The sequence below is a fragment of the Kogia breviceps genome, chromosome X, assembly GCF_026419965.1.
Source record: "Kogia breviceps isolate mKogBre1 chromosome X, mKogBre1 haplotype 1, whole genome shotgun sequence".
Classification (NCBI taxonomy): Eukaryota; Metazoa; Chordata; class Mammalia; order Artiodactyla; family Physeteridae; genus Kogia; species Kogia breviceps.
Window position 1 is genome coordinate 27,529,481 of NC_081330.1, and position 282,823 is coordinate 27,812,303.

Consider the following 282,823-nt stretch of genomic DNA (forward strand, 5'->3'; position numbering starts at 1 on the left):
AAAACTAGGACACTAGCCTCTGAACTCACTGACTATACAAGGTATAGAGAGGAATTCTAGCCCCAGATCTGCTATGGATGTACAGTATAATGTTGGACTAGTTAGTCACAAACTCTCTGGACCTGTTTCCTCAAAGGGCTGTTGTGAGGATAGCATGCAATCTCTCTGGTGCAAATGCTAGGCAAATCATCAGGCCTTCTGGTAGGGCAGTCCTCTGGGGATATGATAAGGGGGAATGGCCTCACTCCTCCACAGCCTCCTGTTTCCCCTCTCCCCAACGCTATAGCGGCAGCTGTAGCTCCAGCTTTAGTGAACAGAGAGCATGATTGCCTGACATCCCCACATTGTTGAAGCTAAAAAGAGTTCGTAGATAACAAGAGCAAAAGACCTATACGAACAAAAGGGGTATTTGGGACTCCTGAGATTAGAAATGTCTACTGAAACCACTTTATACAATTAATTTGGGGGTTAGAAATATACGGAACATGTGATCTTGGGATCCCACCATTGTATACCCCCTGAACTACTACCTAGGTGGCCCAACAAGGATATAGAAGGCCCAGTGCTTTTTGATGTAGAGCTTGGCAAGTAACCCCCAAAGAGCTAAAACTAGCTGGTTATTTATGAAGTATCTAAGGTGCTCCAGTTGTTGTGTCCTCTGGGAACTCCTGTTCATCAGGATGAATATGCCTGACAAAAGCCTGACTATTACAAGAACCATAACCCTGGGCAAATAGCGTGGTTAAGCAGATAGGATGATAGATTAAAGACTTCCAGTAACCCAGGAGACAGAGGGAAAGACAATTATAATCAGATACTTTAAACCTCTTCTCTACCTAATGGAACACCCAAATCATCCAACCTGAAAAGTAAAGTCAGGTCTAGTGACGACACACAGGTATCGGAGAAGGGCAGGGAGGAATGACATCATACGATGCAGCAGCTACTCCTGTGTACGACTCAGGAAGCAACAGCATCCTGGGAAGAGAGTGTGGGTTCTGGAGCCAAACAGATATGGGTACAGTTCCTATTTCTGACACTTCACCTGTGTAACCCTCAAGACTTGTGATGGTTCTGAGATTTTATCTTACTTGCAAGCTAACAAGTTAGCCTGCCACATTTTTTTTTCATGGATGCTGGCAGAAGACATGAGACTCCTGGGTCAGCAATAGTAGTAGCCAGAGTATAAGCTTTTTCTTGTGTCAGTTCCCCTTGCCCCCGGGTCTCATAGGAGCTACTCAGAAAGGGCCAGGTGACACCTGCACATGCAGTGGGTTGTGTTACAGGAGAGCAACACTGAGCTTAATGAGTCTGAATCTCTTATGATGGGCAGGAAGTTTGCCTTTCCATTGCTCCACAGGGAGACACTGTGTCTTCCAAAGCTGTTCACTATACAAATATCCTTGAAAAAATAGCCCAGAACCATGTCAGTCAGTGTCTCTGTTCACAAGATGTGCAAAAACATGAGTGAGAGATCCATGGGAAATTGTCTCACAATAATGACCATTAGCAAGTTATTGAACCTCTTTGAACCTCTTTTTTTTTTCACCTGTAAGACATGTATTATAATATTGCCTATCTCATGGAGCTGTGAAGATTAAATGAATTCATACATGTTAAAGCACTAGACACCTAGAAGATGCTCAACAAGTGTTAATTTCATTCCTCTCACTCTCACTTTCTCTCCACTGTTACTAGAAGGCCCTACTATTCCACACTTCCTGTTTTGTTCCTGCAGTCACTTCATGGCTCCCAACGAAGACTTCAGTTTATTTCTCACCAACTTTTCTCACTCATTTGCTAGTTTCCATCTACATCCCATCAGGATTTAAGTCCCGCTTAACTAACTAATTAATTAATTAATTAAAAGATATTTATAGGACACTGACTATGTGTCAGATACTGTGCTGGGTGCTGGTGATACAACCAAGAATGAAAAAGACATGGTCAACAGCCTCATGGAGCATGCCCTTTCATTGGGGAGATCGACATTGAACAGATAAGTCAGAAATTATTGGTCACCAAGAAAGCATGACATATGGAAGAGAGCATTATCCCCATTTCCCTCATTTGATCCGCGCTGCCTCACTGAGAAACACTGTCCACGTAGGATCATATCTCTTACCACTTTTCCTTGATGGAGTCAACTTCATTCCTGGGCCTTAACTAGGTGAAAGGTCAATCTAAACTTGTGGACCAGTTAGGATGTAGAACACTGTCCAAGGAGTGGAGTCCTATTACTTTCCAAGACAGGCAGCAGCACTGGTGATAGAAAGTAGGGTCAGAGAAATAAGGCTTCTATAATCTGCTGAGGACTTGAAAGAACAGATCCCAGTTGACATTAACAGACATTCTTTAAGAGAAAATACAGCTGCCAAAGGTGGTTTTTGTTTCTTTGGTTTGTTTTGGCTGCACTGCGTGGTGTGTGGGATCTTAGTTCCCTGACCAGGGATCCAACCTGGGCCCGGGTTGAAAGCGCTGAGTCCTAACCACTGGACCACCAGGGAATTCCACAAAGGTGTTTTTGAAAGCAAATCTGTTGGCCTTCATTTTTAAGGAACCTACACAGTGCCCTCATTTTTCACAACTAATTAGCTACACAAACCTTCCTCCCCTTCTTCAAAGGTCAGCCTCACCTCTGGCATATAAAGAAATGACCATGCACTCCAGACCAGCGAGATATTTTCTCTTCCTTCTCCTAGCTGAATATTTTTTTTTTCTCCAATAGGATTGTAAGAACCTTGAAGGCAAGGCCTGTACCTTACACTTCTCTTGTAACCCACTTCTACTCTTTCCCTTCCCAGCAAAGCCTGCATCTGTTCAGTGACAAAAATCTGTTCTCAAAAAACAAAAACAAAAACAAAAACCTAACTAAAAAAAGAAATGATGCTGTGGAACGACATGGTGTTTACAAGCATATTCATAGTTATTTTATTTATAAAAATGCCCAGACTTCTCTGGTCAGTCACTCTTATGGTATCAATAAAAACATTTTTTTCCCAAGTATATTTTGTTAGCCCAAACAGATCCATCTCCCTAGTTTCACAGATAGAAAGTCAGGTGTTAATTTGAACCAATCCCGTGCTAGTACAGTACTGCTAGGAATAGAAGCAAGGAAACATTATCCCTAACTCTGTTTAATCATTAGCTCGGTCTCTTTCTTAGTCTAATCCCCTTGATCATGAGTCAGGGACCTTTCCAAGCGGTATGCCAAGACTTCTGTCACTGTTCCTCCCCAGGGCAGGGGACAAGGCGTGATTAACTTCAGGGGAGGGCATGAGAGAGAAGATTGTTACCTCTCAGCTATTGTAATTTGGAGGTCAAGGGGAGAAGCCAACTCTTTGGAGGGAGCTTTGAAATGCTTGTAAGGAGACCCTCACAAGACGGGAAGAAGAAACTATGACAACTGCAAAAATTAGCCCAGGCACGAAATCTGGCTGTTCACTTATCAAGATTGAACCTAGGAGACTTTGGAAAGTCAATAATTCCTTACTTGGTTCTAGAGAGGAAGACGGTGTAATGGGGAAAGCATGGAATTTTGATTTTGATAGCCCACTATACTTAATTAAGGCTAAAGTTAATATATTGACCTACCTCTTAAAAAATGTGAGCAACTTAGAGCACTATAACTGTAATCACTTCTCTCCAGACATTTCCTCCTTTAAAAAAAAAAACTGTGGAATATAATATACATACAGATTTTAAAATAGACTTTGTTTTTTAGAGCAGTTTTAGGTTGATAGCAAAATTGAACAAAGTACAGAGAGTTCCCATATACCCCCCTACCCTCCCCCCACACAACCTCCCCCACTATCAGCATTCGCCACCAGAGGGGTACATTTGTTACAATCGATGAACCTACACTGACACATCAGAATCACCCAAAGTCCTTAGTTTACAATGGGGTGCCCTCTTGGTGTTGTACATACTATGCATTTTGACAAGTGTATAATGGCATGTATCCACCATTACAGTATCATACAGAATGGTTTTACTGCCTTAAAAATCCTCTGTCCTCCATCTATTCATCCCTCCCTCTCCACTAACCCTTAGCAACCACTGACCTTTTCATTGTCTCCTTAGTTTTACCTTTTCCAGAACGCTGTATAATTGGAATCATATAGTAGGTAGCCTTTTCAGATTGGCTTCGCTCACTAAAGTATATACGTTTAAGTTCCTCCATGTCTTTTCATGGCTTGATAGCTCATTTCTTTTTAGTACTGATTACATACAAATGTGATGCATAAAATATTATCGTGTAGCCTAATGAAAACATTTTAGAAGCTAATGCCATAGGGAAACCACTACCCAGGTCAAGAAATAGAAGATTGACAGCACTCAAGAAGTAACCATCCTCCCGTGTGGACTTCTAAAAGACAACTAGTCTGGACTCTTCAAAATATAAATAAGATGAAAAGAAAAAGTGGAAGGTTTATTTTAAGTTAAAGAAATCTAGAGAGACAAAGCAACAAAATGCAACATGTGAACCTTGTTTGTTTATTGGTTCCCTACCACACACCACCCAAAAAAAGGCCCATAAAAGACATTCTTGGAGAAATTTGAATATGGACTGTTTATTAGATGGTGTATAAAATTATGTTAATTTATTCAAGAAGGATAATAGTATTATGGTTATATAGGAAAATGTCCTTATTTGGGGGAGATGCATGCTGAAGTATTTAGGGATGTTTCCTGATGTCTGCAACTTATTTTGATATGGCTCAGCAAAAAATATATATGGATATATATGGAAGTTCTACTTCTGGCAGGACAATGTGAGGAGCTCTGTAGACCAGCTCTCCAGTGAAACTGGTGAAAATTATGAAAAAATACATACAACCATTAAAAAATCTCGAAATTATCCTAAGGACATACAGAAAATGAAGAAACATCTACTCAAGAAAAAGTCTACTAAAATTTGATTAGAACATGGGGAGTATGTGGTATTGGAACCAAGACCCATTCCCTTCCTCCCCCTTTTCTAGCTCTGCAAGAAGGAAACTCCTCTCCGGATTGGTGCAAGCAAGAACACAGGGATCCACCTTTCCCCAGCTCCCAGTTGGAAAGCTATCTTCTTAGAAGGCGCAGGATGTGAGCTTTTCTCATCTTGCCCTTAGCTACCTGTCGCTGAGGCTAAGATCCAGTGACTATGGCCAAGAGGCGCAGGCTTCCTTCTTTTACCCAGCCACCACTTGTGGGATGGAGACTCTACCCTGGGCACGGCACTGCTGACAATAGTGGGGCCCCATTACCCTTGTTCTGGCTTGTAAGGTGGTGGTTCTGTGCTGGGAGAAGCAAGCATAGAAAACTTGAGGCTACTGCCCTCTATTCCACTGAATACTAACCTCCTAGAAGCAGAAGAGAGGAAGGAGCAGAAAAATTATTTGAAGAAATAATGGCTAAAAACTTCACAGATTTATTGAAAAACATTTGTCTACACATCCAGGAAGCTCCATAAACTGTAAGTAAATACAAAACAAGACAAAAACAGGAAATGCAAAGAAATACGAAACAAGGAATTCATAAAGAACTCTTACAACTTGATAATACCAAGAGAAATAACCCAATTAAAAATTGGGCAAAGGATTTGAATAAACATTTCTGCAAAGAAGAAATGCAAATAACCCATAAGCACATTAAAAGGATGCTTGACATCATGATTGATCAGAGAAATGCAAATTAAAAGCACAGTGAGATGCCATTCACACCCAGTAAGATGACTATAATAAAAGGTCAGATAATCACAAGTGTTGTCAAAGACTTGATAAAATTATACCCCTCATACACTGCTGGTAGGAATGTAAAATGATGCAGCCACTTCAGAAAACAGTCTGGCAGTTCTTCTAATGGTTAAACATAGTTACCACGTGACCCAGCAATTCAACTCCTAGGTACATACCCAAGAGAAATGAACACACATGTCCACACAAAAACTTATACACAACTGTTTATAATATAGCAGCATTATTCATAATAGGTAAAAGGTAGAAACGACCCAAGTGCCCATCAACTGGTGAATGGATAAACAAGATGTGACATATCTATACAATGGAATATTATTTGGCCATAAATAAGGGTGAAGTGCTGTTATAGACTGAATTATGCCCCCACCCCACCCCTGCAAAATTATATGTTGAAGCCCTAACCCCAATGTGACTGAATTTGGACATAGAACCTTTAAGGAGATAATTAATGTTAAATGAGGTGCTAAGGTTGGGGGTCTTAATCCCATAGGAATGGCATCCTTGTAAGAAGAGGAAGAGATACCAGAGATCTCTCTCTTTGCAGGCACACAGAAGAAGGGCCATGTGAGGACACAGTGAGAATGTGGCCATCTGCAACCCAAGGAGAGGTCTCACCAGAAGCCAACCCTGGTGGCACCTTGATCTTGGACTTCCAGTCTCCAGAACTATGAGAAAGTAAGTTTGTTGTTTAAAACTCTCAGGTTGTTGTATTCTGTTATAGGAGACCAAGCAGACTAATACAATTACTGACACATGCTACAACATGTATGAACCTTTAAGATACTAAATGAAAGAAGCCAATCACAAGAAACCACATATGATTCCATTTATATGAAATGTCCATAATAGGCAAATCTATAGAGACAGAAAGTATATTAGTGCTTGCTGGGAGGATGGGAGGATAGGGAATTGATAGCTAAAAGTATGAAGTTTACATCTGAGGTGATGAAAGTGTTCTAAAGTTGAATATGCTGATATATAATCATATATCCATGATTACACTAGAAACCATTGAGTTGTACATTTAAAATGGGTGAATTGTATGAGATATGAATTACATTTCAATAAAGCTGCTAAAAATTATATGTAAGTATACATGGAGAGATATAAAGCAAAATGCCAAAATGTTAGCAACTGTTATATCTAACTGGAGGGTACATGAATGTTACTTAGATTAGTTTTTCCTGTTTTTCTGCTTTATATATATGGAGTCATACAGTATGTAATATTTGTTCTTGGCTTGTTTCCATCAATGTCATGTTTGTAAGGTACATTCATGTTGCACGTAGCTGTAGCTCATTAATTTTCACTGCTGAATAGTTTTCCATTGTTTGGAAATATCACAATGTTTTATCCTTTCAACTGCTGGTCAAAATTCAACTGCTTGAATTTTGGCTTATTCAAGTGTAAGGGCTATTAAGACAGTGCTGCTAAGAACATTCTTGTACATGTCTTTTGATGAACATACACACAAATTTCTGTTGGGTGTATATATAGAAGTGGAATTGCTGGATCACAGAAAATGCATTAGTTTCAAACCTGCTAGATAATGCCAAACTTTTTCAAAATGGTTAAATCAAATTACATTGCCACTAGCAGTGTGTCAGAGTTTCTGTTGTTCCATATCCTTGCCAACAGTTGGTATTGTATGGATTAAAAAAAAAAAACCAACAAAGCCAGCTGCCATTCTGGTAGATGTGTGGTGGTATCTCATAATGGTTTTAATTTGCATTTCCCTGATAAAGTTAAGGACATTTTCATATGTTTATTGGCCATTTGGATTTCTACTTTTGTGAAGTAACTGTTTATGACTTTTTGCCCATTTAAAAAATTTTCTTATCATTTTCCAGCAGTTCTGTATATGTCCCAAGTCCTAGAACTTTATTTGCTACATATATATTGCAAATATCTTCTGCTACTGTATGGATCAATTTTAATTTTCTTCATGGTATCTCTTAATGAACTGTTTGATTTTAATATAATCAAAGTATCAATTTTTTCTTTTATGGTTAATAGTTTTGTGTACTGTTTAAGAAGTTCTTAAACTTCCAAAGCTGTGAACATAATCATTTACATTGTAAAAGCATAATTTTGCCCTTCAGATTTAGATGTATAATCTACTTGTACTGATCTTGGGGTATTAATTGAAGTAAGGGTCCAATCTCTTTCCTTTTTTTACGTATTGGTACCCAATTGTCCCAGCACCATTTTTGAAAAGAAGCATCTGTGTCTCTTGGCTATTCTTTCAAAAAGAATTTGCCATCCAGCTGCAAGGAGTGCAGTTAGCTGTCAGCCTCAAGGTGCAGCACCTTTGAGATGGCTAAAACATTTAAGCAGAAGCCAAGCTCTTCCCACGCAGCCCCTAGCCAATGAGTGATCATGGGAGGCGTACTAAGGCCTGATCCTTTCTGCCCATTGAGGGATTCCTCTAATGAACCCTTCATCCAGGATGCCAAAGCTTTCACAATCTGAGGTTCTCCACGCCCAATCCTGCTTTCCCTTCCTTTCAAACATTACCCTCCAATAAACCTCTTGTACTTTGTACTCCAATTCAGTGTCTCCTTACCAGAGGACCTAAACTAACACATCTGCTACCAGGAGTGATCCAAGAAACCAGGCAGTAAAATGGAATTTGGCAGATGGGATTACTCACTACCAGGCTGTCAACGTAGACCCCATCCCCCGTGGTATGTGGGGTATGGATTGTCCCAGGCACCAGATGGTGGCGCACTTGCTAAAACTTTCACAAGCAGTGTCTTGGGGAAATGTTCTGTGCAATGATTCAGGCTTTTGGGAAATGGGTTGGTGCGGGGTGGGGGGGGTGGGAGGGGAGAAGAGAGAATCATACAAAGACAATGAGATTTGCCAGCTGTCATTTAGTTGCATTGATACCTTCAGAAGGCTAATGAAAAGGTGAGGGCTTTTAACAAATACTGTGAAATCCAGAGTGTCTCTTTGGTAGCTTACACCAAAGCTCTTATCTTCTGCAGTGGAAGAACAGAAAAAAAAAAGCTCAAGACCAAACCCAGGATTTTAAAGAATCCAGGTTCTTTAATCCAGGTTTAAAACTTCAAATCCAGCTTCGAAGATGACTGTTTGGCGGAGGCAAATCTGTTCTGTTAAAATCAGAATCTTGGTTGGGAAAACTTGGGACACATGTTGATGAGTGACCCTGAACATTTTGACGTCTCCCTTAGTCCGTTTGGGCTACTATAACAAAATACCACAGATTGGGTGACTTATAAACAACAGAAATTTACTGTTCATAGTTCTGGAGGCTGGAAGTCTGAGATCGGGGTGCCAGCATGGTTGGATGAGGGCCCTCTTCCCAAGTCTCAGACCTCTCTGTGTCCTCACATGGTGGAAGGGGCTAGCGAGCTCTTTGGGGTCTCTTTTATAAGAGCACTAATCCCATTCATGAAGGCTCCACCCTCATGACCTAATCACCTCCCAAAGGCCCCACCTTCTAATACCATCACACTGGGCATTAGGATTTCAACATAACGAATTTAGGGGGGACACAATCATTCAGATCATAGCAGCTCCCCAGGCTAGCATTGCCAGATTTAGCAAATAAAAATATAACAAAAATTAAAATATTGCATGGGACATACTTATACTAAAATTTTATTTATTTATCTGAAATGCTAATTTAACTGGGCATCCTGTCAATTATCTGACACCACTACCCCAGGCCCCTCTGCACCCTCAGAACCTGCACAGATGGCCCATTCCTTCTTCTTCTTTTTTTTAATACAAATTTTATCCACATTGTTTTTTGTAAATTTTATTTATTTATTTATTTATTTATTTATTTATTTACAGCTGCGTTGGGTCTTCGTTGCTGTGCGCGAGCTTTCTCTAGTTGCAGGGAGCAGGGGCTACTCTTCTTTGAGGTGCACGGGCTTCTCATTGTGGTGGCTTCTCTTGCTGTGAGGCACTGGATCTAGGTGCACAGGCTTCATTAGTTGTGGCATGCAGACTCAGTAGTTGTGGCGCATGGGCTTAGTTGCTCCGCGGCATGTGGGATCTTCCTGGACCAAGGCTCAAACCCGTGTCCCCTGCGTTGGCAGGCGGATTCTTAACCACTGCACCACCAAGGAAGTCCCCCATTCCTTTTTATTAAGAAATAGCACTCCAGCCCACCCCCATGTGGGAAGACACTGCAGAGGCCTCTTTCCCTCAAGGCAACAGGAGACCCCCCTCAGGATCTGCCCCCACCTCTTCTCCTGTTGGGCAGGCATAGCTGCGTAACCCATGTAAGAACAACATGGGCCTGATAGGAGAGGACAGGGCCTATAGCCCAAGGGATCCACACAAATTAGCTAGAATGTGTCAGCAGCAGTCAGAAGGGTATTCATGGGACTTAATTTTGAGGGTGCTCAATCAAGGGGGCCATGTAATAAGACTGGATAAGGGAGAGTTTATTGATCTGGGGGTACTCTCTTGGGTTACAAGATCTAATCGTTGTAATAGTTCATTTTATGTGTCAACTTGACTGGGCTAAGGGATGCTCAGATAGCTGATAAAACATGATTTCTGCGTGTGTCTGTGCGAGTGTTTTTGGAAGAGATTAACATTTAATTCAGTAGACTGACAAAGAGATCCACCCATACCAATGTGGACAAGCATCATTTTAAAAGGCGAAGGAAGGGCAAATTTCCTTTTTCTCTTCTTGAGCTAGAATGTCCATTTTTTCCTGCCCTCAGACATTGGAGCTCCTGGTTCTCAGACCTTTGGACTCGGAAGAAATTATAGCACCAACTTACCTGGTCTCCGGCGTATAGACAGCAGCAGATCATGGGACTTCTGGCCTCCATAACCATGTAAGTCAATCCCTATAAATTTCCTTTTATATATATCTCTATATATATCCTATTGATTATATTTCTCTGGAGAGCCCTTATTAATACAGATTTTGGTACTTGGAGTGGGGTACTGCTGTAACAAATACCTAAAAATGTGAAAGTGGCTTTGGAACTGGGTCATGGGTAGAGGCTGGAAGAGTTTGGAGGTGCGTGCTAGAAAAAGTCGACATTGCCATGAATGGACCATTAAAGGTGATTTGCGTAAGGCCGCAGAAGAAGGTAAGAGTGTAGAGAGAGCTTCAGTCTTCTTAGAGAATACCTAAGTGGTCATAAACAGCCTGGTCACGGTATGTCACGGCATGGACACTAAAGGTCATTCTGATGAAGTCTTGATGGAAATGAGGAACATCTTACTGGAAACTGGGGGAAAGGCCGTTCTTGTTATAAAGTGGCAGAGAGCTTCACTGAAGTGCGTTCATGTCCTAGAGTTTTGTGGAAGACAGAATTTGTGAACGATAAAATTGGATATTTGGCTGAAGCTATTTCTAAGCCAAGTGTTGAAGGAGCAGCTTGGCTTCTCTTGAATTCTCATAGTAAAATGAGAGAATGGAGAAATGGCTTAAAATTGTTAATCAAAAGAGAAACAGAAATTAAAAGTTTGGAAAATTCTCAGCCTATCCATATGGCAAAAAATGAGAAAGCATATTCAGATGAGAACACTAATAAGCGTGACCAAGGGATGCTTTGATAAGGGGATTAGTAGGGGTGTCAGCCATGGACTTAATCAGCCACCTCAGCAGGGAAACAGCCAATTTGAACTGAAGGAGGAGACAAGAAAGAATGAAAGGAAAGTTGTCATTAGACTTCTTAGATTTTGCAGGACGGGACCATAGAGTTATTCACCTACAAAAGTACAATATTCTTCAAGACAAGAAGGACCCAAAAGGCAATTCAGAGATTATCAGGGCTGCCTCCTTGGTTTCAAGAAGGGGGGCCATCTCCAGGGTTTCAACAAGCCAGATGACTCCCACTCAGAGCTGTGGGTGCTAGACCCCTGCTCAGTGGAGTCATGGGGGGTAGGGTCACCCCCAAGACCCAGACTGATAGAGCCACTAGCATGTGATTTCAGCCCGGGAGAGCTGCCACATGGTTCAGCAAAGCCATGAGGGTCCAGTGCCCCAGTGTGTCCTGAAGGCAGGACACCTACCCCAATGTGTCCAGAAAGCAGGACCTCTGCCCCAGAGGGCAAAGCGTTACGTTAAAGAAGATTATTCTCAAGCCTTAGATTTAATATTGTTTGCCTTGGAGTTTTGACTTGCTTGGAACCTGCCACCCCTTTCTTCTCTCCTATTTCTCCCTTTTGGAATGGGAATGTCTGCCCTATGCTGGTCCCACCATTGCATTTTGGAAGCAAATAACTTGTTTGATTCCACACATTCACAGCTGGAAGGGAATTTGCCTCAGAATGAATCATACCTCGAGTCTCATCCATATCTGGTTTTAGATGCTATTTATTTTATTTATTTATTTTAATTTGAATAATGTATTTTATTTAGCCTATGTGGTATTATCATTGTAACATGTAATCAATATCAAAATATTTATGAGATAGTTTATATTCCTTTTTTTTTGTACTAAGTCTTCAAAATCTGGTCTGTTTCACACTCACAGAGCATCTCGATTCGGGATAGCTTCATTTCCAGTCCTCAGTAACCACATGTAGCTTCTGTATTGCACAGCCTAGGTATAACCCAATCCTGTCATTTAAAAGAGAGAGAAACCAAGGATCTGAGAGATCTCTTAGAGATTCTCCAATAACAAAAGAGTTTACATTTGGAGAAACGGTTGTATACCAGATTTTCCCTCCATCGTGCGACTTTGGGAAACAATTAGATGCTATTTAAATGAGACTTTGGACTTTAGACTTAAGTTGATGCTGAAACGAGTTGTCTTTTGGAGCTGTTGCGATGGAATGGGTGTATTTGCATGCAAGAAGGACATTAATTTTGGAGGGCTGGGGTGGAATGCTGTAGTCTGAATGTTTGTGTTCCCCTCAAATTCATATGTTGACATCTTAACCCCCAAAGGTGATGCTATTAGTAGGTGGAGCCTTTGGCAGGTACTTGGGTCATGAGGGTGCAGCCCTCATGAATGGGATTAGACCTCACAGAGCTCCCTGGCCCCTTCTGCAAAGTGAGTACACAGTGGGAAGGTGCTGGCTGTGAGCTAGGAAGAGGGCCCTCACCAGGACACGACCATGTTGGCGCCTTAATCTTGGACTTCCCAGCCTCCGGAACTGTGAGCAATAAATTTCTATAGTTTATAAGGTACCCAGTCTGTAGTATTTTGTTAGAGCAGCCCGAACGGATTGACGCAATACTCCAGCCAGGACCCTAGGAGAATGATGCACATTTGCTGCTAGGGTGACTCCTAGGAGCCTGGGGAACGTGGTGACCCACACTGAGTGTGCTAAAAATGCCTGAGTTGCTACGGGAGACAGTGGAGGAAGGGATTAAAAGGCACAAGGAAGTAGGTATGCTGCAGTGTATATATTATGTGAGACCAAAAGACCCACTGGAGACTATGTTCCATGCAAGGGCTCAGGGAACACACTGTTCAGCAAGGCCATGAGGAAAGTGCTAGTGAGACAGGCAGTAGCATTACTAGGAAGCTGAGTACTCATTCATATACATATATATATATATGCAATGAATGATCCCTCGCCAAGTTCCTGCACCTGACTCAGTTTTCAGACCTACAACTCCCTGGCTGAAAAGGTGGTCAGGTCCCCAGGAGGAAGGACCCTGAATCACTATGGCAATTACAGACCATAATACTAACCCCAGTTCTTTCCCAAAGGGACCTATTGCCATTTACTTGGGTGACTGTACATTGGGGAAAGGGGAGACATTTAGAGGAATACTGGACATTGATACCCAGAGACCCAAAGTGTCATCATGACTCCCTTTAGAGAGTGGATTATAGAGAGATCGGATAATAAATAGAGTCCTGGCAAAAAGACACCTTACAGAAGGTCCACTAGGTCTTTACATGTACTAGGTGCTCATTTCCCTGGTCACTGCATCTTCACTGGAATTGGCATACTCTGACAGCTGGAGTAACTTTCACATTGGGTCTTTGTCCTGTGGTGTAAGAGCTGCAGTAGTGGAAAGGCCAGGTTGAAGTTTCTAAAGCTGCAGCTGACAGTCAAGTTAATAAATAAAAATCAGTATTCCATCCCCTGCCCCAGGATGGGATATGGCAGAGATTGGTGCTATCTTAAGGATCTCAAGGATGAAGGGGTGGTTTTCCCCATTTCACACATACACCAGTATAGACCCTGCAGAAATGAGTAGAACTTGAAAGATGACTGGAGATGACTGAAAGTTTAAGAAGTAGTAGCCAATCTCAGCTTCTATGCCGGTCATGGTATCTTTACTAGAGCATATTAATTTGGCTTTTAGGTACATGACATATGGCCACTGATTTGGCAAATATGTTCTTTGCTATTCCAAACAAGAGAGAGGATCAAAAGAGTTCACATTTATGTGGAATGTATAACAATATTCATTTAAAGTTTTGTCCAGGGATATGTTACTTCTTCTCCCTTCTGTCATAATATAGTTCAAAGAGATCTGGCCTCTCTGAACAGCCACAAAACCATCACATTTATCCATTACGTCGATGACCTCATCATGCTGATTGAGCAGGACGAGCAAGAGATGGCTAGTACTCTGGAGGCCTTGGTAAGACACATGTGCTCCAGACTGTAGGAGAGAAAACCTATAAAGATTTAATGAAGTTTTTTTTAAGGATCCAGTGTTTAGGAGCATGCAGGAAAATCCCTGCCAAAGTCAAAGACAAATTGTGGCATCTTATAATCCCTACTACAAAGAAGAAAAGCACAGTACCAGGAAGAACTGTTTGGGTTTTAGAGCAAATCATTCCATACCTAAGAACACCGATCCACTCATATACCTGGAGACATGGAAATCTAATGCCTTTGAATAAGTCACAGAGCAGGAAAGGGCTCTTTTCAACAGATCCCGGAAGTAAAAGCAGCGCTGCTGCTCAAACCATATGATCCAGCAGACCCTATGGAGTGGGAAGAATAAGGGGTGAGAAAATATGCATTGTAGAGTTTATGCCAAGTCCCAGTGGGCTGCTGTTACAAAATGGGGACAAGATGAAATATGAATGGAGCTTACATAATCCATTTGGCCGACTCCTGGTACTCCTTTACCTTGCTGCATTTTAACTGTGAATGGACAAGTGCAGCAACCCCAAACCGAGGTGTGTATGGTTGCCAGGGGCTCAGATTTCGCAGTAATGAGGGTTTTACTGACATCACCAAGTAAGCCACCAAGACTAGCAGAGGTGGTATCTGAGGGTGAGAGGAATTTAGGATGGATAGTGAAGGAAGGAGACAACACATATAAAGCAGTTCCAGAATTTTTAACCCATACCACTGCAAAAAACATACCCACTACCTAGAGTACACTATATGTTTACAATTATTTTGCTTTTAAGTCTAGGTTATATAGTCAAAATATTGTGTTCAAAAGTTCCTTGGGTTAGTTCTCCCTCCACTCCCAACCCCTAGAATGGTTGTATTATTTAGCAAAAGTAGAGTAAAGCAAATGACTTTTGTATATTGATTTTGTATCCAGCAACCTTGCTAAACCTCTAATTATTTTCATGCAATTATTGCTTAGTGTTTTCATTGTATTATTTTTTAAAATATTACCAATTATACATTATTGTTTTGCCTTGTTTGTTGGATTTACCCACATGATCACCAATTCTTTCTCACTATTTCTTTTTGTGATTTAGACCTTCTTTTTGATATCATTTTTTTTCTTGAAGTACATCCTTCACTAAGCTCTCTAAGTTTTAATCTGAAAATGCCTTTATTTAAGCATTGCACACAAAAGATCATTTTTCCTGGGTATTAATTCAGAACTGACAGACTTTTGCCAGCCCTGTGAGGATATCATTGCATTATCTTCTTTTTAAATTATTATTACTTTATTACTTTATTTATTTTTGGCAGCATTGGGTTTTTGTTGCTGCACACGGGCATTCTCTAGTTGCAGCGAGTGGGGGCTATTCTTCGTTGTGGTGCGTGGGCTTCTCATTGCGGTGGCTTCTCTTGTTGTGGAGCTCAGGGTCTAGGTGCGTGGGCTTCAGTAGTTGTGGCGCACAGGTTTAGTTGCTCCACGGCATGTGGGATCTTCCCAGACCAGGGATCAAACCGTGTCCCCTGCATTGGCAGGTGGATTCTTAACTACTGTATCACCAGGGAAATCCCTCATTGCACTATCTTCAGATTTTCATTGCTGCTATTGAGAAGTCTGCTGACAGTCTATCTTTCCTTTGTGGGGGATCTGTATTTTCTTTCTGGCTACTTTTTTTAAATTAAAAATTGTATTGATATAATTTTAGATTTACATACAGTTGTAAATAATAATACAAAGATATACCTTGTATACTTTGCCAAGTTTTCCAGTGGTAATATTTTGCAAAAACAATAGTATGATATCACAACCAGGATATTAATATCCACTGATCTTATTCAGATTTCCCCAGTTTTACTCACATTCCTTTTTGTGTATATGTCTGTGTGAATGTATATTAAGTTCTATGCAATTTTATCACCTGTACAGGTTTGTGTATCCACCACCACAGTCAAGACAATAAACAGTTCCAACACCACAAGAATCCTTCATCTTGCCCCTTTATAACTACACCCACCTCCCTCCTACCCCCTTCTCCTGTCTCTAATCTTTGGAAAACACCAATCTGTTCCTCATTTTTATAATGCTGTCATTTCAAGAATGTTATATAAATGTAATCATACAGTATGTAACTTTGGGGGATTGGCTTTTGTCACTCAACATAATTCCCTGGAAATTCATCCAAATTGTTGTGGGTACCAATAGTTTGTTTCTCTTTATTGCTGAGTAGTATTCTATGGTATGTACATACAGCACTTTCACCATTCTCCCACTGAAAGACATCTAACCAATACCATATTTTGCCCCAAAGTTGCCATGAACATCCAGGAACTGGTTTTTGTGTGAACATAAATTTTCTTTTTTTGCGTGATAAGTGCCTCTGGCTACTTTTCAGATCTATTAATCTCTGGTAGCCTGGTTGAGTAATGGAATAGAGTTTTGATGTATCTCAGAATGCAGCACAGAGAAACAAGGAGATGATAAATATGAAAGAATTTAAAAGAGATAGAAGATAGTATCAAAGTCCAATATACATCTTATTGGAATTTCAGAAAGAGCAAATTGAAAGAGCTGAGGAGAGATAATACTTAAAGAGACGATGGCTGCAAATTTTCCAAAACTGGTGAAAATATCTAAATCCATAGATATAGGAAACACAATGTATACCAAGCAGAATAACTAAAATGAACCTAGAGTAAAATTCAAAAAAAAAAAAAGACACATGCACCCCAATGTTCATTGCAGCACTATTTACAGTAGCCAGGTCATGGAAGCAACCTAAATGCCCATTGAAAGATGAATAGATAAAGAAGATGTGGCACGTATATACAATGGAATATTACTTAGCCATAAAAAGAAATGAAATTTAGTTATTTATAGTGAGCTGGATGGACCTAGAGACTGTCATACAGAGTGAAGTAAGTCAGAAAGACAAAAACAAATACCATATGCTAACACATATATATGGAATCTAAAAAAAATGGTTCTGAAGAACCTAGGGGCAGGACAGGAATAAAGACGCAGATGTAGAGAATGGACTTGAGGACAGGAGGAGGGGGAAGGGTAAGCTGGCACAAAGGGAGAGAGTGGCATAGACATATATAGACTACCAAATGTAAAATAGATAGCTAGTGGGAAGCAGCCGCATAGCACAGGGAGATCAGCTTCGTCCTTTGTGTCCACTTAGAGGGGTGGGATAGGGAGGGTGGGAAGGAGACACAAGAGGGAGGAGATATGGGGATATATGTATACATATAGCTGATTCACTTTGTTATACAGCAGCAACTAACACAACATTGTAAAACAATTATACTCCAATAAAGATGTTAAAAAACCCAACAAAACAAAATGAAACAAAACACCAAAACTCTATTCCAGCATTACCCTGATACCATAATCATAGAAAGACATAAAAAAGCAAAGTGCAGGCCATCTTCAGGACCCTAGACCCTTCAGGAACATAGACCCAAAAACTTCAAATAAAATTTTAGCAAACAGAGTCCAGCAATATATAAAAAGGATAATAAACCATCATTAATTATTATTTCTCCCAAGAATCAAAAGTTGGTTTAATATTTGAAAATCAATCACTTTAATTCCCTACATTAACAGACTAATGCAGAAAAAAATCTTTGACAAAGTCCATCATCCATTCCTGATAAAATCTCTCAGAAACTAAGAGAAGAGAACTTCCTCAACTTAATGAAAGCAACTATGGAGGGCCTATAGTTAACATCATAATTAATCGTGAAAAAATGAATTATTTCCTCCTAAGATAACAAAGAAAGTATGTCTGCTCTCACCACTTCTATTCAACATTGTATCAAAGATTCTAAGTCATGTAATAAGGCAAGAAAAAGGGAAAAGAAAGGCATACAGGTTGGAGGAAGAGGTACAACTTTTTATTCACAGGCAACATGATGATCTGTGTAGAAAATCTTAAGGAATCTACAAAAAATTGTTATTAGAACTAATAAGTGAGTAATGAGGTTGCAGAATATGAAGTCAATATACAAAAATCAATGGTATTCATAATTCGAAAAGATACATGAACCCCAATGCTCATTGCACCACTATTTACAATACCCAGGACATGGAAGAAACCTAGATGTCCATCAACAGAGGAATGGATAAAGAAGATGTAATACATACATACAATAGAATATTACTCAGCTATAAAAAAGAACAAAATGATGCCATTTGCAGCAACATGGATGGACCTAGAGATTATCACACTAAGTAAAGTCAGACAGAGAAAGACAAATATCATATGATATTATGTGGAATATCATATGATATTATATGTGGAACCTTAAAAAATGGTGTAAATGAACCTATTTACAAAACAGAAACAGTCACAGATGTAGAAAACAAATTTATGGTTACCCAGAGGGAAAAGGGGGGGAAGGATAAATTGGGAGATTGGGATTGACATATACACATTATTACATATAAAATAGATAACTAATAAGGACCTACTGTATAGCACAGGGAACTCTACTTAATACTCTATAATAACCTGTATGGGAAAAGAATCTAAAAAAGAGTGGATATATGTATACGTAGAACTGAATCACTTAGCTGTACAGCAGAAACTGACACAACATTGTAAATCAACTATGCTCCAATAAAAAAATTTTTTAAATGTCAATGGTATTGGGTTTCCCTGGTGGCACAGTGGTTAAGAATCCACCCGCCAATGCAGGGGACACAGGTTCGAGCCCTGGTCCGGGAAGATCCCACATGCCGCGGAGCAATTAAGCCAGTGTGCCACAACTACTGAGCCTGCGCTCTAGAGCCCTCGAGCCACAACCACTGAGCCCGTGTGCCACAACTACTGAAGGCTGTGCACCTACAGCCTGTGCTCTGCAACAAGAGAAGCCACCGCAATAAGTCCGTGCACTGCAACAAAGAGTAACCCCTGCTCACTGCAACTAGAGAAAGCCCGTGTGCAACAAAGAAGACCCAATGCAGCCAAAAATAAATAAATCGATAAATAAAATAAATTTATTTTTAAAAAAATCAATGGTTGGTATTTCTATATACTAGCCTTGACGATCCTAAAATTGAAATTAAAAACAATGCTACTTACAATAATATCAAATATATTATTTTGACATAATGAGCAGACAAAAGATGTGGAAGATCTGTGCACTTAGAAGTATAAAACATTACTGAGAGGCCTTCCCTGGTGGTGCAGTGGTTGAGAGTCTGCCTGCCGACGCAGGGGACATGGGTTCATGCTCCGGTCTGGGAGGATCCCACATGCCACAGAGTGGCTGGGCCCGTGAGCCATGGCGTCTGAGCCTGTGCGTCTGGAGCCTGTGCTCCACAACTGGAGAGGTCACAACAGTGAGAGGCCCGTGTACCCCCCCCAAAAAAAAGAGTATTGAGTCTTCTAATCCAGTAATACTTTATATCTCATGATTTACTTAGGTTTTCTTTTATTTCTCTCAGTAATGGTTTTTTTTTAGAGGGTGTTTTTTTTTTGGAGGATGTTTACTGAAAATAATAAGTGCCAATTATTTAACATCATTGCTGCTAGATGCAATGGATAATAGTTGGGACACAACAGGCTAACCCAAAAGCTTAAAGGGAAAAGCAGGGAAATGAAAGATCCATAGGGGTTTTGACAAGTTCTGACAAATTCCTGGGAATCTAGAAGGCCACACACATGTGTTGGGCTATGTGCATGCTTAGGAAAAACCTGAGGAGGCCCAAAGCTTTCACCTCTGGCTGATTTTGAGGTTCTACATAATCAGGAAATGCAGCTAAGACAGAGTTTCAAATTATCTGGCTCAGTGTTGAAAGCCCCAAAGTGAACACAGAGCCCCTCAAGAAATGCCAGGAGACATTGATTCCAGGTATTTAAGGAAATCTCTGTCTAATCATTAGCTGATCAGTAAGCTAAACAAGCAAAAACTTCAGTGGTCACACATGGCAAAGAATACAAACTTTACAGAATTACTTCAGAAAAGTCATTAACCAAACAAACAGCAACAGTAACAAAGACAAACAGGAAAACAAAACAAAACATAAAACACCCTGGGCATAAGAGAGCATCTAATTTCAGGAGTTGCCACATTATGTTTTTCAAAAAAACCAAAACAAAACAGTATAAGACATGCAAAGAAACAAGAAAGATAGGCTCATACATAGGAGGGAAAAGAAGTCAATAAGAACTGTTCCTGAGAAAGTCCAGATACTGGAATTACCAGGCAAAAACTTTAAATGAGGTGTTTTAAATATGCTGAAATAAAGGAACTCAAGTCTACTGAAACTAAAGCAAAGTATGAAAATGATGTCTCATCAAATAGCAATTATCAACAAAGAGACAGAAATTATAAAATGCATGGAATAGAAATTATGGAGTTGAAAAGTACAATAACTGAAACGAAAAATTCACTAGAGGGACTTGACAACAGAATTAGCAGGCAGAGAAAGAATTAATGAACTTGAAGATAGGTCAATTGAGATTATTTTTTAATCTGAGGAGCAGAAAGAAGAAAAGAAAAATGAACAGAGCCTCTGAAACCTCTTGGACACAGTGAAGCATACAATGGTTGATCCAGAACGAAAGGAGAGAAAGAATGGGAAAAAGAAGTATATTTGAAGAAATAATGTCAGAAAGCTTCCCAAATTTCATTTTAAAAAAGAAAACATGGGTTTCCCTGGTGGCGCAGTGGTTGAGAGTCTGCCTGCCGATGCGGGGGACGCGGGTTCATGCCCCGGTCCGGGAGGATCCCACATGCCGCGGAGCGGCTGGGCCCGTGAGCCATGGCCACTGAGCCTGTGCATCCGGAGCCTGTGCTCCGCAATGGGAGAGGCCACAGCAGTGAGAGACCCGCGTACCACAAAATAAATAAATAAATAAATAAATAAATAAATAAATAAATAAATAAATAAATAAATAAAAAAGAAAACATGAATCTACACATCTGAGGAACTAAATGAATCCAAGTAGGATAAATGTAAAATGATCCACACCTAGACACATCATAATCAACTTGTCAAAAGACAAAGCAAAAAGAGACCATCTGGGCTTCCCTGGTGGTGCAGTGGTTGAGGGTCGTCCTACCAGTGCGGGGGACATGGAGTTCGAGCCCTGGTCCAGGAAGATCCCACATGCTGCAGAGCAATTAAGCCAGTGCACCACAACTACTAAAGCCTGCGCGCTTAGAGCCCATGCTCTGCAACAAGAGAAGCCACCACAATGAGAAGCCTGTGCACCACAATGAGGAGTAGCCCCCGCTCGCCGCAAGTAGAGGAAACCCGCGCACAGCAATTAAGACCCAACACAGCCAAAACTAAATAAGTTTATTAAAAAAAAAAGATCAGATCATCTTGAAAGCAGCAAGAAGTGACTCATTAGATACAAGAGTTACTCAATAGATTAACAGCTAATTTCTCATCAGAAACAATGGAGGCCAGAATGCAGTAAGATGACACGTTAAAAGTGCTGAAAGAAAAAGACTGTCAACCTAAGAATTCTATATCCAGCAAAACTTTTCTTCAGAAATGAAGGAGAAATTAAGACATCCCCAGATAAACAAAAACTAAGAGGATTTATTGCTGGTAGATCTGCCCCACAAGAAATACTGAAGTGATATTTTCAGGCTTAAATGAAAGGACACTAGATAGCAACTTGAATTCACATGAAAAAATAAACTGTTAAATTTAATTACATAGGTAAGTATGAGACAATATAAATGTATTTTTTTTCTTTGTAATTCCTTGTTTTGATCACCTCCTCTTCAGCCCATTGGTGAAGGATGGATTCCCCATTCTAGGGTTATGGGGATGGCTAGGACAGGTGAGATGGATAGCAATTTATTAGTCACATATACTCACAGTCCAAGGGAGGAAGACACCACATGCCATGCAGGGCCACAAGGGGGTTGCACTTGGGAACAGGGTGAACAAACAGGGTCTGAAGGAGTCAGACTTCATAGTATCAAGAGTATGAGGTGACCCTGACCCTTGGTTTCCACAAAAGGATGTGATTGGCCTGTTTGAATAATTCCATGGGCTGACATGCTACTCAGGGTTAAGTAAGAACTTGCCTGATCCCCATGATAAGGAGAATTTTTTGGCTGGGGGACTTTATCATCCATACGAGCAGAGTGAGGAGAGGAACTTGGAGTTAGGCTATTTGAGGCCCTCCTGATTTTACCAGCTGTCAAGGCAGCACTTAATTTTAAGATTTACATTGCAGCTGACCTCTTGAAGGTCTTGATATCACTTTAAATCTTGGTTATGATTGAGACTTTTAGGGAGTAGAAGTGCCTCCCTAGGAAGTGAAGGAGGAACTTGACCAGGAGAAAGAGGGCCACATGGTGAGGTGATCATCAAAAAATAGTAACTTTAGAGGTGACCCCTTTGTGGCCAATAAACGCATTGGAGGGACCTGTGTGGCATTGGTGCAGGGAGTACCTGTCCCCAGGGGGCATGAATTTAGACTAATCAATGCCTGTGGCAATAGTGACACCCAGTGGGGGGTCCATTTGCCGCTTTGTAACTTAAATAAGAGTTCTCTGAGGAGCTCAGTTTGCCTTTCAATTAAACCAACTTCCTGGGGCCTATTGGAGAGGTGGAAGTTCTGCTGAATGCCTTCTTTAAGAGCCAGCATGGTGTATTTTGAAAAGTGAAGTGAGTACCTTTGTCATGATCAGTTATATCTACAACTCCAAAGGAGATAAAAAGTATCCTGGTAAGGCCTTGTATTGTGGCCTTAGTATATGTCAAGACATGTGTGACCTTGATTTATATTTTGGATATCTATGAGGCAAGAGATTCCCAGAGTTTTTACCTCAAAGGGGGCAACTCTTAGGCAATGGCCCAAGAGTTTGTAAAAATGTGCAGATAAGACTATTTTTTGGCTAGGGCATCCACTGTTAAAATGGCTACCTGAAGTGTGGCCAATTGTGCCGACTCTTGTGTGCCATCATTTTCAGAGACATTCTGGTTAAGGGATGAAAAACAGCAACATTCTACTGAACTCCATCAGGTATGATGGTGCGATGCCACCCATAAAGTGTATGAACTCCCATTATTGGTCACTCAGTTGATCCTAAGGGAGTCCCCAGGTAGCCACAGGAGAGGCTTGACCTCCTCCAGCATCATGGCATCTGGCAAAGGACTGAGGATAGAGGAGGCCATGCCTCCTGTAGCTGGGATCCACTAGAGGGCCCAGGTTCAGTTCCATCCTGTGTCAAGGAGGCCTCATTAGCTGTGATGTGCTTGTGGGGTGCTGCTTCCAAGACCCAAGGCATCATGAGCCTCTAGGTATAAAAGGTCACAGGCTCAGGGACTGGGAGAACCTCAGTTTTCAGGGGATCTCAATATGTGGCCATCAATTGCTGCCCTGATGGTATATAGTGCAGGCCTATGAAGGGCAATTTCTTGCATCAGAAGCCTAGGGACAACTAGGTCATTGTAGGTGGCCTAGAGATTTCAGGAGGTATGAAAGGAGGTTGCTGAAGCTACAATGAAGGAGTCTCTGAGGGCACTAAAAGAAGTGCTTGTTGATTTCAATTTGACAGATTCTAGAGCTTTCTGTTGGAGAAGGCCCCATTCAAGATGGGTCAGTTTGCAAGCAGCAGCATCAGTGAGGTAAAATAAAATTTGTAAATGAAGAATATGGTGCCTCCAGAGCCCCAAAAAAGAAATACCAAAGATATTGGACTTGTATTAACATTGTGGGCACTTAAAGGGTCAATAGCTGTTTCCTGACAGTGTCAGAGATGGAGCAGCTCTCAGTTTACCAAAGAATTTTCAGGATTGTAACAGAGGTAGTGGGGCCTTGCACTGTGTGTGGAGCAATAGTCTCTCCCCTTTTATGAGCTCCTTTGTGAGTATTTGTATGTCCTTAATAAATGTGTTAAATGAATCTCCTTGGAGGAGGATGTCATCAAGGTAATGTCATACCTGTATTCCTAGAGAAAGGTGGATGCAGTTAGGATCTTTCGTGTGATGGCAAGCCCGCTGAGGTACCCCATGAGTAGCCTAGTAAAGGTGTATGTATCCTTTCGGTGGTGAAGCCAAACAACAGTTGAAAAGGTATTGAAATAGATACTGAACAGAATATATTATCCAAATCTATAATAGCAAAATAGTTGTCGAGTGGATGGAGTCAGTAATTTCAATAATATTGGGTATTGGATATGGGGGCCACAGTGGATGGGGCCGCAGAATTGAGGTTGCACTTACGTACTGTGAGGCACCATTCATCTTTCCAGGTTGAAGAACAGGTCAACTTGGGATGTCAAATGAAGGAGCAGTGGAGATAATCACCCCTTCACTAGTTCAGTCTTACATATAGTAAGTTCTAATCCTTGAAGGCCCTATTTTAGGTTACATTAGGTCATAGTGACTATTTTAACTGGGGAATCCATGGCACCTCACTTAGTCAAAGCAATTTGACTGGAAGTGCCAAAACTTTAATTTTAATTTATTACTCATGGGTCAGAGTGTCCATGCCCACTACAGGATATTTTAGGATAATGGGTGCAATGACCATGGAGAATTTAGGCAAAATAATAATTCTGATGGTTAAGGTGAGGCATACCTATTTGTCCTATATTTTACAGTAGTAATTCCCTTAAGATTATAGAGAATACCTTGTTTAAATTTAACGGGTCCCCAGGTATAACTGTGATTTGAGCCCCAGTATTAGTCCACGAACGTTTGCCAATTGGTGCATTTCAACTGAAAATGTTGAAGTGAATTCAGAACCTATGTTGTAAAGGTGTAAAAGTGCCCTTTTGTCTTTTGTGCTGTATAAATTATTTTAGTAAATTTTGTATCTCCAGTTGTGTTAAATTGTGGACCTTTGTTTCAATTTAATTTTTTTCTGCAACCCTGAGAATTGAGCTCTTTGTTGCAATGGAGGCATAAGCAGCAGAGTGGTGTAACAGAAGATCATTGGGGGCTTCCTTGGTGGCGCATTGGTTGAGAGTCCGCCTGCCAATTCAGGGGGCACGGGTTCGTGCCCCGGTCCGGGAAGATCCCACATGCCGCGGAGCGGCTGGGCCCGTGAGCCATGGCCGCTGAGCCTGCGCGTCCGGAGCCTGTGCTCTGTAGCGGGAGAGGCCACAACAGTGAGAGGCCAGTGTACCGCAAAAAAAAAAAAAAAAAAATCATTGGGTCCACAATTCCGCTACAGCCCCACTCTTTCCCCCACAGGGACTTCCCTTTCCCCCTCTCTTTTCTTTTTTGAAAAATTCCCTCATAACCATTTAGATTTCTAGCCAGTAAAGCTGTTGCTTTCAGTTTCTGTCTCTACCCAATCACCTGTGATGTGGACCTTCTTGGTGGTTACAGGGAAAGGCTCAGGGCCCTGGGGCCCACTTCATAGGCAACTGCCTTCTCCTCCAGGGAATGCCTGTCAATCTTCCCTGAGCTGAATCCACATCCAGTAAGATCATTTTGTCTATGGCCTGGATGGGATTCATCAAGCCCCGTGATTGCAAGACTAGGACTTTTGGTGTGCTGGTAAGCAGCAGTGTTAGGTAAAGCCCAGGCACATTGGCTAGGGGTTATGGATTGGGACAGCAATTAAGTATGAAATACTCCTTCCCATTTTCTTTTTATCATCGGTGCCTGGGCCATGGGCCACCATGGATATGCGCCTCAATATCTTTGGGGGTCAGGAGAGCATACACAACAGTAGCAAGGGAAGCAGCACTATGGAGAGAAGTGAGAACGCTACCCTTGCCTGAATAACAATGACTCTTAGGCAACTAATAGTCAACTTAATTCTGCCCAGGGTGATGGTCTCCTTCCTTTCCACGAACCTCACGAAGAAGTGTCCCTGGGCCCATCCTGGCAATGAACAATCACTAACAAGGTATGTTATGGCTGCCCAAGCAGCTAGTGACAGTAACCAGGCTAGATACTGTGACCACAGAGCTATAGCCTCACTGCTGGTGACTGTGACTCAAGTGCCAACTGGTCAAGATGCTGTGGGTGCTGCCTTCACAGGCAGGAGCCTCAGAGACCACCTGCCAAACACGGGCCAAAACCAACAGCATACCATGATGGGATATAGTCAATTAGCAACCATTCTTATCTTGAGGATTAGAGCATTCAGCGTAGGAATAGATGATAATACCTAGCAAAGACAACACATTGCCTTGCAAGCCAAAGCACAAGTCCACTGGCAATTGGCAGTTCTGTCCCAGACAGTATTTGCCATATCATGGAACCAGTTAATTAGCCGTGAACAGTTAATTAAAGCTGACCCAGTGTCCTTGGTCATGGTTGGTCCATCCTGTTCATGACGCCAATTGTGTTGATCACCACCTCTTCACCCCATTGTTGAGGGAGGGATACTGCCCTAGGGTTATGGGGATGACCAAACACACAACACCCAACACTGGACAGTTGAAATAGACAGCAGTTTATTCGTCACATATATTTACAGCCTGAAGGAGGAGGACACTGCATGTCACACAGAGCCACAAGCGGTTTGCGCTTGGGAACAGAATGAACAACCAGGGGTATGGGAGGCAGGCTTTGTAGTTTCAAGAGGATGGGATATTCCCTGGCGGTCCAGTGGTTAAGACTCGGTGCTTTCACTGCAGAGGGCACAGGTTCAATCCCTGGTCAGGGAACTAAGATCCTGAATGGCACGGCCAAAAAAAACAAAACAAAAAAAAAGAGGATGGAGTAACCCCTGGTTCCTGTGGGAGGATGGGGACTGGTTTGTTTAAATAATTCTCTGGGCTGGCAGGGGACTGAAGCCCACTACTCAGGGATAAGCAGAAACTATGCCTGGTCTCCATAATGAAGATGGTTGTTTGGCTAGAGGACCTTATCTGTGGAAGGAGGATGGGGAGGGGAATTTGCATTTAGGTCATTTGAGGCACTCTCAATTTTACCATATGTCAAGGCAACGCATAATATTAATTTTAGGTCATATACCACATTCCTTTTCCTCCCTTTCTGATTTAATATTTATTTATTTATTTATTTGGCTTCATTGGGTCTTAGTTGAGGCAGGCGGGGTCTTTACTTGTGGCTTGTGAACTCTTAGTTGTGGCATGTGGGATCTAGTTCCCTGACCAGGGATTGAACCCGAAACCCTTGCATTTGGAGCACGGAGTCTTAGCCACTGGACCACCAGGGAAATACCCCCCCGCCCCCACCTTTCTGATTTAAAAGACAACTGTGTAAAGTAATCAGGACAAATCTGTGTTGATGACATACAATGTATAAAGATGTAAGTTGTAAGACAATAACAGCATAAAGGAGTGGGGAGAGAATGGAGCATTCTTGGAGCAAAGTTCTTAAATAATATTGAAATTAATTTGGTATTAATTTAAGTTGGTTTTTATAAACTAATATACTAATTGCAATCCCCAAAAGCCACTAAGAAAATAACTGAAAATATAAAAGAAACATGGGGGACTTTCCTGGTGGCAGTGGTTAAGAATCCGCCTGCCAATGCAGGGGACACGGGTTCAAGCCCTGGTCTGGGAAGATCCCAAATGCCGTGGAGCAACTAAGCCCGTGCGCCACATCTACTGAGCCTGTGCTCTAGAGCCTGCGAGCCACAACTACTGAAGCCCGTGCGCCTGGAGCCTGTGCTCTGCAACAAGAGAAGCCACCACAATGAGAAGCCTGCACACTGCAACGAAGAGTAACCCCCGCTCTCTGCAACTAGAGAAAGCCTGTGTGCAACAAGACCCAACGCAGCCAAAAATAAATAAATAAACAAACAATAAATTAATTTAAAAAACAAGGTAATCAAAATGGTAGGCTAGAAAATAATCCACTTAACCCAAAAGAAGGCAATAATGGAGGAACTGATGAACAAAAAAGACGTGAAATATAGAAAACAAATAGCAAAATAGCAGACATAAATCCTACCTTTTTGCTAATTACATTAAATTCAAATAGATTAAACACTACAATCAAAAGGCAGAGGAGGGCTTCCCTGGTGGCGCAGTGGTTGAGAATCCGCCTGCCGATGCAGGGGACACGGGTTCGTGCCCCGGTCCGGGAAGATCCCACGTGCCGCGGAGCGGCTGGGCCCGTGAGCCATGGCCGCTGAGCCTGCGCGTCCGGAGCCTGTGCTCCACAGCGGTGAGAGGCCCGCGTACTGCAAAACAAAACAAAACAACAAAAAAAAAGGCAGAGGAGATTGGAAGAATGGATAAAAAAGCATGATCCAATTATATGCTCTCTACCAGAGACATGCTTTGAATTCAATGACACAATTAAATTGAGATTAAAAGGATGAAAAAAGACATATCATGAAAACAGTAACCAAAAGAGAGCTGATATACTAATATCAAACAAAATAAACTTTAAGACAAAAATTATTACTAGAGACAAGGGAGAACATTTTATAATGATAACAGGGTCACTAATTCAGGAAGATATAACAATTGTAAATATATACATACCAAAAAACACCCCCTCCCCCAGATACATGAAGGAAAACCTGACAGCATTACAGGGAGAAATAGACAATTCAGCAGTTATAGTTGGGGGCATTACTACTGACCTTAGAGAAATTTTTTTAAAGGCATACTATGAACAATTGTATGCCAAGAAATTAGATAACATAGATGAAATGGACAAATTTCTAGAAAGACACAAGTTAACAAAACTGATTCAAGGAGAAATAGAACGTCTGAATAGACCAATACGAGTAAAATGATCGAATCAGTGATCAAAAATTCCCACATATACACACATACACAAAAAGCCCGGAGCAGAGAGCTTCACTGCCAAATTCTACCACAGAAGAATTAACACCAATCCTTGTGCTCAAGCCATAAACCTAGAAGTCTTCCTCGACTCTTCCCTTTTCACCACCCCTCCCCCATGTATCCCAAGTGCTTAACACAGCGCTTAGCACAGAATAGGCATGTATTCATTTATTCAATGAATATTGTGTTCTTACCATATTCCAGGTACTGTTCTAGGCATTAGAACTACAACAGTGAACAAAACAAGCCCCTGACCTCATGGGACTTACGTCTTAGAGAATGAATGAGTGAATGAGTAAATCTTTTAATACTTAAATCAGGCACCACTTCTCCCCTCCCTTCTCAGTCCACTGTCAGAATCCAGGATAAATCTCCTTGACCATTGCATTTAGTTTTTTGTGTTGAAATTATTATTTTTATTTGTTTATTTTCTTTACAAATCTGTCTCTCCCCCACTTAGCAGTGAACTCCTTGAGGGGATTCCCTGGCTGTCCAGTGGTTAGGACTCCATGTTTTCACTGCCAAGGGTCCGGGTTCAGGGTTCCATCCCTGGCGGGGGAACTAAGATCCCGCAAGCTGCACCATGTGGCCAAAAAAACCCCAAAACCAAACAAAAAGAAAAAACCTGTGAACTCCTTGAGAGCAGGATTTTATTTATTTATTGAATCTTGTTTATTTCTAGGACCTGGTACATAGCAAGTGCTCAATAATGGTTTGTCCTATACCATTCAAGGTGTTTTCTAACTTTAAAGACAGTCTCTGCTCTCTCTGGTTCAGTTCCGCCTCTAGCCCCTCCCACACGGCTGCACAACTTGCTGTGGCCAGGAACACTGGTCAGTTCTTTGTTTTTCCTGGCTTTCAGGTTCATTTCATACATAGGACCCTGGGGCTGTGCCTCAGGGAAAGCGTGGGAGTCTTGGAGTACTCCCAACTGCCCAGGAAAAGAGCCTGCTCAGCCCTCTGCGTTTAGAAAGGGTTCTTACAGCCCAATCCACTTTGATCCTTTTACTCCTGAAAGGCTACCCTTTCCACTGTAAACTGGGGCCTCAATAATTCCAAACACTTCCCTCAGCCTGGGTCAGGTCCCTGTGGTGATTCTGGGGTACACCCTGGAGGAGTTAAGTGGAAGTTTTTCAAACTGGGGAAACAAAGAGCAGCAAGAAAAGTGTGACTAGCTCATTCAACCTGGCTCTACTACTGGGAAAACATCTCAAACCACAGATCCTGGTGAAACAGGCCCAGCACAGTCAGCTTGGGTGTAAGGCACACCATGGCATTTGAGTGGCAGGACATGGCGGTCACCTAGGTATCTGCTGCGTTTCCTACCTGTTAAGGAGTATAATACTGACTACAGAATTTCTGTGAGTCAGTATAACCACCTCTGTGCTTCTGATGGGAAAATAGGCCAAGAAGGGTTAATTAGACCAAGGGACTCCAGTCATTTTGTTTGGAGAGACCATTTTTCATTTCACTGAAGCCTTGCGAACACCTGTACGGGGAGGGAAGGGACGTATGCTTGTGTGTCTGTGTGAGTGTGCTGGAGGAAGCTGGTGGGGAAAGCACTAAGAATGAGAATCTGAGGGGCCTCAGGGAATGGATAATAATGATGGGGGGTGGTTAACGGAGCTGACAGGGAAGACCTTGGGGGCAGGAAGGTGGCGGACAGTAAAGGTCCTTGGAGTGGGGAGGAGCTGACAATCTGACAGGATGACCCTACACAGAGCCATAGGAGGGCTGCTGCTGTTTGCAGCGTTTCCTTACGAGTTGATCCAGTGTCCTAGTTGGGCCCCCCTGGGCTGGACCAATAATGTACGTGCCCCACTACAATGCCAACACATCAAACAGGCCACCATTAGAACAGGATCATTTTCCTCCAGGCAGCTGCTTGCTGCAATCATTCTGCTGATTAAATTTCATTCTGGAAAGTACTGCACAGACATTAATCAGGTGTCACAGCCACTCCATCCTATAGAGCCCAAGCCTCTCTGACCTTTAAAAATATACCAAACAGTTGCTAGAACACATCTCCCCGGGGAGAGTAGGTCCTCAGGCCAGCCCCCAGAAATCTACGCTGTTCTTGCCCCCTTCCAACCGATCTTCCTCTCCCCCGGAGATAGAAAAGGGAAACAAACACCTTTCTGACATTTTTGTCTGGGGGACTCTGGTCAGCCTTCCATCTTGGTGGTGCCAGCAACCCCCTACATACGTGGATTTGAAGGTCTGGAAGGGTTTCCCCATCTCAAAATAGCTTCCCCACTGGCCTGCCCCACTGCCTGACATTTTCACTGTAATAAGCACTCCTCCCAGTTAAAACACTGTAGTCTCCAGAAATCCCCTGTTTAAACAAAATAAAATCAAACTGGTTTATCTGGAAGAGAGAATCCATAAATAATAACGGCACCTTACAATCACAGAACACTATTCTTTGCTTTCAATGGACCTTCCCCTATGCTACCTCATTTCATCTCGACATCAACCCTGTGAAGAAGATATTATTACTATCCCCATCTTGCAGATGTCAAGATGGAGGCTCAGAGAGATTAACTGATTTGATCAAAGTCCAAGGGGTAGAAAATGGTCTCCTGATGCCAAACCTTAAGCACTGTCTGTCATGCTAACACAAATGAATACTGGCGACTGAGAGTTCTAAAAGGAGATGTGTTTTGATGGCGGTGCAGACAATGGCTGAGGTCACCTCCAAGTAGGGTGACCCTTTCCAGAGAAAGGGCCTGCGAACAGCCAGAAGGTTAGTGGAGAGAGTGAGCACCTGGGTGTAGGGGAGGGAGGTGGGGAGGCGAGAGGGGTGGAAAGCAGCCTGGTCTCTTTCATTTTAGATTTACTATTAGTGCTCCCCTATTTCTTTCCCCCAAGCCAGTTGGTGGCAAATGAAGTACCTTATCTCTGGGTGGATCTTCCTGCCAGAAGTGGTGGAGAGATGCTGGATGGAAGTGGAGGAGGGAAGGTCACGTATGTGTGTCCCCCTGGGTTGGGCTGCCCCTGTACCAGCAGTCTCTGGCCATCCCACCCTCTACAGGCAGTACCCACTCAAGTCCAGGGCATTAATATGAAGATAGAGCATTATAACACTGTGTCAGTAATGTAAGACAGTGCCCTGTCCTTAAAGCATAATGTCGTTTAAAATGCAGTGTGTAGTAGGCTGCGACTTAATTGGAAAGGATGCCTTGGACCATTCGGGATGCTACAGAACATTTGGCATGGCCATTAAAAACTGTTCTCCAGAGCCCAGGAAACTAATTGCAAATGCTTAGGTAATGCCCAGCTGATGGAAAGAAGATTTCCCCTTACGTTGATCCCATGGTATATGTACAGGGATGTTTATTGCACTATTGCTTGTAACTATGAAAAACTGAAACTAAATTAAATGTCCAACCATAGGGAGTTGGCTAAATAAGTCTGAAACATTCCTACGACAGAATGTTATGCAGTTGCTAAATAAATGAGGTAAAGCTATATATACTGATATGGAAACATGCCCAGGAAATAATATTGGGTTTTTAAAAAAGTAAGTTGCAGAATAATATTTATAGTTTGGTTCCATTTTTGTTCACTACCTATGTGTGTAGGTCTCTGTGTGTGTATGCATATACTTGTTATATATGCATAGCAAAAGTGGAAAAGTCTGGGAAAATACACACCAGACTTTTAATAGAGGTTACCTCTGAAGAGAGAGATTGGGGAGGAAAAGAATTTCACTTTTTAATTTATACACTTCTGTATTGTTCGAAATTTAGGTGCATATCTCACGCTGGCTGTTTGTTAAAGGAAGGCAGACTTTATTGAGCAACTGCTTCCTCGTTATAGCAGGATCTGGGTTCCTAGCGGAGCTGAGAGGAAGGCATGGAGTTAGGGGCATTTCACCTTCAACAGAACTTCCTACATGACCATCTGAACTGCAGTGCTGTATTTCTTTTAAACAGCAAGACACTAAAATACAACCTTACTAACGGTACCCTAATAAACAAAGCTGCTCATTTGATCCCTCTCTACATTCTATCTTTCCCTCAAGTTCCAGCCACCCCACCCTACCCCAGGCAGAGTTCCTTTTATCTTCCCAGGCAGGTCAGTTTCCCAGAAAGCTGTTCCTTTCAGTCAATCCACAGAGTAGACAGCCCCCTACCGGTGTAATTTCAGGGGCATAGAAAAAGCTGGACCAGAAAAAGTACTTGCCACCTGCCAGCATCAACAAGCTTTAATCACACAATGAAAGAGAAGTGCAGATTCGCTTTAGAGACGTGACACCTTGCCTGAAACTTGTACTCAGGCAAGGAAGACTGAAAGCAGAGCCGCGCGTTTGTGTGTGTGTGTGTGTGTGTGTGTGTGTGTGTGTGTGTGTGTGAGAGAGAGAGAGAGAGAGAGAGAGAGAGAGAGAGAGAGAGAGAGAGAGAGAGAGAGAGAGAGAGAAGAACCACAGTAAGTGAGCCCTGAGTGGCCCCAAGCATACACCGCAGGGAGGACAGAGTACAATTATAAAACATTCACCTCTTTGTTTAATTTGTTTATAAAATAGAATTTGGAGGATTTCGGGGGCTAATGTAAATAATAATACATTCTCACTGAATATATTTGAAACGTACAGAAAAATATAAAGAAAAAGGTAGTCACCTGTATTTCCACCTCCCGGAGGTAACTACAGTGAATGTTTATGACTTTCCTTCTAGGCATTTTTCCGTACATGTATATGCAATTTTAAACAAAATCAGGATCAAACTATACATGCAGTTCTCAACCTACGTATTCGCTCATTATTATCGATATTTCTATGTCCTTAATATTTGAAAACCCAATTTTAATAGCTATATAATATGTGCATCATATGGCTGTGGTCTCATCTGGTTAATCATTCCCCTAAATTTGGACATTTCAGGGGTTTTTTTCCCCCAATTTTTCTCTCTATTATAAATAACATTGCCGTGGTCATCCTTGCACATAAATCTTAGTCCAGATTTCTCTTTCCTTAGTACAGGTTCCCAGAAGTAGAATTACTGGGTCACAGAGTGTAAACATTTTTAAAGGCTCTGTGGAGCAGTTTGAACTGGGAGCAAATCTATTGCTTCCCAGAAACTACTGAACACAGAAATCCTCTCCAGTCAAACCTGAAAAAAGCAGTTGGACATGCACGCCCCTGCCCGCAACAATGCCACATCTAATTAGGTGTTTAATGAATGTTTTTTGATGGGGATAAAGGAAAAGGATGTACTGAGCTCTGTAATTAATTAGGGGAAAGAAACAAGGCAGTTACAGCTTCACTGAATCCTATTCGATAATCCCCACCAACCACCATCTCTGGCAGACAAACCAGGGCATCCAAACGGTGAAACCCACCAAATGATCCCCCAACCCATTCCTGTGGGTTTGAGGCACTCAACATCATCTCCTGCCCTTTTGTCCTGATTGTAAAGCAGTACATATGGTGAATTTTTCTGTATGGATATTTTCCCTTCAATAAATAGTTTACAGTATAAAATATGTTAATTTTGTTTACTCACTGATCTCGCTCTAACCTTAACATTTTGTAATTATTAACCTGTCACATTTATTCTAAAATTCAAAAAAGCATAATCTAGCCTTTTTGAATATCAAGATTTCCCTAGTGTATTCACTGCTGCATGCATTATTGTCCTCTGTTTTATGCCTTCAAATTAGGAAAATGTGAAATTCTGTGGGGAGTAAAACACTGATTTTAAAAAGAAGCTACCTTCTTTCTGTAGGAAGAAACAGGTTGTTTGTTCTTCAGAACTTCCTATCAAGAACTTACTAGAAGTATGTATACCCGTATCGTTTTTTATGCTTTTGGTAATGTTTCCAAACCACGTACTTTGAAATCACAATCATTTCTTTATATTCATTTTCATATAATTCTCTTGATACTCTTCATCACGCATTAGTGATCAGAAGCGAGATGTAATTTCCATTTCCTGCCCATAAGAGCTAAGTAGGTATTGTAATACAAGTTGAAGGGGGTTTTATTGTGCAAGGATGAACTACTGTTGGGTTTGACTGATTGAAGATGAACTTTGATGTGGCAAAAAATGTATTATTTTATTATTGAGAAAATTTACTTTTTAAAAGGAGTATTTAACTCTCAAAACAAACAAAAGGAAAAGTATACATGGAGAGCAAAATCAGGAAAGATGCACTCCAATCCGTAAATTGTTGTTATCTCTGGGGAGTAGAATTGTGGGGAGAGGGTAATTTGCTGCATCATGCATCTCTGCAGGTTGGAGAATATTTACAGTGTCATGTTTTATTTCAGTAAGCAGAAAAAAGCAATGGATAATAATTGCCATATATTCAACAAGTGTTGAAGTCCCTACTATGTACCAGGCATAACTAAGTGATCACTATAGAAATTTTGAAAGCTGCATAAAAAAGACGACTTTGGGTATGTGCAACAGAGAGAAAACAACTGAGCAGCTGGCAGTTTCTAAGGTACTTGTGGACTGTGATGTGTCGTTGCCTGCCTTCTGGGCCTGCCCTCCACCTCTGGCTCCTAGATCTGTGGTTCCCACTGGATGCCTAGTGCCCAGCTGAACTCCAAGCTGGCTTCTTGACTGGCCCTTCTGGTCGCTGACTGTAACCAGGTGTGTCTTAAGTGCTAAAACATCTCTTTTGCAAGGTAAAGCCTAGAGGGTGCGAGGCCCCAGGTACTTTCGCATGCTGATGGTGGGAATGTACTTTGCTACAAATATTTTGGAGGACAATTTGGCAATATCTATTAAAAACTTTAAATATATTCGGATGATAAAAATCAGAATAGTGGTTATGTCTAGAAGGGTTATTGGCTGGGAAGGGGGCTCAAGGGAGCCGTCTGGGATGTTGGAAAGGTTCAACATCTTGATCTGGGTGGTGGTTACAGGAGTATAGTTATGTAGAAACTCATCGATATGTACCCTTAAGGCCTGTGCACTTTACTGTATGTTGATAAAAATGTTTTAATTGGGAAATATATTTGAAACGTTTGAACCAACAAGTCCACGGTAACGTCGTATCCTATGGAAATAAAGATGCAAATATTTAGTTCATTGTGTTATTTATAATGGTGAAAAATTAGAAACCTCTAAAATATCCCATACCAGGGAATGATAAATAAATGATGTTCCATCCATTTAAATTCACGTTATCAAAAATGTTGTATTGGTATTGGAAAACACTTATTTATGGTATAGTGTTTGGTAACTGAAGCAGGTCACAGAATAGGAAGAAAACAATAACAAGTAAAGACAAGTACCAGCCTTATTCCCAGGTGCTGTGGCGATTTTCCTGGTACTCAAAGAAAATGCCCAGCTGACGATGGGAACTAGTCAAGCTTCGTGGGCAAAATAACACCATCAACCATGGTTCTTCTCTGATTCAGCTGTTTGTGGTGCAGGCACTGGGTACTAGGCATTGACCTAAGGTAGCCTGGTGGGCACAACTCCAGCCTCAATTAAGGATATTTGGACTCTTTCAGGTTCTCCATTATTCTGAAGCTCCTTTCTATCCTTGGTCAACTCAAGTCTGGAGCTGAGAGGTAAGTGGTGGTAACCACGGTTGAGAGGGAATGGTTAGGATGTAAATAGGTATGTGTGTGTATGTGTGTCTGTGCATTTGTGAATCCTTGTGCAGCCACTATTTCAAATATGCATGAATGCATGTATGTTTGTGTAGACATGATCCCTCTAGTCTGCATCCCCATATTTGGAATCAGGAAGGTACTATGGTATTTTAAGCAGTCAAACTGATCATCAAAATGAGGGAGTGATGGAGTGCTATGACTATTCCCGGGGTGAACATATTCGAGGCAGAGCGCCATCTGGCATTTTTCTAGCGGTCTGAAGGCTTCTGGGGAGCGTGCTCATCATTGGTTTGAAGAAGACGGAGAGAAGCAGGCTGCAGCCCCATTGGCAAATGTTTCCTCATGCTATAAAACAGTTTGCAACCTAGGGCAACATTGTATGCTTGATAAAGCTTGCAATGAAAAGGATTTATTTTAAGCCATTTTAATAATTTCTTTTTTATCAGAAGCTAACCAAGCAGTTTTATGGTAGCCTTCATTAGCATGAAAGACCCGTTTCTTCATCTAGGTGGCTTGACTACTGGTAAATTTTACTATGAGCTGATTTATGTATAAAACCCACAAGTGTTCTGACATGAAGAAAATCAGAATAGAGCCCGTGAAAATTTGCCTCTTGCTTTTTAATTGTCCAGAGCATTCAGAGTTAAAATAAACTTTCTTTTGGAGGAAGGGGGGGGGGTCTCTGTGCCAGGCTCAGTTGAAAATATGCTGTGGGTTTTTTCCCTCAAGTTCCCCTTCTAGTTCCTCCCCTTATCCCAGATCCTCTGACCAAACAAGCACAGCATCTCTGGGGAGAAGACTGCTACTACTCTCTGAGCTGCCGCAGCTGCTGCTATTGTCACTGCTACTGGTCTCAAAGTCATTTTTAACTTGACTGAGAGCCTGCTGTGTTCCAAGTCCCATACAGTACCCCGAGAGACAGTATGAAGGAAATATACAGTATGAAGTTCTTTGAAATAGCTAGCTCCTCTAGTATTTTTTAAAATAGTGTTTCATTTTCACGCCAGATTCAGGAATACAGGTGTTGCATAAAGCAAGGCTCACCTCCATTAAGGGCACCTCCCCAGTTTACTGCTTTGGTTATAAAGGTCAGATTACATACGCCTTCTGTGTCAATTATCCCATAACGTGCTTCTCTGTAAAGTGAAAAGTCCTCATCCTACGCGTCGAAACCAGCATAGTAACAAGTTTCTATTTGGCTTCTTTAGGGATCTCTAGCTGTCTGGTTGCTATTGGGGGGCCCAAATCCCCTAAGAAGGTGTGAAGCTGTCTTTTCCAGCCTGTATAAAAACCTCTTCAAGGCTACTTTCACAGAAACAAAACCAGTTAATTATGAAGTACTCCTGAGAAATCAGTGCTGGTTGCAGGAGTTCTTCGCATTAAATATATGAGATATTTAGAGTGGGGAAAGGAAGAGACCAGTAAACAGAACTGGAGACAAACATGGCAAGAGTGCACATATGGGGTTTCTCTCCGCCTTTGTGGAGTTTATGGAGACTCTGATACATAAGCCAAACATGCTTAAGACACACACCCCTACAATAGTGGGCATCTTGTCTCTAACTAGGGCATGTATCACAGATTTCTAAACTGCATCTATAGTGTACAGCTGCTAATAATACCTGACATGGCCTTCAGCGTGGCCCCCGGGGTGCCCTGAGTTCTTTACAGAGGGCTTCCTTTTCAACCTTCAGGAAGCTTCTTTTCTTCCTTTGGAAGATGGGAAAGGGCAAAGGCCCTCGGTTCCATTTCCTGGATAAGGAAACGAAGCCTCACAGTAGTACTCTACTTCATCCCATCAACTCTCGGGAGTGTTTTATACTTGATTTGGGGATGTTTTGAGGGTGCACATGGAGAGAGGGTTGCAGCAGTCATCAGGGGGAGGTGGTTGGAAGGACACCTGGCAAGCGGAACCTTGGACCTCTCACCGGGGCAATATGAGTGCCTTCAAACAGGTGAATTTCCTGCAATGCCAGGCCCGCAGGGTTGAGTTTCCAGAAGGAGCTGGAGCTCACTGCTCTCCCCTTCCTCCTCCCTTGGCCACCAGCGAGATATCTTGGGGCACTCCAAGGAGGCCTCATCCTGTTCAGCCCTTTTGGGGACATCAGAACCACCCTCTGGGCCAACAACGTAGTGGTTCCAGGGGTGTGGGAGGATGGGCTGGGGAAGGACTTGGTTGTTCTCCAAGATCAGGAACATTCCTACCACATCCCCAGTTTCCCTTAGCAATGCACAGTGGGTCTGTCAGCCATGACTTTCTCACTCTTTTCAGGGCTACTTGTGTTTTCCTCCTATTTCACCTCTTGGGGCTAATGAATTCCTTAGGTTTACAATATACTAGATAGAGTAGCATTTCTCTACTAGCTGCTGTAGCAGGAAGAGCGCTGAACTGGGAGTCCAAGAGACCTAGGTGCAAATCCCACCTCTGTCACGTACTAGCTGAGTGAGGACAGGAAATTTTCATCCCTTCTCTGAGACTCAGTTTCTTCATCTGTAAAGTGGGGTTATCGATACCTCTTCTTCTGGCCCTGCATGGCTGCTGTGACGAGAAAATGAGATCCTTAACATAAAAGCACCTTGAACAAAAGCACAAACTCGGGTGCTGATGCAGAGTCATATTTGCTTTAGCTGAATCTCCTTCTAGCTCTTAGGGGGCGATTGGTTCTAGAATTCTCAAGATCTGGTGAATAAGGCTGTGTTCCCTTGCTCCATCTCTGCATAATTTTATACACTCTAGTCACATCCCTTCCCAGCCTTCATCTTTCTAGACTAAAGAGTCTGCATTTGTTTAATCTATCTTCATATGGCAGCCCCCTCCACCCTCCCCCATCCCCTTGATTATAGAGTGGCCCTTCTCTGGATCATCTCCAGCTCCATTATGTCATTCTGGAAGCACTAAGACCAAACCTGCACAAATGTGTGTGTGTGTGTGTGTGTGTGTGTGTGTGTGTGTGTTCTCAGCTCTGAACCTCTTACTCTGCCCCCTCCCCAATTATAAATCCGAGAACAGGGTGCTTGCCCAAGACCCTCTCTCCAAACTACAGAGAAGACCGGTCGGCCCCCAGGTTGTAGCCTCCCCCTCTTTCTCTACGCAGTCCTGGCCCCAAGGGGCTAAAACAGCTCCCTGTCTGGCTTGGGAGGCTGGGAGGTGGATAACTAGGATGGGGGGGCCGAGGGGGAGGAAGGAGGGGGGTCTTGCGCAAGCGCACGTCGCTGCTCGGACCGCCAATGCTGCTGCCTCCCGGAGCAGAGGGAGGCAGGAGAGGAGGGAGGGAGAAGAGGGGAAGGGAGGGGGAGGCGGCACTTGGGCTGCAGCTCGCAACCAGAGGCAGTCTCTCTCAGCTCTCGGGAGGGACGGGGAGCGGCAGCCGCGGAGTAGGATGCTCTGCGGGGCGCCCTGAGCCTGGGGCGCGTGAAGCAGCTTCGGGGGCCGGGGCCACAGGGCAGCTTTCACCATGCATCAGTCCCTGACTCAGCAGCGGTCCAGCGACATGTCCCTGCCGGATTCCATGGGTAAGTCTAGCCGCCCTGCCTAGGGGCGGCGGCGGCAAGGGGTGAGTGCGCTGCCCCCTGGACTGCGAGCGCCCCGGCCGCCTCGAGAGCCAGGGAGCGGGAAGCGCGGGCGAGGGAGGGGGTCCGCGCGCCCCAGCGTCGGGGTCCCGGACCCGAGCCCCAGGGGAGCGGCCCGGCGGGGGCGGGGACGACGCGCGGAGATCCGAGCGCCCGGCTTGCGTCGGAGTATCCCTGCCCCGGAGTGCGGGTGTGTGCGTGTTTGTGTGCGTGTGCCGACAGTCTTGCAGCCGGTGGTAGATCCCAGCTGTCTGGGGATCAAAACACTTCCCTGCAACCTGCGCCTTCGCTTTCCATTAGACGCTCCCGCTTTGCAAAGTCCCCGTCACTTCTAGGAGCTCACGACTAACGAGAATTACAAGAAGCAGGGTCCTCGCCCCCTCCCAACTCTGTCGGAGCTGCCCTGAAATTCAGAGCTGCGGTGGGGGGAGGCCTGACTTGCACCTCGCTGATGGGGGGTTTTGCGCAACCCTGGGGGATGGGCGGCGGGGGGTGGGGAGAAGAAAGGGGGGGCTGGCAGGAGGGGAATTCCTGAGGAATCACTCAAGACAGCCCAGCCCTGCCGTCTGCAGCGGCAGGATCAACATTCCTTGAATTCGATTCCTATTTTGCTCCAAATGCCCGGAATTGTGCGTGAGTGTGAAAAAAGAGGGGGAACGACGAGTGAGAGCGCGAGAAAGAAAGCGAGCGCGAGCCCGCGCGTCTTCTGAAGTCGCGGTTTTCCTCTCAGGGTGGAAGGGAGGGGGAGGGGGGGAAACCCACTAGCCTGATTTGGTTCAACACCTTTCCCCATGAAAAGTGGGGGACAGCTGCCTCCAGGCACCAACTTGGCTGCCCCTAGAAGCTGCTTTTTGGTAGTTACAAACAAACAAAAACCCCAGTCCCACTCAGCGGTTAGGCACCTTCCCAAGTACTATGATTTCACTGGGCGGAGAAATTAATTTGGAGCCCAGGAGAGCGGGAGGGGATTGTCAAACCGTGATCCCACCTAACCTTAAAATTCGCCTCGGATACACGTTAACCAAATCGAACTCTCTCTTTCCAACATACTTTACATTCTGCAAAATCCCCCCGTCCCGAATTCTTGCCATCCAGTCCGCTCAGGTCTAATCCGAAGAATTTGCGGGAACATCGAGGGGAGGGGGCGGGGAGGGGGCTGAACCCCCTACGTGAGCTCCCTACTGCCTGCAAAAGACCCCGTCTCAACAGAATTCGTTCACCGGAGGGGCCCCAGAAAGTGTTATCTCCTGGATGGTGGAAAGATCCGTATTTCCAGTGGTTTTGCATATTCAGTATAAGAATTTGCTCTTTTTTTATTTTTAAGGGCGTAGTTATTTGCAACGTGGTACAAATGAGGCCAAGGACTCGGGTCCGAATCCAGAACCCAGCAGTACCAGCCCCCCACCCCCCAGCTCTCTCTCCCCAACACGCGCGCACACACACACACACACACGCGCGCGCACACACGCGCACAAGCACACGCACACAGAATGCACTCCTCACCTTGGCCAGCTGTGGCGCCAACGCAGCCCTGGCTCCCCGACGCCAGGCTGGTGCGCGAGGGAGGGCTGGGTGGAAGAGTGCGAGGTTTCGGCCGCGCGCATCCCCGCAGTGGGCCACAACCGCCTGCAAACCCGGCCGCCCGCGCCCGCCCGTCTGCCCGTGCGGGAGTGGGCAGGTTAGGGACCCCGAGCGTAGAGCGTTGCTCCTTGGCACCCTGCTCTGTGGGTTGGGAAACGAGATGAAGAGAGTTCTTTTCTTGGGCTCCCAGGGGCCCTCAGCCAATCATGCGTTTCCCGAAAGATCTGCGCAACAAGATGATGAGTGGGCTTCGCCCAGCCCAGACTCGACACTGAGGGGAAAGAATCAGAGATCCCGTATGGACGCGCGAGCCCTCTCCACGCAGCCCGCTTCGTAAAGTGCGCAGACCGAGGGCACTAGCAAATTCCCCAGTCGAGTGGTAACCCTGGGTTTCCAGAGTTTGGACAGGGGAGTCTCCCCGGAGTTCCCTGGCGCTGGTCCCGCACAGCCCAGGCCTGAATCAGCGTCTAGGCTACTTAGGAGCTACTCCCACTTAACTCAGCCCTGGCAACGCCACCTTCCCTTGCATGGGGGGAAGGGAAGTGGAGGTGGGTGGGTTAGTGTTTCAGCCGCCAAGGGCAGCATTTCTGAGGGGATTCCCTCTACTGGCAGGACACAGCCAAAGCCAAAACAATAAAATATAAAACACACGGACACACACTGCACCAAGGTGCCTTCACTCTACGCTTGCTGGCTGGCTGGGGCGGAGCAGGCGCATGGCTGGTAATTTGACTCCGGCGCCCCTTCATCCCCTCCCAGCTACCCCCATCTCCCTTTTGGCAACACCGCCCCCAGGCGCTAAGGCACCTCTACTACAGCGGGGCTCTCCTTCCCTTGCAAATAACATATTTGTGATTCACCGGTGGCCTTGGATGTCTCCGGTCAAAGAATTGCCCAAAGGGGGGATTTCGGCACCTTTAAGGAAATGTTTGGGAGACTGGCAGAGCCTTGAGGCTCTTGTGTAGGCAGCCACCTGTTTCCACCGATGCTCAAGGCTGAGACTTCTGGGACCCTCCCTGTATGGCAAAGCTGACTCAGGTAAGCAAATCCGAATCGGTTCAAAGATCCGCCCGAAGAATTAGCCAGTCAGCAACAACATAGTGCACAGGACAGGATACTGGGCCTCCATCCTTGCTGCACTCTGACAGATTACACACCCTATAATCAAGGGGTGGAATCAAGAACAGGTACTAGGTAAAAAAAACAAGTGAGCAGAGACAATCATCCGACCTTCTAGCAACCCACACCTTGGTTCCTGTCAGATACATAATCCTGGAACTGGTGGACATCATAATGGGTTGTGGACCAGACCCACAATTACAACTGTAATTGTAGCAGTTATAATTAATATACTTACTGAGTGACGTATCTAGGAACTCAGGGACATGAAATAATGAGTGATTAGAGTGAGTTTGATCAAGAAAAACTTCTCGGAGGAGGTGAATTTTGAGAAGGTTTCAGAAGAAGGGAGGGACTCAGATGCAAAGACCGCAGTGCAGGTGGGGCTCTGACCAGGGAGGGGAACTCGGAGGAGGGAGAAGCTGGCTGAATTGGGAAGGGTGGAGACAGCAAATAATTGGGCCCTTCTAGAGCAGAGCATCCTGGTCGTCACGAATCTGGGGTGGAGGAGGGGCACTGCAGAGAGGGAGGGCTGCAGTAGTTCTGCAGGGAGGCTGCTGGGGGCGGAGGGGGGCAGGCGGTGCCAGTGACGGGATTCAGACTCTCCCACTGCTGTTGGTTGCAGGGCTGGTTGTTGTTGTCTAAACAGAGAGATACTGGGCGCCAAGTAGACAGGCTAGTGAGAGCCGCTGGGGTTGTGACACTAGTTGGCCAGAAAGCTTTTAGATCTGGGGAGCCCTTGGGTGCACCCTATTTTAAAAAACCAATTCTATGAGCGTAGCCCATATTTATTCTCACAGTTCCCCCCTACAGCCTTTTTGATTAGAAAGGAAGCGATTCTGAGACGTTGACTCTTGTTTATTCAACAAGTATTGACTACTCACTAGGTATCAGACACTGTGATGGGCACCGTTTTCACATACCTGCTGCTTTACTGAAGTACCTTATGGTGTCGAGGTTCTTTTGATATGTTGTTGATTTACTAAACAAAATCGGAATAAGATGTTCCTGTGTTTACGGGAACATCTAAGGCAGGCCCCAAATTGTACGCTAAGAAGAACAGAACTCTACTTCTCCCTTCTTAAATAGAACAACAGCCAGGAAAATGTCCTAAGTAGACACAAAGAGCTGCTTTTGGGGAGCCTGGGCTACACCTTTAGAGGACAGGTGCATCTTGCTCTAAGTAGATGTGACTTTTCAGTCAAATTGACACTAAAGGTAAATGGAAGGGGTGATTCTTCACTTTTCAAAGGGATTCACCCTGGGGTTCCTTAAAATGGTCAACTCCCCAAGTGCAGCTAGAAGTGATTTCATTTTACACAATTTTAGTCCTTAGAGTGTAAAATAAGGGGTGACTTGGGGAAGGATGTGAGGGGACAGAGAATAGATATTCAACCTAGTGATGGGAGAGTTTTCGTAGGAATTTTATCCCAGACTAATCCTATCAGGAGGCAAGGCCCCTGTGGAGCTGCAGGATCTCTGCCTGGGTTTCTCAACTGACTGGATTTTCAATTCAGGTTCCAAAGCAGGAAAAAAAAAAATAGATTTTTCAAATGACACCATGTGGTTTGCTGAGTCACTTTTCTGACCTGGCTCCTGTTCTTTTAAGAGTTAGAGTGATATTTGCAAAGGAGACCCAAGAGCTGTGAATAAGATCAAAAGCCAGTTGGCCGGGAAGGAGCAGGCGAGTGATACCCCGAATTGAGAAAGACTGTATACACACACTCCCCCACATCTAGTCTCTAAGGTGGCATGTTTTCCCTGTGAGGTGTTGAGACACTTTTGTGTGCCACAAAGATACCCTTGTTTCCAGCTGTTCCCTCACTCTCTCTGGCCAGTTTGGGGTCGGGGAGGGCTAAGATGGTGTAGAAATGCAGACAGGGGTGGGGGGCGATGTTGCTAAGTTTACGTTAGAACCCCTCTGTGGAGCCAACTGGAAGATTCACCGAGAACTGGCTATCATCAAATGGACTTAGGGATCCTGGTTTGGAGGCTCATTTAAGGTCTCTCGAAATCTAGAGGAGGGGTAACTAACCTTCAGATAAACAGAAGAAATAAATCCTGCTCCTCCCCCCCAACCCTTCGCGGTCCGTGTCTCCCCGCTCTGCTCCTCTGTTTACCAGCAGTCAGCTCCCCATCTGCATCCCAAATAGCCCTCTCACACAAAGGGCCCGGATGTCACAGGTGTCTCCAGCGGGTCCGTTGTTTTCCCCCCCAGGAGAGGAGCCTCGTTTCCCAACTCACTTTACCTCTCCTCCCAGGGTGCGATATGGCGCTTTAGTCTGTGGGTGCCTCCAAACGCTCAAGCCACTTCTACATTTCGATGTAAAATGGTCTTGGAATAGTACCGTATCAGAAATGACCCTGATGAGTCACGGCCCTCACTTTCGAGGCTGACGTCAGGGGAGAGACCGCCAGCCCCTCCCACCTCCCTTGGAGCCTTGGGCAGGGACCGCACTGTGGGAGACGAGACGAGACGGATGGTGGGGCTCACCCAGGGTGGCACTCCTGAACGCTCTTCTTCCCTCGAGGAGGGGGCATCTGCTGGGGGCTGCAGAGCCAGCCACAGTGCCTCCCTCTCAGCACCATCAGGCCTCCTGGGTCTCCCTGGTTTTCTCGCCTCCCTTCCCCTTCCTTCATCCCCTCTCCCCTCCCTCCCAGTGGTGCAGTCTGGGCGGCTTCAAAGGCAGCTGCTTCCTGAGGCTGCGGCGAGGCCTCCCAGAATGGCGGGGTCCTGCGATCAGTCCCAAGTGGCCTCTTTAGGCCCATAAATGACAGCCAAGCCACCTGAGTGGGCAACCCTGTCATAAGGCTCCCCACTAGAGAACTGGACTCTCATAGCAAGTCCCCCAGTTGTTTATTTTTTATGAGAACTCCTAGGTGTAACTCAGCCCTGGTATTTCCTGTTGAGAACCCCCTCCAGAAAAAAACGCACGCAGAGTGTTGAGCAGCGCTTCATTCCTTAGAAAAGAAAATTAAATTCAAAAGCGAGTCTAGATACCATTTTTCTATCTGACTTAATAAGCCTGTTTTCGAAAAAAAATATTGGTTTGCACGATCATGTCCGATAAGCACTGAGTAGGAGAACGGGTTTCTCATCATTTGTATTTATGTCACCCTCACATAAGCCCAAAGGGTGTAAGTTTTAATTCTCCCCATCTACCTCCCCCCGATACATATCTTTTTGGACTAATGGCCTCCAAACACTTACTTTATTACACGCATTTGTTATGTGGCAAATCTTGCCAACACACCATTTTTAAAGTTTATACATGAGGTGGCAAATGTCAGAAATAAATGAAAAAAAATATCCCAGTACCTGGCTTGGTTCTGATATTTACACTGAAAATGAAATTTCATATCTCCAGCTTATGACAAAACCCTCCTTAGTTGCATATTGGCCTTAAAATATTTTCATTTAATATCTCCACAGTACACTTTCCATCTATCATGTACCTTATAATTTGGCTTAAAAAAGAAACACTTCACTAAGTGGGTATGAGACATCTTTTATCGAATGTGTTTTGTCTTTATGTAACTAACTGGTACAGTTTCTTCTGTTGTTTATTTTCAAACTGGAAGCATATATATATATATATATACGTTTGTAAACGTAACACCTGATGACTGCAAAAAACTAAAGCTCCATCTCTTCCCCATAATTCCACTCCCCAGAGAATACCCCAGTTACCAGTTGAAGTAGGAAAGGAAAACCTTCCTAGTGATTTTTTTTTCTGTAGGTCCATCCCTTCTCCAGCCGAAATGAGCAATTTCAGTTTCTCTGTGTGCTTTCAGGAGCCTTTAATCGGAGGAAACGAAACTCCATCTACGTCACCGTGACTTTGCTTATTGTGTCCGTGTTAATTCTCACGGTGGGCCTCGCCGCAACCACCAGGACCCAGAATGTGACTGTTGGAGGTTATTACCCGGGAGTTATTGTGAGTATCAAAGCCATAGGTAGGTCTCAGTAGCTTGCCGGCTACGGACATTTGGTTCTACTCTGATGGTTTTCAATTCTGTTTGAGTTTCTGTGTTTGCTCAGTTTTCCGCCTTTGTATATCTCTACGTTTATGTAGAGAAACAGCTCTGGGCTGGTTTAGACGAGCACTGAACTAAGACTCAGAAGAATCCCTAACTAGCAGTGTGATCCTGAGCAAGTCATCTCACTCTTTAGGACCTCAGTTTTCTGGTCTAGGACGTGTTACTAATTCGCAGTGTTAACCTTAGGCTGAGGTCCTTCCCTCTCTGGGCATCTGCTTTGCTATGTATATAATAGGGGTCACCTGACTTTACCTGAAATCTGAGGACCCTTGCAGCTTGACAGTCTGTGACTCACAGCTCTGATCTCCAAAGTCATCCTGCCCTCCTCTCAGGAAAAATATGTGGAGTGTTTGCTCCTCAGATATGTGTATTTATTCATTTACAAATTATAGGCATATTCATAAGACATACCAAAATGGAAGTTCAAAAATTAGATTACAATGAAATACACTTTAATTTTTAATATCTTCATACTAGCACTAACTAAAATTTCAAGGAATGATATGCACTTCGCATGAAATCTCATTAGAGAGAGTGGCTGTAAGTCATTTCAAATAGCTCACTAGATAATTTGGAATATTGCGGGCTTTCTTCTCAGCTACGAACGGATTGTCATGAGCATCGTTGTTTTTTTAACGTGATCTCACCGTGTGGCTGACAAAGAGCTCACCCTGAGAGTTCCAAGGGTCAGCTCTGTCATTTTCTCGCTGTGTTACATTATTAGGGTCATCTTCAACTCATGGTTTATCAACAGGAGTCCTTCCAAACTCCTTGTCCATTTTCTTGGGACTAGTCTAGTGAAGACTAGATAAGACTAGCCGGGCACACCACCAACCCTTTGCTGCTTGGAACCTGCCCTCCTCCAGAACAATAGCTCTCGCCTTGTCACCTGACATTTCACACCGAGGGAGGGCACCAGTGACGGTCTGTTCATTGAATATTTGTTAACACGTAATTTCTTTCTTATTCTTTTAGATAAACGAAAAATAGGAAACAAGAGTTCAAATCGTTTCTTTCCACACTTCAGTGGACTATTTTACCCATCCCCGGGCTGCATGCAATCCACGCTGGAAAGCGCTGAACTCTTTGCATACAAAACCTCATTTTATATCAAATCATCATGTTGTATATGAAACGAAATGAAATACGTACCATTTTATTTGCCAGTTAGACCTCAAGATAATTGAGGAAAAAAGAAAACCAAACCAAAACCTCATTTGGATCTACACACACCGCTGTTGAACCCTAAAACCTAACTCTAGAGGTTGGATCATATTTTGAATAGCAACTAAATGACTTCCCCGTTGTAACTGCTAGAGAGCGGGAAGGAAGGTTAGGGTGGATTTTTGTTGTTATTGTTTACATTTTAGGTTATCAGGGAGGGCAGACGGCTTTGTTGCTGTTGTTTTGTTTCTTTTCTTTTTCACTCTTTATTTGGCGTGGGGGGTGTTGGAAAGAGAAGCAAAGGAAGGGGAAAGGATTAAAGATGGATGCCTTTGACAAACCAGCGCCGTGAGTGACCAAGCCTGACGCCTGTTGCCTAGGTCACCGATTCCGCAGTCAGCCTTCTCAATAGCCCTAGCTGAGCCGGGGCCTGCCACGGGGGCCCAGCTGCTGAAGGCCGCCCGCCCTTCCTGGGAAGTTCCTTCGCAGCTCTTGAGTCGAGGGCAGGTGTCCCACAGACACCGTCTGGTGCCCTCTGCTAAGCATGTGATGTGAGAACTCACCCGGTCCACTTCCTGTGGTGAGGCAAGAAAACCAGTCATCAGCAGAATCGGGTTTTATTTTTAAACACAAGAGGGGCGGGGGGACAGAGGAAGGGGGGGGGTAAGATTGCATTTTGGTGGCTTGGGAAAGCAATTTATAGGGTCTGCGTGACTTCGTGGGCTTCAGGTAGCTGCATTTAGTAAAAGGTTTCTGACTGATGAGCAAATGCTCAAGCCAAGATTCAGACTCTCCCTGGGTGAGAGGAAGGTATTTTCCATGTCAAAGGAAGGAGGGCGCGTGATTGTTGTTATTGGAGTACCTGACGTTCAGCTAGCATTGGAAGTTGAAGCAGTGGGGGCATGTGTCTGTGCGTGTGTGTCTGGCTAAGAGCTAATATGGAAATGTTAACAGGAGAGCCAGCCCTAGCAGTGTGCCCTACGGTTTAACCTTAAGTTTTCTTTCTTTTATAGTTCCTGTAGATTGTTTCTTTAAAATGGGTTTTAATTATAGGAAGTGAAGGGGGGAAGACTGCAGATTTGTTATAACAAATACAATAAACAACTCATACCTCTGAAACAATAAATGCCTGAGAATCCAGGTTTATCCGGGACTGGGGTGCTTTCACTAATTGAATAGTTTGGTTATTAGAGAGGTATTATATAAACTCTAAGCCAGTGGTTTCCCCACCTTGGTGTGTATTTTAATAAACACCCCAGGGGAGTCTAATTCAGGTGGATGGGCAACCACCTGGAGAACTAAAACACAATAAACAGAGCATGCTTGCAATAAAACCAGAATGAGCAAAATGTGGCATGTTCAGATTCCACACTATCAAATTGGTCAGTTTGAATATAAAGACCATTGTATAGATTTGTGGGAAAATGTCAGGTTATTTGGAACTGCTGTTTTAGGACTCTGGTTAAATGTGTACATGAGAATTTAAAATTTTAAAACAAACAAATTAGGGAGCAGTTACTAGATTTAAAGACGACTTAAAGACTACTTACCATACAGTTCATTTAAATATTGAGATCTCAGGCATTGAAAAATATAATCGTGTTTGTATAACTCTAAGTCATGCAGAACTTTTCTGAGCCATCTTTATTTTGCCAAATGAGATGCCCTTGTACAGTGAGGTGCATTATGATAGGGTGTTAGCTAACTCTACCTGAGCTAGAACGTGGTATCATTATCCTAAGACATGTATGCAACAGGCATCTTTAAAGATGTGCTCATCTGTACAGGCTAAAATGTAAAAATTTTTAAAAAATTAAAACCAACACAGAAAGACAAACTGGCTTAGGATTTTTAGTGTCCTCGAATGTTCAAGACATAGTCTATTCCAGAAGAGTTCCAGTGAGCTTTCTACTCTGGAGGCCTAAAAAACCCCAAGAGCCTCGGTTGTATGAAGATGGAAAAGGCAGGGGAGAGAGCCAGCTCCTTCTCTATAGCTCTCTAACCTTATGTCCAGGAGAACGAGGCCTCTACATGTGTTTCCCATGCAACCCACAAGATGGAGTTGGCCACCTGATCAGTGCGGAAAGCCTTTCACTCTAGAACCTTCTCCACCAGCTGTTATACTGCTAGGGCCCACACCAGCCTGGGTTTTCTTTCAGGAAAGAAACCAGGAGCTTCTGTCCCCTCTCCCAGGCAGGGGAAGGGGCGGAGGGTCCAGTGAATTGAAAATTATATCAGAGTTGCCATGGGGTAGTAGGAGGCAGAGACAGCAGAGATCATTCAAAACAGTCAATAGGCCAGAAACCTTCTCTAGGCCAGTGTGGCTTCAGCTTCACATGTGAAGACTCTTGATAAATCCAACAAAGTTTTGACTAACTTGAATGTTCAGGAAATAGAAGGCCTGGATAGTGGGATTTTGTGGTTTATTGTGAATTAGGCAGAAATTTTTTCTACCTCTTGTTGAAAATGTTTCTAAAGTATAAGATCATTCTAAGATAAAGTTCCTAGCTTAGTAAGTACATTTCAGAGATGACACTTGAGTCTTGATTTGCTAGATAAGACTAACCTTCATTGGCTTCCTGTTGCCTCCTTAGCACTGTCATTCAATGCTCTCTGAAGATGCCCTTGGCCTGGTCTCCCATACCTTTCTTTTACCAAATTTGTCAATTCACAGTCCCCTGAACGTGTCTTGGACTGGAATGTCCTCCCTGTGCTCTCTCTCTCTCTCTGTTTATCCAAATGCTCTGTCCTATTCCAACTTAAAGACACAGCTGGGACATTTCTCAGCTACTGGGATCCACAGTGGTGTCTGAACCCTTAGGTCAGATGTGTTTGCAAATTTAGACTGTTTGGTTTTTAATTTCAGAAAGATAATAGACTGCATATATCATATATTATCTAACATCCCAGTGGGGTCTTGAGGTATACCCCATAATCAAGCACCTTCATCTTTCTACAATAAACTGTGAATTTTTACACTAAGTAGATAAACATTATAAAATAACCTCACTGTCAGTTCAAGGTCAGGTTTTGCCACCAAGTTAGTTACCAAAAACCCTTTTGGTTTTAAGAGCTTTGTTGATTTCAGGATTACAGAAAGGGATTGTGGACCCATTATCTACTTACAGCTTCTGGAGGCTGAGTCTTGTTGGTCTTGGTATCATACCCCACCCCGCTTCCTGGCCTCCAGATCACAGGTCTAGCACAGTGCCTGCCACAGAGTAGATGTCCAATTAATACTTGTTGAATGATTAATCCATTTGCACCTCAGTCCCAGTGGACGGGAATAAGCATAGTTTATAGGGTGCAGCCTAAAAAGAGCTCTTGAATCTGAGTTCTAATGATTTGCCTTTTTTTTCTTCTACAAGTGGAGGGCAGCCAAAACAAAGCAAACTGGTTATTTGTTCAGGTAACGGGGAGTCAAGATGGAGTTCCAAAGGTCTGAACATTCCATGATTCCGGGCAGTTCCCGAGCGAGGACCACAGAGCTTACCTTTCTGAGGCCTCAGGAGAGCAAACAGTTGATTAGAAGCAGCTGCCCATTTTCAGGAAATTCTGTTGATTTTTCCTTCTTTACCTTCACCCCCTCAGCTCTTCCTCAAATAGGACTTCTCACTCCATCCTTACAGGTAACTTCTTCCCTGGGGGGTAGGTAGCAGTGAAGGTCACTATTCTGCTAACACTGGCCACAAATACAGCAAAGTGTGGCTGAAAGAACACCAGCTGTTAGGGGATCTGAGGGCTCGTCCTGGCCCTGCCGTGAACTTGCTGTAAGAGGGGATGAGTCCATACAATTCTCTAGGCCTCCGTTTTGCTATCTATCAAATGGGAATGATATGAGCTCCACCAAACTCCCTAACATGACTGTGACCAAAGTGGAGGGCAAGTGCTTCTTTAAATTCAAATGCTCTTCAAATGTAAGGTAGTTTTAGTGAAACTGGTGAGTTAGTTCATAAACCTGTCATCCAGATGAATGAATTCTTCCAGCCAGGACTCAATTGATATTAGTTCCCCACCTGGTGAACTCTACCTGTCTTTGACCCCATTTATCCCCTCTTGTGAGATCTGAGAACGACCATGTACATGTATTTAGCAGCCTACCTTATGCAGGTCGTGCTACATACATACCTTATCTCATTTAATCCTCACAGCAGTCCTGTGTGGTCAGGACCATTATGATTCCCATTTAATAGATGAGGAAACCGAAGCACAGAGAGGCTAAAGAACTAGCCCAAGGTCACACAGTTTATAAGTAGCAGAGCCAAGGATATAATACAAAATGAATTATTCTCTGCTCCTTCAGCACTTTGTTTCTACCTCGCCTGTGGTCCTTAAGCCACAGTCTGTCTCTCCCTCACTAGACTATGCACTCCTGCAGAGTAGGGGCCATGTCATCTTATTTATCTCCCAAAAGTACTCAGTGAGTGTTAGAAAATGGAATGAGTTGGAGTGGAATAGAAATGGAATGGAAGGAAAGGAGAGGGAACTGGATGAAGTAACTGGTTGGCCTGGCATTTCCAGTCCCAAAGCACCTTGTCTTTCCAGCCAATTCCATGAGGCCTCAGGCCACCTCTTCCGGTCCCTGCCATCAGAGAGTTATTTGAGAGTGTCAGGAAGAGCGAGTGTCTTTGCTTCCCGTCTTAAGGCAAAGACTGCCGTTGAGGCTCCGAAGAACATTCAGGGAATTATCTGTGGAAACTGATGAACCGCTCAGTGAAAGGACTTATTTTCCATGTAAGAAACTGCCCTCTGGGGGCTTCCCTGGTGGCGCAGTGGTTGGGAGTCCGCCTGCCGATGCAGGGGACACGGGTTCGTGCCCCGGTCTGGGAAGATCCCACGTGCCGCGGAGCGGCTGGGCCCGTGAGCCGTGGCCGCTGCGCCTGCGCGTCCGGAGCCTGTGCTCCGCGATGGGAGAGGCCACAACAGTGAGAGGCCCGCGTACCGCAAAAAAAAAAAAAAAGAAACTGCCCTCTGCCTTTCTTTCAGTCTCCACAAATGGCCCAGAGTGTCATAAGCACAGGCTATTCATGGAATTCTTCCTGAAGAATAAAAGCTGTGCAACATATTGGGAGGGGAGATAAGACAGAATACTAAACTCTTATGAAATAGAGCAAATAATGATAGGATTTGCCAGCTCAAATCAGGTTAGAGCTGCCCCAAAGTTAAGTGTCTTTAAAAATTGTAATAATAATCACTAGAACAATAACTCGTATTTACTGAGTACTTACTGTGTGCCAGGCCCTGTGCAAAGTTCTTTGACTGTATTGTCCTGGCTAATCCTTACAAAAATCCTATAAGACAGCTACTACTATGGTCCCCATTTTCCAGATAAGAAAACTGAGGTTTAGGGAGGTCAGTCAGTTGTTCGAGGCACACAGCCACGAGTGGAAGAGCTGGGGTTAGAAGCCAGGCTAGATCTGATGACCAGGTTTTCATCACTGTACTTCATCACAACACATTTTAATTACATTTCAAATAAGACCAGGTGGGAGACAGGCATAGTTTAACCGTTGAGTGAGGATGTTCTCAGTAGAGTCTTGGACGGCATGGGTTACACCTTGATGCTCTTCAGCTTCTATTTCTCAAGAGGGATTGCTGGCTGAGTGGCCCTGCAGAATGAGTCCTTGGAAATTTGTATTCATTCCTTCCCTTCATTCTCTTTCATGCTTGGGTTTCTTTTTTTAAATTATTTTTTTTATTTTTTGCGGTACGCGGGCCTCTCACTGTTGTGGCCTCTCCCGTTGCGGAGCACAGGCTCCGGACGCGCAGGCTCAGCGGCCATGGCTCACGGGCCCAGCCGCTCCGCGGCACGTGGGATCTTCCCGGACCGGGGCACGAACCCGTGTCCCCTGCATCGGCAGGCGGACTCTCAACCACTGCGCCACCAGGGAAGCCCCATGCTTGGGTTTCTGAGGCAAGCACCCAGCCCCCCTACACTGCCCCACCAGGCTCCTGCCCAGCCCTTGGGTCCATTAGATTCCCAAGACTTGGTGTAAGGCTTGGGGGCCTCAGACCGAAAGAGATGTCCCTGTAAGCCAAGGTAAGGCGGCAGATGGAAAGCCACATCCTTAGTGAGGCTCAAGAGAAATGTAACCACATTGCTGGACTTGTGTTAAGATTTATTGGTCCATTCCCACCACTTTTTACTTCTTCCACTTTCACCCCTGATGGCAACCATCGGTTAGTGATCATTTTCAGCTGAGAATGACAGACTCAACCCACTAATGGCAAAACTGAGAGCAAAGTGGAAGCTGCTACCCCGAGCCATCATCCCAGCCGCTTAGACAGGGAAATTGTTTTTCAGGGTTTTACACTGCCATTTCTATTCACCCTTTAATGAATGCTTTCTGTCCATAAATGAAGCAGAGATGGAAGAAGAGGTGAATAAGTGCTAACATAAATTGCAGTGGGTCAACCACAAATACAGGCTTTCAAAAAAAAATAGTTCTTTTTTTTTTTTTTTCTTTTGAAGTCTAGGTTAAGGTGCTTGCTGATTTCTAAAGTACTTCCTGGGTTTGATTAGTGTGCCTGATGCATCAAATATCGCTATTTCAGACCTTTATTTTGTAATTCGTGCATCAGGATAGAAGGTCTCTTTTCAAAGAAAAGATAAAGATCAGAATATAATGCGTGCTTTTTACCATTATCCGTCTCTTACTGACTCACCAGTCACATGCTAGGTAATGGATATTGAAATTGAAATAAGCAGGCTCTGAAAAGCTATGGTTGACTTTTACTTTTAGCTTCTGGGCACACGAGTTTCTTTTTAGGTGTGATTCATATCTACGAGGAAAAATTGGCAAATGGTGGGAGAAATACTTTTCTTACTCATACTGTATTTGTGTGAGTAACAGCTGCACGGGTTTAGCATCTGTACCCCGGGTATTTTCTGTTATCCTGAATTGTATCCCAGGGGTGGAACGACCGTGCGGTCTGGCTAACCATCTTCCCACGTGCTATCTGTGCCATGTTGCTTTGCAGCTTGGCTTTGGATCGTTCCTTGGAATCATCGGATCAAACCTCGTGGAGAACAAACGGCAGATGGTAAGTTTTCATCGCTATAGAATCAAATTCTTCACCTGAAAAAGCTCAATATTTCTGCGGATAAGTGACACATTTCTTAAGGTTGCCCAAATTGGGCCACAAAAGAAACAGCTACTTTACTTTTCTCCTAAGCCTCTGGGGAACTTGTTTTAAAGTGACCCTGTGGTATGGGACTTGTTCTCACCCTTCCTGATGTTCCCTCAGTGGCCCAGCTACTCTCCTTAAGTCACAGGGATGGAATAATCTGGATCTTGCCTTTTGCTTTTCTCCTCACTCGCAAAGGAGTGCGCCAGCCTATCCAGTCAGGCCAATTGTCCTTGCATCGGATGCCTTTGCTGCTTTGATTCGGGCTGCTGCAGCCCTGGCTCACTGTCGACCCTCACACCTTCCTCTCTGAGGCATAATCTTGGAGAGGAGTTTTCGCAGAGGGTTCCTGCCTTTTAGGAGATTCCAATCTAGGAGACTTTAATTAGCAGAACAAATATATTTAGGGCACAAGAAGATGCAATGAAATTATGAAGCCAACCTCAAGTATTCCCATTACACATACATAGTTCAAAGCTAAGTATGTGTAAGGTTGAGAGGAAGGGTACACATACAACAGGAGGTAAAACTCACAAAGTTCTATGTCCGAATGGGGGCCCGCAAGGGCAGGCTGTTGTATTTTCCTGCTTCAGCCTGAGAAGGCTTCCTAGAGGGCAAGAGAAGACGGTACAGACCAAATTGCAAGCATATTGCAGTTTTATGGGCTTGTAAATCAAGATGCCTGGTGAGTGGTCAGATGGTGGACTGATTAGGCTTCCCCGTACAAGTCACTGTGGCATCTAGACTGATGCTAGAGTCTATTTAACAGCAAGTTTAATCAGATAACGTAATAGCTCCAGGGACAGGGAACTCTAACCGTGTGTTCTCCCCCCTAGCAATGTAGGGAATCGCCCTCAGGGGGGTTCTAATAGTTCTCTTCTTCCATTTCACCTGGGCTCTCCGCTGCCAGTTGTGTTTGCACTTTGCGTTTAAATTATTCAGAATGACAGGGGAGTTCTAATTGTAGAGCTGATCATAGCATAGCTGATAATGCCAATTTCATGACATCTTTCATCCATTATTTACCAACTCTCTGTAGCGCTGTGAAGTGAGATTTATGGGGCGAGGTTTCTGAACAACTCCCAAAGGAGATCAGTATTACCTTCTAGCCTGTGAGATGGGAGGACCTTAGGGCGGCCTTGACTTTGATTTCCTCCTTCTCCCTGGGGAGCATCTTAATGCCATGCTATTTCTCTACCCCCCCAAACACCTCAAAGAGGGTGTTTTGAGGGTCAACACGGGCAGATGGTGGGCTTAGGCAGTACCAATCCCTGCCCCTGGTTACACCTTGAAACACCTACCCCCACGTGGGGTTGTAGTTTCGCCCTTGTAATGGAAGACAAGTTACTAGGAAAATTTCTGTTATCTAACACGATCAGAGAGTAGGGCAGTCTGGTTCCAGCAAACATTTCTCTTACTTGAATTTTTTCGGATGTACCACACGGAGTTGATCAATTTCAGAGACTTCAACCCTTTTAAGATATCTTTGACACCTAAGCCATAATAAGTTGAGTGCTCTCTTTCTTCAGTGATGCAGGACCATGTAGGGTTGTGCAGGGCCTCAGAATCATCCTTTCTTCATCATTGCCCACCATGAGGGGGTGGGCAGAACACTGGACTAGGAGTTGGTGGGCACAGGCTCCTCCATAGACTGGATAGTGACCTTGGACACACCACTTCCGCTCTCTGAGCCTCCAATTCCACAATAAATAAAATAGAGGGTGGGACTTCATGACGTCAAAGGTCCAACATCTTTCTGAGTCTGTGAAAGGAGGAGCCATGCAGTCTAAATCCTCAGCCTCCTCTTCCTTGGGCGCTCCTAGACTCATGGAGTGAATTTCTTAGCTTGTCCCGAGAGTGTAAGAAGTGCTTCAATGGCCCCTTCTCCACGTCCCCCTCCTCCTGCTCCCACTCATGCTGCGTGGCTGAAAAGGGCATTCACGCTTCACGCGGGGTGGCAGGCCAGAGTTCCGCTTTGGGTGGCGGTCTCTTGGGGATCGCCTTGTCTCCGGAAGCAGCGAGAGTGGAAGGCTAACAGACACTTTTGCTTTGTCCCCCACCCCCTACTCCCACAGCTGGTGGCTTCCATCGTCTTTATCAGCTTTGGTGTGATCGCAGCCTTTTGTTGTGCCATAGTCGACGGGGTCTTCGCTGCCAGACACATTGTGAGTATTTTTAGCCCTGGGTTAAAGTAAATGGGCAATACAACAAGGCTTCATCGAGTGTGTGTGTGCTGGGTGTGTGCTAAGGGCTGTGAGGGGTACAGGAGAGGGAGGTGACATCACCGGCCTCAAGGAGGTGATGTCAGAATGAGGACATCCCTGGACACACACGGGCATCTAGAGAAATCGGTCTAAGCTGGGCATATAAGCTCTAAGTGCCCAAGTGGTTTACCTTGGATCAGAGCAGGCTTCCCAGTGGTGGAAGGGTTGGAGCTAAGCCTTTGTTGACATGCCTCGGAGGTGGCAGTGGCTGACCTCCCCCACCTCCAACAGTGACAAGAGCAGCCTGTGAGGACAGACGCCTTTTCTAGGATGCCCGAACTTCGCTGTCTTTATAGTTGGAGTGGAGTAATGTGATTCGGATCCTGAGATAGCCCCAGAGCTGGAAGTCCCCCAAACGAGCCCAGTCCTGGAGTAGAGGCGCCAAATGCCTCCTGTTCTGGAGAAGCTGTGCCTCGAGTAAGGCTACTTTACTCCTGAAACCCAAACCTGTGCTCCTTCTTGGGGAAGCCTGGGATTCGGGTCCTGCCCACAGGGCTCCCTGCAGGAGCCCTCACCCCTTGTTCAGCGCTTTCCATCTCTTACAATTTCAGATATCTGGCCTAGGGCCGCCTTCTCCATTGGGCTCAGTAGACAACAGTGCCTGTGACCCACGGACTTTCAGGGCCCCAGAAAAATATGATCATTTCTTTTCAACTCAGAAGAAAAATGATGAACTTTTAGGCCAAAAAAAGTTTTCACACATAATAGAAATTTGTCTTTATACCAATGCAGTCATAAGATATCATCAAAATAAATAAAATATCATTTTCAACAATTTTTAATGGAAGAAGCTGTCCACAAAAGGCAAAAGTCCCAGGGAGGTCATAGTATAGCCCTGTTCTGGCCCACAAACCCAAATCGAGAGGCAGCCAAGCAGCTAACTGAGCTCCCACAAAAACCTCAGATACTCATTTTTTCCCCCAAGTGAACCAACATTGAAAATGAAAACATCCTATGAACTAGTTGCAATTATATGTTTTCTAAAACAATTGAATTAGAGAAAAATTATATTATCAGAATATTGTGTGGATCCATCATATTTTATTCCATTTCAGTCGTTGGCTAATAGTGCAGGTCATCCTGAGGGAGTGTCCTGGGTATGGATGGATCTGAGAAAGGATGATTTGCAACATCATTATTTCAATCCCAACTTGCTCTTGGACTCTCCTCCTAGACATAAGAGTCAGTCCCTCATTTGCCAAGATTAGTGGAATTCCTATGGTCAGTGCTGGCATGTCAGGAGATAATTACTGGGTAGGGGGGAAAGTATAGGATGGAAGAGAGAAGGTTTTTGCCCAGTTTTCTTTTGGGGTCAGGAATATGTCGGCCCCTATATCAGACTCATCCCTTTTGAGTTTAGCTGAGAGAGCCATCTTTTTCTTCATCTTTTTCTTTTTGAAGAGGCAAGTGACACAACAGGAACTTGTAACATCCACTATCATACCACCCTAACATAGCAATTCTGTTGCATATGCAATTTCTGCATATTACCCTCTGAGTATATACCTGTTTTTGTAGCATGCTTATAGACAATCATAGTGTGTGTGTTATTTTGTTTCAACAGGCGCCATCTTAATAACAATAATTCCTTGTTTTTGTGTAGTGAATTTAGTGTTTCAATGTGCCTTAACGTCTATTATCTCATTTGAGACCCACAGCAATCCTGTGAGATATGTAGGGCAGGTGTTATTATCCCCATTTGACAAGCACGCTTCACTCTGAGGCAGTCTCCATGGCAACATAGGCCTAGTGGCCAAGAAGCCTGCAGTAGATTTTCATGGCATCATGAGCTAAAATGGCTTCCTCCTTTTCCCTCCTGCTCCCACTCCTAATGTTTTTTTTTTAAACATCTTTATTGAGATATAGTTCACGTCCCATATAATTTACCCATCTGAAGTATATAATTCAGTGGCTTTTAGTATATTCACAGGTATGTGCAAACTATCAGGTCAATGCTAGAAGATTTTTATCATCCCCCAAACAACTCCATACCCTTTAGCTATCAATTCCCTAGTCCCCCTGCTACCCCAAGTCCTAGGCAACCACTAATCTACTTTCTCTATAGATTTCCCTATATTAATTAACATTTCCTGTTAATGGCATCATATAATATGTAGTCTTTTGCAACCTGACTTTTTTTTACTTAGTATAATGTTTTCCAGATTTATCCATATTGTAGCATGTATCATTGCTTCCTTTCTTTTTATGGTCTAATAATATTCCATTGTATTGATATACCACATTTTGGTTATCCATTCACAAGGTGATGGACATTTGGGTTGTTTCCACCTCTTGGCTGTTATCAATAATGCTGCTCTAAACATTTGTGTTCAAGTTTCTATGTGGACATATGTTTTCATTTCCTTTGAGTATATACCTATGATTGGAAGTACTGGGTCATATGGTAACTACGTTTAACCTTTTGATGAACTGCCAATTTTCCAAAGTGGCTGCACCGTTTTACATTCGCACTGGAAGTCTCTCCACATCCTTTCCAACTCCTGTTATTAGCCGACTTTTTAATTCTAGCCATCCTAGTAGGTATGAAGTGGTTTCTCATTGTGGTTTGTTTTGTTTTGTTTTGTTTTGCGGTATGCGGGCCTCTCACTGCTGCGGCCTCTCCCGTTGCGGAGCACAGGCTCCGGACACACAGGCTCAGCGGCCATGGCTCACGGACGCAGCCGCTCCGCGGCATGTGGGATCCTCCCAGACCAGGGCACGAACCCGTGTCCCCTGCATCGGCAGGTGGATTCTCAACCACTGCGCCACCAGGGAAGCCCCTCACTGTGGTTTGGATTTGCATTTCCCTAAACTCCTAAAGGTTTTGATCACTGGCCTGAGCCAAAGGCAATGGGAGAAAAATCCAAATTATATTTACTGGAAGTTTCTTCCAGCTTCTGAGTGTAGGCCCTCTGTGCCTCCTGCCGTTAGTGGCTTGCGGTAGAGCATTTGATTCGGGAGGTTGGGGTGAGGCTTTGAGAACACCTTTTCGCCTACACTGTACCTGGCCTAAGACATCTGCCAGTCCTCACTGGTACCCAGACAGTTTTTTTTTTTTTTTTTTTGCATTATGCGGGCCTCTCACTGCTGTGGCCTCTCCCGTTGCGGAGCACAGGCTCCGGACGCGCAGGCTCAGCGGCCATGGCTCATGGGCCCAGCCGCTCCGCAGCATGTGGGATCCTCCCGGACCGGGGCATGAACCCGCGTCCCCTGCATCGGCAGGCGGACTCTCAACCACTGCGCCACCAGGGAAGCCCCTCCCAGACAGTTTTGAGGGAGAAGGCTTTATTAATCTATGGTGATGTCTGTTGGCCAGCTTAAATGAAAGGCACATTTGGACCCTAGCACTGCTCGGGTGGGTTAGAGCCAGCTTTTCCTGTTGTTGGGGCCCTTTAACCTCCTGGTGCCCTGTCCTTTGGCTTGGGGGCATATGCGCTTCCACTTAAGACCTACCTCCTGGCCCCCCTCTAAATGTGTCTCATTCCTTCTCTCTCGTCTCCAGTTTCCTTCCTTTCCCCTCCCCGAATATAGCAATTAACTAGCTGGGAAAATCCCTTTCCCTCCTCGTGCCACAGTCTCTCCTCTTCCACGTGGATGTGATAGTAACCCAGTTGTCTCTCAGGGTTAACATGAGGACGGTGTGAACGCGCCCTGAGAGGGCCTCGCCCAGAGCACACTGACACGCAGCAGAAAGCAGTCACGTGGCCAGCCCTCCACTCTGGAGTTGCTAGCCCTTCGGATGTAAACGGCTGCACGGCTAAGTGGCCTTTTCTTACCTCCCAGTCACATGGGCTTGTTCCTCCCCTGGGGCCTCAGTACACCAGAGCAGCCAGAGGCAGCATATGGGCGACCATCACACACACAAACACACACACGTCTGTCTTCATTTAGCCAGTTGGTGGCTGAATGCTCTTTGGAGAACCAGGGGGTCAGGAGGGCTACGACCAGCACATCAAGCCTCCCCTTCGGCAGGATGATGATAACTTCTGCCATTGCCCAAACTCGGAAAATAAACCCTGCTGGCAGCGACCATAAGAACCCTCATTCCTTTCCAGCCTGACTCCAGGTTGAGCCCACAGGGCAGTGTCCTTTCAGAACACAGAGTGGTCAGGACATGCATGTAGAAGCAGCTGATGGAAGGTCCTAGGTCCTTGGCGGGGCAGCAGGCAGGGAGGCAGGAGGCACTTGGGTGTCAGCTACAGGAGATGCTCAATCACATGTGTGCGGGGAAAGCAGCCACCAGGATTATGGAAAACGGTGAGAGAAGTGGGTTTAGGGGGAAGGAGGGGCAAGAGATAAACGCCCTCTGCCAAGGTGCTTTTGGCCGAGTTCCAAAGGTCAGTTTGCATAAACTGCTTGTCCTGTGCTACCCTGCTTTTGGTCGAAGCCCCCTACCAGTCAGGGGATGTTTAGTGTCCCCCGGAAAGTGGGCGGCATCCCCTGACTGTTTCCAGGAAGCACTGGATTGCATCTGTCTGTTCTACCCCAGCCCCAAGCCAGCAAGGTTAGTCAACCGTCCTTGAGCCCCATGTTCGCTTTCTGGGCTTCAGTGGTATTTTTGGAGTTCACTGTCTTTAATCTGTGTAGCTGAGTGAAAATGGCTCATAGCTCAGTTGAGTTAAAATCGACAGCAGGCTCCGTGGCTACCCATCCCCCTGGGGCTTGCTTCCTGAGCTCTTCCTTCTGAAAAAGCTGTGGCAATGACAGCAGGGTGTACGTGTCAGCCAGCCCGGGTCCTGTCCCCAGGTGATAATGAATCCTCATTGTTGGAGCCGGCCTCCCTCTGATTGGGAGTGTGATGTTGCAATAACGTGGAGTTTTGACTTTTGTTCCCTGGGGACTCTTTGCAAAGAGACAAAGACTAGAAATAAAAGAAGACCCGAGTGGAAATTTCAAGAAACCCACTTCTCAGTCAATTTCCTAATTTCTCATCAACCAAGTGGCCCAACAGAAAGCAGTTATTAGAACATTTTTATGTGATCCTCGCATTCCCAGGTTCCCTAGATGGACAGCTTTCAGAAATCAACCCAACCCACTACCTGCTCTGGTGTGTGTGTGTGTGTGTATGTGTGTTCAAATCTTTCATTACCAATCAGAGCACTTGCTGCTCTATTTTCCAAAGCCAAAACCCATTTGGTTTGGTGTTTCCGTTTCCAGGATCTGAAACCACTCTATGCTAACCGGTGCCACTATGTGCCCAAGACATCCCAGAAGGAAGCTGAGGAGGTAAGAGCCAGAAGGAGGCTGCATGTCTTACCTTTGGGGAAAGTCTCCTGTTCTGCCTGGAACCCCCTTTCTTTTACTCTTTTTCCTGGGCCTACAGCTTGCTACAAGGTATGTTTAGTTGATTTGTTCAGTGGGTCAGAGCTCAGTGCTAATGGGGCCATGGTCATAGGTTAGAGCCTCATGAGGCCTAATCAGATTTACTTTGTTCTGTGGCCACGGGCTGCCCCTCTGACCCCAGCAGGCAGCCTCTCAGTGTGCGGCTTTGATCCCGAGAGGGACAGGTGAAGAGTACAGAGGCCACAGGGTAGGTCCCTCCCCCATGTCTGTGGACGATGGTTCAGCTGCCTGGACTTGATGTCCAGCTGGAAGAAAAGTGGGAGCCCCACCAAGGCAGCAGGTCTGCACCGGGGAGGCAGAGTCTGAGTCCCACATATGGGAGGGGTCAGGAAGCCAAATGAGGGTCACTGAGAAGCCTGGTCCACTTTGAGGCTCTGGGGAGGTCTGGGCTGGCGGCCTGGCCCCTGTCATGACACACCCGGAGGCCAGTCTGATGATGCTTGAGTGGACACGTGAGGGTGTGTCTCTCCTGCCCCGCATGGCTCTCCTTGGGTTCCTTGGTGCCTCACACAGAAGCAGAGGCAGTGGGAGGTGAGGTGAAGCTCGGCTCCGGGTCATTTTTGGAGAACTTTCATTTCAGCTCACAGTCACCTCTCTCCAATCCAGAGAGCCCGTTAATAAAAAACTCTACCATGTGCTTCTAGCAACCTCAACCATTTGGTTCTCTATTAACTTCAAATTGAAAGTAAATGCCCCCCCCCGAGAATAGTTAGAAAAATGGTAAACTTGTGACTGTTAGAAAAAGGTGGCAAGTGGATATAAAATGGTGACTGTATTGCATAACTTCAGGGGAAGCTGTTTTCCTTAACATACGGTGTGAACAGTGCCATCCACTTGCCCCATTTTCCTTCCCCAATCACCAGTTTACCATTTTTTTTTCTAACTATTCTCGGGTTAGAAAGGAGTAGAAAGATGTATGTGCCAACAGCTTATCAGAAAGGCATGAGCTTTTGGATGAAGGAGCCAATATAGAAAAAAGTGCGCGTTTACCACCAATATTCTCTATAACACAGTGAAACAAATTTACAAGCACTTCATTGCATCCATATGGGGCAGGCGAGAGCCTGGAAGATTTCTCACAAATAAGAGACGATAAATGGAAGTTAATTTTTACTTTTTTTTTTTGCAAACGCGAGATGTGTAAAATGTCATTGCTATTCTCTGGATTTCAACGTGTTCGCATTCTTGTGTTAACCTGGTGACTGTACAAGTGTTAATAATGACTTCCATAGGTTCACTTGTAACCCTGGTCCCCCTAACCCTATTTTTCCTATATAAGGTCATAAGTTCCTCAACCAAAAATTCTCCTTCCGCGAGGGTTATGAGGAACCTTACCCAGGCAGCTCGAGAGGTACTATTGTACTTCAGAGTGCATGTGATGGCCTCTCTGTCTTCCTTCCCATCTGGTCCCCTTTCCCCCATACCCTGATTTCCCGCCCCTTGTATCCTCATTTCCTACCACCCATTCGTTCTTCTGTCCATCCTTCCATCCGTCCTTCCTCCCCTCCATCTCCACCCTTCAGGGATGCGGCCCTGAGGGCTAATGGCTGAGGCTGCACGTGAGCCCAGCTCCACCGTGACTTGCCTCACACACGAGTTCATCCAGCCACCTGCCCAGCCCCATCCTGCCCGTGCATTGGTGCGTTCATGTCACAGCCATCCTTACCGTCTCCATCAGTCACTAACTCACAGTGCCAATCCCAGAGGGTCCCGCCTCCCGTCCAGCGCCAGCTCACCTCCTCACTGTGGTGTGTCCCCAGGTGAACTGCCCTCACCTCAGCCGTGGATTCTGCACACCTCGCATCCGGGGCAACACCTGCTTCTGCTGTGACCTCTACAACTGCGGCAAGTGAGTGCCGAGCCCCTGATGGTTTGACCACAGTGGGCACGAGCAGGGCTAGGGTGGGGGAAGGGCGCACGGTAGGGAATCAGAGAAGTAGAAGACATTGGTCTTCAAAGGACTTCAGCTGACATGCATTACCTGCCTTCTCTGTGCCAGGCATCATGCTAGGTGCTGTCAAGTAAGTATCTGATCTCATTTAATTCTTACCTATGATGTATGTAGAATTATTATCCCCATTTTACAGATGATAAGACTGAGGCTCAGAGGCAACAGACAGCCAGTTCAAGGTGACACAGAGTTCGAAAATGGTAGAGGCAGGGTTCACACTCAGTTCTAAGTCCAAGTTCAACAACATTCAACAAATAGCGTGACTCTGTTCCAGACGCTAGAGAATTCCTTGCCCTCACAGAACTTAGATTTTGGTGCTAGTTCTGCTACAACCACTCTGGCGCTCTGCCCTTCAATTGTTAAAACATCATTTATTCTCTTTCAAGACATATTTAGGTGCCAGGAATACAGAGAGTCCTGCGGAGAAACTCGCAGACTAGCAGGGATGAACGACCTATGAGCCATTGATTGCAGTCTAGTGTGAGAAGTGCGGTGCGGATCTGGGGATGTACTGGAGACCCTCTCTATGCAAATGACTGGGAGTCAGAGTCGCTGGGGGCAAAGGGGGGGGCGTGTCAAGGAGGAGGGGATGTGGGAGCCGAGACTTAAAGGATAAGGAGGGAGTTAGGAAACAAACCCAGGTGGGGTGGAGGTGGGGAGGGTCTTCCCAGAAGTTGTGGGGGAGGTGAGGGCAGAGCGCTGGTCACAGATCAGATCATGGAGGGCTCACTGGCCATAGGAATGCCTCTGGACTTGACCCTGTGAGCAACTGGGAGCCATTGAAGGGTATAGCGTGGAAGATGGATTTGAGTGGCTAGAGACTGGAGGCTACTAGGGGGCCACCGCAAGAGTCCAGGCCAAAGGGAACGGAGCCTAGATTAAGTTGGTTTGGGGATGGTGGAAAGCAAGGAGTACTTTTAAGAGCAATTTAGAAGGTGGAATAGACAGGAATGCGTGAGCAGGCGATGCAGAGCATAAGTAAATGGCCCTGTACGTGGGGTGTGTCAGCCAGTGCCTGCCATGCACATATTTTCTTTCAGCTCTCAGTGCAGGGGTGCTGAGGAGGGGGAGGGTGGAAGGGAGAGAGGAGTTAGCAGAAGGGGCCCGGATGGAGCTAGGTCCAAAGGGGTCAGCTGGATGCACCCCTCCTCACTCACACTCCCTACTCATGGTTTTGGGGGGTCAGTTTCTCCGGTTTGAGGATTAAAGACCTGACAGACCAGAGGCAGTGGGGTGGGGGGGGGAGGAGAAGGGAGACTCACGCCAGCCCTTTTACTTTCTTTGCTAGCACCGGTCTCATTTCGTTAAAAGGTTTGGCGGTGGAGGAAGAGAAACTTAAAGACTCAAATGAGGTTTGGGGATTATCTGGGAGATTCAATTATTCATGTTGTAATAATAACTAACACTTGTAAAGGACTTCCCTCCTTAGCGGTGATGGAGAGCTGGCTATAATTGTACTACCTGAGTCCATCCTTCCAAAAATGATCAAAGGAATGTAAAATAGGTCCTAGGGGAATTGGGTTTAGTTTGCTATCTTTCCTCTTGCCTCCCCTTGTCCATCCCCCTCCCCCTGCTCAGTCCTCTCCTCTGTTTTTACCCCCTCCCTCCTTTTGACACCCTGTCCCCTGGCCAGCTCCCCTCTCCCCTCTTCTTTCCCTTTCCATTCTGAGATCCCAGGAGGAGAGAGGAGGCCCGCTGAGAGGGCTGAGAAGTGATTCCTTATGGGCACACCATTCCCTCCACAATTAGGTGTGTTTCTGAAAAAGGTCTGAATAAACTAAATCCTACTTTAAATTCCATTTAGCTGAGCCCTTAGGTGAATTTTTTTTTTAAAGTGGAGACTCAAGCCCAATTTCTCTTCCTGTCAATCTAAACTTCATAATAACTGACTTTCTTAAAGCAAGTCATGCCAGAATCGTCTTCAAGGCCCTAAAGGAATTTTATGAGGAGCTCTGCTAAACTCTGGGCTCCCTAAAGGCAGCGAACACAACTTCATCTTATCTTTATCCCCAGGCCCCGGCACAGGACCAGGCTTGAATGAAAGACCTGATGACAAGGGCGTGACATGTGTTGAAAAGGATCAAAAAGAGGAACACCCTTTTCCCCAGGAAAATAAACTATTGGACCAGACAACTAAGAGGGTTCATGGGGACACTGCCCCTAACGACTTTTGAGCTGGAAACGAAACGCTGTTCACCTACCTGATGCCTGGGGACCAGCCTCAGGCGGTGATCCAGGCCTTGCCCAGGTCTGTAGCCTTGAGATTCCAAGGGCAAAGCCACTAGAAAAGCACTTACTGAGCTTTTCATCAGGAAACAGTCCCAAGCGGTCAGAAGGCAAGGCCGCCAGACTTAAGAGGTGATGATCCTACAATAGAAGGAAAAGATTTTCCTTGACCAGAGACTTTTTCCAGCCAGCTCGAAGGAGACCTAATCTCCAGGCCTAAATATAGCTAGCTGCAAGCATTCTGAGGCTCAGAGACTTTAATTTTGCCGAATGCGTATGTTTTTTTCCTCACATGAAGCCTATTTTTAATCAATTGCCAGCTCCTCTAGTCCATTTCCTGGAAAGGAGGCCAAGAAAAAAAAAAAGTGAGAACAAAAACATCAGGCAGTCATTTGTACAGCGCTACGGAAACAGAGTTTCTGCTGTCCCCTCGAAGCCACAGAGCTTCTTTGACGTCAGGGGCAGCGAGGTTTTAATACCAAACATAGATGATTCCATTTCATCCTGTGCAGGAAGGTGGTTTCTCTAGGACGCAGCTCTGCAGCAGCTGCCTTTCAGCCTTCACTCAGCTTTGGAGAGGTCAAGTCAATATCACTGGTTTTCGTGTGTAACCTAAAGGAAGCGAAAGGAAATGGGCGTGGTTTGTGAACTGCTGCAGCTGGTGATGAATAAAATGAAAGATGATAGCTCACTTTCATCCATTCCTCCCTTTGCCAAACTTTTATTGAGCTCCTACCGTGTGCCAGGGACTGTTCTAGAAGGATAGATATCCTTAAAATAACATTTTGCCCTTAAGGAACTCAATTTACCAGGGGGATTATGGGGAGGGGGGTTTAGACCGAATCACAGAATACACGCAGTGAGAGAAAGATGCACAGAGGCTGCCCGTAGCCGCTGCTGCCTGCCCACCAAGAGCTGGTGAATAGTTCCAGGCCCTTATTGAAGAGCTTGGCTTTATCCAAGATCTGTTGCCTCCTACTCTGTTGAATGGGGACTGAAGCACAGAGAGGTTATCTGTTTCTCCAGGCACACCCAGCAAGTTGGGAGCAAGGGGGTAAAAGCCCACACTGGGTAATCAATCTTATGATCAATGCAATGATCCGTCTTTGAACTCAGTTACTCATTCACCAAGTATCTATTGATGACCCATAACGTTTCTACCACCCAGCTAGGAGGCGGTGAGGGAGACACAAAAGAAGTGTAAGAGATGACCTTGCCCTCCAGAGGTTAGAATTTAGATGGAGCCATCGTGTCCACCTTGGCCTTGGTTGTAGCTTTAGCACCCGGCACGGTACGCAGCACTGGGTAGGCTCTCAGTAAGTATCAGATGAAATGAATAGCTGAATTATTGACATATGCAACGTGCCAAACTAAGAAGAACAGACTGAGGCTGTGGGAGTCCAGGTACAAAGCTAATGAATGGGCGCTCGAGTCCTTGAAGGGTGAGAAGTGTGTGTTGAAGCTTTGCGCAGCGGGAGAGATCAGGACAGGCAGAGAACGGAAGGCAGTACCTCCCCGCGCAGGGGGAGAAATCTGAGCAAATGTCTGGAATAAGTACCCCAGCATGGCCAGTTTGGTGCTTCTGAGGATTCCAGCCTGGCTGGAATGTGGATTCCATTTTGGAGTTGGGTTATGGCAGACTGAGGAATTGGGATACTTTTTCCTGAAGGTAATGGGGAGCCAGGTAAGGGTTTTGATTAAATGAATGACTTAGTTTTACAAATGTGTTAGGAAGCTGAACCAGGCAGTGATGGGGTCTGGCAGGAGGGCCCTGCAGTCACAGAGGCTTGAGGGTGGGAGCAGTGAGAATCCAAAAGATGGAATATCAGACGAAGCTCTGCCCAGAGACTGAACCAAATGGAATTGTGAATCTCAAACAGAAACAAACCACATTAATTCGCTAAACCCTGAACCAGATCTAGTATTAATGTTCTTTTGCTTCATGGTTCAGTAAAAAAAACATTTTGGTAGCTGCTGAACCCGCTCAAACTGAAATCAAACATGTATTCTCTACAATTAGTGAATACTTTTAAATGAACTACTAACCTAGCCCCATGCTGTGGTATGTGCTTTTAAAGCGTCACTGCCTTTAAGAACACGATTCAAAGGTTTGAATCATTTTGCCAGAGGCTGGCTCTTAAAAGGGAAAAAACACAGCTACATGTTTTTTGGGGGGCCCTTACAATGTGCTAGAGTACTGCTTCCGTGCATTCGCTCATGAAATCCCCTGGGCTCAGAGAAGTTAAGAGAGTTGCTCAAGGTCAGACAGCAAATAAGTGACAGAGCCAGGGTTCAAGTGCAGTCTGATTCCAGAGTCTGCTCTGCTGTACCACCCATCTGTATGTGCTACCAGCCCACCCTCGGTGTTTTAGGACATAAGCAAAGATACCTGGGGAGAAGTCAGAAGCTGATTCTCAAGCCTCCCCTGCACCCCTACAGCCCCACATTCTCCCTTGTACACAGGCCTGCCTTTTTCAGGGGAGAGTCCTTGTACAGCGGTGCCTTTTTGAGCAGTAAGTAATCTGTGTATCCTCCCTGCCCCATCCCCAGGCTCGAGTACCACCATGCCAGCTAATAGGAGACACTCAATGTATGCTTCCAGGTGGTGTCCAGCTATGTTCCTGAAAAACCTGAAATCCTGCTCAAGTTCTGATGAATTGAAACACCGTTAAAATTCCACTATGGAAGCTTACTATTTAAAACAGCAGGTCTCAAATATCAATGAGCTCGTTAACACAGATTCCAGAGCCTCACCCCAAGAGATTCTGCCAGAGTTAGTAGGACTGGGGCTGGGCCTCAGAATCTGCATGTTTAACCATCTCTTTCTCAAAGATGCATGCACACACACAGACACACAGAGACTCCCACAGGCACACAAAAATAACACAGTGACACAGGCAGGCACATAGACACACAAACAGATTTTGACGCAGGCTGTCCTGTAACCACACTGATTTCAATTCCTTAAAGAAGCACTGGTTTTAAAGAATTCTAAGGTAATTCATCTGTAAAGTTTAAAAGTCTTCTGTGAATAATCTCTCCCTGATTCATTTTGGAGGTTAACGTTTAATTTTTTTTTTCTTTTTCATTTTCTATATTCTTATAGCAGGGGAGTCACACATAACTATCTTGATGCCAAGGGGTTTGGTTGTAAGTTTAATTGTAAGAATCACAGTGTTTAAGATTCATTATTGATTCCAGTGGCCAAGTTGTAAACTAGTTTGCAACATCCAGGAAGACAGGAGCTTCCATTTAATTAATTTAACCAGTATTTATGTAGCACCAACTATGTGTCCAGCACAGCAGTGAACAAAACAAACCAAATCCCTACCTTCATGGAGCTCACATTCAAGTTAGGGAGACAGACAGTAATGAAGCACACACATTAGTAAGGAGTAAGTGCTGCAGAGGATTTAGGGAAGGGAAATTAGCTTGGGCTGCCTTAACAAAATACCATAGACTGGTTGGCTTAAACAACAAATCTTTATTTTCTCATAATTCTGGAGGCTGGAAGTCTGAGATCAGGCACCAGCATTGTCAGGTTCTGGTGAGGACTCCCTTCCTGGCCTGCTGATGGCCACCTTCTTGTGTCCTCACGTGGTCTTTCCTCAGTGTGTGCATGCGTGCATGCGGGAGAGTTCTCTCTTCCTCTTTTTGTAAAGCCACCAATCCTATCAGATTAGGGCCCCACCCTTATGATCTCATCTAACCTTAATTACCTCCTAAGAGCCCTTCTCCAAATACAGTCACCTTAGGAGTTAGGCCTTCAATATATGAATTTTGGAAGGGAACACAATTCAGTTCATGGCAAGTAGTGGGCTAGAGAGTGACCAGGCTGGGTGAGGGTGGGGATGTCTTTGGACAGAGTGGTCAGGGAAGGCCTCTCTGAGGAGGTGATATTCAGATTTTGTGCAGGAACTCAGCTTTAGTACTTTATTGGGATGTTGTTTTTTGTTTGTTGGTGTTTTGTTTTGTTTTGAGAGAGGAAACACTGAAATCTTTGAAGCCTGAATTCAGATCCCAGCTCTACCGCTTACGACTTGAGGAAATTCCTAACCTCTCTGTGCTTCAGTTTCTTCATCTGTGAAACGGGAATGGTGGTAGTACTTGCCTCATACAATATTGTAAGGATTTGCATCACAGCCTAATAGAACTTTCTGCGATGATGGAAATTCTGTAATCTGCTCTGTCCAGTACAGTAACCAGCCACTAGTGTGGCCCTTAAAAGTGTGGCTGCTGAGCACTTAACATGTGCCTGGTGAGACAGAAGAACTGAATTTTTAACTTAATTTTAATAGTCACCTATTACTAGAAGCCGCCATGTTAGCACAGATGTAATGAATTCACGTCTGTAAGATGCTTAGACCCGTGCTGGGCACATAGCAGGTGTCAGTGATCGCCATCTAGGATTAGCGTTAGCTGATGGTAACAAGTGTTTCTCTGGCAGGTAGGAGGGTTTTGGGGGATAAACGGTAATCACACTTTGATTGATTATCGTATCTTGCTCCCCGAGTGCATTGTTGGCTACGATGTCCCTTACGATAGCTCCCCACCTGCCCACCTGTCTTTTCACTGAGCCGCATGGTAGCCAAAGCCCTAGAGGGACAGACTGCTCCCTGGAGACTGACTGGATGTGCTTCTCCCCGTCCAGCCGGGTGGAGATCACCGGTGGCTACTATGAGTACATTGACGTCAGCAGCTGCCAGGATATCATCCACCTCTACCACCTGCTCTGGTCCGCCACCATCCTCAACATCGTCGGCCTCTTCCTGGGCATCATCACTGCCGCTGTCCTGGGGGGCTTTAAGGACATGGTAAGGAAGGAAGTGGCTTCCCATCCCGCAGAGGCCCCTCCTCCTGTCAGGACTGGGGCGAGGCTAGGAGGTTGGGGGCAATGGGGACCCACGCTTTGAAGGGAGGAACAGAAACCGTTGGTTCATGAATGTAGCTGCTGGGCTTCCCTGGTGGCGCAGCGGTTGAGAGTCCGCCTGCCGATGCAGGGGACGTGGGTTCGTGCCCCAGTTTGGGAGGATCCCACATGCCGCGGAGCGGCTGGGCCGGTGAGCCACGGCCGCTGAGCCTGCGCGTCCGGAGCCTGTGCTCCGCAATGGGAGAGGCCACAAAAGAATGTAGCTGCCTTTGACTTCCCTGGCGGTCTAATGGTTAGGACTCCGTGTTTCCACTGCAGGGGGCCCGGGGTTCGATCCCTGGTCGGGGAACTGAGGTCCCACATGCCTTGCAGTGGGGCCGAAAAAAAAAAGTAGCTGGTTTCAAACATCTCAAGTCGAAGGAGCCAGGTGATACCATCAGCCTGCAGACATATCTTGTTAACATGAGTTGCCTGTGTTTTTGAGGCACATTCTGGGGGCGGGTGGGGTTCATGCTAGTTACGTAAACATAGCCTTTAATTACCGCCCCCCCCCCACTCCCTCCACACACACACACACACACACACACACACTTTTAGTAGAAACCTTTCTGGGTGGTATTTCCATGAACAGACTTCGGGAGAGCTGGAAGCAAAGATGTTTTTTAGCTACAGGTAAGAGTACTGCTTGTCTCCCCCTCCCCAGGAATTTCCTCCTGGAGTTTCTCCAGAAAGAGCCTCGGGACTCTTTCTGCGTGTGAAGGCCCAGCCCTAGGCTACACTGCTGGTCAGTTCTTGTTTTCAACCTTAACCTCACTCTCAGTCTCCCTGCGTCCGTCCCCTGTGCTCCCTTTCAACTCTTTTCCATGCTCGTGTGTATGTCTGCAAAGGCACCCCGGGACTCAGCGCCCAGTAGGTGCTCCATAATAGTGAGGTCCTTCCTTCTTTTGCTTTTAAAGCATTTCAAAGTATTTATTTGCTTTGAAAATAAACCTTGATCTCTAATAATGGAGATAATAGCTTTAGAGCTATGGTTCTCAACCTGGCTTCAGATTAGAATGGAATCACCTGAGGTGCTCTAAAAAATCCGGCTGCCCGGAGATGCCAATTTGTTGGTCTAAATTGAAGCCCAGGCATCAATACTTTTTTTAAAAGCCCCCAGGTGACTCCAACTGTGGCCATGGTTGAGTATGGCTGCTTTAAAGAAATGTCCCACCCACGTCTAGGGAATTATTTTGTGCCTAAAAAGGGTTTTCCTTTGACCCCAGAAATGAGGCAGATGACCCCTAGGCCTTTGGCTGTTTCTGTCCCATTTGGGGGGGGTCCCTGAGGAACAGGAAGCTGAAAGGCAGTTTGTAGTTTGGCCCTGGCCTGTCCAAAGGATGAGTACTGGAAAGTGAAAGGCGCGGTAGGAGCGGGGAAGAGAAGAAACTCTGCAGTTTGGGGCAACAAACAAGTCCCCAGTAGAACCGGGTGGTGACCCGGCTCCGCCCAGCCCCACTTCCCTCTTTTTTCCCCTCCCTCTCTCATACGCGCGTTTCTCATTCCCGGGCCGCTCCTCCCACTCGGGAAAGCCCAAGCTCGGCGCGAGCATCAAGGTAGGGGGGGCCCCTTGGAGGGAGAAGGCTGTCCTGTAAGTTCGGGCCTGACGGTGCATCGGGGTGAGAAAGCTTCAGAAAAGCTGTTTCTGGGTTGGAGCTTCTTTGGAGAAAAGAATGCCCTTTGTTCTTGGAGACTTTCCCCAGGGGGCAGGTGAAAGCAGAGGCCTTGTGTAGAATCTGAGCCGCTCTGGCTGGAAGAGAAACTTCTGGTTGGGGCTGGCAAGTTGAGATGGGACATCAGGATGAGTTGTTAAGGCTTCCCTGAATTATCCCTCGGGCTCTCCGACATGGACAGCCGAGCGCCCTGATGTACAAATGGAGTGGCTGGCGGCCACTTGGTAGGCTCTGTGGGGCTCCTGCAAGGACTCTTGTCAAAACTCCATTGACCATTGATGTTTAGGTTTATTTCTGAACTCTGTTTAATTGTTGAAATATAATTGACTTACAATAGCATGTTAGTTTCAGGTGTACAGTCTGCACGGTTAATTTCACTGCGACCTTGATCTCTAGGGGAATAGGAGTTTGTTGACATTCTGTCCTGAGAGGTGCCAGCAATGGCCCCTTTATTCTCCGTGAAGGGCTTCTGTACAATTTCTTTCTCCACTTCTCACCACCACTAGTACCTCGTGAAGTAAATATCACTGCCCCCATTAACAGAGGAGGAAACAGGCCAACAGAGGTCAAGTTACCTGCCCAGGGCTAAATAGCAGAGCTGGGAGTGGAGCCCAGGTGTGTTAGATGCCAGAGCCTTTGCTCCTGCTGCATCGCAGCTGCCCCGAATGAATGAGCATTCGGCTAGCCCTTTCTGGTTCTAAAAGTGCTTTAACAGACATTACCTCATTTGTTTAGTTGCTTTCATTAAAACAATTAAAAGCAAGTTGTTTCCACCCGTTGGGAGCTTCTCGGAGAGGAAAGGAGGAGAGCGAGGGGAGACCTGAGCGTCATCAAATGCCAGGCCTGGGAACCCAATCAAGGGCCAGTGGGGAAAACGAAAGATGAAGGCAAAGAGCAGGAGCAGGAGATTTGATTCCTGACGGGAGAGAACAAGCGGGAGTCATAAGATGGGAGAACCAAGGAGGAACCATTGTTTCGATCACTTTATTAAAATGAAGCATGGTGTGGAAAATCCTGGAACATCAACCAGGTAGGCCTACATAACATCCTTGGCCTGGGTCCAAATGTGCTTGGTGACTCTTGGCGTGCCTCCGCCTTGAGTAGAGTGCCTTGGGGGCTGCAGGGAGGCCCAAGGGTGCTGGCTGATGTAGGGCATTCCTGAGGAGTAAGGCCAGGAGCCCAAAGCTGTGAGCTAGCAGCCTTCAAAGAGATCAGCTCGGAGCATCATTTCCAGAGTTGTGGGAACCTGAAAGGAAAAAAAGACGTCTTCTTTCCCTGACCAGAGGGGCTTGGTGAAAAGGGTCTTGAACAAATGTTTGATGACCAAAGTGTTTGCTGCCCCAAGATATAAGAATTTGAGGTGAATCTTTAAAAGGTGATGATATCTTGCCATTTTCTCCTACTTAGTGTCTCTGGTTTAGACTAAAGTGGGGAGAAGTCAAAGTGGCCTTCTTTACGAAGTCCGCAATTGTTGTCTCAGAATAGACTCAGTGTTGTCCAGGAGAGACGGCTTTGACCATTTCCTGTGCTACCTAGTAACTGTTTGTTTCACTGGAGCTCAGAATGCTACTGGTCAAAAATGGGTGTCTCATAACTTAAGCCCCAGAATTATTGGTACAGAAATACACACACTCCTATATGCACACACAAATAGAGATGGAGGCCAGATTTATTGGAAAATCAGAATTACTGATTTGAAATGTAGACCATGGGTCTTCCCTGGGGGTCTAGTGGGTAAGACTCCACGCTCCCAATACAGGGGGCCCAGGTTCGATCCCTGGTCAGGGAACTAGATCCCACATGCATGCTGCAACTAAGAAGCCCACTTTCCGCAAGTAAAGATCCCGCATGCCGCAACAAAGGATCCTGCATGCCGCAACTAAGACCAGGAGCAGCCAAAATAAATATTTAAAAAAACACAACCATAACCAGACCATTATTTGGGGCCATCCCTTTTGCTTCTCCCCTGCCTGACTCCCGACTTCACCCCCGCCTTCACCCCCTCAACCTCTCTTGGTGCCCTGTCCATTTTCTCTACGTCCTCTATACTTCTCTTCTGTGGCTTTCTTGTGCTTATTTAATCTTCCTCCTGTGTTTCTTTCTCTATAATAGTCAACTTCCTTTCAAAGATTATCCTGGACCCCCAGCCTGGCTGCACACAAAAAACCTTTTCTAGATAGAGTTTACATTGCATGATTGCATCTCTATGGTTAGGCTTAGTTTATTTGCATAAAAGAACTGGTTTCATTTTGCAAGAGCTGGAGGGTGTGTTTTTAACCGACATGAGGCCAAGGAACATGGTTTCTCGGACTTCCTCAGGGATGACATTTCTTTTTGGAATCCTTGTGGAGAGGTAAGGGCATTGCTGAGCACTCTTCTGTAATGCAAGCCAGCCCTTGGAATGGTCAAGATCTAAGTTCTCTCCCACACAAGAGAGAGGCTGAGAAACATTTCTCTGGTTGTCTGTGAGTAGCATCATAATGACTGAGGCTTGTAGCTCTTCAAACTTCCTAGAGATGTAAACAGTAACCCACTCCAAGGAAGAGAGCAACAGACTGTGTTGAAACTTGCTGTAAGGGAGTTTCCTCTGCCAACATCCCACCATGGTTGCCTGTGACATTGCCAAAGCCTGCCCACACATTTTCATCACTTGAGAGGAAGCTTCTGCTCTCCGTTAATGCAAAGTAGATACGTACCAGAAACAAGACACGTTGATTTTACAGACAGCTGTCGATTATCCACATGAATGGAGGGGGTGTCAATCTTTCCAATGATGGAAAGAACATTTACCCACACCTTGACCCATGTGGCACTCATAAGGTACAGAGCACAGTCCTGCTTGGGAACTAATGAGCGGTGGTGGCTTCCTTGAGCAGTGTTTTGGCCTTGTTGAAATCTGCAACCCCATCCTGGATAAGATTAGCTTTAACCCTTGAAGGGTTACACACGTCACCATGTAATAAAAATGGTATTAACTTCTTTCTGCATTGCTTTGTGTTCTCCGAAAGTGGGGGTGGAGTCTGCAAGAATCCTTACAACTTTTATAAACCCTTTATGATTGATCACATTTCTGTCACAGCAATAGCAATAGCCTTGTCCATTTGACATTTTGTATTGGGAGGGTCTCAATTTCTTCTTTTTCTTTTTTTGTTTTTGAAAATCATACAAATGATTTCAACTTCTCTATAGGTTTGAATTTTTCAAAATAATAAGTTGTGGGGAAGTGACACAAGTAACACATATTAGTTGTGAAAACCTTAGCTATATATGGAAAGTGAAGAGTCCTCATTTACTTCCTAGTACCGCTGCCCTCCCCAGAGATTACCATAGTTAACAGTCTGTTGTGAATCTTTCTAGATTAATTTCATTGACAAACACACAGATGTGTATAACTGAGTCTTTATTTTTTACATAAACTGGGATTATGCTACATTAATGAAACATGGTGGCTTTTTAAAAAGATTTTATTTTTTTAGAGCAGTTTTAGGTTCACAGCAAAATTGAGAGGAAGATAGAGAGATTTCCCACGTACCCCTTCCCCACACGTGTGCGGCCTCCCCCATTACCCACAGCCCCCACCAGAGGGGTGCATTTGTTACCAAGGATGAAGGTATATCGCCACATCAGAATCACCCAAAGTTCATAGTTTATCTTAGGGTTCACTCTTTTTTAAAAAATAAATTTATTTATTTTTGGCTGCGTTGGGTCTTCGTCGCTGCGCGCGGGCTTTCTCTAGTTGCGGCGAGCGGGGGCTACTCTTCGTTGCGGTGCGCGGGCTTCTCATTGCGGTGGCTTCTCTTGTTGCGGAGCACAGGCTCTAGGTGCACGGGCTTCAGTAGTTGTGGCTCGCGGGCTCTAGAGCGCAGGCTCAGCAGTTGTGGCGCACGGGCTTAGTTGCTCCGTGGCACGTGGGACCTTCCCAGACCAGGGCTCGAACCCGTGTCCCCTGCACTGGCAGGCGGATTCTCAACCACTGCGCCACCAGGGAAGCCCCAGGGTTCACTCTTGCTGTTGTAATTCTATGGGTTTGGACAGATGTATAATGACATGTATCCATCATTATGGTGGCAAACAGTATTTTCACTGTCCTAAAAATACTCTGGGCTCCGCCTATTCATCCTTCTTCCCAACCCCAACCCCTGGCAACCACTAATCTTTTTATTGTCTCCATAGTTTTGCCAATGGCTTGTTTTTGGTTTTTTAATTTAACAATATATCCTGGACAACTTCCCTGTCACTAAATATAGGTGCACATCATTGTTTATCAATAGCTCCATAGTATTCTGTAGTACGAATGTACCATGGTTTATTTAAACATTCTCCTAGTGATGAACGTTTATGTTGTTTCTAATTTATGTTTTTCTGCAGAACCCAACTCTCCCAGCACTGAACTGTTCTGTTGAAAATGCCCATCCGACTGTTTCTTACTACGCTCGTCCTCAAGTGGCATCCTATAATACCTACTACCATAGCCCTCCTCACCTGCCACCTTATTCTGCTTACGACTTTCAGGTATGTTTTGAGAGAAAAAGAACTCTCCATTACCCTTGCTCTCGTTCCTGCTGTCTCGTTCTCTCCCTAATTGTGGACCCTTCCTAATATATATGACGTAGCCAGGCTCTTTATCCCTGATGGCCTTTAGCAGCCTGTAGGTACCAGTGACTAGCTTAAGGACTGCATAGGCAGGCAATGATGGGAGAGATGGTGGTGGGTGGGAAAGACACAAGAGGAGAAGAAACAGAATGAGGGAAGAAAAGGGGAGAGGAGATAGGATACAGGTGTCCCAGGTTGCCTTGACCTACACCGAGGTACTCATGAGTATGTCACCACGGACCCCTGTCCAACAGTGGCCTTTTTCGTTTCTCTGCCACTGGGAGAGGGCTGCCTAGTCTTGCTCCTTAGCACCAGGGCATTCTGAGCCACCCAAGGGTTTGAGTCAAATCTGTAATGAGGAAGAAGTCCCTTCTTTTTCTCCAGACTTCCTAACTGGGACTCTACAGAGAAAATATTTTTTATAACACCCTCCTCCCCTTTTTTGCCTTGTTATCACGTGGGTCAGAAATAAGTGTTCCCCAATTTGCTCTTTTCCATTTTCCTTTTGAGCTGAGACTAAGCACAGAAGAACAGAACCCAAAAGGCACTTCATTAAAAGGAATTCATTGTATGCAGAGCACTGAACTAGACACTTCAGGGAAACAAACGAAACAGTCTTTTAGGCATTTACAGTGACCCTAAACCCTGGACCACAGAAGGATGGGATTACACTCGAATGTGGTTAATTCAAAATTTGGGGACCAAGGAAATGCCTTTGAAAGGAGGGAAGCTCATAATGAATTTACTTCTATTGACCAAGAGCCCTGAATGCTCCAAGGGGACATAAAAGCATGACTGTTTGGGGGTGGTCCCAATTAACCAGCCAGTTTAGAAAAACAGAGCCCTTGGGCAACCTAATTTCCACTTCAGATTAACAAAATAATTGAAACTGAAAAAAAAAAAACCTATTTAGCTGAATAAAGTGTACTTTGGTTTGGTTTACATACTGTGCGGGGAGGTCTAGGACTCTATATGGCAATAGGAATACGTATGTATAGCGTGAAGATGGATTTGTTTGCTGTCATAAAATGCAGCACCAGCACAAGGAGGCATCCATTAAAGCTTGGGAAAAGATGTTAGAACTTGTTTTAAAGCCTACTGTATTCACAGGTAGACAACTCAGGGAACTTGTGCCCCCAATAGGTAATACAGACCGGAAAACACAAATATGTTCTAAAAGGGCATAGATAATTGCAGTAGTGACAGAGGCAAAGGAATCCTTTAAAAGAATGCAGGGATGTTGAACCTAGCACAGGGGGGTCACCATTCTTTGGGGACGCCCATAATAAAAAGTCATCCTGGGACAGAGGGGCCATGCATGGCTCCCAAGAGGCTGCTTCCATTTTTTTATATCGAAGTAAATTATATTGACTATATTGATTTTAGGACTTCTCACTTTATCACGAACCCCTGAAGTAGTAACCATAACCTCCTTGGTGATGGCTGCTGCAAACTCTAAGATAGGAGGCCTCTGTTTAGGGGGCGGAGCCACCTCTCTGTCCATCATTCCTCATTCAAACACTACCCCAGACATGAAAACAAGATTGCCAATGCCAGTGGTGGCCCAGGCTGTTGGGTTCAGTTCAGTCAATGTTGACTCTGTTCCCATGTGCCAGGAACTGTGCCAGGAACTGTGCCAGGAGCTATGGATGTAGAGCTTGAATGAGACATAGGCCCTGCATTAAGAGACCAGTCTAGGGACCTGAAGGGGACTGGTCAGGGGACAGCAGTGGGGACAAAACAGTAAGTAGACTATTACCCAGAGTGCTATGGAAACCCAGACACAGGGTACCTAACTCAGAGAAGGGATCCAAATCTAGCCACCTAACCCAAACCTACACCGTGGGCTCAAAGCAGGCACTTCAGGGATTTGTGGAAGCCTCTGCTTTTTAATGACAGCTCCTATTCAATGAGCACCTAGTATGTACCAAGCATTGTGCTAAGTGCTTTACAGATATCATCTCATTTTTGTCGTTTGAGGGAAATACTCTTGTCATTGCCATTTTTAAGTACCTTTTTCTTTTTTTTTTTGTGGTACGCGGGCCTCTCACTGTTGCGACCTCTCCCGTTGCGGAGCACAGGCTCCGGACGCGCAGGCTCAGCGGCCATGGCTCATGGGCCCAGCCGCTCCGCGGCATGTGGGATCCTCCCGGACCGGGGCATGAACCCGTGTCCCCTGCATCGGCAGGTGGACTCTCAACCACTGCGCCACCAGGGAAGCCCTTGTCATTGCCATTTTTCAGTTGAGATGACTGAGGCATGGAGGAAGTAAGTAACCTCTCCACAGTCACAGAGATGGTCAGTGGAGGACAAGAATATGTATCCAGGTCTGTCTGATGCCAGAGATTGGCTTGAGGGATTCTTTGGAGAAGCTGTAAGTCTGAGTATAGCATTGATCTTTTCCCCAGTTAATTTTAGGATATTTATACATTCTACTGGTTTAAATTATGGGCTTCCTAATCATGACTCAGAAAGGGTCTCTTTACTCTCTCTTTTTTCCATTTGGCTGTGCCATACGGCTTGTGGAATCTTAGTTCCCTGACCAGGGATTGAACCCGCACCCTTGGCAGTGAAAGCGCAAAGTCCTAACCACTGGACCACCAGGGAATTCCCTTTACTTTCTCTTATTATGTTATTAAATTACTCCCCACTCCAAGGACTGCTGGGACACTTCTTATACCTCTCCTGGTTCTTTCTGTAGGTTCAAGCCATCTTTTGTATTTCCTTTTTGGAGATTTTATAAATTTATGGGTTTTAAGGTGTGTGTTTTTAAGTAATTTGTTTCCTTCTAGAACTTACAAAGTATTTCACTTTAGTATTTGAGTGGAGCTTTCTTTTGTTCACCAAGTTCCAGTCCCTTATTGTTTCATAGGAGGAAATACCAGTCTTTCCCCAAGAAAGCCAAGAGGATGAAGGAACATATGCTATGTTCCCAGATAAATAGAAAGCAGTCAGCAAAACGCACACCACCTCTGACAATAAAACCACCAGAAGCACAGACCTACCAAAAAAAAAAAAAAAGCCAGAGCTCCCTTAGTCTCATCTCATTGTAAAAGGGCCCAAATCATAGCAGGAAAACTGACCTTTCTAGACTTTCTCCTGAATGACTTCCCCATTCTGGTCATTTCCAAATAGGACTATTTATGTCACTTTGCCTTTGAAGACTTCTCTTTCCTTTTTATCCCAAGGATGATAGAAGGAAGAGTAGATTTATAGGGTTTTGTTTTCACCCCTCAAAGTCATGCTCTTATTGGGTAGCTATCCAGTCAAGAAGCTTGGGAAACATTTCTTGTGGTCAGACGGGAGCGAGGACGTGGGTCTGGTCAGCTGGCCCTGAGGATGTTGTGACTCTTGCAAATGCTGGACTCCAAGGCGTCCAAGATTAGAAGCCAAGACTGCTGGTGCCTCCTTGCTCACCTCCCCAGCGCTCACTTCTCTTGCCCCTTGCTCTCATTTCCCCATGGCCAAGCAGTCCATATCCTGTAGGGTATAAAGCATCCGTTTCTACTTCTGCTGGGAAATTCAACCCAGTGTAACTTCGGGGTAAATCCCTTAAGGCTTCCAGCCATACCCCCCAGTCTGGCCTACTGGGCCAGACCCCCTCTTTCACTCTAGCCATTTGGTGAATCGCCAAGTTTAGCTTAAAACAAAAGCCTCTGCAAAATGCGAGCACCTCTGTTTATGCTCTTTATTAAATCACATGAAGGTACGCTAGGTTTCGTCGTAGCCACTGAACAGGACCCATTATAAATCAGGCCCCTTGAATGAGAGGGTCGCGCTAGTCCGGGGGGAGGCGGTAGATGGCGCAGGTTGCTGAGAGCCTCAGGAGGCCGCCGCTGCTGCGGCCACTCAACTTTTTTCCCCTCTCCTGCTGAGGTTCTCCTTGCCTCTCCTCCTTTCTCTTGTTTCTGATCCCTCCCTTTTTCTTCCTCTTCCTTTTCTCCACTTTCTCTCCGTCTCCCCTGGCTTTGCTTTCTGGGTCAGAAACAGAGGGGGAATGCAAAGAACCAAGAGACCCTGGATTTCACCCTTGGGACACAGCATCTTTTGCTGGTACCGTTTATCACCCGGCCAGTTCCGGAGCTCATTTTGGAGTCACTGCCTCCCAGTGCTTCTGAAGAGAGAAGCACACGTGACAGAAACGCACAAGGGTCTTGCGGAGTGTGGGTCTGCATGGGGCAGGGAGGGGCAGGCTAAGGCGGGAGAGAGAGCCTGCTCCCTCCTCTGTAGCTCCACCGCCCTAGACCACCCCAGCCTCTAAGCAGCAGCTCGGGAAGCTCGAGCTGACTAGGCCCAGCAGTAGGCTATTTAGATGCTTTTCATGCTTTTCATGCTTTTCATGCTTTGTGGGGCGAAAGGATTCAAAGCTCTGTTCTTCTGAGCTGCCTGTCCCTAGTTAAGTCGACTCTTAGGCAGGAACCAAAATGCACCGGGCCAGCTCCCCAGCTGCAACAAAGCCAGATCTTTCCCAAGGTGCCTGCCTGTTGCTAGGAAACTACGCACTGGTACGGTGGGCGCCGCCCCCTTGCCCCGCCCGCAACAAATCCCAAGGGTGTGTGTGGACTGCAGCCAGTTAGCTCCCTAGCTCTGCCAGGAGCCCTTCGAGTTTATCCCTAAGACTCCCAGCATCCTCAAAGGGAAGTGAGAAGCATCCCACCCCCTTCCCCCTTAATACTTTCCCAAACATGAAACTGAGAAGTGAAAACCCAAGGCCGTTGTACCACCCCCTCTTATTATCAAAGTGTACAACTGCCACCCACGGCAGCTGCTGCCCACGGCAGCCTTTTACTGCCTCTCAGGACTGAACGGCCTTTAGCTCCACTGTCAGAAACTTGCCCCTCCCTTCTGTGGCTGGGCCACAGAGAACTGGCCTCCTGGCTCTGGAACGGGATTTAGAAGGGCAGAGTGGCACATCCCCGGCCACAGAGATCTTGTGCCTGGTGGGTTTTTGCTCTCCTCTCTGGTTTAAGAGGACAGCGTTCTTAGTTGAGGAAAGCAACAGAAGAGGAGGGAGAGAGAGGAGAGAGTTGTGCAGCGTGGAGTGGAAAACTAGGAAATCACGATTCCAGTGTCTTAGAAAGCATATCGGGGCTTCCCTGGTGGCGCAGTGGTTGAGAGTCCGCCTGCCGATGCAGGGGACGCGGGTTCGTGCCCCGGTCCGGGAGGATCCCACATGCCGTGGAGCGGCTGGGCCCGTGAGCCATGGCCGCTGAGCCTGCACGTCCGGAGCCTGTGCTCCGCAACGGGAGAGGCCACAACAGTGAGAGGCCCGCGTACCGCAAAAAATAAATTTTTTTTTAAAAAAAGAAAGCATATCTCCTCCTAGAGGGAGGTGAAATTTTGAGATTTTTGGAAGGAATCTGGCTTGTCTCGAGTCCACTGCCTCAAGTTCTTTTGTCTTTAAAGGCTTTCTATGACCCTGTCATTCCTTCTCTCAGATCGAAAGGATGGATGTGATGGGGAAGGAGGGGATGTTGGCCGCTATGGCCTTTTCTCAGTCCTGACATTATGTGGTGGGAGATGGCGATTTCAGTGTCTCAAGAAAGACCTAGAAACTAGGACAACCCTTTCTAAGGAGTGCAGAGGTCAGTACTGGTGATAAGGAGAATCAGCCAACTGGTCTCAGGCTCCAGATACCTCGTGGCGGGGCTTCCCTGGTGGCACAGCGGTTGAGAATCTGCCTGCCAATGCAGGGGACACGGGTCCGAGCCCTGGTCTGGGAAGATCCCACATGCCGCGGAGCAACTAGGCCCGTGAGCCACAACTACTGAGCTTGCGCTCCGCAACAAGAGAGGCTGCGATAGTGAGAGGCTCGCGTACTGTGTTGAAGAGTGACCCCCGCTTGCCACAACTAGAGAAAGCCCTCGCACAGAAACAAAGACCCAACACAGCCATAAATAAATAAATTAATTAATTAACTTTAAAAAAAGGCTGACTCTAGATTGCTCTAGGCCTGAAAATGGCATGATCTACTTAGACTCCAGCCAGCAGAACAAAGAAAAGGCATTGACCTCCCCAGACAGCACTTGAACTCTTGAGAAATTTTTTGATGTAAGTGGGTCTTTTTTTTTTTTTTAATATAGCAGTTCCTCCTAGAGCTAAGGCACAACAGAAAATTGTAGTTCTGCAGCCCTGTTCGTTGGCTTACATTTGCTCTTCCTGAGAGCCTAAAACTGGCCTCCTAAAAGAGGCCTCCTGCCTCTTGCCATCCCTATAGACCCCTCCAGCCTTCAGGCCTCAGCCATGCTCCACCGCTGGAGCAAGGCAACAGTACCTACAAGATGTGACCATAGTCCTTGAAAATAGATTTTATTTTTAAAAAAAAACATGCCAAGCAGATCTTCTATGCTCCTGAAGTTAGAATACCTCCTACTTGCCAAACACTGTTCTGAGTTCTGGGAGAGAGAGTAGTGAACAAAACAGGCCAACTCTCCTTGAGCAGGAAAATCATTAGGGTCAAGGGTATACATGGGCCAGGGAAAGAGACGTGGCCGATGACTCCTAACACGCCAATTCACTGGGTATTTTTTTAACCCATATCTCGCTCCCTTCCCAAAGACTACAAAAGTTAGACAACACAGAGTCAGAATCCTCAGTGTCCCTGCAACCTGGTAGATTGCTCCTCACTCTTATCTTTATGATTCTCACCTCCACGCCTTTGTTCCTCTTTGCCCTCCAACATACCCTGCACTTTGGGGTGGTGGGCCACAGTTAAGATGAAATAGAAATTGTTGGACTTTGAGTTAGAAGACCCTGGATCCAAGAAAGCCATTTAACCTCTCTGACCTTACTTTTTGGTTTGGTTTGGTTTTGATCTGTGAGATGGGCTCTGTGATGATATATTTTTGTAGCAAAGACTTTCCCAGGTATTAATGGCTTAACCTCAAATATTCTTAAGGCCAAAACTACCTTTCTGAAGATCAGCTGGGATGCTGTTGCCATGGCTTAGGGGGTAGTTGTTGGAGGCTTGAGTTATAAACGTGGTAAAGGGAGTGATGGATTCCAGAGACGACACAGAAGTAGGAGCAACAGGGTTTGGTAACTGACTGAATGAGGGGTCCAAAGGGAGGGGTGGGGGAGGATTCCAAGGCCTCTCTGCATGAGCTCTGCAGCCTGAGTGACTGAGAGGAGGTGGGACCAGCTCAGTTGCATGCCCTCATTAACCCTGCGAGGTTTAAGAACTCTTGGTTGTTCCAAACAGAGACACACTGGGTCCATATTCATTTTAAAATAATGACTGACATTGAAGAATCGCAACCTCACTGCGTAAACTGGTGTTGTTCTATTTTGATTACACAGCATTCCAGTGTCTTTCCATCCTCCCCTCCCTCTGGACTTTCTGATGAGCCCCAGTCTGCCTCTCCTTCGCCCAGCTACATGTGGTCCTCGAGTGCTCCACCCCGATACTCTCCACCCTACTATCCGCCTTTTGAAAAGCCACCCCCTTACAGCCCCTAAAGAGGAATGTCTGCTGGCTATTGAGATTATTGTGGCTTTTGTATTTCTGCTTTAGTGGAAGTGTGTAGGGTACAAACTTTAAAGTGTGATTCTTATGCATAAAGTTTTGCAATGGCCTGCCGGGCTAAGGAAAGATAGGGAAGAAGCTTATTTGTTATCAGTGCAGAGCAGGGGTGGCTAGACTGAGCCCAGCACTTCCAAGAAGGGCAGCGCAAGGCTGGAGAGCCATCCCAGCAAGCAGCTTGTCTTGTTTGGACCTGCATTACCCTATGGCCCCGCCTCTGTGTGCAGCAGAAGTGCGGTTGCCACCTGCTTCACTGTGTGTAAATGCAGTGTTGTCCTCCGGCCGTTGGCAGATTGCCACCCTAGCACCTTGGTTGAAGCGCCTGGCTTATAGGCCCCGTCTTTCCCTACCACTAAAGTCAGTCCCTAAGGAAAATTTCCCAGATGATGGGGCTACACGGTAGTTCCAATGCAGAGAGTTCTAAGATTTTGTTTGCTTGTGTCTGGATGCTGAAAAAAGCTGCCCATGTCTTACTCCTTTCTTCTCTGTATGGTAAAAATGGCTATTGTGATCATTCAGCTCAGCTTTTGTGATTGGTACCTCCCAAAGGGAAAAGTGCAATAGTCCTTTGAGTAGTGGGGAACAGGATTGATTGTTCAAGAAGCACTGAAATACACAGAACAACACGTGAGATGTTTTAAGAGGATCTCAGTTATACATCGGGGAACTTAGGAGACAGCGGTTCTACTACATGTTGCATTTGCTGCAGGAGATACAAATCTTACGGTTAAAACTGAGTTCAAAAGTGCTAGATTAGGTTCTTGGGTCGTGTCATGATTGTTACTAATCTTTGTGACTGTTTATCTTCAAATACTGTGCTTCAATCCCAGCAAACCGCACGTATCCTGCACCCCACCCCAAAAGAATCATCTGTATTTTAATGCCACTGCTCTTATTGGTCCTTTTTTCTGTTGAGACCAATCATAACAGCGTTCAAGATTATGAAAGTGTTACAATGCTGCTTTGTCTGCAATACCTCAAATGTAGCCAACTTGACAAATTCTTAAGTGTTATTGTAGATTTAAAATCCATCTGGCACACTGTGGTAGGTATTTGTACAGTTCTTTTAATTATACATAGCTTTAAACCTCAATCTGATGAATTTAACACTTCGGCACCATGCCTTCACTTCAGAATGAACACTTTCATTGTGATCTTATGTTAACCTGAGAATCGATTGATTTAAAGGAAGATTGATAATCCTACACTTGTACAACATAAAAATATAGGGCTACAGGAGGGTACCTAATTAGACAGTTCTGCAAACACAGAACACATACAGGAAAAATTTCCAGCCAATTTCACTACCTCCCAACTTCATGGATTAGAGGTAAGCAGGCAAATGCTGGTGCTCTCATCTACCTTGTAGACACCCAGCCATCAAGAGTTACCAAGGTACAACCAGTGTGCTCACTGTTCACAGTAAATGTTTGCAAAACAGTTTCTTTCGGCATCACGACTGATGTCTCATCTGGATTTCAAATCTGAACAACTATAATCCTTTTGCGTTATATAAAGTTACTATTATTTTCTACAGTTCTGAGCATATTAAAATTCTATTGGATTTCAAAAAGGGACTAATAACCAATTGACTTACTACACAAATGTCAACTTGTAATACTCAATGAAATTTCTTGCTGTTTACACTTTACATTTTGCTTTAGTGAACGTGTATAGGTATTTAATTTTTTAAAGGCACCATCACATAGTATATCCTACATTTATCACATTTCTTAAAGTGTTAAGATTCTATGACTCATTTCTATGTATTTTTCTTACTTTACAAAGTAACTTGAAACAGTATAGATTTTGTAACACTTAATTTGAGCAGCTTCTTTTTTTAATCACATTGAACTATAAAAAGTGCATGTTACCTTAGAAAAGTTAATATTTGCTGCTTTACTCTTTTGCAAAAACATTTGCTGTAATGAAGGAATTTGTATTTCCAAAATGTACCTTGACTGCATTTTGTAATATTTACCGCTTTATTCCTAATTCTGCTTTAAAGTATTGAACTGGGCATGAAACATTAAAATATTAATCCAGAACCTATATAACTGGATATTGCTTAAAATCTGTATCACTGCCATGTTGGAAACCCAGACTGCTTTTGTGATGTTTCAAATTAATAAAACTATCCTCCTCCTTATCAACTTACATGTGTCTTCGTGGAATCAACAGAAGTATCACAGACACTCTAAAGCAAATGACAGCAGCTGACTCACTTTTGACTATTATGGTTCAAGATACAATGGGCATGCGATTAACCAACAAATAAAACCTAATGGGAAATTCTGTCATGCTGTCATCAGATATACAGTTCCAGTCTCCTGCTACAAAAACTGAAAAACAACAGAACATAAGATATATAATTTCTGAAAGAACATCTTGTAAAAAATGCACTCAAAAATCAGAATTAAAACATTTTATTTTTGCCATAAGAAGCGCTACGAACTAATATCAGGTAACGGTTAATGAAAAGTAGAACTTAAAGTCATGACAGAGAAGAGTGAACAAGTATGAACATTACACTATTGGATGGAAATGAACAAGTTTTCATATGATTGACAGAGATGAGAAAGCCAGTGCTGCTGAATTAGTATTTAAATATTTAGAATATGCACGCCTTGACAATACAAAATGCCTTCATCATTTTTACCATTTCTTTTATCTTTTTGGTACAACGGGAAAAACCCAGCATCAATTCCTCATAGTGGTTGTGTGTGGGGGATCATTACCACCAAAATGATAATCTTTTAAGATTTATTATAAAGTGAATCTTGCAAGATTGCTACAACATTTAAAAATCTTTGCTTAGTTTGAGCACTTTCATTTTCTGTCATCTCTTTTAACAAATTGCTATTTCAAAGTTCCTATCCAGAATATTTATAGGTAATTTAGCATAGGAGCAAATTTGAAGCCAACCTGAAAGGAAAAAAAGGAAGTTCAATTGCCAGAAAACTAAGTATAAAATAGGAACACCCCATGACAAGCTTTGAACAGCCTCTTGCCACAGATTTCCAACCCCATAAATACTGGGGGTGAATGGTTTTAATCCCAAAGGAGTATTCTGCATGAATTCTGAACTTTGGATATAGAGACTTGTAGAAAAACAGAAGACCCTGACATACATGCGAGTAAAAGTCTTCTGGCAAAAATACAACTTAAAGTGATTTTTCCAGTTTTCCTCCTCCTAAAAAACTCTAGAAGATACCTTCAGGAGGCAAAGTTGAAATTTCATCCTCAGAATTTACATAGAGCACAGCAGCAGCAAATAATTATATCCAGATAATTAAAAATGGATAGTTTTCCATTACAGAATTAATTCCTGGTGTGTCATAATGGCCTTGTAGAAACCACCAAGTTTTATTATGACAAACTAATTTACCTAGCAGTTAAGTCTGAAAGGACTGGAAGCTCTGCTGGTATCAGTATCATTCACACTTGTAGAAGAATTATGTCTAACTGGTAAAACAGCATTAATGAAACAAACAAATTTCCACTGAAAATATTTCAGAGTGTACCCTATAGTCAAAGAGTAATGTTATCAGTACCTACACAGAAAGGAAACAGATATTGCAATTCCAGAGATCAGACTCTTAAGTTGTAAGGTAATTTTAAAATTTCCAAGGATTAGTTTACAAAATGGTCTTAAGGTCTCAACTCACAGAACAGAAAACAGAAAGATGCACATCATTCTAATCCTTGGTAAAGCAAAGGAGTATATTATTTTTCTTTCTTCTCATATTACTGCAAATACTGATGCCTGATACCCTCAGCTACCATCTTAAGAAACACTGAAACCATTATCTTCAAGTCTAGATTACTGTCAGAAGAATGACGTATACATGAGAAATTATGATTAAAGCTTTAAGTTCAAAGTCAAGAAATAGACTATTTTCAAAAATACGTGGTTAGGAGAAAGAAAATATCTATGTTGAATTAAGAAATACTTAAGCAAGGTTACAAATGACTAATAACTATGCACAACAATCTTTTTCAGTATCTATTAATTTTCTTCCTTTGCAAAAAGTCATTTACAGAAGTTCGACAAGTCAATCCTGTTATAAATGCTAGGCTATATATTTGTTCCAACCTGCTTCCCTTTTAGTACTAGCACTTCAATAAGTTTTGACTTTATTTTCTAAGTGTTTAAATATGTGTCATTTTAAAAGGGAGAAAGGTGGTAGTTATTGTTCTCAAGATAAATGGGAATCAACAAGCCTATTTAACTTCCACGTATAGCTTCTGATTGCTATAATACTGCAGCAATTTGCAGATGGAATGGAACTTATTTTAGGAGTAAAAACCTAAAAGGTCTTGCTGAAAGGAAAACACTAGATCACTGATTCAAACTATGTCAAATAAAAACTTCCTATTAGAGATTCTAAGTAATATGAACATTTAAAAATATATGCCAGTAGCCTCCCGCCCAAAATATATAGGCGTCTCATTTATGAAATTTGTCATTTATAAAGATTTATACATAAAGATTAATTTGGTGGCTTTCAGATTCAAAATTTGAAAAATGTCATGGGAATATTTTTAACCATAACAAGCAAAAAGGAAATCTCCATTTACTTCCATTCTCTGTTGCTATAAGAGTGCAGAATTCAAAACAAATGCGATAGAACATTTCATCTCTTCCTGTCTGCACTACAGAGATTTGTTTTCCTTTAGTATTTCTGCCCACGGAAACCACATTGCAAAGGTATATATACAGTAGTCCAGCCACAGGTCTTTTCCAGACTATGGCAATAAAAGCAAGGTTTAATTCTAATTAGCTAAAACTACTTCATTCTTCAAATGAGAGATTTGTCTGCACGGCCATTTTCATGAGGGGCAGGAGGTTGCTATCCATTTGGGTTAGCAGAATACACAACCAAGCAGAGACTTATTCTGAAAATTTCCAGGACAACTTTAGAAGTTCTTGTTTACTTTTTATGCCATATACAAGACACGACACATTTATAGTCTCAATAATAAGAAAATTGAGAAGTCATCAGTAAAGTGCTAACACGGAAGGGGAAAGTTGCAAGATATACTAGGGTATGCTAATAACTCCAGTTATTTTCAAAGAACATTCAGACTGCTTCAAATTCTATTCAGGAAACTATCTCTCCAAGCTTTTTTTTCTTTTTGCCTCTTTTAAATGTGCTGAAAGCTAACTATAAAAATGGATACTTGGGGGGAAAAACTTCTCAATCTCTATTCAAACTTTCAGAATAATTTGCTTCTAAAAAATTATCAACAAATAATCCAACTAGACTACCTTCAGATGACATGGCAGATCAAATCAACTTGTTTTCACCTTTGTTTTACAGGTCTTCTGAAAGCCCTGACCCTTAATCCAAACCAAAATTTTCTGATATTTCAAAGGAGTTCAATAAGATTCTGGTATTATAAATTCAAACTCAGTACTGCCATCTGTTACATTCTGTTTAAAAATTGAATCATTTTCCTGCTGAATAAAAATATCTTCCCAGGTCATTGGCTTGTTCTGAGGAGTAGATGTGGTCCCTACTGGAGGTTCTTTCCCAGCATCAACCTTATACCCAATACCATCATCCTTCATGACAGGCATGGTGCCTGACTTATCAGAAAGGTATGCATATTGTCTGATCTGTAAAGACCTGCATGGATGTAAACGATAAAGCTTTGAGTCTCCAGAAGGATCTTGACTATGAACTGACTTTATGTGTGAAGACATAAACTGATAGTTGATGAAAGACTTGCCACAGGCCAAACACTGATACCTTCTCTCCCCTGTGTGATGAATTTCATGCTTTGTGCGATATTCTGCAAGAGGAAATACCTTCTCACAGTAACGGCAAGGATACTTCTTCTCCCAAGAATGAATGTTAAAATGTCTCCGCAAGCTTGTCAGACAGACATATGACCTTTTGCATACAATACAGATATAATAGACCCTTCCATCTACTATTAACTCATAGTGATCATCATGTTTTACCTTCATACGTTTATTTGCCGTCTCACTGCTAGATGTTTTTGGTATCTCATTCTCAAGTCTGGCCTCCCCTTCGTCAGGGTCATCTTTGACAGGGATCACTATATCATAAGTATCTTCACCAATATTTGCATAAACCTTGCAACCCGTCGACAAGCCTTCAATTTCAGTAGCTGTATCTAAAGTAATAATCTTCTGACCCTCCATTAGATGTTTAGATCCTAAACCTGGATCATTAGTGTTTCTAGTAATTATATCTGAAATTTTTAAAGAATTAGAAAGTGGCTCTTGCAGAAGTGTAGGAATCTGCATCTTCTGTATCAACGATCCATCAAAAGCGGTATTTGGGGGGATCTCAGCCTGTGGGACCAAAGATGTATTACTGACCGCCGAGTCTGGACTGGAGCTAATAGTGTCATCATCATCATCTATAATTTCCTCCTCCTCCTCTTCATTGGCCTTGTTTCCTGTTAAAACAGCACTGTTTGGTGGCTGCTGATTCTGCACAAGTACATTGATTGAAGGAGACATATGATTTGGAAGTGAAGAACTGACATTTGGTGGTGTAGTAAGTGATGTCTGATTTAACAAAATGATGTTGGGAGTCAGATGTGTTGGGGCCGAAGATACCAACAATTTTTCACTTCCTTGTGTTTGGTTCAGAGTTGCCTGATTCACGGAAGTAGGAAGTTTCTGAGTAGGTGTGATATTTGTTAAAGGGGGAGAGCTATTGCTCACACAAGGTGCAACATCTGAAATAGCAACAGAGCCTGGGTTAGGCTGGACCTCTGCCACTGTATTGGTACTCGGCAAAGTCTCCTTTGCAGGCAGAATCTCAGAGCAGAAAATGACGTCATCGTCATCATCATCTGAATCGGTAACAATGATCTTTTTCATCTCATAATCTTCAGCAGATAAGGAAAAAGACTCTGTTATAATTGGCATTATAGTGGCCCCATTTTCTTGGGCTTCATCTTTTGATTTTTGTATTTCAAGGTTCTTGTCACTAGAACCAGGAGGTAAGGTTTCTGCATTACCATCCTGAGCTGTACCTGAGATGCTTTTAACCTGTGACAACGGGACACCAAGCTCTGCTATAAATTTAACTCCTAATAACTGCCCTGATTTAATTAACTCATCAAGTAAATCTGATCTAACACGAACAATTTTAGAACTATATATATAATTGAGAATTTCTGCAAAGATCTCTGCTCTTATAAAGCTGAGTTCAACAACTTGCCCAGCAACTGAGAAGAGCTGATGGAAGTAAGTACTAGAAGCTGAAAGGATGTTCCTGTGGGCTCGGAATTTTCGGTCTTCCACAATAACGGTAACATCACAGAAGAGTCCATGGCCACGTTGCTCATTCAAGGAGTTCAGCAGACTGCCAGAGTATTGAATGTCTGTAGCAGAAATCAGTTTTCTACTCTCCATGCCTGTAAGAGAAAGGGAGGGGGAGGATGGGAGATTAGGAAAGAAAGACAAAAGCACTTCATCATTCAGAATTTCAGCTACAGCATCATTAACTAGTTTATTGGAGTTTTACCCAAAGTTTGGCATAACTTTTTGGTTTTTATATAAATTATTCTTATAGGCTGGTTTTGGGACCACATGTCAAATCTCATGACTTTCCCCTGAGAAGAGACAAGCAAGTTTTAAATTGATCTACAGATGTGAACATTAATCTCTTCCTTTGAATCTTAGATACATGCATCACCACTAAGCTATTTTTAAAGACTAAAATTAATTTTCTTAGTTCCAATTTTGGATTTTCTCCTCAAGAAGAGTGAAGAGTTAATTTTTTTTTGCGGTACGCGGGCCTCTCACCGTTGTGGCCTCTCCCGTTGCAGAGCACAGGCTCCGGACGCGCAGGCTCAGCGGCCATGGCTCACGGGCCCAGCCGCTCCTCCGCGGCATGTGGGATATTCCCGGACCGGGGCATTAACCTGCGTCCCCTGCATCGGCAGGTGGACTCTCAACCACTGCGCCACCAGGGAAGCCCTGAAGAGTTAATTTTTAACTGTCTTAAAACTTTAAGAAAAATCTTCATCATGAACACATAAAAGTTATTTCACCTGTAAATGAATGTTTTGAATGTCAGAAAAGCTTGGTGTGTGCAACACTGAGTCCAAAATATGTAGTCTTCCTAAATTTTAACTTATCTTTAAGAACATATTCAACAGCTATTCCCTGCAGCCAGTGACTAAATCAGAATTTATAAACACTGGCAATTATTACCTCTATTATTTTTCTATTCTTATTTTGATTGGGATGCTTCATCTGGATAAACTATGAAAGACCTTTCTTACCCTCTCCTCTTTCTTCTTCCCCTTGCCACTTCCCCTCACCTGCCTACCCTTACAATCTCCAGAGGTGGAATGTTAAACAGAGTGCCAAATGAAGTCAACAGATGCTGTTGTGAAAAAATAAAACAAAGGAAAAGAAAAGTTTACTATTTCTTAAAGCTCATTTGCATGAAAACACATTGATATGAGAACTTTCTTCACACCAAATGAACTAGTGAAAATGAAGATATAAACTTACTGGAACAGAGCAGACATCACTCTAGAAAAAAGGGGAGGGGGACTGTCAATAAATAGTATTGCTGTGTACCACCCCCAAAACAATTTTTGGCACTTTGCAGAAGATATATCCAGCAACAATGACACAGAATTTAAATAAATAAATAAATAAATACATGTATATATAATTAAAAATTAGTTGACCTGAGAAAACCATAATTCAAAAGAGTCATGCATCACAATGTTCATTGCAGCTCTATTTACAATAGCCACGACATGGAAGCAACCTAAGTGTCCATCGACAGATGAATGGATTAAGAAGATGTGGCACATATATACAATGGAATATTACTCAGCCATAAAAAGAAACAAATTGAGTTATTTGTAGTGAGGTGGATGGACCTAGAGTCTGTCATACAGAATGAATTAAGTCATAACGGGAAAAACAAAAACTGTATGCTGACACATATATATGGAATCTAAAAAAAAAATGGTTCTGGGCTTCCCTGGTGGCGCAGTGGTTGAGAGTCCGCCTGCCGATGCTGGAGACGCGGGTTCGTGCCCCGGTCCAGAAGGATTCCACATGCCGCGGAGTGGCTGGGCCCGTGAGCCATGGCTGCTGCGCCTGCGCGTCCGGAGCCTGTGCTCCGCAACGGGAGAGGCCACAACAGTGAAAGGCCCGCGTTCCGCCAAAAAAAAAAAAAAAAGGTTCTGATGAACCTAGGGGCAGGACAGGAATAAAGACGCAGACGTAGATAATGGACTTGAGGACACGGGGAGAGGGAAGGCTAAGCTGGGATGAAGTGAGAGAGTGGCATGGACATATACACACTACCAAATAGATAGCTAGTGGGAAGCAGCCGCATAGCACAGGGAGATCAGCTCTGTGCTTTGTGACCACCTAGAGGGGTGGGATAGGGAGGGTGGGAGGGAGACGCAAGAGGGAGGAGATATGTGGATATATGTATATGTATAGCTGATTCACTTTGCTGTACAGCAGAAACTAAACATTGTAAAGCAATTATACTCCAATAAAGATGTTAAAAAATAATAAAATAAAATAAAATAGATAAGCGGGGGAAAAATTAGTTGATAAGTACTTTTGGTAAAGAAACACTTTTTATTGCTAATATTCTTTCTCTTTAGAGTTACCAAAATAGTACCACTGTCACAGTTGTTAAGTTATATACACGTGGAAGACAGGGCGTCTCAAATATCTTCTAAATTTTTCAAAATAATAGCTTAAAAACAAAAAATAGGAAAAAACGTCTAGAAATCAAGGATTTACAACATCATGTTATAAGGCATTGCTTGTTAACGGTACCAAGGAATTCCAGGTTACCATAAAGGCATTCATCAGAAAGGGTGACCTTTGGACAGCGAGCCAGCAACCTGGGCTTCCGAAATATGGGGATTTCTACACAAGTCCCTTTTCAGGGGATAGATAGGTTTTCTGAATACGGTCCCACTATTTTTGTCGTTTGCAAATGGGTGTTCCCAATGGGGGAATGATTTAAATGTACGTGTCCAGGTGACACCGGGACTTGGTTTCATTTTGTTGTTTAGGTTTCCTCCTCTTCCCTGTTAAGGTGGACCCAGGAACAGCACAAATCGGTCTGAACCCACCCCGACCAAGATTTGCGACCCGGCTGTGGAAAAGCCGTTCCTCATTCCTGTGAGACAAATCCTTGACCGAGGGCAGGTGAAGGTGGGAAAGAGAAACACCACCCGCGAGACTGAAACAACCGACACGCGGCTCCCTGCGGCAGCTGAACCCCATCTTCCTCCCTCCACCCCCTCTTCCCATTCGCACCCGGCCGGCTGCAACCGAGGTTTTTAACCCCTATTCACGCAGAAAAGAAGCTTCTCGCAAATACAGATGGAGGTCCAGCCAGCACAGTCAGGGCGGGGGTAGTAAGGCGAGGCGAGCCGGGGAAAGTAGAAGGTGGCGAACCGGAGGGTGGGGTGTTGGGAGGGGATGAGGCCAAGCAGGCGGCATTGTTATGCCCTGGGAAGGGGACGGAAGGGGAGGATGGGCCAGGCTGAAAAGCTCCAAATCAAAGTAAGGGCTAGGAGGGGGAAAGAGGCGCAAAAAGGCAGGCAGAGGGGCGAGGAAAACGCCGAGCGGTTCTCCGCCGTGGGCTCCCCACGCTCCGGGCCTACCCCGGGCGCCGGCAGCCCCTCGGCCTCTGACGGCGGAGGGGACCGCGCCGCGGCCCTCCCGGTTCGTCCCCTCCTTCGCTCCCGGGCCCACACAAAGAAAGGGCCGGAGGAGCAGAGCCTCCGTCTCCGCCGCTTCCTGGTTCAAGTGAGGAGAAAGCGAAGGCAGGCGCGGCCCAGGGACGGAGGAAGCAGGCGCGATCCCTCGCCCCCTCCCGGGTCGCGGCCGGCTCCTCACCTGCTTCCCGGCGCCGCAGCTTCTCGTCGTCGGGCCGCGCGGAAGGGTGGGAGTCCTCCAACAACCAGAAGCCGGACTCCACGGCGACTCGGCTCCTTCTTTAAACGTCGCTCCAGTCTTGCTCGACGTCGACGCGGCTACCGCCTCCCGCCGCCACCGCTGCCACAGCTGCCCCAAGCCGCCGACAGAGGGCACCGCGCGGGGGCGAAGCGCCGAAGGCAAAGGCGCCCTCCTCTTCCGAGTGCGGTTCGGCTCTTTCCGGAAGGGCCCGAGCGCTAGGCCGCCCCGCTTCGGCGCCCCACTCCGCCTTCGGCTCCTTCCGCAGGGGGCGGAGGAAGACTGGGAAGTACCGGGAGAGCTCGGCCCCTTCCGGAGGGCGAAAGGGTGGGAAAAAGGAAAGGGAAAGATGGGGTAATGCGGTCACAAACGGTTGGGATGCGAGGGAAGTTAGTCGCTTTCATCTACGTTCAGTGTAAGCTTCTAGGGAGTAAAAACTTTGAGAGACTAGACGGGTTTCATTTCTTTTGAAAGTTTGCAACTGCTCTATTTAATAGCCTGTTAGATGATAAACCACCTTGAAATATAATCAGAATAAATATAATCAAACAATGTATCGACTCATTATGATTTATGATAATCCAAGTTCTAGGATAACACGATAACAACTGCATTATAATATCTACTTTGAGGAAATAAATTCAGTTTTTGGACAAGTACTAGCTTCTTAACTGAATACTAAATGATGCAACACTATGTTAATTCCTTCATTTCAACTATCGTTTTCTGACCACCTGTTTGATCTGTACCAAATCTTATGTTAGGTTCTGTGCAATACAAAAATGAATAAACCAAGGTCTCTACCTTTTCAAAGAGCTCAGTAGATAGATACTCAAACATCGACAATATATTTTTAAGGTACAGAACACAGAGAAAGGAGTAGCAAACTGAATTTGAGCTGCATCTTGAAAGATAAATAATATTAACACTTGCATTGTTAATTTATTATTATTATTTTTTTTATTTATTTTTTTTTTTGCGGTATGCGGGCCTCTCACTGTTGTGGCCTCTCCCGTTGCGGAGCACAGGCTCCGGACGCGCAGGCCCAGCGGCCATGGCTCACGGGCTCAGTTGCTCCGCGGCATGTGGGATCTTCCCGGACCAGGGCACGAACCCGTGTCTCCTGCATCGGCAGGCGGATTCTCAACCACTGCGCCACCAGGGAAGCCCTATTATTTTTATTTACACAGCATTTCCTCCTCAGAGGGCTTTACTGTCTGACACATAGTAGGTGTTCAATAATTGTTTAGTGAATGAATATATGAATGAGTTGTGGTAATTTAAAAAACTCTTCTGGTAATACACTTCCAACTGAGTACCATGATGAATGAAGCAATGGGATGGGTATTTGGAGAGCAAAATATTTCCCTTTAGGCTGGTCATTGATCATATTCAACTAAAGAACAAAATAGCAGCATTTTCTTCAACAATTAGAGCCATTCATTACCTTCATTTTCTTTAAAAAAATGTATAGGATAATATTGCATCAGTTTCCAAAAACTTGAATTGGCACTTATTTACCATTCAGTTGGAATGTCCACCAGGATATTCCAGAATAAAAACAGATCTACTAACTATCTCTAATTGTCTTCAACATAAAATCAGACAAAGGGCTTCCCTGGTGGCACCGTGGTTGAGAGTCTGCCTGCCAATGTGGGGGACACGGGTTCGAGCCCTGGTGTGGGAGGATCCCACATGCCGCGGAGAAACTAGGCCCGTGAGCCACAACTACTGAGCCTGCGCGTCTGGAGCTTGTGCTCCGCAACAAGAGAGGCCGCGACAGTGAGAGGCCCGCGCACCGCGATGTAGAGTGGCCCCCGCTTGCCGCAACTAGAGAAAGTCCACGCACAGAAACGAAGACCCAACACAGCCAAAAATAAATAAATAAATAAAATTTTAAAAAATCAGACAAAGATGTCATCATCTATCGATCTCTCATCTATTCTACATTCTCTTCAATAAGGTAAAGCCACATAGCATAACATCAAAGTAGTGCAATGCAGCTGTATTTTCACATGGAGATAAGAAATCCAAATGAAATTCCTTAGGCATTTCTCCAAGGTTTGGTATTGTGGGAAAACAATCTATGTGGGAATTACTGCATTATTAGTTTTTTTTTTTAAATAAATTTATTTTTTTATTGTTGGCTGTGTTGGGTCTTTGTTTCTGTGTGAGGGCTTTCTCCAGTTGCGGCAAGCGGCGGCCACTCTCCATCGTGGTGCGCGGGCCTCTCACTGTCGTGGCCCCTCCCGTTGCGGAGCACAGGCTCCAGATGCGCAGGCTCAGTAGTTGTGGCTTACGGGCCTAGCCGCTACGTGGCATGTGGGATCTTCCCAGACCAGGGCTCAAACCCATGTCCCCTGCATTGGCAGGCAGATTCTCAACCACTGCACCACCAGGGAAGCCCCGCATTGTTAGTTTTTGATTATGCCTTAAAATTATGAAAGTTTTATTGTTTAATATAGAAACATTTCATGGAAAATAGGAGTGCGCTGTTGTAAAAGAAACTAAGACAGATGGTAGTATTTTCCTGGTAACTGAGCACTTAACAAAACTAGTTAGCAGATTAATGACCATTTTTCTGAGTCATCCTCCTTCAAAATTTAGTAGCAAAAGAAAAAATTTAGGAAATAAGAAAAAGTATATTTTGAAAGTTTAGGATCTATTTATCTTTCAGTAGCTTAGTTGACTAAAACTAAAATGAGACATTTCTTTGAAATACAGATCACAGTGGCAGTAGCTGCCACTCTTGATATCAGATGTGTGTTGGTTACCTCTCAGTAAATTGTAAGATGCAATACATTTTCTTTTGCACCAGCACCAACAGCACCAAGGCCCCCAACAGAATTGCCTTCCCTTTGTCCCTTTCCTGAAAGGGCTTTAAAAGTGTGGAACCACAACTGAGGTATGATGAAGGCCTATTACTTCGAAGTGCAGGAAACCATCTCTTCCCTTCTGTCCATGTCGCTCAGCCCCTAACTCAGCAAAAACTAAGCTAAAATTTAAAAGCTGCCTATAACCCATGCACCTAAGGTCAATTAATCTATGACAAAAGAGGCAAGAATACACAATGGAGAAAAGACAGTCTCTTCAACAAGTGGTGTTGGGAAAGCTGGACAGCTACATGTAAATCAGTGAAATTAGAACACTCCCTCACACCATATATAAAAACAAACTCAAAATGGTTAAAAAACCTAAATGTAAGACATGACACCATAAAACTCCTAGAAAGGAATATAGGTGAAACATTCTTTGACATAAATTGTAGCAATATTTTCTTAGCTCAGTCTCCCAAGGCAAAAGAAATAAAAGCAAAAATAAACAAATGGGACCTAATCAAACTTAAAAGTTTATGCACAGCAAAGGAAACCATCAACAAAACTAAAAAGAATGGGAGAGGGCTTCCCTGGTGGTGCAGTGGTTGAGAATCCGCCTGCCGATGCAGGAGACACGGGTTCGTGCCCTGGTCCGGGAGGATCCCACATGCCGCGGAGCGGCTGGGCCCGTGAGCCATGGCCGCTGAGCCTGCGCGTCCGGAGCCTGTGCTCCGCAATGGGAGAGGCCACAACAGTGAGAGGCCCGCATACCGCAAAAAAAAAATTAAAAAATAAAAAATAAATAAAAAAAAATAAAAAGAATGGGAGAAAATATTTTCAAACAATGCAACTGACAAGGAGTTAATATCCAAAATATTAAAACAACTCATACAACTCAATATCCAAAAAACAAACAACCCAATCAAAAACATGGGCAGAACACCTAAATAGACATTTTCCCAAAGAAGACATACAGATGGCCAATAGGCACAAAAAAAGATGCTCAACATCACTAATTATTAGAGAAATGCAAATCAAAACCACAATGACATAACACCTCACACCAGTCAGGATGGCTGTCATCAAAAAGTCTACAAATAATAAATGATGGAGAAGGTGTGGAGAAAAGGGAATCCTCCTACACTGTTGGTGAGAATGTAAATTGATGCAGCCACTACGGAAAACAGTATGGAGGTTCCTTAAAAAACTAAAAATAGAACTACTATGTGATCTAGCAATTTCACTCCTGGGTATATATCGGGAAAAAAGCAAAAACTCTAAGTCAAAAAGATACACGCACCCCAATGTTCATAGCAGCACTATTTACAAAAGCCAAGACATGGAAGCAATCTAAGTGCCCATCAACTGATGATTGGCTTAGAGATGTGGTGTATATATACAATGGAATATTATTACCCAGCCATAAAAAAGATGGAAATATTGCCATTTGCAGCAACATGGATGGACCTAGAGAGTATTATGCTTAGTGAAATAAATCAAAGACAAATACTATATGTATCACTTATATATGGAATCTAAAAATAATACAGATGAATCTATATACAAAACAGAAACAGACTCACAGGCATAGAAAACAAACTCATGGTTACCAAAGGGTAGAGGGAGAGGGGGAGGGACAAACTGGGAGTATGGGATTAACAGATGCACACTACCATGTATAAAATAGATAAGCAACAAGGATTTCCTGCATAACACAGGGAACAATACTCAATATCTTATAATAACCTGTAATGGAAAATAATCTGAAAAAATTAATATATATATCACTGAATCACTTTGTTGTACACTTGAAACTAACACAATATTGTAAATCAACTATACTTCAAATTTTAAAAAAAAGAATTTAAAAAGAAAAAAGTTACCTATAATTAAAGGGGATCCAATGATCAGGAAAGGAATTTTTTGGTAGGAAAAGCAGAGCAGACCAAGAAATCTGAGTGGCCTTAACAGCTGCTTTTGGGACAAGGTCTTTGGAAAGTTTCATTAATTTTCTGTTTCTCAACAAGTTATTTCACCTTTCACTTTCTTTTTATCTTCAGGCTTAACCCTACTTCAAACAACGTAGTAGCTTTTAAAGACAAGAACCTTTATCAAATGGATTTGGAGGTATCAATTGTTTGACATTCTAAAAAGATTTTTGATTGGCTGATAATGGAATCAGGTTTTATAACCATGTGTCAGTGTTTGCTTGCCTTTGCCGTTTTTGAACTTAATTATGAATTCCATGAGGCTAGCAACTGTCCTCTCCTGTGTTAAAATGTCAAGAATCTTGTGGATGCTTAATATATATTAATTGATGATGATAAAAGATAAAAAACCGGGACTTCCCTGGTGGCGCAGTGGTTAAGAATCTGCCTGCCAAAGTAGGGGACACAGGTTCGAGCCCAGGTCTGGGAAGATCCCACGTGCCGCGGAGCAACTAAGCCTGTGCGCTACAACTACTGAGCCTGCGCTCCAGAGACCGCGAGCCACAAGTACTGAGCCCGCGTGCCACAACTACTGAAGCCCACGCGCCTAGAGCCAATGCTCTACAATAAGAGAAGCCACCTCAATGAGAAGTCCGCGCACCGCAACGAAGAGTAGCCCCAACTCGCCTCAACTAGAGAAAGCCCACGTGCAGCAACGAAGACCCAACGCAGCCAACAATAAATAAATAAATTTTAAAAAAGATATAAAAGGGCATTCATTCAGTCCTAGAGCCCTTCCACTGAGTTATGCTTAGCTACACAGATTTAGTAAGGTCACTACACAAGTATAAAAAGAAACTACAGGGCTTCCCTGGTGGCGCAATGGTTGAGAGTCCGCCTGCCGATGCAGGGAACGCGGGTTCGTGCCCCGGTCCGGGAAGATCCCACATACCGCGGAGCGGCTGGGCCCGTGAGCCATGACCGCTGAGCCTGTGCGTCCGGAGCCTGTGCTCCGCAATGGGAGAGGCCACAACAGTGAGAGGCCCGCGTACCACAAAAAAAAAAAAAAAAAAAAAAGAAACTACAGTCAGGTATAGTGGAAAAAAGAGACAGGCAGATGTGAGCGGGTTGAGATTCTGGTACTCCCACTTAGCTGTGTGACCTTGAGCCTGATTCTTCATATGTAAAATAGAGATAATAATACCTTCCCATAGAGTTGTTTTGAGGATTAAATGAGTTAACTACCGATAGTGTCAAACTGCTTACAGTTTCCAAAATATGACGTGCTGTTTACTGCTTTCATGTCTGTTCCTGGAACCCCGAGCCTGTAATAACCATTCCTTTTGTATTCACACTGTGCCTCTCCTGTTGTTTGGCAAGTGCCTGGTGTTCAAGAAGGACACAACTCAAACACTAACATGTTTGTGAAGCCTGCCTTAATGGTAGATGATAGACAGATATGGTTACTTAATATTGAATGAATGAGTGTCTGGAACCTAGTAAGTGCTAAATATATGTTTGCTTTTTCATCACTCTCCCCTTTTCTGCTTTATCCCAACAATTCTCTCTTTAAGTGACTTGTTTGATACGGCTGATTCTCCTTTTCTTCTAAAAACCTTCTAAAGTCAATTGGATAGGGATATATAACCCTCCTACTGAGAAAGAGGAAGTGGATATTGCCGACAATAGTACAATCTACCCCCCAAAAGCAAAAGGTAGCTTATTTCGAATATGAAAAAAGTTGAGAGAATATACTACAAATGTGTCCTTTGTGAAAAATTACTTGGCAATATGAAATCAAATCTGATAAGAAATGAGTCAAAATGAAGAATTAAGAATGGACATTTTGCAGTACGCCAGTCTATGTAAATGGAGGACTAAGACCAAAGAACAAGGTTATGAATATGTGATAGAATGAAACCATTATAAACCCTGACACAATAAAAATCCATTCATTCATTTGTTCATTAAATACATATCACTTAGTACCTACTCCATGCCAGGCAATGCTCTACACACTGTGGATACAACCATCATCAAGATGAAGTCTCAGTCTTCATGAAACTTAGATTCTAGTGGGAGAGACATACAGTAAACATATTATCTAAATATATAACATAATATCAGATAGTAATGAGTGCTATGAAGAAAAATAAATAGCATAAAGGGGGAGAGAATAATGAGGGTGCTATTGTAAATAGTGTGGTCAGGGACGACCTGTTTGACAAGATGATAGATGAGCAAAGAACGGAATGAACTAAGGGAAAGAGCCATGCAAATATCTGGGGAAGAGCACTCTGGCAGTGGAACATGTCAATGCCCTTCAACCAAAGACCATCAGGAGCTTACTCATAGCTGACAAGTTGGGTTTATTATTCTTTGCAGGCAGGGAGAATGAACACCATAGGGAACCATGGGGTGTTTCAGTAAGAGAATGTTAGAAAGAACCTACTATAGTATTTGAGAGATTTACGGGAGGGTCTAAGGAAGTGGCAGTTCGCTCTAAATCAGATGTTGTCAGAAAGCAGGGACAATTGTATGATAGGGAGGGCAGACTAGGGCAAAGATAAAGCTGTAATTGATAAAGTAGCAGTCACCCATTTTGGCCAAGAGGGAGGGTGTTTGGTGTTTTCTGGGTGGCACAGTGACTTTTTTTTTTTGTCTGTGCTTAGACAAAATTATGAAGTGGTCTTATTTCGTCTCACGCTGTCAGTCACCTCGTTACCTTGTCTTAGATTGGTGTTCTGTGAGTTTATGTCCAACGGAAGAACATGGCCTGAGCGCTAGCCAGCTTCCAGATATCAGGGGCTGCTTCCCAATCCATTTTCTCTAACAGCAAGTGAAAAGCCTTAGAATATAAGGAATAAATTTTAGAGGTGGTGGGAGAGGAGGGAGGAGGTATAATATTGGCTATCTCCTCATCTTTAGTAGAAAATAGTTAATAGTGCATTATTATTGTATGGGACATACTTATACTAAAACATTATTCATTGCTTAGCTGAAATTCAAATGTAAGCGAACCTACTGTATTTTTTTTTCTTTTTGCTAAATCTGACAACACTAAAATAAAAACACTGTCAGCTGCATAGGAAATACTTTGAATACTTGGTGCTTTATCTTCTCGTCCCACTTAGATTTTTATTTGAAATCAGGATAGACTCAGAAAAAATATGTAATTCTATTTGAGCCATTCCTATATATTCTACATGTACATAGACGCCCACATCTATGCATATATTGATATTATGTATATGTACATATGTACATACATACACACACATGAGAAACAGTAAGCATCCAATAGTATAGAATATATAACACACACGCACAGAAGGCACCTGAAAGACAAGCAGAATTGACTGTGTTGGTGATACGGCCACTCAGTGGAATCTATCTTGTGCTCTGTCTGTCATCCTTCCTTTCGGTCATTTCAAACGAGGCTGAGAAAGCCATGGTCTCCGATCCAACTTGGACCTGGCGCGCCTCCTGAGGAACCGGAAGGATGAGCGGAACCGATTGCAGCGGCGGCTTATTTACACGGATGCACACACCCCTTTCACATCGGCCACGTAGGCCTGGGGAAGGATTTTGCCGGCGTACCTGGAACGGTTTCCTCGGCTTTGGTTGGGTGGGGGAGGGTTGCGCAGCGACGCGTTCTGGGAGCCGGAGAGACTGAGATCGTCCCGGGCTCTTGAGAGTGTTACCTCTTTCGCGGCAACAATGGCTCGAGTGTCTCGCTCGCGCGGCCCGGAGTGGGAAGCGTCGCAGTTCGTCGAAGAGCCCCGAGCCCGCGGGGCGGCCGCTCTCGTTCGCACTCTTGCTCTCGGCCCGGGGACCGGAATGGCCTCGGCCATCAGCTGGGTGGCCTCAGCCGAGGCTCCCGAAACCAGCTCTGCGGCCCTGGCTTGCGGTGTCGTTCGCGAGAGCGGCCCTCGGCACCTCGGTGCGCCCCTTCCGCTTCTGCGTCCTCATCCGCTGAGCGCTGCCGCCACTCGCGCCGCTGCGGGAGCGACGAGCCGGGACCCAGCCTCCTGGACCGGGAGGAGGTGAGTGATGCGGCCGCACCTTCGCTCTGAGGAGCCCACCTGCCTTCAGAGTCTGCTTCATCTCATCCCGCTTCTGAACGATCCCAATTAAGCATTTTCTACCTTCTTTGCGCCCATTTCCATCTTTTGCTTCAGTCCACGACAGCTCCTTATTTGCTTTTTTTCTCCCTTAATTCTCACTCATCCTTGGGCCCCTTGATACGGTGCTCTGACCCCTCCACCCCCTTTCACCTCTGGTCTGGCAGAAGACATGGCCAAGGGTCCCAGACCTATTTACGTTGTGTTATCATTTGTGAGCAAGTTTTTATCCTCCACTAGACTGAGTTCGTGGAAAGGAGGAGCCCGATTTTACTCATCACAGAATTCGCAGTGCCTAGCACTTAGTAAGAGCTCAACCATTGTGTGTTGAATGAATGAACAGATTGGTTTGAGATGATAACAGGATGTGTAAGTGGAAATTCTTTGTGGGGAGTTGAGAAGGGTTCAGATTAAGGGTTTAAACTGGAGAAGAGAAAACCTTCCCCCACGACAGGATTGGATGAATGTAGGAAAAGCGATGTGCGTAATTGCAAACGGGGCTACCTTGAGAAAGGTCTTGTGAAATGGTCTCAATCTTGACCTTGAGGAATGAGGGCGGTGGTGAGATCAGTTTTCCTCTAATGAAAGTGAGTATTGGAGCGGAAAAACAGTTTAAGAAGGAAAAGTTCTAATTATTGCTGTGTAAGTATTCATACCTCCCAAGTGCCATGAATGTGTTAAAATGAGAAATTTACAAATTTACAAATTGAAATGTACAGGCATTGATGGGCAGGTTGAAATTACAACAGTTGGGAGATGTCTTGATGATTCTTTTTCTTCCAGCAGTGGGAGGTAATAAAGCATAGTAAGGAGGAAGATAGTGGCTGGATTCAGACTGCCTGAGTTTGAAGCCCTGCTTTGCCACTTAATACCTGTATAACTTTGGGTGTTGATAGTTTATCTGAGCTACTCTGTGGTATTGCTGCCTCAGCATCCATTTTGTTTGCAGGGACTAGCCCCCTCCTGTAAGCACATCCTCTAGATAGCAGCCCGTAAAATCACAAGTTCCTGATATGACTTCCCTAACAGCCCCTGTGATCTGCAGTCTCCCCTGCCTCCCAGTGCCGGTATGCTGTATGGCCCCCTTAGAGAAGACCCTCGTGGGGCTTACCAAAACCCCCGCTCTTTTGGTTTAAACTGACCAAAATGGCCCTAGCCTGGGAACCCCAAAGCACTCCACCCACAGACCGTAATAAAAGCATGTGCCCCAGGTCCTGTCACTCTCTGCACCCTATCTTGACCTCCCCATGTAACCCCTCGAGGTGTGCTGGATACTTCCTACCAGACCTGTGAGTAATAAACTACTCTATTTCAATTTCTCTTGTGGTTTTGTTGAACTTTGGCTCACCATCTGGCACCCTGTGCTCCACTTAACAAATGTTAATTTAAGGAAGTCAAAACATTGGGCAAATTACTTAACCTCTCCAAGGTACATTTCTTCACCTGTAAAAATGGGGATAAAAATAGTGCTGACATTTTTAGGGCTGTTTTAATGATTTAGTGCCTGAAACATAATACACATTAAGTTTTAGCTATTAGGGTTTCATACCTGGGAGCAGGAACAGTAAAAATAGTCCTGAGTTATATTGGAGACCTACCTCTCCAAGTTATATGTTTCAGAAAGGTCACCCACAATCTGTGTCAATCAAAAACAAAACAGGTTATTTTAGAATCCTAACCAAAAGGTGTAAGAACAGCTTGGATGAAATTTTCATTTGTGCATGTAGATGATAATTCATCTTGAGTCCAGATGAAACCAGGTAGCAGCAGGGACTGTTTTAATGGTCTCTTATTCACCCTGTTGGTGAGAGAGGTAATTCCTCCCTAGGGTTATGGGGCAGCTGAACATAGGACACTGGACACATAAGATCCACTATGCAGGGATAATCTGGAACTGCACCTGTCCCTTTGATAAAGAGGGTTGTTAGGCTAGGGGACCTTTTCTGCAGAAGCAGAGTGGGAAGGGGAATTTGCAGTTAGGCCATTGGAGGCCCTACTGGTTTCCCCAGATGTCAAGGCAGTACATAATATTGGGCCTTAATTTTAGGCCCTACACCACAAGGACCGTGTGTCTTTACAATGTGGCAGGCATCATTGGCCCCTATACTTATATATTCCAAGGGCTGTTATTTGTATGTTTACTTTTAGATTATCTGCTTCTGGAACTGGGTGACCCTCTGAGTCCAAATCTGCAGTTATAATACCTTTTCCCTTGAATAAAGAAGTAAAAAATAATTTATTTAAGCAATGAGACCAAATATATTTATTTTGTAAGGATTAAAATAAAACAGAGACATAAGCAGCTAAACTTTGGAGAATTGAGCCTCTGTTAGTTTTCTCCTTTTCTTTTTTTCAGTTTATGAGTAATAGCAAATACTAAACAGAAGAAATGACAGAAGAAATGACAAACATTATAATAAAACAAAAAAATTTAATGTCCTCCAAAGAGCAGATAGACAATGTACTCCTTTTCCAAATAGGAACTAAAGGAAAAACAAAACAAACCCTGAATCTCACTGAATACAACTTTTGTCACAGAACTTTTCAGAGCTCTCTTTATTTTCTACTTCTTGTAGTGCTTCATTTTTTTTTCAAAATTGAAATATTTACTTGACAGAAAATTTTTGAATTTAGTAAAGAAATGGCAATAACTGGTACATACATTAATTCAAAATATTTCTACTAAGCACCAAATAGTTCCCCAACTTTTCACCAAGAACCTCTTCATCATTGAAAGAATGCCTAAAATGTAATCAGTTTAGTTAGGTGTTTAATCAAGAAATCTAAAGCTGCCAATCAGTAGTGCTTCATTTTTAAAAATTGTGTTTACTAGTTCCCGGGTTTCTGAAAACTAAAGTTTTAACCAAATTGGAACAGACTTCTTTTTCCTTTCATAAATATGCATAAACAAATGAAGTTATTTCCAAATGTAAAACTGTTTCTGTCACATATTGCAGAAGATGAAATGAGCAATTAGGAGCTCTGTCATGCATGTAGCAGAAGGGATGCGCTTGACAGCCTCCCAGGCTGCATTTCTAGCCTGGCTCTTCAGGCTGTCTGTAGTCTGTACCATTTGATAGTACTATCAGAACATCAGACCCTAAGTGTTAAGGTTACATTTATACCAAGTTTTTATTAATTTAAAGTTTAAAACATAAAGGGAAAATAGAATAACTGGAATTGTTGAATTTATATAAAATTTATATATATATATAATGGAATTCAGCTATTTAAAACTTTTTTATTTCTATATTTAAATTTATATTTCATAACATTTCTACCTATTGAAATCCATGAGTTCACACCAGTACCTCAAATTCCAATCCATAGCACAGCGTTCATTCTAGCTTTCCCCTTTTTTCTATGAATGACTTTTTTTTTTTGTGGTACGCGGGCCTCTCACTGTTGTGGCCTCTCCCGTGGCGGAGCACAGGCTCCGGACACGCAGGCTCAGCCGCTCCACAGCATGTGGGATCCTCCCGGACCGGGGCACGAACCCGTGTCCCCTGCATCGGCAGGCAGACTCTCAACCACTGCGCCACCAGGGAAGCCCTCCCCTTTTTTCTAGAATTCACCTATTGAGTTATAATTTACATGCCTATATCTTCTGGAAAATGAAGTGAGATAGGATTAGAGAATTGGGAGCTCCTGAAGTATGAGGACTTTCTGCAAAGAATCCTTGTTTTAGACTGAATTGTGTGCCCCCAAAATCCATATGTTGAAGCCCTAACCCTCGAAGTGACTGTAATTGGCAATAGGGCTTTTTTTTTTTAAGATGTTGGGGATAGGAGTTTTATTAATTAATTTATTTATTTTTGCTGTGTTGGGTCTTTGTTTCTGTGCGAGGGCTTTCTCTAGTTGTGGCAAGTGGGGGCCACTCTTCATCGCGGTGTGCAGGCCTCTCACTATCGTGGCCTCTCTTGTTGCGGAGCACAAGCTCCAAACGTGCAGGCTCAGTAGCTGTGGCTCACGGGTCCAGTTGCTCTGCGGCATGTGGGATCTTCCCAGACCAGGGCTCGAACCCGTGTCCCTTGCGTTAGCGGGCAGATTCTCAACCACTGTGCCACCAGGGAAGCCCGGCAATAGGGCTTTTAAGGAGGTAATTAAGGTTAAATAACCTCATAGGATGAGGCCCTAATTCAGTAGGACTGGTGTCCTTATAAGAGTAAGAGACACCAGAGATCTCAGTCAATCAGTATCTCTCTCTCTGTCTCTCTCTCGCTCCTTCTATCTCCCCCTTATCCTCCTCTCTTCCTCTACTCTTCCTCTCTCCCTCTCTCCCCACTCCCACCTCTCCTGACCTGAGCACAGAGGACACAGCAAGAAGGTGGCAGTTTACAAACCAGGAAGAGAGGTCTCACCAGAAACCAACACTGATGTCACCTTGATCTTGCATTTCTTTTTTTTTTGAATTTTATTTTATTTTATTTATTTTTTTGACAGCTGGTTCTTATTAGTTATCCATTTTATACATATTATTGTATATATGTCAATCCCAATCTCCCAATTCATCCCACCACCACCACCACCCCCTGCCACTTTCCCCCCTTGGTGTCCATCCGTTTGTTCTGTACATCAGTGTCTCAATTTCTGCTCTGCAAACAGGTTCATCTGTACCATTTTTCTAGGTTCCACATATATGCATTAATATACGATATTTTTCTCTTTCTGACTTACTTCACTCTGTATGACAGTCTCTAGATCCATCCACGTCTCTACAGATGACTCAATTTCTTTCCTTTTTATGGCTGAGTAATATTCCATTGTATATATGTACCACATCTTCTTTATCCATTCATCTGTCAATGGGCATTTAGGTTGCTTCCATGTCCTGGCTATTGTAAATACTGCTGCAATGAACATTGGGTGCATGTGTCTTTTTGCATTATGGTTTTCTCTGGGTATATGCCCAGTAGTGGGATTGCTGGGTCATATGGTAATTCTGTTTTTACTTTTTAAAGGAACCTCCATACTGTTCTCCATAGTGGCTGTATCAATTTACATTCCCACCAACAGTACAACAGGGTTCCCTTTTCTCCACACCCACTCCAGCATTTATTGTTTGTAGATTTTTTTATGATGGCCATTCTGACTGGTGTGAGGTGATACCTCATTGTAGTTTTGGTTCACATTTCTCTGATGATTAGTGATGTTGAACATCCTTTCATGTGTTTGTTGGCAATCTGTATCTCTTCTTTGGAGAAATTCTATTTAGGTCTTCTTCCCATTTTTGGAGTGGGTTGTTTTTTTGATATTGAGCTGCATGAGCTGCTTGTAAATTTTGGAGATGAATCCTTTGTCAGTTGCTTCATTTGCAAATATTTTCTCCCATTCTGAGGGTTGTCTTTTCATCATGTTTATGGTTTCCTTTGCTGTGCAAAAGCTTTGAAGTTTCATTAGGTCCCATTTGTTTATTTTTGTTTTTATTTTCATTACTGTAGGAGGTGGAACAAAAAAGATCTTGCTGCAATTTATCTCAAAGAGTGTTCTTCCTGTGTTTTCCTCTAAGAGTTTTATAGTGCCCAGTGTTACCTTTAGGTCTGTAATCCATTTTGAGTTTATATTTGTGTGTGGTGTTAGGGAGTGTTCTAATTTCATTCCTTTACATGTAGCTGTCCAGTTTTCCCAGCACTACTTATTGAAGAGGCTGTCTTTTCTCCATTGTATATCCCTGCCTCCTTTGTCATAGATTAGTTGACCATGGGTGTGTGGGTTTATGTCTGGGCTTTCTATCCTGTTACATTGACCTATCTTCCTGTTTTTGTGCCAGTACCATATTGTCTTGATTACTGTAGCTTTGTAGTATAGTTTGACGTCAGGGAGTCTGATTCCTCCAGCTCCATTTTTTTTTTTCCCTCAAGACTGCTTTGGCTATTTGGGGTCTTCTGTGTCTCCATACAAATTTTAAGATTTTTTTGTTCTAGTTCTGTAAAACATCCCATTGGTAATTTGATAGGGAATGCATTGAATCTGTAGATTGCTTTGGGTAGTATAGTCATTTTCACAATATTGATTCTTCCAATCCAAGAACATGTTATATCTGCCATCATGTTTATATCATCTTTAATTTCTTTCATCAATGTCTTATAATTTTCTGCATACAGGTCTTTTGTCTACCTAGGTAGGTTTATTCCTAGGTATTTTATTCTTTTTGTTGCCATGGTAAATGGCAGTGTTTCCTTAATTTCTCTTTCAGATTTTTCATCATTAATGTATAGGAATACAAGAGATTTCTGTGCATTAATTTTGTATCCTGCAACTTTACCAAGTTCATTGATAAGCTCTAGTAGTTTTCTGGTGGCATCTTTAGGATTCTCTATGTGTAGTATCATGTCATCTGCAAACAGTGACAGTTTTACTTCTTCTCTTCCAATTTGTATTCTTTTTATTTCTTTTTCTTCTCTGATTGCCATGTATAGCACTTCCAAAACTATGATGAATGATAGTGGTGAGAGTGGACATCCTTGTCTTGTTCCTGATCTTAGAGGAAATGCTTTCAGTTTTTCACCATTGAGAATGATGTTTGCTGTTGGTTTGTCGTATATTGGCTTTATTGTGTTGAGGTAGGTTCCCTCTATGCCCACTTTCTGGAGAGTTTTTATCATAAACGGGTGTTGAATTTTGTCAAAAGCTTTTTCTGCATCTATTGAGATGATCATATGGTTTTTCTTCTTCAATTTGTTAATATGGTGTATCACATTGATTGATTTGTGTATATTGAAGAATCCTTGCATCCCTGCGGTAAATACCACTTGATTATGGTGTCTGATCCTTTTCATGTGTTGTTGGATTCTGTTTGCTAGTATTTTGTTGAGGATTTTTGCATCTATATTCATGAGTGATTTTGGTCTGTAATTTTCTGTTTCTGTAGTATCTTTCTCTGGTTTTGGTATCAGGGTGATGGTGGCCTCATAGAATGAATTTGGGAGTGTTCCTTCCTCTACACTTTTTTGGAAGAGTTTGAGAAGGATGGGTGTTAGCTCTTCTCTAAATGTTTGATAGAATTCACCTGTGAAGCCATCTGGTCCTGGACTTTTGTTTGTTGGAAGATTTTTAATCACAGTTTCAATTTCATTACTTGTTATTGGTCTGTGCATATTTTCTATTTCTTCCTGGTTCAGTCTTGGAAGGTTGTGCATTTCTAAGAACTTGTCCATTTCTTCCACGTTGTCCATTTTATTGCCATAGAGGTGCTTGTAGTAATCTCTCATGATCCTTTGTATTTCTATGGTGTCCGTTGTAACTTCTCCTTTTTCATCTCTAATTTTATTGATGTGAGTCCTCTCCCTCTTTTTCTTGATGAGTCTGGATAATGGTTTATCAATTTTGTTTATCTTCTCAAAGAACCCGCTTTTCGTTTTATTGATTTATGCTATTGCCTTCTTTGTTTGTATTTCATTTATTTCTGCTATGATCTTTATGATTTCTTTCCTTCTACTCACTTTGGCTTTTGTTTGTTCTTCTTTCTCTACTTCCTTTAGGTGTAAGGTTAGGTTGTTTATTTGAGCTGTTTGTTGTTTCTTGAGGTAGGATTGTATTGCTGTAAACTTCCCTCTTAGAACTGCTTTTGCTGCGTCCCCTAAGTTTTGGATCGTCGTGTTTTCATTGTCATTTGTCTCTAGGTATTTTTTGATTTTCTCTTTAATTTCTTCAGTGATCTCTTGGTTATTTAGTAACGTATTGTTTAGCCTCCATGTGTTTGTGTTTTTTACCTTTTTTTCCCTGTAATTCATTTCTAATCTCATAGCGTTGTGGTCAGAAAAGATGCTTGATATGATTTCAGTTTTCTTAAATTTACTGAGGCTTGATTTGTGACCCAAGATGTGATCTATCCTGAAGAATGTTCCATGTGCAGTTGAGAAGAAAGTGTAATCTGTTGTTTTTGGATGGAATGTCCTATAAATATCAGTTAAATCTATGTGGTCTATTGTATCATTTAAAGCTTGTGTTTCCTTATTAATTTTCTGTTTGGATGATCTGTCCATTGGTGTAAGTGAGGTGTTAAAGTCCCCCACTATTATTGTGTTACTGTCGATTTCCTCTTTTATAGCTGTTAGCAGTTGCCTTATGTATTGAGGTGCTCCTATGTTGGGTGCATATATATTTATAATTCTTATATCATCTTCTTGGATTGATCATTAGGTAATGTCCTTCCTTGTCTCTTGGAGCATTCTTTATTTTAAAGTCTATTTTACCTGATATGAGTATTGCTACTCCAGCTTTCTTTTGATTTCCATTTGCATGGAATATATTTTTCCATCCCCTCACTTTCAGTCTGTATGTGTCCCTAGGTCTGAAGTGGGTCTCTTGTAGACAGCATATATATGGGTCTTGTTTTTGTATGTATTCAGCGAGCCTGGGTCTTTTGGTTGGAACACTTAGTCCATTCATGTTTAAGGTAATTATCGATATGTATGTTCCTATTACTATTTTCTTAATTGTTATGGGTTTGTTTTTGTAGGTCCTTTTCTTCTCTTGTGTTTCCCACTTAGCGAAGTTCCTTTAGCATTTGTGGTAGAGCTGGTTTGGTGGTGCTGAATTCTCTTAGCTTTTGCTTTTCTGTAAAGCTTTTGATTTCTCCGTCAAATCTGAGTGAGATCCTTGCCGGGTAGAGTAATCTTGGTTGTAGGTTCTTCCCTTTCATCACTTTAAATATGTCCTGCCACTCCCTTCTGGCTTGTAGAGTTTCTGCTGAGAAATCAGCTGTTAAACCTTATGGGAGTTCCCTTGTATGTTATTTGTCATTTTTCCCTTGCTGCTTTCAATATTTTTCTTTGTCTTTCATTTTTGCCAATTTGATTAGTGTGTGTTTCGGTGTGTTTCTACTTGGGTTTATCCTGTATGGGACTCTCTGTGCTTCCTGGACTTGGTGGCTATTTCCTTTCCCATGTTAGGGAAGTTTTGAACTATAATCTCTTCAAATATTTTCTCGGGTCCTTTCTCTGTCTCTTCTCCTTCTGGGACCCCTATAATGTGAATGTTGTTGCATTTAATGTTGTCCCAGAGGTCTCTTAGACTGTCTTCATTTTTTTTTCATTCTTTTTTCTTTATTCTGTTCTGCAGCAGTGAATTCCACCATTCTGTCTTCCAGGTCGCTTATCCGTTCTTCTGCCTCAGTTATTCTGCTATTGATTCCTTCTAGGAATTTGTACTTTCATTTCAGTTATTGTACTGTTCATCTTTGTTTGTTCTTTAATTCTTCTAGGTCTTTGTTAAACATTTCTTGCATTTTTTCGATTTTTGCCTCCATTCTTTCTCCGAGGTCCTGGATCATCTTCACTGTCATTATTCTCAATTCTTTTTCTGGAAGGTTGTGTATCTCCACTTCATTTAGTTGTTTTTCTGGGGTTTTATCTTTTCCTTCATCTGGTACATAGCCCTCTGCCTTTTCAACTTGTCTCTCTGTGAATGTGGTTTTTGTTCCACAGGCTGCAGGATTGTAGTTCTTCTTGCCTCTGCTGTCTGCCCTGTGGTGGATGAGGCTATGTAAGAGGCTTATGGAAGTTTCCTGATGGGAGGGACTGGTGGTGGGTAGAGCTGGCTGTTGCTTGGTGGGCAGAGCTCAGTAAAACTTTAATCAGCTTGTCTGCTGATGGGTGGGGCTGGGTTCCCTCCCTGTTGGTTGTTTGGCCTGAGGCGACCCAACACTGGAGCCTACCCAGGCTCTTTGGTGGGGCTAATGGCAGACTCTGGGAGGGCTCACACCAAGGAGGACTTCCCAGAACTTCTGCTGCCAGTGTCCTTGTCCCTGTGGTGAGCCACAGCTGCCCCCCGCCCCTGCAGGAGACCCTCCAACACTAGCAGGTAGGTCTGGTTCAGTCTCCTACGGGATCACTTCTCCTTCCCCTGGGTCGTGATATGCACAGTACTTTGTGTGTGCCCTCCAAGAGTGGAGTCTCGGGCTTCCCTGGTGGCGCAGTGGTTGAGAATCCACCTGCTGATGCAGGGGACACGGATTCGTGCCCCGGTCCGGGAAGATCCCACATGCCGCAGAGCGGCTGGGCCCGTGAGCCATGGCCGCTGAGCCTGTGCGTCCAGAGCCTGCACTCCACAATGGGAGAGGCCACAACAGTGAGAGGCCCGCGTACCACAACAACAACAAAAAAAGAGTGGAGTCTCTGTTTCCCCCCGACCTCTCAAAGTCCTGCAGTCAAATCCCGCTAGCCTTCAAAGTCTGATTCTTTAGGAATTCCTCCTCCTGTTGCCGGACCCCCAGGTTGGGAAGCCTGATGAGGGGCTCAGAACCTTCACTCCAGTGGGTGGACTTCTGTGGTATAAGCATTCTCCAGTTGTGAGTCACCTACGTAGCAGTTATGGGATTTGATTTTATCGTGATTGCGCCCCTCCTACCATCTCATTGTGGCTTCTCCTTTGTCTTTGGATGTGGGGTATCTTTTTTGGTGAGTTCCAGTGTCCTCCTGTCGATGATTGTTCAGCAGTTAGTTGTGATTCCAGTGCTCTTGCAAGAGGGAGTAAGAGCACGTCCTTCTGCTCCGCCATCTTGAACCGATCCTTGATCTTGGATTTCTAACCTCCAGAACGGTGAGAAAATAAATTTCTTTTGTTTAAGCCACCCAGTCTCTGGCATTTTGTTATGGCAGCCCTAGCTGACTAATACAATGCTGAACCACAGTAAGTCTTTTAAAAATGTATTTTAAAAATATGTTATAACATTTATTAAATCCAGTGCCTATTTTAAATTTTTTAAAATTAAGTGAGGAACTTTAAGTGCATCTCACATATTTCTTCTTTCTTGTGATTTATCCTTTTATATCCCTTAAGTTTTAAAAATATGGAACATACCTAAGAGTTAAAACATGTTGCCAGTGGATTTTAGCATGCTAATTGTTCTTTTTAAATTATAATGCATGGGGTGCTAATTTCCTATTCATAGAAGGGTTCAGTGTTAAAACAAATAATGTATTTATATTATTTTGAATTATTTTCTTTCTTCAACTAACCCAATAACAGATTGCATGCCAGATTTTAGCATTACAAAGGGATTTTAAAGATGAATATGCCAGTATGGCTTTGTTTAGTTAGTTTTCCTATATATAGCACTATCTGAAGGCTTAATGCTTCTTCTTTTTCCTTGTTTCTTTTCTCTTTGGTGCTGTTCATTAGCTGCTGCTTCCCTCTCCCCTATTTCCGTGTCTACTTTAGGTTGAGTTGAGACAATGTGCTTCACAGAAAGTTCTAATTTGTGACTAGTTGATAAAGCATTATTATTAGAAACTTGTACTTACAGATATCCTTAGAAGAACCTGAAATCAGAGAATTAGAGTTGGAAGGCACCCTAAAAATAATTCTCTAGGCAATATCTAAATTATTCCAGATGTGATATTAAGAGGAAAAGACTCTGTGATATGGAAATTCCCTTTTTAAGCTATTGTAGAATGTTAATAATACTCATTTTCAGAATTATCTTACAACAGAATGAAATCTCTATACTGTAGTATGTTAGGTTCTTGCTCTAGGGAGACAGAACAGTTGCTACTGTACCGTATGTCTGTTCCACATGTAGAATGAAATTATGAAGTCTTCCCTTAGCCTTATTATCTCCAGTTTCTTTCATTTTTCCTTACGGTTCCTATTTCCCTGCATTTGCCCTGTGGTTTCTTCTGAAAATATAAATCCTTCATGCTGCTTTCAGTGTGAATAGCATTTTGTCAACTCAAAAGCATTATGCAAATGTAAATGATTATTCTGTTATTGTGAAGGTGGTTGGTTGATAGGCTGTACTGTTACAAAAGCAGTCAGGTGCTGGCTTTGAATGGTTCTTGGACAATCAATTTGTTACTGAAAATTTTTAAGTGTATATTTTTATACTCTGTGGTCCATATTTTATCACTTTTCTGATTCTTACTACAGTTTTCTTTAAATTCAGCTCTGATGAACATACACCAGTAGAGGACAAAGAGCCAAAGAAAAGCACCACTTCAGCTTCTACTTCAGAAGGTATTTTTTAAATATAGGACTTTTTTATTGAGAAGTTTAAAAAATACGTTTATAAATAGTTGAACATTAGACTTTACTCAAATCGCCTGTCATCAATTCCTTTTCAGTATTTTTAATACAATAAAATTGATGCTCAGAAATACTTCTTTAGAAGTTAGTTTTTTATTTGTATTTTATGTAGAAGAAAAGAAGAAGTCTAGTCATTCAAAAGAAAGATCCAAGAAAAGGAGGAAGAAAAAATCATGTAAAAGAAAACACAAGAAGTATTCTGATGATAGTGACAGTGACTCTGATTCTGAAATAGACTCCAGTGGTAAGAAAGCCAACATCCTTCTGTGAGCCTTGCTTCAAAACTAGTTGTACTTCTTGAAAGCTTATTTAGAAGAAGGTTCTTACAAACAATAATAGCCAAGAGTTTTGAACACTCACTGACTTTGTATTGGGCACCCTGCTAAGTGCTTGATATGCATTATTGCTATTTAATCCACACAGTCACTGTAGGACACATCTTAGAGATGGAGAAATGGAGGCCCAGAGCAGGTTATAAGTGATACAGCCACTATGGAGAACAGTATGGAGGTTCCTTAAAAAACTACAAATAGAACTACCATACGACCCAGCAATCCCACTACTGGGCATATACCCTTAGAAAACCATAATTCAAAAAGAGTCATGTACCACAATATTCATTGCAGCTCTATTTACAATAGCCAGGAGATGGAAGCAACCTAAGTATCCATCAACAGATGAATGGATAAAGAAGAATTTGGCATATATATACAATGGAATATTACTTAGCCATAAAAAGAAATGAAATTGAGTTATTTGTAGTGAGGTGGATGGACCTAGAGTCTGTCATACAGAGTGAAGTAAGTCAGAAAGAGAAAAACAAATACCATATGCTAGCACATATATATGAAATCTAAGAAAAAAAAAGGTCATGAAGAACCTAGGGGTAAGACAGGAATAAAGACACAGACCTACTAGAGAATGGACTTGAGGATACGGGGAGGGGGAAGGGTAAGCTGTGACAAAGTGAGAGAGTGGCATGGACATATATACACTACCAAACGTAAAATAGATAGCTAGTGGGAAGCAGCCGCATAGCACAGGGAGATCAGCTCGGTGCTTTGTGACCACCTAGAGGGGTGGGATAGGGAGGGTGGAAGGGAGGGAGACGCAAGAGGGAGGAGATATGGGGATATATGTTTATGTATAGCTGATTCACTTTGTGATATAGCAGAAACTAACACACCATTGTAAAGCAATTATACTCCAATAAAGATGTTTAAAAAAGTACTGCACCCAAGGCCACACAGTTGGGATTCAACCCTAAGCTGTGTGATTCCAGATTGGTTGTGTGTAGCTGTACAAGGCATGTGGCACCGAACCAAGTTGGGGTTAGTCTGTGAGACGTGTGGTGCCAAACCAAGCCACAGGGGGCTGTCTCAGCCCAGTGGAGCGGCTCTTTTGTGAGATTCTCACACTCAGTGGGCACCTTTGTGCAGTTTTCTAAAAGGTACACTATAGGGGACTCCCTCAGTCCAGCAGCTGATTTATGTATCACACTTCCTGTGGGACGGCACATCACAAAAAAGTCACCTTTTTGTTCCCTCTTCTGGCTGATGACCGACAGAGGGTGCCTCCTCTGGGGACACGTTACACTAAGGCACCCCTTCCTCTGATGTCACCTGGGTTTCCTGGCCCTCACTGTCACCTTTCTTCCTCACTGCTGGAAGGCTGAGCTTTCTTGAAGCGCAAATCTGAGCACGGAGGTCCCTACTTAAAATCCTTCCGCAGTTCTCCATGGCCTTCAGGGTAAAGTCAGATCCCGATTGATCTCTCGCATCACACGTACCCTGTGGCTCTCCTGCAGCGTCCTCTTTGGCCTAAGGATGACTTTCCGTCTCCTTGATACTGCATGTCCTTTCTCTTGACTCTGTCGCTTGATACAGAGAGTCCGTCTGCCGACAGTGCTGGTCTCTCCCTGAACACGGCTTGGCTTACTCATTGCTATGATGGGCATGCATTACTTTTGTAATGAAACTGATTTTAAAAAGAACTAGCTTAAGAGTCACCTTTTCCTGGTCAACCATTTCTCAACCACTATCCCCAAATCAGCCTGATTTTGAGACTCCTCTGTATGCCCAGAACACCCCATGCTTCCCTCTCACTCAGATTCTACTTGCCTCTTTCCCTGTGTCTCCTCCACTAGAACGAGCTCCTGGAAAGCAAACCCCCAAACACACACATCCTGAAAATACTCAAACATCGAGAAAAGTAAAGGGGGTAGTATTATTAATGCCATGTACAGTACTTGTCACTCAGGTTTAACATTTGTTAGCATTTTGACATACTTGCTTCAGATAGGGATTTTTTTGTTGAGATAGTCAAGGTAAAATACACTAAATATTTCTGTATGCAGTGCTTTGAAAAAGGACATTTTCCTACTTAACTACAATACCATTATCTCACCCAGTAAGTGAATAATTCCCTATATCATCTAATACCTAGTGTGACTTTAATTTCTATGCTTCCAGTGCCTAGCACGGTTCATGACATAAGTGGTTGAATGAGTGAATTTCTCTGATATAACAAATGGGACAGCAAAATCATGTTTATCTGGTCAAAGGTATTAACATGGGGACTTCCCTGGTGGCACAGTGGTTAGGAGTCTGCCTGCCAATGCAGGGGTTTTGGGTTCGAGCTCTGGTCCAGGAAGGTCCCATATGCCACAGAGCAACTAAGCCTATGTGCCACAACTACTGGGCCTGTGCTCTAGAGCCCTCGAGCCACAACTACTGAGCACACATACCACAACTACGGAAGCCTGCATGCCTAGAGCCTGTGCTCCACAACAAGAGAGGCTACTACAATGAGAAGCCTGTGTGCCACAACGAAGAGTAGCCTCCGCGCACCGCAACTAGCAAAAGCCCGCACGCAGCAACGAAGACTGAACACGACCATAAATAAATAAATAAATAATAAAGAAATTTATTAAAAGGTATTAATATTTAGAGGTAAACTTTTTTTTTCAATTTTAATGTGTTTTAATTTTCAGATGAAGATACAAAGGGAAAAAAAAAAAAAAGCCCAGCAAAAGAAAAAGAAGAAACACAGATGATCAGGTTTTTTTCTTTAATTTTTATTATGGAAAAGGTCAAATATATATACAAGTATAGAGAATAGTGTAATGATCTCCCATGTACATATCACCAACTTGAACAATTATCAACTTGTGGGAAGTTGCGACCACCTCCCAATTATTTTGAAACAAATCCCAGATATCATTTCATTTATAAACAATTCAGCATGTTTCTCTAAAAGAGAGACATTCTTTCTTTTTTAAACATAACCACATTACCATTACTATGCTTAAAAATTTAACAGTAATTCCTCAGTTCTTATCACACTCCATTTTTATTTTGTTTTCTAGCCTGGCAGTTTCACATGAGGAAGACAGCATGAAGAAAGCCAAGGTCTGACGACTTCTTTTCAGTGATCCATTAATCTGGAATATTAATCAGGGCCTCCCTCTTGCTTCCAGCAGCAGTAAACCAAAATGTTCCCTTTTAGTGTTTAATCGTCAGATCTAGGGTCCTTTCAAGGACGCTGAATGAGACAAAATACATTTGAAGGCATAATTGTCACTTCTGAGCCAGGGAAAAAAAAATATGGCTCCTGTGGTGGGGGGAGGGGTGAAAAGGGAGAAGAGCCTCTTTCTGGCCTCGATGGAGGCTCTTCTTGTGTTCCCTTTGAAGCATCAGTTCCTTTGGGTCAGAATGGTTTGTTCCCCTATATCCTTCACAAAAAGGGAGGGTAGTGAACAGAATCTGGAGCATCTAGAACAAAACTAGGTGAGTATTTGGATGTTACCTTCCCATAAAGCCCTATGAATAGTAATTTCTTAGGAAGGTTCCTGTAGAGTCCAGGCTTGTGCCTGAGCTCCTCATCATGAATGGAGCTTGGCCCCATTTTGCAGCACACTGTTCTCTCACTAGGGACTTTTCCCACCTCATCTTACATGTGTATGTATCTGAGAAGTGCAGGGTCTAGTGATAGTGCTTAGGGACATCACCTCATGAAAAGAGACCTTCTTGACATTCCTTAGCAATTCTTATCCATATAATACTAACCCCATTTGGCACATAAAAACAAGTATACAAGAGAATTCACATCTTTACTGGAAATACAAAAAATATGCCCTATTAAAAATGCACTGTTTTCATTTATTCAATTCATTTATCAGGCATTTGGTGAACTGCTCTTGAGGTGCTATGAAAAATTTCTGGGAAAAATACTTTGGAAAAACTCATAAAAAACATGTCTTACAAGATAGGGACTAGAAAATGAAAGCTGATGTCAGGGACCCCTGCCAGGCCAAGCAAAGCTAAGCCAAAGGAAGGCACAGGTGGAGGAGGCAAGGGCAGACAAGGCAAGGATGGCATGGGTGGCCCAGGTGTTTGGGGCTGCAGTGGCACCAGAGGAACCCAGCTCCACTTGGGCTCCAGAATAAATATGGCATTATAGGGTCCATCCAGGATTATGATGACAGGGTGACCCATGGCCACAGGGGATGTATTTCTGAGAATTAAACCCCTCTGATATCTCCATCACTTGGCCCTCCCATTCTTAAACCAAAACTTCAATCAGATGAAAAAAGGGATTGGTTTAGTATATTGAACAGTTAATGTCTTAATAGAAAAACACAACATGCAAATCTATATGCTATTGATGAAATAGAAGAAACTTTCATTATTGCTCAAATATCTTAGGAAAGTTAATACTGCACCCCTCCCTTCAACCCACCCTTAGTGATCGTAGGCTATACGTGCCAAGCTCTGGTCTAGGTTTATTGCTTTGTTCCTGTCCTCCCACTTTTAGTATTCTTTAACTATTTTCCATGTCCTACATGCAAACCAGCTAGTGAATTGCACTGTGTCCTTGCTGTTAATGCTTTGCCTGGTAACAGGGTAAAGACATGTTAGTGTTCTGACAGCAGTCCAGCTGCTCTGCCCCTCCTCACTAGGGGCAGTGTCACCCTGGTGATGGGGGGAGCTGAGCATGGTAAAAACTCAACCCCTTTCAAAGTCATACTGAGGGAAGCAGCCCCTATTTTAAAACCCCATCTTCAGTCTGAAGTAAACAATTAATAGGAAGGAACATGTTGGATTTTTAGACAGAAGGCTTCCTTCAAGGATGACTAAGTGGTCATTCACCCTCTGAAACATCTTGAGAGTTAGAAAGGTGGTCTGGCAAGGGGGCCCAGGGGGTTTTGACTTGTCTTACTGGGACGTGAGAGTTGCTGAAGATCTGGTCACTGCCTTGATATCTTAGTCTTTAATGCTAAGGAAAGTTCAACCGAACTAGGTTCAACTCCATTCAAACCCAGTTTCTGCCCAGCCAATAATTTGGAGGGAAAGAGGCAGACCAATGTCAATTCTGCATGTGCCAACCTGCCCCCACCCTCCAGTCTTCATGGGCTCAGGACACTGTCAGCTAACCCGGTTCTACCTCCAGGTTCAGGATTCTAGATGGAAGGTGATGTTGCCAGTGTAGGTCCTGTCAGCCCTACTCCTCAACTAGGAGATCCCAACACCAACAAGTGTTCTAAGGCAGGAGAGTGGAACTAGGCATTTTAGAACAAGGTCAACAACAGTGTGGCACTCCCGTGTTCACTGCAGCATTATTTGTGATAGATAAGGAAACAACCTAATTGTCTATCCACGGATGAATAGATAAAGAAAATGTGTATACAGGCACATCTCAGAGATAATGTCGATGTGGTTCCACACCACTGCAACAAAGCAAATATCGCAGTAAAGTGAGCCACACGGATTTTTTTGTTTCCTAATACATGTAAAAGTTATTTTTACACTATACTGTAGTCTATTAAAGTATGCAATAGCATTATGTCTTAAGAAACAACATAAAGGGCTTCCCTGGTGGCCCAATGGTTAAGAACCCGCCTGCCAATGCAGGGGACATGGGTTCGAGCCTTGGTTTGGGAAGATCCCACATGCCACGGAGCAACTAAGCCCGTGTGCCACAACTACTGAGCCTGCACTCTACAGCCCACGTGCCACAACTGCTGACCCTGCGAGCCACAAATACTAAGCCCGCGCACCTAGAGCCCATGCACTGCAACAAGAGAAGCCACTGCAATGAGAAACCTGTGCAACGAAGAGTAGCCCCCGCTCGTTGCAACTAGAGAAAGCCTGCACATAGCAACGAAGACCCAACGCAGCCAAAAATAAATAAATAAATATTTTTTTAAAAAATCACAACGTAAATACCTTAAAAATACTTTATTGGTGAGGAGCTTCAAGATGGCGGAAGAGTAAGACGCAGATATCACCTTCCTCCGCACAGATACATGAGAAATACATCTACATGTGGAACAACTCCTACAGAACACCTGCTGAACGCTGGCAGAAGACCTCAGACCTCCCTCCCAAAAGGCAAGAAACTCCCCACGTACGTAGGTAGGGCAAAAGAAAAAACAGAGACAAAAGAATAGGGACGGGACCTGCACCAGTGGAAGGGAGGTATGAAGGAGGAGAAGTTTCCACACAATAGGAAGCCCCTTCGTGGGTGGAGACTGCAGGTGGCGGAGGGGGGAAGCTTCAGAGCCATGGAGGAGAGCGCAGCAACAGGGGTGTGGAGGGCAAAGCAGAGAGGTTCCTGCACAGAGGACCGGTGCCGACCAGCACTCACCAGCCCGAGAGGCTTGTCTGCTCACCCTCTGGGGTGGGCGGGGGGCTGGGAGCTGAGGCTCGGGCTTCGGAGGTCAGATCCCAGGGAGAGGACTGGGGTTGGCTGCATGAACACAGCCTGAAGGGGGCTAGTGCACCACAGCTAGCCGGGAGGGAGTCCGGGAAAAAGGCTGGAGCTGCCGAAGAGGCAAGAGACTTTTTCTTGCCTCTTTGTCTCCTGGTACACGAGGAGAGGGGATTAAGAGCGCAGCTTAAAGGAGGTCCAGAGACAGGCGCAAGCCGCGGCTTATCAGCACGAACCCCAGAGATGGGCATGAGACGCTAAGGCTGCTGCTGCAGCCACCAAGAAGTTGTGTGCAAGCATAGGTCACTATCCACACAGCCCCTCCCTGGGGCCTGCGCAGCCCACCACTGCCAGGGTCCCGTGATCCAGGGACAACTTCCCCAGGAGAACACATGGCGTGCCTCAGGCTGCTGCAACATCATGCTGGCCTCTGCTGCCGCAGGCTCACCCCACATCTGTACCCCTCCCTTCCCATGGCCTGAGAGAGCCAGAGCCCCTGAATCAGCCGCTCCTTTAACCCCATCCTGTCAGCGAAGAACAGACACCCTTAGGTGACCTACACACAGAGGCGGGTCCAAATCCACAGCTGAACCCCAGAAGTTGTGCAAACAAAGAAGAGAAAGGGAAATCTCTACCAGCAGCCTCAGGAGCAGCAGATTAAATCTCCACAATCAACTTGATGTACCCTGCATCTGTGGAATACCTGAATAGACAACGAATCATCCCAAATTGAGGAGGTGGACTTTGGGAGCAACGATATATATATATATTTCCCCTTTTCTCTTTTTGTGAGTGTGTATGTATATGCTTATGTGTGTGATTTTGTCTGTATAGCTTTCCTTTTACCATTTGTCCTATGGTTCTCTCTGTCCATTTTTAAAATTTTATTCAAATAATTTTTTTCTTAATAATTAGTTTTTACTTTAATAACATTATTTTATTTTATTTTATCTTCTTTCTTTCTTTCCTCCCTTTTATTCTGAGCTGTGTGGAGGACAGGCTCTTGGTGATCCAGCCAGGTCTCAGGTCTGTGCCACTGAAGTGGGAGAGCCACGTTCAGGACACTGGTCCACAAGAGACCTCCCAGCTCCACGTAATATCAAACGACGAAAATCTCCCAGAGATCTCCATCTCAATGCCAAGACCCAGCTCCACTCATTGACCAGCAAGGTACAGTGCTGGATACCCAGTGCCAAACAACTAGCAAGAGAGGAAAACAACCCCATCCATTAGCACAGAGGCTTCCTAAAATCATAATAAGCTCACCACCAGACATGGACCTGCCCACCAGAAAGAGAAGATGCAGCCTCATCCACAAAAACAGGTACTAGTCCCCTCCACCAGGAAGCCTACACAACCCAGTGAAGCAACCTTAGCCACTGGGGACAGACACGAAAAACAGTGGGAACTACCAACCTGCAGCCTGTGAAAAGGAGACCCCAAACACAGTAAGTTAATCAAAATGAAAAGACAGAGAAGCACACAGCAGATGAAGGAGCAAGGCAAAAACCCACCAGACCTAACAAATGAAGAGGAAATAGGCAGTCTACCTGAAAAAGAATCCAGAATAATGATAGTAAAGATGATCCAAAACCTTGCAAATAGAATGGAGAAAATACAAGAAACGTTTAACAAGGACTTAGAAGACCTACAGAGCAAACAGACAGTGATGAACAATACAATAAATGAAATTAAAAATTCTCTAGAAGGGATTAATAGAATAACTGAGTCAGAAGAACGGATAAGTGACCTGGACGACAAAATAGTGGAAATAACTACTGCAGAGCAGAAAAAAGAAAAAAAGAATGAAAAGAACTGAGGACAGTCTCAGTGACCTCTGGGACAACATTAAACGCACCAACATTTGAATTATAGGGGTCCCAGAAGAATAAGAGAAAAAGAAAGGGACTGAGAAAAGATTTGCAGAGATTATAGTTGAAAACTTCCCTAATATGGGATAGGAAATAGTTAATCAAGTCCAGGAAGCACAGAGTGTCCCATACAGGATAAATCCAAGGAGAAACACACCAAGACACATATTAGTCAAACTATCAAAAATTAAATACAAAGAAAACATATTAAAAGCAGCAAGGGAAAAACAACAAGTAACACACAAGGGAATCCCCATGTGGTTAACAACTGATCTTTCAGCAGAAACTCTGCAAGCCAGAAGCGAGTGGCAGGACATATTTAAAGTGATGAAGGAGAAGAACCTACAACCAAGATTACCCAGGAAGGATCTCATTCAGATTTGACGGAGAAATTAAAACCTTTACAGACAAGCAAAAGCTGAGAGAGTTCAGCACTACCAAACCAGCTTTACAACAAATGCTAAAGGAACTTCTCTAGGCAGAAAACACAAGGAAAAGACCTACAATAACAAACGCCAAACAATTAAGAAAATGGGAATAGGGACATACATATCGATAATTACCTTAAATGTAAATGGATTAAATGCTCCAACCAAAAGACACAGACTGGCTGAATGGATACAAGAACAAGACCCATATATATGCTGTCTACCAGAGACCCACTTCAGACCTAGGGACATATACAGACTGAAAGTGAGAGGATGGAAAAATATTCCATGCAAATGGAAATCAAGAGAAAGCTGGAGTAGCAATTCTCATATCAGACAAAATAGACTTTAAAATAAAGACTATTACAGGAGACAAAGAATGACACTACATAAAGATCAAGGGATCAACCCAAGAAGAGGATATAACAACTGTAAATATTTATGCACCAAACATAAGAGCACCTCAATACATAAGGCAAATACTAACAGCCATAAAAGGGGAAATCGACAGTAACACAATCATAGTAGGGGACTTTAACACCCCACTTTCACCAATGGACAGATCATCCAAAATGAAAATAAATAAGGAATCAAGCTTTAAATGATACATTACACAAGATGTACTTAATTGATATTTATAGGACATTCTACCCAAAAAACAACAGAATACACATTCTTCTCAAGTGCTCATGGAACATTCTCCAGGGTGGATCATATGTTGGGTCACAAGTCAAGCCTCAGTAAATTTAAGAAAACTGAAATCTTATCAAGTATCTTTTCCAACCACAACGCCAGGAGACTAGACATCAATTACAGGAAAAAATCTGTAAGAAGTACAAACACATGGAGGCTAAATAACACACTACTTAATAACCAAGAGATCACTGAAGAAATCAAAGAGGAAATTTTTTAAAATACCTAGAAACAAACGACAATGAAAACACGATGACCCAAAACCTATGGGATGCAGCAAAAGCAGTTCTAAATGGGAAGTTTATAGAAATACAATCCTACCTTAAGAAACAAGAAACATCTCAAATAAACAACCTAACCTTATACCTAAAGCAGTTAGAGAAAGAAGAACAAAAAAAACCCCAAAGTTAGCAGAAGGAAGGAAATCATAAAGATCAGATCAGAAATAAATGAAAAAGAAATGAAGGAAACGATAGCAAAGTTCAATAAAACTAAAAGCTGGTGCTTTGAGAAGATAAACAAAATTGATAAACCATTAGCCAGACTCATCAAGAAAAAAAGGTAGAAGACTCAAAGCAGTAGAATTAGAAATGAAAAAAGAGAAGTAACAACTGACACTGCAGAAATACAAAGCATCATGAGAGATTACTACAAGCAACTATATGCCAATAAAATGGACAACCTGGAAGAAATGGACAAATTCTTAGAAATGCACAACCTTCCAAGACTGAACCACGAAGAAACAGAAAATATGAACAGACCAAACACAAGCACCTGAAATGAGAAAATGTGATTAAAAATCTTCCAACAAACAAAAGCCCAGGGCCAGATGGCTTCACAGGCGAATTCTATCAAACATTTAGAGAAGAGCTAACACCTATCCTTCTCAAACTCTTCCAAAATATAGCAGAGGGACGAACACTCCCAAACTCATTCTACAAGGCCACCATCACTCTGATACCAAAACCAGACAAATACGTCACAAAGAAAGAGAACTACAGGCCAATATCACTGATGAACATAGATGCAAACATCCTCAACAAAATACTAGCAAGCAGAATCCAACAGCACATTAAAAGGATCATACACCATGATCAAGTGGGGTTTATTCCCGGAATGCAAGGATTCTTCAATATATGCAAATCAATCAACGTGATACACCATATCAACAAACTGAAGGAGAAAAACCATATGATCATCTCAATCGATGCAGAGAAAGCTTTTGACAAAATTCAACACCCATTTATGATAAAAAAATCTCCAGAAAGTGGGCATAGAGGGAACCTACCTCAACATAATAAACGCCATATACTACAAACCCACAGCCAGCATTGTTCTCAATGGTGAAAAACTGAAACCATTTCCACTAAGATCAGGAACAAGACAAGGTTGCCCTCTCTCACCACTCTTATTCAACATAGTTTTGGAAGTTCTAGCCACAGCAATCAGAGAAAAAAAAGAAATAAAAGGAATCCAAATAGGAAAAGAAGAAGTAAAGCTGTCACTGTTTGCAGATGACATGATACTATACATAGAGAATCCTAAGGATGCTACCAGAAAACTACTAGAGCTAATCAATGAATTTGGTAAATTTACAGGATTCAAGATTAATGAACAGAAATCTCTTGCATTTCTATACACTAATGATGAAAAATCTGAAAGAGAAATTAAGAAAACACTCCCATTTACCATTGCAACAAAAAGAATAAAATATCTGGGAATAAACCTACCTAAGGAGACAAAAGACCTGTATGCAGAAAAGTATAAGACACTGATGGAAGAAATTAAAGATGATACAAATAGATGGAGAGATATACCATGTTCTTGGATTGGAAGAATCAACATTGTGAAAATGACTCTACTACCCAAAGCAATCTACAGGTTCAATGCAATCCCTATCAAACTACCACTGGCATTTTTCACAGAACTAGAACAAAAAATTCCATAGTTTGTATGGAAACAGAAAAGACCCTGAATGGTGAAAGCAATCTTGAGAAAGAAAAACGGGTTTGGAGGAATCAGACTCCCTGACTTCAGAATATACTACAAAGCTACAGTAATCAAGAGAGTGTGGTACTGGCACAGAAACAGACATATAGATCAGTGGAACAGGATAGAAAGCTCAGAGATAATCCCACGCACATATGGTCACCTTATCTTTGATAAAGGAGGGAAGAATATACAGTGGAGAAAAGATAGCTTCTTCAATAAGTGGTGCTGGGAAAACTGGACAGCTACATGTAAAAGAATGAAATTAGAACACTCCCTAACACCATACACAAAAATAAACTCAAAATGGATTAAAGACTTAAGTGTAAGGCCAGACACCATCAAACTCTTAGAGGAAAACATAGGCAGAACACTGTATGACATAAATCACAGCAAGATCCTTTTTGACCCACCTCCTAGAGAAATGGAAATAAAACCCAAAATAAACAAATGAGACCTAATGAAACTTCAAAGCTTTTGCACAGCAAAGGAAAACATAAACAAGACAAAAAGACAACCCTCAGAATGGGAGAAAATATTTGTAAATGAAGCAACTGACAAAGGATTAATCTCCAAAATTTATAAGCAGCTCATGCAGCTCAATATTGAAAAAACAATCAACCCAATCCAAAAATGAGCAGAAGACCTAAATAGACATTTCTCCAAAGAAGATATACAGATTGCCTAACAGACACATGAAAGAATGCTCAACATCATTAATCATTAGCGAAATACAAATCAAAACTACAATGAGATATCATCTCACATGGGTCAGAATGGTCATCATCAAAAAATCTACAAACAATAAATGCTGGAGGGGGTGTAGATAAAAGGGAACTCTTGCACTGTTGGTGGGAATGTAAACTGATACATCCACTATGGAGAACAGTATGGAGGTTCCTTAAAAAACTAAAAATAGACTATTGTACGACCCAGCAATCCCACTAGTGGGCATATACTCTGAGAAAACCATAATTCAAACAGAGTCATGTACCACAATGTTCATTGCACCTCTATTTCCAATAGCCAGGACATGGAAGCAACCTAAGTGTCCATCAACAGATGAATGGATAAAGAAGATGTGGCACATATATACAATGGAATTTTACGCAGCCATAAAAAGAAACAAAATTGAGTTATTTGTAGTGAGGTGGATGGACCTAGAGTCTGTCATACAGAGTGAAGTAAGTCAGAAAGAGAAAAACAAATACCATATGCTAACACATATATATGGAATCTTAAAAAAATGGTCATGAAGAACCTAGGGGCAAGATGGGAATAATGATGCATACCTATTAGAGAATGGACTTGAGGATACGGGGAGGGGAAAGGGTAAGCTGGGACAAAGTGAGAGAGTGACATGGACATATATACACTACCAAATGTAAAATCGATAGCTAGTGGGAAGCAGCCGCATAGTACAGGGAGATCAGCTCGGTGCTTTGTTACCACCTAGAGGGGTGGGATAGGGAGGGTGGGAGGGAGGAAGATACAAGAGGGAAGAGATATGGGGACATATGTATATATATAACCAATTCACTTTGTTATAAAGCAGAAGTTAACACACCAATGTAAAACAATTATACTCCAATAAAGATGTTTAAAAAATAACAATAAAAAGTAAATAAATTTCTGTTGTTTGGTCGTGAAAAACAAAAAAATACTTTATTGCTAAAAATGCTAACCACCATCTTGAGCCTTCAGCGAATTGTAATATTTCTGCAATAGAAACAGAGATCACTGATCACAGATCACTATAACATATAATAATGATGAAAAAGTTTGAAATAGCACCAGAATTACCAAAATGTGACACAGAGAGAAGAAATGAACAAATGCTGTTGGAAAAATGGCACCAGTGGACTTGCTTGCTTGATGCAGGGTGGCCACAAATCTTCAATTTGATTTAAAAAAAAAAGAAAAAACACAATATCTGCAAAGTACAATAAAGTAAAGCACAATAAATGAGGTGTGCCTGTATATGCAGTGGAATATTATTCAGCCACAAACAAGAATGAAATCTTACACTTGCTACAACATGGATGGACCTTGAGGGCATTATGCTAAGTGAAATAAATCAGAAAGACAGATAATGTGTGATCTCACTTTTACATGGAGAAATCTAAAAACAACAAACGACTACCCCCCCTCAATTAAAGAAAACAAGCTCATAGAACAGATTGTAGGTTGCCAGAGGTGGCAGGTAGGAGAAATGGGTGAAGGGGGTCAAAGGTACAAACTTAAGTCATGGGGATGTGTAATGTACAGTATGGTGACTACAGTTAATAGTACTATTGAAAGTACTAATAGTACTAATTTGAAAGTTGCTAAGAGAGTAGATCTTACAAGTTCTCAAAAGAAAAAAAAATTTGGTGTGGTGACAGATGTTAACTAGACTTATTGTGGTGATCATTTCGCAATGTATACAAATATCAAATCATTATGTTGTACACATGAAACTAATATAATGTATATCAATTATACCTCAATTTTAAAGAAAGAGAAAATGAGGTTCTTTGGGGTTCATGCTGTAGTTTGGAAATGGATGAGAACATTCTTTTTCCTTATTTGTTTCTTGTGGTTGCTTTTCCCTTCAGAACTCCACTGAGAGACCACTACGTAAACCCAGGAGAAGCAAGTCACGAAAACTTCAGTGTTTCTTTTCCTCTGAGTTTGCTTTGCCTGCTTGAGAAAGCAGAGGCCTGCGCCTCCCAAGCCCTGGCCAGACCTGACTGTGAGCCCAGCCAGTGGCCTTAGGCCGCCAGCACTGCTTTCCAGACCCCACCACCAGCTCTGCAGCCCGTGTCCATCACTGCCCTCACACACGCTCTCTGCAGCAAAGCTAATAATAAGCTCATCCTGATTTTTCCTCCTACCAATACTTCCTTGATGCAACCTAACATTTTCTGTGATCTCAAGTAGTCACCTCTTGATTCCATGACCTAGAAATAAGTCATCCCTTCTTGAGGAAATGAAAAAGTACTTCAAATTAACACAGGTCCAAATCTACCCTGAACTGACAGCCACCCCACCAGCACCAAAAAGTTCCACAAAACCCACTTGTTCCTAATTGTACCACCAAAAGGGAAAAACGTCCTTAGATGAGAAGTTCCTCAAGAGAATATTCATTTATGCATTTGGTAGTTTGGTAACATTGATTTTGTGTGATATCTCCAAGGCATATTTTGACAACATATTAGAATTCTCATTTTCACCCTTTTTGGGTCAGTAGAATTTTATCCATAATTGTTCTTTTTTGGTTTTGTTTTTTTAGACAACTTTAGGGCTACAACTCCCTACCTTGCTTTACCAAATGCTGAAAAACAACAGCAGGAGGACTTGAACTTTAAGCTCTCAACCCCATCCGTCTCATTACTCCTATCGTGTGTTCTCTGGACCAATTACTCCCTTACACCAGTGCTGAAATATTTACGGAATCATTCATTTTACCTCAGAGTTTATGCTTGGTTTTGAATATTTCAAATAATTTAGCACTGTTGAACCCTCTTATAACCCAGCTCCTCAGTGCATTAATGTAAATACTTCCAGGTCAGACTGAGTCCCAACATGACTGCATGGAAGATAGAAGTATTGCTTTAAGGAGGGCTAACATCCTCCCTAAAGGATACATGTGTTAGGAGGACTTGAATTTTATTGGAAAAAACACATATCTATATATATTCAGATGGATAGATACCACAGGTGTAGGAAAAGTACTCCCCCTTAAAGCCCCCAAAGTTGAAAAACTTATTTTCCAATCACGGAAAAGGCAATAAAAACAAACCAACCTGAGAATGTCCATGACAAAGATGTCCAAGTCCCAAAGCAGGTTTTAGGATGGCTGCCCTGCCAGGTTGTTTTTTTTCAGGTTTACTCACCTGCACCCTGGCTTCAGTATCATCCGTGTGTCTTGCAAGCTCCTTTGTGAGAGAAGAAAATCACAAATGTTCAGTATTCTGAGATGTGGATGAAATTAAATATATGGATGTTATTTCACTCTTGTTTTAAATTTTCTATCCCCTTCATGCCCCCCACCACAGTACACTTTTCTGTAATACCCAAATTCAGGCTCGCCTTAGCAGGTGCTTTTCCCTTCCACGCAAAATTTAATGGGGAACCAAAAAAAATCAGTAATCAAGATAAATGTTTTAGTGCAGTATTTAACAAATACCCAAATTAGTGCAAAAATAGCCCATGATGAAAATATTACCAAAATTTAAACATAGGTAGAATCTGACCCTGCACTTGCTCCACCGTGCCTCATGCATGGTTCCAACCAAACGTTATCTACAAAACAGGCCTCTGGCCAAAGTTTCCCTACTTGATGGATTTAAATACCGCATGAAAATATTTACTTTGATGCCCAGTAGGTACTGCCCCCACCCCAGAGTCCTGGGGGAGGGGGCCCTGGTGGCCTGGGACCTCTAGGTGGCTTTTGGCTCAGACTCCGGAAGAGAGCCAGAGACACCCAGAGACAACCGAGCCCCCTGGAGAGCTAGCCGCGTACATGGGGAACACGGCGGGGTATCCAGTGCGGTGTAAAAGGCTCTCCATCCGTAGCTGCAAAGGGGTGAATGTGATGCGGTAGAAGCGCCACTACCTGTCCCCAGACTTCCGCCCCTCAGGGACCTGGGGAGGTCAGCTCCTGCCGCCGCTGCTTTGTGGGCTCCTGGCCGCCGCCTCCTCGTCCTCCCCCGCCCCAGTTCGGACCATACTGCCTCCTCTTCACCTCCCGCTACCATCCACCGCTGAGATCACGGAGGGCTTCATATCTGAAAAAGGGGGAAAGGCAAAGAGAGAGCCTATAGGGAGGCGAAGGGCCGTCACTGAGCCGCAGCGGCGTCCCGTCCACTCGCCTCTCCCAGGGAAAGGGCGTTTCCTGGGCTTCGCCAAAGCACCTGTCCCGGTCCGGGCACTGGACTTGTGGTTCTTCCCGGTCTCCACCGACTCCAGGCTGTGATAGCCAGTATCATCGAGGCTACCCCAGTGCCCCCCCCCCCCGCCCACGAGCCGAGGCTCCACGTCTTGAGTACTGTGGATGAAGCTGTGCTGGGATCTGAGGGGATGCCCTCGTCGGGGATAAGAGCTAGGGCCAGTGGCCGGGTCAGGTCCTCTTTTTGGCGCCTGGTCCCGTTTATAGCGTGTTTGTCGCAGGTGCAGTGCGTACCCGCTCCTGGCTAGTTGCCCGCCCCCACCTGGCCTGCGGTGGGTGGGACCCGCTGAGGCGTGCACGAGGCCAGGGAGTGGCCGTAGAGGGGTGCCAACTTGAGGCGGGGGAGGGGCAGGGGAATGAGATCTCACTCGCCCCCGGGGCCTGGGAAAAATGTTGGGAGAACATCTCTCAGCCTGGCCCCTCGATGGGAGCAGGCTCGTTGCCCTTAGTTACCCCAGAGCAAGAGACACAGAGGTGGGGCTGGAGAAAGTGCGCGGGGCCCCAGCAGCCCCAGCCCGGTCACCACCCCTTGTCGTGTGGCCAACCCCCCGAAAGTCGGTAACTAATGGATGGGACTCTGGTTCTGTTCCATTCGCCCGCAAAGTCCACGAATCATATGAAATGATTAGGGAGCTGCTTGCTCTGGCTCCCTGGTGCGCATTATAGTGGGAGCTTGGGGCTGTGTTTGCAGAGCACTCTGTGTGCTCAGATGCCTGCTACAAGAAACCCAACCTGTCCCTTGCCGAATGCAACAAGTACTCCAGATTTGTACTAACCCACGTCAGTGTAGAACCCTGCCAGTGATCAGTGCTCCCAAGAACGCTTACAGTGCAAGGGGCTCTTCCTTCGACTTTGGATGTAACTGTGGAGCTATGCATCATTCGCTGGACTCTGCTCCACACCTCTGGCTGCAGGTGCCCTACATAGGTGCATGTTTGCCCTTTACTTGGGCCTGTGTTGTAGACCAGGGAGAGTTTCCATCTTCCCCATGCTGCCCTTTTCTCCTGCACCCCATCTCCCACCCCACCCCTCCCACTCTGTCTCTCCTCTAACTTCTGGAATTCTTTTTTTTTTGGTAGCTCTCTCTTTTTGAAATTATTATTTTTATTTTATTTTATTTTTTTAAACATCTTTATTGGAGTATAATTGCTTTACAATGGTGTGTTAGTTTCTGCTTTATAACAAAGTGAATCAGTTATACATATACATATGTCCCCATATCTCTTCCCTCTTGCGTCTCCCTCCCTCCCACCCCTCTAGGTGGTCACAAAGCACCGAGCTGATCTCCCTGTGCTATGCAGCTGCTTCCCACTAGCTATCTGTTTTACATTGGGTAGTGTATATATGTCCCTGCCACTCTCTCACTTCGTCCCAGCTTACCCTTCCCCCTCCCCATATCCTCAAGTCCATTCTCTAGTAGGTCTGTGTCTTTATTCCCGTCTTGCCCCTAGGTTCTTCATGACCTTTTTTTCCCCTTAGATTCCATATATATGTGTTAGCATACAGTATTTGTTTTTCTCTTTCTGACTTACTTCACTCTGTATGACAGACTCTAGGTCCATCCACCTCACTACAAATAACTCAATTTCGTTTCTTTTTATGGCTGAGTAATATTCCATTGTATATATGTGCCACATCTTCTTTATCCATTCATCCGTTGATGGACACTTAGGTTGCTTCCATCTCCTGGCTATCATAAATAGAGCTGCAGTGAACATTGTGGTACATGACTCTTTTTGAATTATGGTTTTCTCAGGGTATATGCCCAGTAGTGGGATTGCTGGGTCGTATAGTAGTTCTATTTTTAGTTTTTTAAGGAACCTCCATACTGTTCTCCATAGTGGAATTCTTGTTCCCCACCGAGAAGGGCCAAATGAAAGCCAGGCCAGATTGAGGGTTTTATGGTTCTTCAAGAGGTGTTTACAGGTCCCCGGGGGCCTGTTAATATCTTGAATATTAAGAGTAGTTTCTAACCATGGGTCCTGTGCTTGACATTGTACATGATTTATCCTATTTCTACCTGCACAATCATCATTATCATCATCCCCTTTTTAAAAGAAATTAAACCAGGGTGGAATGGCTCAACGTCACTCATAGACAAGCCCTGCCCTGCCCTGATGACGAAGTGGTTCCACTCACTGCACTTTCAGATGTGGCCCCTCTTCCACCAGTGAGTTGGAATAGAGAAGGAGGAGCTGGTAGACAGAGCCTGGGCTGCTGTGTCAGCCAACCTGCCTTTGAGGGGACAAGGGGATTTGATTAAGCAGCCTCTTAGGTACCTTTACCCTGGAGGACATTAATCATTTTTTGTCATTAATTAATTCCATTTATAAATTCTTTAAATGTCTCATCCTTAATGACACTTTAGTGCAGTGTGGAGGAGAGGAGGTGATGGGAGATTTGTGCACACATCACTAATGTGCTCTTTGGAAGCTTGTCTTTGGGAGTAGTAGTTACTTACATCATGGGCAGTAACACTTTGGGATTGAATATTTCTAATAAAACTCTACAGATGACCACACCACACTGCTTTACATTCACCACTTCAGTCACTTTCTATTTATTTATTTATTCATGAGGGTCTGTAAGAGGGGAGATGGTTATCCTCTGGCGGTTCTCAATGAGGACAGGATGTTTTCCTGTGAAAATAATGTCCCTCCTGCCGCTTTTTGTACCTGTGAGCATCAGTCAGTAAACCTATGTCGGCTGCTGGATACAGGGCCCTGTGCCAGGCGATGTGGGGAATGTCACAATGCCTGACCCAGCCATTGTGCTGTGGGTTCTCAGTCTCGAGAGGCGGATCGGCCCACACCAGAGAAAGAAGCCACAAATTATGGAGGCAGATCGCCCAGCCCCACCATTTACTCACTCTGTGACCCTGGGCAAGTTGGCTGACTTCCCTCTGTGCCTCAGTTGCCACATCTGTAGAATGCATATCATGATAGTACCTGCCTTACGGTGTTGTGAGGTTTAAATAACGAAATAAAGATAAGGCCCATGGTGAGCACTCAACCAACATCAGCTGGTGCTCAAGTAAAGGGATCAAGGGTGAGGTCAGTCTGTATCCACGTCCACGCTGACATGAAGATGTCAGGTGAGGAGTTATTGGGAAGAACACAAGAATGTATACATGTAAAACATGTAGAACAGTGCCTGGCACAGTAGGTAAATACTTGAGCCATGAGAGCTATTGCTATAATATGTATCGTTATTTTCATGTTATTGATGAAAACTACCTCTGATTCAGAGAGTCTTACCCAAGTCACTAGCTAGGAGTAAGAATTGAGCCTGGATAGAGAGGATGGTTAGGAATTCAATATAGTGCAGAGCCCAAGCAGAAAAGACTTGAGCCAAGGCCCTAGGCTGGGAGCAGGCAGGTATGTCCAGGAATCTATAGACTGTGCACGCTGGGAGATTGGAGTATCATAGGACATGAGGTTGAAAGGGAAGAAATCAAGATGTGGCCGTGCTGTGCAAAACTGGCAGGTATTTATTCTATACGTAAGGGGGAACCAGGAGATATTTCCAGCAAAGTAGTTACATAAGCCCATGCATATTTTGGGAAAGTAACACAGGCTGCAGAGGGTAGGAAAGGAGAGAGGTGGAAGCTAAAGTTAGGAATCAAGTAGGAGTTTGTTGTAATAGTAAGTTGTAAAAGCAAGCCCAAATGAGGGCCTGGCAAGGGGAACTGGAAGAAGGGGAGAGTCCGAGCACTCATGGATTTGAAGATGATTAGAGGGAAGAGTGTTGAACGGCTCTGAAGTTTTGAGCAGGATGACTGAAGGATGGTGATGCCATTATGCAATTTAGGGAACACTGACTTGTGGTGGTAAACAAATAGTGGGGGTTACACACGTTCAATCTGAGATTCATGTGCGACTCAATGAACGCTTAGAAACATGATGCTGGCATTCAGGAGAGACAGCAGAGATAAAGACATAGATTTGTAAATCATGAGTGTGAAGGGATGATGGTTGAATGCATGAGAGTAGAGGAGATCATAAAGGGATAAAGGGTAAAGTGAGAATTCAAGAGTGCTAAGAACTGGGCTTTGGGCAACAACTACACCTTGAGGAGCGGGGAGAAGAAAAGTCAGCAAACAAGACAGAGAAGGAGCAGTTGGAGAGAGAGGATTAATCCCAAAGACTGCAGATTATGGAAACCAAGGGAGGAGAGAAATTCAAGAAAGAGAAAGCAGCCAACTGTGTATAGAAGTACGAAGAAATAAAGAAGACTGAGACCTGGATATGCTGTTTGGGAAGTCCCTACTGAAGTAAGAAAGTGTTTTGTAAGGCAGGAGTCATATTCAAGGGATTGTAGAGAAAATGGGAGGAAGAAAAATAAAATAAGTTGGCAATAAACGTACAGTGCCATTTAAAGGAGTTTGACATCAAAAGAAAGCAAGGGTAATGGATGGTTAGTTAACTGTCACGTACAAATCTTTTTTTTTTTCTTTTGAAAAATCAAAGGTTCTTTTGTCAGGCACAGTAATCAAAACACCATGGTACTGGCACAAAAACAGACACATAGATCAATGGAACAGAATGGAGAGCCCAGAAATAAACCCACACACCTATGGCCAATTAATATATGACAAAGGAGGCAAGAATATACAATGGAGAAAAGACAGTCTCTTCAACAAGTGATGTTGGGAAAGCTGGACAGCCACATGTAAATCGATGAAATTAGAAAACTCCCTCACACCATACACAAAAATAAACTCAAAATGGTTTAAAAGCCTAAATGTAAAACATGACACCATAAAACTCCTAGAAAAAAACATAGGCGAAACATTCTTTGACATAAATTGTAGTAATATATTCTTAGATCAGTCTCCCAAGGCAAAAGAAATATAAGCAAAAATAAACAAATGGGACCTAATCAAACTTAAAAAAGCTTATGCACAGCAACGGAAACCATCAACAAAACAAAAAGACAACCTACTGAATGGGAGAAAATATTTTCAAACAATGCAACCAACAAGGGGTTAATATCCAAAAGATACAAACAGCCAAGACACGGAAACAACCCAAGCGCCCATTAACAGATGATTGGCTTAAAAGGACGTGATTGATATATATGTATAGATAGATATTGATATATATATGTATATATGTGTGTGTGTGTATATATATATGAATATTACTCAGCCATAAAATAGAATGAAATATTGTCATTTGCAACAACATGGATGGACCTAGAGAATATTATGCTTAGTGAAATAAGTCAGACAGAAAAAGACAAATACTGCATGATATCACTTGTGTGGAATCTAAAATATAATACAAATGAATCTATATACAAAACAAAAACGGACTCAACAGACATAGAAAACAAACGTACGGTTACCAAAGCAGAGAGGGAGAGGGGGAAGGACAAATTAGGAATATGGGATTAACAGATACACACTACTATACATAAAATAGATAAGCAACAAGGGTTTACTGTATAGCACAGGGAATTATATCCAATACCTTATAATATAATAACCTATAATAGAATATAATCTGCAAACAAAAAACTGAATCACTATGCTGTATACCTAAAACTAACACAATATTGTAAATGAATCATACTTCAGTTTTAAAAATTCTCGGGCTTCCCTGGTGGTCCAGTGGTTAAGACTCCGCACTTCCAATGCAGGGGCCGTGGATTCAATCCCTGGTCGGGGAACTAAGATCCCACATGCCGCACAGCACGGCCAAAAACCAAAGAAACCATTCTTTTGTCATGTCTGTAATCCTGTATCTGACTTTCAAATTTGGGTATAAAATAAGACTCACCTAAACACAGTTGTAGGGTTTGATCAGAGAAGTGGAGTGAAAGGCAATGAGGGAATTTATTATAGGGATTAGATCTCATGCAGTTGTGGGAGCTGAGGAAGAAGTCTATGAAAGGCTATTGCCTCTGCATTTGACGGTGGCCTGAAGTCAATGCACATATTCAAGGCCAATCGTTGGGCAGACAAGTGCATATGAAATGGGGGAGAGCAAAGACCAACTGGAACCTGCAAGGATTCCCTTGAACCCCTGAGGACAAACTAAAACCCATGAAGACACAACACTCCGTGGACCCTATATCTGCCTCTTACTGTCTCCAATCTAGAGAAGGAACTGCCATCCTTTGCCCCGGAGCTGCACACGCACCCGGCCCAGGATCTGGAGACGTTGGAGGAGATCTTGTGGGTGGAGTCGCTGCGGGCCCCACTGCTGTCCCACGCCAACAAGATATGCCAGAGGGTCAGTGCCAACGTGTACACAAGTGGCAATAGCACCTGGTCTTATACCAAATATCAGAACATAATGGCTGTGGCTTCACTTCCACCTCCCGAATCTTGCCCCAATTTTTCTTCCAGCCAACCCTAATTCAGGACAGGGGAGGCAATCCCGGGAAATGTAGTTCTAGCCTAGCTAAATTGTCAAAGCCACTACAACAAGCGTGAGACAATATAATAGAGTGTAACTGGTCATTACTGGAAAGAAGGATGGCACACCATGGCAAAAGACACATCGGAGGTCATTCCAGGCCTCAGTTATAGGCAAGGATTTCCCAGCGTTTGGCGCTCAGATTCCACAAGAGCTGTGTCCAGGAAGGACTCATTTAACCACCACATTTACTACACCGATCCTGTTGAGTGTCTCTGTTCACAGTGTTCAGTGGAGCAGGAGAGGAAGGAACCATAAGTAAGCATGGAGTTACTGGCAGCATTTTGGAAATCTTCTGGTTGCCATGAATTTTGGTCACTGACTGTTGACTTCTGAGATAGGCCATCAAACTCTGAACATTCCACCCAGCTTCTCAAAGAGGGTGAGTGGTCCTGGGTATATATCTGAAAAAAACCTGAAAACACTATTCGAAAAGATACATGCACCACAGTGTTCATTGCAGCATTATTTACAAAAGCCAAGATATGGAAGCAACCCAAGTGTCCATCAACAGAGGAATGGATAAAGAAGATGTATCTACATATACAATGGAATACTACTCAGCCATAAAAAGGAAAATTTGGCATTTGCAGCAACATGGATGGACTTAGAGAGTATTATGCTTAGTGAAATAAGTCAGAGAAAGACAAATACTTATGATATCACTTATATGTGGAATCTAAAAAATTTTTAAAAACTAGTGAATATGCCAAAAAAGAAACTGACTCACAGATATGTAACCGAGAAAGACCCTATGAGGCCTTCCCAGAATAGACCCCTATCCATGTCCTCCACCTGCCTTTTGTCTGTAGAAAAACTTTAGTCAGAGAATAAATTAAGGGACTTCCTTGGTGGTGCAGTGGTTAAGAAGCCACCTGCCAATGCAGGGGACAGGGGTTCAAGCTCTGATTCGCGAAGATCCCACATGCCACGGAGCAACTAAGCCCATGTGCCACAACTACTGAGCCTGCGCTCTAGAGCTCACGAGCCACAACTACTGAGCCTGCGTGCCACAACTACTGAAGCCCACGCACCTAGAGCCTGTGCTCTGCAACAAAAGAAGCCACAGCAATGAGAAGCCCGCGTACTGCAACGAAGAGTAGCCCCCGCTCGCCGCAACTAGAGAAAGCCCACGGGCAGCAACGAAGACCCAACAACGAAGACCCAATGAAGCCAAAAATAAATGAATAAATAATTTTTTAAAAACAGAATAAATTAAATCAGAGAAGTGAGAAAATGCAGAAAGAAAGGAAAAGAGTCAAGCAAGACAAAATAGTAATACTTTAGCCATTAAACAAAGTCAAGGACTTTTAGTTCCTCCTCAAGGACTATAGATAATATTCTAAGCCATCTCCTTTGAGCTGTTTTGCAGATACTGAAACTCCCACCAGGTGGAAGAAGTTAACTGTATGCTGTCCACAAGCACTGAGACCCCAGATCGGTTGGAACCAGAAGGTTGACGATGCTGAGTCCCAATGACCTCACCACCAACCAATCAGAAGAATCTGATCACGCCCTGCTCCTTAAACACTATAAGACTCCTCACTACCCCCTCCAAGGTAGGTCACACAGTCTTGAGGGCATTAGCCTGTTGTGGCCCCCTTTGCCTGGCAAAGCAATAAAGCTATTCTTTTCTACTTCACCCAAAACTCTGTCTCCACATTTCTATTCAGCACCTGTGAACAAAGGCCGAATTTTGGCAACAGATATAGAAAACAAACTAGTGGTTACCGGTGGAAGAGATGCAGTAGGGAGGGGCAAGATAGAAGAAGGGGATTAAGAGACTCAAACTACTATGTATAAAATAAATAAGCTACAAAGATATATTGTACAGCACAGGAAATATAGTCAATATTTTATAATAACTATAAATGTACTATAACCTTTAAAAATTGTGAATCACTATGTTGTACACTTGAAACTTACTGTACATCAACTATACCTGAATTAAAAATATACAAATAAATCAATCAATAAAACAGTGAGTGTTTCCTTATTTTTTGACAGCCCTTGGAGAAATAAGGGTAACACAGGCTTGGGTTAACTGTATAGGCTTTGGTAGGAATAGTGACTAGTTTCCAAAGCTTCAGATGGGAATATGAACCTGAAATCCGTCCCAGTGTGACTCATGGTATCTTCCCAGATTAAAAGCAAAGTTTCAGAGGCAACAACTTCTGCTTCTGTGCTCTCTCCCACACCTTGTAAGAATAAGAAATAGTGGGCCCATGGATACAAGAGAAAATCAGAAGAGAATAGCTTGAAGGCACTGGGAAGCTGCATAGGTGATAGCATAGATATTCTGCTGCTTTTTGGGGATAAGCTGTGCTTTGAGCATTTTCCAAAGGAGAAAGAATCAGGGGTGGTTTTATTTGTCACAAAACAGTTGATTTTTACATAAGAACCTCCAATGAAAAGCTATGATTTCCTGGTTTGACTGGCAGTAAAGTTATATAACCAGAACATGGTTAAGTAGCTCTACAGCCCACACTTTATTATTTATCCTCTGGATAAATGAAGTTAGAAATAGGAAATATTCATTTAACTACTAAAGTTTTACACCTAAAAACTTCTTCATGAAATTCTGATTACTCTCTTTTAAAGAGTAATAGAAACTATGGGAGTCATTTTGCAGAAACAGCCTTCTTCAGGGGTCATGGTGGTAATAATAATAATAATGGCTAAAATTGATTGAGGATTTGCTATGTGCTAGGCACTAACCAATTATTTTATGTGTATTATCTCATTTAATCCTCCCAATAGCTGTAGGCAATCAGTAGTCTGATTGCTTCCACTTAAAGATGAGGAAACTGGAGCCTAGAAAGGCTGTGATTTGTGCAGACCCACAGTAAATTCCAGAGCTGGAGTTCAAACCCAGCCTACACCGATGCACTACATTCCTACAAAAATTCAAACTGAACAATAGGCAGACATCACGTCAGCAGAAGATGTACAAACAGGAATGTTTAGTGCAGCATCTTTTATAAGAGTTTAACATTAGAAAAAGCTTATATGTTTATCATAAGGGACTGATTAAATTAATAAAGTTCCCTCCATCCAACAGAATAGTTATGCATCTGTTAGGAATTATATTGCAAAGAAGTATGGATAGAATGATCCAATTTTAGTAAATACAGCATTTTTACCAGTATTTGCATACATGAAGAAGTCTGGAAAATTATACAGCAAAAGTACAATGAGCATTTCGAAGTGGTAGGACTCTAGGTAAATTCAAACATTAACTTCTCCCAACTTTTCCTACAATAATTACTTAATAAAGAATAAAATCCTTAAACATCACACTACTGTCCTTTCCCTGAGATACTGCTTCCCACTTGAGCTCCAGACTGGAAATCAGCCCTGACTGCATACAGGTGTTCCATGACTTTGAAAGTCACTTATACTCTCTGGGCCTCCTGTTCCACATATATAATAATGAGACGGTGGTTTCATTTCGAAAATTCCTTCCAGGTCTAACGTTCTTTGATTTGGTCAATTTCATTCCTAGAGAAGTTCTTTACTAAAAAAAAAATACAAAAAGGGCGTGTGGGGGTTTAAATGTCAATAAACGGTCTCCTCACACCTTATCTGTTTTCTTCGGCATATGAAGTTGTTGTTCCCATTATTCCCTTCCCATCAGTCTTTTGTGAAGGGAATGTTAACGCATTTCCCAGAAATGTGTCAAATGACTCTAGAAAAATAAGTCTTTTCCCAGAAAGACAATTTTTAAAATTCATTTTTATTGCAGTATAGTTGATTTACAATGTTGTGTTAGTTTCAGGTGTACAGCAAAGTGATTCAGTTATACATATATCCACTCTTTTTTAGATTCTTTTCCCATGTAGGTCATTACAGAGTACTGAGTTCCCTGTGCTATGCAGTGGGTCCTTGTTAGTGATCTATTTTATATATAGTAGTGTATATATGTCAATCTCAATCTCCCCACAGACCATTTTTAACCTATACCTTAAGAAACAGACAAACAAAAAACACTATATGCCTTAATAGCACACCCCGCAACCCAAGCCACAAAAGAAACAAAAGCAAACTACCCAAACACAATCCGCACTTGCGTTCTTATTCCATAAACTCTTGGCTTCTTTCTTAAGATCACCTGCTACCGATACATGTGATAAATGATAATAATAATAGCAATTGACCTTTATTTTGCAGCTATCCGTAGGGCCATTCAAAGCAGCAAACTCACTGCGGAGCAGCGGAAGTCGGGAAGAGTCCATTTCTTAGAAGGGCGTGGCTGGCGGCCTTGGCTTACTACCTGCCTGCGAGCTACCCGGCACGGAGGCGGCCCCTGAGCGCGAGCGTCCGGTGGGCCGGCGCCGCGAGGCTCTCCGGCGCCCTCTGCTGTTGGAGTCGGCTCCACGCCGCCGCTGAGCGCGGACTCTCCACAGCTGTGCCTTCCCTGCATGCTTCTCGCCATTCGTGGGGTGATGTGGGACTGCTAGGTGACGTGGGGTGAAGTGGAGCTCGCGGAGGGCTGCGGTGGGGGCGGCGTTTGGAGTCTGAGAAGTAAGGTGCAGACTGGCTGGGGGTGCTGTGGAAGGGAGTCTTTGCCGGCGGGGAGGGATGTGCAGCCTGTGGGGGCGCTATGCCACCAGGATCCACTTTCCCCTGCGCGAGTGTGGTCCTGGCGCCACCCGTGCCCACACGTCTCCTGCGCCCCGCAGCCCTTTACTTGCTTAGGGAAATGGTAGAAAGCTGGGGGCGGTTTCCCTGTCGCCTTTTAAACCTGCGTCCTTCCCATAAATCGGAAAATCTGTCCTTAGAAGAAGGATAATTTTCTATTACCCTTCCCAGCCAAGGCAGTCTGTCTTATGAAAACAGAAGATATTTTTCAACATGTAAAATGTTGAACATATGTCTTGCAGGTTCTCCCCTCCCCCGGGGACCATTTTCCTGAGAGTGACTGGTCTGGAATCGTCCAAACTGCCTTGCTCCACACCCCACTCCTCCCCCACCCCTACTTTCCATCCCCTTGGCAAATACTTTCCTAGATGGTGTATTCACCTAAGAACTGTAATTCTGAGATCTCACCCATTTATGTCCACTTGCTAGCTGTGTGGCAGTCACTAAACTACTCTGAGGTAATGGCATCAACCTCACAGAGTGGATGAATAAACCTCCTTTATTCACTAATTCCACATGTGCCAAATGAGCACCTACTCCAGTTGGGCCCTGGGCTAGGTGCTGGGAATACATCAGGGAGCAAGACAGATGCTTTCCTTACTGTCATGAAATGTGCCTCCTTACTAGGGACTCAGACAATAGACTAATAAATACACGAATGGTGGTAAGTGTGTCCACGTAAGGAACATGGTACAAGGAGAGAGAATACAATGGATTCCGATTTAGGCTGTGAAGGCAAGGAAGGCCACTCCAGGAAGGGACACAAAGGCTTAACCTGAAAGATAAATAAGCCGGATGAAAGGTGTTGGGCAAAAATCCTGAATTGGGAAAGTTTCATATGTTCTATGAAAGGCCATGTGACTGGATGTCAGGAGTGAGGAGGAGAGATGCTCCAGAGGAGTTTGGAGAATGAACCAGGGGACTATTGGTGTTGTGCATTCTGTGGATTTGGACAAATGTATTATGACGTGTATCCATCACTACAGTATCAAACAGAGTATTTTCACTGCCCTATAAATCCTCTGTGCTCTGCCTACTCATCCCTTCCCTGACTCCCGACCCCTGACAGCCACTGGTCTTTTTTTCTGTCTCCATAGTTTTACCTTTTCCACAGTGGCATATAATTGGAATCATACAATATGTAGCCTTTAAAATTTTTTTTTAAACATTTATTTATTTGGTTGTGCCAGGTCTTAGTTGCAGCAGGCAGGCTCCTTAGTTGCAGCACGTGGGCTCCTTAGTTGCGGCATGTGAACTCTTAGTTGCGGCATCCATGTGGGATCTAGTTCCCCGACCAAGGATCGAACCCAGCCCCCTGCATTGGGAGTGCGGAGACTTAACCATTGCACCACCAGGGAAGTCCCAGTATGTAGCCTTTTTGAGTTGGCTTTGTTCACTTAGTAATAATGCATTTAAGGTTCTTCCATGCCTTTTCATGGACTTTTATCAGATATTTTAATATGTCCAAAGAGCTAAAGAAAACAATGTCTAAAATCTAAAGGAAAGATTCCACTCTAATAAGTAAAGAACTTGCAACTTATTCCCACCCTCACAAGAAAAAATATGAACAGATTAAAAATCAATGACTAGAGATTGGTTCAAGATGGCGGAGCAGAAGGACGTGCTCTCACTCCCTCTTGCGAGAGCACCGGAATCACAACTAACTGCTGAACAGTCATTGACAGGAGGACACTGGAACTCACCAAAAAGGACACCCCACATCCAAAGACAAAGGAGAAGCCACAATGAGATGGTAGGAGGGGTGCAATCACAATAAAATCCAATCCCATAACTGCTGCGTGGGTGACTCACAAACTGGAGAGCACTTACACCACAGAAGTCCACCCACTGGAGTGAAGGTTCTGAGCCCCATGTCAGGCTTCCCAACCTGGGGGTCCGGCAACGGGAGGAGGAATTCCTAGAGAATCAGACTTTCAAGGCTAGTGGGAATTGATTGCAGGACTCTGAGTGAATTGGGGGAAACAGAGACTCCACTCTTCGAGGGCACACACAAAGTAGTGTGTGCATCAGGACCCAGGGGAAGGCCCAGTGACCCCAGGGGAGACTGAACCAGACCTACCTGCTAGTGTTGGAGGGTCTCCTGCAGAGGCGGGGGGTGGCTGTGGCTCACTGTAAGGACAAGGACACCGGCAGCAGAAGTTCTGGGAAGTCCTCCTTGTTGAGACGTGGATGGATCTAGAGACTGTCATACAGAGTGAAGTAAGTCAGAAAGAGAAAAACAAATATCGTATATTAACGCATGTATGTGGAACCTAGAAAAATGGTACAGATGAACCGGCTTGCAGGGCAGAAATTGAGACACAGATGTAGAGAACAAGCGTATGGACGCCGGGGGCGGGGGGGCGGGGTGGTGGTGTGATGAACTGGGAAATTGGGATTGACATGTATACACTGATGTGTATAAAATGGATAACTAATAAGAACCTGCTGTATAAAAAAAAATAAAATGAAATTCAAAAATTTTTTAAAAATCAATGACTATCCTTGGCCACATCAGAGAATTGAGGTCATGGGACAAATTGCAACCACCAAACTGGAGAAACAGATGATGCTAGAGATTACAGATTATAGTGAACACAGATCAGCACACCTGAGGCAGAAACTGCTCTAATGTGTAAAACTGGGACTTAAATGGTAGCTTCAATGAATTGCTGGTGACTGAGTGTGGACTAATTTGAGAATTAAAAACTCCTGGGGGCCTAATCGAAGCAAACCCCCCCCCCTCCCCCTACAATCATGGTGTTTACCCTTCGGATCCTCAACAGGTTTTCTTGGTAAAGATCAGAGAAAAATTGCCTGCTGTTTGGCCAGGGAGAGGGGAGAAGTAACCATTTTGAAATAAGCCAAGAGCATTTTCCATACAATGGCCCACCCAGCAAGGGAGGAGACTTCACCAGAGCCTTCTTGCACTTGGGGTAAGGGAAATCACTAAACGTCAGACCCTCTGGCCATCCGCCTTCACATAAGGGAAGAAAAAACCTGAGAAGTACTTGTGAAGGTCACAGCCCGGGGGACAGGCACACGACCGAGACCAAATCATAGGATTACAGAACGTGTCTCCTCAACACAGACCTGACGAAACACCAGTAAGGGCTCCTTACTCTTTCAGCTGTGACAGTGGTTCACAGCTGGAAAGAACTGAAGGCTCAGACTCAATGGGGTTTGTAGGGGAAACAAAAGATGCCAGCAGACAAAACCAAAGACGCTGGAAATGGAATCCTCTGATACTACAGATACAGAAAACAGTAAACACAGCATATCTCCTGGCCAAATAAAAGTAAGATGTCATACAAAGGTCTGTCTATATCCTAATACCTGACAATTCATGATTGGCTTTCAACAAAAAAATGTCATGGCGTGATAAAAAGAAAGAGTCTGAAGAGACAAAGCAAGTGTCAGAACCAGATTCAGGTATAGCAGAGATTATGAAATTATCAGACTGAGAATTAAAAATAAATATGATTAATATGCTAAGGGCTCTAGTGGAAAAGGTGGACAACATGCAAAAGCAGATGGACAATGTAAACAGAGATAGAAACCCTTAGAAAGAATATAAAGGAAATACTAGAATAGAAAACACTGTAAAGAAATAAAGAATACATCTGATGGACCATCAGATGATTGGAAAGGGCTGGGATTAGTATCAGAGAGCTTGAATATATATCAGTAGAAACGTCCCAAACTTAAATGTAAAGAGAAAAAAAATGGAATAGAATATCTCCAATCATTGTGGGACAATTACAAAAAGTATAACATATGTATAATGGGAGTACCAAAAGCAGAAGAAAGAAAAAGAAACAGATGAAATATTTGAAGTAATAATGGCTGGGATTTTTTGTAAGATTAATGATAGAAATCAAACCACACATCTAGGAAGTTCAGAGAACACCAAGCAGGATAAGTGCCAAAAAGCCCCCCAAACCCACCTAGGCATATCGTATTCAAATTGCAGAAAACCAAACACAAAGAGAAAATCTTGAAAGAAAAGTCGGAGAATAAAAACACCTTACCTAAAGAGGAACACAGATTGTTTCCACAGGGAGGCTTGTTCTGTATGCCAGTCTGAGTCTTGCCGGAAGCCTGACCAAATGGCAAGGTCATTAGCCACATCCATGAGTCGGTGAAGATACAGCAAGCCTTCTTTGTTGAAGCGACCTGGACACACATCCACACTGCATGAAGCTCTGCCCATTGTGCACATGCTCGGTAAGGGAAAGGTCATGCTCAGGTTGGATGGCAGCTGCACCCTATTCCTGCTCGTTAGTAGTTAACTGGGAGGAGCCATCAGGTGTGCTGATCAGGCCCATTTATGGTCTAGGGAGGTCTTTGTATCTGGACCCTCATAGGGCCAGTGGAGGCACTGGCTCTTCGGGCAGTATGCCAGAGAGCCAAAGGGACACTCCTGAGAACTTTTCAGGGAGTTGTGAGACCCCATCTGGGCCAAGTTTTGCTCATTCCTATATGTACCATTTACATAGAAGATTCCTGAGCCACCTCCACGAGGTGACTTGAGACATCTGCTTGTATCCATGACATGATTGGAATTTATGGTCTTAAGATTGCTTCACAGCCATGAATCATGTGCTCAATATCCACCAAGGCCCAATAACAGGCCAATAATTGTGTCCCAAGCTGAGACAGTGGGGCTCTCTCATTCATCTTCAGACTCACCAAGAAAGGCAAAGGGCCATCACCATGCAGCCTCTCCAGGTAATCTGGTACCTGGCCCCGAGTTCCTAAATGGGGAGCCCATCAATCTCCCTTGAGGCCCCATTATTGAGTGACCAGACCCAGAGATGTCTTTGGGAAAGCCCTTGCCCAGATTGTCCAGAAGAGGGCGCCTGAACACCATTTTTACATTATTCTTTTCTTTGGTCAATTTTTGCAGTAATTTTTTTTTTTTTTTTTCTGTGCCCAGAAAGAGGGCAGAGCTATGGTTTGGGGCCTGCTGTGGCACTAGAAGGTTCATGGCAGTTGGTCTGATGGGCTTTGTGGGATTCAGACAAGTGAGTAGAACTGAGGCCCGTCGCCAGCAGCAGCAGCAGTATTCATAGCTCTGCAGCTTGTGTGCTCATCAACGAGTGTCCATACAAATCCTTCTTCTTCCTTGGCTGCTGGGCATTGACCCTAATGAGTGAGAGCTCAAGACACATCTGTCCCTGTAGCACTGAGAAAATTCTCCCAGCTTCAGGGAAGCAATGGGCTCTTTCTGATTCCTCTACTGTTTTGTTCCATCTGTTGTTGTTAGTGTCTTATTTAATCATCATCATGGTAGCTAATGTTTATTGAACACCTACAGCTTGCCAGGCATTGTTCTGAGTGCTCTACATGAATCTCTTCATTTCCTCTTATTTTCAGCGCTATGAACTATTATTAAGATACCATTGTATGCATGAGGCTCAGAAAGCTGAAACAGTCTGTCGAAAGTTACAGAGCCAGTACGTGGCAGAGCTATGATCTGAAATCCCTCTGAGCCCGAAGTTTGCCTTCTTCCTATTAAGCTACAATGCCTTCTACGCTTCCTCCTCCCAACCTGCGTGCCTCTACCACTCCATGCCATCTCAGCAGCACAATGTCTGTGTGGGTCCTGGGTTTGTACGGTGTCTTCCAGGCAGTGAACTCAGAGATGACACTTCGCAAAGCACTTTCCTTTCTTTGTTGGCATTGAGACAGTTTGTCTTACATGAGAAACCAACCACTCCGTATACAAAGCACACTGGTTAAGGGCAGGGGATCCCAGCCTTGGAGATTTCATAGACTAATAATATTAGTAAAATAAAACTGGGTTCTGACATAGGTCATTATCTTTTAATTTTACCAATTAAGACCATTTAAAAGAACACCATTCATACTCCTCCTACTACTACTAACAGGCATAATAGCCAATCCTTGTAGAGAAAGTTTACTGTGAACCAGGTATTATTCTCAATCTTTCAATGAACTGATAAATCCTCACAAAAATCATATACAGTTGGCATTATTTTTATCGCCATTTTGTAGAAAAGGAAACTGAAAAAGAAATATTTTGTAAATTACTCCTGACTCTGCCAATAACCATTATAGTATACTCTCTCTCATCTGTGTTTCACAAAAGCTGTCTTTATTTACTTATTTTTTTAACATCTTTATTGGAGTATAATTGCTTAACAATGGTGTAATTTGGGGATGATTCGTTGCCTATTCAGAGATGCAGGGTACATCAAGTTGACTGTGGAGCTTTAATCCGCTGCTCCTGAGGCTGCTGGGAGAGATTTTCCTTTCTCTTCTTTGTTCGCACAGCTCCCGGCGTTCAGCTTTGGATTTGGACCCGCCTCTGAGTATAGGTCGCCTGAGGGCGTCTTTTGGGAAGTCTGTGGTCGTCTGCCAGTGTTCACAGGTGTTCTGTAGAAGTTGTTCCACATGTAGATGTATCTCTGATGTATTCGTGGGGAGGAAGATGATCTCCACGTCTTATTCCTCCGCCATCTTGAAGGCCCCCCACACAAAAGCTATCTTTAGAAGAAACCATCAAGTATCCAAGGGAAGCCCTGATCTCAGAATTTAGGAATAACCAAGTAAAAGCAAAGACAGCCTGGGACTTGCATCTTGGGCAAATTAAATGCTCTGTGTCTCTGTTTTTTGAAATTTAATATGAAAATATGAATATCTGTTGTGAGGAGTAAATTACTTAATACATACTGAGGCCTAACCCAGTGACTGACACATAATATGGACCCCCCCAATACATACCAGCTGTGACATTTATCATTGTTATTCCTTCTGGTACAGCCTTGCAAACTCATGTTTTGCTGGGAAGAAACTGAATACGGATACTACAGACTAGTCCTGTTACTAAGGTCAGATAGTTTCTGTGACTGACTATACCCTGCAATTTCCCCCTCCTTGACTGAACTGAAGCAGGCAGAAATGTGTGGACTTTACTTCCCATTGGCTGAAATTGTTGTTGCCATAGCAGCACTCAAGATTTCCTTCAGAAAATCCTGGGGAACAGGCGCTTAAAAACGTGTTCTGAGACTTCTGCAGCAGCTGCTCTCAGGTTAGGTGGTTGCTCAGGTATCGAGGGTTAGTAAGGGTGGGGGGGCTATGCAAAAATCATCTGTAGTGGTTCTTCCCATTCATCACCCAGACCCCAAACTTGACCACACCCCTGACCCTTCACACCCATTCTACCCATCTGGCCTCTCATTAGGAAGGAAAAGGAAGAAGAGGGACTAGGAAAGGCCAGTGGGAGGGAGGATAAAGAATGATTTGTCCTACCAATATGTGAGGATAAAATCTCAGAATTTTCCTTCTCATGTTGGAACACAGGTCTCCATGAGGGAGCTCTAAATAGGATCTTTCCATGGGTAATGACCCTGCTTCATTGGCTTGGTGTTAGAAGTCTTGTATTTGGCTCCAAGTCAATTCATCAAGAGCCATTTTACCAAAAGTCAAGACACAGAATGACCAAGTGAACAAATGGGCCATTCTTTGAAGGATCAAGTTACTGTATGACTAATTTGCCAGAGCTTACCAAATTTACCAACTTACCAAAAACTTTTTGTTGTTTTTTTATGTATTGATTTCAGCTTCATTAAGGTATACTTAATATACAAAAATGCACATATTTAATGTATACATTTTTAACAAGTTTGGACATATACATACAACCATGATACCATCATGACAATGTTATTTTTAAATACAGAGTTTGTTGTAGTTTTCTTTGCTCTAGTAGGCATGGGCAGGGGCTGTGGAGAGCCAGTTCTACAACGTTCTGTGCCTCCAGACATGTCCCCTCACCATTCTTCAGTCTCTCCCCAGTCTGGGATAGGCAACCCAGGAAGACTCTGTTCTTCCCCCAGCAAATCACCCTCTCCTCCACCCCTCCTTTCAGCTACAACAAAGTGAACCTGGCTGAGGGCCTTTTCCTGTGTCCTCACATAGCATTTCCTGTGTGTGTGTCTGTGTGTGTGTGTGTGTGTGTTTGTGTGTGTGTGTGTGTGTGTGTGTGTGTGTGTGTGTGTGTGTTTTCCACCTGGAAGTTCCATTTGAAGAAGGCATCAAGAACACAGGTAAGGTCTATCAGCTACTTTTATTTATTTTTTAAAATAAATTTGTTTATTTTTGGCTGTGTTGGGTCTTTGTGGCTGCGCGCAGGCTCTCTCCATTTGCGGCACTTCTCATTGCAGTGGCTGCTCTTGTTGCCGAGCATGGGCTCTACATTCGCGGGCTTCAGTAGTTGTGACATGCGGGTCGAGTAGTTGTGGTACGTGGGCCTCGTTGCTCTGGGGCATGTGGGATCTTCCCGGACCAGGTATCGAACCATTGTCCACTGCATTGGCAGGCAGACTCTTCACCACGGCGCCACCAGGGAAGCCCTACCTGCTTCTTTTAAATAAAGTGATTATCCTGGATCAGTGCTCAGGGACCACTGCCTCCTGGCCTCAGGCAACACACAACCAGGAGGCTCCGATCAGTGTTGAATTGGCTATAACCAGGGTTCTCCCAAGGATGTTGAAGGTGACAAAATACACTTGAAGGCCACATCATCCGTCAGCTCTGAGCTGGGGAAGGAGCTATGATATGCTTTCCGAGCCTGGGGGTGGGGGAGAGGGAGAGAGAAGAGCCGCACGCGGGCCTAGACCGTCTCCTCTTGTGTTACCTTCGCAGAGGTAGGCCCCTCCCCCTCCGCAAGCGTGGCTTCTCTCCCCGTGTGCCCTCCACAACAGGGAAGGCGGTGAACAGAACTGGGAGAGAACCAGATGATGCCCTGCTCCCTCTCCTCCATAAAGCCCTATGAGTAGTCACTGCAGACGTGTCCCTTGGAGTCCTCCTAGTACCTGAGCTGGTCACCATGAATGGGCCTCAGGCCTGCTTTGAAACACACAGTTCTCCCATTCGAGACTCACACCACCCGTCTTGCACATCTAGGTGGTCCCAATGGGGCAGGGTGTGGGGAGCATGGGTGCCGGGGGAGAGGGTGGAAGAGAACAGGTGAGTCTGTGTAAACCCCTCCTGGGCACCTGGGAAACTTCCGAGATGTGCATGGCCTGTGATGGTGACTCAGGGCTGTTAACTGCATGAAAGGAGGCCTCCTGGGCATTCGGTCTGACTGGCGTTGGCTTAGCAATTTCCATCACATTTACTAACCCCGTGTGACACAGAGAACAAATATGCAGAGAATTCACAACTTTATTGAAAATACAAAAACATGCCCTAAAACAGTGGGTCAACGACTCTACTTCTATTTAACACACTTGGCAGGCATTTGGGGGAGGGTTCTTGGTGGTGAGGTATGCAGAATTTGAATCTGGCTCAAAGGCACTTTGAAAATAACTGTCACAGAGACAACTCAAAAGGAAGTGGGGGCTGCTGATGGACTGCTCATGGTAAGGGACCATCCCAGGCCACATGAGGGCACCTACAGTGAAGCAAGTGTGGAAAAAGCCAGGGAGGAGGGGGCACCATCATAGGAGGAACGGGTGGCCAGGGCAGCACGGGGTGCATGGGCGGCCTGGGGGGTATGGGTGGCACGAGAGGCTCGGGCGGCACGGGCGGCAGGGGTGGCCTGGGTGGCAAAGGCGGGCCGGGAGGCATGGGTGGCATGGGTGGCGGGGGCGGCAGGGGTGGCACGGGTGGTATGGGTGGCAAAGGCGGAGGGGGCAGCATAGGTGGCATGGGTGGCCTGGGGGGCAAGGACAGCCCGGGTTGCAGGGCCAGGTTCAGTGGCTGTGGCTCCATAACAACGAAAAACCATTCCATCTGCTGAGGCAGGTAGGCACTGCAGGGTTCACAAAAGCGAACGAGAACAGGGGGGACCGGGGGCACGGGGGGCACGTCTCTCAACATTACTGCCCTGTGTTGTCTCCGCCATTTGGCCCTTCTATGCTTAAACCAAACCTTGAAGCAGAGAGAAAAAGGGATTGATTAGTATATTGAGCATTTCGTGTCAGACATGAAAAATCGCGGCTGGGAGCTCTCGGTGCCTTGAAGATTTTAAACTGCATCAGGAGCAGCTATTTCCTTCTTGCTAACATATCTTAGGATACGTAGCTGAGGCGCTCCCTTCAGCCCCCCTCCCCCCGACGAGCGAGCACCGACTATGTGCCAGGCTCTGGATTGGCACATGGCTTTGTCTCTCCCCTCCCACCTTTACTATGATCCCCCCACCCTTAGACGCAGGAGGGGCTGACCAACCGCACTCCGTGCCTCCTGCTCTTACTGTGCCTGGTGGGTCTGCGTCCTGACAACTGACCCTCAGCTCCAGCTGCCACTGATCCCTACTCACTGGGCAGGCGTCACCTTAGTTATGGGGGAGGGTGAGCATAGGAGAAAGGGGGTGCCGTTTAAAATCGTACTGAGGGGAACGGTCCCCATTTTGAAAAACCCATCTTTGGTTACAGTAAATAATCAATAGGAGTGGGTTGCATTTTTTAAACAAAAGCTTTCCTCAAGGATGACTAAAGAGGGTCATTCATCCTCTGGCACCTCGGGATGGTTAAGAAGATGGAGATGGTATCGTGAGGGAGGTCTGGTCAGGGGGGGTCCAGGGACTCTGTGGCTCGTCTTGCTGGACAGCGGCAGAGCTGAAGCCCTGGACACTGCCTTAATATTCGACTGTAGGCGTAATGAATGTGTAGACGAACTCGGCCCAAATTTACTGAACCTCTCAAAATCTCTGCCCAGACAGGGCTTTGGGGGGAAAGGGGCATACCATTGTCACCACTGTCAATGCTGCAGGCCCCGCCCCGCCCTCCGCCCCCTCCTGGGCTCAGGACCAGGTCAGCTCACTCTGCTCTGGCTACAGTCGCAGGACCTTGGACCAGAGCCTCTGGTGCCCAGCACGGTGGCGCCCTCTAGGAGCTGCTTATCCACCAGGAGATCCCCATCCTGTCCCTTACGCTTAAGGCAAGAGGGTGCAACCTGCATTTTAGGAAGACAGCCGACCACCACGTGGGTGAGGAGTCACTACATGGCTCCCCCTAAATATCAGCCAACTATTCACAACTGAAAGAAAACCCTGTCCTGTGGACTCCACTGCTCCCTCAGCATCGCAGTTAATGGAATTATGTCATATTTCCTATTTTGGGTTGTTTCCACTCGGCAAATTTTACCTGAGACCAAGGGCCTCCTCCCTCTGTCGCCCCATTGTCCCTCTCCCATCTTAGCATTTGGGCCCTTCCGATGCATGAATATGCAGTCAAAAACGGCCGGTGTAGTAGAGCTCATCTGCGGGGGGGCGGGGTTGTTCGTGTGTACCAATGGTCTAATCTGCGTAAATATAATAAGCAGGGCGCAAAGCTGGCTATCTGAGGTTCAGGCTGACACTACTTCCATATCTCCAGCACTGGTTTCATCAAACAACTCCTACTGTCTTTGCAAAACAAGGGAGGGTGCCCATGAAATGTTTCTTTGGCACATTCATGCTGTAGAGTTTGGAAGTAGATGAAAGCGTTCTCCCTTTTTCTTCCTTTGTTTCTTGTTGCTCTTTTTCGCTTCAGAACTCCATTAAGAGACTACTGTGTAAACCCAGGAGAAGCAAGCCCCCCAAACTTCACAGTTTTCCTCTTCCTCTGAGCTTGCTTTGCCTGCTTGAGAAAGCAGAGGCCTGGCCCTCCCAAGCCCTGGACAGACCTGACTGTGAGCCCAGCCCGTGGCCTTAGGCCGCCAGCACTGCTTTCCAGACCCCACCACCAGCTCTGCAGCCCGTGTCCATCACTGCCCCCACACACGCTCTCTGCAGCAAAGCTAGGGGACCCATCCTGATTCTTCGTTCCTTCCTGCCTGCTTTCTTCCCCTCTTTATCCATCTTGCTTTTTTTTTTTTTTTGCGGTATGCGGGCCTCTCACTGTTGTGGCCTCTCCCGTTGCGGAGCACAGGCTCCGGACGCACAGGCTCAGCGGCCATGGCTCACGGGCTTAGTTGCTCCGCGGCATGTGGGATCTTCCCGGACCAGGGCACGAACCCGTGTCTCCTGCATCGGCAGGCGGATTCTCAACCACTGCGCCACCAGGGAAGCCCCATCTTGCTTTTTAAGAAAATATTCCTCCTCCACAAGCGGCGAAGCCACTGCACTGAGAAGCCCGCGCACCACAAGGAAGAGTGACCCCACTCTCCTCAACTGGAGAAGAGCCCATGCACAGCAACGAAGACCCAACGCAGCCACACATAAATAAATTAATTAATTAAAGTAAATATATATATATATATATATATATATATATATATATTCCTTTGATACAACTTACTGTGTTCTATGGACAAATAATCAGCTTCTGTGCCATGAGCTACCAACTAGTAACCACTACCTGAGTGAATGAGCAAGTATTTCAAATTAACACAGGTAAGCGACTAGCTGAGAGCCAACCACTGACCATCACAAACATATTCTTCAAAACCAACCCCTCATAACAGTATGAAAAGGGCAGAAATAAATTCTTAGACATTAGAAATTGCTCAAAATAATATTCACTGATACATTTGGTAGTTTCATAATGTTGAATTTCTGCAGTATCTCCAAGACATACATCGATAGTATCCAAGTATTCTCAAACCCGTCCACCTTTTGAGGTCAGGGGAAATTTATTGAAATTTGTTCTTCTTGTTCGTTTTACTGTTTTATATATTTAGACAAATTCCTACAGGTTGCAAACCGTTGCCCCACCTCCATCATCCTGCACGACCTACTATGCTAGCAATGTTTTCAGGCTGCACATGAAAAATGTTTCAGAAAATTAAAATTTACGGCTGAAACTCTCTGCGCTGCTCTACCAAACACATGAAAACAACAGCAAGAGGACCAGGCACTGGAATTTTCAGCTAGTCCCCTCCCCATCAGTCTCATCTAAACTAAGCTTATATTAGTTGCTCATATGCTATGTTCCGAGGTGAATTATTCCCTTACCCGATTGCCTGAATACTTGGAAATTCACTCCTTATACAAAGAGCTTATGCCTGGCTTTAAAACTTGTAAATAATTTACTATACTTGAACCCTCTTCTAACCCAGCTATTTGGTGCATCAATTTGAATAATTCCCAAGTCAGAATCGGCCCCAACATGATTCCACACAGCCAATGCCCCCTCCTAAAGGATACCAAACGGTTTTGGAAGGAGTTTAACTTTACTGAAGATACATATATTCCGGCCCCAAAGCCCCAGAAGTGCAAACCTTATTTCCAAAACATAGACAAGGGTACGAAAACACACCAACTTGAGAATGTCTAGGACAACGTATCCAATTCCTAAAGCAGGTTTTAGATTGGCTGCCCTGCCAAGTTCCTTTTTTCAGATTTACTGACCCGCGCTCTGGCTTCAGTCACTCCCAGGCGTCTTGCAAGCTCCGTTCTGAGGGGATAAATATGGCAAATATTCAGCATTTGACATTATACATGAAATGAAATATACAATGCACATTTCATGCTATGTTAAAATGTTTATTCAGAGAGTAGCCAAGATAGTGGCATAGGAAAACGCCGAGCTCACCTCCTCCCATGGGTACACCAACATTACAACTATTTACAGAGCAACTATTGATGAGAAAGACCTGAAGACTAGCAGAAAACATCTTCCACAGCTACAGATATAAAGAAGGAACCACAACGAGATGGACAGGAAGGGCCGAGATGTGGTAGAGTCAAGACCCACACCCCCAGGTTGGCGACCCATAAACGGGAGGATAATTACAATCGCAGAGGTTCTCCGCAAGAAGCAAGGGGTCCAAGCACATTAGATTTCCTAGCTTGGGGTCCTGCACTGGGAAGAAAGCCCCCAGAACGTTTGGCTTTGAAACCCAGTGGGGCTTACTTTCAGGAGAGCCAGAGGGCTGTGGGAAAGAGAGACTCCACTCTTAAAGGGTGCACACAAAATCTCACATGCTCCAGGACCCAGGGGCAGAAGCAGTCCTTTGAAAGGAGCCGGGATCAGACCTACCTGCTGATCTGAAGAATCTCCTGGAGAGGCAGGAAGCAACTACAGCTCACCCTGGGGACACAGACACTGGCAGCAGCCATTTTAGGGTGCTCATTCTACCATGAGGACTCTGCTGCTGGCAAGCACCCTTTTGGAATCCTCCCTCGAGCTTACCAGTGCAGGGACCCACCCTGCCCACCAGTCTGTTGACACCATTCCCGGGGACGCCCCAGGGCGGGCAGCTAGCCAGGCAGGGACACCGAATCACCCACCAACAAGTCACTTGCCACAGGGGCTCCTGAGACCCCAGCTGCCCAAGAACCAGACCCGCCCACCAGAGGTCCCAGGACCCAGCCCCACCCACCAGTGAGCCAGCAGCCTCTGCACTGGGCAGTGCCTGGCAACCAACAGACCAGGAGTCCAGCCCCGCCTACCAGCACACCCACAGTAGTCAGCCCATCACAGTAGAAGGGCCCATGCAGCCCATACAGAGGGCACCCCTGGAGCAGGCAGCTCTGGGGACCAGAGGAAGTGACACCATATGTTTAACGTGATCAAAGGAAAAAAGTCTACAACCAAGAATACTCTACCTGGCAAGGCTATCATTCAGATTTGAAGGACACATGAAGACTTTTAGAGACAGCAAAAGCTAAAAGAGTTCAACAGCACAAAACCTGCCTTACAAGAAATGTTACAGGAACTTCTCTAAACAAAAAGAAAAGGCCGTTACTACAAATCAAAAAAGAATGAAAGCAAAGTTATAAGCTTTAGCACAGCAAAGGAAACCATGAAGAAAATGAAAAGTCCATAGGTGTACGAACTGGGAGAAAATATCTGCAAACAACGCAACTGACAAGGGCTTCATTTCCAAAATATGCCAATAGCTCCTACCACTCAATAACAAAAAACCAAACAACGCAATCAAAAAATGGGCAGCAGAACTAAATAGACATTTCTCCGAAGAAGACCTACAGATGGCCAACAGGCCCATGAAAAGATGCTCAATATCACTAATCCCATATCTGGGCATATACCTGAAAAGGATGAAAGCTCTAATTCGAAAAGGTACGTGCACCCCAATGTTCAGAGTGGCACTGTTTACAATAACTAAGACATGGAAGCAACCTAAGTGTCCATCAACAGATGAATGGATAAAGATAATGTTGTATATATATATATATATATATATATATATATATATATATATATACAATGGAATAGTACTCAGCCTACAAAGGTATCAAATTCTGCCATTTGTGACAGCATGGACAGACTTAGAGAGTATTATCCTAAGGGAAGTTAAGTCAGACAGAGAAAGACAAATATTACCTGATATCACTTTTATGTGGAATCTGAAAAACAGTACAAGTGAACTTATTTACAAAACAAAAACAGACTCACAGACATAAAAAACAAACGTATGGTTACCAAGTGGGGGGATAAATTGGAAGCACAGGATTAACAGAGACACACTACCATATATACCAGATAAAGCACAAGGATTTATTGTATGGCACAGGGAACTCTATTCAATATCTTGTAATAAACTGTAATGGAAAAGAGTAAGAAAAAACAAAATAGATTATACATATCACTTATATGTATAATCTATTACACTGCTATATATAAACCTCCTGGTAACCACAAACCAAAAATGTATAATAGTTACACACACAAAAAAAAGAGAAAGGAATCCAAACATAACACTAAAGATAGACATCAAATCACAAGGGAAGAGAGCAAAAGAAGAAGGAACCAAAAAGAACTCCAAAAACAATTAGCAAAAAGGCAGTAAGTACATACCTACTAATAATTACTTTAAATATAAATGGAGGGCTTCCTGGTGGCGCAGTGGTTGAGAATCTGCCTGCCGATGCAAGAGACATGGGTTCGTGCCCTGGTCCGGGAAGATCCCACATGCCGCGGAGCGGCTGGGCCCGTGAGCCATGGCCGCTGAGCCTGCGGGTCCGCAGCCTGTGCTCCGCAATGGGAGAGTCCACAACAGTGAGAGGCCCGCATACCGCAAAAAAAAGAAAAAAAAATGGAATAAATCCTGCAATCAAAAGACAAAGAGTGGCTAAATGGATACAATAACAACACCCACATACATGCTGCATACAGGAGACTCACTTCAGATGTAAAGACTCAGACAGAAAGTGAAGGGACAGTAAAAGGTATTCCATGTAAATGGAAATCAAAAGAAAGATGGGGTAGCAATACTTATGTCAGATAAAACAGGCTTTAAAACAAATACCATAACAAGAGACAGAGAAAGACATTTCATAATGAGCATGGAATCAACCCAAGAAAATATAACAATTGTAAATATATATGCACCCAACATAGGAGCACCTAAATACATACAGCAAATAGTAACAGACATAAAGGAGAAATTGACAGTAACAATAATATTCAGGGCTTGCACACCCCACTTAAATCAATGGACAGATCACCCAGACAGAAAATCAATAAAGAAACACTGGCCTTAAATGACATATTACACCTCCATTAGGTCTAATATCTTAATAAATATTTATAGAGCATTCCATCCCAAAGCAGCAGAATACACACTCTTCTCAAGCACACATGGAACATCCTCCAAAAAAGAAGCCTCAATAAATTTAAGAAAATTGAAATCCTATCAAGCATCTTTTCCAACTATAATCCTGTGAGACTAGAAATGAACTACAAGAAGAAAACTTCAAAACAACACTAACATGTGGGGGTTGAACAAAATGCTACTGAATAACCAATGAGTCACTGAAGAAATCAAAGATGCAATTAAAAAATACCTGGAGACAAATGAAAATGAAAACAAGACGATCCAAAATCTATGTGATGCAGCAAAAGCAGTTATAAGAGGGAAGTTGATAGCAATTGAAGTCTACCTCAGGAAACAAGAAAAATCTCAAATCAACAAGCTAACCTTACACCGAAAGGACCTAGAGAAAGAAAAACAAACAAAACCCAAAGTTCGCAGAAGGAAAGAAATCATAATGATCAGAGCAGAAATAAATGCAATGGAAACAAAGAAAACAATAGCAAAGATCAATAGAACTAAAAGCTGGTTCTTTGAGAAGATGAGCGAAATTGATAAACCATTAGCCAGACACATCAAGAAAAAGAGGGAGAGAACTCAAATCAGTAAAATTAGAAATGAAAAAGGAAAAGTTACCACAGACACTGCAGAAATACAAAGCAACCTAAGAGACTACTACAAGCAACTCTATACCAATAAAATGGACAACCTGGAAGAAATGGACAAATTCTTAGAAAGGTATAACCTTCCAAGACTGAACCAAGAAGAAACAGAAAATATGAACAGACCAATCACAAGTAATGAAATTGAAACTGTGATTAAAAATGGTCCAACAGGGCTTTCCTGGTGGCGCAGTGGTTGAGAGTCTGCCTGCCGATGTAGGGGACACGGGTTCGTGCCCCCGGTCCGGGAAGATCCCACATGCCATGGAGCAGCTAGGCTAGGCCCGTGAGCCATGACCTGAGCCATGACCTGAGCCATGACCGCTGAGCCTGCACGTCCGGAGCCTGTGCCCCGCAACGGGAGAGGCCACAACAGTGAGAGGCCTGCATACCGCAAAAAAAAAAAAAAAAAAAAAAAAGTCTTTGTTTAAGGGGCTTCCCTGGTGGCGCAGTGGTTGAGAATCCGCCTGCCGATGCAGGAGACACGGGTTCGTGCCCTGGTCCGGGAAGATCCCACATGCCGCGGAGCAACTAAGCCCGTGAGCCATGGCCGCTAGGCCTGTGCGTCAGGAGCCTGTGCCCCGCAACGGGAGAGGCCACAACAGTGAGAGGCCCGCATACCGCAAAAAAAAAAAAAAAAAAAAAAAAATGGTCCAACAAACAAAAGTCCAGGACCAGAGGGCTTCACAGGTGAATTCTATCAAACATTTAGAGAAGAGCTACAACCCATCCCTCTCAAACTCTTCCAAAAAACTGCAGAGGAAGGAACACTCCCAAACTCATTCTATGAGGCCACCATCACCCTGAGAGCAAAAACAGACAAAGATGCCACAAAAAAGAAAATTACAGAGCAATATCACTGATGAATATAGATCCAAAAGTCCTCAACAAAATACTAGCAACCAGAATCCAACAACACATTAAAAGGATCAGACACCATGATCAAGTGGGATTTATCCCAGGAATGCAAGGATTCTTCAATATATGCAAATCAATCAATGAGATACACCATACTAACAAATTGAAGAAGAAAAACCATATGATCATCTCAATAGATGAAGAAAAAGCTTTTGAGAAAATTCAACCCCCATTGATGACAAAAACTCTCCAGCAAGTGGGCATAGAGGGAACCTACCTCCATATAATAAAGCCCATATACGACAAAACCCACAGCAAACATCATTCTCACTGGTGAAAAACTGAAAGCATTTCCTAAGATCAGGAACAAGACAAGGTTGCCCACTCTCACCACTATTATTCAACATAGTTTTGGGAGTCCAAGCCAAGGCAATCAGAGAAGAAAAAGAAATAAAAGGAACACAAATTGGAGGAAAAGCAGTAAAGCTGTCACTGTTTGCAGATGACATGATACTATACATAGAGAATCCTAAAGATGCCACCAGAAACCTACTTGTGCTAATCAATGAATGTGGTGAAGTTGCAGGGTACAAAACGAATGCACAGTAATCTCTTGCATTCCGATACACTAATGATGAAAAATCTGAAAGAGAAATTAAGCAAACACTCCCAATTACCATGGAAACACAAAGAATAAGATACCCAGGGATAAACCTACCTAGAGAGACAAAAGACCTGTATGCAGAAAACTATAAGACACTGGTGAAAGAAACTAAAGAGGATACCCACAAATGGAGAGATATACCATGTTCTTGGATTGGAAGAATCAACATTGTGAAAATGGCTATACTACGCAAAGCAATCTACAGATTCAATGCAATCCCTATCAAATTACCAATGGCATGTTTTACAGAACTAGAACAAAACATCTTAAAATTTGTATGGAGACACAAAAGACCCCGAATATCCAAGGCAGTCTTGAAGGGAAAAAAAACAAAAAAACGGAGCTGGAAGAATCAGACTCCCTGACTTCAGACTATACTACAAAGCTACAGTAATCAAGACAATATGGTACTGGCACAAAAACAGAAATATAGATCAATGGAACAGGATAGAAAGCTCAGACATAAACCCACGCACCTATGGTCAACTAATCTATGACAAAGGAGGCAGGGATGTACAATGGAGAAAAGACAGTCTCTTCAGCAAGTGGTGGTGGGAAAACTGGACAGCTCCATGTAAAAGAATGCAATTAGAACACTCCCTAACACCATACATAAATATAAACTCAAAATGGATTACAGACCTAAAGGTAAGACCGGGCACTTTAAAACTCTTAGAGGAAAACAAAGGAAGAACACTCTTTGAGATAAATTGCAGCAAGATCTCTTTTGTTCCACCTCCTAGAGTACTGAAAATAAAAACAAAAATAAACAAATGGGACCTAATGGAACTTAAAAGCTTTTGCACAGCAAAGGAAACCATAAACAAGACGAAAAGACAACCCCTCAGAATGGGAGAAAATATTTGCAAATGAAGCAACTGACAAAGGATTCATCTCCAAAATGTACAAGCAGCTTATGCAGCTCAATATCAAAAAAAACAAACAACCCAATCCAAAAATGGGCAGAAGACCTAAATAGACATTTCTCCAAAGAAGACATACAGATGGCCAAGAAGCACATGACAAGTTGCTCAACATCACTAATTATTAGAGAAATGCAAATCAAAACTACAATGAGGTATCACCGCACACCAGGTAGAATGGGCATCATCAGAAAATCTACACATGACAAATACTGGAGAGGGTGTGGAGAAAAGGGAACCCTCTTGCCCTCTTGGTGGGCATGTAAATTGATATAGCCACTATGGAGAACAGTATGGAGGTTCCTTAAAACACTAAAAATAGAATTACCATATGACCCAGCAATCCCACTCCTGGGCATATACCCAGAGAAAACCATAATTCAAAAAGACACATGCACCCCAATGTTCATGGCAGCACTACTTACAATAGCCAGGTCACAGAAGCAACCTAAGTGCCCATCAACAGACGAATGGATAAAGAAGATGTGGTACATATATACAATGGAATATTACTCAGCCCTCAAAAGGAACGAAATTGGGTCATTTGTAGAGACGTGGATGGATCTAGAGACTGTCATACACAGTGAACTAAGTCAGAAAGAGAAAAACAAATATCATATATTAATGCATATATGTGGAACCTAGAAGAATGGTACAGATGAACGAGTTTGCAGGGCAGAAATAGAGGCGCACAAGTACAGAACAAACATATGGACACCAAGGGGCGAAAGTGGGGGTGGGGGTGGCGGTGGGGGTGGGATGAACTGGGAGACTGGAATTGACATATATACACTAATACGTATAAAATGGATAACTAATAAGAACCCGCTGTACAAAAAAATAAATAAAATTCAAAAATTCATAAAAGTGAATATATTAAAACATAAAAACGGACATCACTAATCATCAGAGAAATGCAAACCACAACGACACTGAGGTATCACCTTAGAATAGCTACCGTCAAGGGCTTCCCTGGTGGCGCAGCGGTTGAGAGTCCGCCTGCCGATGCAGGGGACACGGGTTCGTGCCCCGGTCCGGGAAGATCCCACATGCCGCGGAGCAACTAAGCCTGTGGGACACAACTACTGAGCCTGCACTCTGGAGCCCGAGAGCCACACCGACTGAGCCCACGTGCCACATCTACTACGAAAGGCCACCCGCCTTGAGCCCAAGCTCTGCAACAAGAGAAGCCACCACAATGAGCAGCCCGCGCACCGTAACTTACAGTAGCCCCCGCTCGCTGCAACTAGAGAAAGCCCGAGCCCAGGGCCCGAGCGCAGCAACAAACATCCAATGCAGCCATAAACAAATAGATTTAATTTTAAAAAGTCAGTAATCAAGATAAAGGATGTTTTAATGTAGTGTTTAAATTAATGCAAATATAATCTATGAATAACTGATGATCAAAACTTCAGATAAAAGTAGACTCCAACTCTGCATTTGCTCCACCACGCCTCAGGCGACTCATTATTTATGTTAACAGGCGGCCCACAAAAGCTCCCCGACGTGAGTTATTCAAACACCACACCACAGGGAAATATCGACCTTGATTCCCAGCAGGCAGAGCCCCCACCCCTGTCCTAGGCCCCCCGAATGCGCCTGAGCGGCCGGGCCGCCGCCAGGCCACGGGGCTTTCAGGTCCGGAGCCGAGGAGAGGGACCCACGAGAGCGCCGCCCGCCACCCGCGCAACAGCCCCCGCCACCCGAGACGCCCGCTTACCGTGTGTGCGCGTCGGGGTACGGAGTATGCTGGAAAACGCGCTCCAGGTACTGCATCTGCACCTGCGTAAACCTGCCTTGCGGGACCTGCCACTGCCCATCTGCGGCCTCGGGACCCTCGACGGTGGCCCGCAGGGGCTGCTCCTCGCCACCCTGCTCTTTGCCTTCGCCGCCGCCCGCCCCGGCCTCGGCCTCGCGGCCTTCGCCGTCCTCAGGGCTGGCGGCTCCGACGCTGACATCACAGCCTTGCTTGCCTTCTCCTTCGTCTCCCGCCTCTTGCCCTTCCGGTTCGGACTGGGCCTTCTGCCCCTCTCCCCCCTCTGAGGGAGGCGAGGTCTCCGCGCGGTTCACCTCTGCAAGGGAGGAAACCCAAAGAGAAAGATCAGTCCGTCGAGGTTGCCAGGCTCTGGGGAGGGCCTGCGTCTGAGGGGGGTCCTGCCCTTCTCCCCTCCCTGGGAAAGCTCCTTTCCTGGAATCGGCTAAAGCGAGTGCCCCGCCCACCACTGACCGTGCGCTTCTTCCCGCTCATCGTCGACCCCCAGCTTGAGGAGGCCGGCAACGGCTGCCTCCATGTTGGCACAGGCATCGTGGCTGCTCTGCGGCTGACGCTCCATGTCCCGACTGCTGTCGAGGAGGCTGTGAGCTTCAGCGGAGGCTGCGCTGGATCTCCTGAGACCCCCGGCTCACGACTCAAGGCTAGAGCGGTGGCCCACGATCCGGCACGTTAAGGCTCCTCTGGCGTCTGGTCGGGTTTCAGGGAGTCTGGAATGCCGCCCTCTGTGGGTTTACCACAGCCTGCTGGGAGTTCGGTTGGCTGATGTGCGCATGCGGGAGGACCTCGGTCGTCTAGAGGTCACGGGCGCGGGGGGCAGGGGGCATGTCGCGCGCCGCCCGGGAGCTGGTACGGAGCGTGCGTGAGATCAGGACTCCGGGTCCCAGGTTGCAACCTAGCTGACTAAGTACTCCGCCCTAGGTCGGGCGTCTTCCCAGACCAAGGGGCTGTGCCCGATTTGTGGAGGGTAAGAGAGAGAGCTCACCCAAGCTCCATAGACCTTGGAGAAGCGTTTGGGGACTATCTCTTGACCGAGCCCTCCATATCCAGCAGCCAGTACCCAGAGGGAACAGTAATCAAAGTAATGACGGTCGCCCCTTGGTATCCGCGGGGGACTGGTTCCAGGACCCGCCGCGGATACCAAAATCGGCGGATGCTCAAGTCCCGTAGTCGGCCCTCCGCACCTGCTGATGCGAAACCCCTGGATATGGAGGGCCGCCTGTATAGTTATTGAAATTAAAAAAAAAAAAAAAACCAAAAACCTGTGTTTCAGTGGACTTGAAAGCTCAAAGCTGTGTAGTTGAAGGGTCGACTGTATGATTAGCTAGGAATACTTCTAAGTCAATAAGGCGCTGTGAACTTTGACACCGTACTGGGGCAGTGGCTTCATCGGTGCCTCTAACACCTCGCCTGAGAGGCTTGATTCTCTGATGACCAATTGCTCCTACTTTTATAGGAAGGAGTTTGACATTAGCCACTATATGTATGGAAAATTCCCCAAACTTCTGCTTCAGCCAATTGGTATTTCACGTTGGAAAAACTCTCACATAAATAAGCAACCGTTTCTTGTTTCACCTCACTGGGAGAAGCTCTGCAGCTGCGTCTGGCTACAGGTAGAAATGTGTCTGGAGTTTGTGGGGGTGTTCTGATAACCAGAAGATGCTCAGGATGAAATGGACTGATGTGACTCTTCTGGGATATTTACAAATCACTTTCTCTTTTAAAAAGGACAGCTTAATCCACAGTTCACGTTTTTCTTATTGTACTGTATTCATCTTATATGTTATATGTGGTCTTCAATGCTAATAAACTAACACATGAATGAATCAAATAAAAAGGGACACCATGTGGGGAGAAGGGAACCCTTTAAATAGGGCAGGTAGAAGAGAAACGAAACAGCCCTTATCAATAGCCAGTAGTTTGATCTGTTTAATTTTATCCAGAAATATTGCATGGGACTATATTACAGTGAATCCTTAATTCAACAGAATATACAAGAACTAAGCACCTTTCACTGTGTCTGACTCCTTGTTGGAATTGAGGTTTTGATGTGATTGAGTAGGTCCACGGAACTCATGAGGCATCCTTGCAAATTTCTTCTGGTTAGAATGCTGAAATGGAACCTGGCTGTTTCATGGGGTGTTGAGACTGGAGACTGGGCCAGAAACAATCACATTTTGAGACCCTCTTCCTGTCCTAACTTTTCCCTCATGCCTTATGAGTATTTCAATCCTGGCAAAATCGCTTAATGTGACTTTTTTTTTTTAGTTAAAAGGAGGGTAAAAAAAAAAAAAAAAGGAGGGTAAACTAGAGAGAAAAAGACAGCTCTGTTGCTTAACCTTGTGACGGGGGCTGTGGAAGATGTTAGGGACTCGTTTGCCCGCGGACCCGAGTTCTGTTCTTCCTGTCTCTGTATCTTTTGTCTTATAAAGCCCAGCTGGCCAGAGCCACCTGCTTGTGTCCCACTGGCTGCCTCCCAGCCCAGCTGACCACCCAGCTCTCCGGCCCCCAGCAGCAGCTCTGTGCCCAGCCACTGACATGGATTTCTTGCTCTCCCTGGTCGCCACCACTTCTGGTTTCAAAATATCCTTTGCTTCACTCCTTTTTCTACTGCGTTCGAGGGGAATGAGACAGAGACCCTCCCTTGGTCTCTATCTTGCCCACATTCCCCCCACCCAGACCAAGATTCTTAGGCCTGAAATAGAAAATCAAGTTCCAACTCTGCAGTTCTCATAAATGCCCTAGTTTTGTTTGGGGGCTGAGCTTTGGGGGGAGTCAGGTGTACCAGTGTGCTACCCATGCCTGAACACCACCTTTCGCATCACCCGTGTCCCCTTGTTTGTGAAACACGAAGGAATGGGCGTTCAGAGTCTTTTGTATTCCTGTCGGCATAATTAAGGCCTCCAAGCCGTTAGCCGGCTTGCCTTAAGAAGTTTTTTTAGCACATGGGTGCAGCAGGCTGTTGTTTAAGAGTTGTGCTGCCAGGTGGAAGGTTTGGCTTTGCAAGGAGATTGGAGGAAATGACGGCTGTTGTCGTGGAATCACACTCAGCTTTTGTGAGCCGGGTGCACGTTGCATCACTCTCTCAATGCGCTCTCGTGTTTGCTGTGCAAGGGGGAACCCCAGGATACTGCATGCCTTAAGGGTGGAGAGTGGGGGCCTTAGTGCTGAGGCCGAGTGAGAAACCTTAAGTCAGCAGCCCTTTGAAGGAAAGAGTTCTGTTCCGGATAGAGGTGGTAAGCGCTGGAGAGCTGAACCTGCGTGTGCACTGCCCATAGCTAGATGAATCTGGGCCCAGGGAAGGGCACGCGTGGTCACCCAGAGACTGACATTCTCTGAGACGAACTCCTCGTGCTGTCTCTCTCGCAGGCCACCGCACTGCCCTGGACTTGCATTCCCTCCTCTGTAGTATGAAGGGAACGGGCTGGATGCTCACAGAGGTCCGTTCCCTGCGATGCAGAGGGACTACTGTGGTTTCTTCCTTTAACCTGGGTGTCCCCCAGGGGACAAAAAGGTACTTTGCTTGGAAGAGCATCATGAAATGATGAGACGGGTTTCTCTGTTGTTGCCGACCTTTTTACTACAGGGCTGGTGAACATTCGTCTCATTTGTCAAAGATGATCTTGTGCGAGTTCCACAAAGGAAAAAAGAGTGTGTCTGCTAAAATGATCTGGCTGAGGCAAAGGATTTGCTTTCCTTGAGACACCCTACTGTATTGGTTTGATGGGAGGGAGTGTAAGGAAAGTCTCAAATGAATCCCAACACAAAAGTAATGTCTTGCAGCATTCTTAGGATGAGGGGTATGTGATGCGGGTTATGTTGTCATAGCAACTGACTCCTGAGGTGTCCACTCAAGGTTTTTTTGTTTTGTTTTGGTTTGGTTTGGTTTGTTTTTTTCCCACGCCGTGCAGCACACGGGATCTTAGTTCCCCGACCAGGGGTCGAACCCATGCCCTCTGCAGTGGAAGCGTGAGAGTCCTAACTGCCACTGGACTGTCAGGGAAGTCCTCGCTCAAGGTTTTGAGAACCCCAGTCTGTGTTGTAGACCAAGCTGAACTTACCAATCAGGAAATCCAGTGAAGAGTTCTATTTTATTTTATTTTATTTTATTTTATTTTATTTATTTATTTATGTATTTTTGCGGTGCGCGGGCCTCTTACTGTTGTGGCCTCTCCCGTTGAGGAGCACAGGCTCCGGACGCGCAGGCTCAGCGGCCACGGCTCACGGGCCCAGCCGCTCCGTGGCATGTGGGATCTTCCCGGACCGGGGCACGAACCCGCGTCCCCTGCATCGGCAGGCGGACTCCCAACCACTGCGCCACCAGGGAAGCCCCAAGTGTTCTATTTTAGCTTCATTATTTCCTCATTATTTCACTTCCAGGGCCTGACATTTCCTAGAGGAGCCACATCGGCACCAAAGGACTGCATGGTAGATCAGTATGTGTGCTCAGAGCATGCCCCGTGGTAAGCACAACACCCCATAATCGGAATTCAGGCAAATGTAGTTTTGTTCTTTTGAGGACAACTCAAAACAAACTTCATTGCCCTGTTTTGTATACATTTATAGGAACTCTTCTCTTGATTTAAAGAGTCACTTTTCACATCTATTTGGAGGGGCCACACTCTTGTATCGCCTGACAAAGAACTGTTTCTGGTTCCTTCCTTTCTCGCCGCCCTTTGTTTCTATGTACTTGTAGTTAAAATAGGAGCTTGGGATTTTGACTGTCAGGCCCTTCCGAGTTAACTCTCCAGGGTTCTCGTTATATTCATTTGACTCAAGATCCAGTCTACATTAATCTAGTTTTTTAAAAAAGTTTTTCCGTCAAACAGTTCAGACCGTGGATGAAAACTGTTGCCTGCCATATCAGTAAACAAGGGATGTTGCAGCCACCAAGCCAGCAGTCACTACAGCCACACACAACGGTGCACCCCGAGGGGATTCGGGATGGAGAAGAGCAGGAAAGTGGCCCTAGATCGCTAAGGTGCCTATCAAAGGGATGGCTTCAATGAGCCCAGACTCTTGCATCTTCTCAGACATTAGAAAAGGACGCTAAATTCAGTAACTTGAGATGTCTGGTTTTCTTTAATTAACAGTAAGTAATCTTTTGATGTTCCGACCACCTGGGTTTTGTTGCAAAACTCCTGTGTATCCTGGCTCCTCCCTTACCTCTTTGGAGCAGTCCCTCAGAGCTCTCTGAGAGGCTGTCTGTCTTCCGGGCTGAAGTCCTCAGGTGTGTTCGCCAAATAAAGCATAATTCTCACCTTTTAGGTTGCGCTTGTTTTTTAGTCGGCAATACCTTCTTCCTACTTAATTTGATCACCAACCTTACTATTTTGAAAGTTCACTAGCATGTGTTCTTCATTGTGAAACACTCTAGAAAGCAAGACTACATCCAGAACTATTAGATTATTGTAATAGGCTGAACCTACTGGACTCCTTACAAGACTGTGCTTATATAACTTTTTAGCCAAAACTAAAACGTCTGCAAAGACAACCTCCCTCAGGTCTCTGTATTTGTTGGTAGCCAGTTTCTAAAGATTTTTTTTCCCTATAAATCGAAGTTATTTCATTATGTCAGAATAGTTCATTTCTGATCTATGTCTTTGGGATATTTGAAATGTACATTGAGAGAAATTCTCTTTGGGGCACTGATTAATTGGGGGGATTCATTTTAGGAGACCTATCTGTCTCTTTGCAAACCTAGACTAAGGGTGAATTATCATCTACAGCAATGTTTTGCTTATTTCTTATGCCTCCTGCCGCCACTCTGCCTGAATATACCTGGCATCTGAAAGAAGTAGAGACATGTTTTTAAAAAAGAGTGTATATGATGAAGACACCAGCCACTTACAGGAAAGATATTCACTTTTTGTTTGTTTGTTTCTCCCAGGCAGCCTGAGCATGAAAAAAGAATGCTGTTAGAGTGTGTCAGACTGGATGTGAGGGTTAACTGGGGAATGTGTGCTGAGCCTTCTCTGACTTTCAGTCTCAGGCCGGAAAGGTTGAATGTGGTCCTTTCTGCTGTGGCCAAAGCAGAGAAGGGGTCGGGACTGGGTCTGACGGTGTCCTGGAGCTTATTTGTACAGGCCCTGTAGTTCTGAGGGTCCTTAAAGCACCGAGAATCCTAAGGATTAAAAAAGGATAGTGGTCAACACTAGGCAATAAGAATTATTTTTGGTTTTAGAATCATCTGGTGAGAATGACAGCGGGCATACACGGGAACATTCTCAAATTTCTCCCACTCCCCACAAGGTCTGGCATCTCTGTGTAGCAGTGACATCCTTCTCTCTGTGGAAGCCTGACATTACAACCACTTGGCTGACATTTGACACCCACAAGTGAGAAAGGTGGGAAGAAAGAATAAAAATTAGTGGACACCATGGCAAAGAGTGTAACCTTTCCTGAGAAAAACAGAGCCTCCTTCACACTGGGAACATAGAAGTGCTGTGAGACTGGTCTTTGATTAACTCCCCTGAGAGGAAAATCTGATGTCACCAAGGCACCTTATCTGTAGTCATTGAAATATTTAATCACTTTTAACATCAAACCCCACTTAAGGAGCCTCACTCACATCGCTAAAGATTACTCAACACCAAAGGTTCAACTGAGAAGAACGTAATGCTTTTTAAAAAGTGGACCTGGCTTTTCACTCTCCTAAACTTTTTTTTTTTTCCCACCCTGGTAGTTTCACACAAAGAAGACAACATGAATAAAGCAAAGTATGACTGCTTCTTTGCAATGAGTGATTATTCTGGAGCACTGCTTGGGAGAACATCTCCTTATTCTTGCTTTGAGCACCATTAAACCGAAAGTTTCCCTTTTCGTGTTAAACAGCAGAAATTGGGGTTCTCTCAAGGATGTGGAAGGTGACAAAATGCATTGGAAGGTGTGATAGTCAGCTTCTCAGCTGGGGAAGGAGCAATGAATATGCTTTCCTGGGCTGGTGGGGGGACGGAAGAACAGGGAGAAGTGCCTCTTCTGGCCTTGATGGAGTCTCTTCTCACGTTGCTTTTCAAGCTGCAGAACCTGTGTGCCAGAATGGCTCCTATTCCCCAAAGAGAAAGAACAGGGAACAGAATTTGGAGCATACTGGATGAATGCTCTGCTGCCACCTTCCCATGAGTCTGCGTGAACAGCCTCTTAAGGAAGATTCCCTTAGAGTCCAGTGTTCAGCCTGAACTTGTCCGCATGAACGGAGCTCACCCCTGTCTGGAAACACACCGTTCTCACACTAGGGACTCACCCCGCCCAATCGTGCATACGCACGTGGTCCCAAAGGGGCAGGGTGGGGTTAAGGATGGAGTGATGGGGGAGAGACGGAGGAGAATATATGGGTCAGTGCAAACTCACCAGTGGGTACTCGGGAAACTTCTGTGCGGCACAGGACCTACTGATAGTGATTCAGGGATGTCACCTCATGAAGGGAGGCCTCCTTGTATTCTGTTTAAATGGCATTTCCTTAACAATTTGCATACATACCCCGCCTGCCGCATTTGACACACAAAGACAAATATATGGAGAATTTGCCTCTTTATTGATAATACAAGTCCAGAGGAGGTATGGGTGGCACAGGCAGCATGGGCAGCCCAGGTGTCAGTAGTATCAGAAGAACCCGTCTCCAATCTGGCTCCTGAACGAGGATGGTATTTTAGGGCCCATCCAACATTACGGCGGCAAGGTGGTCCAGGGAAACAGGTGGTGCATCTTGAAGCATTGATGCTCTCTCATTTCTCCTGCACTAGGCCCTCCTATACTTTTTTTTTTTTTTTTTTTTTTTGCAATACGCGGGGCTCTCACTGTTGTGGCCTCTCCCGTTGCGGAGCACAGGCTCCGGACGCGCAGGCTCAGCGGCCATCGCTCACGGGCCCAGCCGCTCCGCAGCATGTGGGATCTTCCCGGACCGGGGCACGAACCCGTGTCCCCTGCATCGGCAGGCGGACTCTCAACCACTGCGCCACCAGGGAAGCCCTGGCCCTCCTATTCTTAAACCAGACCTACAATCACAGCGGGAAAAGGATTGGTTTAGTATATTGAACAGTTAATGTCATAATACAAAAAGCATAGCATGCAACTTTATATGCCATTGAGATTTAAAACTGCATCAAGAGAAGCTATTTCCTTCTTGCTAAAATGCCTCAGGAAAATTACCACCACACTCCCTCCCTTCAGCTTACCCTTAGTGAGCTCCCCCTTCTGTGTGCCAAGTTCTGGCTTAGGCTTATTTTGTCTCTCTCCTCGCAATTTTAATTTTTAATTTTGTTCTTACTTTGTGGCCGCGCCACGCGGCATGTGGGATCTTAGCTCCCCAACCAGGGATCGAACCTGTGCCCCTTGCAGTGGAAGCTTGGAGTCAACCACTGGACCTCCGGGGAATTCCCTCTCCTCTCAAGTTTAATATTCTAATGTTTTTTCCAGGTATTGGATGGAGGTTTAGCTTATGAATTGTTGTACCCGGTCCTTGCGGTTGATGCAATGCCTGGTAACAGGATAAAAATGGTCTATACCCTGGCGGCTGATCATCAGCCATCCGGCTGCCTCCTGCCCCGTCCTCACCTTGATGCGGGGGTGGATTTGGGCACGGTAAATAGTGGGCCCCATGTAAAGTCATATTGAGGGGAACGGCTCCCTACTTGAAAAGCCTATCTTCAGTGTGAAGTAAATAATGAATAGGAAGGAACATGTTGGTTTTTTTCTTTTTTTGGCTGTGCTGGGTCTCAGTTGGGGTGCACGGGATCTTCATGGCGGTATGCGGTCTCCTAGTTGCGGCAGGTGAGATCTAGTTCCCCCACCAGGGATCGAACCGGGGCCCCCTGCATTGGGAGCACAGAGCCCCACCCACTGGGCCACCAGGGAAGTCTGGAACATGTTGGATTTTTTAAACAGAAGGTTTCCTTCAAGGAGGTCCAAGGGGTCATTAGTCCTCTGAAATGTCTTGAGAGTTAGAAAGGTGGTCTGGCAAGGGGGGCCAGGGGTGTTGTGACTTGTCTTACTGGGACGTGAGAGTTGCTGAAGCTCTGGACACTGCGTTGATATTTCAGCCTGTAGTGTTAAGGAAAGCTGAGATCAACTCGACCCAAGGTAACAAAGACTCTCAAAAATCTTAGGCCACCCAAGAGTTTGGGGGGAAAGGGGCATACCATTGTCACCACTGTCAATGCTGCAGGCCCCGCCCCGCCCTCCGCCCCCTCCTGGGCTCAGGACCAGGTCAGCTCACTCTGCTCTGGCTACAGTCACAGGACCTTGGACCAGAGCCTCTGGTGCCCAGCACGGTGGCGCCCTCTAGGAGCTGCTTATCCACCAGGAGATCCCCATCCTGTCCCTTACGCTTAAGGCAAGAGGGTGCAACCTGCATTTTAGGAGGACAGCCGACCACCACGTGGGTGAGGAGTCACTAAATGGCTCCCCCTAAATATCAGCCAACTATTCACAACTGAAAGAAAACCCTGTCCTGTGGACTCCACTGCTCCCTCAGCATCGCAGTTAATGGAATTATGTCATATTTCCTATTTTGGGTTGTTTCCACTCGGCAAATTTTACCTGAGACCAAGGGCCTCCTCCCTCTGTCGCCCCATTGTCCCTCTCCCATCTTAGTATTTGGGCCCTTCCGATGCATGAATATGCAGTCAAAAACAGCCGGTGTACTAGAGCTCATTTGCGGGGGGGCGGGGTTGTTCGAGTGTACCAATGGTCTAATCTGCCTAAATATAGTAAGCAGTGCGCAAAGCTGGCTATCTGAGGTTCAGGCTGACACTACTTCCATATCTCCAACACTGGTTTCATCAAACAACTCCTACTGTCTTTGCAAAACAAGGGAGGGTGCCCATGAAATGTTTCTTTGGGACATTCGTTCTGTAGAGTTTGGAAATAGATGAAAACGTTCTCCCTTTTTCTTCCTTTGTTTCTTGTTGCTCTTTTTCCCTTCAGAACTCCATTAAGAGACTACTGTGTAAACCCAGGAGAAGCAAGCCCCCCAAACTTCACAGTTTTCCTTTTCCTCTGAGCTTGCTTTGCCTGCTTGAGAAAGCAGAGGCCTGGCCCTCCCAAGCCCTGGACAGACCTGACTGTGAGCCCAGCCCGTGGCCTTAGGCCGCCAGCACTGCTTTCCAGACCCCACCACCAGCTCTGCAGCCCGTGTCCATCACTGCCCTCACACACGCTCTCTGCAGCAAAGCTAGTGGACCCATCCTGATTCTTCTTTGCCTCTCTTTCTTTCTTTTCTTCTTCTTTTCCCCCCGAAATACTCCTTTGATTTAACTCAGGCTTGTCTATAGTCTCAAATAACCACTCCTGATCCTTTGACTCACAAACTAGTCATCACTGGAAGAGCAAACGTATTTCACCTTACCACAGGTAAGAATCCTGCCTGAACTAAGAGTCATCCTCCACTACCAACAAATTCCACACACCCCATCGCTTCATAACAGTACCACGAAAAGGAAAGAAAAGCCTCAGGTGTTAGAAACTCCTCCAGAGACTACTCATGAATGCATTTGGTAGTCTCCAACATTTGAACGTGGGCTACCCTGGTGGCTCAGTGGTTGAGAGTCTGCCTGCCGATGCAGGGGACACGGGTTCGCGCCCCGGTCCGGGAAGATCCCACATGCCGCGCAGCGGCTGGGCCCGTGAGCCATGGCCGCTGAGCCTGCGCGTCCGGAGCCTGTGCTCCGCTTCGGGAGAGGCCACAACAGTGAGAGCCCCACGTACCACACACACACACACACACACACACACACACACCACTTGAACGTGTGAGGACTCCTCACGGCGTACGTTCCACTCTGTATAACTCTTGCCTAACTTCCACCTTTCTCAGGTCGGTGGAACTTTGTTTGAAATTGTTGTTTTAGTTTGTTATGTTCTTTAGACATATTTCAAAGGTTGCAACTCGCCCTCCCACCTCCACTATAATGCAAAACCTACTATGTTAGCAATGCTTTCAGGCTGGCCTATCAAAGAATTCCAGAAAATGAGGATTTAGGGCTGCCACTCTCTCCACTACTTTACCAAACACTTGGAAACTCCAGCAGGAGAGGGCCTCTCTCCCATAGGGCTGTGTGTGTGTGTGTGTGTGTGTGTGTGTGTGTGTGTGTGTGTGTGTGTGTGTGTGTGTGTGTGTGTGCGCACGTGCGCGGGGTGGGGGTTGGGGGGGTGAGGGGGACCGCTTCTCTTCAGCCCTTGGGCTAGAAGCCCAGATCAGCCCTGGGGGGATCCCTGTCGGGGCTGCCATGAGCTGGGCAGCCTTGTTTTCCTACCTCAGACATTTGTAGTTGCTGGGAGCCCCTACTTGGTCTACAGCAGGCTGGGCCTTATGTGGCAGCACTGGGCACGGGGCCTCTGGCTTTCTTTCCCAGGACACTGCCCGGCTCTCATGGGCTGATCCTGGCCTAGGTTGTCCCCAGGCAAGGACGTATGCGCTCCCAACAAGTGATCACCTACCGTACAGACACCCACCAGTGCGGGGGGCCTCTCACCTCCTGCCCTCCTAGAGACAACTGCTTGGTCCCAGTGGATGTCACCAGGAACGGTGTCCGGGCATGGCGGCTGTTGTAGAAGGGCACCTGAGGCCACCTGAGTTCGGGGGAAGCTCACCGTTTTCCCTGCCTGGACTGACCTGGGCGCCAGCCAGGCCGCTCCAGCCCTCAGCCACCAGCTGTGTCTCCTGCACAGGGTCCCGCGCAGGATTGTGAGGCGGGGGTGGCGAGGAAGAGCCCGGAGCGGGTGCTGGAGAAGAAGGGCAGCCCGGGCGTCAGGGCAAGGAAGTCAGACCTGCCTCTCAGCACACTGGCAGCAGCTCAAGCCCTGCCCTCGGCAGCCAGCTGCCTCCAGTGGGACAGCTCGGGGACCCAAAGCCTGTGAGCTGTGCCACCCAGCCCGGGCCCTCGCCTCTGGAAAGTGTTCGACATTCAAGTGCCCCCTTCATCAGCTGACAAAATGGTGTTTTACGAAAGTTCTGAAACATTCTAAAGTCCTAAAAGTATTTTCTTTGCTAACAAAAGTTCTGAGCGCATCTTACTTTGTTCTAAAAGCAAGAAACCACTCTCTGTGGAAGAGATTACAAAAGAAGAGCTGCGGGAGGAGCAGACTTGGGCTCTACGCTCTCCCCTCCCCATCAGCGTCAGCTTCACCAAACATACGTCAGTTGCTCATCTGTGGTGTTCTCACTGTGAATTATGCCCTCACTCCAATGCCTAAGTATTTATATATTCACTCCTTATGCAAAGAACGTATGCTTGGTTTTGAACAATTTAATATAATTGGACTCCTCGGTGCGTTAATTTGAATAATTGCCGCTTCAGACTTAACCTCAGTGGGACTCCACACAGAAGTGGTGGTACCTAAAGGGTACCAGTGTTAGAAGGAATTGAACTTGTGCGTGTGAGTGTGTGTGTAGAATTCAGAGACATAGACTCTGTAAGTTTATATAGGTATAGTTTATACAAAGGTATACACACACACACACACACACACACACATATGTATATATATACACACACATATATATATATCTGTGTGTATATATATGTCTACACCTGTGTATAAACTATACCTATATACATATGTTTGATTATGGATCTCTAGCCATCTACTCAAGCACATGTGAAGTCAATTCCTCAAGAACAGGCTCTTACGGGAATAAAGACGCAGACCTACTAGAGAATGGACTTGAGGACACGGGGAGGGGGAAGGGTCAGCTGGGACAAAGTGAGAGAGTGGCATGGACATATACAGACTACCAAATGTACAATAGCTAGGTAGTGGGAAGCCATCGCATAGCACAGGGAGGTCAGCTCAGTGCTCTGGGACCACCTAGAGGGGTGGGATAGGGAGGGTGGGAGGGAGACACGAGAGGGAGGAGATAATGGGGATATATGTACATGTATAACTGATTCACTTCGTTATAAAGCAGGCATTAACACACCGTTGTAAAGCAATCATACTCCAATGGAAACGTCAAAAAAAGTGTACAAGGCAAAAAAAAAAGAAAAGAAAAAGAATAGGTTCTTGAAAGGTGTACAAACATTTTAAGTTCATTGTCTGTAGGCCTTCTCCATATTCATTTGCGTCGAGATTTATGTAATTGCTGCCCAGGGCTTGGGAAACCACGGCTACAAGGCCTTTTCCCCTGCACGCCATCAGCTATTGAGCCAGGTGGTGGGTATTTTTACTCTTTGTGAATTTTTCGGTGTCCTGGAAATTAAACTTCTCTACCTCTGAGTGCCAAGATAATCTAGCATGAATTCAAACTATACGAAGAGCAAGACTCTGCCCACTATCTACAGTATGTGGAACATAGTACCTGTAAAAGAAATCATAGGAGAAGGAACTGAAAAAGTAGTTTTCAGTATCACCCTTGGGTGTTAGACAAGGTCATAGCTGAGTTTAATTTGTTTTAGTTTCGCTTTCTTCACAATCTCCATGTAAGTTACAATGACAATGTGTTACTTTTGTTCTTGAGTGTTTATTTGGGGAAGGCAAATAAGACCTCCCACCGCAGGCCTGAGTCATCTTTAAGTCCACCTCTTCAAGTATGCTTCCAGATTTGTATTGAAGGTAACATCTACCGTCTTTGAACTCCCATATTATTGCTTTGTTACTCACCTGTGGCAGTTGTCTTGTCCCAGACTATATGTGACTTTAACTCATGTATTTTCTTTCTCTCCATGACTTGCTTATGTTCTTTCTTTGGCCCTCATTTATAGTAAGTACATGGACAAGGAATTAAAAAATTATACACACACACAGACACATACACACACGCATGAGAGGCAGGAAAAGGATGATAACTCTGAAGAAGGAGAGAGAAACAGGAGAGAGGAGCCTCTGCAATTCAGACTTCCAGGGCAGCTCCACACAGAGTGCCTCAGACACCTAGGAGAGCACGTTGCTGATCTGTTTCTCCACCCCCATGGAAGACCACCAGCTAAGTGCTAGAGCCTTCCTGGGAAGACCTTTGCTACCTCAGAGTCGGTCACTCAGGACTGCCAGATGAGCTGGGAGGAAAATAAGGGAATGGAGCCAACACTGGACAAGGCCACTAAGGCCACTCAGTGGCCTCAGTCAAGGCCATCCACCCTTCTTCTATATTCACTTTCAACCAATCACCAAGTCCCTACTGAATGCCTGCTATGTACACAGCACTGCCCTGGGGTACTGCATGGGGAATACTAAGAAGTGTGTCAAGTGCCAGATTACAACCTAACCGAGAAGTCACAAAATACACATACATATACATACATACTACATTCACCCATGGTACCCACACGCACACACGCACACACACGCACGCACACGCACACGCACACACACACACACACATACACATACACCCTTCATGCTTCCATACATTTAAGACTGACTTGCAATGGAAGCAATGTGTGATAGGGATCCAATGAATCGGTCCCATTTCTAGAGCAGTAAGAGCTCAGAAGATGAGAGTACTGTGGCTTCCTCCAAGAGATGGGGATTGAGCTAGAACTTGAAAAATCTGAACGTTGACAGGAATTAGCACATTGCATTTCTTGTACCGTCGAGTAGACTGAAAGCAAATAGCTTGGGCTTCCCTGGTGGCGCGGTGGTTGAGAGTCCGCCGGCCAGTGCAGGGGACACGGGTTCGAGCCCTGGTCCGGGAAGATCCCACATGCCGCAGAGAAACTAAGCCCCTGCGCCACAACGACTGAGCCTGCGCTCTAGAGCCGGCGAGCCGCAACTACTGAGCCCGCGAGCCACAACTACTGAGCGCTGTGCGCCTAGAGCCCATGCTCGGCAACAAGAGAAGCCACCGCAGTGAGAAGCCCGTGCACCGCGACGAAGAGTAGCCCCGGCTCGCGGCAACCGCAGAAAGGCCGCGCGCAGCAACGAAAACCCAACTCAGCCAAAAGTAAATAAAATTAAATATTTAAGAAAATAAAAAATAGAAAAAAATAAAAGAGACCGGTGGGTGCCAAGGGGGAAGGTGGGGTGGGAGAGGGATGGATTGGGAGTTTGGGATTAGCCGATGCAAGCTAGTATATATAAAATGGATAGACAACAAGGTCCTACTGCATAGCACGGGGAACTCTATTCAATATCCTATGATAAACCGTAATGGAAAAGCATATGGAAAAGCATGTGTATATATATATATGTGTGCAACTGAGTCACGCTGCTGTACAGCAGTAATTAACCAAACACTATAATTCAACTATACTTCAATCAAAAAACAATTACATAAACCACCCCTTATGTTTATACACCATTAAAGCTAAGAAAGTATCCTTCCGTCCCTACTTCATTCTGACTTGGTAAGAATTCTGTGAGATGATTATCTTTATTTTGGCAAATAGTAGCAGTAAGAGTGATAGTTGTTTATAGTTCAGGAAACGAAGGCTCAGGGACAATAAGGCTGGTCCGTGTCGTGTAGTGAGGATTCAGGGCCAAAGCTCTTGCTATGAGCAGGAAAGTAGAAGTGCCCTAAAACCAGATGCATATGCTCCAACTCCAGGGCCTGCTTCTGTTACTCCACTCCTTGGTCTTTCCGATTCTTATCATTATTTATTATTCATTCCTCTTATTATTTGGGGCGGGAGGGGGTGGTTAGCGGCATCGTGTCCCACTTTTTCCGATGAAAAGTGCACACACTATTCTAATGCCAGCACACACGCGGAACTTTACATTCAACTTCAAGGGGACTCCCAGTCCCGCGGACGGCCAGCTGTGGCCTCCAAGTAAGCCCTCCGGATCTGTACCTTGTTCCGCATGCCCCGTGACTGCAATGAACTGAACCGAGAGCCAGCCTAGAGACTCCCTTCCTCTGAACACACCCTAAAACACCGCTTTCGTTAAGGCACTCCCCTGGCACAAAACTCTTACAGTCTTCCATGACCCCAAGGGCAGGCATTCTAACTCCTTCCGTAAACTGGACCCCAACCTAACTTCTAAACTTTACTTCCCACCCGGTACAGAGTTCTCTTCAGGCTCCCCCTCCAGCTCCCTCTCAAGGTCAGCACTTCATATGCACTCATTCTCCTGGCCACCCTGTTTGGGTTGGTGTTCCCCAAGACAAGCTTTATATACTCCATCACTCCTGGGGCTGCTCACACTTACCTCCCTGAACTGAAGTTCCATGCACGGCCTGCTTAGCATTTACCAAAATTTGACTCATTCTGCGAGGTGTAAGGGAAACCCCACTACCCTGCCGAAAACAGCCCAATCTGCTTCTACCACGGGCTGCTAAGAACAAAGTCTCTTCAAACGTTTGAATCCTGGCCCTCTGCCCCTGGTCTGTGTAACCTTAGGAAAGTCACCGAACCTCTCTGAGCCTCCATCGCCTCCATTGGGAACTAAAGAGAGCGACGGCCCCCGCCCTCCTCAGGGGACGGCTGTAAGACCGAGTAGCCAGGCCCCGGTGCACGGCGAGCACCCACATGGTGCCAGCGGCCTGAGCAGGCACAGCTACGTGCCACTCCACAGGCTCTCATATCCACTCGGGAGCAGGGGCGACACTCCGCGTCCAGCGTCTTCAGTCACAGCGCAGGCCCCGGTGCAGAACGACCGCAGTCAGTCCCGACCCCTTAACTCTAGCATCAGCTAACGTTACCTGAGCCCTCACCATGGGCCTTATTGTACCCCTTCATGTAAGTTTCGCAACACGCTACAGCGGGTACCGTCATGACCCCCATCCTACAGGCGTGGCACCTGAGGCACAGACAGCTCAGCTAATTTAGCTCTGGCCACACAGCAAGTCGGTGGCGGTGGGGCTGGGCACTGCACTCTGTCTCCAGAATTTTCAGCTCCTTTCTCTCACACGGGCTGATCTCTCTCCCCAGACTGTGAGCACCCGTGGCACGATAGCTGCGTCTGGAATCATGACACTCTCCACACTGCCTGAGGTAGGGCCTTGTACACAGAGCAGCCAACCAAGGACTACTGACCGAAGCATATACAGGGACAGAAAAACACGGTAGCGACATATTCACAAGAAAACTTTCTGCCCTCATTGCCAACTGCCAGAGAGTAGCCATCATCTTTCTTCTCTCATGGACCTTGGTGAATAAATAAACCACAAAACTGATGAAAATTGGAAATGTGAGACAGCACGGTATGGCCAGTGGTAGCACGGTGTTTTTACCACCTCAGTTACCACCTCGTCCTCACAATCACCTGGTGAGGCAGTTACTATGGCTATCCTCATTTTGCAGATGTGGAAACCAAGATCAAGTGAGAATAAGCAACCTAGCAGTTGAGCCAGCTAGCAAGTGGTGAGCAAAGCCAGGATTTAGATGCCAGCAATCTGGCTCCAGGGCCCCTGCTCCCATATATCCACCACATCGACTACGATTCATGGCTGTTGCTGCTTCGGACGAAGCTCCATTCAGTATTTAAGGTTTTCAAGGTGTGAAGTTAAGTACAACTTTTAAATAAATACGACCACGACTGATGCCAAGGTAGGGCAGCGTGCGTCCAGGGTCACGGGGGTGACTAAAGTTGAGAAAACACAAATTCACCGCGGAAATCTGAGATGTGCAAGGACACACCTCCTGAGCTGTCACAGATGTCCTAGCTTGTCTAATGCAAATCACGATAAAAACCCTCATGGGTCTCCCATGTGATAACTAATACGGAACCAAAATTGTGCATAGGGTATCCAGCCGAGAGAGGGAGAGGCCTGCCGAACTCACCAAGGGCCAACCTGAGGAGGAGCTGTCTTGGTTAAAATCAGGAGGAGGTACTCATATGGCCATGTCTTACCATTTTTTGAAAGAGAATTGGTCAACAAACCTTTTTTAGTTTCTTGACCACCCTCCGGAGACATGAGGCAGGGGCACTTATCCCTTAGGCACTGTAGGTGAGGTGACTAGGTCCCATGATATACTCAGGAGCCCACTAAAACGATTTGGTTTCTGATCCCCAATGGGGTTCATGAAAATGGCTGTCCAAGGAAACACAGGCTAAGTCAGGTACATTGTCAAGGATAGGGCCCATTATTATAAGCTGCTTTCAATATCTAGGATATTAAGTCTTGGGTCATCTATAAAACACTCGTTCAAGGAACAACCATAGAGCCCTAAATCGGGCCGGGCCCTCTTTTATTTGACAATAAATAAAATGGATTTATTCCTCAGCAAGGGCTCAGGAAAATATTTCTAGAAAACGTGAGGACATGAGATGGGGGGATAGGCAGAGGCAAGAAAGTGGGTAAATTTACCCATGTCCACAGGGGCCCACCACAAAGGACATGTATGCTTTTGTAGAGGATCTACAGCCAGAAGCAATAGGAGCTTAGGAGCTGTGCACAAAGATGTAGCATAGTCCATAGTTGCAACAGGGACAACAAAAAAAAAAAAAGAAAGAAAGAAAAGAAGAAAAGAAAAGAAACGGGGCTTCCCTGGTGGCGCAGTGGTTGGGAGTCGGCCTGCCGACCGGTTCCTGCCCTGGTCCGGGAGGATCCCGCGTGCCGCAGAGCGGCTGGGTCCGTGGGCCATGGCCGCTGAGCCTGCGCGTCCGGAGCCTGTGCTCCGCAACGGGAGACGTCACAGCAGTGAGAGGCTCACGTACCGCAAAAAAATAAAAAAAATAAAAAAATTAAAAAAGGCGGGAACTCTGTACCCCGTAAGCATTCTTGAGTGCTTGAAGCACTGTGCAGGTTTCTACACCTGCAATCTGATGTTGATTCATTACTAGAAATCTATAGGTTAATGGACTTTCTGGCGGGGGGGCCGAGGGGGACGCTGGGTTTCGCTTTCTTTTGTTTCGTTTGCATAGTGCAACTGAGCACCAGGCATGCTCAGAAAACCCAACCCTGAACTCCTGCTCCTGGAGACGGGGAGTATGGCGGACTCTGACTTCAAGCTCATTGCAAATATTCAGAGCAAGCAAACTCCTAGCTAATAATACAGTTGACCCTTTAACTACACAGCTTTGAACTTGAAAGTCCAGTGAAACACAGGTTTTTGGGTTTTTTTAAAAAAAATTTCAATAAATATACAGGCGGCCCTCCATATCCATGGGTTTCGCATCAGCAGGTGCGGAGGGCCGACTATGGGACTGGAGCATCCGCCGATTTTGGTATCCGCGACGGGTCCTGGAACCAGTCCCCCGCGGATACCAAGGGGCGACCGTATTACTTTGATTATTGTTCCATTCTTGGTATTGGCTGCTGGATATGGAGGGCTCCGTCAAGAGATAGTCCCCAAACGCTTCTCCAAGGTCTATGGAGCTTGGGTGAGCTCTCTCTCTTACCCTCCACAAATCGGGCACAGCCCCTTGGTCTGGGAAGACGCCCGACCTAGGGCGGAGTACTTAGTCAGCTAGGTTGCAACCTGGGACCCGGAGTCCTGATCTCACGCATGCTCCCTACCAGCTCCCGGGCGGCGCGCAACATCCTCCCCCCGGACCCCCCCCCCCGCCCCCCGCGCCCACGCCCACGCCCTCTAGACGCCCGAGGCCCTGCCGCATGCGCACATCAGCCAACCCAACCCCCAGCAGGCTGTGGTAAACCCACAGAGGGAGGCATCCCAGACTTCCTGAAACCCGACCAGACGCCAGAGGAGCCTTAACGTGCCGGATCGTGGGCCACCGCTCTAGCCTTGAGTCGTGAGCCGGGGGTCTCAGGAGATCCAGCGCAGCCTCCGCTGAAGCTCACAGCCTCCTCGACAGCAGTCGGGACATGGAGCGTCAGCCGCAGAGCAGCCACGATGCCTATGCCGACATGGAGGCAGCCGTCGCCGGCCTCCTCAACCTGGGGGTCGACAAGGAGTGGGAAGAAGCGCACGGTCAGTGGCGGGCGGGGCACTCGCTTTAGCCCATTCCAGGAAAGGAACTTTCCCAGCGAGGGGCGAAGGGCAGGACCCCCCTCGGACGCAGGCCCTCCCCAGAGCCTGGCTCCCTCGACGGACTGATCTTTCTCTTTGGGTTTCCTCCCTTCCTTGCAGGGGTGAACCGCGCGGAGACCTGGCCTCCCGCAGAGGGGGGAGAGGGGCAGAAGGCCCAGCCCGAACCGGAAGGGCAAGAGGCGGGAGACGAAGGAGAAGGCAAGCAAGGCTGCGATGTCAGCGTCGGAGCTGCCGGCCCCGCGGACGGCGAAGACCGCGAGGCCGAGGCCGGGGCGGGCGGCGGCGAAGGCGGAGAGCAGGGTGGCGAGGAGCGGCCCCCGCGGGCCGCCGTCGAGGGTCCCGAGGCCGCAGGTGGGCAGCGGCGGATCCTCCACGCCAGGATTACGCAGGTGCAGCTGCCACACCCGGAGCGCATTTTCCGGCATACTCCGTACCCCGACGCGCGCACGCGGTAAGCGGGCGTCTCGGGTGGCGGGGGCTGCCGCGCGGGTGGCGGGCGGCGCTCTCGTGGGTCCCTCTCCTCGGCTCCGGACCTGAAAGCCCCGTGGCCTGGCGGCGGCCCGGCCCCTCCGGCGCACTCGGGGGGCCTCGGACGGGGACGGGGGCTCTGCCTGCTGGGAATCGAGGTCGATATTTCCCTGCGGTGTGGTGTTTGAAGTCGGGGTGGGGGGTGCGGTGGGGTGGGGTGGGGTGGGGTGGGGCGGGGGGCTTTGTGGGCCGCCGGTTAACGTAAATAATGAGTCGCCTGAGGCGTGGTGGAGCAAATGCAGAGTTGGAGTCTACTTTTTTTTTTTTTTTTTTTTTTTTTTTTTTTGCGGTATGTGGGCCTCTCACTGTTGTGGCCTCTCCCGTTGCGGAGCACAGGCTCCGGACGCGCAGGCCCAGCGGCCATGGCTCACGGGCTCAGCTGCTCCGCGGCATGTGGGATCCTCCCGGACCAGGGCACGAACCCGTGTCTCCTGCATCGGCAGGCGGATTCTCAACCACTGCGCCACCAGGGAAGCCCTGGAGTCTACTTTTATCTGAAGTTTTGATCATCAGTTATTCATGGATTATATTTGCATTAATTTAAACACTACACTAAAACATCCTTTATCTTGATTACTGAATTTTAAAAAATAGATCAATTTTTAAATTTATTTAACGGCTGCGTTGGGTGTTTGTTGCTGCGCTCGGGCTCTGGGCTCGGGCTTTCTCCAGTTGCAGCGAGCGGGGGCTACTGTAAGTTACGGTGCGCGGGCTGCTCATTGTGGTGGCTTCTCTTGTGGCAGAGCGCGGGCTCTAGGCGGGTGGGCTTCCGTAGTAGATGTGGCACGTGGGCTCAGTCGGTGTGGCTCTCGGGCTCCAGAGCGCAGGCTCAGTAGTTGTGTCCCACAGGCTTAGTTGCTCCGCGGCATGTGGGATCTTCCCGGACCGGGGCACGAACCCGTGTCCCCTGCATCGGCAGGCGGACTCTCAACCGCTGCGCCACCAGGGAAGCCCTTGACGGTAGCTATTCTAAGGTGATACCTCAGTGTAGTTGTGGTTTGCATTTCTCTGATGATTAGTGATGTCCGTTTTTATGTTTTAATATATTTATTTTTCTGAATTTTTGAATTTTATGTATTTTTTGTACAGCGGGTTCTTATTAGTTATCCATTTTATATGTATTAGTGTATATATGTCAATTCCAGTCTCCCAGTTCATCCCACCCCTACCCCCACCCCCCACCCCCACTTTCCCCCCTTGGTGTCCATATGTTTGTTCTGTACTTGTGCGCCTCTATTTCGGCTTTATTAAATGGAGGTAGGTTCCCTCTATGCCCACTTGCTGGAGACTTTTTATCATCAATGGGGGTTGAATTTTCTCAAAAGCTTTTTCTTCACCTATTGAGATGATCATATGGTTTTTCTTCTTCAATTTGTTAGTATGGTGTATCTCATTGATTGATTTGCATATATTGAAGAATCCTTGCGTTCCTGGGATAAATCCCACTTGATCATGGTGTCTGATCCTTTTAATGTGTTGTTGGATTCTGGTTGCTAGTATTTTGTTGAGGATTTTTGCATCTATATTCATCAGTGATATTGGTCTGTAATTTTCTTTTTTGTGGCATCTTTGTCTGTTTTTGCTCTCAGGGTGATGGTGGCCTCATAGAATGAGTTTGGGAGTGTTCCTTCCTCTGCAGTTTTTTGGAAGAGTTTGAGAAGGATGGGTTGTAGCTCTTCTCTAAATGTTTGATAGAATTCACCTGTGAAGCCCTCTGGTCCTGGACTTTTGTTTGTTGGACGATTTTTAATCACAGTTTCAATTTCATTACTTGTGATTGGTCTGCTCATATTTTCTGTTTCTTCCTGGTTCAGTCTTGGAAGGTTATACCTTTCTAAGAATTTGTCCATTTCTTCCAGGTTGTCCATTTTATTGGTACAGAGCTGCTTGTAGTAGTCTCTTAGGTTGCTTTGTATTTCTGCAGTGTCTGTGGTAACTTTTCCTTTTTCATTTCTCATTTTACTGATTTCAGTTCTCTCCCTCTTTTTCTTGATGCGTCTGGCTAATGGTTTATGAATTTCGCTCATCTTCTCAAAGAACCAGCTTTTAGTTCTGTTGATCTTTGCTATTGTTTTCTTTGTTTCCATTGCATTTATTTCTGCTCTGATCTTTATGATTTCTTTCCTTCTGCGAACTTTGGATTTTGTTTGTTCTTCTTTCTCTAGGTCCTTTCGGTGTAAGGTTAGCTTGTTGATTTGAGATTTTTCTTGTTTCCTGAGGTAGACTTGAATTGCTGTAAACTTCCCTCTTATGACTGCTTTTGCTGCATCGCATAGCTTTTGGATCGTCGTGTTTTCATTTTCCTTTGTCTCCAGGTATTTTTTTTTATTTTGTCTTTGATTTCCTCAGTGACTCATTGGTTGTTCAGTAGCATTTTGTTCAACCTCCACATGTTAGTGTTTTTTTTTTTGAAGTTTTCCTCCTGTAGTTCATTTCTAGTCTCACAGGATTATAGTTGGAAAAGATGCTTGATAGGATTTCAATTTTCTTAAATTTATTGAGGCTTGCTTTTTGGAGAATGTTCCATGTGCACTTGAGAAGAGTGTGTATTCTGCTGCTTTTGGATGGAATGCTCTGTAAATATGTATTAAGATATTAGACCTAATGGAGGTCTAATGGGTCATTTAAGGCCAGTGTTTCCTTATCGATTTTCTGTCTGGGTGATCTGTCCATTGATGTAAGTGGGGTGTGCAAGTCCTGAATATTATTGTTACTGTCAATTTCTCCTTTATGTCTGTTACTATTTGCTGTACGTATTTAGGTGCTCCTATGTTGGGTGCATATATATTTACAATTGCTGTATCTTCTTGGGTTGATTCCATGCTCGTGATGTAAGGTCTTTCTCTGTCTCTTGTTACGGTCTTTGTTTTAAGGTCTATTTTATCTGACATAAGTATTGCTACCCCATCTTTCTTTTGATTTCCATTTGCATGGAATACCTTTTTCCGTCCCTTCACTTCCTGTCTGAGTCTTTAGATCTGAAGTGAGTCTCTTGTAGGCAGCATGTATGTGGGTGTTCTTATGGTATCCATTCAGCCACTCTTTGTCTTTTGATTGCAGCATTTATTACATTTAAATTTAAAGTAATTATTAGTAGGTTTGTCCTTACTGCCATTTTGCTAATAATTGTTTTTGGAGTTCTTTTCGGTTCCTTCTTCTTTTGCTCTCTTCCCTTGTGATTTGATGTCTATCCTTAGTGTTATGTTTGGATTCCTTTCTCTTTTTTGTGTGTGTGTATCTATTGTAGATTTTCGGTTTGTGGTTACCAGGAGGTTTATATATAGCAGTGTATTCGATTATACATATAAGTGATATGTATAATCTATATTCTTTTTTCTTATTCTTTTCCATTGCAGTTTATTGCAAGATATTGAATAGAGTTCCCTGTGCCGTACAATAAATCCTTGTGGTTTATGTGGTATATACGGTAGTGTGCCTCTGTTAATCCTGTGCTCCCAATTTATCCCCCCACTTGGTAACCATACGTTTGTTTTTTATGTCTGTGAGTCTGTTTTTGTTTTGTAAATAAGTTCACTTGTACTGTTTTTCAGATTCCACGTAAAAGTGATATCAGGTAATATTTGTCTTTCTCTGTCTGACTTAACTTCCCTTAGGATAATACTCTCTAAGTCTGTCCATGCTGTCACAAATGGCAGAATGTGATACCTTTTTAGGGCTGAGTACTATTCCATTGTGTATATATATATATACCACATCATCTTTATCCATTCATCTGTTGATGGACACTTAGGTTGCTTCCATGTCTTAGCTATTGTAAACAGTGCCGCTCTGAACATTGGGGTGCACGTATCTTTTCGAATTAGAGCTTTCATCCTTTTCAGGTATATGCCCAGATACGGGATTAGTGATATTGAGCATCTTTTCATGGGCCTGTTGGCCACCTGTAGGTCTTCTTCGGAGAAATGTCTGTTTAGGTCTGCTGCCCATTTTTTGATTGCGTTGTTTGGTTTTTTGTTATTGAGTGGTAGGAGCTATTGGCATATTTTGGAAATGAAGCCCTTGTCAGTTGCGTTGTTTGCAGATATTTTCTCCCAGTTCGTACACCTATGGACTTTTCATTTTCTTCATGGTTTCCTTTGCTGTGCTAAAGCTTATAACTTTGCTTTCATTCTTTTTTGATTTGTAGTAACGGCCTTTTCTTTTTGTTTAGAGAAGTTCCTGTAACATTTCTTGTAAGGCAGGTTTTGTGCTGTTGAACTCTTTTAGCTTTTGCTATCTCTAAAAGTCTTCATGTGTCCTTCAAATCTGAATGGTAGCCTTGCCAGGTAGAGTATTCTTGGTTGTAGACTTTTTTCCTTTGATCACGTTAAACATATGGTGTCACTTCCTCTGGTCCCCAGAGCTGCCTGCTCCAGGGGTGCCCTCTGTATGGGCTGCATGGGCCCTTCTACTGTGATGGGCTGACTACTGTGGGTGTGCTGGTAGGTGGGGCTGGACTCCTGGTCTGTTGGTTGCCAGGCACTGCCCAGTGCAGAGGCTGCTGGCTCACTGGTGGGTGGGGCTGGGTCCTGGGACCTCTGGTGGGCGGGTCTGGTTCTGGGGCAGCTGGGGTCTCAGGAGCCCCTGTGGCAAGTGACTTGTTGGTGGGTGATTCGGTGTCCCTGCCTGGCTAGCTGCCCGCCCTGGGGCGTCCCCGGGAATGGTGTCAACAGACTGGTGGGCAGGGTGGGTCCCAGCACTGGTAAGCTCGAGGGAGGATTCCAAAAGGGTGCTTGCCAGCAGCAGAGTCCTCATGGTAGAATGAGCACCCTAAAATGGCTGCTGCCAGTGTCTGTGTCCCCAGGGTGAGCTGTAGTTGCTTCCTGCCTCTCCAGGAGATTCTTCAGATCAGCAGGTAGGTCTGATCCCGGCTCCTTTCAAAGGACTGCTTCTGCCCCTGGGTCCTGGAGCATGTGAGATTTTGTGTGCACCCTTTAAGAGTGGAGTCTCTCTTTCCCACAGCCCTCTGGCTCTCCTGAAAGTAAGCCCCACTGGGTTTCAAAGCCAAACGTTCTGGGGGCTTTCTTCCCAGTGCAGGACCCCAAGCTAGGAAATCTAATGTGCTTGGACCCCTTGCTTCTTGCGGAGAACCTCTGCCATTGTAATTATCCTCCCGTTTATGGGTCGCCAACCTGGGGGTGTGGGTCTTGACTCTACCACATCTCGGCCCTTCCTGTCCATCTCGTTGTGGTTCCTTCTTTATATCTGTAGCTGTGGAAGATGTTTCCTGCTAGTCTTCAGCTCATTCTCATGAATGGTTGCTCTGTAAATAGTTGTAATGTTGGTGTACCCATGGGAGGAGGTGAGCTCGGCGTTTTCCTATGCCGCCATCTTGGCTACTCTCTGAATAAACGTTTTAACATAGCATGAAACGTGCATTGTACATTTCATTTCATGCATAATGTCAAATGCTGAATATTTGCCATGTTTTTCCCCTCAGAAAGGAGCTTGCAAGAGGCGTGGGAGTGCCTGAATCCGGAGCCCAGGTCAGTAAACCTGAGAAAAGGAACTTGGCAGGGCAGCCAATCTAAAACCTGCTTTAGGAATTGGATACCTTGTCCTAGACATTCTCAAGTTGGTGTGTTTTCGTACCCTTGTCTATGTTTTGGAAATAAGGTTTGCACTTCTGGGGCTTTGGGGCCGGAATATATGTATCTTCAGTAAAGTTAAACTCCTTCCAAAACCGTTTGGTATCCTTTAGGAGGGGGCATTGGCTGTGTGGAATCATGTTGGGGCCGATTCTGACTTGGGAATTATTCAAATTCATGCACCAGATAGCTGGGTTAGAAGAGGGTTCAAGTATAGTAAATTATTTGCAAGTTTTAAAGCCAGGCATAAGCTCTTTGTATAAGGAGTGAATTTCCAAGTATTCAGGCAATCGGGTAAGGGAATAATTCACCTCGGAACACAGCATATGAGCAACTAATATAAGCTTAGTTTAGATGAGACTGATGGGGAGGGGACTAGCTGAAAATTCCAGTGCCTGGTCCTCTTGCTGTTGTTTTCATGTGTTTGGTAGAGCAGCGCAGAGAGTTTCAGCCGTAAATTTTAATTTTCTGAAACATTTTTCATGTGCAGCCTGAAAACATTGCTAGCATAGTAGGTCGTGCAGGATGATGGAGGTGGGGCAACGGTTTGCAACCTGTAGGAATTTGTCTAAATATATAAAACAACAAAACGAACAAGAAGAACAAATTTCAATAAATTTCCCCTGACCTCAAAAGGTGGACGGGTTTGAGAATACTTGGATACTATCGATGTATGTCTTGGAGATACTGCAGAAATTCAACATTATGAAACTACCAAATGTATCAGTGAATATTATTTTGATCAATTTCTAATGTCTAAGAATTTATTTCTGCCCTTTTCATACTGTTATGAGGGGTTGGTTTTGAAGAATATGTTTGTGATGGTCAGTGGTTGGCTCTCAGCTAGTCGCTTACCTGTGTTAATTTGAAATACTTGCTCATTCACTCAGGTAGTGGTTACTAGTTGGTAGCTCATGGCAGAGAAGCTGATTATTAGTCCATAGAACACAGTAAGAGGTATCAAAGGAATATATGTATATATATATTTACTTTAATTAATTTATTTATTTATGTGTGGCTGCGTTGGGTCTTCGTTGCTGTGCATGGGCTCTTCTCCAGTTGAGGAGAGTGGGGTCACTCTTCCTTGTGGTGCGTGGGCTTCTCAGTGCAGTGGCTTTGCCGCTTGTGGACGAGGAATATTTTCTTAAAAAGCAAGATGGATAAAGAGGGGAAGAAAGCAGGCAGGAAGGAACGAAGAATCAGGATGGGTCCCCTAGCTTTGCTGCAGAGAGCGTGTGTGGGGGCAGTGATGGACACGGGCTGCAGAGCTGGTGGTGGGGTCTGGAAAGCAGTGCTGGCGGCCTAAGGCCACGGGCTGGGCTCACAGTCAGGTCTGTCCAGGGCTTGGGAGGGCCAGGCCTCTGCTTTCTCAAGCAGGCAAAGCAAGCTCAGAGGAAAAGGAAAACTGTGAAGTTTGGGGGGCTTGCTTCTCCTGGGTTTACACAGTAGTCTCTTAATGGAGTTCTGAAGCGAAAAAGAGCAACAAGAAACAAAGGAAGAAAAAGGGAGAACGCTTTCATCTACTTCCAAACTCTACAGCATGAATGTCCCAAAGAAGCATTTCATGGGCACCCTCCCTTGTTTTGCAAAGACAGTAGGAGTTGTTTGATGAAACCAGTGTTGGAGATATGGAAGTAGTGTCAGCCTGAACCTCAGATAGCCAGCTTTGCGCACTGCTTATTATATTTACGCAGATTAGACCATTGGTACACTCGAACAACCCCGCCCCCCCCGCAGATGAGCTCTAGTACACCGGCTGTTTTTGACTGCATATTCATGCATCGGAAGGGCCCAAATACTAAGATGGGAGAGGGACAATGGGGCGACAGAGGGAGGAGGCCCTTGGTCTCAGGTAAAATTTGCCGAGTGGAAACAACCCAAAATAGGAAATATGACATAATTCCATTAACTGCGATGCTGAGGGAGCAGTGGAGTCCACAGGACAGGGTTTTCTTTCAGTTGTGAATAGTTGGCTGATATTTAGGGGGAGCCATGTAGTGAATCCACACCCACGTGGTGGTCGGCTGTCTTCCTAAAATGCAGGTTGCACCCTCTTGCCTTAAGCATAAAGGACAGGATGGGGATCTCTTGGTGGATAAGCAGCTCCTAGAGGGCGCCACCGTGCTGTCCACCAGAGGCTCTGGTCCAAGGTCCTGCGACTGTAGCCAGAGCAGAGTGAGCTGACCTGGTCCTGAGCCCAGGAGGGGGCGGAGGGCGGGGCGGGGCGGGGCGGGGCCTGCAGCATTGACAGTGGTGACAATGGTATGCCCCTTTCCCCCCAAAGCCCTGTCTGGGCAGAGATTTTGAGAGTTTCAGTAAATTTGGGCCGAGTTCGTCTACACATTCATTACGCCTACAGTCGAATATTAAGGCAGTGTCCAGGGCTTCAGCTCTGCCGCTGTCCAGCAAGACGAGCCACAGAGTCCCTGGGCCCCCCCTGACCAGACCTCCCTCACGATACCATCTCCATCTTCTTAACCATCCCGAGGTGCCAGAGGATGAATGACCCTCTTTAGTCATCCTTGAGGAAAGCTTTTGTTTAAAAAATGCAACCCACTCCTATTGATTATTTACTGTAACCAAAGATGGGTTTTTCAAAATGGGGACCGTTCCCCTCAGTACGATTTTAAACGGCACCCCCTTTCTCCTATGCTCACCCTCCCCCATAACTAAGGTGACGCCTGCCCAGTGAGTAGGGATCAGTGGCAGCTGGAGCTGAGGGTCAGTTGTCAGGACGCAGACCCACCAGGCACAGTAAGAGCAGGAGGCACGGAGTGCGGTTGGTCAGCCCCTCCTGCGTCTAAGGGTGGGGGGATCATAGTAAAGGTGGGAGGGGAGAGACAAAGCCATGTGCCAATCCAGAGCCTGGCACATAGTCGGTGCTCGCTCGTCGGGGGGAGGGGGGCTGAAGGGAGCGCCTCAGCTACGTATCCTAAGATATGTTAGCAAGAAGGAAATAGCTGCTCCTGATGCAGTTTAAAATCTTCAAGGCACCGAGAGCTCCCAGCCGCGATTTTTCATGTCTGACACGAAATGCTCAGTATACTAATCAATCCCTTTTTCTCTCTGCTTCAAGGCTTGGTTTCAGCGTAGAAGGGCCAAGTGGCCGAGACATCAGAGGCCAGTAATGTTGAGAGACGTGCCCCCCGTGCCCCCGGTGCCCCCTGTTATCGTCAGCTTGTGTGAACCCTGCAGTGCCAACCTGCTTCAGCAGCTGGATTGGGTCTTCGTTTATCTGGAGTCACTGCCGCTGCCGCTGCCCCTGCTGTCCGGGCTGCCCATGCCCCACATGCCACCCATGCAGCCCATGCCCCCCAGGCCGCCCATGCAGCCCATGGAGCCCATGGAGCCCATGGAGACCATGGAGCCCATGCAGCCGAGGCCGCCCATGCAGCCCATGCAGCCCATGGAGCCCATGCAGCCCATACGCCCCATGCAGCCCAAGCCCCCCAGGCGGCCCATGCAGGCCATGCAGCCCATGCAGCCCATGGAGCCCATGCAGCCGAGGCCGCCCATGCAGTCCATGGAGCCGAGGTCTCCCATGCAGCCCATGCCGCCCATGGAGCCAATGCAGCCCATGGAGCCCATGGAGCCCATGGAGCCCATGCAGCCGAGGCCGCCCATGCAGCCCATGCATCCCATGGAGCCCATGCAGCCCATGCAGCCCATGGAGCCCATGGAGCCCATGCAGCCGAGGCTGCCCGTGCAGCCCAGGCCGCCCATGCAGCCCATGCAGCCCATGCAGCCCATGGAGCCCATGCAGCCCATGGAGCCCATGCAGCCCATGGAGCCCATGGAGCCCATGGAGCCCATGCAGCCGAGGCCGCCCGTGCAGCCCAGGCCGCCCATGCAGCCCATGCAGCCCATGGAGCCCATGGAGCCCATGCAGCCCAGGCCACCCATGCAGCCCATACGCCTCATGCAGCCTATGCACCCCAGGCCGCCCATGCAGCCCATGCCCCCGCCGCCCTGGCCGCCCGTGCCTCCCATGCCGCCCTGGCCCCCCTGGCCGCCCTTTCCTCCTATGCCTGTGCCCCCTCCTCCCTGGCTTGTTCCACACTTGCTTCACTGTAGGTGCCCTCATGTGGCCTGGGATGGTCCCTTACCATTGGCGGTCCTTCAGCAGCCCCCGCTTTGTCTTGAGTTGTCTCTGTGACAGTTATTTTCAAAGTGCCTTTGAGCCAGATTCAAATTCTGCATACCTCACCACCAAGAACCCTCCCCCAAATGCCTGCCAAGTGTGTTAAATAGAAGTAGAGTCGTTGACCCACTGTTTTAGGGCATGTTTTTGTATTTTCAATAAAGTTGTGAATTCTCTGCATATTTGTTCTCTGTGTCACACGGGGTTAGTAAATGTGATGGAAATTGCTAAGCCAACGCCAGTCAGACCGAATGCCCAGGAGGCCTCCTTTCATGCAGTTAACAGCCCTGAGTCACCATCATAGGCCATGCACATCTCGGAAGTTTCCCAGGTGCCCAGGAGGGGTTTACACAGACCCACCTGTTCTCTTCCACCCTCTCCCCCGGCACCCATGCTCCCCACACCCTGCCCCATTGGGACCACCTATATGTGCAAGACGGGTGATGTGAGTCTCGAATGGGAGAACTGTGTGTTTCAAAGCAGGCCTGAGGCCCATTCATGGTGACCAGCTCAGGTACTAGGAGGACTCCAAGGGACACGTCTGCAGTGACTACTCATAGGGCTTTATGGAGGAGAGGGAGCAGGGCATCATCTGGTTCTCTCCCAGTTCTGTTCACCGCCTTCCCTGTTGTGGAGGGCACATGGGGAGAGAAGCCACGCTTGCGGAGGGGGAGGGGCCTACCTCTGCGAAGGTAACATAAGAGGAGACGGTCTAGGCCCGCGTGCGGCTCTTCTCTCTCCCTCTCCCCCACCCCCAGGCTCGGAAAGCATATCATAGCTCCTTCCCCAGCTCAGAGCTGACGGATGATGTGGCCTTCAAGTGTATTTTGTCACCTTCAACATCCTTGGGAGAACCCTGGTTATAGCCAATTCAACACTGATCGGAGCCTCCTGGTTGTGTGTTGCCTGAGGCCAGGAGGCGGTGGTCCCTGAGCACTGATCCAGGATAATCACTTTATTTAAAAGAAGCAGGTAGGGCTTCCCTGGTGGCGCCGTGGTGAAGAGTCTGCCTTGCGGGAAGATCCCACATGCTGCGGAGCAACTAAGCCTGTGCGCCACAACTACCGAGCCTGTGTGCCACAACTACTGAAGCCCGCACACCTACAGCCCGTGCTCCACCACAAGAGCAGCCACTGCAATGAGAAGCGCCGCAACTACAGAGAGCCCGCGCGCAGCCACAAAGACCCAACACGGCCAAATATAAAATAAATTCATTTAAAAAATAACAACAAATAAAAGCAGCAGGTATGGGAACATATGTATATGTGTAACGGATTCACTCTGCTGTAAAGCAGAAACTAACACAACCATTGTAAGGCAGTTATACTCCAATAAAGATGTTAAAAAAATAAAATAAAATAAAATAAAAGCAGCAGGTAGACCTTACCTTTGTTCATGCTGCCTTCTTCAAATGGATCTGCCAGGTAGCAAACACACACACACACACACACACACACACACACACACACACACATGCTACACAGGTATGCACCCTATATCACATATCTGTGATTGAAACACAAACATACCCAGCACATACCCGGGACACAAGCAGAATTGGCTTGTGTTATTAAAATAACCCTTCCGAAATTTATCTTGTGGCCTGTTGTCCTTGCCTTCGGTTATTTCAGGTTCGACGCTGAGAAAGAACGTGGCACCTTGTCCACCTTGGTCTTGGGGAGGGGCAGGGGCTGATGCGGAACTGAAGCAGTGTCCATGCTGCATCGCCAGTTTATTTGCGCAGGCACACACAACCCTTCTTGTTGGTAGGACGACCCCAGCCTGAGGAAGAGTTTTGCTGACAGACCAAAAAGTGTTTCCACGGCTAGTCAGGTTTGGGCGGTAGCACTGCAGAGGGCTTTTTGATCTGTGTGTCTGTTTTTGTGCCAGTAGCATACTGGGTTTTTTTTGTTATTATTTTTTGGCCACGCCCCGCGGCATGCGCGATCTTCCCCAACCAGGGGTCGAACCTGCGCCCCCTGTAGTGGAAGGGCTGAGTCTTAACCACTGGACTGCCAGGGAAGTCCACTGATGACTATAGCTTTGTAGTATACAGTAGTCTGAAGTCAAGGAGTGTGATACCTCTAGGTTTGTTATTTTTTCTCAAGATTACTTTGGCCATTCTGGGGTCTTTTGTGGTTCCATATAAATTTGGGGGTTATTCGTTCTAATTGGTGAAAGATGTCAAGTAGTTTGATACGGATTGCATTAAATCTGCAGATTGCTTTGGGTTGTATGGATATTTTAACAATATTAATTCTTCCAATCCAAGAACACAGTATGTCTTGCCATTTTTTGGTAACATTCTCAAATTCCTTCATCAGTGTTTTATATATAGTTTTCAGAGTATAGGTCTTTCACTTCCTTGCTTAAGTTTATTCCTAGGTATTTTATTCTTTTTGAGCTATTTTATTTATTATTATTATTTTTAATTAATTAATTAATTAATAATCACCAAAAAACCCCAGTATGGTACTGGCACAAAAACAGACACACAGATCAATGGAACAGAATAGAGAGCCCAGAAATAAACCCACGCACTTATTATGGTCAATTAATCTATGACAAAGAAAGCAAGAATATACAACGGGGAAAAGACAGTCTCTTCCATAAGTGGTGCTGGGAGAACTGGACAGCTACATGTAAAAGAGAGAAATTGGAGCATGTGCTCACAGCATATTAAAAAATAAACTCAAAACGGATTAAAGACCTAAATGTAAGACCTGATACTATAAAGCTCCTAGAGGGAAACATAGGCAGAACACTCTGTGACAGAAATCGCAGCAATATTTTGGGGGATCTGTCTACCAAGGCAAAAGAAATAAAAGCAAAAACAAACAAATGAGACCCAATTAAACTTAGAAGCTTTTGCACAGCAAAGGAAACCACATACAAAATGCAAAGGCAACCTACTGAATGGGAGAAAATTTTGGCAAAGGACATTACTGGCAAGGGGTTAATATCCAAAATGTATAAACAGCTCATACAACTCAGTATCAGATAAACAAAGAACCGGGCTTCCCTGGTGGCGCAGTGGTTGAGAGTCTGCCCGCCGATGCAGGGGACACGGGTTCATGACCCGGTCCTGCGGGATCCCACATGCTGCGGAGCGGCTGGGCCCGTGAGCCATGGCCGCTGAGCCTGCGCGTCTGGAGCCTGTGCTCTGCAACGGGAGAGGCCGCGGCGGTGAGAGGCCCGCGTACTGCAAAAAACAAGCAAACAAAAAGCCCCACAAAGAACCTAATTCGAAAATGGGCAGAAGACCTGAACAGACATTTTGCCAAAGAAGATACACAGATGGCCAACAGGCACATGAAATAAATGCTCAACACTGCTAATCATCAGAGAAATGCAAATCAAAACCATCAAGAAATCCCCTCACACCTGTCAAAATGGTCATCCTCAAACGGATAGCAAATGTTGGTGAGGACGGGGAGAAAAGGGGACCCTCCTACACTGTTGGGGGAGTGTAAATTGATACAGCCACTCTAGAAAACAATGGGGAGGTTTCTCAAGAAACTAAAAATAGAACTACCATATGGTCCAGCAATTCCACTCCGGGGTATGTATCCAAAGGAAGCAAAAACGCTCATTCAAAAAGATACATGCACCCTAATGTTCATTGCAGCACTATTTACAATAGTCAAGATACGGAAGCAACCTAAGTACCCAGCAACAGATCAATGGATAAAGAAAATGTGGTATATTTATACGGTGGAATGCTTCTCAGCCATAAAAACAACGAAATTCTGCCCTTTGTAACAACGTGGATGGACCTAGAGAGTACTATCCTTAAGTGAAATAAGTCAGACAGAGAAAGACAAATACTGTATGATTTCACTTCTGTGCGGAATCTAAAAAACAAAACAAACGAACAAACATAACTAAACAGAAACAGAAGTATAGATCCAGAGAGTAAACAGGTGGCTGCCAGAAGGGAAGGGGAGGGGAGGGACAGAAACAGGTGAGGGAGATTAAGGGGTACAAACTTCCAGTTGCACCATAAATAACTGGTATGAAATGCACAGTGTGGGGAATAGAGTCAATAATTATGTAATATCTTCGCGTGGTGACAGATGGTAACTAGATGTATCACGGCGATCATTTTTAAATGTATAGAAATTTAGAATCACTATGTTGTGTAACAGGAACTCACATATTGCTGTGGGTCAATTATACTTCAAAAGTAAAGGAAGACGGCTTCCCTGGTGGCGCAGTGGTTGAGAATTCGCCTGCCGATGCAGGAGACACGGGTTCGTGCCCTGGTCCGGGAAGATCCCACATGCCGCGGAGCAACTAAGCCCGTGAGCCATGGCCGCTAGGCCTGCGCGTCCGGAGCCTGTGCTCCGCAACGGGAGAGGCCACAACAGTGAGAGGCCCACATACCGCAAAAAAAAAAAAAAAAAAAAAAAAAAAAAAGTAAAGGAAGAGACAAAACTCAGAGAAAAAGAGATCAGATTTGTGGTGGGGTGGGGGAATGGATGAAGGCAATCAAATGATACAAACTTCCAGTTATAAGACAAATAAGTACTGGGGAATGTAGTGTACAACACGATAACTATAATTAACACAACTGTATGTTGCATAGGAAAGTTGTACAACACGATAAATACAATTAACACAACCGTATGTTACACAGGAAAGTTGTACGACACGATAAATGTAATTAACACAACCGTATGTTACATAGGAAAGTTAAGAGAGTAAATCCTGAGAGTTCTCATCACACACACAAATTTTTTTCTATTTATTTATGTATCTATATGAGATGATGGATGTTCACTAAACTTGTGCTAATAATCTCATGATGTATGTCAGTCAAATCATTATACTGTACACCTGCAACTTGTACAGTGTTGTATGTCAATTATATCTCAATAAAACTGGGGGGAGGAAGGAAGTGCTACATTTCGTTACGAGGTAGTCCAAAATAGATGTCATTATCCCACCCAAATAAAATAAATAAACGAAAATAGCCAGTTTCCCTCTAGCACCTGACTATTAAAATGCACGAAGGAAAAAAAAAGCAAGATCTCCATCAAGGAACGTACCAAGAGGCAGTTTCAAAAATTGCCATTTGCACAGAAGTATCCTGGAGTCCGAAGGGAAGATGGTGCCCAGGACAGCTCTTGAGAGTGACACCTTGAGCAGGAGCTGTAGGATTGGTTTCGGGAGCCTGGGCTGAAGCCTCGACGGCTGATGGCTGAGGCCATTCAGGTCTCGGGACTGAGGTTAGAATGGGAGCGAGAGTGGTGGCTAAGCATGGAGCCTGTGGCTTTGCTGGGCTTGGGGAACTTCAAAGAAACGCTATGCTTTCTCCATCCGGACGCAAGATGCTGAAACCATTGCTAATGCGTAAGAAGGAGGCGATTCTGATCTCAGAGAAGACCTCAGGTGTCCAGGTTCCAAGAACCCTCTGCAGTGCTACCGCCCAAACCTGACTAGCCGTGGAAACAGTTTTTGGTCTGTCAGCAAAACTCTTCCTCAGGCTGGGGTCGTCCTACCAACAAGAAGGGTTGTGTGTGCCTGCGCAAATAAACTGGCGATGCAGCATGGACACTGCTTCAGTTCCGCATCAGCCCCTGCCCCTCCCCAAGACCAAGGTGGACAAGGTGCCACGTTCTTTCTCAGCGTCGAACCTGAAATAACCGAAGGCAAGGACAACAGGCCACAAGATAAATTTCAGAAGGGTTATTTTAATAACACAAACCAATTCTGCTTGTGTCCCGGGTATGTGCTGGGTATGTTTGTGTTTCAATCACAGATATGTGATATAGGGTGCATACCTGTGTAGCATCTGTGTGTGTGTGTGTGTGTGTGTGTGTGTGTGTGTGTGTGTGTGTGTGTGTTTGCTACCTGGCAGATCCATTTGAAGAAGGCGGCATGAACAAAGGTAAGGTCTACCTGCTGCTTTTATTTTATTTTTTTAACATCTTTATTGGAGTATAACTGCCTTACAATGGTGTGTTAGTTTCTGCTTTACAGCAAAGTGAATCCGTTACACATATACATATGTTCCCATACCTGCTGCTTTTATTTGTTGTTATTTTTTAAATGAATTTATTTTATTTTTGGCCGTGTTGGGTCTTTGTGGCTGCGCGCGGGCTTTCTGTAGTTGCGGCGCTTCTCATTGCAGTGGCTGCTCTTGTGGTGGAGCACGGGCTGTAGGTGTGCAGGCTTCAGTAGTTGTGGCACACAGGCTTAGTTGCTCTGCGGCATGTGGGATGTTCCCGCAAGGCAGACTCTTCACCACGGCGCCACCAGGGAAGCCATACCTGCTTCTTTTTTAAAAAAATTTTTATTTATTTATTTTTCTGCGGTACACGGGCCTCTCACTGTTGTGGCCTCTCCCGTTGTGGAGCAGAGGCTCCGGACGCGCAGGCTCAGCGGCTATGGCTCACAGGCCCAGCCGCTCCGCGGCATGTGGGATCTTCCCGGACTAGGGCACGAACCCGTGTCCCCTGCATCGGCAGGCGGACTCCCAACCACTGCGCCACCAGGGAAGCCCTGCTTCTTTTAAATAAAGTGATTATCCTGGATCAGTGGTCAGGGACCACCGCCTCCTGGCCTCAGGCAACACACAACCAGGAGGCTCCGATCAGTGTTGAATTGGCTATAACCAGGGTTCTCCCAAGGATGTTGAAGGTGACAAAATACACTTGAAGGCCACATCATCCGTCAGCTCTGAGCTGGGGAAGGAGCTATGATATGCTTTCCGAGCCTGGGGGTGGGGGAGAGGGAGAGAGAAGAGCCGCACGCGGGCCTAGACCGTCTCCTCTTATGTTACCTTCGCAGAGGTAGGCCCCTCCCCCTCCGCAAGCGTGGCTTCTCTCCCCATGTGCCCTCCACAACAGGGAAGGCGGTGAACAGAACTGGGAGAGAACCAGATGATGCCCTGCTCCCTCTCCTCCATAAAGCCCTATGAGTAGTCACTGCAGACGTGTCCCTTGGAGTCCTCCTAGTACCTGAGCTGGTCACCATGAATGGGCCTCAGGCCTGCTTTGAAACACACAGTTCTCCCATTCGAGACTCACATCACCCGTCTTGCACATATAGGTGGTCCCAATGGGGCAGGGTGTGGGGAGCATGGGTGCCGGGGGAGAGGGTGGAAGAGAACAGGTGGGTCTGTGTAAACCCCTCCTGGGCACCTGGGAAACTTCCGAGATGTGCATGGCCTATGATGGTGACTCAGGGCTGTTAACTGCATGAAAGGAGGCCTCCTGGGCATTCGGTCTGACTGGCGTTGGCTTAGCAATTTCCATCACATTTACTAACCCCGTGTGACACAGAGAACAAATATGCAGAGAATTCACAACTTTATTGAAAATACAAAAACATGCCCTAAAACAGTGGGTCAACGACTCTACTTCTATTTAACACACTTGGCAGGCATTTGGGGGAGGGTTCTTGGTGGTGAGGTATGCAGAATTTGAATCTGGCTCAAAGGCACTTTGAAAATAACTGTCACAGAGACAACTCAAGACAAAGCGGGGGCTGCTGAAGGACCGCCAATGGTAAGGGACCATCCCAGGCCACATGAGGGCACCTACAGTGAAGCAAGTGTGGAACAAGCCAGGGAGGAGGGGGCACAGGCATAGGAGGAAAGGGCGGCCAGGGGGGCCAGGGCGGCATGGGAGGCACGGGCGGCCAGGGCGGCGGGGGCATGGGCTGCATGGGCGGCCTGGGGTGCATAGGCTGCATGAGGCGTATGGGCTGCATGGGTGGCCTGGGCTGCATGGGCTCCATGGGCTCCATGGGCTGCATGGGCTGCATGGGCGGCCTGGGCTGCACGGGCGGCCTCGGCTGCATGGGCTCCATGGGCTCCATGGGCTGCATGGGCTCCATGGGCTCCATGGGCTGCATGGGCTGCATGGGCGGCCTGGGGGGCATGGGCTGCATGGGCGGCCTCGGCTGCATGGGCTCCATGGGCTCCTTGGGCTGCATGGGCTGCATGGGCGGCCTCGGCTGCATGGGCTCCATGGGCTCCATGGGCTCCATGGGCTGCATGGGCGGCCTGGGGGGCATGGGCTGCATGGGTGGCATGTGGGGCATGGGCAGCCCGGACAGCAGGGGCAGCGGCAGCGGCAGTGACTCCAGATAAACGAAGACCCAATCCAGCTGCTGAAGCAGGTTGGCACTGCAGGGTTCACACAAACTGACGATAACAGGGGGCACCGGGGGCACGGGGGGCACGTCTCTCAACATTACTGGCCTCTGATGTCTCGGCCACTTGGCCCTTCTACGCTGAAACCAAGCCTTGAAGCAGAGAGAAAAAGGGATTGTTTAGTATATTGAGCATTTCGTGTCAGACATGAAAAATCGCGGCTGGGAGCTCTCGGTGCCTTGAAGATTTTAAACTGCATCAGGAGCAGCTATTTCCTTCTTGCTAACATATCTTAGGATACGTAGCTGAGGCGCTCCCTTCAGCCCCCCTCCCCCCGACGAGCGAGCACCGACTATGTGCCAGGCTCTGGATTGGCACATGGCTTTGTCTCTCCCCTCCCACCTTTACTATGATCCCCCCACCCTTAGACGCAGGAGGGGCTGACCAACCGCACTCCGTGCCTCCTGCTCTTACTGTGCCTGGTGGGTCTGCGTCCTGACAACTGACCCTCAGCTCCAGCTGCCACTGATCCCTACTCACTGGGCAGGCGTCACCTTAGTTATGGGGGAGGGTGAGCATAGGAGAAAGGGGGTGCCGTTTAAAATCGTACTGAGGGGAACGGTCCCCATTTTGAAAAACCCATCTTTGGTTACAGTAAATAATCAATAGGAGTGGGTTGCATTTTTTAAACAAAAGCTTTCCTCAAGGATGACTAAAGAGGGTCATTCATCCTCTGGCACCTCGGGATGGTTAAGAAGATGGAGATGGTATCGTGAGGGAGGTCTGGTCAGGGGGGGCCCAGGGACTCTGTGGCTCGTCTTGCTGGACAGCGGCAGAGCTGAAGCCCTGGACACTGCCTTAATATTCGACTGTAGGCGTAATGAATGTGTAGACGAACTCGGCCCAAATTTACTGAAACTCTCAAAATCTCTGCCCAGACAGGGCTTTGGGGGGAAAGGGGCATACCATTGTCACCACTGTCAATGCTGCAGGCCCCGCCCCGCCCTCCGCCCCCTCCTGGGCTCAGGACCAGGTCAGCTCACTCTGCTCTGGCTACAGTCACAGGACCTTGGACCAGAGCCTCTGGTGCCCAGCACGGTGGCGCCCTCTAGGAGCTGCTTATCCACCAGGAGATCCCCATCCTGTCCTTTATGCTTAAGGCAAGAGGGTGCAACCTGCATTTTAGGAAGACAGCCGACCACCACGTGGGTGAGGAGTCACTACATGGCTCCCCCTAAATATCAGCCAACTATTCACAACTGAAAGAAAACCCTGTCCTGTGGACTCCACTGCTCCCTCAGCATCGCAGTTAATGGAATTATGTCATATTTCCTATTTTGGGTTGTTTCCACTCGGCAAATTTTACCTGAGACCAAGGGCCTCCTCCCTCTGTCGCCCCATTGTCCCTCTCCCATCTTAGTATTTGGGCCCTTCCGATGCATGAATATGCAGTCAAAAACAGCCGGTGTACTAGAGCTCATCTGCGGGGGGGGGGCGGGGTTGTTCGATTGTACCAATGGTCTAATCTGCGTAAATATAATAAGCAGTGCGCAAAGCTGGCTATCTGAGGTTCAGGCTGACACTACTTCCATATCTCCAACACTGGTTTCATCAAACAACTCCTACTGTCTTTGCAAAACAAGGGGGGGTGCCCATGAAATGTTTCTTTGGGACATTCATGCTGTAGAGTTTGGAAGTAGATGAAAGCGTTCTCCCTTTCTCTTCCTTTGTTTCTTGTTGCTCTTTTTCCCTTCAGAACTCCATTAAGAGACTACTGTGAAAACCCAGGAGAAGCAAGCCCCCCAAACTTCACAGTTTTCCTTTTCCTCTGAGCTTGCTTTGCCTGCTTGAGAAAGCAGAGGCCTGGCCCTCCCAAGCCCTGGACAGACCTGACTGTGAGCCCAGCCCGTGGCCTTGGGCCGCCAGCACTGCTTTCCAGACCCCACCACCAGCTCTGCAGCCCGTGTCCATCACTGCCCCCACACACGCTCTCTGCAGCAAAGCTAGGGGACCCATCCTGATTCTTCGTTCCTTCCTGCCTGCTTTCTTCCCCTCTTTATCCATCTTGCTTTTTAAGAAAATATTCCTCTTCCACAAGCGGCGAAGCCACTGCACTGAGAAGCCCGCGCACCACAAGGAAGAGTGACCCCACTCTCCTCAACTGGAGAAGAGCCCATGCACAGCAACGAAGACCCAACGCAGCCACACATAAATAAATAAATTAATTAAAGTAAATATATATATACATATATATATTCCTTTGATACATCTTACTGTGTTCTATGGACAAATAATCAGCTTCTGTGCCATGAGCTACCAACTAGTAACCACTACCTGAGTGAATGAGCAAGTATTTCAAATTAACACAGGTAAGCGACTAGCTGAGAGCCAACCACTGACCATCACAAACATATTCTTCAAAACCAACCCCTCATAACAGTATGAAAAGGGCAGAAATAAATTCTTAGACATTAGAAATTGATCAAAATAATATTCACTGATACATTTGGTAGTTTCATAATGTTGAATTTCTGCAGTATCTCCAAGACATACATCGATAGTATCCAAGTATTCTCAAACCCGTCCACCTTTTGAGGTCAGGGGAAATTTATTGAAATTTGTTCTTCTTGTTCGTTTTATTGTTTTATATATTTAGACAAATTCCTACAGGTTGCAAACCGTTGCCCCACCTCCATCATCCTGCACGACCTACTATGCTAGCAATGTTTTCAGGCTGCACATGAAAAATGTTTCAGAAAATTAAAATTTACGGCTGAAACTCTCTGCGCTGCTCTACCAAACACATGAAAACAACAGCAAGAGGACCAGGCACTGGAAGTTTCAGCTAGTCCCCTCCCCATCAGTCTCATCTAAACTAAGCTTATATTGGTTGCTCATATGCTGTGTTCCGAGGTGAATTATTCCCTTACCCGATTGCCTGAATACTTGGAAATTCACTCCCTATACAAAGAGCTTATGCCTGGCTTTAAAATTTGTAAATAATTTACTATTCTTGAACCCTCTTCTAACCCAACTATTTGGTGCATTACTTTGAATAATTCCCAAGTCGGAATCAGCCCCAACATGATTCCACAGAGCATTGCCCCCTAAAGGATACCAAACGGTTTTGGAAGGAGTTTAACTTTACTGAAGATACATATATTCCGGCCCCAAAGCCCTAGAAGTGCAAACCTTATTTCCAAAACATAGACAAGGGTACGAAAACACACCAACTTGAGAGTGTCTAGGACAACGTATCCAATTCCTAAAGCAGGTTTTAGATTGGCTGCCCTGCCAAGTTCCTTTTCTCAGGTTTACTGACCTGGGCTCCGGATTCAGGCACTCCCACGCCTCTTGCAAGCTCCTTTCTGAGGGGAAAAACATGGCAAATATTCAGCATTTGACATTATGCATGAAATGAAATGTACAATGCACATTTCATGCTATGTTAAAACGTTTATTCAGAGAGTAGCCAAGATGGCGGCATACGAAAACGCAGAGCTCACCTCCTCCCATGGGTCCACCAACATTACAACTACTTACAGAGCAACCATTCATGAGAATGAGCTGAAGACTAGCAGGAAACATCTTCCACAGCTACAGATATAAAGAAGGAACCACAACGAGATGGACAGGAAGGGCCGTGATGTGGTAGAGTCAAGACCCACACCCCCAGGTTGGCGACCCATAAACGGGAGGATAATTACAATGGCAGAGGTTCTCCGCAAGAAGCAAGGGGTCCAAGCACATTAGATTTCCTAGCTTGGGGTCCTGCACTGGGAAGAAAGCCCCCAGAACGTTTGGCTTTGAAACCCAGTGGGGCTTACTTTCAGGAGAGCCAGAGGGCTGTGGGAAAGAGAGACTCCACTCTCAAAGGGTGCACACAAAATCTCACATGCTCCAGGACCCAGGGGCAGAAGCAGTCCTTTGAAAGGAGCCGGGATCAGACCTACCTGCTGATCTGAAGAATCTCCTGGAGAGGCAGGAAGCAACTACAGCTCACCCTGGGGACACAGACACTGGCAGCAGCCATTTTAGGGTGCTCATTCTACCATGAGGACTCTGCTGCTGGCAAGCACCCTTTTGGAATCCTCCCTCGAGCTTACCAGTGCTGGGACCCACCCTGCCCACCAGTCTGTTGACACCATTCCCGGGGACGCCCCAGGGCGGGCAGCTAGCCAGGCAGGGACACCGAATCACCCACCAACAAGTCACTTGCCACAGGGGCTCCTGAGTCCCCAGCTGCCCCAGAACCAGACCCGCCCACCAGAGGTCCCAGGACCCAGCCCCACCCACCAGTGAGCCAGCAGCCTCTGCACTGGGCAGTGCCTGGCAACCAACAGACCAGGAGTCCAGCCCCGCCTACCAGCACACCCACAGTAGTCAGCCCATCACAGTAGAAGGGCCCATGCAGCCCATACAGAGGGCACCCCTGGAGCAGGCAGCTCTGGGGACCAGAGGAAGTGACACCATATGTTTAACGTGATCAAAGGAAAAAAGTCTACAACCAAGAATACTCTACCTGGCAAGGCTACCATTCAGATTTGAAGGACACATGAAGACTTTTAGAGACAGCAAAAGCTAAAAGAGTTCAACAGCACAAAACCTGCCTTACAAGAAATGTTACAGGAACTTCTCTAAACAAAAAGAAAAGGCCGTTACTACAAATCAAAAAAGAATGAAAGCAAAGTTATAAGCTTTAGCACAGCAAAGGAAACCATGAAGAAAATGAAAAGTCCATAGGTGTACGAACTGGGAGAAAATATCTGCAAACAACGCAACTGACAAGGGCTTCATTTCCAAAATATGCCAATAGCTCCTACCACTCAATAACAAAAAACCAAACAACGCAATCAAAAAATGGGCAGCAGACCTAAACAGACATTTCTCCGAAGAAGACCTACAGATGGCCAACAGGCCCATGAAAAGATGCTCAATATCACTAATCCCATATCTGGGCATATACCCGAAAAGGATGAAAGCTCTAATTCGAAAAGATACGTGCACCCCAATGTTCAGAGCGGCACTGTTTACAATAGCTAAGACATGGAAGCAACCTAAGTGTCCATCAACAGATGAATGGATAAAGATGATGTGGTATATATATATATACACAATGGAATAGTACTCAGCCCTAAAAAGGTACCACATTCTGCCATTTGTGACAGCATGGACAGACTTAGAGAGTATTATCCTAAGGGAAGTTAAGTCAGACAGAGAAAGACAAATATTACCTGATATCACTTTTACGTGGAATCTGAAAAACAGTACAAGTGAACTTATTTACAAAACAAAAACAGACTCACAGACATAAAAAACAAACGTATGGTTACCAAGTGGGGGGATAAATTGGGAGCACAGGATTAACAGAGGCACACTACCGTATATACCACATAAACCACAAGGATTTATTGTACGGCACAGGGAACTCTATTCAATATCTTGCAATAAACTGCAATGGAAAAGAATAAGAAAAAAGAATATAGATTATACATATCACTTATATGTATAATCGAATACACTGCTATATATAAACCTCCTGGTAACCACAAACCGAAAATCTACAATAGATACACACACAAAAAAAAGAGAAAGGAATCCAAACATAACACTAAGGATAGACATCAAATCACAAGGGAAGAGAGCAAAAGAAGAAGGAACCGAAAAGAACTCCAAAAACAATTATTAGCAAAATGGCAGTAAGGACAAACCTACTAATAATTACTTTAAATTTAAATGGAATAAATGCTGCAATCAAAAGACAAAGAGTGGCTGAATGGATACCATAAGAACACCCACATACATGCTGCCTACAAGAGACTCACTTCAGATCTAAAGACTCAGACAGAAAGTGAAGGGACGGAAAAAGGTATTCCATGCAAATGGAAATCAAAAGAAAGATGGGGTAGCAATACTTATGTCAGATAAAATAGACCTTAAAACAAAGACCGTAACAAGAGACAGAGAAAGACCTTACATCACGAGCATGGAATCAACCCAAGAAGATACAGCAATTGTAAATATATATGCACCCAACATAGGAGCACCTAAATACGTACAGCAAATAGTAACAGACATAAAGGAGAAATTGACAGTAACAATAATATTCAGGACTTGCACACCCCACTTACATCAATGGACAGATCACCCAGACAGAAAATCGATAAGGAAACACTGGCCTTAAATGACCCATTAGACCTCCATTAGGTCTAATATCTTAATACATATTTACAGAGCATTCCATCCAAAAGCAGCAGAATACACACTCTTCTCAAGTGCACATGGAACATTCTCCAAAAAGCAAGCCTCAATAAATTTAAGAAAATTGAAATCCTATCAAGCATCTTTTCCAACTATAATCCTGTGAGACTAGAAATGAACTACAGGAGGAAAACTTCAAAAAAAAAAAACACTAACATGTGGAGGTTGAACAAAATGCTACTGAACAACCAATGAGTCACTGAGGAAATCAAAGACAAAATAAAAAAAAATACCTGGAGACAAAGGAAAATGAAAACACGACGATCCAAAAGCTATGCGATGCAGCAAAAGCAGTCATAAGAGGGAAGTTTACAGCAATTCAAGTCTACCTCAGGAAACAAGAAAAATCTCAAATCAACAAGCTAACCTTACACCGAAAGGACCTAGAGAAAGAAGAACAAACAAAACCCAAAGTTCGCAGAAGGAAAGAAATCATAAAGATCAGAGCAGAAATAAATGCAATGGAAACAAAGAAAACAATAGCAAAGATCAACAGAACTAAAAGCTGGTTCTTTGAGAAGATGAGCGAAATTCATAAACCATTAGCCAGACGCATCAAGAAAAAGAGGGAGAGAACTCAAATCAATAAAATGAGAAATGAAAAAGGAAAAGTTACCACAGACACTGCAGAAATACAAAGCAACCTAAGAGACTACTACAAGCAACTCTATACCAATAAAATGGACAACCTGGAAGAAATGGACAAATTCTTAGAAAGGTATAACCTTCCAAGACTGAACCAGGAAGAAACAGAAAATATGAGCAGACCAATCACAAGTAATGAAATTGAAACTGTGATTAAAAATCGTCCAACAAACAAAAGTCCAGGACCAGAGGGCTTCACAGGTGAATTCTATCAAACATTTAGAGAAGAGCTACAACCCATCCTTCTCAAACTCTTCCAAAAAACTGCAGAGGAAGGAACACTCCCAAACTCATTCTATGAGGCCACCATCACCCTGAGAGCAAAAACAGACAAAGATGCCACAAAAAAGAAAATTACAGGGCTTCCCTGGTGGCGCAGTGGTTGAGAATCCGCCTGCCGATGCAGGAGACACGGGTTCGTGCCCTGGTCCGGGAAGATCCCACATGCCGCGGAGCAACTAAGCCCGTGAGCCATGGCTGCTAGGCCTGCGTGTCCGGAGACTGTGCTCCGCAACGGGAGAGGCCACAACAGTGAGAGGCCCGCATACCGCAAAAAAAAAAAAAAAAAAAAAAAAAGAAAATTACAGACCAATATCACTGATGAATATCGATGCAAAAATCCTCAACAAAATACTAGCAACCAGAATCCAACAACACATTAAAAGGATCAGACACCATGATCAAGTGGGATTTATCCCAGGAACGCAAGGATTCTTCAATATATGCAAATCAATCAATGAGATACACCATACTAACAAATTGAAGAAGAAAAACCATATGATCATCTCAATAGGTGAAGAAAAAGCTTTTGAGAAAATTCAACCCCCATTGATGATAAAAAGTCTCCAGCAAGTGGGCATAGAGGGAACCTACCTCCATTTAATAAAGCCGAAATAGAGGCGCACGAGTACAGAACAAACATATGGACACCAAGGGGGGAAAGTGGGGGTGGGGGGTGGGGGTAGGGGTGGGATGAACTGGGAGACTGGAATTGACATATATACACTAATACATATAAAATGGATAACTAATAAGAACCCGCTGTACAAAAAATACATAAAATTCAAAAATTCATAAAAATAAATATATTAAAACATAAAAACGGACATCACTAATCATCAGAGAAATGCAAACCACAACTACACTGAGGTATCACCTTAGAATAGCTACCGTCAAGGGCTTCCCTGGTGGCGCAGCGGTTGAGAGTCCGCCTGCCGATGCAGGGGACACGGGTTCGTGCCCCGGTCCGGGAAGATCCCACATGCCGCGGAGCAACTAAGCCTGTGGGACACAACTACTGAGCCTGCGCTCTGGAGCCCGAGAGCCACACCGACTGAGCCCACGTGCCACATCTACTACGGAAGCCCACCCGCCTAGAGCCCGCGCTCTGCCACAAGAGAAGCCACCACAATGAGCAGCCCGCGCACCGTAACTTACAGTAGCCCCCGCTCGCTGCAACTGGAGAAAGCCCGAGCCCAGAGCCCGAGCGCAGCAACAAACACCCAACGCAGCCGTTAAATAAATTAAAAAATTGATTTATTTTTTAAAATTCAGTAATCAAGATAAAGGATGTTTTAGTGTAGTGTTTAAATTAATGCAAATATAATCCATGAATAACTGATGATCAAAACTTCAGATAAAAGTAGACTCCAACTCTGCATTTGCTCCACCACGCCTCAGGCGACTCATTATTTACGTTAACTGGCGGCCCACAAAGCCCCCCGCCCCACCCCACCCCACCCCACCGCACCCCCCACCCCGACTTCAAACACCACACCGCAGGGAAATATCGACCTCGATTCCCAGCAGGCAGAGCCCCCGCCCCCGTCCGAGGCCCCCCGAGTGCGCCGGAGGGGCCCGGCCGCCGCCAGGCCACGGGGCTTTCAGGTCCGGAGCCGAGGAGAGGGACCCACGAGAGCGCCGCCCGCCACCCGCGCGGCAGCCCCCGCCACCCGAGACGCCCGCTTACCGCGTGCGCGCGTCGGGGTACGGAGTATGCCGGAAAACGCGCTCCGGGTGTGGCAGCTGCACCTGCGTAATCCTGGCGTGGAGGACCCGCCGCTGCCCACCTGCGGCCTCGGGACCCTCGACGGCGGCCCGCGGGGGCCGCTCCTCGCCACCCTGCTCTCCGCCTTCGCCGCCGCCCGCCCCGGCCTCGGCCTCGCGGCCTTCGCCGTCCGCGGGGCCGGCGGCTCCGACGCTGACATCGCAGCCTTGCTTGCCTTCTCCTTCGTCTCCCGCCTCTTGCCCTTCCGGTTCGGGCTGGGCCTTCTGCCCCTCTCCCCCCTCTGCGGGAGGCCAGGTCTCCGCGCGGTTCACCCCTGCAAGGAAGGGAGGAAACCCAAAGAGAAAGATCAGTCCGTCGAGGGAGCCAGGCTCTGGGGAGGGCCTGCGTCCGAGGGGGGTCCTGCCCTTCGCCCCTCCCTGGGAAAGTTCCTTTCCTGGAATGGGCTAAAGCGAGTGCCCCGCCCGCCACTGACCGTGCGCTTCTTCCCACTCCTTGTCGACCCCCAGGTTGAGGAGGCCGGCGACGGCTGCCTCCATGTCGGCATAGGCATCGTGGCTGCTCTGCGGCTGACGCTCCATGTCCCGACTGCTGTCGAGGAGGCTGTGAGCTTCAGCGGAGGCTGCGCTGGATCTCTTGAGACCCCCGGCTCACGACTCAAGGCTAGAGCGGTGGCCCACGATCCGGCACGTTAAGGCTCCTCTGGCGTCTGGTCGGGTTTCAGGAAGTCTGGGATGCCTCCCTCTGTGGGTTTACCACAGCCTGCTGGGGGTTGGGTTGGCTGATGTGCGCATGCGGCAGGGCCTCGGGCGTCTAGAGGGCGTGGGCGTGGGCGCGGGGGTCGGGGGGGGGGGGTCGGGGGGAGGATGTTGCGCGCCGCCCGGGAGCTGGTAGGGAGCATGCGTGAGATCGGGACTCCGGGTCCCAGGTCGGGCGTCTTCCCAGACCAAGGGGCTGTGCCCGATTTGTGGAGGGTAAGAGAGAGAGCTCACCCAAGCTCCATAGACCTTGGAGAAGCGTTTGGGGACTATCTCTTGACGGAGCCCTCCATATCCAGCAGCCAGTACTAAGGAGGGAACAATAATCAAAGTAATACGGTCGCCCCTTGGTATCCGCGGGGAACTGGTTCCAGGACCCGCCGCGGATACCAAAATCGGCGGATGCTCCAGTCCCATAGTCGGCCCTCCGCACCTGCTGATGCGAAACCCATGGATATGGAGGGCCGCCTGTATATTTATTGAAATTTTTTTAAAAAAAACCCCAAAACCTGTGTTTCACTGAACTTGCAAGTTCAAAGCTGTGTAGTTGAAGGGTCACCTGTATTATTAGCTAGGAGTTTGCTTGCTCTGAATATTTGCAATGAGCTTGAAGTCAGAGTCCGCCATACTCCCCGTCTCCAGGAGAAGGAGTTCAGGGTTGGGGTTTCTGAGCATGCCTGGTGCTCAGATGCACTATGCAAAGGAAACAAAAGAAAGCGAAACCCAGCGCCCCCCTCGGCCCCCCCGCCAGAAAGTCCATTAGCCTATAGATTTCTAGTAATGAATCAACATCAGATTGCAGGTGTAGAAACCTGCACAGTGCTTCAAGCACTCAAGAATGCTTACGGGGTACAGAGTTCCCGCCTTTTTTTATTTTTAATTTTTTTTTATTTTTTTGCAGTACGTGAGCCTCTCACTGCTGTGACCTCTCCCGTTGCGGAGCACAGGCTCCGGACGCGCAGGCTCAGCGGCCATGGCCCATGGACCCAGCCGCTCTGCGGCACGCGGGATCCTCCCGGACCAGGGCAGGAACCGGTCGGCAGGCCGACTCCCAACCACTGCGCCACCAGGGAAGCCCCCTTTCTTTTCTTTTCTTCCTTTCTTTTTTTTTTTTTGTTGTTGTCCCTGTTGCAACTATGGACTATGCTACATCTTTGTGCACAGCTCCTAAGCTCCTATTGCTTCTGGCTGTAGATCCTCTACAAAAGCATACATGTCCTTTGTGGTGGGCCCCTGTGGACATGGGTAAATTTACCCACTTTCTTGCCTCTGCCTATCCCCCCATCTCATGTCCTCACGTTTTCTAGAAATATTTTCCTGAGCCCTTGCTGAGGAATAAATCCATTTTATTTATTGTCAAATAAAAGAGGGCCGGGCCCGATTTAGGGCTCTATGGTTGTTCCTTGAACAAGTGTTTTATAGATGCCCCAAGACTTAATATCCTAGATATTGAAAGCAGCTTATAATAATGGGCCCTATCCTTGACAATGTACCTGACTTAGCCTGTGTTTCCTTGGACAGCCATTTTCATGAACCCCATTGGGGATCAGAAACCAAATCGTTTTAGTGGGCTCCTGAGTATATCATGGGACCTAGTCACCTCACCTACAGTGCCTAAGGGATAAGTGCCCCTGCCTCATGTCTCCGGAGGGTGGTCAAGAAACTAAAAAAGGTTTGTTGACCAATTCCCTTTCAAAAAATGGTAAGACATGGCCATATGAGTACCTCCTCCTGATTTTAACCAAGACAGTTCCTCCTCAGGTTGGCCCTTGGTGAGTTCGGCAGGCCTCTCCCTCTCTCGGCTGGATACCCTATGCACAATTTTGGTTCCGTATTAGTTATCACATGGGAGACCCATGAGGGTTTTTATCGTGATTTGCATTAGACAAGCTAGGACATCTGTGACAGCTCAGGAGGTGTGTCCTTGCACATCTCAGATTTCCGCGGTGAATTTGTGTTTTCTCAACTTTAGTCACCCCCGTGACCCTGGACGCACGCTGCCCTACCTTGGCATCAGTCGTGGTCGTATTTATTTAAAAGTTGTACTTAACTTCACACCTTGAAAACCTTAAATACTGAATGGAGCTTCGTCCGAAGCAGCAACAGCCATGAATCGTAGTCGATGTGGTGGATATATGGGAGCAGGGGCCCTGGAGCCAGATTGCTGGCATCTAAATCCTGGCTTTGCTCACCACTTGCTAGCTGGCTCAACTGCTAGGTTGCTTATTCTCACTTGATCTTGGTTTCCACATCTGCAAAATGAGGATAGCCATAGTAACTGCCTCACCAGGTGATTGTGAGGACGAGGTGGTAACTGAGGTGGTAAAAACACCGTGCTACCACTGGCCATACCGTGCTGTCTCACATTTCCAATTTTCATCAGTTTTGTGGTTTATTTATTCACCAAGGTCCATGAGAGAAGAAAGATGATGGCTACTCTCTGGCAGTTGGCAATGAGGGCAGAAAGTTTTCTTGTGAATATGTCGCTACCGTGTTTTTCTGTCCCTGTATATGCTTCGGTCAGTAGTCCTTGGTTGGCTGCTCTGTGTACAAGGCCCTACCTCAGGCAGTGTGGAGAGTGTCATGATTCCAGACGCAGCTATCGTGCCACGGGTGCTCACAGTCTGGGGAGAGAGATCAGCCCGTGTGAGAGAAAGGAGCTGAAAATTCTGGAGACAGAGTGCAGTGCCCAGCCCCACCGCCACCGACTTGCTGTGTGGCCAGAGCTAAATTAGCTGAGCTCTCTGTGCCTCAGGTGCCACGCCTGTAGGATGGGGGTCATGACGGTACCCGCTGTAGCGTGTTGCGAAACTTACATGAAGGGGTACAATAAGGCCCATGGTGAGGGCTCAGGTAACGTTAGCTGTTGCTAGAGTTAAGGGGTCGGGACTGACTGCGGTCGTTCTGCACCGGGGCCTGCGCTGTGACTGAAGACGCTGGACGCGGAGTGTCGCCCCTGCTCCCGAGTGGATATGAGAGCCTGTGGAGCGGCACGTAGCTGTGCCTGCTCAGGCCGCTGGCACCATGTGGGTGCTCGCCGTGCACCGGGGCCTGGCTACTCGGTCTTACAGCCGTCCCCTGAGGAGGGCGGGGGCCGTCGCTCTCTTTAGTTCCCAATGGAGGCGATGGAGGCTCAGAGAGGTTCGGTGACTTTCCTAAGGTTACACAGACCAGGGGAAGAGGGCCAGGATTCAAACGTTTGAAGAGACTTTGTTCTTAGCAGCCCATGGTAGAAGCAGATTGGGCTGTTTTCGGCAGGGTAGTGGGGTTTCCCTTACACCTCGCAGAATGAGTCAAATTTTGGTAAATGCTAAGCAGGCCGTGCATGGAACTTCAGTTCAGGGAGGTAAGTGTGAGCAGCCCCAGGAGTGATGGAGTATATAAAGCTTGTCCTGGGGAACACCAACCCAAACAGGGTGGCCAGGAGAATGAGTGCATATGAAGTGCTGACCTTGAGAGGGAGCTGGAGGGGGAGCCTGAAGAGAACTCTGTACCGGGTGGGAAGTAAAGTTTAGAAGTTAGGTTGGGGTCCAATTTACGGAAGGAGTTAGAATGCCTGCCCTTGGGGTCATGGAAGACTGTAAGAGTTTTGTGCCAGGGGAGTGCCTTAACGAAAGCGGTGTTTTAGGGTGTGTTCAGAGGAAGGGAGTCTCTAGGCTGGCTCTCGGTTCAGTTCATTGCAGTTACGGGGCGTGCGGAACAAGGTACAGATCCGGAGGGCTTACTTGGAGGCCACAGCTGGCCGTCCGCGGGACTGGGAGTCCCCTTGAAGTTGAATGTAAAGTTCCGCGTGTGTGCTGGCATTAGAATAGTGTGTGCACTTTTCATCGGAAAAAGTGGGACACGATGCCGCTAACCACCCCCTCCCGCCCCAAATAATAAGAGGAATGAATAATAAATAATGGTAAGAATCGGAAAGACCAAGGAGTGGAGTAACGGAAGCAGGCCCTGGAGTTGGAGCATATGCATCTGGTTTTAGGGCACTTCTACTTTCCTGCTCATAGCAAGAGCTTTGGCCCTGAATCCTCACTACACGACACGGACCAGCCTTATTGTCCCTGAGCCTTCGTTTCCTGAACTATAAACAACTATCACTCTTACTACTACTATTTGCCAAAATAAAGATAATCATCTCACAGCATTCTTACCAAGTCAGAATGAAGTAGGGACGGAAGGATACTTTCTTAGCTTTAATGGTGTATAAACATAAGGGGTGATTTATGTAATTGTTTTTTGATTGAAGTATAGTTGAATTATAGTGTTTGGTTAATTACTGCTGTACAGCAGCGTGACTCAGTTGCACACATATATATATACACATGCTTTTCCATATGCTTTTCCATTACGGTTTATCATAGGATATTGAATAGAGTTCCCCGTGCTATGCAGTAGGACCTTGTTGTCTATCCATTTTATATATACTAGCTTGCATCGGCTAATCCCAAACTCCCAATCCATCCCTCTCCCACCCCACCTTCCCCCTTGGCACCCACCGGTCTCTTTTATTTTTTTCTATTTTTTATTTTCTTAAATATTTAATTTTATTTACTTTTGGCTGAGTTGGGTTTTCGTTGCTGCGCGCGGCCTTTCTGCGGTTGCCACGAGCCGGGGCTACTCTTTGTCGCGGTGCACGGGCTTCTCACTGCGGTGGCTTGTCTTGTTGCCGAGCATGGGCTCTAGGCGCACAGGGCTCAGTAGTTGTGGCTCGCGGGCTCAGTAGTTGCGGCTCGCTGGCTCTAGAGTGCAGGGAAGATCCCACATGCCGCGGAGCGGCTGGGCCCGAGAGCCATGGCCGCTCAGCCTGCGCGTCCGGAGCCTGTGCTCCGCAACGGGAGAGGCCACAACAGTGAGAGGCCGGCGTACCGCAAAAAAAAAATAAAAATAAAAATAAAAGAAGCAGGTAGGGCTTCCGTGGTGGCACCGTGGTTAAGAGTCTGCCTTGTGGGAAGATCCCACATGCCGCGGAGCAACTAAGCCTGTGCGCCACAACTACCGAGCCTGTGTGCCACAACTACTGAAGCCCGCACACCTACAGCCCATGCTCCACCACAAGAGCAGCCACTGCAATGAGAAGCGCCGCAACTACAGAGAGCCCGCGCGCAGCCACAAAGACCCAACACGGCCAAAAATAAAATAAATTCATTTTAAAAATAACAATAAATAAAAGCAGCAGGTATGGGAACATATGTATATGTGTAACGGATTCACTTTGCTGTAAAGCAGAAACTAACACACCATTGTAAGGCAGTTATACTCCAATAAATATGTTAAAAAAATAAAATAAAATAAAATAAAAGCAGCAGGTAGACCTTACCTTTGTTCGTGCTGCCTTCTTCAAATGGATCTGCCAGGTAGCAAACCACACACACACACACACACACACACACACACACACACAGATGCTACACAGGTATGTACCCTATATCACATATCTGTGATTGAAACACAAACATACCCAGCACATACCCGGGACACAAGCAGAATTGGCTTGTGTTATTAAAATAACCCTTCTGAAATTTATCTTGTGGCCTGTTGTCCTTGCCTTCGGTTATTTCAGGTTCGACGCTGAGAAAGAACGTGGCACCTTGTCCACCTTGGTCTTGGGGAGGGGCAGGGGCTGATGCGGAACTGAAGCAGTGTCCATGCTGCATCACCAGTTTATTTGCGCAGGCACACACAACCCTTCTTGTTGGTAGGGCGACCCCAGCCTGAGGAAGAGTTTTGCTGACAGACCAAAAAGTGTTTCCACGGCTAGTCAGGTTTGGGCGGTAGCACTGCAGAGGGTTCTTGGAACCTGGACACCTGAGGTCTTCTCTGAGATCAGAATCGCCTCCTTCTTACGCATTAGCAATGGTTTCAGCATCTTGCGTCCGGATGGAGAAAGCATAGCGATTCTTTGAAGTTCCCCAAGCCCAGCAAAGCCACAGGCTCCATGCTTAGCCACCACTCTCGCTCCCATTCTAACCTCAGTCCCGAGACCTGAATGGCCTCAGCCATCAGCCGTCGAGGCTTCAGCCCAGGCTCCCGAAACCAATCCTACAGCTCCTGCTCAAGGTGTCACTCTCAAGAGCTGTCCTGGGCACCATCTTCCCTTCGGACTCCAGGATACTTCTGTGCAAATGGCAATTTTTGAAACTGCCTCTTGGTACGTTCCTTGATGGAGATCTTGCTTTTCTTTTCCTTCGTGCATTTTAATAGTCAGGTGCTAGAGGGAAACTGGCTATTTTCGTTTATTTATTTTATTTGGGTGGGATAATGACATCTTTATTTTGGACTACCTCGTAACGAAATGTAGCACTTCCTTCCTCCCCCCAGTTTTATTGAGATATAATTGACATACAACACTGTACAAGTTGCAGGTGTACAGTATAATGATTTGACTGACATACATCATGAGATTATTAGCACAAGTTTAGTGAACATCCATCATCTCATATAGATACATAAATAAATAGAAAAAAATTTGTGTGTGTGATGAGAACTCTCAGGATTTACTCTCTTAACTTTCCTATGTAACATACAGTTGTGTTAATTGTATTTATCGTGTCGTACATCTTTCCTGTGTAACATACAGTTGTGTTAATTGTATTTATCGTGTTGTACAACTTTCCTGTGCAACATACAGTTGTGTTAATTATAGTTATCGTGTTGTACACTACATCCCCAGTACTTATTTGTCTTATAACTGGAAGTTTGTATCATTTGATTGCCTTCATCCATTCCCCCACCCCACCACAAATCTGATCTCTTTTTCTCTGAGTTTTGTCTCTTCCTTTACTTTTGAAGTATAATTGACCCACAGCAATATGTGAGTTCCTGTTACACAACATAGTGATTCTAAATTTCTATACATTTAAAAATGATCGCCGTGATACATCTAGTTACCATCTGTCACCACGCGAAGATATTACATAATTATTGACTCTATTCCCCACACTGTGCGTTTCATACCAGTTATTTATGGTGCAACTGGAAGTTTGTACCCCTTAATCTCCCTCACCTGTTTCTCTCCCTCCCCACCCCTTCCCTTCTGGCAGCCACCTGTTTACTCTCTGGATCTATACTTCTGTTTCTGTTTAGTTATGTTTGTTCGTTTGCTTTGTTTTTTAGATTCCGCACATAAGTGAAATCATACAGTATTTGTCTTTCTCTGTCTGACTCATTTCACTTAAGGATAGTACTCTCTAGGTCCATCCACGTTGTTACAAAGGGCAGAATTTCGTTGTTTTTATGGCTGAGAAGCATTCCACCGTATAAATATACCACATTTTCTTTATCCATTGATCTGTTGCTGGGTACTTAGGTTGCTTCTGTATCTTGACTATTGTAAATAGTGCTGCAATGAACATTAGGGTGCATGTATCTTTTTGAATGAGCGTTTTTGCTTCCTTTGGATACATACCCCGGAGTGGAATTGCTGGACCATATGGTAGTTCTATTTTTAGTTTCTTGAGAAACCTCCCCATTGTTTTCTAGAGTGGCTGTATCAATTTACACTCCCCCAACAGTGTAGGAGGGTCCCCTTTTCTCCCCGTCCTCACCAACATTTGCTATCCGTTTGAGGATGACCATTTTGACAGGTGTGAGGGGATTTCTTGATGGTTTTGATTTGCATTTCTCTGATGATTAGCAGTGTTGAGCATTTATTTCATGTGCCTGTTGGCCATCTGTGTATCTTCTTTGGCAAAATGTCTGTTCAGGTCTTCTGCCCATTTTCGAATTAGGTTCTTTGTGGGGCTTTTTGTTTGCTTGTTTTTTGCAGTACGCGGGCCTCTCACCGCCGCGGCCTCTCCCGTTGCAGAGCACAGGCTCCAGACGCGCAGGCTCAGCGGCCATGGCTCACGGGCCCAGCCGCTCCGCAGCATGTGGGATCCCGCAGGACCGGGTCATGAACCCGTGTCCCCTGCATCGGCGGGCAGACTCTCAACCACTGCGCCACCAGGGAAGCCCGGTTCTTTGTTTATCTGATACTGAGTTGTATGAGCTGTTTATACATTTTGGATATTAACCCCTTGCCAGTAATGTCCTTTGCCAAAATTTTCTCCCATTCAGTAGGTTGCCTTTGCATTTTGTATGTGGTTTCCTTTGCTGTGCAAAAGCTTCTAAGTTTAATTGGGTCTCATTTGTTTGTTTTTGCTTTTATTTCTTTTGCCTTGGTAGACAGATCCCCCAAAATATTGCTGCGATTTCTGTCACAGAGTGTTCTGCCTATGTTTCCCTCTAGGAGCTTTATAGTATCAGGTCTTACATTTAGGTCTTTAATCCGTTTTGAGTTTATTTTTTAATATGCTGTGAGCACATGCTCCAATTTCTCTCTTTTACATGTAGCTGTCCAGTTCTCCCAGCACCACTTATGGAAGAGACTGTCTTTTCCCCGTTGTATATTCTTGCTTTCTTTGTCATAGATTAATTGACCATAATAAGTGCGTGGGTTTATTTCTGGGCTCTCTATTCTGTTCCATTGATCTGTGTGTCTGTTTTTGTGCCAGTACCATACTGGGGTTTTTTGGTGATTATTAATTAATTAATTAATTAAAATAATAATAATAAATAAAATAGCTCAAAAAGAATAAAATACCTAGGAATAAACTTAAGCAAGGAAGTGAAAGACCTATACTCTGAAAACTATATATAAAACACTGATGAAGGAATTTGAGAATGTTACCAAAAAATGGCAAGACATACTGTGTTCTTGGATTGGAAGAATTAATATTGTTAAAATATCCATACAACCCAAAGCAATCTGCAGATTTAATGCAATCTGTATCAAACTACTTGACATCTTTCACCAATTAGAACGAATAACCCCCAAATTTATATGGAACCACAAAAGACCCCAGAATGGCCAAAGTAATCTTGAGAAAAAATAACAAACCTAGAGGTATCACACTCCCTGACTTCAGACTACTGTATACTACAAAGCTATAGTCATCAGTGGACTTCCCTGGCAGTCCAGTGGTTAAGACTCAGCCCTTCCACTACAGGGGGCACAGGTTCGACCCCTGGTTGGGGAAGATCGCGCATGCTGCGGGGCGTGGCCAAAAAATAATAACAAAAAAAACCCAGTATGCTACTGGCACAAAAACAGACACACAGATCAAAAAGCCCTCTGCAGTGCTACCGCCCAAACCTGACTAGCCGTGGAAACAGTTTTTGGTCTGTCAGCAAAACTCTTCCTCAGGCTGGGGTCGTCCTACCAACAAGAAGGGTTGTGTGTGCCTGCGCAAATAAACTGGCGATGCAGCATGGACACTGCTTCAGTTCCGCATCAGCCCCTGCCCCTCCCCAAGACCAAGGTGGACAAGGTGCCACGTTCTTTCTCAGCGTCGAACCTGAAATAACCGAAGGCAAGGACAACAGGCCACAAGATAAATTTCGGAAGGGTTATTTTAATAACACAAGCCAATTCTGCTTGTGTCCCGGGTATGTGCTGGGTATGTTTGTGTTTCAATCACAGATATGTGATATAGGGTACATACCTGTGTAGCATCTGTGTGTGTGTGTGTGTGTGTGTGTGTGTGTGTGTGTGTGTGTGTGTGTTTTCTACCTGGCAGATCCATTTGAAGAAGGCAGCATGAACAAAGGTAAGGTCTACCTGCTGCTTTTATTTTATTTTATTTTATTTTTTTAACATCTTTATTGGAGTATAACTGCCTTACAATGGTTGTGTTAGTTTCTGCTTTACAGCAAAGTGAATCCGTTACACATATACATATGTTCCCATACCTGCTGCTTTTATTTGTTGTTATTTTTTAAATGAATTTATTTTATATTTGGCCGTGTTGGGTCTTTGTGGCTGCGCGCGGGCTCTCTGTAGTTGCGGCGCTTCTCATTGCAGTGGCTGCTCTGGTGGTGGAGCACGGGCTGTAGGTGTGCGGGCTTCAGTAGTTGTGGCACACAGGCTCGGTAGTTGTGGCGCACAGGCTTAGTTGCTCCGCAGCATGTGGGATCTTCCCGCAAGGCAGACTCTTCACCACGGCGCCACCAGGGAAGCCCTACCTGCTTCTTTTAAATAAAGTGATTATCCTGGATCAGTGCTCAGGGACCACCGCCTCCTGGCCTCAGGCAACACACAACCAGGAGGCTCCGATCAGTGTTGAATTGGCTATAACCAGGGTTCTCCCAAGGATGTTGAAGGTGACAAAATACACTTGAAGGCCACATCATCCGTCAGCTCTGAGCTGGGGAAGGAGCTATGATATGCTTTCCGAGCCTGGGGGTGGGGGAGAGGGAGAGAGAAGAGCCGCACGCGGGCCTAGACCGTCTCCTCTTGTGTTACCTTCGCAGAGGTAGGCCCCTCCCCCTCCGCAAGCGTGGCTTCTCTCCCCGTGTGCCCTCCACAACAGGGAAGGCGGTGAACAGAACTGGGAGAGAACCAGATGATGCCCTGCTCCCTCTCCTCCATAAAGCCCTATGAGTAGTCACTGCAGACGTGTCCCTTGGAGTCCTCCTAGTACCTGAGCTGGTCACCATGAATGGGCCTCAGGCCTGCTTTGAAACACACAGTTCTCCCATTCGAGACTCACACCACCCGTCTTGCACATCTAGGTGGTCCCAATGGGGCAGGGTGTGGGGAGCATGGATGCCGGGGGAGAGGGTGGAAGAGAACAGGTGAGTCTGTGTAAACCCCTCCTGGGCACCTGGGAAACTTCCGAGATGTGCATGGCCTGTGATGGTGACTCAGGGCTGTTAACTGCATGAAAGGAGGCCTCCTGGGCGTTCGGTCTGACTGGCGTTGGCTTAGCAATTTCCATCACATTTACTAACCCCGTGTGACACAGAGAACAAATATGCAGAGAATTCACAACTTTATTGAAAATACAAAAACATGCCCTAAAACAGTGGGTCAACGACTCTACTTCTATTTAACACACTTGGCAGGCATTTGGGGGAGGGTTCTTGGTGGTGAGGTATGCAGAATTTGAATCTGGCTCAAAGGCACTTTGAAAATAACTGTCACAGAGACAACTCAAGACAAAGCGGGGGCTGCTGAAGGACCGCCAATGGTAAGGGACCATCCCAGGCCACATGAGGGCACCTACAGTGAAGCAAGTGTGGAACAAGCCAGGGAGGAGGGGGCACAGGCATAGGAGGAAAGGGCGGCCAGGGGGGCCAGGGCGGCATGGGAGGCACAGGCGGCCAGGGCGGCGGGGGCATGGGCTGCATGGGCGGCCTGGGGGGCATAGGCTGCATGAGGCGTATGGGCTGCATGGGTGGCCTGGGCTGCATGGGCTCCATGGGCTCCATGGGCTGCATGGGTGCCCTCGGCTGCATGGCCTCCATGGGCTCCATGGGCTGCATGGGCTGCATGGGCTCCATGGGCTGCATGGGCTCCATGGGCTCCATGGGCTGCATGGGCTGCATGGGCTGCATGGGCTGCATGGGCGCCCTGGGCTGCACGGGCGGCCTCGGCTGCATGGGCTCCATGGGCTCCATGGGCTGCATGGGCTCCATGGGCTCCATGGGCTCCATGGGATGCATGGGCTGCATGGGCGGCCTCGGCTGCATGGGCTCCATGGGCTCCATGGGCTGCATGGGCTCCATGGGCTGCATGGGCTGCATGGGAGACCTCGGCCGCATGGACTGCATGGGCGGCCTCGGCTGCATGGGCTCCATGGGCTGCATGGGCTGCATGGCCTGCATGGGCCGCCTGGGGGGCTTGGGCTGCATGGGGCGTATGGGCTGCATGGGCTCCATGGGCTGCATGGGCTGCATGGGCGGCCTCGGCTGCATGGGCTCCATGGTCTCCATGGGCTCCATGGGCTGCATGGGCGGCCTGGGGGGCATGGGCTGCATGGGTGGCATGCGGGGCATGGGCAGCCCGGACAGCAGGGGCAGCGGCAGCGGCAGTGACTCCAGATAAACGAAGACCCAATCCAGCTGCTGAAGCAGGTTGGCACTGCAGGGTTCACACAAGCTGACGATAACAGGGGGCACTGGGGGCACGGGGGGCACGTCTCTCAACATTACTGGCCTCTGATGTCTCGGCCACTTGGCCCTTCTACGCTGAAACCAAGCCTTGAAGCAGAGAGAAAAAGAGATTGTTTAGTATATTGAGCATTTCGTGTCAGACATGAAAAATCGCGGCTGGGAGCTCTCGGTGCCTTGAAGATTTTAAACTGCATCAGGAGCAGCTATTTCCTTCTTGCTAACATATCTTAGGATACGTAGCTGAGGCGCTCCCTTCAGCCCCCCTCCCCCCGACGAGCGAGCACCGACTATGTGCCAGGCTCTGGATTGGCACATGGCTTTGTCTCTCCCCTCCCACCTTTACTATGATCCCCCCACCCTTAGACGCAGGAGGGGCTGATCAACCGCACTCCGTGCCTCCTGCTCTTACTGTGCCTGGTGGGTCTGCGTCCTGACAACTGACCCTCAGCTCCAGCTGCCACTGATCCCTACTCACTGGGCAGGCGTCACCTTAGTTATGGGGGAAGGTGAGCATAGGAGAAAGGGGGTGCCGTTTAAAATCGTACTGAGGGGAACTGTCCCCATTTTGAAAAACCCATCTTTGGTTACAGTAAATAATCAATAGGAGTGGGTTGCATTTTTTAAACAAAAGCTTTCCTCAAGGATGACTAAAGAGGGTCATTCATCCTCTGGCACCTCGGGATGGTTAAGAAGATGGAGATGGTATCGTGAGGGAGGTCTGGTCAGGGGGGGCCCAGGGACTCTGTGGCTCGTCTTGCTGGACAGCGGCAGAGCTGAAGCCCTGGACACTGCCTTAATATTCGACTGTAGGCGTAATGAATGTGTAGACGAACTCGGCCCAAATTTACTGAAACTCTCAAAATCTCTGCCCAGACAGGGCTTTGGGGGGAAAGGGGCATACCATTGTCACCACTGTCAATGCTGCAGGCCCCGCCTCGCCCCGCCCCGCCCTCCGCCCCCTCCTGGGCTCAGGACCAGGTCAGCTCACTCTGCTCTGGCTACAGTCACAGGACCTTGGACCAGAGCCTCTGGTGCCCAGCACGGTGGCGCCCTCTAGGAGCTGCTTATCCACCAGGAGATCCCCATCCTGTCCCTTATGCTTAAGGCAAGAGGGTGCAACCTGCATTTTAGGAAGACAGCCGACCACCACGTGGGTGAGGAGTCACTACATGGCTCCCCCTAAATATCAGCCAACTATTCACAACTGAAAGAAAACCCTGTCCTGTGGACTCCACTGCTCCCTCAGCATCGCAGTTAATGGAATTATGTCATATTTCCTATTTTGGGTTGTTTCCACTCGGCAAATTTTACCTGAGACCAAGGGCCTCCTCCCTCTGTCGCCCCATTGTCCCTCTCCCATCTTAGTATTTGGGCCCTTCCGATGCATGAATATGCAGTCAAAAACAGCCGCTGTACTAGAGCTCATCTGCGGGGGGGGCGGGGTTGTTCGAGTGTACCAATGGTCTAATCTGCGTAAATATAATAAGCAGTGCGCAAAGCTGGCTATCTGAGGTTCAGGCTGACACTACTTCCATATCTCCAACACTGGTTTCATCAAACAACTCCTACTGTCTTTGCAAAACAAGGGCGGGTGCCCATGAAATGTTTCTTTGGGACATTCATGCTGTAGAGTTTGGAAGTAGATGAAAGCGTTCTCCCTGTTTCTTCCTTTGTTTCTTGTTGCTCTTTTTCCCTTCAGAACTCCATTAAGAGACTACTGTGTAAACCCAGGAGAAGCAAGCCCCCCAAACTTCACAGTTTTCCTTTTCCTCTGAGCTTGCTTTGCCTGCTTGAGAAAGCAGAGGCCTGGCCCTCCCAAGCCCTGGACAGACCTGACTGTGAGCCCAGCCCGTGGCCTTAGGCCGCCAGCACTGCTTTCCAGACCCCACCACCAGCTCTGCAGCCCGTGTGCATCACTGCCCTTACACACGCTCTCTGCAGCAAAGCTAGGGGACCCATCCTGATTCTTCGTTCCTTCCTGCCTGCTTTCTTCCCCTCTTTATCCATCTTGCTTTTTAAGAAAATATTCCTCCTCCACAAGCGGCGAAGCCACTGCACTGAGAAGCCCGCGCACCACAAGGAAGAGTGACCCCACTCTCCTCAACTGGAGAAGAGCCCATGCACAGCAACGAAGACCCAACGCAGCCACACATAAATAAATTAATTAATTAAAGTAAATATATATATATATATATATATATATATATTCCTTTGATACATCTTACTGTGTTCTATGGACAAATAATCAGCTTCTGTGCCATGAGCTACCAACTAGTAACCACTACCTGAGTGAATGAGCAAGTATTTCAAATTAACACAGGTAAGCGACTAGCTGAGAGCCAACCACTGACCATCACAAACATATTCTTCAAAACCAACCCCTCATCAGTATGAAAAGGGCAGAAATAAATTCTTAGACATTAGAAATTGCTCAAAATAATATTCACTGATACATTTGGTAGTTTCATAATGAATTTCTGCAGTATCTCCAAGACATACATCGATAGTATCCAAGTATTCTCAAACCCGTCCACCTTTTGAGGTCAGGGGAAATTTATTGAAATTTGTTCTTCTTGTTCGTTTTATTGTTTTATATATTTAGACAAATTCCTAAAGGTTGCAAACCGTTGCCCCACCTCCATCATCCTGCACGACCTACTATGCTAGCAATGTTTTCAGGCTGCACATGAAAAATGTTTCAGAAAATTAAAATTTACGGCTGAAACTCTCTGCGCTGCTCTACCAAACACATGAAAACAACAGCAAGAGAACCAGGCACTGGAATTTTCAGCTAGTCCCCTCCCCATCAGTCTCACCTAAACTAAGCTTATATTAGTTGCTCATATGCTGTGTTCCGAGGTGAATTATTCCCTTACCCGATCGCCTGAATACTTGGAAATTCACTCCCTATACAAAGAGCTTATGCCTGGCTTTAAAATTTGTAAATAATTTACTATACTTGAACCCTCTTCTAACCCAACTATTTGGTGCATTACTTTGAATAATTCCCAAGTCAGAATCAGCCCCAACATGATTCCACAGAGCATTGCCCCCTAAAGGATACCAAACGGTTTTGGAAGGAGTTTAACTTTACTGAAGATACATATATTCCGGCCCCAAAGCCCCAGAAGTGCAAACCTTATTTCCAAAACATAGACAAGGGTACGAAAACACACCAACTTGAGAATGTCTAGGACAAGGTATCCAATTCCTAAAGCAGGTTTTAAATTGGCTGCCCTGCCAAGTTCCTTTTTTCAGGTTTACTGACCTGGGCTCCGGATTCAGGCACTCCCACGCCTCTTGCAAGCTCCTTTCTGAGGGGAAAAACATGGCAAATATTCAGCATTTGACATTATACATGAAATGAAATGTACAATGCACGTTTCATGCTATGTTAAAACGTTTATTCAGAGAGTAGCCAAGATGGCGGCATAGGAAAACGCCGAGCTCACCTCCTCCCATGGGTCCACCAACATTACAACTACTTACAGAGCAACCATTCATGAGAATGAGCTGAAGACTAGCAGGAAACATCTTCCACAGCTACAGATATAAAGAAGGAACCACAACGAGATGGACAGGAAGGGCCGAGATGTGGTAGAGTCAAGACCCACACACCCAGGTTGGTGACCCATAAACGGGAGGATAATTACAATCGCAGAGGTTCTCCGCAAGAAGCAAGGGGTCCAAGCACATTAGATTTCCTAGCTTGGGGTCCTGCACTGGGAAGAAAGCCCCCAGAACGTTTGGCTTTGAAACCCAGTGGGGCTTACTTTCAGGAGAGCCAGAGGGCTGTGGGAAAGAGAGACTCCACTCTCAAAGGGTGCACACAAAATCTCACATGCTCCAGGACCCAGGGGCAGAAGCAGTCCTTTGAAAGGAGCCGGGATCAGACCTACCTGCTGATCTGAAGAATCTCCTGGAGAGGCAGGAAGCAACTACAGCTCACCCTGGGGACACAGACACTGGCAGCAGCCATTTTAGGGTGCTCATTCTACCATGAGGACTCTGCTGCTGGCAAGCACCCTTTTGGAATCCTCCCTCGAGCTTACCAGTGCTGGGACCCACCCTGCCCACCAGTCTGTTGACACCATTCCCAGGGACGCCCCAGGGCGGGCAGCTAGCCAGGCAGGGACACCGAATCACCCACCAACAAGTCACTTGCCACAGGGGCTCCTGAGACCCCAGCTGCCCCAGAACCAGACCCGCCCACCAGAGGTCCCAGGACCCAGCCCCACCCACCAGTGAGCCAGCAGCCTCTGCACTGGGCAGTGCCTGGCAACCAACAGACCAGGAGTCCAGCCCCGCCTACCAGCACACCCACAGTAGTCAGCCCATCACAGTAGAAGGGCCCATGCAGCCCATATAGAGGGCACCCCTGGAGCAGGCAGCTCTGGGGACCAGAGGAAGTGACACCATATGTTTAACGTGATCAAAGGAAAAAAGTCTACAACCAAGAATACTCTACCTGGCAAGGCTACCATTCAGATTTGAAGGACACATGAAGACTTTTAGAGACAGCAAAAGCTAAAAGAGTTCAACAGCACAAAACCTGCCTTACAAGAAATGTTACAGGAACTTCTCTAAACAAAAAGAAAAGGCCGTTACTACAAATCAAAAAAGAATGAAAGCAAAGTTATAAGCTTTAGCACAGCAAAGGAAACCATGAAGAAAATGAAAAGTCCATAGGTGTACGAACTGGGAGAAAATATCTGCAAACAACGCAACTGACAAGGGCTTCATTTCCAAAATATGCCAATAGCTCCTACCACTCAATAACAAAAAAACAAACAACGCAATCAAAAAATGGGCAGCAGACCTAAATAGAAATTTCTCCGAAGAAGACCTACAGATGGCCAACAGGCCCATGAAAAGATGCTCAATATCACTAATCCCATATCTGGGCATATACCTGAAAAGGATGAAAGCTCTAATTCGAAAAGATACGTGCACCACAATGTTCAGAGCGGCACTGTTTACAATAGCTAAGACATGGAAGCAACCTAAGTGTCCATCAACAGATGAATGGATAAAGATGATGTGGTATATATATATACACAATGGAATAGTACTCAGCCCTAAAAAGGTATCACATTCTGCCATTTGTGACAGCATGGACAGACTTAGAGAGTATTATCCTAAGGGAAGTTAAGTCAGACAGAGAAAGACAAATATTACCTGATATCACTTTTACGTGGAATCTGAAAAACAGTACAAGTGAACTTATTTACAAAACAAAAACAGACTCACAGACATAAAAAACAAACGTATGGTTACCAAGTGGGGGGATAAATTGGGAGCACAGGATTAACAGAGGCACACTACCGTATATACCACATAAACCACAAGGATTTATTGTTCGGCACAGGGAACTCTATTCAATATCTTGCAATAAACTGCAATGGAAAAGAATAAGAAAAAAGAATATAGATTATACATATCACTTATATGTATAATCGAATACACTGCTATATATAAACCTCCTGGTAACCACAAACCGAAAATCTACAATAGATACACACACACAAAAAAGAGAAAGGAATCCAAACATAACACTAAGGATAGACATCAAATCACAAGGGAAGAGAGCAAAAGAAGAAGGAACCGAAAAGAACTCCAAAAACAATTATTAGCAAAATGGCAGTAAGGACAAACCTACTAATAATTACTTTAAATTTAAATGGAATAAATGCTGCAATCAAAAGACAAAGAGTGGCTGAATGGATACCATAAGAACACCCACATACATGCTGCCTACAAGAGACTCACTTCAGATCTAAAGACTCAGACAGAAAGTGAAGGGACGGAAAAAGGTATTCCATGCAAATGGAAATCAAAAGAAAGATGGGGTAGCAATACTTATGTCAGATAAAATAGACCTTAAAACAAAGACCGTAACAAGAGACAGAGAAAGACCTTACATCACGAGCATGGAATCAACCCAAGAAGATACAGCAATTGTAAATATATATGCACCCAACATAGGAGCACCTAAATACGTACAGCAAATAGTAACAGACATAAAGGAGAAATTGACAGTAACAATAATATTCAGGACTTGCACACCCCACTTACATCAATGGACAGATCACCCAGACAGAAAATCGATAAGGAAACACTGGCCTTAAATGACCCATTAGACCTCCATTAGGTCTAATATCTTAATACATATTTACAGAGCATTCCATCCAAAAGCAGCAGAATACACACTCTTCTCAAGTGCACATGGAACATTCTCCAAAAAGCAAGCCTCAATAAATTTAAGAAAATTGAAATCCTATCAAGCATCTTTTCCAACTATAATCCTGTGAGACTAGAAATGAACTACAGGAGGAAAACTTCAAAAAAAAAACACTAACATGTGGAGGTTGAACAAAATGCTACTGAACAACCAATGAGTCACTGAGGAAATCAAAGACGAAATAAAAAAAAATACCTGGAGACAAAGGAAAATGAAAACACGACGATCCAAAAGCTATGCGATGCAGCAAAAGCAGTCATAAGAGGGAAGTTTACAGCAATTCAAGTCTACCTCAGGAAACAAGAAAAATCTCAAATCAACAAGCTAACCTTACACCGAAAGGACCTAGAGAAAGGAGAACAAACAAAACCCAAAGTTCGCAGAAGGAAAGAAATCATAAAGATCAGAGCAGAAATGAATGCAATGGAAACAAAGAAAACAATAGCAAAGATCAACAGAACTAAAAGCTGGTTCTTTGAGAAGATGAGCGAAATTCATAAACCATTAGCCAGACGCATCAAGAAAAAGAGGGAGAGAACTCAAATCAATAAAATGAGAAATGAAAAAGGAAAAGTTACCACAGACACTGCAGAAATACAAAGCAACCTAAGAGACTACTACAAGCAACTCTATACCAATAAAATGGACAACCTGGAAGAAATGGACAAATTCTTAGAAAGGTATAACCTTCCAAGACTGAACCAGGAAGAAACAGAAAATATGAGCAGACCAATCACAAGTAATGAAATTGAAACTGTGATTAAAAATGGTCCAACAAACAAAAGTCCAGGACCAGAGGGCTTCACAGGTGAATTCTATCAAACATTTAGAGAAGAGCTACAACCCATCCTTCTCAAACTCTTCCAAAAAACTGCAGAGGAAGGAACACTCCCAAACTCATTCTATGAGGCCACCATCACCCTGAGAGCAAAAACAGACAAAGATGCCACAAAAAAGAAAATTACAGACCAATATCACTGATGAATATAGATGCAAAAATCCTCAACAAAATACTAGCAACCAGAATCCAACAACACATTAAAAGGATCAGACACCATGATCAAGTGGGATTTATCCCAGGAACGCAAGGATTCTTCAATATATGCAAATCAATCAATGAGATACACCATACTAACAAATTGAAGAAGAAAAACCATATGATCATCTCAATAGGTGAAGAAAAAGCTTTTGAGAAAATTCAGCCCCCATTGATGATAAAAAGTCTCCAGCAAGTGGGCATAGAGGGAACCTACCTCCATTTAATAAAGCCGAAATAGAGGCGCACGAGTACAGAACAAACATATGGACACCAAGGGGGGAAAGTGGGGGTGGGGGGTGGGGGTAGGGGTGGGATGAACTGGGAGACTGGAATTGACATATATACACTAATACATATAAAATGGATAACTAATGAGAACCCGCTGTACAAAAAATACATAAAATTCAAAAATTCAGAAAAATAAATATATTAAAAAATAAAAACGGACATCACTAATCATCAGAGAAATGCAAACCACAACTACACTGAGGTATCACCTTAGAATAGCTACCGTCAAGGGCTTCCCTGGTGGCGCAGCGGTTGAGAGTCCGCCTGCCGATGCAGGGGACACGGGTTCGTGCCCCGGTCCGGGAAGATCCCACATGCCGCGGAGCAACTAAGCCTGTGGGACACAACTACTGAGCCTGCGCTCTGGAGCCCGAGAGCCACACCGACTGAGCCCACGTGCCACATCTACTACGGAAGCCCACCCGCCTAGAGCCCGCGCTCTGCCACAAGAGAAGCCACCACAATGAGCAGCCCGCGCACCGTAACTTACAGTAGCCCCCGCTCGCTGCAACTGGAGAAAGCCCGAGCCCAGAGCCCGAGCGCAGCAAGAAACACCCAACGCAGCCGTTAAATAAATTAAAAAATTGATCTATTTTTTAAAATTCAGTAATCAAGATAAAGGATGTTTTAGTGTAGTGTTTAAATTAATGCAAATATAATCCATGAATAACTGATGATCAAAACTTCAGATAAAAGTAGACTCCAACTCTGCATTTGCTCCACCACGCCTCAGGCGACTTATTATTTACGTTAACCGGCGGCCCACAAAGCCCCCCGCCCCACCCCACCCCACCCCACCCCACCGCACCCCCCACCCCGACTTCAAACACCACACCGCAGGGAAATATCGACCTCGATTCCCAGCAGGCAGAGCCCCCGCCCCCGTCCGAGGCCCCCCGAGTGCGCCGGAGGGGCCGGGCCGCCGCCAGGCCACGGGGCTTTCAGGTCCGGAGCCGAGGAGAGGGACCCACGAGAGCGCCGCCCGCCACCCGCGCGGCAGCCCCCGCCACCCGAGACGCCCGCTTACCGCGTGCGCGCGTCGGGGTACGGAGTATGCCGGAAAACGCGCTCCGGGTGTGGCAGCTGCACCTGCGTAATCCTGGCGTGGAGGACCCGCCGCTGCCCACCTGTGGCCTCGGGACCCTCGACGGCGGCCCGCGGGGGCCGCTCCTCGCCACCCTGCTCTCCGCCTTCGCCGCCGCCCGCCCCGGCCTCGGCCTCGCAGCCTTCGCCGTCCGCGGGGCCGGCGGCTCCGACGCTGACATCGCAGCCTTGCTTGCCTTCTCCTTCGTCTCCCGCCTCTTGCCCTTCCGGTTCGGGCTGGGCCTTCTGCCCCTCTCCCCCCTCTGCGGGAGGCCAGGTCTCCGCGCGGTTCACCCCTGCAAGGAAGGGAGGAAACCCAAAGAGAAAGATCAGTCCGTCGAGGGAGCCAGGCTCTGGGGAGGGCCTGCGTCCGAGGGGGGTCCTGCCCTTCGCCCCTCGCTGGGAAAGTTCCTTTCCTGGAATGGGCTAAAGCGAGTGCCCCGCCCGCCACTGACCGTGCGCTTCTTCCCACTCCTTGTCGACCCCCAGGTTGAGGAGGCCGGCGACGGCTGCCTCCATGTCGGCATAGGCATCGTGGCTGCTCTGCGGCTGACGCTCCATGTCCCGACTGCTGTCGAGGAGGCTGTGAGCTTCAGCGGAGGCTGCGCTGGATCTCCTGAGACCCCCGGCTCACGACTCAAGGCTAGAGCGGTGGCCCACGATCCGGCACGTTAAGGCTCCTCTGGCGTCTGGTCGGGTTTCAGGAAGTCTGGGATGCCTCCCTCTGTGGGTTTACCACAGCCTGCTGGGGGTTGGGTTGGCTGATGTGCGCATGCGGCAGGGCCTCGGGCGTCTAGAGGGCGTGGGCGTGGGCGCGGGGGGCGGGGGGGGGGTCCGGGGGGAGGATGTTGCGCGCCGCCCGGGAGCTGGTAGGGAGCATGCGTGAGATCAGGACTCCGGGTCCCAGGTTGCAACCTAGCTGACTAAGTACTCCGCCCTAGGTCGGGCGTCTTCCCAGACCAAGGGGCTGTGCCCGATTTGTGGAGGGTAAGAGAGAGAGCTCACCCAAGCTCCATAGACCTTGGAGAAGCGTTTGGGGACTATCTCTTGACCGAGCCCTCCATATCCAGCAGCCAATACCAAGAATGGAACAATAATCAAAGTAATACGGTCGCCCCTTGGTATCCGCGGGGGACTGGTTCCAGGACCCGTCGCGGATACCAAAACCGGCGGATGCTCCAGTCTCATAGTCGGCCCTCCGCACCTGCTGATGCGAAACCCATGGATATGGAGGGCCGCCTGTATATTTATTGAAATTTTTTTTAAAAAAACCCAAAAACCTGTGTTTCACTGGACTTGCAAGTTCAAAGCTGTGTAGTTGAAGGGTCACCTGTATTATTAGCTAGGAGTTTGCTTGCTCTGAATATTTGCAATGAGCTTGAAGTCAGAGTCCGCCATACTCCCCGTCTCCAGGAGCAGGAGTTCAGGGTTGGGTTTTCTGAGCATGCCTGGTGCTCAGATGCACTATGCAAAGGAAACAAAAGAAAGCGAAACCCAGCGCCCCCCTCGGCCCCCCTGCAAGAAAGTCCATTAGCCTATAGATTTCTAGTAATGAATCAACATCAGATTGCAGGTGTAGAAACCTGCACAGTGCTTCAAGCACTCAAGAATGCTTACGGGGTACAGAGTTCCCGCCTTTTTTTATTTTTTTATTTTTTTTATTTTTTTGCGGTACGTGAGCCTCTCACTGCTGTGACCTCTCCCGTTGCGGAGCACAGGCTCCGGACGCGCAGGCTCAGCGGCCATGGCCCACGGACCCAGCCGCTCTGCGGCACGCGGGATCCTCCCGGACCAGGGCAGGAACCGGTTGGCAGGCCGACTCCCAACCACTGCGCCACCAGGGAAGCCCCCTTTCTTTTCTTTTCTTCCTTTCTTTTTTTTTTTTTTGTTGTTGTCCCTGTTGCAACTATGGACTATGCTACATCTTTGTGCACAGCTCCTAAGCTCCTATTGCTTCTGGCTGTAGATCCTCTACAAAAGCATACATGTCCTTTGTGGTCGGCCCCTGTGGACATGGGTAAATTTACCCACTTTCTTGCCTCTGCCTATCCCCCCATCTCATGTCCTCACGTTTTCTAGAAATATTTTCCTGAGCCCTTGCTGAGGAATAAATCCATTTTATTTATTGTCAAATAAAAGAGGGCCCGGCCCGATTTAGGGCTCTATGGTTGTTCCTTGAACAAGTGTTTTATAGATGCCCCAAAACTTAATATCCTAGATATTGAAAGCAGCTTATAATAATGGGCCCTATCCTTGACAATGTACCTGACTTAGCCTGTGTTTCCTTGGACAGCCATTTTCATGAACCCCATTGGGGATCAGAAACCAAATCGTTTTAGTGGGCTCCTGAGTATATCATGGGACCTAGTCACCTCACCTACAGTGCCTAAGGGATAAGTGCCCCTGCCTCATGTCTCCAGAGGGTGGTCAAGAAACTAAAAAAGGTTTGTTGACCAATTCCCTTTCAAAAAATGGTAAGACATGGCCATATGAGTACCTCCTCCTGATTTTAACCAAGACAGTTCGTCCTCAGGTTGGCCCTTGGTGAGTTCGGCAGGCCTCTCCCTCTCTCAGCTGGATACCCTATGCACAATTTTGGTTCCGTATTAGTTATCACATGAGAGACCCATGAGGGTTTTTATCGTGATTTGCATTAGACAAGCTAGGACATCTGTGACAGCTCAGGAGGTGTGTCCTTGCACATCTCAGATTTCCGCGGTGAATTTGTGTTTTCTCAACTTTAGTCACCCCCGTGACCCTGGACGCACGCTGCCCTACCTTGGCATCAGTCGTGGTCGTATTTATTTAAAAGTTGTACTTAACTTCACACCTTGAAAACCTTAAATACTGAATGGAGCTTCGTCCGAAGCAGCAACAGCCATGAATCGTAGTCGATGTGGTGGATTTATGGGAGCAGGGGCCCTGGAGCCAGATTGCTGGCATCTAAATCCTGGCTTTGCTCACCACTTGCTAGCTGGCTCAACTGCTAGGTTGCTTATTCTCACTTGATCTTGGTTTCCACATCTGCAAAATGAGGGTAGCCATAGTAACTGCCTCACCAGGTGATTGTGAGGACGAGGTGGTAACTGAGGTGGTAAAAACACCGTGCTACCGCTGGCCATACCGTGCTGTCTCACATTTCCAATTTTCATCAGTTTTGTGGTTTATTTATTCACCAAGGTCCATGAGAGAAGAAAGATGATGGCTACTCTCTGGCAGTTGGCAATGAGGGCAGAAAGTTTTCTTGTGAATATGTCGCTACCGTGTTTTTCTGTCCCTGTATATGCTTCGGTCAGTAATCCTTGGTTGGCTGCTCTGTGTACAAGGCCCTACCTCAGGCAGTGTGGAGAGTGTCATGATTCCAGACGCAGCTATCGTGCCACGGGTGCTCACAGTCTGGGGAGAGAGATCAGCCCGTGTGAGAGAAAGGAGCTGAAAATTCTGGAGACAGAGTGCAGTGCCCAGCCCCACCGCCACCGACTTGCTGTGTGGCCAGAGCTAAATTAGCTGAGCTCTCTGTGCCTCAGGTGCCACGCCTGTAGGATGGGGGTCATGACGGTACCCGCTGTAGCGTGTTGCGAAACTTACATGAAGGGGTACAATAAGGCCCATGGTGAGGGCTCAGGTAACGTTAGCTGATGCTAGAGTTAAGGGGTCGGGACTGACTGCGGTCGTTCTGCACCGGGGCCTGCGCTGTGACTGAAGATGCTGGACGCGGAGTGTCGCCCCTGCTCCCGAGTGGATATGAGAGCCTGTGGAGTGGCACGTAGCTGTGCCTGCTCAGGCCGCTGGCACCATGTGGGTGCTCGCCGTGCACCGGGGCCTGGCTACTCGGTCTTACAGCCGTCCCCTGAGGAGGGCGGGGGCCGTCGCTCTCTTTAGTTCCCAATGGAGGCGATGGAGGCTCAGAGAGGTTCGGTGACTTTCCTAAGGTTACACAGACCAGGGGCAGAGGGCCAGGATTCAAACGTTTGAAGAGACTTTGTTCTTAGCAGCCCGTGGTAGAAGCAGATTGGGCTGTTTTCGGCAGGGTAGTGGGGTTTCCCTTACACCTCGCAGAATGAGTCAAATTTTGGTAAATGCTAAGCAGGCCGTGCATGGAACTTCAGTTCAGGGAGGTAAGTGTGAGCAGCCCCAGGAGTGATGGAGTATATAAAGCTTGTCTTGGGGAACACCAACCCAAACAGGGTGGCCAGGAGAATGAGTGCATATGAAGTGCTGACCTTGAGAGGGAGCTGGAGGGGGAGCCTGAAGAGAACTCTGTACCGGGTGGGAAGTAAAGTTTAGAAGTTAGGTTGGGGTCCAGTTTACGGAAGGAGTTAGAATGCCTGCCCTTGGGGTCATGGAAGACTGTAAGAGTTTTGTGCCAGGGGAGTGCGTTAACGAAAGCGGTGTTTTAGGGTGTGTTCAGAGGAAGGGAGTCTCTAGGCTGGCTCTCGGTTCAGTTCATTGCAGTCACGGGGCGTGCGGAACAAGGTACAGATCCGGAGGGCTTACTTGGAGGCCACAGCTGGCCGTCCGCGGGACTGGGAGTCCCCTTGAAGTTGAATGTAAAGTTCCGCGTGTGTGCTGGCATTAGAATAGTGTGTGCACTTTTCATCGGAAAAAGTGGGACACGGTGCCCCTAACCACCCCCTCCCACCCCAAATAATAAGAGGAATGAATAATAAATAATGGTAAGAATCGGAAAGACCAAGGAGTGGAGTAACGGAAGCAGGCCCTGGAGTTGGAACATATGCATCTGGTTTTAGGGCACTTCTACTTTCCTGCTCATAGCAAGAGCTTTGGCCCTGAATCCTCACTACACGACACGGACCAGCCTTATTGTCCCTGAGCCTTCGTTTCCTGAACTATAAACAACTATCACTCTTACTACTACTATTTGCCAAAATAAAGATAATCATCTCACAGCATTCTTACCAAGTCAGAACGAAGTAGGGACGGAAGGATACTTTCTTAGCTTTAATGGTGTATAAACATAAGGGGTGGTTTATGTAATTGTTTTTTGATTGAAGTATAGTTGAATTATAGTGTTTGGTTAATTACTGCTGTACAGCAGCGTGACTCAGTTACACACATATATATATACACATGCTTTTCCATATGCTTTTCCATTACGGTTTATCATAGGATATTGAATAGAGTTCCCCGTGCTATGCAGTAGGACCTTGTTGTCTATCCATTTTATATATACTAGCTTGCATCGGCTAATCCCAAACTCCCAATCCATCCCTCTCCCACCCCACCTTCCCCCTTGGCACCCACTGGTCTCTTTTATTTTTTTCTATTTTTTATTTTCTTAAATATTTAATTTTATTTACTTTTGGCTGAGTTGGGTTTTCGTTGCTGCGCGCGGCCTTTCTGCGGTTGCCACGAGCCGGGGCTACTCTTCGTCACGGTGCACGGGCTTCTCACTGCGGTGGCTTCTCTTGTTGCCGAGCATGGGCTCTAGGCGCACAGGGCTCAGTAGTTGTGGCTCGCGGGCTCAGTAGTTGCGGCTCGCCGGCTCTAGAGCGCAGGCTCAGTCGTTGTGGCGCAGGGGCTTAGTTTCTCTGCGGCATGTGGGATCTTCCTGGACCAGGGCTCGAACCCGTGTCCCCTGCACTGGCCGGCGGACTCTCAACCACCGCGCCACCAGGGAAGCCCAAGCTATTTGCTTTCAGTCTACTCGACGGTACAAGAAATGCAATGTGCTAATTCCTGTCAACGTTCAGATTTTTCAAGTTCTAGCTCAATCCCCATCTCTTGGAGGAAGCCACAGTACTCTCATCTTCTGAGCTCTTACTGCTCTTGAAATGGGACCGATTCATTGGATCCCTATCACACATTGCTTCCATTGCAAGTCAGTCTTAAATGTATGGAAGCATGAAGGGTGTATGTGTGTGTGTGCGAGTGCGTGTGTGTGCGTGTGTGTGTGTGTGTGTACCATGGGTGAATGTAGTATGTATGTATATGTATGTGTATTTTGTGACTTCTCGGTTAGGTTGTAATCTGGCACTTGACACACTTCTTAGTATTCCCCATGCAGTACCTCAGGGCAGTGCTGTGTACATAGCAGGCATTCAGTAGGGACTTGGTGATTGGTTGAAAGTGAATATAGAAGAAGGGTGGATGGCCTTGACTGAGGCCACTGAGTGGCCTTAGTGGCCTTGTCCAGTGTTGGCTCCATTCCCTTATTTTCCTCCCAGCTCATCTGGCAGTCCTGAGTGACCGACTCTGAGGTAGCAAAGGTCTTCCCAGGAAGGCTCTAGCACTTAGCTGGTGGTCTTCCATGGGGGTGGAGAAACAGATCAGCAACGTGCTCTCCTCGGTGTCTGAGGCACTCTGTGTGGAGCTGCCCTGGAAGTCTGAATTGCAGAGGCTCCTCTCTCCTGTTTCTCTCTCCTTCTTCAGAGTTATCATCCTTTTCCTGCCTCTCATGCGTGTGTGTATGTGTCTGTGTGTGTGTATAATTTTTTAATTCCTTGTCCATGTACTTACTATAAATGAGGGCCAAAGAAAGAACATAAGCAAGTCATGGAGAGAAAGAAAATACATGAGTTAAAGTCACATATAGTCTGGGACAAGACAACTGCCACAGGTGAGTAACAAAACAGTAATATGGGAGTTCAAAGACGGTAGATGTTACCTTCAATACAAATCTGGAAGCATACTTGAAGAGGTGGACTTAAAGATGACTCAGGCCTGCGGTGGGAGGTCTTATTTGCCTTCCCCAAATAAACACTCAAGAACAAAAGTAACACATTGTCATTGTAACTTACATGGAGATTGTGAAGAAAGCGAAACTAAAACAAATTAAACTCAGCTATGACCTTGTCTAACACCCAAGGGTGATACTGAAAACTACTTTTTCAGTTCCTTCTCCTATGATTTCTTTTACAGGTACTATGTTCCACATACTGTAGATAGTGGGCAGAGTCTTGCTCTTCGTATAGTTTGAATTCATGCTAGATTATCTTGGCACTCAGAGGTAGAGAAGTTTAATTTCCAGGACACCGAAAAATTCACAAAGAGTAAAAATACCCACCACCTGGCTCAATAGCTGATGGCGTGCAGGGGAAAAGGCCTTGTAGCCGTGGTTTCCCAAGCCCTGGGCAGCAATTACATAAATCTCGACGCAAATGAATATGGAGAAGGCCTACAGACAATGAACTTAAAATGTTTGTACACCTTTTAAGAACCTATTCTTTTTCTTTTCTTTTTTTTTTGCCTTGTACACTTTTTTTGACGTTTCCATTGGAGTATGATTGCTTTACAACGGTGTGTTAATGCCTGCTTTATAACGAAGTGAATCAGTTATACATGTACATATATCCCCATTATCTCCTCCCTCTCGTGTCTCCCTCCCACCCTCCCTATCCCACCCCTCTAGGTGGTCCCAGAGCACTGAGCTGACCTCCCTGTGCTATGCGACGGCTTCCCACTAGCTAGCTATTGTACATTTGGTAGTCTGTATATGTCCATGCCACTCTCTCACTTTGTCCCAGCGGACCCTTCCCCCTCCCCGTGTCCTCAAGTCCATTCTCTAGTAGGTCTGCGTCTTTATTCCCGTAAGAGCCTGTTCTTGAGGAATTGACTTCACATGTGCTTGAGTAGATGGCTAGAGATCCATAATCAAACATATGTATATAGGTATAGTTTATACACAGGTGTAGACATATATATACACACAGATATATATATATATGTGTGTGTATATATATACATATGTGTGTGTGTGTGTGTATACCTTTGTATAAACTATACCTATATAAACTTACAGAGTCTATGTCTCTGAATTCTACACACACACTCACACGCACAAGTTCAATTCCTTCTAACACTGGTACCCTTTAGGTACCACCACTTCTGTGTGGAGCCCCACTGAGGTTAAGTCTGAAGTGGCAATTATTCAAATTAACGCACCGAGGAGTCCAATTATATTAAATTGTTCAAAACCAAGCATACGTTCTTTGCATAAGGAGTGAATATATAAATACTTAGGCATTGGAGTGAGGGCATAATTCACAGTGAGAACACCACAGATGAGCAACTGACGTATGTTTGGTGAAGCTGACGCTGATGGGGAGGGGAGAGCGTAGAGCCCAAGTCTGCTCCTCCCGCAGCTCTTCTTTTGTAATCTCTTCCACAGAGAGTGGTTTCTTGCTTTTAGAACAAAGTAAGATGCGCTCAGAACTTTTGTTAGCGAAGAAAATACTTTTAGGACTTTAGAATGTTTCAGAACTTTCGTAAAACACCATTTTGTCAGCTGATGAAGGGGGCACTTGAATGTCGAACACTTTCCAGAGGCGAGGGCCCGGGCTGGGTGGCACAGCTCACAGGCTTTGGGTCCCCGAGCTGTCCCACTGGAGGCAGCTGGCTGCCGAGGGCAGGGCTTGAGCTGCTGCCAGTGTGCTGAGAGGCAGGTCTGACTTCCTTGCCCGGACGCCCGGGCTGCCCTTCTTCTCCAGCACCCGCTCCGGGCTCTTCCTCGCCACCCCCGCCTCACAATCCTGCGCGGGACCCTGTGCAGGAGACACAGCTGGGGGCTGAGGGCTGGAGTGGCCTGGCTGGCGCCCAGGTCAGTCCAGGCAGGGAAAACGGTGAGCTTCCCCCGAACTCAGGTGGCCTCAGGTGCCCTTCTACAACAGCCGCCATGCCCGGACGCCGTTCCTGGTGACATCCACTGGGACCAAGCAGTTGTCTCTAGGAGGGCAGGAGGTGAGAGGCCCCCCCGCACTGGTGGGTGTCTGTACGGTAGGTGATCACTTGCTGGGAGCGCATACGTCCTTGCCTGGGGACAACCTAGGCCAGGATCAGCCCATGAGAGCCGGGCAGTGTCCTGGGAAAGAAAGCCAGAGGCCCCGTGCCCAGTGCTGCCACATAAGGCCCAGCCTGCTGTAGACCAAGTAGGGGCTCCCAGCAACTACAAATGTCTGAGGTAGGAAAACAAGGCTGCCCAGCTCATGGCAGCCCCGACAGGGATCCCCCCAGGGCTGATCTGGGCTTCTAGCCCAAGGGCTGAAGAGAAGAGGTCTCCCTCACCCACCCACCCACACCCCACGCGCACACACACACACACACACACACACACACACACACACACACCCCAATGGGAGAGAGGCCCTCTCCTGCTGGAGTTTCCAAGTGTTTGGTAAAGTAGTGGAGAGAGTGGCAGTCCTAAATCCTCATTTTCTGGAATTCTTTGATAGGCCAGCCTGAAAGCGTTGCTAACATAGTAGGTTTTGCATTATAGTGGAGGTGGGAGGGCGAGTTTCAACCTTTGAAATATGTCTAACGAACATAACAAACTAAAACAACAATTTCAAACAAAGTTCCACCGACCTGAGAAAGGTGGAAGTTAGGCAAGAGTTATACAGAGTGGAACGTACGCCGTGAGGAGTCCTCACACGTTCAAGTGGTTTGTGTGTGTGTGTGTGTGTGTGTGTGTGAGTGTGTGTGTGTGTGTGGTACGCGGGGCTCTCACTGTTGTGGCCTCTCCCGTTGCGGAGCACAGGCTCCGGACGCGCAGGCTCAGCGGCCATGGCTCACGGGCCCAGCCGCTCCGCGGCATGTGGGATCTTCCCGGACCGGGGCGCGAACCCGTGTCAGCTGCATCGGCAGGCAGACTCTCAACCACTGAGCCACCAGGGTAGCCCACGTTCAAATGTTGGAGACTACCAAATGCATTCATGAGTAGTCTCTGGAGGAATTTCTAACACCTGAGGCTTTTCTTTCTTTTTCGTGGTACTGTTATGAAGCGATGGGGTGTGTGGAATTTGTTGGTAGTGGAGGATGACTCTTAGTTCAGGCAGGATTCTTACCTGTGGTAAGGTGAAATACGTTTGCTCTTCCAGTGATGACTAGTTTGTGAGTCAAAGGATCAGGAGTGGTTATTTGAGACTATAGACAAGCCTGAGTTAAATCAAAGGAGTATTTCGGGGGGAAAAGAAGAAGAAAAGAAAGAAAGAGAGGCAAAGAAGAATCAGGATGGGTCCACTAGCTTTGCTGCAGAGAGCGTGTGTGGGGGCAGTGATGGACACGGGCTGCAGAGCTGGTGGTGGGGTCTGGAAAGCAGTGCTGGCGGCCTAAGGCCACGGGCTGGGCTCACAGTCAGGTCTGTCCAGGGCTTGGGAGGGCCAGGCCTCTGCTTTCTCAAGCAGGCAAAGCAAGCTCAGAGGAAAAGGAAAACTGTGAAGTTTGGGGGGCTTGCTTCTCCTGGGTTTACACAGTAGTCTCTTAATGGAGTTCTGAAGCGAAAAAGAGCAACAAGAAACAAAGGAAGAAACAGGGAGAACGCTTTCATCTACTTCCAAACTCTACAGCATGAATGTCCCAAAGAAACATTCCATGGGCACCCTCCCTTGTTTTGCAAAGACAGTAGGAGTTGTTTGATGAAACCAGTGTTGGAGATATGGAAGTAGTGTCAGCTTGAACCTCAGATAGCCAGCTTTGCGCACTGCTTACTATATTTAGGCAGACTAGACCATTGGTACACTCGAACAACCCCGCCCCCCCGCAGATGAGCTCTAGTACACCGGCTGTTTTTGACTGCATATTCATGCATCGGAAGGGCCCAAATACTAAGATGGGAGAGGGACAATGGGGCGACAGAGGGAGGAGGCCCTTGGTCTCAGGTAAAATTTGCCGAGTGGAAACAACCCAAAATAGGAAATATGACATAATTCCATTAACTGCGATGCTGAGGGAGCAGTGGAGTCCACAGGACAGGGTTTTCTTTCAGTTGTGAATAGTTGGCTGATATTTAGGGGGAGCCATTTAGTGACTCCTCACCCACGTGGTGGTCGGCTGTCCTCCTAAAATGCAGGTTGCACCCTCTTGCCTTAAGCGTAAGGGACAGGATGGGGATCTCTTGGTGGATAAGCAGCTCCTAGAGGGCGCCACCGTGCTGTGCACCAGAGGCTCTGGTCCAAGGTCCTGCGACTGTAGCCAGAGCAGAGTGAGCTGACCTGGTCCTGAGCCCAGGAGGGGGCGGAGGGCGGGGCGGGGCGGGGCGGGGCCTGCAGCATTGACAGTGGTGACAATGGTATGCCCCTTTCCCCCCAAACTCTTGGGTGGCCTAAGATTTTTGAGAGTCTTTGTTACCTTGGGTCGAGTTGATCTTAGCTTTCCTTAACACTACAGGCTGAAATATCAACGCAGTGTCCAGAGCTTCAGCAACTCTCACGTCCCAGTAAGACAAGTCACAACACCCCTGGCCCCCCTTGCCAGACCACCTTTCTAACTCTCAAGACATTTCAGAGGACTAATGACCCCTTGGACCTCCTTGAAGGAAACCTTCTGTTTAAAAAATCCAACATGTTCCAGACTTCCCTGGTGGCCCAGTGGGTGGGGCTCTATGCTCCCAATGCAGGGGGCCCCGGTTCGATCCCTGGTGGGGGAACTAGATCTCACCTGCCGCAACTAGGAGACCGCATACCGCCATGAAGATCCCGTGCACCCCAACTGAGACCCAGCACAGCCAAAAAAAAAAAAAACCAACATGTTCCTTCCTGTTCATTATTTACTTCACACTGAAGATAGGCTTTTCAAGTAGGGAGCCGTTCCCCTCAATATGACTTTACATGGGGCCCACTATTTACCGTGCCCAAATCCACCCCCGCATCAAGGTGAGGACGGGGCAGGAGGCAGCCGGATGGCTGATGATCAGCCGCCAGGGTATAGACCATTTTTATCCTGTTACCAGGCATTGCATCAACCGCAAGGACCGGGTACAACAATTCATAAGCTAAACCTCCATCCAATACCTGGAAAAAACATTAGAATATTAAACTTGAGAGGAGAGGGAATTCCCCGGAGGTCCAGGGGTTGACTCCAAGCTTCCACTGCAAGGGGCACAGGTTCGATCCCTGGTTGGGGAGCGAAGATCCCACATGCCGCGTGGCGCGGCCACAAAGTAAGAACAAAATTAAAAATTAAAATTGCGAGGAGAGAGACAAAATAAGCCTAAGCCAGAACTTGGCACACAGAAGGGGGAGCTCACTAAGGGTAAGCTGAAGGGAGGGAGTGTGGTGGTAACTTTCCTGAGGCATTTTAGCAAGAAGGAAATAGCTTCTCTTGATGCAGTTTTAAATCTCAATGGCATATAAAGTTGCATGCTATGCTTTTTGTATTATGACATTAACTGTTCAATATACTAAACCAATCCTTTTCCCGCTGTGATTGTAGGTCTGGTTTAAGAATAGGAGGGCCAGGGCTTCCCTGGTGGCGCAGTGGTTGAGAGTCCGCCTGCCGATGCAGGAGACACGGGTTCATGCCCCGGTCTGGGAAGATCCCACATGCTGCGGAGCGGCTGGGCCCGTGAGCCACGGCCGCTGAGCCTGCGCATCTGGAGCCTGTGCTCAGCAACGGGAGAGGCCACAACAGTGAGAGCCCCGCGTATTGCAAAAAAAAAAAAAAAGTATAGGAGGGCCTAGTGCAGGAGAAATGAGGGAGCATCAATGCTTCAAGATGCACCACCTGTTTCCCTGGACCACCTTGCCGCCGTAATGTTGGATGGGCCCTAAAGTACCATCCTCGTTCAGGAGCCAGATTGGAGACGGGTTCTTCTGATACTACTGACACCTGGGCTGCCCATGCTGCCTGTGCCACCCATACCTCCTCTGGACTTGTATTATCAATAAAGAGGCAAATTCTCCATATATTTGTCTTTGTGTGTCAAATGCGGCAGGCGGGGTATGTATGCAAATTGTTAAGGAAATGCCATTTAAACAGAATACAAGGAGGCCTCCCTTCATGAGGTGACATCCCTGAATCACTATCAGTAGGTCCTGTGCCGCACAGAAGTTTCCCGAGTACCCACTGGTGAGTTTGCACTGACCCATATATTCTCCTCCGTCTCTCCCCCATCACTCCATCCTTAACCCCACCCTGCCCCTTTGGGACCACGTGCATATGCACGATTGGGCGGGGTTAGTCCCTAGTGTGAGAACGGTGTGTTTCCAGACAGGGATGAGCTCCGTTCATGCGGACAAATTCAGGCTGAACACTGGACTCTAAGGGAATCTTCCTTAAGAGGCTGCTCACGCAGACTCATGGGAAGGTGGCAGCAGAGCATTCATCCAGTATGCTCCAAATTCTGTTCCCTGTTCTTTCTCTTTGGGGAATAGGAGCCATTCTGGCACACAGGTTCTGCAGCTTGAAAAGCAACGTGAGAAGAGACTCCATCAAGGCCAGAAGAGGCACTTCTCCCTGTTCTTCCTTCCCCCCACCAGCCCAGGAAAGCATATTCATTGCTCCTTCCCCACCTGAGAAGCTGACTATCACACCTTCCAATGCATTTTGTCACCTTCCACATCCTTGAGAGAACCCCAATTTCTGCTGTTTAACACGAAAAGGGAAACTTTCGGTTTAATGGTGCTCAAAGCAAGAATAAGGAGATGTTCTCCCAAGCAGTGCTCCAGAATAATCACTCATTGCAAAGAAGCAGTCATACTTTGCTTTATTCATGTTGTCTTCTTTGTGTGAAACTACCAGGGTGGGAAAAAAAAAAAAGTTTAGGAGAGTGAAAAGCCAGGTCCACTTTTTAAAAAGCATTACGTTCTTCTCAGTTGAACCTTTGGTGTTGAGTAATCTTTAGCGATGTGAGTGAGGCTCCTTAAGTGGGGTTTGATGTTAAAAGTGATTAAATATTTCAATGACTACAGATAAGGTGCCTTGGTGACATCAGATTTTCCTCTCAGGGGAGTTAATCAAAGACCAGTCTCACAGCACTTCTATGTTCCCAGTGTGAAGGAGGCTCTGTTTTCTCAGGAAAGGTTACACTCTTTGCCATGGTGTCCACTAATTTTTATTCTTTCTTCCCACCTTTCTCACTTGTGGGTGTCAAATGTCAGCCAAGTGGTTGTAATGTCAGGCTTCCACAGAGAGAAGGATGTCACTGCTACACAGAGATGCCAGACCTTGTGGGGAGTGGGAGAAATTTGAGAATGTTCCCGTGTATGCCCGCTGTCATTCTCACCAGATGATTCTAAAACCAAAAATAATTCTTATTGCCTAGTGTTGACCACTATCCTTTTTTAATCCTTAGGATTCTCGGTGCTTTAAGGACCCTCAGAACTACAGGGCCTGTACAAATAAGCTCCAGGACACCGTCAGACCCAGTCCCGACCCCTTCTCTGCTTTGGCCACAGCAGAAAGGACCACATTCAACCTTTCTGGCCTGAGACTGAAAGTCAGAGAAGGCTCAGCACACATTCCCCAGTTAACCCTCACATCCAGTCTGACACACTCTAACAGCATTCTTTTTTCATGCTCAGGCTGCCTGGGAGAAACAAACAAACAAAAAGTGAATATCTTTCCTGTAAGTGGCTGGTGTCTTCATCATATACACTCTTTTTTAAAAACATGTCTCTACTTCTTTCAGATGCCAGGTATATTCAGGCAGAGTGGCGGCAGGAGGCATAAGAAATAAGCAAAACATTGCTGTAGATGATAATTCACCCTTAGTCTAGGTTTGCAAAGAGACAGATAGGTCTCCTCAAATGAATCCCCCCAATTAATCAGTGCCCCAAAGAGAATTTCTCTCAATGTACATTTCAAATATCCCAAAGACATAGATCAGAAATGAACTATTCTGACATAATGAAATAACTTCGATTTATAGGAAAAAAAAATCTTTAGAAACTGGCTACCAACAAATACAGAGACCTGAGGGAGGTTGTCTTTGCAGACGTTTTAGTTTTGGCTAAAAAGTTATATAAGCACAGTCTTGTAAGGAGTCCAGTAGGTTCAGCCTATTACAATAATCTAATAGTTCTGGATGTAGTCTTGCTTTCTAGAGTGTTTCACAATGAAGAACACATGCTAGTGAACTTTCAAAATAGTAAGGTTGGTGATCAAATTAAGTAGGAAGAAGGTATTGCCGACTAAAAAACAAGCGCAACCTAAAAGGTGAGAATTATGCTTTATTTGGCGAACACAACTGAGGACTTCAGCCCGGAAGACAGACAGCCTCTCAGAGAGCTCTGAGGGACTGCTCCAAAGAGGTAAGGGAGGAGCCAGGATACACGGGAGTTTTGCAACAAAACCCAGGTGGTCGGAACATCAAAAGATTACTTACTGTTAATTAAAGAAAACCAGACATCTCAAGTTAGTGAATTTAGCGTCCTTTTCTAATGTCTGAGAAGATGCAAGAGTCTGGGCTCATTGAAGCCATCCCTTTGATAGGCACCTTAGCGATCTAGGGCCACTTTCCTGCTCTTCTCCATCCCGAATCCCCTCGGGGTGCACCGTTGTGTGTGGCTGTAGTGACTGCTGGCTTGGTGGCTGCAACATCCCTTGTTTACTGATATGGCAGGCGACAGTTTTCATCCACGGTCTGAACTGTTTGACGGAAAAACTTTTTTAAAAAACTAGATTAATGTAGACTGGATCTTGAGTCAAATGAATATAACGAGAACCCTGGAGAGTTAACTCGGAAGGGCCTGACAGTCAAAATCCCAAGCTCCTATTTTAACTACAAGTACATAGAAACAAAGGGCGGCGAGAAAGGAAGGAACCAGAAACAGTTCTTTGTCAGGCGATACAAGAGTGTGGCCCCTCCAAATAGATGTGAAAAGTGACTCTTTAAATCAAGAGAAGAGTTCCTATAAATGTATACAAAACAGGGCAATGAAGTTTGTTTTGAGTTGTCCTCAAAAGAACAAAACTACATTTGCCTGAATTCCGATTATGGGGTGTTGTGCTTACCACGGGGCATGCTCTGAGCACACATACTGATCTACCATGCAGTCCTTTGGTGCCGATGTGGCTCCTCTAGGAAATGTCAGACCCTGGAAGTGAAATAATGAGGAAATAATGAAGCTAAAATAGAACACTTGGGGCTTCCCTGGTGGCGCAGTGGTTGGGAGTCCGCCTGCCGATGCAGGGGACGCGGGTTCGTGCCCCGGTCCGGGAAGATCCCACATGCCGCGGAGCGGCTGGGCCCGTGAGCCGTGGCCGCTGAGCCTGCGCGTCCGGAGCCTGTGCTCCTCAACGGGAGAGGCCACAACAGTAAGAGGCCCGCGTACCGCAAAAATACATAAATAAATAAATAAATTAAATAAAATAAAATAGAACTCTTCACTGGATTTCCTGATTGGTAAGTTCAGCTTGGTCTACAACACAGACTGGGGTTCTCAAAACCTTGAGCGAGGACTTCCCTGACAGTCCAGTGGCAGTTAGGACTCTCACGCTTCCACTGCAGAGGGCATGGGTTCGACCCCTGGTCAGGGAACTAAGATCCCGTGTGCTGCACGGCATGGGAAAAAAACCAAACCAAACCAAAACAAAACAAAAAAACCTTGAGTGGACACCTCAGGAGTCAGTTGCTATGACAACATAACCCGCATCACATACCCCTCATCCTAAGAATGCTGCAAGACATTACTTTTGTGTTGGGATTCATTTGAGACTTTCCTTACACTCCCTCCCATCAAACCAATACAGTAGGGTGTCTCAAGGAAAGCAAATCCTTTGCCTCGGCCAGATCGTTTTAGCAGACACACTCTTTTTTCCTTTGTGGAACTCGCACAAGATCATCTTTGACAAATGAGACGAATGTTCACCAGCCCTGTAGTAAAAAGGTGGGCAACAACAGAGAAACCCGTCTCATCATTTATGGTGCTCTTCCAAGCAAAGTACCTTTTTGTCCCCTGGGGGACACCCAGGTTAAAGGAAGAAACCACAGTAGTCCCTCTGCATCGCAGGGAACGGACCTCTGTGAGCATCCAGCCCATTCCCTTCATACTACAGAGGAGGGAATGCAAGTCCAGGGCAGTGCGGTGGCCTGCGAGAGAGACAGCACGAGGAGTTCGTCTCAGAGAATGTCAGTCTCTGGGTGACCACGCGTGCCCTTCCCTGGGCCCAGATTCATCTAGCTATGGGCAGTGCACACGCAGGTTCAGCTCTCCAGCGCTTACCACCTCCATCCTGAACAGAACTCTTTCCTTCAAAGGGCTGCTGACTTAAGGTTTCCCACTCGGCCTCAGCACTAAGGCCCCCACTCTCCACCCTTAAGGCATGCAGTATCCTGGGGTTCCCCCTTGCACAGCAAACACGAGAGCGCGTTGAGAGAGTGATGCAACGTGCACTCGGCTCACAAAAGCTGAGTGTGATTCCACGACAACAGCCGTCATTTCCTCCAATCTCCTTGCAAAGCCAAACCTTCCACCTGGCAGCACAACTCATAAACAACAGCCTGCTGCACCCATGTGCTAAAATAACTTCTTAAGGCAAGCCGGCTAACGGCTTGGAGGCCTTAATTATGCCGACAGGAATACAAAAGACTCTGAACGCCCATTCCTTCGTGTTTCACAAACAAGGGGACACGGGTGATGCGAAAGGTGGTGTTCAGGCATGGGTAGCACACTGGTACACCTGACTCCCCCCAAAGCTCAGCCCCCAAACAAAACTAGGGCATTTATGAGAACTGCAGAGTTGGAACTTGATTTTCTATTTCAGGCCTAAGAATCTTGGTCTGGGTGGGGGGAATGTGGGCAAGATAGAGACCAAGGGAGGGTCTCTGTCTCATTCCCCTCGAACGCAGTAGAAAAAGGAGTGAAGCAAAGGATATTTTGAAACCAGAAGTGGTGGCGACCAGGGAGAGCAAGAAATCCATGTCAGTGGCTGGGCACAGAGCTGCTGCTGGGGGCCGGAGAGCTGGGTGGTCAGCTGGGCTGGGAGGCAGCCAGTGGGACACAAGCAGGTGGCTCTGGCCAGCTGGGCTTTATAAGACAAAAGATACAGAGACAGGAAGAACAGAACTCGGGTCTGCGGGCAAACGAGTCCCTAACATCTTCCACAGCCCCCGTCACAAGGTTAAGCAACAGAGCTGTCTTTTTCTCTCTAGTTTACCCTCCTTTTTTTTTTTTTTTTTTTTAACCCTCCTTTTAACTAAAAAAAAAAAAGTCACATTAAGCGATTTTGCCAGGATTGAAATACTCATAAGGCATGAGGGAAAAGTTAGGACAGGAAGAGGGTCTCAAAATGTGATTGTTTCTGGCCCAGTCTCCAGTCTCAACACCCCATGAAACAGCCAGGTTCCATTTCAGCATTCTAACCAGAAGAAATTTGCAAGGATGCCTCATGAGTTCCGTGGACCTACTCAATCACATCAAAACCTCAATTCCAACAAGGAGTCAGACACAGTGAAAGGTGCTTAGTTCTTGTATATTCTGTTGAATTAAGGATTCACTGTAATATAGTCCCATGCAATATTTCTGGATAAAATTAAACAGATCAAACTACTGGCTATTGATAAGGGCTGTTTCGTTTCTCTTCTACCTGCCCTATTTAAAGGATTCCCTTCTCCCCACATGGTGTCCCTTTTTATTTGATTCATTCATGTGTTAGTTTATTAGCATTGAAGACCACATATAACATATAAGATGCATACAGTACAATAAGAAAAACGTGAACTGTGGATTAAGCTGTCCTTTTTAAAAGAGAAAGTGATCTCCTTTTTCCTGGGTGAATGGTAAGCAGCCTAGGAACAACATTATGAGAAGCTGGAATGAATATGGTCAGCATTTCTGCTGATTTGAACCCAAAGGTTTCAAGGTGCACATCTTTCGGTTTTGTTTGTTTGTTTTTTGGCCGCGCCGCACGGCTCGTGGGATCCTAGTTCCCCGACCAAGGATCGAACCCGGGCCTCGGCAGTGAAAGCGCAGAGTCCGAACCACTGGACCGCCAGGGAACTCCCATCTTTTGGTTCTTTAATGTATTAGTATGGTTTGTGTGGCTATACTGTATGTCTTATATACATATATGAAGGTACTTTGTGGAGTGTTTCATGCAATTTCAGAGGCCTGCGTTCAGAGGAAGCCCAGTTACTTCATATTTAAAGCAAAATAAAAAAAACAAAAGAAGGCCTGAGTGCATCAAATACCAGAGTTCCATATTCAAAGTATATATTTGCCCTTAAAGAAATAGTAAATGAGTGGTACATTTATCTTTGGATATCACTTGTTGTCTAAATGCAGCAAATAAAGAACGTCAGTAAATTGGAGTCAAACAATACTAGGTCAGAGCGCTGTGTTCACTTATCTCTGCACCCACAACTCTTTCCCTTTCTCCTACTCACACACAGATATGATTTGATAGTTGCTCAACTGTATCTGGAATCTGTGACACCATGAGCCATTGGCTGTGCTTTGAGGTCTGGATTGTTGGCCAAGTTTTGGAACTTCCTTGTTTTCAGTCCCTCTCAGATTCTGAGGACAAGCTTCTCCAGACTCAGCATTAGCCTCTAGCACAATCGGTGAGCATCCTAGGGGCCTGGTGGCAGCGGAACACTCCAGTTCTCCACCCAAGTCACGAGCTAGGCTCTGCACCATTGCCTGCTCCCTCTCTCTTTTGCACACACACATGCATGTGCACATTCACATGCGTACACACACCATACACACACACAGAGGATCGTTAGCTAGTAAATATCCCAGAAGAGTCACATCAGTCCATTTCATCCTGAGCATCTTCTGGTTATCAGAACACCCCCACAAACTCCAGACACATTTCTACCTGTAGCCAGACGCAGCTGCAGAGCTTCTCCCAGTGAGGTGAAACAAGAAACGGTTGCCTATTTATGTGAGAGTTTTTCCAACGTGAAATACCAATTGGCTGAAGCAGAAGTTTGGGGAATTTTCCACACATATAGTGGCTAATGTCAAACTCCTTCCTATAAAAGTAGGAGCAATTGGTCATCAGAGAATCAAGCCTCTCAGGCGAGGTGTTAGAGGCACCGATGAAGCCACTGCCCCAGTACGGTGTCAAAGTTCACAGCGCCTTATTGACTTAGAAGTATTCCTAGCTAATCATACAGTCGACCCTTCAACTACACAGCTTTGAGCTTGCAAGTCCACTGAAACACAGGTTTTTTTTTTTTTTTTTAATTTCAATAACTATACAGGCGGCCCTCCATATCCAGGGGTTTCGCATCAGCAGATGCGGAGGGCCGACTACGGGACTTGAGCATCCGCCGATTTTGGTATCCGCGGCGGGTCCTGGAACCAATCCCCCGCGGATACCAAGGGGCGACCGTCATTACTTTGATTACTGTTCCCTCTGGGTACTGGCTGCTGGATATGGAGGGCTCGGTCAAGAGATAGTCCCTAAACGCTTCTCTAAGGTCTATGGAGCTTGGGTGAGCTCTCTCTCTTACCCTCCACAAATCGGGCACAGCCCCTTGGTCGGGGAAGACGCCCGACCTAGGGCGGAGTACTTAGTCAGCTAGGTTGCAACCTGGGACCCGGAGTCCTGATCTCACGCACGCTCCGTACCAGCTCCCGGGCGGCGCGCGACATGCCCCCTGCCCCCCGCGCCCGTGACCTCTAGATGCCCGAGGCCCTCCCGCATTTAATATATTCACTTTTATGAATTTTTGAATTTTATTTATTTTTTTGTACAGCGGGTTCTTATTAGTTATCCATTTTATACGTATTAGTGTATATATGTCAATTCCAGTCTCCCAGTTCATCCCACCCCCACCGCCACCCCCCACCCCCACTTTCGCCCCTTGGTGTCCATATGTTTGTTCTGTACTTGTGCGCCTCTATTTCTGCCCTGCAAACTCGTTCATCTGTACCATTCTTCTAGGTTCCACACATATGCATTAATATATGATATTTGTTTTTCTCTTTCTGACTTACTTCACTGTGGATGACAGTCTCTAGATCCATCCACGTCTCTACGAATGACCCAATTTCGTTCCTTTTGAGGGCTGAGTAATATTCCGTTGTATATATGTACCACATCTTCTTTATCCATTCGTCTGTTGATGGGCATTTAGGTTGCTTCCGTGACCTGGCTATTGTAAGTAGTGCTGCCATGAACATTGGGGTGCATGTGTCTTTTTGAATTATGGTTTTCTCTGGGTATATGCCCAGGAGTGGGATTGCTTGGTCATATGATAATTCTATTTTTAGTGTTTTAAGGAACCTCCATACTGTTCTCCATAGTGGCGATATCAATTTACATGCCCACCAACAGGGCAAGAGGGTTCCCTTTTCTCCACACCCTCTCCAGTATTTGTCGTGTGTAGATTTTCTGATGATGCCCATTCTACCTGGTGTGCGGTGATACCTCATTGTAGTTTTGATTTGCATTTCTCTAATAATTAGTGATGTTGAGCAACTTGTCATGTGCTTCTTGGCCATCTGTATGTCTTCTTTGGAGAAATGTCTATTTAGGTCTTCTTCCCATTTTTGGATTGGGTTGTTTGTTTTTTTTGATATTGAGCTGCATAAGCTGCTTGTACATTTTGGAGATGAATCCTTTGTCAGTTGCTTCATTTGGAAATATTTTCTCCCATTCGGAGGGTTGTCTTTTGGTCTTGTTTATGGTTTCCTTTGCTGTGCAAAAGCTTTTAAGTTCCATTAGGTCCCATTTGTTTATTTTTGTTTTTATTTTCAGTACTCTAGGAGGTGGAACAAAAAAGATCTTGCTGCAATTTATCTCAAAGAGTGTTCTTCCTATGTTTTCCTCTAAGAGTTTTAAAGTGCCCAGTCTTACGTTTAGGTCGGTAATCCATTTTGAGTTTATATTTATGTATGGTGTTAGGGAGTGTTCTAATTGCATTCTTTTACATGGAGCTGTCCAGTTTTCCCACCACCACTTGCTGAAGAGACTGTCTTTTCTCCATTGTACATCCCTGCCTCCTTTGTCATAGATTAGTTGACCATAGGTGCGTGGGTTTATGTCTGAGCTTTCTATCCTGTTCCATTGATCTATATTTCTGTTTTTGTGCCAGTACCATATTGCCTTGATTACTGTAGCTTTGTAGTATAGTCTGAAGTCAGGGAGTCTGATTCCTCCAGCCCCGTTTTTTGTTTTTTTTTTCTCTCAAGACTGCCTTGGATATTCGGGGTCTTTTGCGTCTCCATTCAAATTTTAAGATGCTTTGTTCTAGTTCTGTAAAACATGCCATTGGTAATTTGATAGGGATTGCATTGAATCTGTAGATTGCTTTGCGTAGTATAGCCATTTTCACAATGTTGATTCTTCCAATCCAAGAACATGGTATATCTCTCCATCTGTTGGTATCCTCTTTAGTTTCTTTCACCAGTGTCTTATAGTTTTCTGCATACAGGTCTTTTGTCTCTCTAGGTAGGTTTATCCCTGGGTATCTTATTCTTTGTGTTTCCATGGTAATTGGGAATGTTTCCTTAATTTCTCTTTCAGATTTTTCATCGTTAGTGTATCGGAATGCAAGAGATTACTGTGCATTCATTTTGTACCCTGCAACTTCACCACATTCATTGATTAGCACAAGTAGGTTTCTGGTGGCATCTTTGGGATTCTCTATGTATAGTATCATGTCATCTGCAAACAGTGACAGCTTTACTGCTTTTCCTCCAATTTGTGTTCCTTTTATTTCTTTTTCTTCTCTGATTGCCTTGGCTTGGACTCCCAAAACTATGTTGAATAATAGTGCTGAGAGTGGGCAACCTTGTCTTGTTCCTGATCTTAGGAAATGCTTTCAGTTTTTCACCAGTGAGAATGATGTTTGCTGTGGGTTTTGTCGTATATGGGCTTTATTATATGGAGGTAGGTTCCCTCTATGCCCACTTGCTGGAGAGTTTTTATCATCAATGGGGGTTGAATTTTCTCAAAGGCTTTTTCTTCATCTATTGAGATGATCATATGGTTTTTCTTCTTCAATTTGTTAATATGGTGTACCTCATTGATTGATTTGCATATATTGAAGAATCCTTGCGTTCCTGGGATAAATCCCACTTGATCATGGTGTCTGATCCTTTTAATGTGTTGTTGGATTCTGGTTGCTAGTATTTTGTTGAGGACTTTTGGATCTATATTCATCAGTGATATTGCTCTGTAATTTTCTTTTTGTAGTTTCTTTGTCTGTTTTTGCTCTCAGGGTGATGGTGGCCTCATAGAATGAGTTTGGGAGTGTTCCTTCCTCTGCAATTTTTTGGAAGAGTTTGAGAAGGATGGGTTGTAGCTCTTCTCTAAATGTTTGATAGAATTCACCTGTGAAGCCCTCTGGTCCTGGACTTTTGCTTGTTGGACCATTTTTAATCACAGTTTCAATTTCATTACTTGTGATTGGTCTGTTCATATTTTCTGTTTCTTCTTGGTTCAGTCTTGGAAGGTTATACCTTTCTAAGAACTTGTCCATTTCTTCCAGGTTGTCCATTTTATTGTTACAGAGCTGCTTGTAGTAGTCTCTTAGGTTGCTTTGTATTTCTGCAGTGTCTGTGGTAACTTTTCCGTTTTCATTTCTAATTTTATTGATTTGAGTTCTCTCCCTCTTTTTTTTGATGTGTCTGGCTAATGGTTTATGAATTTCGCTCATCTTCTCAAAGAACCAGCTTTTAGTTCTGTTGATCTTTGCTATTCTTTTCTTTGTTTCCATTGCATTTATTTCTGCTCTGATCTTTATGATTTCTTTCCTTCTGCGAACTTTGGGTTTTGTTTGTTCTTCTTTCTCTAGGTCCTTTCGGTATAAGGTTAGCTTGTTTATTTGAGAGTTTTCTTGTTTCCTGAGGTAGACTTGAATTGCTGTAAACTTCCCTCTTATAACTGCTTTTGCTGCATTGCATAGCTTTTGGATCGTCGTGTTTTCATTTTCCTTTGTCTCCAGGTATTTTTTTATTTCGTCTTTGATTTCTTCAGTGACTCATTGGTTGTTCAGTAGCATTTTGTTCAACCTCCACATGTTAGTGTTTTTTTGAAGTTTTCTTACTGTAGTTAATTTCTAGTCTCACAGGATTAGTTGGAAGAGATGCTTGATAGGATTTCAATTTTCTTAAATTTATTGAGGCTTGGTTTTTGGAGAATGTTCCATGTGCGCTTGAGAAGAGTGTGTATTCTGCTGCTTTTGGATGGAATGCTCTATAAATATCTATTAAGATATTAGACCTAATGGAGGTCTAATGGGTCATTTAAGGCCAGTGTTTCCTTATTGATTTTCTGTCTGGGTGATCTGTTCATTGATGTAAGTTGGGTGTGCAAGTCCTGAATATTATTGTTACTGTCAATTTCTCCTTTATGTCTGTTACTATTTGCTGTATGTATTTAGGTGCTCCTATGTTGGGTGCATATATATTCACAGTTGTTATACTTTCTTGGGTTGATTCCATGCTCATTATGTAATGTCTTTCTCTGTCTCTTGTTATGGTCTTTCGTTTAAAGCCTGTTTAATCAGACATTAGTATTGCTACCCCAACTTTCTTTTGATTTTCATTTGCATGGAATATCTTTTTCTGTCCCTTCACTTTCTGTCTGAGTGTTTAGATCTGAAGTGAGTCTCTTGTAGGCAGCATGTATGTGGGTGTTGTTATTGTATCCATTTAGCCACTCTCTGTCTTTTGATTCCACGATTTATTCCATTTATAGTTAAAGTAATTATTAGTAGGTATGTACTTACTGCCTTTTTGCTAATTGTTTTTGGAGTTCTTTTTGGTTCCTTCTTCTTTTGCTCTCTTCCCTTGTGATTTGATGTCTATCTTTAGTGTTATGTTTGGATTCCTTTCTCTTTTTTGTGTGTGTGTAACTATTATACATTTTTGGTTTGTGGTTACCATGAGGTTTATATATAGCAGTGTAATAGATTATACATATAAATAATATGTATAATCTATATTTTTTTCTTACTCTTTTCCATTACAGTTTATTACAAGATATTGAATAGAGTTCCCTGTGCCATACAATAAATCCTTGGAGTTTATCTGGTATATATGGTAGTGTGCCTCTGTTAATCCTGTGCTTCCAATTTATCCCCCCACTTGGTAACCATACGTTTGTTTTTTATGTCTGTGAGTCTGTTTTTGTTTTGTAAATAAGTTCACTTGTACTGTTTTTCAGATTCCACATAAAAGTGATATCAGGTAATATTTGTCTTTCTCTGTCTAACTTAACTTCCCTTAGGATAATACTCTCTAAGTCTGTCCATGTTGTCACAAATGGCAGAATTTGATACCTTTTTAGGGCTGAGTACTATTCCATTGTGTATATGTATACCACATCATCTTTATCCATTCATCTGTTGATGGACACTTAGGTTGCTTCCATGTAAACAGTGGACTGTAAACAGTGCCGCTCTGAACATTGAGGTGCACGTATCTTTTAGAATTAGATGTAGACTTAGAATTTTAAGTTGAAATTGTACAGTCTTTGTATGGTGCCAGAATATCCTGGAAGTTTTTAAGTTCATTGGCTTTGAAAGTTTAATTTGTTTGATTTATGTTATTTAATAAATCTAAAAGAGACATGTACCACAATATTCATTGAAACACTATTTACAATAGCCAGGTCATGGAAGCAATGTAAGTGTCCATTGATAGATGAATGGATAAAGAAGATGTGGCACATATATACAATGGAATATTACTCAGCCATAAAAATGAACGAAATTGAGTTGTTTGTACTGATGTGGATGGACCTAAGATCTGTCATATAGAGTGAAGTAAGTCAGAAAGAGAAAAACAAATATGGTTTGCTAACACACATATATGGAATCTAAGAAAAAACGGTAACAAAGAACCTAGGGGCTGGACGAGAATAAAGACGCAGACCTACTGGAGAATGGAGTTGAGGACACAGGGCGTGGGGGGAAGGGTAAGCTGGGACAAAGTGAGAGAGTGGCATGGACATATATATACTACCGAACATAAAATAGATAGCTAGTGGGAAGCAGCCGCATAGTACAGGGAGATCAGCTCGGTGCTTTGTGACCACCTAGAGGGGTGGGATAGGGAGGGTGGGAGGGAGACACAAGAGGGAGGAGATATGGGGATATATTCATACATATAGCTGATTCACTTTGTTATACAGCAGAAACCAACACAACATTGTAAAGCAATTATACTTCAATAAAGACGTTTAAAAAAAACACTCCAGGCAAAGTTAGGGTTAGGCAGGTTCTATGAAAGACTAAAACGCAGCCAGATTGACCCCCAATATGGGAAGAAGTGGTCCCAGGGCATTTCCCAAGCTGAGGTCCATCCTCCAACATTAAGGGCCATACATCCTGAGTATCATGCTGGTCACTCCCAGGTGGGTGGATCCTTGAGAGTCATGATGTCAAATGACCGTTCAGAACATTCCAGTCACCCTTGAGCATGGGGCGGAGGGGGACTCTGCCACACAGCTGGTCACCTCACTGAACAGTACCTTGTACCGTGGGAAAGCTGTCCCTCTGTTGGCCAAATACCTGGTGCCGATACCTTGGTGTTGTTCTCTTCTTCCAGTCAGGTCCACCGTCATGTGTACGGTGGGCTGCTCTTACAGGCTCAGGCTGAAAACACCAGAGTTGCCTGAGAGTCCTGACCAAACCTACCCCCAAATACAAGTTCTTATAAGTAAGAGAAAATAGTGGGCTTTGGGGTGTGGGGCTGTTTTCTGACCTCCAGAAAGAAACATATTAGGCCTGGAAGGAAAAGGTATATGCTGAATAAAACTCTCCCCCAGACAGCCATGTGATAGGTACCACACAGCAGGATACACACAATATACTGAAGAACTTAAACACATGAAAAAAATCACATTATTTTTCTTATGGAAGTAATACTCCATGTTCTCACTGTATTCACTACCTTTCACCTACTGCCTTTGGAATGCAGTTCATTGGAGTCATAATAGTGACCTTCTGGGTTCTTTTGGCTAGTCTAATAATTAAAAATCGACAGAAGACAGATTAACAGGAGAAAAAAACAAATTTAATTCATATGTACAGAGGTCTCATACAAATAGGACCTAAGAAGCGACCAAGGCAGGCAGCTTTTACCTTTTTAGGCAAAGAAAGAATAAATCTGTGAGGAATTGACAGGACAAAGAAACTTAGGCTTGGATGCTTAATTAGTGAAGAATATAAGCAGAGTTTGGGTTTGGGGTAGTAAACTAGTAAAGAAGTAATAGAGTTTGTTTGTACAGGCTTCTCAGCCCTGAATTCCCGGTCTCTGGTGATAAAGATGTCTCTCTCCTGGTACACAGAGAGCAAATTTTGCATGGGAGAATTATTTCCTGCTTTCAAGGAGGACAGAGAAGAGGAGGGTCAAAGTGTTCTCACATCAGCTGTTTCTCAAGTGACTTTAATTCAAAATAATCAATATGCCACTGTGGCATGTTTTGGGGTGGCCTGCTCTGAGCTCCAGCAATAGAAATCACATTATTACTTTAAATGTCTTATCTGATCACTTTGTAAACCAAGTTTAATAATTGGTCTCTCTGTGTTTTCTGAAAGTAATGAAGGTTCCTGCCAAAATACACAACAACAGATGGTACAAAATAAGCTCAAACTGATAAAACAACAGGTACATGAGTTACCACAACTGAATTCACCAATAAGATCTGCCTGGTCATCTTCTCAGTGCGACTCTAAAAAAAGAACAATTTGGTATTTAATCCTGAACCAAGATTTGTGGAAATCCCAAAAGAAGTCATTTGGCTCTTCGAAGAACATGAGCCTCCAGAGGCGAAGGACTATGTTACAGCCAACAACACGAGACAAAAATATACCAAAGAAACACTTAACGATGAAAGACTATACAAACACAGCTTTGGATTTATTCTATAAAGAATTTTCCTTCTTTTTTGCCTTTTACCAAAACACACCAAAATATGAAAATTTTAAGAGTTCCTGGCCTGACTGACACTCTGATTACGGGCTGTGAGACCCTGAACAGAGGATCCAGTTGAGCCGTGCCCAAACTCCTGACACAAGGAAACTATGATATAATACATTTGTGTTGGTCTAAGCAGCTAAGTTTGTGGTACAGCAATAGAAAACTAACACATAGGTTGCAATGGGCTGAGTCAACGTCCAGATATATGGATGTAAAAGGCCTAACTTTCCCTATCATTACCTAGATCAAACAAGTTTCATCTCCTCTTCCTATGCCAACAAGTGATGACTTTCTGGATTGCAATGTGGTAGATGGAATAGCTGACCAGAGATGTTCATGCCCGAATCCCTGTATCCTGAGAATATGTTATCTTATATGCCATCTGCAAAGAGGGACTTTGCACATATAATTAAGGTTATGAACCTTAACATAGGGAAATTATCCTGGATTAGCTGGATGGGGCTAATCTAACCACATGAGTTCTTCAAAGTCAAGAACTTTCTCTGGCTGGAGGCAAGAGAGATGTAGCAGATAGAGCAGTTGGAGAGTCAGAATGTAAGAGGAACTTGGCCAGCTCTTGTTGAAGGAAGGTCACATGAAAAGCATGAGAAGGGGGACCTCCCTGGTGGTCCAGTGGGTAAGACTCTGAGCTCCCAATGCAGGGGGCCCAGGTTCGATCCCTGGTCAGGGAACTAGATCCCACATGTATGCCGCAACTAAAGAGTTCACATGCCACAATTAAGGAGCCTGCCTGCCACAACTAAGACCCAGTGCAACCAAATAAGTAAATAAATATTTTTTAAAAAGAAAGAAAAGCATGAGAAGGAATGAGGGCAGTGTCTAGTAACAAAAACTGACTCCCAGCTGAGAGACAACAAGGAAACGAGGTCCTCAGTCCCACACCACAAGGAACTGAATCTGGCTAACAATCTGAATGACCTTGGGAGTAAATTTATCCCCAAAGCCTCCAGGAAGGAATGCAGCTGACACCTTGATTTCAGCCTTGTGACACCCAACAGAAGATCTAGCTAAGCTACATTTTACCTGGGCTGCCAACCCACACAGAACTGGGAGAGAATAAATTTGTATTACTTTAAGTGACTACGTTTGTGGTAATTTGCTATGGCAGCAATCGCAAATTAATACACAGTGTTCAGGAAGATTCTGAGGCTATATCTGGGTACTGTGGGAAAGTGCTCAATGACTAATCAAAGATATGTGCCAGGGGAACAAGAGAGAGGTGACTTATACGGTCTCCATTTGTGACCCATGATCTCCATGCTCTGCTCAGGGGTAGAAGTCACCTAGCTATGCCTTCTGCCTGCAACGCCTTCCCCCCAGGTATCTGCAACGGCTTGCTCTCTCGCCCTCTTCAGGACTTTCCTCAAAAACAATTCACCAGGGGCCTTTTCTGCCCTCCCCAACTAAAATTTCACCCCCTACCCGCTTCCTGGAAACCTTTTACACCATGTCCCTGCTCCATTTCTTCTCTTTAGCTCTCCTCACTTCATAATGTCCTTATTTATTTTGCATATTCCCTGCCTGTATCCCCATCAGCAGAATGAAATCTCCATGCAGACAGAGGTTTTTGTGTCTTTTGTACACTGTTGCATTCCCAGAACCTGGAAGAGTGCCTGGCATATTAATCTCTGTTGAAATAAAATTACCATTAAAACGAAGAGGCTTTTATCCTGGTTTGTCAAGTTCACACATCCCAACATCTTATAGGGAGAGAGAGAATCTCCATATAATTGTAGCTGGCACACATTCCCATGGTGGAGCCTGGTCTCCTATCACAGCTGCAGCACAGCCGGAGCAAGTCACCACATCCCTCATCAGGTCCAAGGAGGACGGGAGGAGAAAATGGTCATAAGTTGCAGATGATTCTTCCTACACTAGTTCGTTAAACTGGGAGGAAGCCGAACAAATAACAGGGTTGGATGTCAAGTCATTTCAAACACACAGGAACAACAACGCCCCGGCACAACTTTCACCTGTATTTCAAAAATGTTTATATGTTGTCATATTTGCTTTCTCCGTCTGTCTCCTGAACCTTGCAAAAATAGTTACAGTTGTCATGACATTTATAACTCTAAAAAATTCCACTATACATCTCCTTAAAAAAGGAAATGTTCCTACATAACCACAATGCTATTGCATCTTAATAAAATTAACAATAATGTAATAATATTAGCATATATCTAGTCCATATTCCAATTTCCGCAATTGTCCCAAATGTCTTTTATAGCTAGTTTTAGAATAGCTATCTGTTTCAGGCATTGCATTTGTTTTGCATTTATATGCAAAGAAGCTAGAGTTGAATGATTTTACAACTTCCTGGATTCATCAGTTTTCTTAGTCACCTCCAGTTAACTCTAGTAAAGTAGTCGTCTAGGTATTACTGGTTATCTCTAGTACTAATATTTCATTCCAACAAGAAATATGAATTGAGGGTTGAGAGGATGGTGTCTTTCAGCTTGGGGACTTTAACTTACGATATACAAATGAGCCAAAAATGGCGTCTGTCTATTGGCCGCTAGGTGTTTATTTCTTCACTGGAGGCTGAGACCCATTACCTCAAAAGCCTGCTGGAGCCAAACAAGTTTTTACACATCCAATTGTTTAAAACATATCCAAATTAACCATATTTTTATCCATTTAGAGCGTGGCTGTTTTACCTTCCCCATGAAATTGTGCCTAACATCTGCTAGCCATCAGTAAGATGAGCCCTGTGCCAATAAGACCACAAGCCACTGCTGCCCTTTGGTACTCTCTGACCCAGATACTCTCTACGGTGCTGCAAAACAACATCTACAAGTCATCTTTCTGGTTTAGTCTAGGCAGTTCTAGTTAACAAATTACCTAGATTCCACTGGATATCTGTACAATCAACACGTTATTAGAACAAGGAATAAGAATTTAGACAGAAGATTGTGGTCTTCACCTTACTGGTTTGGACTGGTTATTCTAGTTATCACTAGTTATCTATAGCTAACAAATCATCTAGGTCCCCTTACATATCTATGGTACTGTGGATGAAAACTGTCGCCTGCCATATCAGTAAACAAGGGATGTTGCAGCCATCAAGCCAGCAGCCACTACAGCCCCCCACAACGGGGCACCTTGAGGGGATTCAGGATGGAGAAAAGCAGGAAACTGGTCCTAGATCGCTAAGGTGCCTATCAAAGGAATGACTTAAATGAGCCCAGATTTTTGCATCTTCCCATACAGAGAGAAACGCATCTCAATAACTTGCGATGTACGGTTTCTTTAATTAACAGTAATCTTTTGATGTTCTGACTACCTGGCTTTTGTTGCAAAACCCCCTGTATATCCTGGCTCCTCCCTTACCTCTTTGGAGCAGTCCCTCAGAGCGGTCTGAGAAGCTGTCTTCTGGGCTGAAGTCCTCAGTTTTGTCTACCAAATAGAACATAATTCTCAACTTCTGGGTTGTGCATTTTTTTTAGTCGACAGTACTAACTCATTATTCCAAAAGAAAATAAGAATTTACGTTTTAGAAGAATGTATTTTTCAGCTTTCTGACATCAATGAGTATTAGTAGTTATCTCTAGATATCTCCTGTCAACTAGTTATCTATGTACCACTATTCATCTCAGATTTATGAGTTCTTTCAACACGAAATATAAAGTTAGATTGAGAAGGTTATGTTTTCCAATTCAGGGCTTCAACTCCATATACTAATATTGTTTAGGTAATTAGTAACCTAAGTTTTATTATTTAGCTATGTTATTAACTCATTAATCTACCAGGAGAAAAAGAATTTAGGGTCCAGAAGAACCTACATTTAAGCTCCTAACTTCAACTACTTATTCTAGATATCTCTAAGTAACTAGACACCTAGTGCCAATGTCTATAGTACAAAATCATTATTCCAACAAAAGTTAAGACTAATATTATTCTATGGCAATAAAATACACATAAATAAAACTTACCATCTTAGCCATTTTTAAGGGTATAGTTCAGGGGCACTAAGTACATTCACACTGTTGCATCACCACCATCCATCTCCAGAATTTTTTCACCTTCCCAAACTCCATACAAAAACTCCCAAATACCACTTCTCCCAGCCTTTGGGGACTATCGTTCTACTTTCTGTCTCTATAAATTTGACTAATCTGGGAATCTCATATAAATGGAATCATACACTATTTGTCCTCTTGCGTCCGGCTTATTTCATTTAGCTTAACGTCTTCAAGCTTCATCCATGTTGTAGCATGTGTCAGAATTTCATTCCTTTTTAAGGCTGAATAATATTCTATTGTATGTATACATCACATTTTGTTTGCCCATTCATCTGTTGATGGACATTTGGATTGTTTCCATCTTTTGGCTATTGTGATTAATGCTGCGATGAATGTGTATTCAAGTCCTTGCTTTCAGTTCTTAGGGAGCCGCTGTGGAATTGCTGGATCGTGTGGTAATTCTATGTTTAATTTTCTTGAGGAACCACTATACCTTTTCTCACAGTGGCTGCACCATTTATATTCCAACCAGTAATACACAGGGTTTCAACTTCTCCACATCTTCACCAACACTTATTTTGTTTTGTTGGTAACAGCTATCCTACTGGGTGTGAAGTGGTATCTCATTGTGGTTTTGATAAGCACTAACAGTTAAGAAGAATGTTTTTAGCCTTCCGGCTTCAAATTTTTATTGTTTTTATATGATTATCTCTACTTAAATCTTACTTAAGCAATTGTTATTTTCTACATTACTAACTGAATATTCAAAACATAAGAATTGAGCAGAGTGCTTTCTAGCATCCTAGATTCAAACTGTTCTAGATATCTGGTATACTACTTACCTGGTTACTAATAGTTATCTTATTACTGATGGAGCATTTCAGTGAGAAATGAGAAGTTTGGGTTGAGAAGATTGTGTTTTCCACATTCTGGCTACAAGTACTTATCTGTAGTTGTCTGTAGTTAGGTAGTTACCTCGTTACCAGTAGTTATGCATAGTACTAAATCTTTATTCCCACAAGAGATAAGACTGTGCTGTGAGGAGTGGTTTTCGACGTCCAGATTTATACAGATTCCTGGTTTTCACTAGCTATCCATAGTAGACGAATTACCTAGGTACCAATAGTTATCTATAGTCTAACTCATTACTGCAACAAGAATTAATATTTAGTTTTGAGAGAAATGGATTTCAGCTTCGTGGCTTCAAATTATTCTTCTAAGGAATATCTAGTTTCCCCTAATTAAATAAATAGATAGGTACCACTACTCACTGATACTACTCATTATTATCACAAGAAATAAAAGTTATATTTCAGAATAATGTTTTTCTTTTCCTTTTTTTCTTTTTTTGGCCATGCGGCATGTGGGATCTTAGTTCCCCCACCAGGGATCGAACCCGTGCTCCCCACAGTGGAAGTGTGAGCCCTAACCACTGGACTGCCAGGGGAAGTCCCAGAATAATGCTTTTTTTTTTTTTTCTTAACAGCCTCATCTAATTTATTCCACTTGTTTCTAGTTACCATCATTTAACTAACTACTTAGGTACCACTAGATAACCATACTCTTTGCTCATTTTTCCACAAGTAATTTGTATTTAAATTTGAAAAAAAAGACGTGTTTTCCAGGTTCTGGACATCTATAAGTTTTTCTACTTATCTCTACCCATTTCTAGTTATCTAGCACCCTAGGGACACTCAGTTATCTGTAGTGTTATCTGACTTTCCCAACAAGAAATAAGCAGGTAGAGCTGAGAAGAATATGTTTTTCAACTTCCTGGATTCAACTAACTATTGTACCTATCACAGTCATCTTTAGTTTACTTGTTGGAATTCTGGAAGTGAAACAGTGGAGCTAAAATAGAGTTCTTCACTGGATTTCCTGACTGGTAAGCCCAAGTTGGTCTCATTTGACTTCCCGTAGCCCATGACAAGGACTGGGGTTCCCAAAACCTTGAGTGGACACCTCAGGAGTCAGTTGCTATGATAACATAACCCTCATGACATACCTCTCATCCCAAGAATGCTGTAAGACATTACTTTTACTTTGGGATTCATTTGAGACTTTACACTCCCTCCCATTAAGCCAAAGCAGTAGGGCGTCCCAGTGAGAGTGAATCCTTACCTTCGCCAGATCATCTTTCTTAGCAGGCATATTCTCATTTTCCTTTGTGGAACCCCTATACATGATACCTTCATTCGGCAAAAGAGACAAATGTTCACAGACCCTACAGTAAAAGTCTGGCAACCACAGAGAACCAGTCCCATTGGGTCATGTGGCTCTTCCAGGCAAAGTGCCTTTGTTTTCTGTACCTAGCTTAAAGGAAGAGACCACGGTGGTCTCCACACTGCAAGGGACTTTCGGGGTCATCCAGTTCACACCCTTCATTTTACAGATTTGGGACACAGGCTCAGAGCAGTGGAGTGGCCAGCCCAAGAAAGCACACAGAGTTCATCCCAGAGAAGACCAGCCTTTTGGTGGCCATGCCCTCCACTGGGCCTTGTATCATCCAGCTACAGGCAGTGCATATCAGCCCAGGTTCAGCGCCTCAGCACTTAAACCTCCATCCTGCCCAATAACTCTTTCCTTCAAAGGGCTGAAGACTCAAAGCTCCCACCATCAAATGGCTCCCACTGAGCCATTTTACCTCTAGGAAAAGGAATCAACCTCCCCTGCAGAGGCATTCGGCCTCCTGATGTCCACAGTTTCAGGCCCTGAGAGTGATGCAATTTGTACCCTCCTCACAAAAGGCTGAGTGTGCTTCCATTACAACAGCCCTCATTTCTCCCAATCTCCTTGCAAAGCCAAGTGTGCCAACTAGCGGCATGACCCATGATCAAGAACCAGCCCTAAGCTTGTGCTGAATTCGCTTTTTTAGGAAAGGAGGATAATGGAAACTGTCATTAGGCAATTAATACTCACTTTGAAGTTGGTAATTTATGGTTTGCCTTGATCAATGTCACACTTGCTTCCTCTCAGATGTCAGCGTGAAGCTATGGGGCGGGAACCTTGGGTGCCATGGTGTAAACATAATTTTCAACTGCAGTGAGCTTGTCTCCACCTACCCACGCCCCCCCACCACACCAAGAGTAGGTCTTAAGGTAAATGTCTGAATTCCTAACATTTACATGCCAATATTTTAGACTCCAGACGTACAAAACACGTCTCCTACCCACACGCTTGCTTTCAAAATCAAGGGACACAAGACACTGAAGTGGTGGCATTCCGGCACGGGTATGTAATTGATACACCTAGACCCATTTGAAGCACGGCCCCCAGACAAAATTAGAGCTGCTATTGAGAATTGCAGGTTTGGAGCACCACCTCCTCCTATTCCAGGCCCAAGAATCTTGGTTTAGGAAAAAAAAAAAAATGGAGACAAGGTAGAGACCAAAGAAAAGTCTCTGCCCACCTCTCCCTTGAACAAGAGAGACAAAGGGTGAAACAAAGGATATTTTTTCATAGTAAGTGGAAAGGAGACTCTAGGGGAAAAAGAAATCAATGTCAACAGCTGGGCCCAGAGCTATCGATCCGGTTTAGGGAGCTGGGTATTGAGGGAGGCTGGCAGCTCAGCACTTCCTCTGGATAGTAGTCGGGGGGGGCGTACAAGGAGATGGCTCTGGCTGGCTGGACTTTCTAAGAGAAAGGAAAAACAGGACTCAGGTTCATGTGCAGATGAGTTCCTTACATCCCCTTCCACAGACCCCATCACAAGGTCAAGCAACAGAGCTCTTTTTTCTTTTTTTCTCTCTTGCCTACCCTCCTTTGAACGCAACTGGTCACCTTAAGGGATTTCACCAGGACTGAAATATTCATAAGGAAGGAGGGAAAGTCAAAACGGGGTGGGGGGGTGGGGGCACTCACTGTGACTGGCCCTAGCCCAGGTCCCCAACCCCAGCACCTTAAAAAACATCCAGAATGGTCCTATTTCTTCATTTTAACAAGAAGAAATTCCTAAGAATATCCAATTAGGGAATTCCCTGGCAGTCCAGTGGTTAGGACTCTGCACTTTGACTGCCGGGGCCTGGGTTCAATCCCTGGTCGGGGAACTAAGATCTTGTAAGCCATGTGTCATGGCCAAAAATAAAAAATAAAGAAAAAATAAAGAATATCCAATTAATTCTGTGGGCCCACCCACCACATCAAAACCTTAACTCCAACAGGGAGTCAGACAGAAATATTGCCAGGTGCTAAATTGGTTCTGTTATTTATTTAACATAGAGACTTAGACTTCAGGGGTCTCTGTGACCAAACCTGCCCTTCCGTTAGATGAATGCATTCTATAGCTTCAAAACTCTGCTTAACACTCAGTTTAAAAGAGTGTTCACCTCGTACACTGTTTTTTGGGTTTTTCAAAATTATTTATTTATTTATTTGGCTGCACCAGGTCTTAGTTGCGGTATGCGGGATCTTCGTTGCCGCATGTGGGATCTTTAGTTGTGGCATGTGAACTCTCAGCTGTGGCATGTGGGATCTAGTTCCCTGACCAGGGATTGATTGAACCTGGGCCCCCTGCATTGGGAGCACAGAGTTTTAGCCACTGGACCACCAGGGAGGTTCCTCATACACTGTTGATGGGGTGTAAATTGGTGCAGCCACTATGGAAAACAGTATGGAGTTTCCTTAAAAAACTAAAAATAGAACTACCATATGACCCAGCAATTCCACTCCTGGAAAAAACAAAAACTCTAATTTGAAAAGGTACATGCACCCCAGTGTTCATAGCAGTACTACTTATTTGCAATAGCCAAGACATGGAAGCAACTGAAATGTCCCTCAACTGACAAATGGGTTAAGAAGATGTGGTATATATATATATATATATATATATATATACACAATAGAAGATTACTCAGCCATAAAAAAGAATGAAATTCTGCCATTTGCAACAACATGCATGAACCTAGAGAATATTATGCTTAGCAAAATAAGTCAGATGGAGAAAGAAAAATACTATATGATATCACTAACATGTGGAATCTAAAAAATAATACAAATGAACCTATATACAAAACAGAAATAGACTCACAGACATAGAAAACAAACTTATGGTTACCAAAGGGAAAAGGGAAGGGAGAGGGATAAATCAGGAGTATGGGATTAACAGATACAAACTACTATACATAAAGTAGATAACCAACAAGGACTTACTATATAGCACAGGGAACTATACTCAATATCTTATAATGACCTATAATGGAATATAATTTTCAAAAAAGAAAAATGTATCACTATGCTGTATACCTGAAACTAACACAATATTGTAAATCAACTATATTTCAATTAAGAAAAAAAAGAAAAAGAAAACAAGAAGGCTGACCACACCAAGATGGGAGTGTGAAAAGATAAGGAAAGAGAGCTCATAGTCATGAGGCAGCCGTCCAAGAACAGTAACCAAATCCAAGGCCAGAAATTGAAGTCCATGAGCCTCACCCTGCTCCTTCTCACCATTCCTTCCCCTGAGAACCATGAGAAGACTTTAATCCACAGGAAACAGACCAATGGTACTTTCAATAGCTCTTAACACTCCCTTGCCATTCCAGGGCGTTTTGCACAAGCACGGCTTGCTCTCCCTTACCACTGGTAGTCCTGTAATATTGTACAGCAATATCTCAATTACGTAGAATCATACTAGGAAGTAATTTTGGTTCATAGCATTGCATATTTATTGCAGGAAAAGGCAAATTGCGAGGAAAGAGTCTTTTTTTCCTTTTGTTGAGTTTTTATCTTTTTTATTTTTCCTATTGTTTCCATTGTAATCATTCAGAGAAAAGTCCCAGGGTTCAGCACACATTCTGTCAAATTTTCTAGCTGTAGTCTTCTGACAATGAAATCTGATCTCCAGAACAATGACTCTGAGACACTGCAACCTCACAGCGGATCCCAAGAACATGTCACGCTCATTTCTGACCCTACAGTTTGCTTGTCCTGTTCCTCTTCCCTCTTTTTCATCTTGCCAATTCATTCAGGTCTTGCCTTATTCTCCTTTCGTTCTTCCTCCTTCCTTTTTCATCCTAGCCTGCCCACCTGGTGTCTCCCCTCCCTGAACTTGTACAAACCTGAAGTGTGGATCACTCATTTGGCAAGAAAGGTCATTAACAATGGCCTCCCTATGAAACTTAACTGTTTTGTGATGTAAATCCTGTGTCCCTTACCTGCACAGTAAGTACCTGAAGTACCCACTGAGTCTTTAGCTTTTTTGTTTCCCTCAATACAGCTGGCTAGGTGGTGCTTTACAATCATGAATAATGACGATTAAAACAGCTACAGGGCTTCCCTGGTGGCGCAGTGGTTGAGAGTCCGCTTGCCGATGCAGGGGACACGGGTTCGTGCCCTGGTCTGGGAGGATCCCACGTGCCGCGGAGCGGCTGGGCCCGTGAGCCATGGCCGCTGGGCCTGCGCGTCCGGGGCCTGTGCTCCGCAATGGGAGAGGCCACAGCAGTGAGGCCCGCGTACCACACACACAAAAAAAAGCTACAATTTTCTGAGGGCTTAATGTGTACAAAGTACTGTGCTAAGCAATATGCATGAATTATCACTGTTGTTTTTTGCAGAGGAGAAAACTAACACAGAGAGAGGTTAACTCAGCAGTCCCCAACCTTTTTCGCACCAGGGACTGGTCCTGTGGAAGACAGTTTTTCCGTGGATGGACTGGGGGATGGGGGGTTGTGGGCTATGATTCAGGTGGTAATACGAGCCATGGGAGGGATGGGGAGCGGCCGATGAAACTTCCCTCGCTCACTTGCTACTCACTTCTTGCTGTGGGCCTCAGGCCACTACCGTCCTCGGCTCAGGGGTAGGGGACCCCTGGGTTAAATAATATGCCTAAAGTCACACAGCTGACAAGTGGCTACAACATAATTCATTGAATCAAATATTCAATTCATTTCAATAAATTCTTTGAGAGAAAATGCACTAGGGCAGTGGGCCCCAACCTTTTTGGCACCAGGGACCAGTTTCATGGAAGACAGTTTTTCCACGGATGGGGGAAGGGGGGATGGTTCAGACGGTAATTCGAGCAATGGGGAGTGATGGGGGGGATGGGGAGCTGCAAATGAAGCTTCACTGGCTTACCCCTCGCTCACCTCCTGCTGTGTGGCCCGGTTCCTAACAGGCCTCGGACCTACCAGTACCAGTCCATGGCCCCGGGGGTTGGGGACCCCTGCACTAGTGAATGTTTTCACATCTCTTTTCTTTTTAAAAAAATTATTTATTTATTTTTGGCTGAGTTGGGTTTGTTGCTGCGCACAGGTTTTCTCTAGTTGCAGAGAGCAGGGACTAGTCTTTGTTGCAGTGCATGGGTTTCTCATTGTAGTGGCTTCTCTTGTTGCAGAGCACCGGCTCTAGGCATACAGGCTTCAGTAGTTGTGGCTCGCGGGCTCTAGAGCACAGGCTCAGTAGTTGCGGTGCACAGGCTTAGCTGCTCTGCGGCATGGGATCTTCCTGGACCAGGGCTCGAACCCATGTCCCAGGCACTGGCAGGTGGATTCTTAACCACTGCGCCACCAGGGAAGCCCTTCACATTTCTTTTCAATAGGACAGATGGAAATAAACAAAAAACATAGGTTGTGTGTTCATTCTCAGTTCATCATAACATTTCATTGACCAGAATAACCCCATACCTTAGACATTCTGTTGAATTAAGGATTCACTTTAATACAGCACCATGCAATCCTTCTGGATAAAAATTAAGCAGATTAAACCATTGGGCATGAACCAGGTATTTCTCATTTATTCTTGTACCTGCATCAATTAAATGAATTCCCTTCACTTTAAACTATCTTTTTTGTTATTCATTCATTCATCCATTTATTCTCTGTCGTAGGACTTAAGGCAACATATAACATATAAGACATACATACAATAAGAAAAGAAAAATGAAAAGTGGTGGTTTTTTTAAGTTAGTGGATTAAGCTGTTATTTTTCAAAGAAAACACAATGTCCCTTTCCCTATGTCAACGGTAAGCAGTGTGTGAACACACAATATTATGGAAATATAGAACTCTCACACTTCAAAAAGCAAGATAAGAACTTCCAGTTTCCAGCCCCACATGTAAAGGGTATGGAAGTCATTCTCATCTTCACAACAAGAAAAAACTGAACAAACTAAAAACAACTCTTCTTAGATCAGAGAATTGAAGTCACAGGGCAAACTGCAGCCCTGAAAACTAGAGAGACAGACGGATAAAGAGAAATACAGTTTACCAGGAATAGAAGCCCAAGAGCAGAAACCCACAGTTGGAGCCAGTATGAGTAGGGACACATTACACTGTAATTGAGGAATTTCTAGAAGCTCAATATGGACTACCTTGAGAGCTAACACTGAGGGCAGAGTTCCTTAAGGGGACTCCACACTCTCATGACTTTTACCTCTAGGAACCGCCACCAAGTTGTCACTGTAAAGATTAGAGAAAAATCCCCTCTTGCTTACAGCAAGAGGAGAGGAAAACTAACCTTTTTTTTTTCTTGCTGAACCCCTTGGCTTGTGGGATTTCAGTTACCCCACCAGGGGTTGAAACCGGACTCTCAGCAGTGAAATCAAGGAATGGTAACTACTGGACCACCAGGGAATTCCTAAAAAGTAACCATTTTGAAATATGTCCAGAGCTCTGTTTTTTTCTTCAAGGAAGACTTGCCCTGAAGGGAAATTATTTTACCAGAGCCTAAGTGACTTGGGTTTCACCAAAGCCCAGCTGACCAGGGGGCAAGGAAATACCCAATTCCAGCTCCTTCTAGCCTTCCTGTCTCAGCTAAAGGGAAGAGTGGGAAAGCTGAGAAGCACTTGTAAAGGTCACAACCCAGGGAGATAGGCTCACTAAAAGACTGAGATCTAATCATAGGACTACAGACTGCTTCCCCTCCCACCAACCTTACCACCACATCAATAGTGCTCCTGTATAACAGTGGATGATAGCTGAAAAGAACTGCAAGCCTCAGATGCTATTTAAGAATAAGTTTTGAGGGCTTCCCTGGTGGCACAGTGGTTAAGAATCCACCTGCCAATGCAGGGGACATGGGTTCGAGCCCTGGTCCAGGAAGATCCCACATGCTGTGGAGCAACTAAACCCATGTACCACAACTACTGAGCCTGCGCTCTAGAGCCTGCGAGCCACAGCCACAACTACTGAGCCCATGTTCCACAACTACTGAACCCTGCGCCTAGAGCCCATGCTCCACAATGAGAGAAACCACCACAATGAGAAGCCCATGCGCCACAAGAAAGAGAAGCCCCCGCTTGCCACAACTAGAGAAAGCCCGCGGGCAGCAACAAAGACCCAACACAGCCAAAATTAAATAAATTAAATTTAAAAATTAAAAAAAAAATAAGCCTCGGGACTTCCCTGGTGGTGTAGTGGTTAAGACTCAGTGCTCCCAATGCAGGGGGCCTGGTTCGATCCCTGGTCAGGGAACTCGATCCCTGGTGCATGGTGCAACTAAAGAGCCTGCCTGCCACAACTAAGAAACCCACCTGCTGCAACTAAGACCTGGTGCAACCAAATAAGTAAATAAATCTTTAAAAAATTAAAAAAAATAAGCCTCTAAGGAAACTCAAAGATGACAGGGGAAACAAAACAAGGACACTAGTGGAAATTTTAGCCGCTGACACCTACTACTAACAGTAAACACAGCCTAATTCCTAGCCAGATAAACACAAAACCTCACACCAGAAAACCATCTACTTCAGTTCTTTTATCCAATACATCATGTCTGGCTTTCAACAAAAAATTATAATGCATGCTAAAAATTTTTTTAAAAACATATTCTGAAGAGCTAAAACAAGCATCAGAACCAAACTCAAATATGGCATAGACATTTGGAATTATTTGATCTAGAATTTTGTGTGTGTGTGTGGTACACGGGCCTCTCACTGTTGTGCCCTCTCCTGTTGCAGAGAACAGGTTCCAGACACGCAGGCTCAGCGGCCATGGCTCACGGGCCCAGCCGCTCTGCAGCATGTGGGATCTTCCCGGACCTGGGCACGAACCCGTGTTCCCTGCATCGGCAGGCGGACTCTCAACCACTGCACCACCAGGGAAGCCCTAGAATTTTTTTTTAAATCTTTTTTTTTTTTGGCTGTGCCATGCAGCTTGCAGAATCTTAACTCCCCAACCTGGCATCCAACCTGCGCCCTTGGCAGTGAAAGCACAGAGTACTAACCACTGGACCACCAGGGAATTCCCTGATCTAGAATTAAAAATAACTATGATTAATATACTAAGGGCGGTAATGAAAAACGTGGACAAAAATGCAAGAACACATGAGTAATGTAAGCTAAGAGATAAAAACTCTATGGAAGAATCAAAAGGAAATGATAGAAATCAAAAACACTGTGACAGAAATGAAGAATGCCTTTGATGGGCTTATCAATAGACTAGACAAGACAGGTAAGAATCAGTGAGGTAGGGCTTCCCTGGTGGCGCAGTGGTTGAGAATCTGCCTGCCAACGCAGGGGACACGGGTTCAAGCCCTGCTCCGGGAAGATCCCACATACCATGGAGCAACTAAGCCTGTGCGCCACAACTACTGAGCCTGAACTCTAGAGCCCACAAGCTACAACTACTGAAGCCCATGTGCCTAGAGCCCGTGCTCCACAGCAAGGAAAGCCACTGCAATGAGAAGCTCACACACCGCAATGAAGAGTAGCCCCCACTCGCTGCAACTAGAGAAAAGCCCACGCACAGCAACTAAGACCCAATGCAGCCAAAAATTAATTAATTAATTAATTAATTTTTTAAAAAAGAATCAGTGAGGTAAAAGATATGACAATAGAAACATCCCAATAGACAATAGAAACATCCCAAAATGAAAAGCAAAGATAAAAAAGATTTTTTTTAAAAACAGAACAGAATATGCAAGAACTGTAGACAATTTAAAAGGTATAACTTAGTGTAATGGGAATACCAGAAGGAGAAGCAAGTGAGAAAGGAATGAAAGAAATACTTTAATACTGGCAGAGAATTTTTCCAAGTTAACGGCAGACACCAAACAACAGATCCATGGAGTTCAAAGAACGTCAAGAAGGATAAATATCCAAAAACCTACACTGAGGAATTTCATATTCAAACTGTAGAAAATCAAAGACGAAGAGAAAACCCAGAAAGAAGCCAGATGAAAAACATATTCCTATGGAGGAGCAAGGAGAAGACCCACATCAGACTTCTCTTCTGAAAATATGCAAGCAAGAAGGCAGTGAAGTGAAATATTTAAAATGTTGGAAGAAAAATACCACCAACTAGAACTCTGTATCCATCAAAATTATCCTTCAAAACTGAGGAGAAATAAAGACTTCCTCAGACAAACAGGAATTGAGGTAATTTGTCACCAGTATACTTGCCTTGCAAGAAATGTTAAAAGTGCTTCAGAGAGAAGGAAAATGATAAGGGTCAGAAATTCAGATCTACATAAAGAAAGGAAGAGTGTTAGATAAATAATAAATGAAGGTAAAATAAAGTAACTTATTTTTCATAGTCTTAATTGATCTAACAGATACAGTTTGTTCAAAATAATATTAACAAAACTGTATTCAGTGATCATAGCATATAGATAAGTGAAATGAATGACAGCAACGTTATAAAGTACAGGAGAGAGGAATTGGGAATACTGTGTATAAGGTACTTGCACTACCAGTGAAGTGATATAGTGCTATTTGAAAATGGACTTAGGCTCATTGTAAATGTATTTTGCAAACTGTATGGCAACCACTAAAAAATTTCCTTAAGTATAACTGATATGTTAAGAGAGGAGAGAAAACTGAATCATAATAAAAAGCTCAATTAAAACCAAAGAAGGCATGGGAATTCCCTGGCGGTCCAGTGGTTAGGACTCCAGGCTTTCACTGCTGAGGGCCTGAGTTCAATTCCTGGTCGGGGAATTAAGATCCCACCAGCCTCGGGGCCAAAAAAAACAAAACAAAACCAAAGAAGGCAGAAAAAGAGTGGAAGACAAAACAGAAACCAAGAACAATGACAATGAATAGGAAACAGTTACAAAAATGGTAGCTATTAATCCAAATATATCAATAATAATTTTAAAAGGGAGTGATGTAAACATGCTAATTAAAAGACACAGAATGTCAGAATGGATTAAAAAAACCAACGAGACCCAACTATATGTTGTCTATAAGAAACCCACTTGTGGGCTTCCCTGGTGGTGCAGTGGTTGAGAATCTGCCTGCTAATGCAGGGGACACAGGTTCGAGCCCTGGTCTGCGAAGATCCCACATGCCACGGAGCAACTAGGCCCATGAGCCACAATTACTGAGCCTGCACGTCTGGAGCCTGTGCTCCGCAACAAGAGAGGCCGGCGACAGTGAGAGAGGCCCGCGCACCGCGATGAAGAGTGGCCCCTGCTTGCCACAACTAGAGAAGCCCTTGCACAGAAATGAAGACCCAACACAGCAAAAATAAATAAATAAAATTAATAAACTCCTACAAAAAAAAAGAAGCCCACTTGAAGACACAGGTAGATTAAAAGAGACAGAGAAAAATATACCATGCTAACACTAAACAAATAAAGTTGGAATAGCCATATTAATTTCAGACAAAGCACACTTCAGGACAAGGAAAATTATCAGGGATAAAGAGGGGCATTGCATAACAATAAAGGACATCAATTTTCCAAGAAGATATAATAATCCTTAATATATACGTGTTTAACAACACGGTCAAAATACATGAAGCAAAACCTGACAGAACCACAAGGAGAAATAGACAAATTACTATTGTACTTGAAGACTTCAACACACCTCTATTAGTAATTAACAAATACAGCAGGTAGAAAATCAGTAAAGATAGAGTTGAACTAATCGCATGATCAGTAAACTGAATCTAATTGACATTTATAGACTACTTCATCCAACAATAGCAGAATGCACATTCCTCTCAAGCTCACATGGAACATTCACTAAGATAGACTACATTCAAGGCCATAAAACACACCTCTAAGTAACACATGGGTCAAAGAAGAAATCTCAAGAGAATTTGAAAAAAGATTTTGAACTAAATGGAAATGAAGTAAAACTTGTCAAAATTTGTGGGATGCAATGAAATCAGTGCATAAAGGGACATTCATCATATTGAATGCATATATTTTTAGAAAAGAAGAAAGATCTAAAATTAATAATCTAAGTTTCCACCTTAGGAAACTTAGAGAAAGAAGAGCAAATTAAATCTAAAGTAAGCAGAGGAAAGATATAAAAACCAGAGCAAAAATTAATAAAATTGAAAACAGGAAAACAATAGAGATAATCAATGAAACAAAAAGTTGGTTCTTTGAAAATATCAATAAAAGTGACAAATCTCTATTCAGGCTAATGAAGGTAAAAAGAGAGAAAGTATAAATGGCTAATATCAGAAATGAAAACGGGAGACTTCCCTGGCAGCCAGTGGTTAAAACTTCGTGCTCCCAATGCAGGGGGCCCGGGTTTAATCCCTGGTCAGGGAACTAAGATCCTGCGTGCCGCATGCTGCGGCCAAAAAAAAATTAAATAAATAAATAAAAAGGAGGGGTGCTATCAAGTACTCTTACAAAAAAAATGAAAAAGGGGCCATCACTAATGATCCCATGGACAGTAAAAGGACAATAAAAGAATATTATGAACAACTCTATGGCCACAATTTGCTAACTTAGAAGCAATGGACCAAGTCCTTGAAATATACAATCTACCAATACTCCTACAAGGAGAAATAGACTATCTGATAAACCTAAATCTATTTTTAAAACTGAATCAATAATTAATAACCTTCCAAAACAGAAAGCACTAGTCACAGATGGGTTCACTGGGAAATTCTCCCAAACATTTAAGGAAGAAATGATACCAATTCTCTTCAATCTGTTCCACAAAATAGAAAGAGAGGGAAAGTTTCCTAACTCATTCTATGAGGTAAGCATTACCCTAATACCAAAACCAGAGAATACATTACAAGAAAGGAAAACTGAAGACCAATATCCCTCATGAACATAGATGCAAAAATATTCAACAGAATATTAGCAGATCAAATTCAACAATGTATGAAAAGATTTATATTCAATACATGATGACCAAGTGGGATATATCCCAGGTATGCAAAGCTGTTTCACACTCAAAAGTCAATTGTTGACTTTTGAGGCTAAAGAAGAAAAATCACATATTCATATCAACAGATGCAGAAAAAGCATTTGACAAAATCCAACACCAATTCATGCTAAATACTCTCAACAGGGAATTCCCTGGCTGTTCAGTGGTTAGGACTTGGTGCTTTCACTGCCGCGGACCTGGGTTCGATCCCTGGTCAGGGAAATAAGACCTCACAAGCTGCACGAGGCAGCCAAGAAAAAAAAATACTCCCAACAAACTAGGAATAGAGGGGAAGTTCCTTAATAGAATAAAGGACATCTATAAAAAACTAAAAGCTATCATCATACTTAATGGTAAGAAACTAGATGCTTTCACCTTGAGATCAGAAACAAAGCAAGAATGTCCCCTCTAACCACTCCTATTGAAGAACATACTGGAAGTCCTAGGTAATGCGCTACAACAAAGTGAAATAAAAGGTATAGGGGGCTTCCCTGGTGCCGCAGTGGTTAAGAATCCACCTGCCAATGCAGGGGACAGGGGTTCAAGCCCTGGTCCGGGAAGATTCCACATCCATCGGAGCAACTAAGCCTGTGTGCCACAACTACTGAGCCTGTGTCCTAGAGCCCACGTGCCACAACTACTGAGGCCTGCGTGCCTAGAGCCCGTGCTCCGCAACAAGAGAAGCCACTGCAATGAGAAGCCCATGCACCGCAACGAAGAGTAGCCCCCACTCACTGCAACTAGAGAAAGCCCGCGCACAGCAATGAAGACCCAAAGCAGCCATAAATTAATTAATTAATTATTTTTAAAAGTTCACTGTTATTTTAAAAAAACAGGGATAGGGAAGGAAGAAACAAAACTGTCTTTGTTCTCAGATGACATGACTGTCTAGGTAGGAAATTCCCAAGGAATTGACCAAAAAAAAAAACCTCCAAATCCCTCCTGGAACCAATAAATGATTATAGCAAGATTGCAGGACACATTCAATAATTTTCCTATATACCAGCAATTAGCAATTGGAATTTGAAATTAAAGACACACCATTTATATTAGCATGCAAAACTGAGATACTTATGTATAAACCTAACAAAATATGTGCAATATCTCAATATCTATATATGGAAAACTATAAAACTCTGATGTAACAAATCAAAAGATCTGAATAAATGGAGAGATATTCTACATTCATGGATAGGAAGACCTGATATTGTTAAGATGTCAGTTCTTCCCAACTAGATCTATAGATTGAACATAATCCCAATCTAAATTTCAGCAAGTTACTTTGTGGAAATTGACAAACTGATCCTAAAGTTTATATGTAAAGGCAAAAGACCCAGAATAGTCAAATTAATACTGAAGAAGGACAAAGCCAGAAGACTGACACTACCAACTTCAAGACTCACTATAAAGCTACTGTAATCAAGACAGTGTTTATGCCAAATGCATAAACAAATAGGTCAATGAAACAGAATAGAGAGTTCAGAAATAGACTCACATAAATATAGTCAACTGATCTTTGACAAAGGAACAAAGATATTACAATGGAGAAAGAAACAACTGGTGCTGGAACAACTAGACATTCATGTTCCAAACAAACAAATCTCACATCTTTCACTTCTAGAAGATAATACAGGAGAAAAATCTAGGTAACCTCAGGTTTGGCAATGGGTTTTTAGATACAACACAAACAGCACAATCCATGAAGAAAAACTGATAACTTGCACTTCATTAGAATAAAAAATGTGTGCCCTGCAAAAAACATTGTTAAGAGAATGAAAAGACAAGCCACAGACAGGAAGAACATGTTTGCAAAACATATCAGATAAAAGACTTGTATTCACAATATATAAAGAACTCTTAAAACTCAACAAAACAAACAATGCTATTTAAAAGTAGGCAGGGCTTCCCTGGTGGCGCAGTGGTTGAGAGTCCGCCTGCCGATGCAGGGGATGCAGGTTCGTGCCCCAGTCCAGGAGGGTCCCACATGCCGCAGAGCGGCTGGGCCCGTGAGCCATGGCCGCTGAGCCTGCGCGTCCGGAGCCTGTGCTCCGCAACGGGAGAGGCCACAACAGTGAGAGGCCCGCGTACCGCAAAAAAATTAAAAAAAAATAAAATAAAATAAAAGAGTGGATATATGTCTACATATCAATATAAGTGATTCACTTTGCTGTACAGCAGAAACTAACACGTTGTAAATCAACTATACTCCAATAAAAATTAATTTTTAAAAAGTAAATTAAATTTTTAAAAAAGAAAAAAGAAATGAGCTAC

The 282,823-nt window shown here is 45.1% G+C and overlaps 7 protein-coding genes and 2 non-coding genes across 14 annotated transcripts; 4 read left to right on the top strand and 5 right to left on the bottom strand.

The window, feature by feature from the left end:
• The first annotated feature begins 39,804 nt into the window (after positions 1 to 39,804).
• On the top strand, positions 39,805 to 87,825 carry TMEM255A (transmembrane protein 255A). 2 transcript variants are annotated; one of them, XM_059050078.2, is made up of 10 exons: positions 39,805 to 40,098; positions 46,651 to 46,793; positions 55,042 to 55,104; positions 57,264 to 57,353; positions 62,610 to 62,678; positions 64,075 to 64,146; positions 64,556 to 64,644; positions 71,624 to 71,786; positions 77,923 to 78,066; positions 85,447 to 87,825. In XM_059050078.2, the coding sequence occupies exons 1-10, from the start codon at positions 40,041 to 40,043 to the stop codon at positions 85,603 to 85,605; spliced, it is 1,050 nt and encodes a 349-aa protein (XP_058906061.1). In that variant the 5' UTR covers positions 39,805 to 40,040; the 3' UTR covers positions 85,606 to 87,825. The 2 variants fall into 2 exon arrangements, with proteins under 2 accessions (XP_058906061.1, XP_058906060.1); XM_059050077.2 differs by lacking the exon at positions 64,075 to 64,146 and having other exon boundaries at positions 39,888 to 40,098; positions 85,447 to 87,820.
• Positions 87,826 to 88,080: 255 nt separating this feature from the next.
• On the bottom strand, positions 88,081 to 104,814 carry ZBTB33 (zinc finger and BTB domain containing 33). Its single transcript, XM_059050063.2, has 3 exons — positions 104,688 to 104,814; positions 96,558 to 96,923; positions 88,081 to 93,073 (listed from the first exon to the last, which is right to left on the bottom strand). Exon 3 carries the CDS (start codon positions 93,069 to 93,071, stop codon positions 91,053 to 91,055), a length of 2,019 nt encoding a protein of 672 aa, XP_058906046.1. The 5' UTR covers positions 93,072 to 93,073; positions 96,558 to 96,923; positions 104,688 to 104,814; the 3' UTR covers positions 88,081 to 91,052.
• Positions 104,815 to 104,951: 137 nt separating this feature from the next.
• Positions 104,952 to 133,192, top strand: LOC131748028 (protein FAM133B-like). Of its 5 annotated transcripts, none has more exons than XM_067023362.1 (6): positions 104,978 to 105,404; positions 117,370 to 117,440; positions 117,622 to 117,753; positions 120,502 to 120,568; positions 120,877 to 120,919; positions 123,813 to 124,005. In XM_067023362.1, exons 1-6 carry the CDS (start codon positions 105,079 to 105,081, stop codon positions 123,927 to 123,929), a joined length of 756 nt encoding a protein of 251 aa, XP_066879463.1. In that variant the 5' UTR covers positions 104,978 to 105,078; the 3' UTR covers positions 123,930 to 124,005. The 5 variants fall into 5 exon arrangements, 2 of the variants coding, with proteins under 2 accessions (XP_066879462.1, XP_066879463.1); XR_010838623.1 differs by lacking the exon at positions 123,813 to 124,005 and adding an exon at positions 131,799 to 133,192 and having other exon boundaries at positions 104,995 to 105,404; XR_010838622.1 differs by lacking the exons at positions 117,622 to 117,753; positions 123,813 to 124,005 and adding an exon at positions 131,799 to 133,192 and having other exon boundaries at positions 104,952 to 105,404.
• A 21,395-nt stretch (positions 133,193 to 154,587) lies between these two features.
• On the bottom strand, positions 154,588 to 167,092 carry LOC131748030 (homeobox protein ESX1-like). The gene is made up of 4 exons (XM_059050136.1): positions 166,987 to 167,092; positions 166,480 to 166,831; positions 158,504 to 158,549; positions 154,588 to 155,103 (listed from the first exon to the last, which is right to left on the bottom strand). Exons 1-4 carry the CDS (start codon positions 167,090 to 167,092, stop codon positions 154,588 to 154,590), a joined length of 1,020 nt encoding a protein of 339 aa, XP_058906119.1.
• Positions 167,093 to 177,689: 10,597 nt separating this feature from the next.
• On the top strand, positions 177,690 to 177,793 carry LOC131749078 (small Cajal body-specific RNA 20). The gene has a single exon (XR_009333190.1). It is a non-coding gene; the product is annotated as a small Cajal body-specific RNA 20 (non-coding RNA).
• Positions 177,794 to 186,175: 8,382 nt separating this feature from the next.
• LOC131748031 (homeobox protein ESX1-like) lies at positions 186,176 to 196,613 on the top strand. The gene is made up of 5 exons (XM_059050137.1): positions 186,176 to 186,281; positions 186,441 to 186,792; positions 192,310 to 192,355; positions 195,534 to 195,847; positions 196,397 to 196,613. Exons 1-5 carry the CDS (start codon positions 186,176 to 186,178, stop codon positions 196,611 to 196,613), a joined length of 1,035 nt encoding a protein of 344 aa, XP_058906120.1.
• Positions 196,614 to 204,062: 7,449 nt separating this feature from the next.
• On the bottom strand, positions 204,063 to 214,194 carry LOC131748032 (homeobox protein ESX1-like). Its single transcript, XM_059050138.1, has 5 exons — positions 214,089 to 214,194; positions 213,578 to 213,929; positions 208,025 to 208,070; positions 204,541 to 204,854; positions 204,063 to 204,279 (listed from the first exon to the last, which is right to left on the bottom strand). Exons 1-5 carry the CDS (start codon positions 214,192 to 214,194, stop codon positions 204,063 to 204,065), a joined length of 1,035 nt encoding a protein of 344 aa, XP_058906121.1.
• Positions 214,195 to 225,327: 11,133 nt separating this feature from the next.
• On the bottom strand, positions 225,328 to 235,514 carry LOC131748033 (homeobox protein ESX1-like). Its single transcript, XM_059050139.1, has 5 exons — positions 235,409 to 235,514; positions 234,898 to 235,249; positions 229,571 to 229,616; positions 226,076 to 226,389; positions 225,328 to 225,544 (listed from the first exon to the last, which is right to left on the bottom strand). Exons 1-5 carry the CDS (start codon positions 235,512 to 235,514, stop codon positions 225,328 to 225,330), a joined length of 1,035 nt encoding a protein of 344 aa, XP_058906122.1.
• Positions 235,515 to 243,862: 8,348 nt separating this feature from the next.
• On the bottom strand, positions 243,863 to 243,969 carry LOC131749079 (small Cajal body-specific RNA 20). The gene has a single exon (XR_009333191.1). It is a non-coding gene; the product is annotated as a small Cajal body-specific RNA 20 (non-coding RNA).
• Between the last annotated feature and the right edge of the window lie 38,854 nt (positions 243,970 to 282,823).

What these genes read in the sequence shown, in the direction of transcription:
- TMEM255A (XM_059050078.2), top strand. Translation starts at nt 40,041, where the DNA reads ATGCATCAGTCCCTGACTCAGCAGCGGTCCAGCGACATGTCCCTGCCG. An exon ending in GTTATTACCCGGGAGTTATT is followed by an intron (nt 46,794 to 55,041) that starts GTGAGTATCAAA and finishes GTTGCTTTGCAG; the next exon opens with CTTGGCTTTGGATCGTTCCT. An exon ending in TGGAGAACAAACGGCAGATG is followed by an intron (nt 55,105 to 57,263) that starts GTAAGTTTTCAT and finishes CTACTCCCACAG; the next exon opens with CTGGTGGCTTCCATCGTCTT.
- ZBTB33 (XM_059050063.2), bottom strand. Translation starts at nt 93,071, where the DNA reads ATGGAGAGTAGAAAACTGATTTCTGCTACAGACATTCAATACTCTGGC.
- LOC131748028 (XM_067023362.1), top strand. Translation starts at nt 105,079, where the DNA reads ATGGCTCGAGTGTCTCGCTCGCGCGGCCCGGAGTGGGAAGCGTCGCAG. An exon ending in GCCTCCTGGACCGGGAGGAG is followed by an intron (nt 105,405 to 117,369) that starts GTGAGTGATGCG and finishes CTTTAAATTCAG; the next exon opens with CTCTGATGAACATACACCAG. An exon ending in GAAGAAACACAGATGATCAG is followed by an intron (nt 120,569 to 120,876) that starts GTTTTTTTCTTT and finishes TTTGTTTTCTAG; the next exon opens with CCTGGCAGTTTCACATGAGG.
- LOC131748030 (XM_059050136.1), bottom strand. Translation starts at nt 167,092, where the DNA reads ATGGAGCGTCAGCCGCAGAGCAGCCACGATGCCTGTGCCAACATGGAG. An exon ending in TGAGCGGGAAGAAGCGCACG is followed by an intron (nt 166,832 to 166,986) that starts GTCAGTGGTGGG and finishes CCTCCCTTGCAG; the next exon opens with AGGTGAACCGCGCGGAGACC. An exon ending in TACCCCGACGCGCACACACG is followed by an intron (nt 158,550 to 166,479) that starts GTAAGCGGGCGT and finishes TTATCCCCTCAG; the next exon opens with AACGGAGCTTGCAAGACGCC.
- LOC131748031 (XM_059050137.1), top strand. Translation starts at nt 186,176, where the DNA reads ATGGAGCGTCAGCCGCAGAGCAGCCACGATGCCTATGCCGACATGGAG. An exon ending in GGAGTGGGAAGAAGCGCACG is followed by an intron (nt 186,282 to 186,440) that starts GTCAGTGGCGGG and finishes CCTTCCTTGCAG; the next exon opens with GGGTGAACCGCGCGGAGACC. An exon ending in TGCCTGAATCCGGAGCCCAG is followed by an intron (nt 192,356 to 195,533) that starts GTCAGTAAACCT and finishes CTCTGCTTCAAG; the next exon opens with GCTTGGTTTCAGCGTAGAAG.
- LOC131748032 (XM_059050138.1), bottom strand. Translation starts at nt 214,194, where the DNA reads ATGGAGCGTCAGCCGCAGAGCAGCCACGATGCCTATGCCGACATGGAG. An exon ending in TGCCTGAATCCGGAGCCCAG is followed by an intron (nt 204,855 to 208,024) that starts GTCAGTAAACCT and finishes CTCTGCTTCAAG; the next exon opens with GCTTGGTTTCAGCGTAGAAG. An exon ending in AGGCCGCCCATGCAGCCCAT is followed by an intron (nt 204,280 to 204,540) that starts GCAGCCCAAGGA and finishes TATGCACCCCAG; the next exon opens with GCCGCCCATGCAGCCCATGC.
- LOC131748033 (XM_059050139.1), bottom strand. Translation starts at nt 235,514, where the DNA reads ATGGAGCGTCAGCCGCAGAGCAGCCACGATGCCTATGCCGACATGGAG. An exon ending in TGCCTGAATCCGGAGCCCAG is followed by an intron (nt 226,390 to 229,570) that starts GTCAGTAAACCT and finishes CTCTGCTTCAAG; the next exon opens with GCTTGGTTTCAGCGTAGAAG. An exon ending in AGGCCGCCCATGCAGCCCAT is followed by an intron (nt 225,545 to 226,075) that starts GCAGCCCATGGA and finishes TATGCCCCCCAG; the next exon opens with GCCGCCCATGCAGCCCATGC.